This window comes from Equus quagga, chromosome 5, assembly GCF_021613505.1.
Source record: "Equus quagga isolate Etosha38 chromosome 5, UCLA_HA_Equagga_1.0, whole genome shotgun sequence".
Classification (NCBI taxonomy): Eukaryota; Metazoa; Chordata; class Mammalia; order Perissodactyla; family Equidae; genus Equus; species Equus quagga.
This window is the reverse complement of record NC_060271.1, coordinates 21,647,285-21,891,077: the sequence shown is the minus strand read 5'-3', so window position 1 is coordinate 21,891,077 and position 243,793 is coordinate 21,647,285. Positions and strand designations below refer to the sequence as shown.

Below are 243,793 nucleotides of genomic sequence, written 5' to 3'. Positions count from 1 at the left end.
CTCTCAATCTTTCTGTGATATCTTTTAGGTGTTTCTCTTGGAAATAGAGTATACGATTTATATCCATCTGTGAACTTCTGTTTGGAGGAGGTGGTGGTGGTTTTAATATCCAGTCTGACAACTTGTTGCCTTTATTAAGTGGTCATATTTTTAATGCTGCTTTTTTCCCCTCCGTTCCTGCTTTCTGTTTGGTTGATTGAAGTATTTTAATTTTTTTCTTTCTTTGGTTTAGATATTACATATTCTAGTTCTGAATTTTTATTGGCTTTCCCAATATTTATAATATGAATGCCTGATTTAAACTCTGATCAGCATTTTTACTGTCCCCTGTGGAAGGACTTTAGATTACTTTCATTTCAGTCACCACTTGACCACTGTCTCATATGGTATTGTTCAGTATTTTCATTCCGTCTCTTTAACTCCCAAATATACTACCTGGGAACTGACTAGGCCAGGTTCCCTTGGAGTGTCAGCTCAGCTCAGCAGTGACTCGATCTTCCATCTTCTTCCCCTCTTCAGCTGGCATTTTCTTTGAGAGGTCACCTCTCCCGCATCCCTAGGCTGGGTCAATCTGAGTCAGCCTCTGTGTTCATCATAGGCACACTTTAAAGTGCATTCCAGCCACTGTGCTGGGGATAGAGAGATGATGACTAGAGGACACTGGTGCTTTTGGAATGGTAAAGTTGATACTGCTTTTCCAAATAATATGGTATTTAATAGTTCCAAAGAGTACCGTGTTTAAAAGTGCTTCATGCTTTTGAGGGAGAGCGCTTGGGATTTTTGAGATAAGGTAGGGATCAGGTAGAGTGCCACTGTCTCTCCTGAGGACAGCCATGTCTGTGGTTTCTCTACAGCTGTCCATCATTGGCATTAATCCCTGAGGGGCGCATATGGATTATGGGGGGCATGCCAGGAACCCTCTCTGTCTGGGATGCAGGTATTTGAGACTCGTGTTTTTTCTCCATGTAACAGGATCAGAATGGGAAGTTTCTTGGGTATTGACTACTCCCACATCATCTGGCTCTCACATAACATTTGTTTTGTTATCTGTGCTGATAAAACATGAGGTAGCTCCAGCCTCCTGAACTTGCAAGTAGGAGACAGGCGGAGTGCTGTGCGGAGTGTAAGAGGCCCTGAGTCAGCCCCAGGGTAGCCCCAGGTTTCAGAGGGAGAGATTCTGGTCTGCTGGGATCTACTGGACTGGAGGGCATTACGGAGAAAGCTTAAAGTGCTCTCAGGGGATGGCACTTGGTCTGCTTTAATGCTTTAATTTATTTAGCCAAATAATAAATGCCAAGAAGAATCATGTGACTCAGGTGTTCCCATATTCAAGTCCCCATTTTGGGCTCCACCCAGGTCTGACTCCAGGTGTTTACTGACGTTGTTTTCCTCAAGGGCACTGGCTGCCTTCAGAGGTTCTGGGTGTGCGTGGTTACCTGCAGGTTACAAAGATGACTTTCTCCATGTAGCCATATTTCCAATTGAAGAATAATGAAATGCTGTAGCCATTACAGCACAAAGTTTGAATTAAACACTTTTTGCACTGATTTGTCCTGGCTCTTCCTTTAAGCAAGATCATAGAAATGGGTATTTGAAGTGTGTTTAGTTTAGTTTCTGGGCTACAAGATACAGGAACAGGGCCATCCCGGTGGTGTAGTAAAGTTTGTGCACTCCGCTTCGGCAGCCCAGGGTTTGCAGGTTAGGATCCCAGGCGCAGACCTACACACCGCTCATCAAGCCATGCTGTGGCGGTGTCCCACATAGAAAATAGAGGAAGACTGGCACAGATGTTAGCTCAGGGACAATCCTCCTCAAGCAAAAAGAGGAAAATTGGTAACAGATGTTAGCTTAGGGTGAATCTTCCTCACACACAAAAAAGATACAGGAACAATCCAGATGGCTCCGGTCAGTAGTCAGGTGGGAAGTTCCTCCGCACATAGATCTAGGAGTTTAAGGCTCAGATTGCTGCTGATTATTCTCCAAGATCCTCAAACCCCCAACCACATACTACAGGGAAACATACCCCCGGCTCGATCCCAAAGCACGTTGCCCGTACCCTAAGAGAGGATCTGAGTTGTTATTGTCTGCTCTTCAGAAAAAGAACAAAAAGCCTGTGACCTAGAACTGTATGGCCAAGACGATGGTGTGCCTTGGTGCTCTAGCTGCCCATCCTGCAGCGCATGTGGCTGTCGTGGAAGCCTGGGTTGAGGCATCACTTTCAACCCTGGTAGTTTACTTGGGCCCAGGGGGGCCTGTCACAGAAGAGCCTGGGCCCCCAATCTTAACACCAGCTATGATTAGAAAAAAGAAAAGATTGGCCAGCACGGTGAAGTTCATTTCTCTCATAACGATCCAATGGCCATTCTGGTAGACAGCTCTCTTCTTCTAGACAGTGGTTCAGAGACCAGGCTCCGTCCATCTTGCGTCTCCACTGTGGCCTCAGAGTCAGCAAGGGTCACAGAAGTTTTTAATGGGTCAGGGCTGAAGACGGAACACCTCTCTTCTGCCCATACTGTGCTGGAGACATAGATGAGCCGTGTGTCCTGGGAAAGGACTGTGGTTGGTGAAGGGCTGCTCGAGGTGATTAACAGGTGTTGGATGTCTGGGTACTTTCCGTCTTTGTCTACTCAGTCCTAACTCGTTTGCAAGTCTTGTGGAGCCCAGCTGCTAAGGGCTGGTTTTGCCCCTTGTCATGGCATGGTATGGCTGCACAAATTATCTGAGGAATTTATAAAAGATGAGCTTAATATTTAAAAATCAAAATAACCTCTGGGGTGGGGTTCCAGGCATCAGTATGTTTTAAGAGTTACCCAGGTGATTCTCATATGCAGCCAGCATGAGGACGACTGATGTCAATGCACAGGAACGTGGTCATTAGTCAGAAGTGAGGAGGGAGGGGAATCTAAAGTGTAGCCGGGAAGGTTAGACTAGGGCGCAGAGATATCTTGCTGGGCAGAGTTCTGTATCTGCACTGAGAATTGGCTAGAAAGCTGGCAAGGCCTGTCCTTCCCATGAGTGGTAACTTTAGTTTTTCCCTTGTGACCAAAAAAGCCTGATCAATACCCTCCAATGTCAAACCTGAGCAACTGAGAGAGTCCCCCCAGGTGGGAGGGAGGGAGCTTTCCCTATTTTGGCAGCACTTGGACAGAGAGGTGCACACCCCTCTGGGCCCTTTATAGGGACGCACGAGAGTGGACAGCCGCGATGCTGGAAATCTTTGCTATTAGGTAGCCACTACCAGCACCACCCACAAACTGGGGGTTAGTGGGGTGGGAAGGGTTATAACAGTGGCCCAGGCTTGACCAGAGAATATATAGGGCTCCTAAAGCAGTCAACACAACCACGAAGGAGTCAAGGGCCTGATCCATGCTCTTCAAACCCTCCTTTCCGGGGCTGATGGCTCCTGATTCCACACACCTTCTTTCCACACCTGTTTCCGGAGAACAACTCTCAGTGTGTGTGAGCACCTCTTCCGCCCCTTCCACCTCTCAGGCCAAAGGGAAGCTGGAAGAACAAAGATCAGAGTCCCTCTGGCCAACGCTGCAGCCTTCCAGTCTTAGGGGTTTTCTTTGAGTGTTGTTGCTTCCTGGTGACTGAGTTTCCTCTAGGTGCACAGTACCCGTGGGGTTTGAGAAGTGCAAGGATGCCCTCTATTGGCCTTCTCGCCATTCTAGAGAAGAGACTGAGAAGCCTTAGGTAAAGGTAGAGGAGTGTTTGGTCAAGCTAAGTTTGGTCAAGACAGGGGTTCCCAGGCTCCTGAAATTCAGTATTATTTCAGAAGGGTTCCTTTGGGGTGACAGGGGTTGATCTGGAGGTAGCCTAGCACTACCTTAGCAAGTCCAGGGATTTCTGCCACTCACAAGTCAGGCAAGGAAGGGTAGGGACATGGCAGGCTTCTTAATGCCAGACTCCAAGCCAGGAAAGCACTGGTTGCTGAAATTTGTGCCTTTTTTGGTGGGAGAAGCAGGGGATGAAAAATTATTTTATTCATCTCTGAAACTGAGATAAAACTATATCCTTCAATGAGCTGTGGCTGAGATAAATAAAATGTGGAAATAAGGCTCAAAGGAAACAGGAAAAATCTAGAAAGCCAGCAAGTTATCAAGTCCTGTAGCTGCTTCCTGAATCATTGAAAGCTATTCCCACACACCAGCGTGGCCAAGTCCGGATCACCTGCCCACCCGTCCACTCCTGTGCTGTCGGGCCTGCATAACTGGGGAAACCCGAGCCTGTAGCCTGCAGCGCAGCCCCTGGAAGCTTCAAGCTCTCACTTCTCTGAACTTCCTTGTTCAGGAGGGGACAGCTGTTGCCTCCTATTCATGTGCGCTGAATACGTACTTCTAGACCAGCGGTTCTCAAAGTGTGGTCCCTGGGCTAACAGTATCGCATCTCCTGGGAACTTGTTAGAAAGGCAAATTCTCATGTTCCACCCCAGATCTACTCAGAAACTCAGCGATGGGGGCCCAGCAGTCTGTTTTAACAAACCTTCCAGGTGATTTAGATCCAGGCCAAGCACAAGCTCTGCTGGGCCTGAGTTCTAATTCCGTCACTTACGACCTGTGCGGACTGAGTGCTCGCTACGCCTCGGTTTCTGTATCTGTAAAAACGGAGCCAATACCGCCCACCCTCAGCTGGGTTTGTGCACAGGCCTTGGGCAGAGTATGAGCGCCGTGGTTCTTCTCTCCCCTCCTTTCCTGGGAGTCCAAGGATGTCGTCCAGCCTTCCTTCTAGCCCACACACCCAGCACACTGCCATGAACACTGCACAGCGAACACATCTGGGGGCAGGGAGCCAACCTCTTCTGCTTTGGAAACCCAAAAGGAAAGAGCTGGGGCCCCAAATCCTAAAGGCCACACCCTGGGGGCATCAGGACACTCTGTGTCTCCCAGCTTGGCCACGGGGAGTGTGTGTGGTGGGGATGGGGGCGTGTGAATCATCTTTGTGTTAACAAACGTATGGAAGAAAGCACAGAAAGCTCCCCTCCCCAGGAGCCAGGGGTCCAGGAGGCACGCAGTCCCCTACCTGCAGGCAGGCAGTGGCCAGGACAGAATCTCAGCGCCATCGGCCACACCCTGAGGCCAGGCCCACGACTTCCCTGCCAGGGGCCATGATGTCACAGGGACGCACAGGTGGCTGGACCCGTGGTAGAGGTCAGCGATGTAGCACAAAGCAGCACACCCAGCAGGCACGTGTACAATTAAATAGCATGTTTAATCACCTCACAACAGACAGTAGTGCAGCAGTATAAACTGTGTTTCTTTTTAAAAAGTCACTCCCCCAAAGCTCCCATTCCTCAACACCCAGATACCACGGCTGAGGGACCAGTGACGGGGCCAGAGGGATTCAGGAAGTCTCTGTTCCAAGGAGCTGAAAGTCTTTCCAGGTGAAGGTTGCCTTGTGAGTAGCTGAGAGCCCTGTGAGGAGCTGATGCACACACACGCACTCTAACACACACACACATGCAAGGGGCACAGAGAGAAGACACACGGACAGACGGACATAGAAGAGACCATAGGGGGGCAGTTGCACACATGCGCTCTCGGGCCACAATATTCCAGTCTGTTTGCAGCTGTCTCCTCGGGGCACAGGGAGCAGTGGCCTGAGCCCTGAAGTAGCCAGGGCTGGTCAGGAGGTGGAGGGGAGGCAGTCCGTCCAGCCCAGCTGCTCTAACACAACAGTCCAGCAGCCAGAAGGGCCCCTCTCCACTCCTGAAACAGCCAGTCCTCCCCCAGTCTTGGGCCAGACACCATTTCTGCCCTACCAGCCTGGCATCACTGGTGAGGAGAGGGAGCGCCCCTTCCTCTGGACCTAGCGAGAGGGCACACCCCATCCCAAAGAAGAGAACAGAACGTGCTCTGGGAGCAGGAGGCTGGCAGTGCTTGGTTCTGTACCCAGGTGTGGGGGGCCCAGCTGGGCCTCGCTGTGCAGGTGCCCTGGGAGCAGCAACACAGCCAACAGGGAGCTGGGAAGGAGGCCAGGAGCTGGCTGTGTCCACCGTCGGAGCCAGGGAGGGGTTTGCAAAAAGGAGGCCCTGAGGTGAGGCTGTTTTGGGGGGCCTATCAAACAGGTTTAAAGAGGAAACCTCTTTGTTCACAGCTTCGTTCAGGGGTTCCCGGAGAATGTCTCTAGATTCAAGTACCAGCAGCTCTGCTCTGGTTGGGGGTGGTAGGGTGGAGTGACCAGCAGATGCTGGGAGAACAGCTGCCCACAGACATGGGAGGTATGAGAACCAGCCTGGCAATGCTCTGGACCCCGGCACTGCCAACCCCTACCCTGAGACAGCCAGACCAGGTGGCTACAAGATCTCCTCCCGTGGGCTCCTGGCCTTCAGTGAGGTCTGCCCGTTGGGCACGGAGCCGTTCTGGCCATGCAGGAGTTTGCCCTTCTCTCGGTCTGGCCACGTGAAGATGGCGTCGTCGCTGTCCAGCTCCGACTCGGAGTGCATCAGGCTGCTGCTCAGCATCGGGCCTTTCTGTTTACCGCCTGGAAGGGAGACAAGGAGCCCAGCATCAGAAGCATGAAGCTTCCCTGGCTTGAGCCACAGCCTGTACCCTCCCCCAGCCGGAAGAGAAGGACGGGGAAAGTCATGGTCCCCTCTCTGGGCTGGGAGGGGCAGATGGGAAGGAGACCCCCGAGCCCTTCTCCCAGTCCTGGCTGCCGGCACAGTCCCATAAGGGAAGTCCCGGAAAGAGCAGCCTGGAGACCCACAGACCTGGGTCCAATGCTGAGTCTTTATCGCCAGGATCTATTAACTTTGGTTAGCGCCACCCAATGACATTCTCTTTTCTTTCTCTTTTTAAATGTGGACTGTTTTGTCAGCTTCCTTGATGAACAGGGTGGAGTTCTACGGGAGGCAGGAAAGCACAGCAAACAAGGACTCAGGCTCTAGAGAAGGAGCTTGTCACCGTACCCTGGCTCAGCACGCACGTGAAGTGCTGGCCAGGGTTCCCGACACTGAGGACCAACTTCACTCCACACAGATGTTTGCTCGGTGGGCCCTCTGGCGCTTAGTCGCTCTGGCTTCACTGAGCAGGTGCTGGAGATGGGAGAGCAGGCACACTACTCAGAGAGGTCTCTCGGGCTGGGAGAACCTGACTGAAATGGGGACTCAGAGACAGTCCCAAGCCATCAGCTCATCAGAACACACAAAAAACGCCTCATAAGAAGCACCTGAGGTCAGAAAGGATGCCTGAGATTCTGCAAGGCCCATGGCTGTAAAGGGGCCACACCATAAAATGTTGTCTGCTAATAGCTTTAGAGCAGATCCATCCAACAGCAAGCTGGCTTCCCTCTGGCTGGTACCAGTACCACTCCAGAGAAAGCAGAAGGCAGGCTGAGGACGCAGGACTGGAGGTGGGAATGCCAATGGCGAGAACCCAGCTTGGCAGTGCTCTGGGCCCTGGCACTGCCCACCCCCAGCAGCTAACTTACCCCTTTTCTTAAAAAGGTGGCCAGTGAGGCGAGGTGTGTTTGAACCCTCATCATCCAGCCATCGCTCCTTCTCCCCCTGCCCACCCAGATCCCCAAGACACTGAAAGAGTGTCCTGAGATGATTCTCGGCCATTCTGCTCCTTCCCGGCCAGCTATGACTTCAGGCTGTGAATGCTGGGACATCCAGACTCTGACTGCATCTGTCACTTGGGGACCACACCCCTGCAGACCTTGCCCATGTGCTGGCCCAGCTGTGCAGTGTGCTCTGGGGCTCAGGCAAGGAGCTTAGCCAGCCTGTCCATCTCAGGGTACAGTTCTGGGACATAACTGCAGACGGCCATGGCCTCCCACTGATCCTCGGGATGGCAGAGCAGCAGGGCCAGAGAAGAACACCAGCTTGCTGGGCTTCTCCCATGTGGTGGAGGACAGCGGTCAACATAAGAATCAAGTCCAGGGGAGGGTCAAGGGTCTCAAAATCCCTGTTTTACCTCTGTGGATGAAATACTCACCTCCTGCTTCTCTGTGTCCTTTGGGGGCTTTCTCCTCCCAGGGCCCCCTCGCAGCTTCCATTGTTCCCCAGCTCCCTCTGTGTCATAGCCGCAGAGGACAGGAGACCAAGGGGAGATACGCTCCAGGCTCCACAGTACATAGCACTCACCCAGGGCCCTCTAACCACTGGTTCCTGCTCTGCTTGAAGAACTGAGTGGATTTCACCCACTAAACACTGCAAGCTGGGAGGGTGGTAATATCAATGGGAGCTGAACACAAACATCTCCAATGACTCAGCAACTCCATTCCTAGGTCTAACCCTAACAGAAACCCACACATATGTCCACCTAAAGACGTGGGCAAGAACGTTTACAGCAGCACTCCTCAGAAGAGCCGAAAATGGAAGAACTCAATTGCCCATCAACAGTGTATCTGACAAATACACATATTCAAATGTGGAAATTATACAGCATTACAAATGAACAAGCTATTGGTATACCTAACAGCATGGATGAATCTTAAAAACGTAATGCTCAGCGAAAGGAGCCAAACACAGTGATTCCACTTATATAAACCACTCCAAGGCACGAGAAGTAAATTGCGGGGGAGGCAGTGACTGTAAAGAGGCACCAAAGGGGGTGCTTCTGGGGGCTGACCACATGGCCACGTTCACTTGTAACAACCCATCAAGCTGTGCTTATGGTTTTCTGTACACATTAGGTTGAACCATAACACACTGCCATTTTATAGGTCAAAACAGTCAAATATCAGTAATTTCATATGGTTCAACCAAATATACTTCAATAGAAAGTTTTGAAAAAATCAATAGAATAGCTAAACAAAACAAAACCCCAAACCACAGCTGCTGACTATAAACCACAGCCCCGGAGGGCGGGCGTCCCCACACGCCTCGGACCGAGAGCCCCACGCCCACCCACGTGGGACTGCTCCAGGTCCAGTTACTCCTCTCCGAGCTTAACCTGGCTTCCAGCAAACAGCGTCCGTTTCGGCTCACCTCCCCAGACACTGGCTTTCTCTGCAACACGGCCCACTACATCTACTCTTCTTCAAGCTGACCTGCAGGTCCACACCTTATACAATGCGGGCTTGAGTCCTACTCTTCTCATCCTTCTAGGGCCTCTACTCTGGGCTGTACCCGCTAATCCACAGAGCCCAGAAGAAGAGCTGGTGCTTGCGGCCTGGTCAGACCCACACCAAATCCAAGCGGACTCTCGCCCCTCCCAGACACCGCCCGCAAGAGAAGGGCCTGCTGACCCTCATCTAGTCTCATCCTGGTTACCTGGATGCAATGGGCCACCCTGTGGCTCTCCCCTGCCACCTCCCCTTCCACTAGAGGCTCCCTTCCCATTTTGTCCCTTCAACCCAGCTTTTCCCTCCCTCCTGCCTCAGAGTGGGTATCGTAACTCCATTTATCCCCCACTCTCTCCTTTCTCCCCTACTCCCACCCTCCTCCTCAGGAACCTCACCTCCATCTTCTGCATCTCTGCCCAAAACCCCATCCAAGAAAGCCCTCGGCCTCCAACCCGGTCCTGCTTCTCCTCCACTTTTCACTGCTCAACTTCTAAAAGGACTTTTAAGTATTTAGGGCCTCCATTTCCTCTCTGCCTGCTTCCTTCCTAAATAACCTGCACTGTCACTTCTGCTGTCATTCACCATTCTACCCTAGCTCTTCAGGTGACCAGAAACTTCTCCAGTGTCCTTGTCATCGTTGTCAGTTCTTATTCTTTTCCTCTTCTGACCACTCCCTAATGATGCCCCTCCCCCTCGCTGTCAGTCTTCTTGGGCTCCTCAGCCCTGGACTCTCCTTTGTCCCTCGACATTCTCCCCAGAAGGGACGTGATCCACTTCTGTGGTGCTCATCCTCAGCAGCATACGGCTGACCCCTACATTAGCACCTCCAGTCTTCACTGTTCTGCTGAGTTCAATTTAACTCATTTTCCCTTACCCAAATGTCACTGCACCAGGTGTCCTAATTCTGTCAATACTGCTATCACTCTCTGTCTCTCAGGTTGGAGAGACCTTTCCTGTCCCTCCATCCCACTGACACCACACTGTTTGAGCCACCAGCACCTCCTCCTTGGACTGTCGGAAAAATCTCCTTGCTGGCCTCCACCTGTAATCTCTCCCCTACAGTAGATTCAATGTTGTCACTAGAATAATTTTCCTAAGCCAGCACTTTAAAGATGTCACTCTTATCACCATCAGGATAAACGCTTAACTCCTTAGGCCGATGTTCAAGACTTTCCACAGGTTAGTCCTCATCAAACTGTCCGAAACCAAACACTTGATCTTCTCCAACATTTCTTCTCCGATCTTTCCCATCTCAGGGACTAACGTGACCCAACCCACAGAAACTTAGAGTAGAGGCCTGGCGACCAGCCTTTACTTGTCCTTTTCTCTCACACCTCTCGGCCGACATTCCACGAACCTCATCAAGACTCCCCCACAGTGCATCTGGAGTCTGTGCCTCTCGTGATCTCATCATCTCCCCACCAGAAGGACATTCTATGGAATCTCCTCTCACCCACTCCTGACCCTCTCCAAGTCCTTCACACGGCAGCCACAGTTGTGTCTATAAAATGTAAATCAAATGAGACCATTCACCCACTTAACAAACTATCCATGGTTGCCCACTGCTCTTAGAAGGAACCCACAGCAAGATCCCTGCTCCCTGTCCAGCCTCGTGCCTCTCGCCCTGGGCTCACCACATCCAGCATGTCGTCTTCTTCTGCTTCCTCAAGTGCCCTCTGCTCCTTCCAGCAGCTGGGCCTTCTCCAACTTTGCTCCTTTGCCTGGAATGCTATTTTCCAGAGTCTTTACACGGGTGACCCCTACTCACCCCTTGGGTCTCAGCTTAAGTGCTACTCTTCATAAAGAACTTTCATTATCACAGTTTGTATATTTATGATTTTGTTCGTTTAATGTCTGTCTGATAGAAGCCAAACAAGAGCAGAGTGTGTTTGTTTTGTTCAACATAATATAACCACACCCAGCACACAGTGCTCTCAATCCATATTCACCAAAGAATAAGATACAGTCCCTGCCCTCAAGGGTTCCACCAACTGGTAAGGGAACAAACACAGAACTAAGAGAACACAGTGAGAGAAATGCTGAACCAGGCATGTGGGGGAAGGGTGAGCACGACGTTAACCAGCAGGCCAAGGAAGGGATGAGAACGAGCTTTCTGGACAGAGATATGAACCAGCAGTATTTGTTTGTGAGATCAGCAAGGAGGAAGATCTCAGGAAAGCACACGGACGGAAGCTCACCAAGGCCATGTCTACCAGACCAAAAGTTAGGTCACCGAAGGATTTCAAGGGCTGGAAAATCCCTGTCAGAGTCACACAAAGACGAGCTGGGCTGTGGTGTGGGGCGCGGGCCATGCACGTCCTCACCTCCAGGCCTTCATTCTCCTACTTCCGTGTGGGACGCACTGCCTGTACTTCTCCAGTGGACAAGCCCACCGCCTCCACATCCACCCACAGTGCTCCCTAACCGAGCTGCTTGGGTACAGAGCCCAGACAGCCTGTGAGCATTCGCTTTCTTCTGATGTGTCTTTTTTCCTTCACTAGCCGGAAATTCTGAGGGCAGAGCCTGAGTCTTAGAACTCTTATATTCCCCTACAGCCTCTCCTAATACAAAGCTTTGAGTGTGAGAGATGTTGAATAAATACTTTGAATAAAAATAGTTCTGCTCGCAGAGTGTTTAGGAATAGCTCTACATGGAGTCCAGCTCCCATAAACGGACAGTGCCTGTCCTGGGGGGAACCTCACCCATGACCGAGGCCAGCCAAGGAAGGAGGCTCTAGCCGCCCGACCCCTCCCAGCCCATCACTGGAAGCCAGCTCAGTGCTCCTGCGGTTGGAAGTTCTTCGGTGGGAGGCGCCTGTCAGATGCGCCCAATGCACCCGGAGGCAGCAGGGAAGCTGGCCTCCCGCCTGCTCTAAGACAACGATGGAGCCTGTGGACCTACCTGCCCAACACCAGAGAGGAAGGGGCTGAAAAGGAGGTCGCTGGCAGACACTGGCTTTGATCTCACTGCTGCCTCCCCTTGCTGTCTGCCCAGAAAGGACAGACGGCTCATGCCCAAGAGACCAAGGTCTCTGAGCCTGACTACAGGGCGCAGCTTGAAAAGCTGAACTCGAGGCAGGAATCCTGAGGGGAACAGCAGGCAAAGGAAAGCAAGAGCCTGAGCCCCTGTGCAAAGTGAGGGGCGCTGAGAAGGGGCCCTGGAGCCAGAGCCTGGCTAGAGCAGGGCGGGGTTGACCCTCAGCCTTCACCAGGCAGGGGACAAAATGCTGTGCCGGCACAAACAGCTGTTAGCGACACCTTCGGGAGGGGCCTAGCAATGGAGCCTCTTCACAGGGAGAGTGCACAAGTCTAGACAGCCCCAGCTCCCAGCCCCACTACCTGCTCGGGAGGTTGGCTTCAGCTCCAGACTTTCCTGATCTGTGGCATCCAGGATCTTGTACTTGCTTTTCCTCTTGGGTTTTCCTTTTTGCCTGAAAAACACAATCCCACCACTGCTGAGGAAAGAGGTTCTGCATGAGCTTCAGACAGCCCACCACAGCCAGACTGTACGCAGGGCCCCATCCTGGGGGAAGCGGTTTAATGGGAGGGCTGTTTCTCCTGGCTTCGCAGGTGGGGAAGGTGGCAAGTGTGATCTGTTCTTCAAATCTTCCTCACCAATTCTGGGAAAAGGCAAGGGAAATATGGCCATCTTAGCATGGACTCACCACTCCATACTGGCAATGATTGGTTAAAAATGTAAAGAAAACAAAAACCCCATGCTTGAGGGGTGTGGGGTGGAGGAAAGCAACAAACCAACAAAGTTATCAATGGTGGTTGTCTTAGGCTGGTGGGAATTTTTAAAAATTCTTTTGATTTTCTAAGTTTTATGTGTGCTTATATTGTAGGTTGAACCTGAGCTCTGCCACTCATTCCCTGTGTGTCTAGGGAGAGGTGTGTCATGTTCCTGAGCCTACGTTTCCTCATCCGTAAGATGAGAAAAGGTTCTTATGTACATTAAACAGATATTAACTATAAAATGTTATCATGGTGTTTGGTACTCAGTAAACAAGGAAATCATACTTATTATTAATGAAAAACATAAACATTATTAAATATTATAAGACTAGATAGGAAGACTCAAATGAAAAAACCCAGAATACTTAATCTTGACTAAGCTAAGTCTAGAATTATGTGAAAACACGTATACACGTAATCCCAACTAGAAAGGACAGCAGAAAAATTAAGAACTCGTGTGTTAAGGTGGTGAGGCTGAGGTATGGAGTATGAAAGGACACACATCGTAGAGATGTGATCCAGGCCCACACCCCAGGCCCTCCTACTTCCCCCCCAACCCCTGCCATGTTTTCCAGGTTGCAAATTACTGCAGTGACAGCCACTTGGCTGAAGGAGTGTGCTCCTGCCCTCAGGAGTGTCAGAGGGTGAGGAAAGCCTTTCTGCACATGACTTGGGTGGGCCAAACAACTAAAACAGTGACAGGTAGGGTGAATACCCAGAACTCAGCACCTTCCCTATGGAAAGTGCCAGGTACCTCTCGGATGAATGAATACATGACTAGAAGCCCAAATGAATTTCCAAGGAGAATCCATCTTACCTCTTGCAACAACAGATCACAGTCCAGGACAGGAGTCCCAAGGCAACAACAATGACAAAGGAGGCAATGATGACATATAACACACTCCACTCTGCCAAGAAAAACAAAATGGTGAGGAAGAGAGAGGCTAGAAGGGAGGTCTAGGCTGCTCCCACCTTGGGCAGGAGGGGGCTTCACTCTGTAGACAAGAATGTCTCCAGGGCTCCCCAGGGAAGGTGAGACCATGAAGTTGAAGGCAGCCAAAGCTTTAAACCTTTTGAATTGACCCTGCTTTCCAGTCCCTGCTCTGAGACCCTGGGGCAGTGGGCAGGCCGTGAGGAGCTGGAACAGAGGGAGGGGGAAAGGAGCCTGAAGGCTTCCATTCGGCTCTAGCAGCAGGCACTCTACCATACACGAGGCCTTGCAGCTGGGCTGAGTTAGCTGCAGGTCGCAGTTGGTCTGATCTAAGCTTGGTCCTTCTTAGATGCCTGCCTGCCTCAGAGCTTTCCTCTAACCTTGAGCAAGTGTGGAGGAAGGAAGGAAAAGTCCTCTGCGAACAGAAAATACACAAAGTTCTTCTTCTCACTTGCTCATCTGCCTCGGAAACACCAACACCCACCCACTCAACTCAGAACCACAATCTGCGCCAAACCAGCTGGCACAGCGCCAAGCAGAAAACTCACCACAGTTGCTGTCTCCATCCCTCAGCTGCACCTTTATGAAATTCTCCATCCAAAAAGGGTCACAGATACAGCGTTTGGTGAATGAGTCACAGTGGCCATGGTCAGAACAGTTCAACTGGCATGCTGAAAGCAGCAGGAAAGGGGAAAGAGTCAACAAGAGTCAGAGCCAGGGGGATAACCAGCTTCCGGTGCCGTGAAGACAGAAGCACCCCTTGCTCTATGCCTGCCGGGAAATTCCCCGGACACCTGCCCCAAGAGCTTTTACAGCTTGGGCTTGTTGCCCGTAATCATCGTCATGGTCAGATCAACCTGGAGCAGTCAGAAAGGCCACCGAAAGACGGTTCTAGGCTGTTCTTACTTGTTTCTCTCTATTAGCAGTTCTTAATCTTTCATGTCCCCTAGATTCCCTTCTCTGAATAATTTAATTGCAAAAATAAAATACATAGTAGTACAAAGGAAAGCAATTATATTGAACATTTTTGAAATACTTAAAAATATAAAATTTAAAAGTAATAACATATGTGTATCTTTATTAAAACATTAAGTAACAAGATCTAAAAGTGGGTCTAACAACTTGTAATTTTGAAGTAGTGATGAGTAAGAACAGTATTTCATCATGTGGGGGATATGAAGTTATCTGTGATTTCTATTGCCTCAAAGTCACAGGCTCTGTTAAGACTACTCTAGTTTGTTGCCTACCTTCATAATTGATGGAAATACTGAATTTCAGTTAGAAGTTAGTGAAAATAAAGATACAATTTTTTCCCATTCAAACTCACAGTCCCTCTGAACACTATCTCAGGGGCCCATGGACCCCAGGTTAAGAACCCCTCAACTCTTTCAGGGGATAATGTTAGTGGAGGAAAGTGATTATCTCCATGTTCTTGGAGAACAGGAGATGAAGCCTGGGGACTGCGGGGACTGACCCGTGAGCTGTGGGCACTGGCTAGGCTCTTATTCCCAACCTCCCAGAACTACTCACTGACGGTACTGATTTCCAGGGCTCCGAATATCAGAAAGTCTGTCTTTTGCTTCCGCAGCTTACTCTTGAGCATCGCTGCCACCTCACGGCCTTTGAAGATCTGGTGGGGAGGCTCATTTTGAACAAAAAACACCATCTTGGTGCTGCAGAGACATGCCACAGTATGAATGAGCTGAAGCTGTCAACGACAATAGCAGCAGCTACCATTTACTAAGTTCCTTCTGTTTGTGCCAGACCCTGTGCTAGGTGTCGCATGCATTCCCTTGCAGCACACCAGCGAGAAAGGCATTATCAGTGTCATCTCCATTTTATGGAGGACAACACTGGGGCTCAGAGGGTTAAGTAACTTGCCCAAGGTCACACAGTTAATTATGGCAGAGCTGGATCCTAACCCTGATGCGTCTAACTCCAAAGCCTGTGCTTTCAAAACTGCAGTGAGCTGCTCCAGGTAACAGGAGGACCCATTCCAAACGGGTAACTGGAGGTCAGGAAAATGCGGGTTTGGTGATGGCTACATCGCTGTTGTCAGCCTTTTAACAACTAAGACGGTGGTGCCGTTGGGTTTGGGCCTGGGTTACTTGTAAGACAAACCAGAAGGCTTTGTAAAATGTAAACTGTTGGACAGGATCAAAGCATTATCCATAGGTCAAAATATACCCCAAATGATCATTACTATGACAGCAACAAGAAAGACCCTACACAATCGTGTGGCTGGTGCAAGATTCTGTTACTCCCTGTCCAGAATCTTTTTGCTTTCTGTCAATTTCTGTTCAAGGCAGACCATGTCTGAACTCACATCTGGCTGGCACGGAATCTGTTCTCTGTGGTTGGCCTCCATTTTTGGTAGCCTGCTTCTTGAGCTCCATGTTAGTCTCACAAACCAAACCTTCCCAATAAGCGGGTCACACTGGCTTTAGAGGTGTGCCCAAGATATTGATCCCCTCAGCACACAGTGGGGCTAGGTGGGACCTGGAGGCCATAGACAAGTTGCTTCCAGTATAAGTAGCCTTTATCCCAAAGTGCCACATAAACATCATTTTCTTTGTGTGGCATGACATAAAAGTTTGGTAAGCACTGTCATGAAAGACTTTCTAAAATCTTGCTGCACAGTGAGGCTAACAATGAGGCTAGCATTCTAAGTTCCAGAATGAAAAACCAACCTTTACCATAAAAGCTTTGTGGTCCATTTCCCATAATTTTCTCCTAGTCACCTACTCCATGATTTAGTTTCAATTTCTGTCTGTATACCAATAACACTCAAACCTATGTATCACCTCTACCCACGTCTGTCTGAGTGAGCAAATCTACATCGCAAGTGCTTGCTAGAATATCTACCCCAGACCTTCCACAGGCACCTCAAATCCAACATGTCTCAAAATAAACCTAAAATGATAACCCTTAATTGAGCACTCACCATGTGTTATACAAACATTATCTTATTCGATCCTCAACCATAATCCTATAAACAGGTCAGAGCATTTTCACAAGTGACAAAACAGGTTCAGAGAGGTGAAGTAACACGCCCGCTATCACAGAGCTGACACTAATGGAGCAGGGCTCAGAAGCCAGGTCTGTCGGCTTCAGGCCCATGCTATTTCCCACTGTAATATACTATCTCCCTCTAATCATATCCTCTGCCTGAATTCCTCAACTAAGCCAATCCAGTCCAAGCCAGAAACCCAGAGTCTTTGTGATGCTTCTCTATTCCTCGTGCCCCAAACGCAGGGAGAGCAAGTCTGCACACAAACCCTTCCGCAAAGCTCTGACCCGCACTCTCCCGGATGTCTTCCCACTGCTTCTACCCCACCAGTTCCCACCAGCTTGCATCCATCCAAGCAGCCACTTTCCCTTTCCCACTCACAGGCTGCTGAGCAGAGCTTTAAAACAAAGCCCTAATCCTCAAACGTCTCTGCCCCTGTGAACCGTGACTGCATATTAGATTCGCCTGGAGAGCTTTTAAATTTTAGGTGCCCAGGACTCATGCAGTCCAACTGAATCATAATCTCTGGGGGTGGGGCTCAGGTGATGGTATGTCTGTAAAAGCTCCAGGTGATTCTAGCTTGGAGCTAGAGTTGCGAGCCACTGCTCTCACTTCATGTCCCTAACCCTGGCTGAGACCCTAATATTGCTCAAAGCCAGCAACCTTTCCTGGAGCTGCCGTTCCCAACCGTAGGTAGCACTTTCCTCAGGCTGCCCACCTCATTCCCACCTCCTCGAAGCAGACGGCCCTGCCTCCCGTTTCAGAGACGAAACGCAGGACATTGGTATCCATGCTGTCAAATCGCATCCTCTCTACCTTTAAATTCACCTATAATATCACATCTTCCCTCCTTTCCTCTTATCTCCAGAGAATGCGGTGCTCCTAACTCTACCCACAGCCCGTCCCCCAGACCCACCTCCATTTATAACTCACCTCCCCAATCTCCACCATCTACTTTTCCTCTGCACCTTCCCTCAGTCTATAAAATTGCTCAAGTATGTCCTATTTTTAAAAGGTCTTCTCTCAGTCTTACATCCCATATTATTTCTGGCACCAACTTCTTCAAAGAGGTGTTATACTTACCATCTTTTTAACCTGAAACCACGAAATGAATTTGGGCTCTGCCCCCAACATGTAATTAAATGCTCCCACTATAGCTCTGGTGACCTACTCACAAACCCAAGGCCTGTTTTGCACCCTCGCCACACTCCGTCCCTGTAGCATCTGAATCCTTCGGCAGCCCCCTCCTCCCAGCTTGTCCCTGAACTTCCAGCAGGCCACTCCCACCCGGTTCTCCTCCCACCTCTCTCACTGCTGTTTCTTAGTTTTCTTTGCTGGCTCTTCTTTTGTTGCCTCCTCCTTAAATATTGGTGTTCTCCAGAGCTGTCTCAACCCTCTTGACACTCTCCCAGTGTGACACATTCATCCTCATGGCTTTGACTCCTCCATGTGTGCAGTGACTCCCCATCTCTGGCTTTTCGTTTCACCCCAAGTTCCAGCCTGTACTTGCTACTACCTGATGGAATATCTCCCCATGTAACCCATAAGACACTCCAAATTCAGGGACCGGCCCAGTGGCGCAGCAGTTAAGTGCACATGTTCTGCTTCGGCAGCCTGGGGTTTGCTGGTTCGAATCCCAGGTGCAGACATGGCACCACTTGGCAAGCCATGCTGTGGTAGGCATCCCACATATAAAGTGGAGGAAGATGGGCACAGATGTTAGCTCAGGGCCAGTCTCCCTCAGCAAAAAGAGGAGGATTGGCAGCAGATGTTAGCTCAGGGCTAATCTTCCTCAAAAAAAAAAGACACTCCAAATTGAAAAGTCAAAACTGAACTAATTATCTTCTCTTTGAAACTGGCTCCTTCTGTCTCCCTAATCTCAGTTAATGGCATTCACCATCTATGCAGGCATCCAAACCAAAACCCTCACCTTTGATGCCTTACTCACCTTCATTCACAAAGGGTCACCAAATCCTACTGATTTACCTCTGAATTTCTTTTAATTTCTTCTGCCATTTCCATCACCACTACCTTAATTCAGGTTTTATCACCTTTTGACTAGACTAGTGCAAAAGCTTCCTAATTAGTCTCCCAGATTTCTCCCTATTTTAGTCTAGCCCCCACATTACTGACCTCCCCCACCAAAAAAAAACAAAAACAAAAAACTAATTTGCTTCAAAAACAAAACAAACAAAAACTTCACACACATAAAACAAACTAACTTGGGCCTTCCTGCCCAAACTATTGAAATTAAACTCCTCGGGCTCCATATGCCTCTTCTCAGTCTGCACGGTCGTTCTCATCTTCCGCCGCGTCCTGGGGCCCACAAAGCGCTCTGAACCAAATGACTTCTTCCAGCGGAAACTGTACTTTCACACCACAGGACCATTTCTCCTGCTGTTCCCCTATTCTGAATTTCCTCCTAGTCCACCTATGCTTAATCAATGCAAGTTTTACTTTTCCTGGAAAATCTCTGGATTACTCCCTACCCCAACCCTCCTGGAAGAATTACTTTCCATTGCCTCTGAGTTTCCACAAAATCACATGTTGCATCAAATCCACCCTGTACTAATGTTGTATGTTTACTTGATCATCTCCCCTACTAGACTACGGCCTTCACACACATTGGGCCTCCTCTGAGCTTGTACCCCGGTACCTGCTGCAGTGTCTAGCACAGAGCATGTGACTTGTACTAGAAGAGGAAAGTCATGAAAGAAATGGACACCATGAGTGGTTCCTGGTCAGAAAGCCCCCCATTCTCTATCTACCCACACTATTTCTCACTCAATCAAGAAGCCCAGGGAGCCCCTGGTCTTTCCTTTTCTCCCCCCATTCATTGCCCAGCTACCTCTGCTCCGTGTACGGCTGAATCTTTTGCACAATGATGTCGGAATCCAGCACCCCCAGGAGGACCCCAATCTGGCGGATGAACATCCCCTTCAGCCTCTCAGTTAGCTGACTGACGTTGACATCCAAGATGATCTCCACCAGGTTGTTTTTCCTGGGATCTGGAAAGCATGTGGATCAGTCACGGCTTCAGGAGTAGGAGAGTTAACACAGCCCTGCCGCTGTGCGTTTGCTTTGGCACAGGAGAAAAGCAGTGAGAGCACTCAGAAATGCAACTGACCTCCTTCAAATGCAAAGCGACAACAGTGAATTCCTACTAATGCAACCTGGGGCTGCCTTGGAGAGGCAGGCACTCCTGGTCTCTGTACCAACCTGAGAATGGCCACACACGTGCTGGGGATCAGGCTGAAGCAAGGAGGCAAAGGGGATGAGTGAAGCAAGCGGGGAAGAAACACTTCAAGGCTTGTTTTAAAAGCCTCTGCCCAATCGGCTTTGCTGAACTCTCCTGGCCAAGCCGGGGGCAGTATCCAGCAATCTCTCCCAATCCACACCTGATTTTCAGTGACCTGCTGTACTTTGTCTACAATAATGGGAGGGAAAATGTTCATCTCAGCCATCTTATCAATAACGGGAATGCATCCACCGTACGGGTTTGAAAACAGTAACCACAAAGAAAATCCAAGCAGCCAAGAAAGAAGGATTTCCTTAGAGCAACATCACAGCTGCACGGTCTTTTTACAGCTCTGGAACCGTGAGAACACTGCGCTTTACATTTGATGATGTCCTAAACATTGTGCTACACTTGGAAGTTAAAAGTGATTATTCAGAGGGGCTGGCCCCGTGGCCGAGTGGTTAAGTTTGCGCGCTCCACTGCAGGCGGCCCAGTGTTATGTTGGTTCGAATCCTGGGCACGGACATGGCACTGCTCATCAAGCCACGCTGAGGCAGCGTCCCACATGCCACAGCTAAAAGGACCCACAATGAAGAATATACAACTATGTACTGGGGGGCTTTGGGGAGAAAAAGGAAAAAATAAAAAAATCTTAAAAAAAAAAGTGATTATTCAGAATACCTTATTCACATACTTGGATGCACCACTTGCCTGTTCTGATGTATAATTGACATAACTAGGAGACAATCTGTGATCTGATTTTAAACACAGAAGAGACTTTATAGTGTCTTGGCTGTTGTCCTTCAAAGAGGTAGGACAAGGACTGGAAGACCTGCCAAGATCCCTTCCCATTAAGACATCTATACATGAGCTTGGCCTAGATAATAAAGAGCAGGTTAAAAGTTAATACCTTCTCATCAGATGCTCAGGAATTTATAAAGCTCTACCCGACCCCCACACTTGCTTCCTCCCTAATACCAAATTAGCCTCAAAGCAAAATAAAAACATAGTTCCATTTAAGAAAGAAATTTTATTTCTGAAAATCTGAAAATGTAAAGGTTACCCGTTACTTTACCTTCCCTGGCTTGTCAGACAAAGCCTGAGGCTCAACTTATAAAAATAAATTGTTTTCTGCATCTGGGTGCTGATGAGCCATCATGACTCAAGTTATTCCTGTGCTCTGATTCCCCAAGCACCCAGAGCCTGCTCCCATCAGCCATGTGTAGAGGAGAAAGTGCTGGACCAGGAGCACAAAGGCCTGGCTCTGACACAACCGCTGTGTGACGCTGAGCAAGCCCTGCCCTCTCTGAGTTTCTGTTTCTCCATCTGAGATGAGTAGGGGGAGATCCATATACTTGAGTGGGTAGGCGAGGTGTTGCTGGAACAGACAGTCTCTAAGAATTTTTTGGCTTCGGGTTTCTAGATTTTTTTAAAAGCTGGACATGCCAACTGGCTCTGTCCCTGCTGGGGGGAAGGTCTGCTCACACTCGAGGCCCTGCTTGGCTGATCCAGGACTCCATTCAGTCTCATCACTAAATGAACTCACCAGGTTTCACCTCCACAGTGGTCCGGTCTGTGTCACTCTCACCCTTCGCATCAGTCACTTTCAGGTGAAATGTGTAAGTTCCCTCGACCAGGTTGGAAAGAAAGAGGATAGGGTGGTGGTCAGAGTGATTTAACACCTCCTGTGGGGTTGAACAACATGGCTATGTTGCAGAACAAAACCACATTCCTTTCGTGGAATCAGTTCTGCTTGTCACAACTAAGCTCCCTCGGGGCTGGAATGCTTCAACGCTGGGCAGTTTCTGCTCTGGAATGGCACTGCAGCCACAGCTGCTGGATCAGGAGACAGAAACACAATCTGTGCCACAGGAGCTTGCAGCGTGACCCTGAGCAAGTCATTTAACCTCTCTGGATTTCAGAGAGCAATCCAGGTTTGATATAAGGGACCACTTGGTTGAAACTGGAATGTTTGGCTCAGGCCCCTCTCCCCATCTCACGACCTTGACCTTGTGTAGCTCTCCAGCTCCTGGCACACTTACCCCTGCAGCTGGGCTCCCCTCATCTCGAGTCCAGAGGTAGCTGACTATTCCCTTGTCATCCGAGGACTTGGAGCCATCCAGCTCTGCCGTGTCCGTGGGCAGAGTAATCACCACATTCCCGGTTATCTTGGCGGTAGGTGGTTTGTTCATCTCTAACCAAAGAGAAATCACTGAAATAATGTAACATTCTGGAAAAGCAGGTCTGCTTCTTCATGATGCTTATGGGGAAACTAAACATCGAAAGCATCTTAAATGGAGAACTAAGTGCCTATCCATGGCAGGAACTAAGAGTGTAGATTTAAAGCCACCAGGGCCACAGGTCCTGAGGCTCGAGTCCCACTCAAAGAAATGTTCTCCTGACACCGTACAATAGAGGGGACAGGGGCAGTTTCCTCCTGTATTCTCCAGCAGCCTCCCTGAAAGGACTCCATCTCTCTGCTTTGGAGGTATGTGATGACTGGAAACAAAGGCCCAAAGCGTATTAAACCCTTGGAGCTTAGGTTGCTTCTAGCTGATACCACAAATTCTCTTTAAAACATGGCTTAAAATGCTATTCTCTGAACATCTTTTTTGATTCCTTCCTTACTATGTTGATAGAGAAAAGGGAGAGAGACACCTCGCTCATCTGGGGCCCCACCTGCAACTTTGTTTACGCAGGTGTGTGCCCTGTTTACTGAGCTCAGGATACTGCATCTGGAGGCCATCCGCATATCTGATGGGTTTTCCTACTACCAGCTGACAGCCCTCGCCCCAAAACATGACTGACCACCGCGCCTGCAAACCAGAGCAAGGCCAGTCCACTCTTGCCTCAAGTTGACCTCAGCGTGCAGGCTCATAGGCCGAGCACAGGAAGCTACCGTGCAGGACAGTCATTCTGAGGTCTGACAGCAGGTGTCACTGCAGCTACCTGGAGAGTCAGAAACCCTGAGGCTTAGCAGCACAAACGCAAAGGAAAAAACCTTAATTCTTTCCCTATTCAATAGTGAAGAAAGGAAGGGAGGGAAGGAGGAAGGGGAAAACAAGAAGCTAAAATTCACCTCACAGTCACTCTCACTTAAAGGTTGTTTTAGGAAAGCAAATAATAGCTGCCCTCACCCCAACCTTCTTCCCACCCCTTGTCTCTAATCAATTTCTGCAGCCTAACAAGAGATGATGGATTCTTCCGTTATTTGCCCCAGAGTCTGCTGCACCAACCCAAGGCAAGGAGGTACCTTCTTTGACAATGACATTCACAGAGCTCTGGCTTTGCAGGTTCCTCTCATCTTTGACAGTCAAGGTGAACACATAGGTTCCCACCTGCAGCCCCGTCACAGTGGCGACACTGCTGTTAGCATTCTCAAGCTGTACCCCGTCAGGTCCCCTGGACAAAGAGAGAAACCAGAGGGTGGAGTTGCACCTGTCTGCTGCTCTCCCGTCCCTGACTCAGCAGGAGGAGACAATTATTGCCTCAGCTAAGACATGAACTATTGTTTCCCAGACCTTGAGAGGGCATATTTAAAAATATTCCATTTGGACAGAGTGTCATTTGGCCCCAAAATACAGGCCACCTGCTGATCAGAAAATTCCACTCACCAACTTTGAAACACATCTAGCCTTATCCCTTATATAAGCTTCTAGAACATTCAAACTCTTTGCTGTTTCAGTTTGTGAGAGGAAGAAAGTGCTCTGAACAGGTCTCTGATCAAAAGAATGATTTAAGAGTGATGTTTCTGAAAAGCATTTCTGGCTCAGTAGTTGGTTCAGCTCTTGCCAGCAAAGAAGCAAAATGCATTTCTTAATCTCAAGCCAAACTCTCTCCTGCTGAAAAGTGAGGGAAGGGAAAGGGGCCAAGGCTGCAGAAGAACTCTCAAGGCTACCATCGTCTTCTTCGCTGCTCTATAAGCAAAGCTCCCTCCAGCTCCTGCACAGGGACCACAGAGGACCCAGGACACCCTACCTCCTTCCTTCTCCTCTGTGGCCTCACACAGCAACCTGCAGCAGGGGTGTCAGCTCTGTGCCAACATCTGGGCACAATGCTGCACATACCAGGGAGCTCTTCTGTTCAAGCATCAAAATGCCCCAGAGCTTTCTTTAAAACTGCAGGACAACCAGAGAAATCTGCCGACTTCTACTTTTGCTTTGCTGTTGAAACATATAACCTCTCATCCTAGTGGCCCCTCCTGAAACAGATTCTCCTCCACGAAGCTATGCTAAGCATTATTCCAGCTGTAAACACTAATAAAACTCAACTGAAAGGTTTATCAGCTGTATTTTCAACAAACAGTTATAATTAGAACACAATTGGGGCCGGCCCCGTGGCTGGGGGGTTAAGTTCTCGCGCTCCACTTCGGCGGCCCAGGGTTCGCAGGTTCGGATCCTGGGCGCGGACATGGCACCGCTTATCAGGCCACGCTGAGGTGGTGCCCCACATGCCACAACTGGAAGGACCCACAACTAAAAATACACAACTATGTACCGGGGGGCTTTGGGGAGAAAAAGGAAAAATAAAATCTTTTAAAAAAAATAAATAGGACTGGCCCTGTGGCCGAGTGGTTAAGTTCGCGCGCTCCGCTGCAGGCGGCCCAGTGTTTCGTTGGTTCAAATCCTGGGCGCGGACATGGCACTGCTCATCAAACCACGCTGAGGCAGAGGCCCACATGCCACAACGAGAAGGACCCACAACAAAGAATATACAACTAGGTACTGGGGGGATTTGGGGAGAAAAAGGAAAAAAATAAAAATAAAAAATCTTAAAAATAAATAAATAAATAAAACACACTGGACTGAGGAAGATTAGGTTCTCCAAAAGACTGAATCAAGAGCTGAGGAAAATAATTTTTAGAATCTAACTCACCAATTGTTAAGTCAGGTGGTTTCTATAGTCAAATTAATGCCCCTTCCCGCCCCTCTCTAACGCCCTGGTCAAAAACAACAGAAACAAAAACCCAGTCTGTCCCATGGTGGCTACCTTTGGAAACTGAGAATGCTTTTAACTCTCCCTTGGAATTCTTTTGCTTCCTGTAGAATCTTGCATATAATCTGAGTTCCATTTGTTACGGTTTAAAGGAGCTAGAAGAAACTGTGGGAACCAGGGTCGACTATGTAATTCCAGTTTAATTAACATTATTTTGGTTACTGCCTTTGGCCTCTGGCTAACATAATTGGTAAATGGTATCTTCAAGGAAACAATAACAGAGCGATGCTTTCATTTTGTAGATGAATTTTCAATTCTCCTTAATAGTTGCTCTGCCCCATCCCCCCTGCCAGCCTTACCCAGTTAATTTTGAGTAACGGTATTTTTCTGCTCCATTACCCCTTCCATCCTGCCTCTCAAGTGTAATTAAACTATGCATTTTCACAGATGGATTGTACCTGTAAAAGCACCAGGACCACAAAAATACTGCCCGGGGACTAGCTGATGGTAAGCATTCTTTTTTTCCTACAAGAATTATTTCATATCATTTTCTTAGAGTTGAAGTTTGGGATTACAAACATTTCTTTCTCAGTCACTCCCTTGGATAAGTCAGTAAGAGCAAGCAAGTTTACTTAAAACCTTGCTCTTCAAAGGTCTGGAGCCTTTGCATGAATAAGAATTTGGTGTCAATACTCACTGTGTTTTTTCCCAGAGATACGAGACAATCTTCTGATCATCTGAGCTTCGGCTGCCATCCAGGGTTGTGCTGTCCACGGGGAGGGTCAGCTCCTTGTCTGGGCCTGCATCTGCCTGAGGAGGCTTGTTGTTTTCTAAAAGACAGAGCCTTGGAGTCAAAAGCAGACAGTCCAGTTGGGAAAGGAAAGCAATCATTTGGGACATACGTTCTGGAAGCCATGAGGATTCTGCCTCTCTGCCCACAGAACGGTCAGATACTGTGGGAGATATGGGGATAGCCAGGGAGCTCAAATGAAGAATGTAAGACTGAAACATATAAAACAATTCTGAAAGAACATGACGGAACATAATGAAGTTATAATGCCATGCTGAATATGAAATATAATACTACAGGAGTTCAGATGAAAGGGTTTGAGTGATAAAGTTGGGCTTTCTTGAAGAAGTGGGCTTTAAGCTGGCCCTTAAAGGACATGGTAAGATTCGGGATGGCAGAGCCTCTATCTGCTAGGTCCCCTCAAAGGAATGATAACTAGCCAAGGGCAAGGGCATAAGCTGAGGCTGTGAGGTACTCCTTCTCTCTGGTTGTGAACAAAGCACTAAGGGAATGGACAACAGAAGTTGCCAGGGGCTTCGTGGAACAGTGCCTCTTGCTTCTACCCTCATATAGCTCAGAACCCAAACCCTCTTCTTCCCCAAGGTTAAAGGGACCAGCCAACAGAAGAGGCTGCACCACAAGGCTGGAACTTACCAGGCTGCACAATAACAGTCACTTGAGCAGTGGCCTGCTGTCCTATTGTGTCAGTCACTGTGAGCTCGTAGGTGTAGTCTCCTTCTTGCATGGCAGAGAGCTGCAGGGTTGGTGTTCTAACACCCTAATATATAAAAACAGACAAGTGGAAAAGCAGACTCCCAGAATCACAACATCATACAGTAAGTCCTCCTCTGGTAGAAATGATTTACCCAGTTTTCTAAACCCAGCTTGGCGTTGGGCTATCACCTCCCAGTTCAGCAGAATTAGAGAATGCTGAATCAGCCCCTGTGGAACATCTTGCAAAGTTTCTCCCTTCAAGGGAACAGCCCTCCCTGACACAGCAGCAGCTTCAAATAAAGTCAGAGCTCTCACAAGGGAGGGGAGAACGGGAAAATGTGCAGAGATAACCAAGATCAGTCTCTATGAGCCAAGCCAGAGAGAAGACCATGAACATAAAATAAAATAACACAATTTTAAAAGCAATGTTCTTCCTACAAAAGCCACGCAGTGATCCTAATAAAGCTACCTCAATAAAACACAGCAGCGACTCAGGATGCTAACACCACACTGTCCCCTTGTGAGGTTTGTATAGATTCTGCAACAGCAGCAAAACCTAACATGATACTTAAACTAAAGCCAGGTGAAATGTGAGCTTCATGTCATGCCTCAAGTCTGGAAACATAGACTCTTAAGTGTCAGAAGGAACATTATAAATCATTTAAGGCAAACTTCCAATGTAGGAACTTCCTCTAGAATGGTGGGTAAAAACTGGCAGGCTCTGGGCTGAATCCAGCTTGCAGACATTTTGTTTGACCTGTAGTGTCTTAAAAGTTAGAAAATTTCACATAAAGGTCTAGATTTCTGTCTTCTCTTGAAAAGCTGGATGATCAAGCAATATTAGGACCATACTTCCATGTGGCAACAACCAGCTGGACCTGAAGAGCAGCTGACCCCTTTGGTCAGGGCTGAAGTTCTCCAGTTCGCCAGAGCCCCCATCCAGTTTTCTTTCTTTACTTACATTACCTGCCTGGTGACAGATCTAGTCTCTTCTTAAATATCTCCACAGAGAAGATGCTCACCATCTAGTCAGGCAGTCGACTCCAATTTGGAATAGAGTTCACTAAGGTTTGCACCCTTATAGCTTCTAAATAGTTTTGACCCTCTGGAATCATCTAGAACAACTACCATCTCTCACCTAGCCTTTTCCTCTAATACTAAACATTTAAGATAAAGGTTTTTGCTAATGTGTTAATTAAAGTCCCCTTAAACTTTCTGGATTTTTAAAAAATTCAAGTATTCTATGCACAAATCTGACTTTGGTAATTAAAATGGAGAAAAACAGGCCTTGGATGGGTGACCCAGTCCAGCAGCTCTAAGCCCCCTGGGCAAGAAAAGACAGAAACTACCCCCTCCTACCTGCATCTCCACCACTTTCCCTTTGCTGCTTGGGCTGAGCGACCACTCATAGCTGGTGATGCCATGATCATCAGTGCTCTGGTTCCCAAAGAGGGTGATGGAGTTCTGGGGCAGGGTGATCACTTGGTTGGGTCCAGCGTTGGCCACAGGAGGGTAATCCACAGCTTTGTTCACCGTCAGGCTCGCAGTGGTGGAGTTGGTAGCTCCATCAGAGTCTACGACCGTCAAACTATCAGGGCAGAGAGAGTTGTGCAATCAGAGATGGGCTTAAGGAAAGAGGAATAAACACGAGAGGACTGCAAATCAAGGCTGAGGAATCCCAAGGTGGTAGGGTTACTAACTGGTACCCAATTCTTACCCATTCCTCCTGGCAGTCATACTAGAAGCTAACACTGACTGAGCGTTTACTCTGTGCCAGGCACTGTTCCAAGCGCTTTGTATCTCATCAAATCCTCACAACAGCTCTGTAAAGTACCGTCCTCATTTTACTCCTTACATCTATGAGGAGACTGAGGCAGAGAGAGCCAAAGTAACTTGCCAAGGTCACACAGCTTGAAAGGAGTAGAGACAGGATCCGAATCCAGGCAATATGTCTCCAGCACCATTTTGCTCTGCTGCCTGCGTGTCTTTAGAAGCACTGTCTGATGCGGCCCTCACAACAATCTAATAGAGTAGATACCATCGATCTCACTTTACAGGAGGCTTAGAGAGGCTAAATAAGCTGCCCAGGGCTACACAGTGAGCTAAGATGCAAGCCCAGTTCTCTGACCCCAAAGCCCAGAAACCAAGTCTTCAGACAAGAGGATACCTGGCCTCTAGTCCCGTGGGGTTCAAGGACGCTGCGCTAAATAGAGCAAGCTCTGTCTGCAGCAGGTTTGCCTCCCATCATCCTGTTTCGGCTGAGTACAGATCACAAGAACGGACATCCTAGGCAGACAGCCTCTGGGATGGACCAGGAGGGCTGGCTCTGGTAAGACAGGAGCCTGAGATGGAAATGCATTCTCCCACGCAACAGTTCCACAGTTTGTGCCAGTGTGAAATAGGATTTGCAAGAGAAAAAAAAATGTTCATTTATAAGAGCAGGCTTTTACCTAAATGATGCTTTCCAGCTGAACAGCCTAAAGCTTCTCTTGCCACCTCAAAATGTGAGCATAAGCAAGCAAGGAGGTTTGGGCTCCTTCCATTTTGCTGACAGAAAGAGGAAAAGCATAGAAAAGACATGTCGTTTGTTTAAATCTCGCCACCAGCCACAGACAGAGCCAGACATCTGTGGGGTTTTACTCACAATCTCACCTTTTCCCTACGGTCTGAAAGGCATTTTTGGTATTACAGTCTTTAGAAAAAGTGCACAAAAACATCATACACACAGACATGTGCAAATCAGCAAACATCTGAAAAAGAAAAATCCGATAAGTTCTCTTTTTCCAGTTTCCTTGTTTTCAGTTTTTTGTTTTTTAACATATCCTACTCCAGAACAAAACCATTTGTCTACTTGTAGACAAATGGCAGCTGCCCATTACTCCAACTTTCACCTCAAGCAGTCCCTGGCTTGCATGCAAGTATCCTGGAACGAAACCGCAGCTGACCATGGGGCTGGGGAAAGAGGCTACTGCCACATAAAAGCAGGGAGAGCAAAAGGTAAGTGGAATCACACAAGATTGGACCTTAATGTTAATCAAACCCAATCCCATCATTTCATAGACTGAGACTTAGAAAAAGAATCACTCCCAATACCCCATCCACCCAAAACTCTACAGGCCAACATTGTGGTTAAAAGCTCAGACTATGGAGCCAAACTGCCTGTGTGACCTTGGGCAAGTCACTTAACCTCTCTGTGCCTAAATCTCCTAGTCTGTCAAACAAGAGCAATTATAATACCTGTTACAAGGATTAAATGAGATACTGCATGCAAACAGCTCAGAACAGTACTAAACACAGAGTAAATGTTTACGAAACAGTAGCTATTATTGTTACTATTTTTAAAAAGGATCGACATGGCTCAGGCTAAATTCCATTAACGTTGAAATTCCTGTATTAGAAATTCATTTTAAGCCAGTGAGAAGGCTCCAATCTTGTCCTGGCAGCTACTTTTCATTCACCTGAAGTCTGGAGTCAATGGGAGTGCTGCTAAGTCAAAACTTGTGTATTTATTATTCTGGTAGATGTCGCACTAGGACACTCATTGCTGTGGCTCTGGTGGTGTGTCAGACCTGACTCCTCTCAGCCCCAGTGGGGAAGACGGATGCCCATGAATAAGCTGGGGCACCACAGCAGGTGCCCCAGAGAGGCACTGAGTGCAACAAGAGGAGAGACATATCCTGTCCTCCATGGAGGGATCTCAGAGAGCCTCGTGGAAAACTGAGCAGGTCCTTAAGGATGGGCAGAACTCAACAGATTGAGAAGGGCATGCAAGGAAGCATAAACAAAATATGTACAGGTCAAGTCAAGGAGTCACGGAGTGGAGCAGAACAAGCCTTGACTTGGGGGTTAGAGAATCTGCATTTCAGTTCTAGCTGTATGACCTCAGAGAAGTTAGTAAATAGACTAAGGCTCATTTCCTCAGATGTAAAATGAAGACAGTATCTTGCACGTATGGTGTTTGTATGATACTCATGGACACATTCGTTGTAACATACAAGGAATTATGCAAATATAAGGAGGATTACTCTAGATTCAGCCTTACACTCTCATTAATCACATTCTAGAACGTCGCCACTAGTTCCCAAAAGGACTTTCGTTCAATCAAGTTCTCCAAAAATCTCCAATAGAGAAAGATTCTACAAATCATATTCAAATAAACCACTAATCAAAAGTAAAGATTTTGAGATCTCATAAGTTGAGGAAGCATTCCCCAAAGAGAAGGGACAGCTAGGAGTAGGTTCCTTCCAGATTTTGCCTGAGAAAAGACAAAGGAAGATGGGCCCTTTCACTTAATGACGGAAATCCTAAAAAAACTTTGGAGATCTGCTAGGTAAGGCTTTCAGAAGGAACAACTGTGGTGGATCCTGATCTACCAAGCAGGGCCCTCTGCCCTAAAATGTTATCATCGTGTGACCACAATCACCATAGGGCTCAGAGAACCAATAGAATCACAGGCTGTATTATCAACCAACTCTACAGTGAATTTGATATCTGTCAGAGTTATTCCTATAAGAATGTAAAACCCACAAGACCAAAAAAAAAAAAAAAAAGGCCTATAGTAAACCTGAAGCTGGATCCCAATTTACCTGAAAGTGTAGTTCCCAGGGACGAGCTTACTTAATTTTAATATGGCCGTATCTTCAGAAATCTTCTCTTCTCTCAGAGGCCCCTTAAGTTCTTCCCAATGGTACTGCACGATTTTATCATCATCAGTGCTTTCTTGACCACAAAGAAACATCAGTTACAACATGAGAGCACTGGGTCTCAGCATTTATCCAGTTTACACAAACCAGGACAACTACCCAGAGACTTGAAGCTAGGAAAATGTCATGAAATTACAGACTCTCTCTCCAGAGTGTTTCTTCCCTAGGAATATTGGGTCATTCTGCCTCTCTATGAATACACCACTGCGTAGTTTTCCAAGGACGCAACACAGGCAACCTCTGGTTAAAATGCTACTGTATAAAAAAAGGAAAATCAAAAATTCTTAAACATGTGAGAAGATACTCGACCTCACTTAAAATAAAAGAAATGCAAATAAAAACTACACTTGAGAAACCATTTTTTTAACCTATCAGATTGGTAAATACCAAAGTTTCATAACACATTATCTGGGTAAAAGTGTGGAGAAAGAGGCTCACTCATAAGTCGTGGTGGAAGTGTGAGTTGATGCAACCTCTATAAGAGCAATTTGGTAAAATTTATCTTTGCCCCTGCAATTCCTCTTCTAGGAATATATCCTACAGATATACTTGCAGGTATGTTAAATGTCATGCTTACAAGATTATTCATGGTAACATCATTTGTAATAGTAAAAGACCAAAAATAATCTAAATGGTCACCAAGGGAGATTGATTGAAAACAAGTATACATTCATACAATGAAATTATACATCCATATAATGGAAGGCCATGTAATCATTAAAAGAGAAAAGAATGAAGAAGAATTTCATGTACTGATTCAAGAAAAATTCTCCAACATATAGAAACAAGCATTGTACACAATAGTGTGTATCCAGTGTTATCGTAAAGACTGCATATGTATTTTCTTATATATGCATGAATTATCACTGGAAAGATACATAAAATAATACTATTGATCGTCTGTAGGAAAACTAGATAGCTGGGAGACAGGGATGGTAGCGATTCTTTTCACAGTATACCTTTATGTATTATTTAACTTTGACCTATTCAAAAATACAAAATAAGGGGCCAGCCTGGCGGCGCAGCAGTTAAGTATGCACGTTCCGCTTCTCGGCAGCCCAGGGTTTGCTGGTTCGGATCCCGGTTGCGGACATGGCACCGCGTGGCAAAAGCCATGCTGTGGTAGGCATCCCACGTATAAAGTAGAAAAGAAGATTGGCATGGATGTTAGCTCAGGGCCAGTCTTCCTCAGCAAAAAGAGGAGGGTTGGCAGTAGTTAGCTCAGGGCTAGTCTTCCTTAAAAAAAAAAAAAGCTACAAAAATACAAAATAAAATGGCTCTATGAGAACCATTTCTAGTACTCTCACAAGTGCTTCTTACTGTTCTCTTTCCTTCCTCTTGGCCTGCTATTCTTCTAGCCTCCTCTTCTTGCCAGAACCATCTACATGAAATGTTTAACCTTGCTAGAGATCCCTCTGCTAAAGCAGTGACTGCCTCTGCCAAAACCCACTGTCAGTGCCGAGACAGTCAGGGTAACAGGGCCTCAACGGGTCTCAGAAGAAACCAGGCAAGTGCTGGTGAGATGGGAGGCTTGAAACCTCCTGCACACACATAGTCAGGATCCAAGGCAAAGACTCAGAAGTCCTCTCATGGCACCCATCAGGTGACACTATCCTGAAGTGTAAGATGTAATGAGCCCAGGCAGGGGTGTAGAGTACATTCTGCGAGTCTTTCCAGGAGAAGGCTGACACGAACCTTGTTAGGCAGTGAAGGCTGGGTGAGAGGTCCTCAGTCAAGACTCTCAGTTACTTATCTTGCTGTGATAGAAGGAGCTTTGTTTCCATAACTGGGAATGGCAATTATATCTGAGCAAATTTGAAAAACACCAAATTTGAACTAAAATAATGCTAAATATGTGCATAAAGCCACTTGCTTTTTTAACCATCTCAGAGCAGAAATATTACTTCAAACAAGCCACATGGGGATTGTAAATCCAGCCTGTCTGGTTTTTACTTCCTGATCAGTTGCTTCCGATGGTTGGTCTTCCTAGAACACGGTCAAGAAAACTGGCCTAAACAGAATGCAGACATAGCTGGCTCCAAATCTTCTACCAGAGTTTTCTACGAGAGCACACAGTGAATGCTCTTCTGGAACGTTACGGCTGGACAAGTACTCACGGCTGCCATCAATGACTGTAGAAGTGGTTGGCAGAGAGATCTCCTGGAACTGTGGTGACACAATGGCAACAGGCGGCCGATTCTTACGGGGCTCTGTAAGAAAATGACCCAGAAGAAATTGGAAGAGGGGCTTTATAAATTACAGGAGGAGCGGGCCACATCTGGGTGGATTATAAAGCAGCTTCTATTACATAAGTGACTGTTGAAGCATAGCCAAATGGGAAAGTCACAAGACCAGGTTGCCATTCTAACATAAGACACCTGAGAGTGTTTAAAGCCTCTTCCAAACCGGACTAGTCCTAAGACCATGGCCTGTGTGTTCTTTCAACGTTCATGTGCTATCTAGCTTACGAAAAGCACTATAGCAGCAAGTGATTGCTTTCAGGGCAAGCTGACTAGAGGTGGGCAACAAGCAAGCTTTGTGCAATAAAGGCCTCAGCAAACAAACTATCCCTTAACACAGACTGTGCTGAAAAGATAACAGGTGATTTCTCAACCGTCCTCGAGCTGACTGTGTGTGAGGTGACTAGGCCTGAGTGATGGGAAGGTCACGAACCACTCTGGTCCAACCCGACTGTGAGCTACATACCCAGCAGCCTTTTCTTTGAGAAATGATTGAATGGTCTTTATGCTAAACCCATTTTTAAGAAGGTAAAAGATTACCTTGACTACAAAGTTCAAGGAATGAAAAGAAAATGTATTACCAACAAAGACAGAAAACAGTACTAAGAATTTGTGCCAACGTATGTGCCACTTTCCAACTTACTCCAAATCCTCTGAAAATACGAAACAAGAAATCTTGCTATTATGCTGTAATCTACCAATGGTGGATCACTTAAAAGAAAGCCTGAATTTCATTTCCAGGTGAAAGAGGACTGGCAGTGTTTAAATGAGGAATTCTGCGTGCAAAGGCCCACATTTCTGGAAAGAGATCAGAAAAGCCAGCCACTTGGCTGGTTTTCCTTTTACATGCTTCTCCTAGGGTCCTGGCTTTCTTTTGTCTCTTAAGTACAACACATGGTCCTCTCTCAGCATGACCCACTTGGAGAACCAGTTCTCAGGCAAATAGACTATTGCTCAGGCCATACTGCACTGTGGGCCATGTGACTAATATTTTCCCGCCAAGCCAAGTGTTCCAACTAGAACCAAAGTACATACTTTGCCACTCTAACCTTTTACTACATTGTGCTAGGAATTGCCCAATAAATATACTACAAAAAAAGAATGAGAATTAAAAAAGAATGACTGAAGTCAAATCTCCATCTCCTAGGGAATTCTGCTGAGGGAGTGATGGAGACAAGGCCAGGACTGAGAAACACATACCTGGTTTTACTGTCACATTCACATAGCCTTCCCCATGGGCATTTTGACCATCTACAATCACTTTGAATTCATACAGGCCTGGAGTGAGCTGCACAAGTGAGAGAAGATCTTTTAGACAATCACAAAGAACAGCGATTACATTTAAAATAACACATATATCTGAACTTTCCTATGCTGATGCTTGCACTCTCCTCTTCTTGCACTGTTTCCAAAATGGAGAAAGCAAACTTGCTGAAGAGATGAAACAATGAATTATAAACGAAAAAAACATAGCTTTTAATGTGAATCTTATTACTAGCTGACTCTCAAACAACAGAAGGGATTTCAATATCTCTGTACTCCCATTTTCTTTGCAGAAGAACTATTAAGGGCCCAATCATCCAACTTTACAGAATTATGAAATTAAAACAATCATCTCTGCAAAGAAAAACATTTTGTAAAAATATCAAATAGCTCCCAAATATCTAAATATTTTTCCCTCTTGATTTCCACTAACTGTATAAACATAACATAAAAGAAAAAAACACCCACAATCCCACTGTCCTAACACATCAATTTATCATATTTCTCTTATTTCTTTCCAATCCTTGACCACATGCAAAAAATAGTTTTAAACAGTTCATTTGTTCAACAAACATTTATTGAGAACCAAGTACATATCAGTCATTGTCCTAGGCGTAGAGTTTGGAGATGAGTAAGATAAGGTCCCTACCTTTAAGGAACTCCTATTTCAATGGTATTCAGGGCCCAGGTAAAATCAAGGTGCGTATCAAACTTTTAATTTTTCTTCTTTCCATTCATTTAGCATGAACACTTTCCCCATTATAAGAGTCTTTTTAGTAGTCATTTTAATGGCTACAGACTAGTACATGAATAAATGTGCCATAATTCACATAAGCATTCCACGTTGTTGGATATTTGAGTCATTCCCAAATTTTTACTATTATAACTAATGCTGTGATGAACATCTTTCAGGCAAATGGGGTTTTTTCCTTCTGTGGAATTATCTTCTTTGGGTAAATGCTAACTGACTCCATATAGCGTTTTTGACTACTTCCTTCTTCCTGCAATGCTCTCCTTCCCTGGATTTCACTTCTCTGCCCACTCCTCATTTCTTTCAGTTTCCTCTCTCTTTCATACCTTTAATGACAGTGTTCCCCAAGAGTCCAATCACAACTCGTTTATTTCTTCACTCTACACACGCTCTCTGGATGATCTCATCTACTACCATGGCTTCAACTGTCATCTATTTGAGGGTGGTGTGCAAATTTATCTCTCCACCCAAGACTTGTATACAGATCTCTGGGCCCTCACACCCCCAGCTATTTACTGGACACCTCCACTCAAGTGCTTCACAGGTACCTCAAACTCACTCTGTCCAAAAACGAATTAGTCATCTGCAAACCTCCCCCAACTCTCCTCTCTTTCTGTGCTCCTCATTTTAGTGAATATCACCACAATCACATCAACATCCGCGCAGGTGCCTAAGCCAAAGGCTAGAATTATCCTAGACTTCTCTTCCCCAACACCTCCACCCAATTCATTGATCACCAAGTCAAATCAAGTCAACCTCCATTATATTTCTCAAATCCACTCACTTCTCTCCATTCACACTGCCCTCACCTTAGTTTTTAACCATTCATCACAGCACAGTTGTTAAAAGCATCCGCATCAGAGACAGAAAGTTCCAGGTCAAATCTACCATTTAATATCTTTGTGAACTTTCACCAAATCACTCTATTTTTCCAATTTTTAGTTTTGTCATTTGTAAAACAGATGTTAACATTACAGTTTGGGGTTGTTATGAAGATTAAATGAAATAATTGCATAAAACAACAGCACTGTGTCTGGCACATGATATGAGCTCAATAGGTGGTTTTTAAGTTTTATTTTATTTATTTAGTTTTTTTACTCAGACGATTATCATCTCATACCTACATTTTTCAACACGTTCCTCATTGGTCTGCAGTCAGGGTGATCCTTCTAAAGTGAAAATCTGAACACGTCTTTCTCCTGCTTAAAATCTTTCAAAGGCTCTATATTCCCTCCGGATAAGATTCAAAGTCCTAACTCTGCCATACGATGCTCTGTGCAATCTGGCCCTTGCATCTCTCTAACTTACTTGTGCTACTGCTCTTCTCATACCATAGGGTCTGGTCAAGTTGAACCACATATAATTCCCTTCTTCCCACATTTTCTCTCTAATATTTGGCCCAGTGGTCATATTACTTCCTCTGCTTAGGGTATTATCACTCTATCCTTTACCTGGTAAGTTAGTCATCTTTCACAACCTAACTAGGCAAACTGTAAGAAATCTACTCTAACTCCTCAGGGCTTCAAGACTCCCTGCACTGACCTAGTGTATCCTCTGTTATAACACCTGCTTCCGGTCAGTGTCACCTACTAGACTCTATTGTCCTTCAATATTAGGACTGTGATTAATTCACTGGTACGTCCCCAATGCCTGCCACATAACTACTATACAATGAACTGTTGTTGAAAGAATGAATGAATGAATGAGATTGTTTGGCCAAAGAATATGAACATTTTTATGGCTCTTAATAACTAAACTGAATCCCAAAAAAGACTGAGCCAATTTACACAGTCATGTGGCCACAAATAACCTAGCTTATCTCCCAAATTCTAAAATCCTTATGTTACCCTTAAAAGCTGTTTAGGGTATATTTTCAGCTATCACCACCATGCTTATACAGTCTTCTCAACATAAATGAAAATCTGAGAATCATATACTAACAAATACTGGATGTCAGCCAGTCACACTTTTGGAGGATTCAGTTCCAAAAGATTGTTCCCGACTTAAGTGTGGACAAAAAAATCCAACAGTATACATTTTGGGAAATGGTCAACACCTCTACCCCAGCCCTGAAAATGACAGGAGGCAAATTCACCTTGGATAGTTTGAGGATCTGGGAATGTTTCCCTTCCATTTCTCCACTGTAGTCTTTAGGATGAGTAATCAGCTGCCAGTCGTAGGTGTAGGTTTCTCCTATAAAAGGGCAGTTACAAAAATCATGAAAACACACACCTACACACAAAGAGGGCAGCCAGACAGCCTGCCAATAACAAACCTCTTCTAAATCTTGACAAGGCCTTTGTTTTTTAGATCTCACCCTAAAGCCTCTAGGGAAACCAAATGTTCTGTTGAAAGGGTGGATTCTGCTGACTCAGCCACAGTCAGGGCTTCTTCCACTCTCCCAGCGATGCTCATTCCTGCCCCATACCCACCCTTCTCAAGGCCAATCCCCCCTCAAAATACCAGGGATGCTCATGGCATCCCAGTGAAGATACATGTCCTACCCACCACTGCAGATGAACTCATTGGGAACAAAGGCCATTTTCTTGCAAAACTTCTCCTGCAACAAAGCACGGCAACGACTTCTAAATAACATGGTTCAAAAATAGCTTTTTACAGAGTGCTCACAATGCTCGTCTCACTGAGGTCATCACACCCTGGTGAGTTAAAAGAGCTACTTCCTTCCTGCTGAGCTAAATAACACACTGCAGAAGATGGTAGGGATGGCCCATTTAAAACAGGCCCCACTGAAATTAATTAAGATCAAATGAAGCATTAAATGGTCCTCATTTGTAGCTTAGACTGTATGACTGGGGAAGGCAAGGATAGAATCCTTTATCTAACGGAATCCCTCCCCAGTAAAAGTGGTTTTAATTTTGGGGGGAACAAAATGCATTTCTTGGCTAGGGAAGGGTAGGATTTGGTAGAAAGGCTTAGTTTAAGTGACTACTCAAAAGGAAAAAATAAAAGGAAAAAAAGAAACCTCAAACTTAGAAGAGAATGGTATTCTTTTTCTTGTTTCATGAGTTCAAAAGTTAAAGTTAACACATAGAATCTAATTCTTAGATAGCCTTCATCTTAAGGCCGATTTTATTTCATAAGCTTGAGATATAAGATCGAGTACTCTTCCTTCCTCCCCAAAATACTAGTTTTGTTATGGCCAGTTGTCAGCCCCAGGCAGCTCTCACCAGTCTATCCATGGAAGGTAGGTTAGGTGAGGAGCAGGAAAGCAGCAGCAGCAGTAGGACTGGTGCCGAGATGACATTTCTTCCAACTATAGTTGGAAATTCTTTTCCACACAGAAAACAGACTCACACTAGCCTGGGAACTGACAATTTTATAATATCTAAGGCTAGCAACACAAATTTCAAAAAAGGACAATATTCCTAGGACAGAAAAGCTCAGGGGATGAATTATGCCTTACAGCCAGAAATTTGCCCAAAGGTAAGAACAACTGAGTATAGGTCTGTTAGACAGAATGCTAGTTTTAATGATTTAGGTTAGTGGTTTTCAAACTGTGCCTCTGAACCCAAGAGGGATCCTGAGAGCTGCTGTCACAGGATATGAGGGGGGATGGAGAGCAGGCAGAGCTGCTCCCGTCTCATGATCCCCAAACTTTGAAAGTTTGAAACCATCCATCTCATGTATCTGATAAGGGCTGAAGAACTTGGGAAGAGGAGAGTTGAAGAGAATCTGTTTCTCAACTGATGTGTTTTGAAATACTGATCTACAAGGTGATATTAACTTACTGAAATATACATGCAAATAGGGATTAGAAAAGAAAATACAGTAGAGCCCAGCATATCTTTCACAAAAGAGTTGAAGCAATCACAGCTCAAGGCAGTTCTTTCCTCACCTCCGTCTTCAAAGGCCAACAAATCCATTCACCTTAACTAACCACTAGAGGAGAAAAGGAAAAAGCTCTCTAGAGGAAGGTGGAATGAATTGACAAGAAAACCTCAATTTGAGGGCAGAAATATAGAACAGAGAGGGCGTTTCAGTTCTGTTAAAGTACTTTTTGCATAAATATACTAGTTGCTATTACGCCTAGAAATTAGGAATACTGTATTAGAAATGTGTGTACCTAAAATGGAAGGACTCCATTTAGAATAGAGTACGGCATTCTACTTGACTAACCTTATAATGAGAGTAACAGAAACCCAATGCAATCCTTTTGCATCAAAGTATGCTTCACTTCATGTCATAGATAATCTTAAGGTACTAAACATATGTGCTTATAAGTTAAACTTTGGTATATTAACATATACTTCAAAGGTGACAGGGATGCTCATCTTACAAAAGTTTTCTTAAAAAATGAATTAATCATTCCCTATTTATATATTTTATAAATTTGAATTTTGTATATCACACTGGAATTGTCTTTTTTTTTTTTAAGTTTTAAATCTATGTTAGCAGCGGTCTTGAATAACTTCTCTCTAAGTTCTGCATCTGCTATTTACTAGTTTGGGCAAAACAAACAGACAAACCTGTTTCAGCTTCTTCCTCTTCTAAATGAGTATAATACAACTTACATTTAATGAGCAGCAGCTGTGTGCTAGGCACTGACGTAGATGCCTTATATACCATTTCATTTTGCTCTTAAAGTAATCTTATGAAGTAGGAATTATTATCCTCATTTTACTGAGAAAGAAATGGAAACTCAGAGAAGTTAAATAATTTGCTTAAAATCATTCAGCTAATGACTGGCTGAGCTGGGATCTGAATCCAGGCTTGACAACAAAAGTCTATGATCTCAAACATTATAGTATATTGCCTCTCGTATCACATAAATATTTGTGCATGCACCTGCTATCTCCTATTCTCACAGGACTGTTGCAGTGAGTAAATGAGTTAAGGTATTTAAATAGCATTATAAATTAAAACAGTAGTTACCCAAATGAAAGGGAATGTTTTACCTTTAAGCGGTTCTGGGAGAACATATGCATTTAACTGAACTTCATTCTTAGGCAGGGTTATCTGGACACTGTCTCCAGCAGAGACCACCAGTTCCTTTATAACTGGAACAAGGAAAATATACAAGAGATAAGAAATTAGGCCCAGACCATCTCATTCCCCTCCTTCCTTTTGTGGTCAAATTTCCTTTATGAACAATATTCAGCCACTGCCTTTATTTCCTCATTATTTATCCTCTCTAATCCCTGAAATTTGATTCTGCCCCCACTTTTCCATTGAAAAGAATCTTTGGGGGTCATCAACGAACTGCTTCTTAGTAAATTAAATAGCTGCTTCTCACCCTCATCCTTCACCTCTGTGGCATCTCATTCTGCTGACTAGCTCCATCTTAAAACTCTTGGTTAGCATGACGCCATATTATTCTACTTTTCTTCCTTTCTCTTTGAGTTTTTCTCTACTGTATTTTAACTATGGTCTGTTCCTAAGCCCTCCTAAACTACTTTCCACAGAGTTCAATTCTGTTTCAAGGATCACCTTTATGCTGATAAATAATTTGCTAATAAAATACATATATACAGTTGTTAGAAGGAAAGACAAGTGTCATGTCACAAGGCCAACCTTAATTTCTTTCCATTCCAGTTTCCATAACCATAGACTTAGATTACTCCAAGAATCTTAATTGGTCTTCCCTCTGCTAGCTCTCCCCACTCTAATCCATTCTGTCTTCCTAAAACACGCATCACCATTAATTTTTCTAAAATACCCACTTATCATGTTACTGTCCTACTTAAGACCCTGACTCCCACACCATGTTAAAGACCAAACTCCTAACCTGGCATTAGAGAACCACTATCATCTGATCACACCATCTCACCCTTCCTACCCAGTTCTGCCTCTAGTTATATTAATCTTCCCTCTTGTACCCCATAGAAGCCATGGTCTACTCTTGAGGACTTGGTAAAAGCTATTTCCTTCAATTGGAGTGTTTACCTGCCTTTCTTTATTCCAAATACAGTGCTTTGTTTCTAGCTTAAAGCCAGTCTTCTCTCCAAGAAATCTTCCCAGATCATTTCAGTTCAAACTGATCTACTTTAGCATTTTTGGAACACCCACATTAGCAAATAGCTATATACTATCTTTATACTATTCACTAGCTATCTCAGGTATATCAGAGTTTCTCAACCACGGCACCATTGACATTTTGGACCAGATTATTCTTTGTTGTAGGGGAACTGTTCTGCGTACAGTAAGACGTTTAGCAGTATCCCTGGCCTCTACCCACTAGATGCCAGTAGCACCCCTCCTCCATAGTTATAACAACCAAAAATGTTTGCAGGTTGTTGAGAACCACTGATTATATAAATCTTCTTTCTCTGACAATAATTGTTCATTTGGTATGAGACCTAGGGACTAGAAGAGCTTAAAGCAAACAACTGGCTGGTCCAGCCATAATTCAAGACTGGGAGGTGAGAAGGGCTTCCTAGAAAAATATGAAATTTGAGATGTGTCTGTCTGCTTGGGAACATTGCACTTGGGGAGAAATGAAACCATCCTTTATGGAAGCTTCAGCATTTAGACACTCCAGGAAGTGGAATCAGAATTCTCTGAAGTGATTTTCAAAAGAAAGAAAGAAACTATGATACTCAGAGATTGTATAATGGACAAAAATACAGAGCAACTCAAACTCTTCACAATTACACCAAAACTTACAGAAATTCTGTCTGAATACAAAAATTACTTTGGTGCCTCAGGATTGAAGCCCTAAAATTTCATGTTATAGTACCACCAAAGGAGACTCTAGGAAATTAAAAGTTGGCAAAATTTTGTTTTCACTGGCTTTGCTTCACCCTGTTGACTTTTTCAGGGGATAAAGATCAACTTGGTTTCCTTGATTAACTATTTCCTCCTAACTCCTTAGAACAGCACCCGTGATGCGCAGACTTGTTGTTAAGGCAACACTTTATGTATAACTCTCCTTCCTATGGGTTACTTTAAAAATAAAGATGCTGTGAAAATCAGAGAGATAAATACCTGACCTACAATCAGCCTTTCAGATCCAACTCTTTTTTCCCAGTAGCCTCCGTTGGCTTGATTCCTTGAACATTACTTATTTGAATCCTGTGCCTTTAAGTTCCAGGCACAGTGGAATCTGGCTCTGGGAAAATGAGCCTCACAAATTCCCATAGGCTGGAGCCTGTTGAGAAAAGGATTGAGAGCCCTAGGTCCTACGATTACAGGGACAGGGTTATTTTTTCTCTAACCTACAGTATTCAAAAGTCATGTCTCCCTCCTTTCTTTCCACTAAAAGAGAACACTTTGATCAAATGCTCTAGGTTCCCATCCTATCTCCCAGGGCAGAATCAAAGGGCCTCACCTGGGTATGGTGCTGAGGTGCTCTGGAAAGAGGCCTGGGGGCTGGGGGTAGCATAACTGTAGGAGGGAGCCACAGGCAGAGGGCTAGCAATGTGGATTTTCCCCGGGCTTTTTACTTGCTGAGTACTAGGCGTGGTGCCGGGATCCTCTGATGTCTCAGGTTGGACTGATACATTCTTTGACCAACCAGCAATCTCTGCAGTCAGGTCTATGGTTAAGGGATTGGAAATTGTGACTGCCTTGTGGACCTAAAAAAATGCAAAAGTTCATTTGAGTAGGCAAAAGTTACACAGCCAGTTTTTTAGGTTATGTCTCAAGAAATAATTGCATGCTAAATGTTTTTTTAAAAATGCAAAACTGTCAAAAATACTAAAGAAACTAATTTCACCACCCAAACTCATGTTAAAATGTTAATATAAATCTTCCCAATCTTTTTGTCTTTACAAAGAGTTTTGCTTAAAACAAAATAGTAATAATTATACTATGTATACTTTTATCTTCTTTTCTCACTTGACATTTATATTTAATCTTTCTACAAATACTTATTGAGCACTTATTATGGAACAGGTCTTGTGGATCCAAAATATTTAAAAAAAAACATAATCACTGGGCTCAACCACCAGTACACAATCTAGAGGGAGAGAACTGAAAACACAATAAGCCAAACGGTAAATATAACTATAAAAGTTATGATGAACCAAAGGAACACAATCTTAGGGTACTTAACTCCTCTCTTTTGGAGAGAGGGAGCAACTGAAGAAGGATTGTTTAAATAAATAAAGGCTTCCTGGAGGAAGAGAGTCTTGAGCTGAATTTTAAAGGGTAAACAAAGGGCTGAGAGGAAAGATGAATATAGGCACAAGAAATGAGGTTAACATGGCGTGTGTCGGGAACTGAGAGTCATAAGCAAAGTGAGAAGCAGGAAGTAATGGAATATGAGCTGGAAAGACAGTCAAGGGGCAGACTAAAGAACACATTATAGGGGCCGGCCCGGTGGCGCAGTGGTTAAGTTCGCACGTTCTGCTTCAGCGGCCCGGGATTTGCCGGTTCCGATCCCGGTGCGGACACGGCACCACTTGGCAAGCCATGCTGTGGCAGGCGTCCCATCTATAAGGTAGACAAAGATGGGCACTGATGTTAGTTCAGGGCCAGTCTTCCTCAGCGAAAAGAGGAGGATTGGCAGCAGATGCTAGCTCAGGGCTAATCTTCCTCAAAAAAAGAATACGTTATATGCTACTTTAAGGAACCAGGTAATTGCTAGCAATTAAAAGGTTGTATGCAGGAAGGGACAAGGTCAAGTTTCTGTCTTAAATGGATCATTCAGGTTGCTGCATAGTGTATGGGTTTGAAGAAATAAGACAACAGCAGGAATACCACTTAGGAGGGTATTCTATTTATCCAAACGAGAAATGATGCATGGCTAAACAAGGATAGCAGTATGGATTTTTTTAAAGAACTTAACTGAAGTGAAATTTACATAAAATAAATTGCACACATTTGAAGTGTATAGGTCAAAGAGTTTTGACAAATGTATACACCCATGTAACTACAATCAAGAGAGAGAACATTTCTATCAGCCCCAAAAGCTGGTTCACACTCCTTTGCAGTAAATTCCTGCCTCCACCCTCAGGCTTAGGCAACCACTGATTTGTTTTCTGTCACCATTAATTAGTTTGGGTTTTCTTATAAAAGGGTCATATACGTAGTATTTTTGTTTCCGGCTTCTTTCACTCAACATAAAACATAAAAAATGCTTTTAAGATTCATCCATGCTATTGTGTGTATCAGTAGTTCATTCCTTTTTATTACCGAGTAGTATATCATTACAGAGATATACCAAAATTTATTTATCCATTCATCTATTGATGGAGATTTAAGTTGTTTTCAGTTTTCAGCTCTTATAAATAAAGCTGCTATAAGTGTTTGAATACAAATGTTTCTGTAAATATATGTTTCAATTTATCTTGGGTAAATACTTAGAAGGAGAATTGCTGGTTACACACAAGTGTATGTTTAACTTTATAAGAAACTGTGGACTGTTTGGTCCAAAGTGGCTGCACCATTTTGCATTTCCACCAGCAAAATATGAGAGTTCCAGTAGCTCCACAACTTCTTCAATACTTTGTATTTTTGGTCTTTTTACTTTTTATCATTCTGATGATATCTGACTGTGATTTAATTTGCATTTTCCTGATGACTAATGAGGCTGAACATCTTTTCATGTGTTTATTGGCCAGTCACATATTTTCTTTGATGAAGTTTATTCAAATCTTTGTTGGTTTTTTTTACAACTTTATTCAGGTATAATTGACATATAATAAACTTAACATATTTAAAGTGTAGGATTTGATAAATTTTGACATATGTGTATACCTATGAAACTATCACCACAATCAAGACAATGAACATATCCATCAGTTCCAAAGATTCCTCATGTTCCTTTATAATCCTTTCTCCCCACCAACATCCTTAAGCAATCATTGCTCTGCTTCCTATCATCATAGTTTCATTGTTTGCATTTTCTAGAATTTTACATAAATTGAATCCAGAAAATTGTATGTAATTTTTTCTGGTCTGGCTTCTTTCACTCAGCAAAATTATTTTACTATTCATCCATGTTGCTGTGGATATCAATAGTTCTTTCCTTATGATTGCTGAGTAATATTCTATTGTATGAATATACCACAATTTGGACCTATGGGTTGATTCCAGTTTTTGGCTATGACAAATTGAGTTGCTAGAAATGTTCCTCTATAAGTCTTTGTATGGGCGTATCCTTTTATTTCCCTTGGGTAAATATCTACAAGTAGAAAGCCTGGTCATATGGAAGATGTACTTTTAACTTTTTAAAACACTGCTAGGCCATTTTGTAAAGTCCTGTGCCACTGTACAGGCCCACCACCAGTGTGAGCGTTCCAGGTGTTCTCCAACCTTGCCAGAATTTGGTGTGGGAAGTCTTTTGAATTTGAGCCATTATCGAGGTGTGCAGTAGCATCTTATTGTGGTTTTAATTTGCATTTTCATAATGATTAATGATGTTGAGCATCTTTTCATGTACTTATTGTGCATTTGTATATCTTCTTTGGTGGGCTATCTGTTCAAATCTTTGCTTTGTTATTAGTTTTCTAATTAAGTTACAAGAGCTCTTTATATATTCTAGAAACAAGTCCTTTGTTGGGTACTTTGCAAATATATGTGGCTTGCCTTCTCATTTTCCTTAATGGTGTCTTTTAAATAGCAAAAGTTTGTAATTTTGATGAGCTCCAATTTATCAATTTTTTCTTTTATGGCTCATGCTTTTAATGACTTATTTATTTACTTACTGACAAGATCTCAAAAATGTTCTCCTGTGTTTTCTTCTACAAGTTTTATAGTTTTAACTCATAAATTTAGGTCTATGATCCATTCTGAGCTAACTTTTCTGTACGGTGTGAGGTAAGGGTCAAGGTTCATGTTCTTCCATATCACTAAACAACTGTTCCAGCACCATTTATTGAAAAGAGTTATCCTTTCCCCACCGAATTGCCTTGGTACATCAATTGACCATATTTGTGTGGTTCTATTTCTGGACTCTATTCTGTTTCACTGATGTAGTCTATCTTTATGCCAATACCACTGCTTTAATGCAGCTTTATAATAAGTCTTAAAAGTTAGATAGTTTAAGTCCTCCAACGTGGTTGTTCATTTTCAAAATCATTTTGATCGTTCTAAGTCCCAATCCATGAACATGGCTATATTGGTCTCCTAGGGCTGCCATGACGAACTACCACAAACTCGGTGGCTTAAAACAACAGAAATTTGTTCTCTCACAGCACTGGGGCCAGCAGTCCACAATCAAAGCACTGGCACAGGCCCTCTGAAGGCTTTCGAGGAGAATCCTCTTAGAGCTCCCAGAGGCTCTTAGCATCCTTGGCTTGTGGCTGTTAACATAACTCCAATCTCTGTCTCCATCTTCATATGGCCTTCTTCCTTGTGTCTCTAAATCTCCCTCTCCTTCTTCTTGTAAAGACACCAGCAATTGGATTTAGGGCCCACCCTAAATACAGGATAATTTCATTTCAAGATCCTTAACTACATCGACAAAGATCCTCTCCCCAAATAAGGTCATATACTGAGGTTCCGGGGGGACACGATTTTGGAGGGGACACTATTCAATCCATTTTAATGGTATATCTCTCCATTTACTTAGTTCTTTAATTTCTCTCAGCAGTGTTTCATAGTTTTCAATATATAGCTCAGTATATGTGCAAATATTTTGTTAAATTTATCCCTAAGTATTTCATGTTTTTGGGTGCTATAATACAGTTTTTAAAACTGCAATTCCCAATTATTCATTGCTAATATATAAACACAATTGATCTTTGAATATTGATCTTATATCCTGCAAGCTTGCCAAATTCACTTAACCAGTTGCTTTTACGTGCATTCCTTGGAATTTTCTAGGTACATGATTATATCTTCTGTGAATAAAGGCAGTTTTGCTTCTTCATTTCCAATCTGTATTCCTTTAATCTCTTTTTTTGCGTTATCACATTGGCTAGGATCTCCAGCACAATGTTGAATAAAAGCAGTTAGAGCTGATATTTGTTGAGTAATTGTCATCACATTTTCCTTGAAATCTTTAAACATAGATTCCTTTAATTTTTAAGCACTTTTTTTTTGGCAGGGAAAGTTTCACCCTGAGTTAATATCTGTTGCCAATCCTTCCTCTTTCTTTTTCCTTCTCCCCAAAGCCCCAAACATGATTGTATATCCTAGTTGTAAGTCCTTCTAGTTCTTCTATGTGAGCTGCCACCACAGCATGGCAACTGACAGACAACTGGTGTGGTTCTGCGACCAGAAAATGAACCTGGGCCACCAAAGTGGACAGCATAGAACTTCAACCACTAGGCCATCAGGTCTGGCTCTTGAGCACATTTTTAATAGCTGCATTGAAGTCTTTGCTAAATCTGACAGCTGAGTCCACTCAGAATTCAGTTCTATTGATCACTTTTTTTCTCTCAGTGTGGGTCACATTTTCTTGATTCTTTTTTGCGTGTCTCATAACATCTGGTTGAAAACTGGAAATTTTAAATAATATATTGCAGGAACTCTGGATTCTGTTTTATTTTTCTGATGGGCTGCTGGTTATTTTTAGTAACTTCCCGGTACTTAAACTACAGAATCTGACGCCCCCACAGTATGTTGCCATTGATATCTCTGCTCAGTTTTTTTTTATTCCAGTTTTTATTTTAGCCCAGCTTCCTAGGCATCACACCTGTATCTGCATAGTTTGGCAGTCAGCCAATAATTTGGCCAGCGGTCACTCAAATACTTCGAGCCCATAAAGCTTCACCTCTGCCAATCCATCCGTGTGTTGCTTGGGGAACTGCATTCAAAGTAGCAGCCAATCCTCAAGTCTCCCTTGACTTTTACTTTTTACCAGGCTCTCTTGGGTCTCTCTTTCATGTGCAGGTAGTTTCTCAGTCATCTGTAGAGCTTATCTCAGCCCTTCTATGGCTTTCTTATTTTCAGGATCTTCCTATTAAGTTTCCAGCAGGTCCACCACTTACCCCAACTGGCATTGCAACCTCGGGCTAGAAAAGCTGTGGATTCTCTCTATTAATTCCCAATCAAGTTTGCCACTTTTAGTTGTGCGTTTTCACCCTCTGCCCCAAATTAAGTCCAACCCCTCTGGCAGAAAAGTTACTAGTTTTCATGTCCAGCCACACACTGGTAAAACTACATTTCTCGTCACCTGAGCTGCGGTGATGGAGGTAGGGACAGATGGCTAGGCCCCAGGAAGCAGACTACAGACTCCCACTGTACTTGCTCAAAGCATTACCAGCTTTTCAAGAATAAATGCTTCTCACTTTGCCTCTGCCTCCATTATATTTCTAATGGCCTGAAATATTTGGTTTCGACAATGTTGTCCAGTTTTATACTTGTTTTTTACAATGAGAAAATTATGTACCCCTTTATGATACCATAAGTGGAAGTTCTCTTCTTTCCATTTTCCCATTTTTAAAATTGCTTACATTTCTCTTTTGAAATTCCTTAACTGTTCACTCACTAAAACCATTTCCCTTTAATTTCCTTTAGTTCTCTGAACATACTTTGAAGTCTTTGACTACTAACTCCAACATCTGAGTCAAGCTGGAGACAGTTTCTATTGACTGCTTTTTTCTGAGTATGAGTACTCTTTCCTATTCCTTTGCATGTCTAGTAATTTTGTTTGAATACTGGACATTCTAGCTACCAGTTGTAGTAACTCTGGATTCTACTTTGTTTTCCTTGGGATTGTGATTGTTTGGGGGTTTTATTCCTAATAGGCAAGTAACTTATCTGGACTTAAACTTTAGACTTTGCTTCCCCTGCAATGTGCAGCAACTGATACCTCTGTGTAATTCTTGCAGCTACTTTTTTAGCCTGGTCCCCTGCAGGTCTTCTTGGGTAATCTAATAACTGGCCAAGAACTTGGCCACAGATTATACTCAGATTTGGGGCCTGCTCTCACTGTGCTTTCTTTACTTCTGGAGATCACTCCCCAATTTTTCAGCCCTAGACTCTGTCCTCTGACAGCTCAAGTCAATAAGACTTCAGATTTCTGCCACCTGAGATACACATGGTTGGGAACAGTGTAGTTGAGCGGTTCAGCCAGGGATTTTAGTAGATTTTATAGTCAGGTTATGAGTTTCACCCTCTTCTGTGATTTTCTTACTTTCAAAGGCACTTCCCCTCAAATATCTACATAATTTTTCTATTCTGAACTCTGTTCTTTGCCACCATAAGAAAGTAAGGCTGAGGTTTTTCTCTGCCACCTTCCTCTACTTTAGGGATTGATGAATACCCTCAGGCAAATTTTTCAAAGCTGCAAACTCACAATTTTTATCACTTTTAGTTGCTGTTTTTCAAAAGTAAACTCTCCTCTAGGTTCTGTCTGCTTTTGGATCCTTTCCAGTTTCTTTAAATACATTTTTTACATATTTTATAATTATTTTCTGTGGGAGGGTTCAGGAGAGCACTTTACTCTCCCACCATTACTGGAAATTCCCCCTATGGGACAGATTTTAAAATATTAAGGATCTAATATTTCTGAAGCTGAGATGTATCTGGGGCTTGGGGAAAAGAAGCTAAGATGACTCCATCTTTCTAGCTTGAGTAAGGGACTAACTATAGTGGTATCAAAAAACTAAAGGAGCAGCTTTAAGAAAATAACAGGCAAGTTATGGTTTAGACATATTGAATCTGAAGTACCTCTGGGAAATTCAAATAGAGACCCACACTTGGAATTAAGTTCCCAAAGATAGTAGTGAAGCCATGGGAGTAAATGAGCTTGCCCAAGAAGAGCATGTAAGTAAAGGAAACAGAGCCTTGAAAATAGAATACTTGGGAATACTAAGGGTTAAGATGTGAGCAGACAAAATGACCCACAAAACTGACTAAGAAGGAATGGTCAAATAGAAGGAAAAGAATCAGGAAAGTGTGCTATAACAAGAAAGAAAGGACAATTGCAACCAATATGAAATAATGCAGAGAGATCTAATCAGATAAGGACTCAAAAGAATACACTACACTCGGCAATTGTCAGGTTACAGGTGACCCTGGCAAGAGCAGCTTGGAAACCAAATTCCACAGGGCTGAGGATTAAATACAAGTGAATGAAAAAGCGAAAGCAAGTGTAGGCTACCTCAGAAATTTTGAGATGAAAAGGAAAAGAGAGCAATGTAAGAGTAACTAAAGATGCAAGGGGACAAGATCAAGGACATATATGGAAGGAATGAATTTGAACAATAAGCATCATATTCTCAGACTTCTGTCTGAGACGATGATAAAGCTTAGGCTATTGCACAAACATTTAGGAGAGCATCTGGGCCCTATCTGGGTAAGTGGATACCAGAGAAGGATTCCTAGAAGAAGTAAAGCCTGGGGCGAGTCTCAAAGAACACGTAGTAGTTAGGCAGGTAAATGCCAAAAGGTTTAAAAAAAGAAAAAGACACAAAACATGGTGGACTTTTGCTTCTGGTCAAGATGAAGTAATAGGGACCAGATTTTTATCCTCCCATCTGAAACAATTGAAAAAACAGACAAAATATATGAAACAACAACACTTAAGACACTGGACATTGGGTAATGAAAAAAAGCAATCCCTAAGAGAAAAAAAACTAGATGAATCCTAAGAGTGCCCCAACTTACTGTCTAGAGAAATTTCTAGGCCACGGCACAGGAAGAGAAAATCCAGGCAGAAACTGGCAGTACCCCTGAGTTGAAGAAATGTAACTAAAAGTATAGGAGAGAAGAGAGCTGCACAGAGACAGAATTCTGAAAATCTGCAGAGGATGCTCTAAAGTATTCAACTGAGTACTGATCATCTCATGCATGTGTGGAAACTACTCAAGGTCAGAGAAGGAACTACCCAAAGGATTACAAGGGACAGTACCCAGAGTTCACATGGGCTAGGAATAATACCTATTCCAAAAAGCCAGAATGGAAAACTTCATAATTCATGGGACATCAGTTAAGAGTACTAATAAAGGTCTTGCCTCAGCAGTGGGGAAAAATTAATGCCAGATTCAATGCAGCTCTGGGCCCACATAACAAAGCTTAAAAGTAAGACTCAAAAGGATTAAATTGTTTTCAAATAATTTAACTACATCCCAGAATAAAGCTCAAGAATACTTATAGTGATACAAAAGTATCCAGAACTCAACTAGGAAAATACCTGGTACCCAATCAAACATTACCAGACATGCAAAGAAGCAAGAAAATAAATCCTGTAAGGAGGAAAAATATCAATTAATTAAAACTAATCCAGAAATAACATAGATGACAGAACTGGTAGATGAGGATATTAAAATAATTATTATGATTGTATTCCATATGCTCAAGAAGCTACAGGAAGATTGCATATATTAAGTAGAGACGTAGAAGATTGAAAAAAAAAAAAAACCCAACTCAAGCTTCTGGAAGATGAATACTACAATATCTAAGATGAAAAATACCCTGTAGAGATTTAATGGCAGAGTAGACAACGCAGAAGAAAAGATTAACTTTAAGATATATCAATAGAAACTATTCAAAATAAAACACACAGAGAAAAAAGACTGAAAAGAAATGAACAGAGCATCAGCAAACTGTAGAACAAATTCAAGTGGCCAAATACGTTCCTAATTGGAGTTCTCAAAGGAAGAGGGGACAGAAAATTTTTGAAGAAATAATGGTCAATAATTTCCAAATTAGATGAAAACTATAAACCCACATTTGAACCCAGATTTGAGAAGTTCAACAAGCTCCAAACACAAGAAACATAAAGAAAACTACACCTATAAATAACATAATCAAATTGCTTAAAACAGTGATAAAGAGAAAATTTTAAAAGTAGCCAGAGAAAAAAGCCACATTATGTATAGAAGAACAAATATAAAAATTACAGCAGATTTCTCAACAGAAACAATGCAAGCTACCAGATGTTGCCACAATACCTTTAAAGAACTGAAAGCAAAGAAATAAAAAAACCCAAGCCTGCCGATTTAGATTTACTTAAACAGTGAAAGGGTTTTTTAAAGATAAAGGTGAAATACGGACTTTTCAGACCTACAAAAGTTGAAAGAATTCATCACTACAAACTTACACTACAAGAAATGATAAAGGAAGTCCTTCAAGACAAAGAAAGATCATATCAGACGGAAACCTGGATCTACACAAAGTAATGAAGAGCACTAAAAACAGCAACTAACTGAGTATATATTTTTTCTTATTATTTAAATCTCATTAAGAGATAACTGACTCTTTAAAGCAAAAATAATAACAATATACTGTGGAGTTTACAACATATGTAGAAGTAAAATGTATGACAACAATAGCATAAAGGCCAGAAGAGAAAATGGAAGCATACTCTTGTAAGGTGCTTATACTATACACGAACCAGTAAAATATCATTTGAAGGTAGTCGTTGATAAGCTAAAGATGTATACTACAAACTCTATAGCAACCAGCAAAACTATATAACAAAGAATTATAATTATGCATTAATTTTTTTACTGCTGCTGTAAAAAATTACCACACACTTAGCAGCTTAAACCATACAAATTTATTATCTTACAGTTCTGTAGGATAGAAATCCAACTCAGATCTCAATGGGCTAAAATCAAGGGGCTGGCACAGCTCTGTTCCTTTTTGGATGCTGTAGGAGAGGATCCGTTTCCTTGCCTTTTCCAGTTTCTAGAGGCACCCAGCTTCCTTGGCTCATTGTCTCCTTCCTCCATTTTCAAAGCAAGCAATGTTACATCTCTCTCTGGCTTTCTTCCATAGTTACGTCTTCCTCTTCCACTTTTAAGGACTATTGTAATTAAATTGGGCCTGCCCAGAAAATGCAGCATAATCTCCCTATTTTAAGAGCCGTTGTCTAACAACCTTAATCCCATCTGCAACGCTAATTCCTCTTTGCCATGTAACATAACCTATGCACAGGTTCCTGGGATGAGGGCATTGACATCCTTGGGAGGGGCCATCACTCTGCCCACCACAACTAATGAGTCAACATTAGGAGGTAAAATGGAAATAACAAATACTCAACTAATTCAAAGGAAAGCTTAAAAATAAGGATAAAATGAACAAAGAACACATGAGACAAACAGCAAATAAATACTAAGTTGGTAGATTCGAATCCAATCACATCAAAAATGACATTAAATGGTCTAAACACTCCAATTAATTGGCAGCGATGGTCAGACTGGATAAAAAACAAAATCCAGCTATATGCAGTCTATAAAAAATCCACTTTAAACATAAAGACACAAATAGGTTAAAGGTAAAAGGATGTAAAAACATGTATTATGCTAATACTAACCAAAAGAAAGCCTGACAAAACAAATTTCAGGGCAAAGAATATTGCCAGAGATAAAGAAGATAACCTTATGATGACACAGGGGTCAATTCATCAAGAAGCAATAACAAACCTAAACACCTATGCATCTAATAATAGAACTTCAAAGTACCTGAAGCAAAAGCTAATCTAACAGTAAGGAGAAATAGATGTATGCACAAACATAGTGTCACATTGCATCACCTCTCTAAAGAACTGACAGAAATTAACAGAGAATAAGTCAGGATATAGAAGGTCAAGTTGACATTTATAAAACACGCACCCAACAATAATAGGATACATATTCTTTTCAAGCGCACATCGAACATTTACCAGAGTAGACTATATTCTGAGCCATAAAGCAAGTCTCAATAAATTTAAAAGAATTCAAGTCATACAATGTTCACTGGCTAAAATGGCATCAAATTACCAATCAATAATAAAAGAATATCTGGAAAATCCCTCCAAATATTTGGAAACTACAGAGCATACTTCTAAATAACCCATGGGTCAAAGGAGAAGTCAAAAGGAAAATTTAAAAATATTTTGAACTGAATGAAACTGTAAATACAAAATATCAAAATTTGTTGGATGCAGCTAAAACAGTACATGGAGAAATTTATAGCACTAAATGCCTATGTTAGAAAAGAAGGAAGTCTCAAATCAATGACTTTAGATTACACTTTAAGAAACTAGAAAAAGAAGAACAAAAGAATTCCAAATTAAGAAGGAGAAATCAAATAATAAAGATTACAGCAGAAATCAACAAACTAGAAAAACAACAGAGAAAAATGAATGAAACCAATGACTGTCTTTGAGGAAATCTAGCCAGTCTGATCAGGCGGAGAAAGAAGGAGAAGGAGGGAGGGAATGGAAGGAAGGAAAGTGGGAGGGACAGACGAGGAGAGAACACAAATTACCAATACCAGGAATGAGAGAGGTAACATGACTACACATTCTACAGATATTAAGGGGGCAATAAGGGAATATTGTGAACAACTTTATGACAATAAATTTGACCACTGGGATAAAACGCACAAATTCCTTGAAAGACACAATCTGCCAAAGATCACTCAAGAAGAGTTATTATAGATAAACTAAATAGCTATATATTTATTATATAAATTGAATTTGTAGTTCAAAACTTTCCTAAAAGAGGGGCTGGCCCCGTGGCCGAGTGGTTAAGCTCGCGCGCTCCGCTGCAGGCGGCCCAGTGTTTCGTCGGTTCGAATCCTGGGCGCGGACATGGCACTGCTCGTCAGACCACGCTGAGGCAGCGTCCCACATGCCACAACTAGAGGAACCCACAACGAAGAATACACAACTATGTACCGGGGGGCTTTGGGGAGAAAAAGGAAAAAAATAAAATCTTTAAAAAAAAAAAAAAAAACTTTCCTAAAAGAACTCCAGGCCCAGATGGCTTCCAGGAAATTATACTGACCATTTAAGGAATAAATAGTACCAATTCTATGCAAACTCTTCCAGGAAATTAAAGAAAAGTAAACATTTCTCAACTCATTCTATAAGGCCAGCATTACTCTGACATCAAAGTCCAAAGATATTACACGAAAAGAAAATGACAGGCTAATATTCCTTCACGAACACAGTTGCAAAAAAACATAACAGAGCTTTAGTAAACCAAATATAAAAATATATAAAAAGGATAATGCATCATAACTAAGTGGGGTTTATCCCAGGAATGCAAAGTTGGTTTAACACTCAAAATCAATCAAGTTATCCACTATATTAACACACTAAAAAAACAAACAAACGTCATATGATCATCTCTATAGACATACAAAAAGCATTTGATAAAATCCAACATGTATTCTGACACAAATTCACATCAAACTAGGAAAAGAAAGGAACTTCCTCCATCTGATAAAAGCTATCTTCAAAAGACCTACAGCTAACTCATACTTAATGGTGAAAGACTCATTTCCCCCTAAGATCAAGAATATGATAGGGATGCACACTTGCACCACTTGTATTCAATATTGTATTAGAGGTTCTAGCCAGAGCAATAGGCAAGAAAAAGAAATAAAAGACATCCAGATTGGACAAGAGGAAGTAAAATGGTCTTTATTTACAGACGATGTGATTACATATATGGAAAAATCCTACGAAATCTACAAAAAAGCTACCAGAATGAATAAGTGACTTTGGCAAGGTTTCAGGATACAAGATCAACATACAAAAAAATAACTGTATTTCTATACACTACCAACAAACAGAAATTGAATTTTTAAAAATATCAATATATAATAGCATCAAAAATATGAAATACTTATGGATAAATTTGACAGAAGATATGCAAAATCTGTACCCTGAAAACTACAACATATTGCTGAGAGAAATTAAAGACAAAAATGAAAAGACATACTGTGTTCATGGATCAGTAGACTCACTATTATTATTAGGCTATCAATTTTCTCCAAATTGATCTATAGCCCCAATATAATCTCAATCAAAATCCCAGAAGGCTTTTTAAAAAGAAATTGACAAGTTGATTCTAAAATTTATATGGAAATATAAAGGGCCTAGAGCAGCCAAAACAATTTTGATGACAAAGAACAAAGTTGTAAGATTTACATCTGATTTAAAGACTTATTACAAAGTTATAGTTACCACAACAGTGTGGTGTTGATATCAATATAAACAAATAAATCAACAGAACCAGAGCCCAGAAATAGATTCATAAACATATGGTTGACTGCTTTTCAAAAAAGGTGAAAAGCAATTCAGTGGAGAAAGGATGGAAAAAATGTGTGCTACCACAACTGAATATTCATATGCCGAAAACCAAAACTAAATCATCAATTAAAAGGAACCAGCTACTGACACATGCTCAACAAGGAAGAACATCCAAACACGCTAAGTAAAAGGAGCTAGACACAAAAGACTGCGCATTGCATGAAAAGTCCAGAAAAGGCAAATTATACAGAGAGCAGAGTAGGGGATACCTGGAGCTGGGGGTGGGAGTGGGGACGGCACAAGGGAACTTTGGGGCAAATGGGGATAAGGGTATTTTGGTGGGTGATAGAAATGTTAACAAACTGGATTGTGGTGATGATGTACAATTCTATATGTTTACTAAAATCAGTGAATTGTACACTTAAAAGCAGGGAGTGTTATAGTATAGAAATTATATCTCAATAAAGTTGTTAAAAAGATGAGTACATAATGTACGCCTCTGTTTATTTAAAAATTCCAGAAAATCTGTAATAACTTAAAGCAGATTAATGGTTGCCTGGGGATAAGGAAAGGAGCGGGAAAGACAGATTACAAAGGGACAGGAGGAAAATTTGGGGGTAAAGGACATGTCCCTTGTCTTTTTTGTGGTGACGGTTTTATGAGTATATACATAGGTCAAAGCTAATCAAGTTATACACTTTAAACGTGTACAGTTTATGATATGTCAATTAAACTTCAATAAAGCTGTTTTTAAAAAGTATGGTTTCCACAGAAAAGCAAACATTCAGTGTGGCTGGAGTGGAAAGTAGAAGAGAGTAACAAAAGAGCCATTCATGCAATCAAAAATGTATTTTTAGGGGCTGGCCCCACGGCGTAGTGGTTAAATCCGGCAGACTCCACTTCAGCAGCCCCGGTTCACAGGTTTGGATCCTGGGCGTGGACCTACACCACTCATCAAGACATGTTGAGGAGGTGATCCATATACAAAATAGAGGAAGACTGGCACAGATGCTAGCTCAGGGCTGATCTCCCTCAAGCAAAAAAAAGAAAAAGAGGAATATTGGCAATGGATGTTAGCTAAGAGCAAAGCTTCCTCACCAAAAAAACAAAAAGTATTTTTATTGGCTGCACAATGTCCACTTTCCCCTTAATAAACAGACTGCTTCCGCTTTTTTATTAAATAAACAGTGTCTCATCATTGTTTGCAAAGCTCTTTCTTTATTTAGGAATTACTGCTTTAGAATAGACTCCCAAAAGCAGAAGAGTACAAATATTTTTAAGCAAGGCAGGCAGATTTGTATTTTTAAAGAAACAGCTAGTTTATTATTTATTATTATTTATTTTTAAGGAAACAAAAAGATGATACGGAGCAAATTATTTTACTTCAGAAACTATGAAGTAATACTGAAAAAAAAATTTTTTTTTTGAGGAAGATTAGCCCTGAGCCTACTGCCAATCCTCCTCTTTTTGCTGAGGAAGACTGGCCCTGAGCTAACATCCATGCCCATCTTCCTCTACTTTATACGTGGGACGCCTACCACAGCATAGCTTTTTGCCAAGTGGTGCCATGTCTGCACCCAGGATCTGAACCAGCGAACCCCGGGCTGCTGAAGCGGAACGTACGCACTTAACTGCTGCGCCACCGGGCCAACCCCAATACTGAAAATTTTTAGGGAATGATATAGGGTTGGGGAGACTTGGGTGGAATTCCCTTGGGCAATTTTTTTGGGCACTTGACAAAAATCATAAAAACTAACCCAATTCTGCACAAACCATAAGTCATACAATCATGCCCCCAGTGCATACACCTGTTTCTTCTTCAAAGAAGTTTAGGTGAAATGATGAAAGGTTTCTATTCACATGCTCTTTCTCCATCTCTCCATTTCTCTCTCCCTCCTTTTCCTTCTCCCTGCTTCTTCCTCCCCACCCCTAGTCTGGGACTACCGGCTCCAAATCAACCAAGCCAGCCCCAGTGATTAATACCATAACTCAAGAAGACCAAAACCCCTCCATCATGAACTATTCCGTTTTGAGTAGGAGCCTGCAGGGCACACACAGGACATTCGCACTTATCCAAGTTATCTCATCACAGTCAGGTAGGGGCCCTCCTTGGGAAGACACCTGCTACTCTGATGTTTACTTAATAGCAAAGGACAATTCACAAAAATTCAGATTTCAACACATTTTGATTTGAGACACAACTGTATTAAAATAAGACAAAAACTACCATTGTCACTAACAAAATCCTACTAGAGGAAAGAGTGTCCTCCTGGGGTAGCAAAACCAGTAGGGTTTAAAGACACATCCCAAAGCGCTTCTCAGCAACTAAAGCTGACGTTGGAGAACACGGCAGGGTTTATCTCTGCAGTCAGTTACAAAGTTATGTCTTCTCAGAGTCTCCTTGGAGAAACTAAGACCACCAACGAAGGGAGAAAGGGGGAGGGATGACAGGAGTGTTAGAACTAAGAGATGGCTGTTTTTGAGACATTTTTCCCACGGTTCAAGTTCTGTCAATTAGCAAGGACCTGTTAAAGGATTCACACCAAAACCCTCATCACCTCATTTCATAAATTAACTTACAAAGTAGCCAATAAACACATCTTCAAATTCATTTCACAGAATAAAAACCAGACAAGAAGATAAAAGAACCAGGATTCTTAGGAGATTAGAGAAGAAAATGAGCAGTTATGGTGAAAAAAAAAATAAGCAAAAAGTGTTATGGTGAAAATAAAATAAGGAAAAAGTATTATGGTTCAGGCACTAATACTTCTGAAAAGGGAAAAGTACAATAGTAGGGATTTCTGCACACTCACACACAAGGAAATAGGCTGCCCAGTTTTTCTCTGGACACAATCAGCCACTCAGGTAAAATCAGAATGGCGGTGGGGGGGAGGTGGTAGGGGGGTGGGGTTCGGGGGAGTGCTCAGTGAACACATATGTACACAGACAGCACTGGAAGGGCCTAGAACACTGAGGGGTGAGAAACCCACACATATTACCCAGGTCAGAGGGCTGGAAGGGGGCCTGGGGCTAAAAAATTTTCCATGTCTGCTGCTCAGATAACTGAGAATGACAGTCTAGGGAAAACAAGGCCCTGAAGGATTCCAAACTTGTCAGAAAATAATAGCCAGAAGAATAAAGGAACCCGAGGCAAAAATCTCACAAGCCTAAAAGATTAAAGGAAAGATTTAAAAGCAAAACCCAAAAGCAAGCAACCAAGCAAAAAAATCTGAAAACAAAACCAAAACAAAACAAAAATCCAGATGAAGAGAAACAGAAGTGCTTGGTTCTGTGCTTGGTTATGCAAGGCTCTTCTCTGTTACTGCCCACATCCCACGCCTTTATCCTCTGGTAAGAGGTAAGCTCCGGCCTTATGTAGAGCCAGCACAAGCGTTTTCCTTGGTGAAAAAAGGCAGCAGAGAGGTGTCCAAGGGCTTGGCTCACTTATCCTCTCAGTCATTTGTTCCACAGATAACCACTGGCTTGTAGGGGTTGAAATGCTGTGATTATTGACTGGAAAGGGGGACATGGTGATGGCAGAAACAGGAGCACTTCAGTTTTCCTGAAGTCAAACCTTACATGTGGGGATACCTATTTGGACCTTCATTTCCTGGGCTCAAAGAGAACACTCCTTCTCCTTTCACAAAGCAGGACTGGCAGCAATTAACTGCCAGTGGCTGAACTGCTTGTACTGCAAACATTCCAGGACCCAATCAACAACCCTTCATGCTCCTCCTGCCAACAATTCAGAGGTTCACGGCATAGAAAGGATGCATTACACAAACCAAGCAGTACAAACTTCTTCCTTAAGTTGAGAAAGGGGAATAAACTGGTGACACTCCTATCCATGTTTGGAATTGCAAAAGGTCTACAATACCTGCTCTTGGATACAATATATGTATGTTTCCAAAAGAATGAAAAATGCTACTGACAAGCCAATGCCTTTGCAGCTCTACAGGCATTTCAGGCAAGACAAAAGGAATTTATGATATAATTTCTTCCCACTTTGGATGCAGAGTTGCTTGACCTACCTTAGTGAAAAGAGCACAAACTAGAAACTAGTGCTGCTAGCCAGTCATCCCCAATTAGGAGGAGAAGATCAGCAGTGTATACATTTCTCTTCCTTTCCCTAGTGCATTAAGCAGAAGCTTGAACTCCAAGTCTTCTCCTAAAAGAAATACCTACCAGTTTATTCTGAATGCACAAGGTGATCCCACCACCCTTCCAGAGCTATCCATGGCCTTCAGGATAACTATCAAGCTCCTAAGCATGGCATATAAGGTCAAATATAACTTGTCTGGATCTGAAGACTTCACTTTGCCCCGTTCTTTAGCAATGCTTGCAGTTCTCAACATGCGATGCCAAACTATGTAATGCCTCTGTGGAACACTGCACAAAGGCCCACTCTCACTCTTGGGGCTCATAGTCCAAGTTCAAAATTCCTCCCCCCATGTCTACCCACTCTTCATGTTAGACCATAAAGCTTGAGATCCTGTTCACTGGCAGCAATTTATTGCCACTGCCCACTGCTGCTAAACAAGAAGGAAAAGAACTCCCCAGCCATACAACCTCAGGATCTTCCTTCCAGCGTATACCTTAATTCTATAAGGGTCAAGTTCGAATTTTCACCATCTTCCAGGAGACTGCCTAAATCTACCATATTTCTAATCTTACTGGTCTGTGTCTAATTTTATTGATCATAATTATCCTGTAGTGTGCCAGAGCCAGCTCATATGAGCTGACAATGCCTCTCTCCCCCAACTCTGTGTTCAGTGACTTCATGCTGGTAGTTTGAAATTGGTCATGGTGGTATTTACACCATGGAAATTGGCAAAGTCTGTAAGTCAAGGCTTGTTTTTGTTTTCTGGGGGAAAACCAGTTGTTTAACATTTACCACACTACAACTGTTACCCCTATAGTGATCTATATACACTTCCTCTCCTGTGAGACCCAACCTCCTTTTCTTTCTCTCAAACATTCCACCGAACTGTCTGGAATTTCTACTTCATGATCAAAAAGTCACCTATACGCTCAGTCATTTCATCTTTTGTTCCCTATACCTTCTGTAGGACAGGCTACATAATTTGCAAGGTCTGGTGCAAAACGAAAATGCAGAGTCCCTTGTTAAAAAATTACTAAGAATTTCAAGACAATGACAGCCGAGCGTTAACCAGCGCCTTTCTAAGTGTGGGGACTTGTACAACTGCACGGGTCACATGCCCATAGAGTGGTCCCTGATCACCTATTCTTAACTGCAAGCCTGCCCTCCCCTGAGGATACTGTTTCCCACGTATCCTTGCAGTACGATGGCTACTTATTCCCCCATACTTCAGGATTGAAGGTGGGTTGCTATTTTATTTGCTCCCCTTCCCAAAACCCTTTGTAAACAGTTACTCTTCTTTGTGAAAACCTCTTCTCCTTTGCCATCTTGCTGTACTACACTTCAGTCCTTATGAGAGCTGTCATCTCCCAACTTACTCAATACTCCTCCTACTTAGCTGATGGCTTTGATGTCTGGCTCTCAAAATTCCTCTTTACTCCAAGTCCTTGCCTAAAGAGTAAGAGGATTAAGAGGACAAACACTGGATAGAATCAGACTTTCTGGGTTCAAGACTTGGTACTACTATATACTAGCTATGTTGCCTTGGCCATGTTCCTTAATCTTTCTTTTCCTGAGTTTCCTCGTTTATAAAATAGAGGTGGTAATAGTACTTCATAGGATTTGTTGTATGGATTAAAAGTTAATACACATCAAGGATTCAGAATGGTACCTAGCACATAGTAAGTGCTCACTCAGTAAACATTAGCTATTGCTGCTGTCACCGTCATCATCATTATTAAAGTCTATCTCAATGTCTACAGGGATAACTCAATACGTTCTTTGAGCTCCTTGTTGCCAATAAATTTCTTCTCCACTCTACCCCAGCAACTCTTTTCCACAGGTACACCCTAGATCCTGCAATCACCAGAACTTCTCCACTTCCAACATCTGAAATTCAAATATCCCATACTCTGACTACCATCTCCTGTCCTTCCAGGACTCACATTTACCTCTGCCCTTCTATCTGCTTCTCATCATTGAAACCTCTGAATGCCAAACTCCTCGATCGTATCTCTGTCAGCCCCTCCCATCTTTGCCTCTTTTCCTTTCCTCTTATGCTCTCTCTTTCATCCACTTTCTTGACAACAACCTTAATTTCCATGCCCCACTTTCCTTCTATAAAAGATTGGCAAAGTCCCAATCTTAGATGAATCAAACTATCAGCCTTTTCTTGACAGGTGGCTGAGAGCTACTGAGGAGAATCTTACAACTATAAAGATCAGTACCACTCATAAATTCATGGTCTCCATCTTCAATGCTACCCAGCAATCTTTCTATTTCATCACCTAGTTTGCTTTCTCCTACCCTCCACAATGGCCGTTTCAGACCTTTAACATTCTCTCCAAACCTCTGATTTTCCTCCCTACTACCCACCTATCCCCACTCTACCTACCTCTGCTTCTCTGCTCTGTAAATGATCTATCCCACTTCAGAAAAAAACAGGAATGAGATTAGAACACCACAACTTCCTTCTACCAAACCTAAAAATCCACCTTGGCTACACCTATATCCACCCATTTCTTCCTTTCTATCACAATGAAGGAGTGGTCTCTCCTCCTGCTTAAGGGTAATCTTGTGCTCCGTGCTCTGGACTCCACCTGACCTATAACGCAGGGGTTCACAAAGTGCTCCCAGACCAGCAGCATCAGGACTCTCCAGGAGTTTGTTACAAATGCAAATTCTCAGGCCCCACTCTAGACCTACTGAATCAAAAACTCTGGACTTGGGGCCCAGCACTCTATTTTTAACAAGGCCTCCAGCTGATTCTGATGCGTGTTAAAGTCTGAGAACCACAGCTCTAAAGGATTATTTGTTGCTTATCTTCTTTCCTGGATCTTCAACCCCCTTCTTCAGTGCAATGGTTCCCTTGCCTGAAGTGCCTCTTATTTGATTGCTCCGTGTACATCCTTGCCCTTCTCCAGTATATTCACCACACAGCAACACAGCTGATCATATCATTCCCTGCTTAATATAAAGACCAATATTTTAAGAAGGCCTCAGGCTCTGCACACCTCTCAAGCCTCTTCTTTCACTAGCTCTCTTGCTTGGTTTACCAAACAAGACAAGTCTCTCTCAACTGCTTGATCTTGCCATGCTCTAGGGCACCTAACAAGCTTTGAAACCATTACTCTCTCTGCCTGAAATACTCTTTGCTTGTTTCTTTTCCTAACTGCTACTTCTGCTTCAAGTCTCAGCTTCAACTTTCCTTACTTGGGGTAGTCTAATTTTACCCTTAGTCTTGACTAGGTGCCTGTTAGATACTCTTACAGCTCTCTGCACTTATCCTCTCATAACCTGCACCAAACTTATAATGATTTATTATAAATGTAACGTCTGTTTTTCTTGCCAGAGTGTAAGCTCTGTTAGGGCAGAAATAATGTTTATCTTATTTACTATAATATTCCAGTGCCTAGCTTAGTGTAGTAACTTGCACATAGTAAACGTGCAATAAATATCTGCTGACTGACTGAGCCTTTGCATACACTATGCCTCTGTCCAGAATGTTCTGTATTACCTTTAACCCTGTAGTGAAATCCTACACATCCTTCAAGAAACAAGCTACACATCGCTGTAAAGTCTTCCCTGCACATACACACCACCTGCCTGCCTAAGTGGATCACTTTCTCTTTTGTATTCCTACTGTGTTGTCTACACAAATCTCCTAGTGCAATAAATATACACTACTGTAAATACCTATGTTCATGTCTGAATCTAGACTATAAACTCCCTGAGGGCACGGATCTCTTCTCTCTTGTTCATCTTTGTATCTCTAGTGCTTAGAAAAGTACCTGACAATGATAATAGGTGTCCATAAATGTTTTGGGGCATATTAAACCTAAGACCGTATCTCTAATACTGCACTAAAAGATTTCTTCTTAATATTAAATCTGGGTTCCAATTCTAGGTTTGAATTAACTGCATGAGCAAACCGTTTAACCTCTTTGGGCCTCAGTTTCCTCACTAGTAAAATGGGGCTAATAATACCTATGTGGAAATATTGCTATGAAAATTAAACAAAATCACATAGTACAACGATTAGCACACACAGTGCCTGGCATGTCGTAGCCTCCCCACTCTGGCTTCAACTTGATAGAGACAACTAGAACAAAAGAAATACAAAAATAAGTCACAGCAATCAAGAGAGACTGAGCATAGAGTGAGTCATTCCTTTTAATCATTTGCCCAGGAAAATCAACAAGGAAGACACATAATAAGCAGAATAAACTCTATTGCTGGCATCTCCCTTGGCATACAAAGCTTGGTGAGAATTCACCCCAGAGAGCGCTTGGCTAATGGCCACATCCGGCTACCCAGCCTGGCAGGTCAGGTCTTAATCTGTGGTTCCAGACATGGTTACTACAGTCTGGAATAGAAACTATCTCATAAGGAATGTGTTTACAGGCAAGAGATGGGGGAGGAGGAGGAGAACTTGACTGCAACCACATCAATCAAGTGTTTTGCAATCTGGCAGAAAACACTGCAGAATCGTTGGTGGAGACTAACACCCACACAATTGCACTTACCTGTAGCCAAAAACCAGCTTAGACTAGATAATGAACAGCTTTCTGTTTTCACCAAAACAAAGGTCAGACTTGCATGGAGTGAACACCTCTAAGGTCAAGTTACCCTTGTACGTCTGGGCAGTACCCATGAAGATGACACGTGGCAGCTTTTTGCATACACTCCTCAGTCTATGAGTGCTGCCCCCAAGCATCAGTTTCATTGCTCACATGTGCCAAATGTGAGAGCAGATTTAACAGTTTCTCTGCTCCTTATTCATAATTTGCTTACCTCTGTAGAGCCATTGGTATTCCTATCATCTAGTTCCTTGGAGTCATTCATTTCAGAATGCTGTGTCACTAACGGTGTAACTACTTCTTCCCTGGGACTACTTCTCTTCAGAAGCTTCCTGATTAAGCTTTGCTGGTTACTGGAAGATACAGCAGGTCTGAGTGTAGCTCTGTGTGGGTTCTGTCTCCTCCAAGATGCCCTGCTCCAATCTAGCCCCAGAATATGTGGTACACCATCTTCATGTGGAAAGCCCAAATCATCTTCAGTTTGGGGTTTTTTTAAAAACACCAGCAGGGAATTGGAAGAGTCTGTCCTAAAAGCCCGGCAGCTCTGGGGCCTGCTGCAGTCTGCCTGCATGCACATCCCTTCTAACCACCAAAAGGCATGGCAGGCAGAGTCCTGGCAGCAGGCAGCCCAACACGATTGGAGGGAGGGGGTTCCTTCAAGAAGCTGGAGGTGAATTTCTCCCCCAGATCTCAGGCCAACTCCAAATTGTGTCTTCGCCTGCTGGCACCTGCTTTCACTGGCATCTAAAAACAAAGAATGAAAACATGTTAAGATGAAATAAAAACAGAGAGTACTGCTTTGTAAAGAGTGCTAAACACCAACGTTTGAGGCTATTTTGAAGACTGGTTTTTAAGAGAGTGGGAAACCTGTCTAGTAAGTGGAACAGAAGAAGGAAAAGAATATTTTTCGGCTCAGGATATTTTAGCATGTGGAAGTACTACTCCAGTTCATCAGTGGTTCCCCTTCTCAATGAGTCCCTTCTACAGAGACCTTTTACACAGAACTCCAGTACATGAAACAGAAAAAAAGGAAAACAAAGGAGCTATTCCGGTGGAAGCATACGGAAGGATGAGGGGGCTGGGGAAAGTCCTGCTATTCGACTTCCTACTCACCTCCAAGGTATTTCTCAGGGCCAGTGTGAGGACTATGGGAACAGCAGAGCAGGTTGCTGAACAAGCTGGAATATTTTCCCCACTGAACTGGCAGCAATATAAACTGAGGAAGCGTTCACTCTCAGAGTCATGTAAGTGCAGGGCTGGCTCACCCAACCTTGAGAGTGAGTGCCTCCTTAAATTTTGTGCCCGAGGTGCCTCTTTCTTCACCCTAGCCCAGGATCTCGGGCTATAACACAAAATATATTTTAGAATAACATATACAAAATATGCAGTAGAAGCAAAGCACTGAAGAGATGGATAATTATGTCTGCATGTACACATAACTGGAAAAGGGCCATGACTAACTAAAGCAACAACCTGATAAACAGCCAAAGCCAACCTGATTCCCAGGAAACACTTACCATATGTCCAACAGACTAAATGTGGACCCCGGGCAACTGAGAGATAGGAGATTAGGGCAGGCTCTGGATTATTGATATTGAGTTGAGCAAGCACTATGGAAGCCAATCTGCCAATGTTACTTAAAAGAAAAGAGATACACTGGCACCAATCTAACACCAGTCAAGGCAATTTAAAATGCCAGAAGAAACAGAACTTTCCTAAGAATAGATGAAGAAATAGTAACTGAAAAAAATGAAGCCAACAAGAGCTACAAAAATACCCTCATTTCCTCATCCTCCTTCCCAGACAGTAACCAACGGTATGAATCTTAGAAACAGCTACTTGAGTGTACAGACTTTGTTGAAATTAATAAATTGTTACATCAGTAACTACTGTCAGTTACTTTTATGGCAACTTTCCATCATTCTTCTCAGAATTCTCTCATATTTAACATAGGAAAGTAGGACAAGGAGGGAGAACCAAGCAGAACAGTGCAGTTTTGCTGAATTGAGGAAAGAGAATTCAGGGTGACTGTGATAGCTAGAATTTTGGAACAAACTACCAAAAAGGAGAAAGCTACACAGAGAAAGAGCTCCAGACATCTGGACAATGATCCCCTTCAGTCTTAGAGGTCAACACACAAGGGAAATTAGAAAGTATTTTGAACGGAACAAAAATGAGAACACAACATATTAAAATTTGTGGGGTGCAGTTAAAGCAATGTTTAGAGGGACATTTATAGCTTTAAATGCTTATTTTAGAAAAGAAGAAAAGTCTAAAATCAATGATCTAGAGAGACATACAGGGAGAATGCCATGTGATGGCAGAGGCAGAGATTGGAGTGATACAGCTGCAAGCCAAGGAATGCCAAGAACTGACAGTGACTATCAGAAGCTAGGAAGAGTCAAGTTAGGATTCTACCCAGGGTCTCAGAAGGAACCACCCCTGCCAAAACCTGGACATTGGACTTCTAGCCTTCAGAACTATTGGCTTATGCGGGATTCTCTGCCCTTGCCTGAGAGGACAGTTTAGGAAACAGATGGCTCCAAGACTACCAACAGCCTAGATTCCAGGGATCACTGACATTTTGGGGTGTGGCTGTGGCCTTTACCCAGATTGAACGGAGGCACCTGGATGCTATTCAGTGGACATGTATATGGATGTGATGCTGGAAAACTATGGGAATCTGGTGTCTGTGGGCTTCTCTCTTTCAAACTAAAATTAATTGCCCAGCTGGAGCAAAGGACAGAGCCCTGGATGAAAGTGCAAGAAGTTCCACCAGCTACGTGTGCAGTCTAGGAGTACTGGTTTGAAACAAAGATGTCAGCCCTAAAGCAAAATACTTCTGAAGGATCTGCTCTGTAAGAGCAAACCAAAAGCATCATGATTGATATAGGCCCTGATTGGGAAGATGGAGCTCCACAGAGTACCGTAATGTGGGAAAGTCTTCAGACATAATTCCTCCTTTACTAGTCACCAGAGAAATCATACTGGTGAGATATTCCATAAATGTAAAGAATGTCGGATAGCCTTTATGAGCAGCTCATCTCTTTTAAATCATCATAAAATTCACATAAGCAAGGAACCTTATAGATGTATTGAATGTGAGAAATTCCTCAAGACGCACTCAATTATTAATCATTAGATAATTCATTCTGGAGAGAAACCCCAGAAATGCAACAAACTTGGAAAAGCTTTCAGAAAGAATTCTATCCTTTTAAGTCATCAGAGAATTCACGCTGGTCAGAAACCCTACAAATGTAAAGACTGTGGGAAAGTCTTTGCTCAGTAGGCAACCCTTACTCATCATGAGAGAACACATAGGGGACAAAAGCCTTTTAAACGTAATGAATATGAGAAGGCTTTCAGAGATAACTCGACTGTGTTGGAACATCAGAAAATCCATACACACATATTGGTATAATGAATGTGGAAAAGACTTTAGGAAGAGCTCGACTCTTATTAGCTGTCAAAGAATACACACAGGAGAGAAACCCTATCATTGTAGTAAATGTAGAAAATCTTTCAGGTATACATCCTTTGCTGGACATCATCAAACTCATAGTGGATATAAACCCCATTGGTGTAATGACTGTAGGAAAGCCTTTAGGAAGAGCTCAGTCCTTATCGAACAACAGAAAATTCATATTGGACAAAAACTCTATCATGTAAGAAATGTGGGAAAGCCTCCAGGCACAGCTCAGGCCTTACTGAACATCAGAGAATCCATACTGGAGAAAAACCTTATGAATGTAATGAATGTAGGAAGACTTTTTCCCCAAAGTTCAGCCCTTAAACAACATAAGAAAATTCATAACAAAGAAAGGGTCATCAAATGTAGTTAGTGCAGTAAATCATACAGAAGCAGTTTATTCTTTGACATTCAATAAATCACACATTTAACAAAAATATTCTGTGCACCTCTATCTTGGGGAACTTCTCACTTGTGAGGATTTCATTTAGAATAGTATGTACTGCTGAAATATATGAAGAACATAAATGTCTATCAATACAAAAATAGTTACTCTAGAATACTATGTAGCAACTGAAAACAAGGAGGCAGAGTTCCATGTACAGACATAGGAATCTCCTCGTGATACTTCGTTAAGTTAAAAAAGCAAGCAGCAGAAAATCTACATATTATGGTCTTGTTTTATTTTTTAAATGAAGCTTTTTTGTTTGTACATATATATTATATGCATTCAAAAAGATCTGGAAAAATAAAGGCCAAACTTTTAACATAAAAAAAAATCTATGACCTATGCTTTCATCATAAACGCTAGAAAAAGAAGAGTACATTATATCCAAAATAAGTAGAGAAAGGAAAAAATAAAGACAAGGGTGACCAATGAAACAGAAAACAAACAAAAAACAATAAAGAAAACCAATGAAACCAAAATCTGGTTGTTTGAAAGATCAATAAAACTGACAAAGCTCTAGTCAGATTGATGACAGAAAAAAACAGAGAAGTCACAAATTAACAATATCAGGAATGAAAGAAGGGATATCACTACTGATTCAGTAAGCCACAGGCGGCAAACTATGGCCCTAGGGCCAACTCCAAAAGTTATTTACAGCTTTCTTGAAAATAGAAGTTTTCCAGAACATAGTCACACTCATTTGTTTATGTATTGTCTACGGCTGCGTTTGCGCTACAACGGCGGAGTTAAGCAGCTGCAACGGAGTTCCTGAGACCGGCAAAACCTAAGACATTCACTATCTAGCCCTTTAAGAAAGTTTGCCAACCCTTGGTCTAAGAGAACGTACTTTTGTTTGAGTTACTATTAACTATAATTAGAGCGTAAATTTAGATGTTAACTTATTGACAAGTTGCAGATGATTTTGATCTTTATAGAGATGCAAATTATTTCTGTCTGATATAAAAAGGCACCCTTTCTTCCCACCTGGCTATTACCCTTATCTCCTTATTCATTCACCTATTCGACAAATACTACTGAGCATTTGTTTCACACTAGGCATTACTTTGATGGAGCTTATAAATTAGATGAGGGAGACAGAGATTAAACAGACAATAAATGTAGGACTGCAAACTAATATAAGAGCTCTGAGGTCTTTCCTTCAGCCTTTCTAGAATAAAGGTAGCTAAATTTGGAATTTATTGAACAGACATATTATCACATATGTGGCATGATATCAATGATATTCACCGTATGTTATTTGAAATAAAAAACTATTGGAAATAACTTACACATCCCTCAATAGAGAACTTGTTAAATGAATTAAGGAAGACCTACAGAGTTGTTGGGATGAATAAGGTCACTCTGTATAGTCCTGATGTGGAATGATATCCAGGATACATGACATGGAAAAAGAAAGAGGCAGAGCAGTGTGTATAGTTTCTACAATTTGTGTGTGTGTGGGGGCGGGGGGGTGGAAATATGTTTATGTATACATATGCACAGACTGTTTGGGGAAGCATATTCAAGAAATTGGCATGGTTGCATTTAGGAGGGGAAACTAGGTGGCTAAGAGACTGAAGTAAGAGACTTGTTTGTTCACTAAATACCCTTTATACCTTTTGAATTTGTACAATGTACATGTATTATCTTTTTATCTTTTGAAAAATAAACTTTAAAAATTTAAATAAAATTTTCAATGGCTTCCCAAGGCTCTTAGAATGAAGACCAAAATCCTTAACATAACCTAAAACGATCTTGTATGATCTGGACCCTGCCTACCTTTCTGGCCCACCTTGGATCATGTTCTTCCTCCTTCATTATATTCCAACCCACCAGCCTTCTTTCACTCCTCAAATGGACCATGCTCTCTCCCCTAACTGGACTTTGTACATGCTGCCCAACCTATTGCAACTCTCTTGCCTCCCTTCTTTATCCAGTTAACTCCATATATGAAGGTTCAGTTAAAACATCATTTCCTCAGAGAAGCCTCCATGCTAAATCACGTCTCTCTAATTGCACACTCTCTGGGCTCTGTTGCCCCTTTCCTTCAAAGCAATTACAGCACTTATAAAGTTACATTTCTTTGTGTGATCATCTATTCAATGTCTTTTCCCCCCACTATACTGTAAGTTCCAGTATGACAGGACTATGTCTGGGGTGTTTTTTTCCTTCTCACTACTGTATCTCCAATTCTGGCATAAAAAAAATTTTTTTTTGAGGAAGATTAGTCCTGAGCTAACATCCGCTGCCAATCTTCCTCCTTTTGCTGAGGAAGATTGGCCCTGAGCTAACATCCATGCCCATCTTCTTCTATTTTATATGTGGGATGCCTGCCACAGCATGGCTTGATAAGCAGTGTGTAAGTCCATGCCCAGGATCCGAACCAGCGAACCCCAGGCAGCCGAAGTGGAGTGCATGAACTTAACTGCTATGCTACCAGGCCAGCCCCTCAAAAAATCTTTTATGAATGAATGCACAAATAAATGCATGTATGCATATGCATGAATAAAGTACTGAAAGAATGAATGAACAGATGAACTGTCAGGAAACCAGGTGGCCAGGTATCAGGTGGGTCATACTGAAGGCAACCAGGCTGATGATAGTACGTCGAAAAGAGATGAGGCCCAAATGCCACGATAAGTGAGGTGGGGGGGTGAATGATGGTTGGTAGATGAGTAATGATTAGGGGTAGGAAGTGGTATAAATCTCAAAGAGCGAAGCTTTTACATGAAAGTGGAGGAGTAATGTTCAAGAAGTGACAGTGAGGAGTGATAAGGACATCAGCTCCACCTCCAAACTCAGAGAGAGGTACATGGGATATGGAAGAATGAGCAACCATTGCCTGCAGGCTAGAGGGAAAACACTGTCTTTCTCCAAGAGAAAGCCAGGTCTCAGAACATTCTCTCTATCTAATGTCTTGACTAACAAGTTTGAGTATAGAGAAGGTTTAATAACTCAATGAATTCTTGTCACAGTTAAAAAGTTGGGAAAGAGGGGTGATAAGTGCGAGTGAGTTGAAAAGCACAAAGTTATACAGGAATGTCAAATCAGACTCACACAAATGATAATGGTTAAGGCACTTTATAGCAAGAAAAAAGGAGAGAATGGAAATGATGAGGAACTGATGACAGGATGGCTGCCTATCCATCCTTGGTACAAAATGGTGAAAGCTTTAAGGCAAGTCACAGAGACGTTTTACCAATGGAATTTTGGGTAAACAGATTTGGACTCAGAAGAAATGGTCAAGGGGATTTATGGGGATTACAAAGAAGAAAGGAAGATAGCAAAAAAAATTCTAATTCTCTGGTTGTTGCTAGCACCTCTGGTAAAATCCAGATCTTTGAAAGAGGAGGAGATAAGAGCAGGAGTGAGGGGCCAGCCCTGTGGTGTAGTAGTTAAGTTCGGGCACTCCGCTTCAGCAGCCTAGGATTCGAGGGTTTGGATCCCAGGCGTGGACCTACATACTACTCATCAAGCCACGCTGTGGCAGCGTCCCACGTACAGAATAGGGAAGATTGGCAGGAATGTTAGCTCAGGGACAATATTCCTCAAGCAAAAAGAGGAAGATTGGTGACAGATGTTAGCTCAAGGCCAATCTTCCTCACAAAAAAATTTTTAAAAGCAGGGGGGAAAGCTTCAAGACTGGTTTGTCCTGCAAAGGCCTTCTTCTGCTTCCATGGCTCCCTGAAGAATATCACAAAAGCTACACAACTCTCTGGTAGTATGAAAGAGAAATGTTTCATAACCCAAACATTCCCCCTGCTTTGTGAGGTGACTGGGAAGCCTCAGTTAGAGATCTCATCCATTACTCTGCGCTGCAGAGAACATGTTCAATGAGGGAAGGAACAATCTGGGGGTTCATACAGGATGTTCCAAATCTTCCCTGCTTCATTGTACCTCTTGATTGCTATATTCTTAAAATTATTACTAAAGCTTAGTAATGGGTAAGATCTCTGATTCATGTGAGTATTATCTGACAATCTGATCCTTTGTCTTAGCTCACAGGAATAGAGCCTGGGAGAGGATAGATGATCAGAAGCACTTATATCTTTGACAGTGACCAGGAATAAAAGAAATGTGAGATCTGGGGGAGGTTAGCTGGCTACAGCATTGCTAAGAGAATTAATCTTAATAGTTCCCAATAAGGGGAGGAGGCTGACTTATCAGTTGAAATGTTTAGTTAGTGGAATTTTAACTGAGTTATTTTATTTTATTAAATGCTATTTAATGTTGCTCCATTACGTGTTCAATAATTTAAAATATGGGGGGGAAACAGGTCTTTTTCATCCATTCAGTGGATCACAGTTCTTCCTCTTAGATGGTTAAAAGATGGTTAACCATTTTGAATGGTTAAAAGATATGGGTTGCAGTTTCAGCTCTAGGTCCACCATTTACTAGTAATCCAAACTTTGAAAAGTAATTTAACCTCTCTTAGATTCAATTTTCATTGTTGTTACTCTTGGGAAAAGAGTTCATCAGAGGAGGAAGCAGGGAAGCATTGGTAGAGTCAATATTGGATTCTAGAAGTAACTTGGATAAAAGGTAAGATGAAAATAAGCTCCAATTTTAGATCAGTTCCTCTCCTGCCCACGCCGCCATAGCCTGGCTCTGCTCCCAGGGCCTAAGCAAAAGCAATACTAAATCCTTACAAAAAAGGGCTTACAGTTGGTAGAACATTAGACTGAAAACCTTTTGGGAAAGTCTGGAACTCACTTTGGTAGGAGCACGTAGAAAGCTTGCCCAGGGTGAGACCAGGGAAGCAGAGCCAATCCTTTGCTTTCTAAAGCCACGGCAAAGTAGAGGATATAGGGCTCCCACAAGCATTACCTGGAGGATCCCCAGAACAGGAGGCTCTGGAGCTAGCAATGCTTACTTATCACTACCACCTCTTAAAAGACAGAATTCTAATAAATCTGGCACAAAATCTAGACCAGGTTTCATGATTCCAAGCAGCAGAGTGGAAAAGTCTATAGAATATATGAATTATTAGCCAGAAGAAAATTCATCAAATACTTTTAGAAAGCTATGAACAACTCTGGAAATATTTAGAGACAGTGCTGTTGCCTCTGGCATTCTTAAATCTCAGGTAACAAGCTTGACTTCTCCAGCTAACTTGGAAACTGTGCTGGCTGGCAACCAAGAAGAAAGCAGAGACAGAACGCCCGCTATCTTAGGAACTATATTGTTGAGGTCACTAGGAATTCACACTTTAACCAAATTCATCAAATTGTATCCCAGTGGAAGGGCTGAGACGGCGGGAATGGGAGTAGAGAGAATGTCCCACCAGTACTATTTTTTAAAAAAGAGTAGTTGGTAAATTCTTCTCTTGCAGGCGGGGGAACCAAGTTTCTGTAGAAAATAATACATGGTTAGGTTTTATAGGCAAAATTTGCACTAACTTTTAACATTCATTGAAACCAGAATTCTTTTCTTGAAATCTCATGATTGTATAATATGGTCAAGAATCCATTCAAAGGTTTCCTTTGATAATTATACCCGTAATGAACTATTGTCAAGCAGTAAGGCAGAAGCCTTAAATTTGGTGCTGAAGTCAGAGATTGAACTATGGCTCCACACCTTCTGTCTTCCTGCAGCTATCATCAAAAGTATGCCTTCTCTCAGAAGCAGTGGGTCCCAGCCAAGATGGCTACCACGTGAAAATGAGACAAGCAGGCACATCATCAATCCCAAAACAACTCACAGGAACCGTTCGAAAACAAACCACCTCAGGGGGCACGTTCCACCTTACTTTTGACTGTCAGCATGTCTGTCACCTGCACACCCACTAATAAACAAATAAAAAAGTGGTTCCATGTTACTCTCTACCCCAGTTCTCTCCTGCGGGGGTTAGAATATTCACAAAGCAAGGCAGAGGAGGTAACCAAAGCCTCTGAAGGGCACAATCAGGCATTATGAAGTTTGGAAAAAGTCAGGGTAATAACCATTGCCCTCTCCCCTTTTCAAAAAGGGCCACCATTTCTTTCCTCAGCTGCACACAGGTTGGATTGAAACGTGGCAGCAGCCTCACAAAAGCAGTCCTTTGAAAAGAAAATAATTACTATCCATTGCCTTTCCTGTGTGCCTAGCTTTGTTAAGACACAGTTTGTTAAATGTTATGGTGTAGGTGATTTGCTCAAACTAAACTAACTGCTAAACAAGAATCAAAAGGCTTTGTGTCCATATGACTCATTTCCCTTGACTGTAATGTTTCCATTTTTCCCAAAGACCATTTTGATCAAAGACAAACTCCCCATGGAACCAGCTGCCCAACAGATACCTCTCAGCCACTATTCACATTAACTCTTGAGTGTGGGCTAGATGGAAAACAAGCTTCCAGGACCTCACAAAACCTGACACTTGCAGCACTTCTCTAGTTAAGAACACTCAGAAGAGTAAGTCCTCTCCTCTAAGACTGTCGCGAAAGAAGCCTCAGACGTACTGGATTGTGGCAAGTTGCTGAAGAAAAAAACAGTACCATAACATCTTACAGGAGGGCAATATTTACAGGCAAAAGAGGGGGAAAATGTTCTTTTAATCTACCTACTTAAGGTAGAATTACTATACTTTACTAGTTAAAGGAACTATGAAAACCACTCTTGGTTTAATGAAAAACTACATACAGTCTCCAAGGTGAGGTTCATAGAGAACTCTCAGAAAACTGAGTTAAAAATTTGTTTCCAAAAGAAAATTCCAAATTAAGATCGATACCCTTATTCTTGGATCATACATTATGATCAAGTGGGATTCATACCAAGGACACAGGAATGGTTCAACATCCGCAAATCAATCAACATGATATACTACATCAATAAACTGAGGAATAAAAACCACATGATCATCTCAATAGATGCAGAGAAAGTATTTGACAAGATCCAATAGCCATTTATGATAAAAACTCTGGACAACATGGGGATAGAAGGGAACTACCTCAACATAATAAAGGCCATGTATGACAAACCCACAGCCAACATCATACTCAGTGGGCAAAAACTGAGCACCATCCCCCTGAGAACAGGAATGAGACAAGGATGCCCTCTATCACCAGTCTTATTTAACATAGTACTGGAGGTCCTGGCCAGAGCAATCAGGCAAGAAAAAGGAATAAAAGGAATCCAAATAGGAAGGGAAGAAGAGAAACTCTCGCTGTTTGCAGAGGACGTGATCTTATATATAGAAAACCGCAAAGAATCCATTGGAAAACTTTTAGAAGTAATCAACAACTACAGCAAAGTTGCAGGGTATAAAATCAATTTACAAAAATCAGTAGCATTTCTATACTCTAATAATGAACTAACAGAAAAAGAACTCAAGAACACAATACCATTCACAATTGCAACAAAAAGAATAAAATACCTCGCGGTGAATTTAACTAAGGAAGTGAAAGACCTATACAATGAAAATTACAAGGCTTTTCTGAAAGAAATGGATGACGACATAAAGAGATGGAAAGACATTCCATGCACATGGATTGGAAGAATAAACATAGTTAAAATGGTCATACTACCTAAAGCAATCTACAGATTCAACACCATCCCAATCAGAATCCCAATGACATTCTTTACAGAAATAGAACAAAGAATCCTAAAATTCATATGGGGCAACAAAAGACCTTGAATTGCTAAAGCAGTCCTGAGAAAAAAGAACACAGCTGGAGGCATCACTATCCCTGACTTCAAAACATACTACAAAACTACAGTAATCAAAACAGCATGGTACTGGTACAAAAACAGGTGCACAGATCAATGGAACGGAATTGAAAGCCCAGAAATAAAACCACACATCTATGGACAGCTAATCTTCAACAAAGGAGCTGAGGGCACACAATGGAGAAAAGAAAGTATTTTCAACAAATGGTGCTGGGAAAACTGGAAAGCCACATGTAAAAGAATGAAAATTGACCATTCCTTTTCACCATTCACCAAAATAAACTCAAAATGGATCAGAGACCTAAAGCTGAGACCTGAAACCATAAGGCTTCTAGAAGAAAATGTAGGCAGTACACTCTTTGACATCAGTATTAAAAGGATCTTTTCGGACACCATGTCTTCTCAGACAAGGGAAACAATAGAAAGAATAAACAAATGGGACTTCATCAGACTAAAGAGCTTCTTCAAGGCAAGGGAAAACAGGATTGAAACAAAAAAACAACCCACTAACTGGGAAAAAATATTTGCAAGTAATACATCTGACAAAGGCTTAATATCCATAATATATAAAGACCTCACACAACTCAACAACAAAAAATTAAACAACCCAATCAAAAAATGGGCAGGAGACATGAACAGACATTTCTCCAAAGAAGACATACGGATGGCCAATAGGCATATGAAAAGATGTTCATCATGGCTGATGATCAGGGAAATGCAAATCAAAACTACACTAAGATATCATCTTACACCCATTAAAATGACAAAAATAACTAACACAAATAGTAACAAATGTTGGAGAGGTTGTGGAGAAAAAGGAACCCTCATACACTGCTGGTGGGAATGCAAACTGGTGCAGCCACTATGGAAAACAGTATGGAGATTCCTCAAAAAATTAAAAATAGAACTACCATACGATCTAGCTATCCCACTACTGGGTATCTAGCCAAAGAGCTTGAAGTCAACAATTCCAAAAGTCCCATGCACCCCAATGTTCATTGTAGCATTATTTACAATAGCCAAGACGTGGAAGCAACCTAAGTGCCCATCAACAGACGATTGGATAAAAAAGATGTGGTATATATATATACAATGGAATACTACTCAGCCGTAAAAAAGAACAAAATCGTCCCATTTGCAACAACATGGATGGACCTTGAGGGAATTATGTTAAGTGAAATAAGCCAGATAGAGAAGGACAATCTCTGTATGACTCCACTCATATGAGGAATTTAAACCTGTGGACAAAGAGAACAGATTAGTGGCTACCAGGGGAAAGGGGGGGTGGGAGATGGGCACAAAAGGTGAAGGGGTGCACCTACAACACGACTGACAGACAATAATGTACAACTGAAATTTCACAAGATTGTAACCTATCATTAACTCAATAATAAATAAATAAATAAATAAATAAAAGATCAATACCCTTATTCTCTCTCATCTCATCTTCTGGCCCCCACCTTACAAGTCTTGTTAAGCTTTGGTCCCTGAAATAAGACTGCCTGGGTTTGAATCTCAATCTAGTTAACTTACTAGTTGAGTCAACGTGGGTCTTTAAATTTCTGGGTTTCTCCATTTGTAAAAATTGGAATGATGATAACAGTACTTAACTCACAGGGTTATTATAGATATAAAACAAGATAAGCTATGCAAAGTACTTAACTACTTAACATAATGCCTGGCATTGTAGTTAAAGCTCAGTAAATATTAGCTGCCATTACTTTTATTGTTGTTACTACACTTCATTTCAGCTCAGGTACCACTTATTCCAGAAAGTCTTCCTTGATGAAACCTTCACCCCAAAATTCCTCTCTTCTGCATATCCTACATATACCTCTATTGTAGTATTTCTGTCACTGGATCCTATTTGTTTGTCTACCTCACATACTCTGTCCTCTCTAAGTGCTGGGGTTGTATCTTGTATCTGTGTATCTGTAGGCCCAGCAAAATGATTGGCACATAATAAGCCTTCAAAGAATTATTTGTTAATTTTAAAAGTTTACCCAATATTTAAATAAATTTATGTTATTTTTTAAACTAACAAAATCTAGCAAAAGATGTCAGCTCCGATATGGAATTACTCGAGTTTTAGTCATTTGAGTCAGATCCTTAATGTTTATTAATTTCCTTAGCTAAAGGAGGAGAGAGACAGGAGAGAAAAACAAAGTTCTCAGTTCACTAAGAAATGAGAGCTTTTCAACTTAAATTAGGGAGAGCACTAGAATGGGAGGTATGATAAGAGATGAGCAAAAAGAGAAACTGAAGAAAAGCCAAGTGGATTAAGAAGAGAGAACTAAATCTAACATAACCAGCTAGGAAACAGCCTTTCCTGCTTAAACACTAAACTGAAAAATCCTTTCAAATCACAAAGCAATCTTTCCTCATAAAAGGAGCAACCAAATTTCAGTTCCCTGAGCTATCCATTTCAGACCACTCCACTTCACTCAAAGGCAAGATGGGCTTTCATAAGATGGAACTTTCTGAACAAAGCAACGGTGGAGAATAGCTTCCCAGTTCACCTAGGCAAATAGCCATCCATCACTGATGACACCTAGAGCCATTCCATTTCCCTCCTCCTGAGCAATGATAAGAAGGAAAAGGAAAAAACACCTCAAAGTCTGGTCACCTAGGCGAAAAAATGGAAACCAGTCTATCACAATTGTAATGCCTTTAGCTGCTACCTGGTACTTATTAATCAAAAGTTTGTATTAATTGGGTACGATTGCTATTAAGTTTCAAAAGACCTATCTGTTAAGGTTTAGTCCAAAGCCATTTTGACAACCAGGTTATAAGTGAGAGTATTAATCGAAACACTGGTGTAGCTGAAAATAGCTCTCCTACCATAGAGTCACCAGCTCAGAAATGATCTAGTCATCAAGGGCTTTATAATATTTAAAGACAGATTGAAGGCAAATGATTAAACCATGTACTTTTTAAAAAAACTGTAACTAGGGGGTTACAATGCTGCATATAATATACTCAGAATCTCCTGCTTTGCTTTTTCTCCCACCACCTTATGACTAAAAGACTCTGGATAATGCTGTCAGCAAGGAGAGCACGCCTCCAAGCCACAGCGTGAAGGAACCCACACCTCTCTATGTAACACTGTCTTTGTACTTCAAAAAGCACAGGTATCAAATGATAACAGATAAACTTGCGCCTGCATATAAAAGTCGTTCTAGAAAGACAGAAATTTTTTTTCTAAAGAGAAAAGCATATGGATATGATGTCACGAATCTAGCAATTCCCTGTATAGGCCCCTTGTAGATGCTATTGTTAAGAACCTACATTTGATTGCCATCTCTGACTGCAGGGCTGATAAATTATTTGCATTCACCATAACCATACCAACCTTCTTTGGAAACCCACACAACAAACCTTGAATCAGAGCACTGTTTTGTTGTTTGGGAAGGGTTGTTCTTCGTTTTGTTTTGTTTTTTGCTGGCTGGTTTTGTTTCTAAACAGAAGGTCATTTAGAGGGCTGCAGCAGAAATACATAAATTAAATAAAATAGCAGTAAACTTGGGAGGAAATAATATAGCAAACAAAGAAGTGTTACTTCAGCAGACATAGCCAGTAGAGGAAAAGTTTCTGTCAATTTATCCATTAAAAACCTCTCTTTTTGGAGTATTATGTAAGCGTCATAAAAAAATTTAAAAAAAAACAAACCTGCAGTGGGCTGAACTGGGCCATGTGAGGGCTCAATACAACCAAGCTTCGGATACTGAAATATCTCGAACCACTTTTTGCTTATAGCAAATAAAATGCAGAGCTACAGATGCTTTATCATCTGTGTGTAAATGAAAGCAAAACTGTGTGAGTAGCTAGTACTCTTAGAATTTTTGAGAGCCAGTTTATTTAAATGAAATCAAAGCCAATCTGTATCTGTGCAGAAATAATTTTCTTAGGGCTCTTACTCTCTAGGCTTTACAGAGCTGCACACGCTCTTCCCTCTGCACCTCCCTTTGATGTAAAGAAGTGAAAAGAGCTCTGCAGGTTAAAAATCACTTCAAATGAATCTGGGAGAAGGAAGTTCAAAGGGATTAGAATATCACTTTTCTCACTAGCCTGCTATAGAACAGGGTTCAGCTCTTCCCTGCCTCATTCTTTGTGCTCCTAGAGCACATCTTGGAATTTTTCATGCTTCTTTATGTTTCCACATCTATCTCTGCCTCCATAGGTGAACTCTCTGATGGCAGGAACTGGGTTTTATTTAGCCAGCAACAGTGTTTGTTGACCTGAATCGTATGTATCTATAGTATGCACATAACCCCTAGATATTAATTATCATTAAGTGACTTGAATTAAGCATCCTAGAGAAGGTATTAAAAATGCAATAAGCATACTTTAAGGCACTAAATATAAGATAAGACATGCAAAGAGCCAGGGATCACAAATACTAGAAACATGTGCTCTAGTTAAGGTCATCTACATAATACAGACTGACATTCAGATAACTTGGAATTGTTTGGTTTATTTACTGCAGATGTGTGGCTTTTAACAGACTTCATTTTTATGACGTGCTTATATGTATCTTTCTCTCATGCCTCCATTTCAAGTTGACTATAATTCACACATTCTATTGACAGAAATAAAAATTGGGGCAAAATGGTCAAAATTCCTCACCACCAAATTATCTAGTATGGACTCTCTCTGGCCACAAAGAAACTGCCCTTTCCTTACCCTCATCTGTAAAATGGCACTATTTCTCTGCTGCCTCATAAGCAACATTAATTCCAGGCAGGGCAAAAAGGATATCCAAGCGTGTTTCAGTAATGTGTGTGTGTGTGTCACATACATACATACACATACAGACACACACTCCTGGAGGCACACAGGAAAACCCTTGAAAACACATCATACACAAAGGGCCTTCACTCTTCACCTCTTCCTCCTCACTAACAGAGGCAGCCATGCTGCCAAGGCAGCAACCCCCACGTGAAATATGAAAGAGTGGAGGCGAAACAGCTCAATCAAAACAGCTTGGGAAAGGTAAGGAAGGTATGCTTGTCAGCGAAAGTCTCCATGGAAAGGCCAGAAAACTCTTGCTTCTGCTGTGACCATCCTGGGCAAATAACCCTACCCAAAGTCTGCTTACCTGAACTTAGAGGCCAAGCCCTCCCTTTCACCTTTCGCAGAAAGGGTAACAGGAAAATTCACCCCATTATTTGACAAGCACACTGTGAGAAATGTCAGGGTGCAGCGTGTAAGCATATTCTGGAGAGCAGAGCTGAGAGAGATTTTGAAAACCAAGCAGTTAGAGACTGACGAGGCGGAACGCACAGGTAGAAGAGAAGCTTGGCGCCACTTGAGCACTTGGGGCTGTTTTGCCTCAGGCCAAAAGCCACCGACTGACCAAGCAGGATGCAGATTACTCAACTTGCGGAAATGGAATCTGTCTCCAGCTTCTCTGTACAGGAGAAGAATTTATTCTGATTAAGACTCACTCATTCTACCCAGCCCACTTCCACAAGCCTCCAGCTGACTCAGGTTGCCCTCAGTTAAGAACAATATACACTGAGCTGTATGCAAAAAATCAGAGGAGCCATTTCTTAATAGGCAGGATGGCAGTTCTTTTAAAATTTTAAACCTGCATCTGAAATTAGAGTACAGAAGTAAAACCCAATCAATATAAACTCCCCATCTCCCAGGTCTGATAACACTACGTATTCCTCTCATCTAAAATTGAGAGAATCCATGAGCACACATTTATTTCAAACAAACTCAAATGTGTTGCTGGATTAGAATCAAAGCAAAATGTTACACCAGTTGGAAGAAAGAGAGCATTCCTAAAAATCCTGTCATTTGCTGAGAGAGTTTAAAAAGGGGAATTGGGGTAAGCCGCACCGGGCACCCATCTTTGGGGACAGAGTCTGCAGTTGGTGGAGTTTCAGATAGGCCTTGGCCAAAATTCTTCTCTGCTTTTGTTTCTCCTAGGACAGCATCTGTGATGGCTAACTCAAGATTCAGGGACACGCATAATTCCTTCTTATCTTAGGGTATTTTACAGTTTCCTTTTGTGATTGACCAGAGAAATTCAGGATTTATATAATTTGAGTCTTGCATGATGCTAAGCTGTGGAACTGCTCACCTGAGGGCCTGAGTAACAAACCTGATACCAAAAAGGCAGGAGCACCCTGATACAGAAAAGACTTTTAAGAGGTGACTGGCTGGGTATATCTAATACCCATGAAATCTCCAGAGGACACACACTTCCAAACTGGGGGCAAAGGCTGCAGCTGTAGCACTTTTTCCACCTCCAGATAACCACCTCATTGCTCATTCAGGGATACGGGTTATCGGTGGTGGAGAGAGTGGGCTGGATTAAAGGAAAGCTGGAGACAGACTGTATTGTAGACAGGGGCTTCACCTAAATAATTCTGAGCCGAAGTTATTCTTTTGAGCCCAGCTTCAGACATTAAATTGCCTAGTCTCCTACATTCCTGGGATTCTGCAAGGAAGACTGGGCCTCTGTTGTCAGTGAATTACCTTGGAACCCAAGGGAGACCTCAGCCTCTTTGAAGGGAATCTTAACACCAATAACATCATCCCTCTCAGAGAGAATTTCTGGTCCCTAGAATGGCAGAGGAAGCAATGGACCGTAAGATCCATGAAAGCAGAGATCATGTCTGTCTTAATCAATACTGCACGTCTGATACCTAGGATAGTAGGCACCCAATAAATACATTTAGAAGGAAGGAAGGGACTAACTCTGTAAGCTACTTCTGCACAAAATCCAAAAGTGCTATTGAATCAGCCCCAGTCAAAACACTGTCCTGACCAAAAGACAGAACCAACCTGGCCTAGCAACAGGCCTTGCCAAGCATGGGCACACCATCAGTGTCGGGGGAACTGAATTGGGGCTGAGGGCCAGGTGGTGTCATGGCAGCAGAACAGAGTCCTCTTTCAGAGGAGAAATATCCTTGGCTGAAGGAGGAAACAAGCAGCCAGTCATGCTCCTTAGTGGCAGGTTACAATAATGGAAAAGGCACAATACAGCTCTCCCTGTCATGGGCTTCAACCAACCTCAGGGCTGTAAAGCTGTAAAGCTATATGAATGAAGGCCTACTTTTCCTGACAATGCAGAAACGCCAGCTGCCTATGTTATACTTTCAAAAATGTGGGGATTGAGGTCCCACTGGACAGAGATTTAAGAAGTCAGCAGCAGGGCTAGCCCGGTGGCACAGTGGTTAAGTTCGCACACTCCACTTTGGTGGCCTGGGGTTCACAGGTTCGATCCTGGGCGTGGACCTACACACCACTCATCAAGCCATACTGTGGTGGTGTCCCACACATAAAATGGAGGAAGACTGGCACCAATGTTAGCTCCAGCAAAAAGAGGAAGATTGGCAACAGATGTTGGCTCAGGGCCAATCTTCCTCACCAAAAGAAAACAAAAAGAAGCTAGCAGAGACCTCAAACCTACTATTTACTGGGTCATCTTGGGATTAGTCAAGAGTTTAACCAAACAAGATTTTATGTTATCATATTATAATGACTATTGCTAACATCTGCTGAACTGTTATTTATGCACCTGGGAGTAGGCTAAGAACTTTGCATGAATGTTTTATTTCATCCTCACAACAATCCCATGAGAGGTACTATTATTCCCATTTTGTAGATGAGGAACCTGAGGGAAGATGGGTTTCAGTAACACTACCCAGCACATAACAGAACCAGGACTCAAATTCATGCTTGTCTGACTCCCAAGTCCATGCTCATGCTCTTGGCCACTCTGCCGCCTGTCTTTTGCTCAGTTGAAGAATAGGTAGGTGGTCAAGACCATCTTACAACATCTCTCTAAAACTTATCTTGTACTGTCTGGAATCAAAAGTGGCTAAAGGACCTTAGCCACATGGGCTGACTTTGCTTAAGGAAGTTCTTGGATGAAGGATCAGAAAGAAAGTTCAAAAGGCAGGCCCTGAAAGCAACAGCTATGCTTTTTTTTTTTTTCCTGAGGAAGATTAGCCTTGAGCTAACATCTGTTGCCAATCTTCCTCTATTTTATATGTAGGTCGTTGCCACAGCATGGCCAATGAGTGGTGTAGGTCCACGCCTGGGATCTGAACCTGCAATCCTGGGCTGCGGAAGTGGAACACACCAAATTCAACCACTAGGCCATGGGGCCAGCCCCAAGAGCTATGCGTTTTGACCCAAACTCTTCAGTACTACTCACCTGAGAACAGATGTCCAAACACTAACTAGACACACAGTTCTTGCTCATGTTCCTGCCAATTCCACATAATGCCTTGAATTGGAAGCTGTTCCAATTAGTAAGATTTTTACACAATCTCCAAAATAAGCCAAAAGGCCTTGCTTTGGCCCTGCAATTGTTATTTTGTTTTTATAAACTCTTCTGCTATCTTATTATTTCCTCCCTTGAGGAATTCCTGAGGAGAGTCAATTTAAGACAGCTTTTAAATGGAACTGGATTTACTGCCCAATTACACCATTTTTTTATCCCTCTTCACTGTGTCACACAAGTTAGGAAATAAGTTTGTGTTTGCAAAATGTTTCTAAAGACAAAAAGACAAGCAAAAAGACAAAACTTCAGTCTTCTCAAACAGAGAGAAGGACTTAGATGATTGTTTCACTGAAGAGTATTTAAGCAAGAGACAATTACTTCATTTCACTTGGAGCAGCCTAACTTTAGAGGGTTCTGATTGGTCTTACTTAGGTCAATTAAACTGTGATATAACAAGATCCCACAGACTTGCTCAATACTAGCTGAATTTTAGAATCAAGCAGCTTTCAGGGTTTGTGTTAACAGCCAGAAAACTTTACCTTCCCCCGGCTGCCATGTACTCAAGTCATTATCCTACAATCTGAGGAGACAGATTTAGGATTAATAATTTATTACCTTCCTGTACTGCAATGTAGTTAAGAATATAGGACAGTTTGGCAGGAGAAAGTTCCTGCTGAAGGCTCATCGCGGTGAGATGTATTCCATTAGTCATTCACCTTAAATTAGGTGCCCAGCAGATGCAAGAAGAACAGAGATATAACACCACCTAAAAAGTCTCCTGAAAGTGCTTTTCTCCTGAAGATAAGACTGATGCATGTTCAAAATATATTATTCTCTTAAAGGAAAAAGATCCCTTTTGGTCTGACTGGTGCAACAGGGGCTACAGCTCTCAGAGTACCACCAAAGGGTAGGAGCAAGGGAGGAAAAGAGTTCAGGTGCCTTCTGTCTGCCAGGGGCAAATGCAAGCAGTTACGAGAACAGAAAGAACGGCAACTAGCGGGGAAAAAGACCTCTTGCTAAGCCAGGAGCTGTCTTTGTCCCATCTGCAGTCTCTGTGGTGGTTGAGAGTGATAATTAATCTCTCCCACCCAGAGTTTGGGACTAATTAAAAAATAAAACATGGCAGTTAGCATAGATGGAGATCAAAATACCATCTTTATAATAAGTGATAAGGTGACTGGAGAACATAGCTTAGATGTACAATCTCAATCTAATACTTTCCTGTACTGAATTAAACTTACTCAGTTGGACAAACGCAGGCTGTCCTGACATGGGCAGGCCAGTTAGAGCACAGCGGGGAGAGAATGCATGCAAATCCTGAAGACCAGCCATTTCACACAACGGGATTCTTTCCCAATCTCACCAAACAGAAAAATCACTCTCCCATTCATTCAGAGAAAAAGTGGAAAAGAGAGCAAAAATTACCTTCCAAATATTGTTCCCTCCTGGGAAATGAAGTGCCCACTTAATGGGCCAAGATTGAAAAATAGAGTAGGAAAGAATGATTCTCCTTAATACGTATTCTCCAGAGTGGTGCTATTTCCAGTATTATCTTTTTTTCTTTTTAAAGATTAGCACCTGAGCTAACAACTGTTGCCAATCTTCTTTTTTTGCCTGCTTTTTCCCCCCAAGTCCCCCCAGTACATAGTTGTATATTTTAGTTGGGGGTCCTTCTAGTTGTGGCATGTGGGACGCTGCCTCAGCATGGCTTGATGAGCGGTGCCATGTCCGCACCCAGGCTCCGAACCAGCGAAACCCTGGGCCGCCGAAGCAGGGCGCACGAGCTTAACCACTCGGCCATGGGGCCAGCCCCTCCAGTATTATCTTTAGGTTAACCTAACAAACCTTTATTGCCTCCTACCATGTGCTAGATGCTAGGTATGGAACTATGAGTAAGACAATTTCATGAAGCAGATACATAAGCAAGTAATCATAGTAGACTTCTGCTCCCAGCAATGGTGGAGTAACTGGTACTAGATTCACTATCTACCACACATAACTATAAAACTGGATAGAATATATGAAACAACGTTTTCAGTCAGGAGGTAACAGGCCGAGCAAGGCTGTAGTCCCTAAGAGAAGGGAGACTTGAAGTGAGCCCCACAATTGCCCAGTTCTCTGTTAAGGGACAACTTCCCAACCACGGCACACAGAGGGAACCCAAACAGAACAAGGGGGTCTCACTGAGCCCAAGAAGCAGAGATCTGAGTTTGGCTAGAATTTGAGCGGCGAGACACTGGAGAGGAAGGAGCTGTGAAAAGAGGGGGCCCCAGACGTCCACTTGGAGGGTCCCCTGGCAGTCTGTGGCTGACAGCTGGAATGTAAAGGCACAGGGCGAGACCACCTGAGGTTTATTCAATAGCAGATGCTACAGGGCTGAGAGGGAAACAGAATCACTAGAGGTCAAGCAGTGCTGGGGGTAGGAGGTAGGAGCATTTGGAATTCCAGCTCTGCCAGAACGAAGAAATCACATTAACACCACAGACCAGCAGACACCAGAAAGGCCTCAACTGAAGACTAAGGACCACACTCTGGAGCAAAACCTACTCTGAATCTCTCCTCACAAAGCCCAAAGCCATATACGGTATAATACGATACAATAATAGGGAGAGACATAGACACCATGAGAAATTAAAGGACAAGTTCAAACCAGGGGCTTCGGGGAGAGCATCAGAAGGGAGCTCATGTTTACGTGAATCAGAATACAGAGGCAGAACGGTGAGTGCACGTGCAGAGGAACGGAGCGCTCTGCGTGGAAACATGAGACGGCACTCCATCAACAGCGATTCGGATGTGGAGGAGAGAAAAGAGTACAGAATGACTCAGGGGTTTCCACCTCAGAATACAAGTGGAGGTGGTCTTTTCCCGGTTACAGGGAATAAAGGAGGAGGAAGGGGGTAAAAGATCATGGGTTCAGTTTTGATATATTAAGTCAGAGGTAGTTGTGAGACATCCAGTTGGAGATGTGTGACATACAGTGGCTATGTGGTCTGGAGAGAAGAGAATGAACAGTTATAGATTTGGGAGTAGTGAGCACACAGGTCACAATTACGGAAACGAATGAGATTGCCCAGGGAGAGTACAGAAGAGACAGACAAGAAAGGGTAGAAACAGAACCTTAAGAACAAAACATTTAAGGGACAAGCTGAGAAGGGAATGTGGGAAGAATAATTTGAAAGCTCAATGCATTGACGAGAAGGAGAACAAAGAAAAGCACGGTGTAACTTAAGGCAGCTGAGGAAAGGGCATCAAGAAAGCAGGAGTCAAAGGGGTCAAATGCAACAGAGACGTTAAGGAAGGTGAGAAGTAAAGGTGTCCAGTTAGGGAGGTCACTGGTCACCCTGGCAAAAGCCAAGGTTTAGGCAGAAGCCAGAGCTTGCTGGGTTCAGAAGAGGACAGAGGTGGGACAGTGGAGACAGCAACTGTAATCTGCTCTTTCAGAAAGCTTCGCAGACTGGGAAGACTGAGGCAGCAACCTGGCTAGAGCTCACTCACAGAGAACATGCCTGGCTCAACAAATATTTATTGAATGAATAAGTAAGTTTAAAAAAATGAATAAATGAATGATCTGTACCCATCTGGTTGTTTCACCAGTCCTTGTTTCTTGCCATGTCAGTTTGTCTATCTGCAAACTAGATATCTATTAGGCCCAAGTCAAGTTCCATTTCCTCCATGAAGCCTTCCTTGATTTTTCTAACTTTCAATAACCTCCTCTACTGTAATCAAAAAGACAATAACAAGCATTGGTGAGGACATGGAGAAATTAGAACCTTCATACATTGCTGGTGGAAATGTAAAATAGTGCAGCTGCTGCAGAAAACAAAAAGTTAAACAAAGAGTTACCATATGATTCAGCAATTCCACTCCTAGGTAAATAAATAAAACGTGGCATAGCCATACAGTGGAATATTATTCGGCCATGAAAAAGAATGAAGTACTGATTCATGCTACAACATGAATGAACCTTGAAAACATGCGAAGTGAAAGAAACCAGATATAAAAGGCCACATACTATATGAATCCATTTATATGAAATGTCTGGAACAGGCAAATCCACAAAGTCAGAAAGTAGATTAGTGGTTTCCAGAAGTTAAGGGGAGGGAGGAATAGGGTGTAATTGCTAATAGGTATGGGGTTTCTTTGGGGAGGTAAGGAAAGTGTTCTGGAATTAAACAGTATTATATCTCAATTAAAAAATAATAATAACTTCCTTTTATCTCTTACTACAGTACTCCTAAATCCTACCCATCTATTTAGCACTACATCTACCGATTTGTATTGAGTGAAATGACTTTCTTCATTGAGAGAGAGGTTCCTTGAAGACAGACGCCTCATCAATGTTCTCTGGACTATCTCATTAGCTTCCGAACAGATATTCTGACCTCTAGCCCTGCCCTCCCTCCCCTTTCCATCTACCTCCCATCCCCACCATTATCATTCTTCTATATTCCAGCAAAAATGACCTGGAAATTTACCAGTTTTTACTCTTCTACTTAAAATTCCCAATAGTTCCCAGTTCCCTAAGGCAATGATCTCCAAAGTAGGGTGTTTGCTTACAAGACGTGCACAAGACAAATCACTGGGGTATGAAAAGGAAATATTAAAACTATTTATATTTATTTTTTAGTTAATCCTTTAAAATTTTTGGTTTTGGTATCTCATATACATGAGGCATTAGTACAATGGTACTTGTTATATAAACAAACATATATTGGGATACATCCTCCATTTTTTTATGGATTAGACTGCATAATCAAGAAAATTTGTAGACCAGCTGCCTAAAAAGAGATAATGAATAAAGAGATAATAATGCCACTACTCAAAAAATATACAAATATTTAGTTGAATATCTTGTTTCAGACTTTCTACCATATAAAAATGTTTTTTTCTTCTCACAAAATTGGCACCATAGTGAATATGCATTTGTATATCCTGCTGTTACCGCTTAACATAGGAGCATTTCCCCATGTATTTATTTTTCTAAAATATAAATTCTGAGGTTGGATAATATTCCACTATGTGGACACGCCATCATTTCCCCACCCTCCTGTTGTTGGGCGGTTGTAGCAATGTTTTACAACACAGAATAAATGAGCGTTGATGAAGGCTCTCATTCACAACTATCTAAATGTGTCCTTGAGATAAATTCCTAAAAGGGGTATTACTAAATCAAAGGACATGAACTTTTTAAAGATCTTGATATTTATGCCAAAAAGTTCTCTGTTCAAACTCCCCAGCACAATATGAAGGCAACCACGTTACCCCTTGGCAGCAATAGATGTTTTTACACTAATCTTCATCAATAAGATAGATTAAAAAGGATTTCTCATTTTAATCTGCAGTTCTCCGGTTAGTAATGAGAATTAATATTTTTTAAATGTTTATAAGTCATTTTAATTTCTTACATATGGTACTCTGTTTAGATCCTTTATTCATTTTTTTCTATTAGGATATGGTGTTTTTTGAAAAATCGATGCGAAAGAGTTCTGATAAATTAACATGTATAACAAATCCATCTGCCATGTGTTGCTTGCATGTTCCCTCAGTTTGAACACACGTGGTTCTTGGTTCTTCCATGGTAAAAGCTCCAAACTTTTCTAAAATGGAACTGGTACAATCTAATCCCCACTAGAACCACTCCTAACAATACCGCCTTTGTACCTTTATACTCAATCTGCTCACTAGGTGCTGTTTCGAAGTCCCAAGGTCAAGGGATACTAAGACCGGCCCAATGAGCCCATAGTACTATGGTTAACTAAGTGTTAGATTGGAAAATACAGAAACGCTTCTTCCTGCCCTGTACTTGGAATCCCTCAAATAACAAGCTGCCTATCACGGTTCGAGGTAAAAAACTATCTTTCGGGGCCGGCTCCGTGGCCGACTGGTTAAGTTCGCATGCTCTGCTGCAGCGGCCCAGGGTTTGGATCCTCAGGGCACGTTGAGGCGGCATCCCACATCCCACAACTAGAAGGACCGGCAACTAAGATATACAACTGTGTACAGGGGGGGTTTGGGGAGATAAAACAGAAAAAAAAAAAAAGATTGGCAACGATTGTTAGCCCAGGTGCCAATCTTTAAAAAAAAAAAAAAAACAACTATCTTTGGTCCTCCAAAAGATCACCTGTGTTTGGAAAGTAGAGCAGCAGAAGATAAAGAGCACGAGCACTGGAGTCAACAAACCTAGGTTCAGAATCCTGGCTCTGTCAGATTCTTGCTGTGTGACCTTGGCCAAGTCATTTTGCCTCTCTGGGCCTCAATTTCCTTATCTATAAAGTGAGAATAAAACTATCTGTTCTAGGGTTATCATGAGGATTAAATGAGATAAGAGATGTGATGTTTATAACCAGGAGTCTGGTATGTGCTAGGTTCAATTCAAAAAATGTGATTTTCCTTCTCTGATGGTACTAAATCAATTACTTATTTAATTCAAATGATCTTACATAAAATGTTGGCCTGAAATAGTTAGCTGTCCCAGCAAAGCATCATCTGGGTAAAAATCATTTAGGTCAGCTTTCTGTCAACTGCAATTTCCACTGCTATAATTATGCAGTCATCAACCACCAGTGCCAGACAACAAAAACCCCAAAGCTGATGTTACTGAAATTGCTAAATACAGTAATTACTTGATTCTCAAGATCGTGACCACCAATTCCTTTCAGAAATCTTTGTAATTATAGGAGCAGAAGGCTGATTAGTTATCTCAGACAGTGGTCCCTACAACAGAAAGCTTTTTGGTCACTGCCCAGAATGGCAGCATACTCAGAAGTCTTTCTCAAATTGCTGTTTTCTCATATTCCACACTCTGCAAGGAACAATGTCAACAAAAGAACTGAAAGAAACAAGACAGAAAGAAAGGATATTCTTTGAAATGTCGCCTTCTTGGCACTCTTTCCTGGCAAGAGGTTGTAGCCTGGTGAAATAATCTCTAGGAGGAAAGCACACTTTAGGAAATCTATCAGCATAACCCCTTTCTATGGAAAAAGCAAGAAACACATTCTCCCTGTAAGTGTAGATTCCATTAGGAAAGAAAAGGAAGCAAAATACCATTTACTAAGCACCTATGTTCAGAGTGCTGTACTACACGCTTTAATTACGTTCTCTCTCAAATCAAGCTATGAGGTAGGTCTTATTCTTCCTTATGGACAATAAGTAACTTGCTCGAGCTTTTATAGTTAGTTAGTGAAAACATTCAGCTCCACAACCAAGGTCCATCCAACTTTGAAACCTGTTTCTTTTCATTACACCTTCATCAAATCTCAAAATGATCGTGCCAATTCTCCGCCATGAGAAAGAACCCAAATTCAATTTTGGTTCCAAAACAAATAAACCGAACAAAGTGCCCACCAAAAGGATGATCATTTCTGTTGATTAGCAGATTGCTTTTCTGCCTCTTACTGGTCTTTAAAATGAACCGAAGGACTCACAAAAAGCGCTCTTTTTAATCTTAAATCCATAAAGAAAATGGTACCTGTTGACAACCACAGAGCACTGAAGCAGAAGCAAGTATAAAACAGGTAGAGGCCTCTCAACCACTTCACGGACGTCTGCCAACAAAATCCTGATAAAATCCAGGAAGTAGCGCTTGGCTTGACTCCCAGCCTCTTCTCCATGGCCTTCCAGAAAGGCAGAACCAGTCCCCTAGAAAGACAGAAAGAGAACAAATTATATGCCAAGTAATTAATAATTGATTCCTGGAAATGTGGAATGCTAGAGAATGCGACAGATCAGGGGGAACAGAAATTTCAAGTTTGTCTTTCACTGCTCATCCCTGCCCATAAATCTTAAACCTGAGCTTTGACATACCCTATAATTATCAGGATAAAAACACAGCAAGGGATATGAAATGAATCTACTGTAAAACTGAAACACTTTATATTGCATTATTTTCTAATCTAACAGTAAATCGTCTATGTGGAAGAATGGAAAGAGCACTAACCTGAAAAAAAGATCTGAGTTTCAGTTCCAGCTCTGCTACTAATAGCTTTGTGACTTTGACCAAACACACTTTCTTATCTATGAAAAGAAGAGGTTGGACCATCAGAGGTAAACTAATAACCTGAGCGTTCTGTCTAGCTACGTTTTCAAAACATTTTAACGTGATTGTCTTTAGGCAGGGCACGCACTCTCCAGTTTGCTACTGTCCCCACCACTATTATCTTAAAAATCTATCCAATATACATTTTAATGTCACCTCCCTGATCCCTAAAATCATTTGCAATTCCTGACTTGAATTGATATATACATTCAACAAATATTTACATAGCCCCTATTATGTGCTAGGCATTGTGCTGGCTACTCTAGAATCCAGGGGCTAGATGACTGATGTCCCTTCCAGAAGAAAAAGTAATTTTCCATCAGTTTCTTCTCTCTTACACAATTTCCCTATATTATATAAATCTTGGCTACATTATGAGGAGGGTGATTGAGTTCTGAAGAAGTAATTCAAAATCTTCTGTCCTAAATGTGCACCTGTCATCCACATCTGGCAAATGGCATAGGTTGACAAGCCCCACCCCTAGCCAGCATATAGGGAGTTTGGCATTGCATGGTTTGAGTATCAATGCCGAAAAATACCAGGAAATAGACACACACACAGCTGCAAAACTGAGGTGCAGCCCCCCAAGGAAAGGCTTTCATTTCATCTTTCTCACTCACTTCCATCCATTCCTATTTCCAGTTGCTTTGTAGTTGTATCTTAAGGAGCGGGGTCGGGGGATGGGGGTAGGAAAGACAGAAAGTAGGTGTGTGGGCCAGAGATATGTTCAAGAGATTACGAAATGAAGCCTAAATCACAAAGTATAGCCAGCAACTTCTCTAGCCTCCCAAGATGGAATGGCGTGCATGTGTATGTGTCTTACCCAACACGTTCCTGCCTACCACAAAAGGATTTTAAACTCAAGGTGACTCAACACCTGTCATCAATAGCGTGACAGGTGGGCGAGAGAAGCATAAAAGAAATGAATAGGTTTTGATAATGGAAGTAACAAACACTACTGGATCAGCAAGCTGATTAGAAGTGCGAAGCCTTACAAACCATGCATAAGAGAGAGGCAGGACTAATTTCCGGTGAACTCCCAACTAGTCATTCCTCTGAAACCTACAATTGCCTAAGGGCACAAATCACTGCTAGCGTCCAGTCCAAGGCTTGCTGACCAGAGGCAGGAACAACAACACATCACCAAGATCCAAACGGTTTGTTACAGAATCAAAGGGTAACAACCTAGGGAGAGAACACACACCCCCACAATACTTGACAAATGAAAATCTAGAAAAGCTTGCAATAGTTCTGGCATTTAGGGCGTTACAAGTACACCCGAAATAAAAGCTCTCTCTCTGTTGCCGCAGCTGTTCAGACAGAGCAGGGGGGAATGTTTACTTAATACTTCAGGTTGATGGGGGATGTATCATAGTTCAGTCTGTCAGCTGCATACGTGGAACTCCATTTATGTACACAGCGATAAGATATGTTTGAACGACAGAGCACGACTGAAACAGCCTATTCAGCCGGTATGAGTAATCAAGAATAAAGCTCTTTAAAGAAAAAAAGTCTCAGATATTTGGGAAAGTTACAGAACAGACTGCCATGAATAGCTTTGCTTATATTTGCAGACACTGTTTTCTAAATAGCTGGAAAAATGAACAGATTGTTCTGGGGGTCGTCTTTCCGATTTGTTCCTAGCTTCCAGTCTGTTAATCATATAAGAAAACACAGGGAGAGTCAGCTAATGCTCTTCACTAACTGCAGCTATTGTCGGTTGGGCACAACCACCACGAGGTGAGAAAAGGCAAAGCTTTCCTGGAATTCTTTCTGAGGTTTTCTCTTTTGACTTCTTTCGTCGCACCTTTGTGCTCACTGCAGTCACCACAGGACCATCTGCGGGGCATAATTTTCTAAGTCCTGAATCAGGCAAGTTTCACATCACAATCAACACATCGTGCTCAGCCCCGCCCCCTTATTCTGCATCAACTTTCTATCTTGGTGGGGAAACCAAAAACCAGAGACAGCAGCTAAGGGAGAGGCTGCACTCGTCGAGGGAGAAGAAGGACAGCAGGGCCCCGAGCCCGGTCTGTCTGTCTGACTGTCAGGGAATGGAGGGAGCTGCAGGACCAGGCCCGGGTCCGAGAGAAGCGGGGTCCAGCCTTGGACTCGAGCTCCGCACCTGCAAAGTCAGAAGCAGCTGGCTGTCCTAGCCGGGCCAGGAGCGCCACCTCCGGCTCCCAACACCCGGCCAGCTCACCCCCAGAAATAACCCGTCCCGCTTGCCCCTCCCCTGAGCTCGTGGTCCTCGGCCTGGCAGCCAGCCGCCCCCGGCCACCTACCGGGGCTCAGGGCCACACAGTGGGGCCCCGGCTCTCGGCGGCCTCCGCCTCCTTCGGGTCCATGCGGTCGGGGCCCCAACTTTCGCTCCCCTCACCCGGAGGAGGAGTTAGAGGAAGAAGGTAGTGCGGACTCCCCACCCGGACAGCTCCCTCTCGCCTCAGCCTCCCTGGACAGCGACGGCGGCCGGAAACACCGCCTCCTCCCACCTCCCCGGGCTCAACCCGGAAACACACTTCCTGCTAAGCAAGGCCTCCTACTCTCGCCCCCCAGCCCCCGGAAGCTCAATGCCAGCCGCGAGCCCGAGGGGAGGAGGGGCACTCCTGGGGGTTAGAACTACGCACGAGCAAAGGAACCTGGGCCCCCAGGCTGTCGCCTCCCGCTCTCCAGAGGCAGTCTGCACCTTCGCCTGCCCTGCGCCAGCCCCAGGCCTCAGACTCGGGCAATACCCACAAGAAAGATGGCCGCAACGGCAGCACCCCCCCCCACGGTTTAGCGCCCTGCCGCGCCATTGGCCAGAGCCTGGAGTGAAGCCGCCACGGATTGGTCGAGATCGCTGCGGGGGTGGGGGTGGAGCTGCAGCAGCCTGGAGCCCGGAGTGGGCAACGCGGCGTGAGCAGCGGCCCCAGGTTCCTGGAGCATCGCTCTCGGAGAAGACTTCGCCGTTCGGGGCCGCAGCCTGGTGAGCTCAGCCCCCTTCAGGCCCTCCCCTACATCCCAGCCGGGACCTCTCCGAGCTGGCGCTGATCGATGCCGACAGACCCCGGGGACCCTATCGCGACTCCATCGCGCCATATCGCGACATCATCGTGCCCTGTCGAGACTCCATTTTGTCACAGCCCTTTTCAATATATAGCTCTATTTTTTTTATTTGCCCTGTCATCTTTGGGGGCTGTCTCATGTCGTGATTTTGCCGTGATCTCTCCGTGACATCACCGCGCCATCGTGAAGTGTGATCTCATCGCCGCCTTGTCGTGACTTCATCAATGTCGTGTTGTGACCTGGCTGCGGCGGGACAGGTGGTGACCGCCAGGAACCCTCCTCCCCTTCTCATCTCCCCATCTCAGCAGCCCCGCTTCGATTATCCGGCTTTTGAAGTCTCCGTTGTCCTGGGAGCTGCCCGGGACCCCTTCTTGCTTCTCCAGCCCCTGCCGACATCCACAGGCTGGTAGCGGTGCGGGGAGGGCTAGAAGAGGGAGCGCAAGGGGTTAATTCTGCTGCTGCTTCTGCTGCTGCTGCTGCTGCTGCTGCTGCTGCTGCTGCGGCTTCTGCCCGAGGGAGGGAAAGGAGAGGAGGCAAGAAGCCTGCGGGGGCGACTGAGAGCCCTGGCTGGAGGGGTGGGGTCTCCAGAGGGCCCTCCAGGTCTTCCCTGGTCAGCGTCCTGCATCCTCACTTCTGCTCAAGCTTGTCTCCTGCTTATTCTGAAGATGGGAGAGGAAAGGAAACCTAGGATGCCCTTTTCCCTCATGTCAGCCTGAGTCCGGATAATCGAACTTCACCCATGTATGTCTCCATTCCTCCCTGTCTGTCCTCACCACTCCCTCCGTGTGTGCCTGGTGGAGGGAGATAAAACCCCACCTCTGGTGCCAGGGGACAGCTGAGCAGTGGGGCCAGCACCCTCCCACCCCCAGGAGATTGGTGAGGAGAGCTGTCCAGCAGAGGAGCAGGATGCATGGTCCTTCTTTCCCGCTTTCTGGAGGTGACCTTGGACCAGGGTCCCTTCTTCATCCCTAAGGATTTGAGGGTCCAGCCCCATAAAGAGGCTCCCCAAAGGAGGTCAGTCCTGAGGAGCCCATTCCTCCTTATCCCTCCTTCTGTGCCAATCCCTCCCTCCATCCTCCACTCCCACCCCCACCCCCACCCCTCCTCTGCAGAGGGATGCTCAGTCCCTCTTGTGTTCACAGTTGGGCAAGGCGGGCATCATGGCCTCGGATTGCGAGCCAGCTCTGAACCAGGCAGAGAGCCGAAACCCCACCCTGGAGCGCTACCTAGGAGCCCTCCGTGAGGCCAAGAATGACAGCGAGCAGTTTGCAGCCCTGCTGCTAGTAAGGAACTGACTGAAAATTGGGAGGTGGGAAGGGCTGGGTGGTTGGGCCCCCCAGGAATGGGGTCAACAAGTCCCCAAGGATATATAGGCAACCCTAGATGCACCAAAGAAGGCCTAAGATGCCTGTCTTTGGACTCTTTTTTGCTCCCCTGAGTATGGGGACAAAGGGGAGAGTGGGGGTGAATACGGCTTATGGTCCTAGGAGCGTTGGAGGAGGCTGCCTGGGTCTGCTCTCTGGGGCGTCCCAGAGCAGATGGGAGCTGACTCATAGGGTAACAGCAGCAGGTAGTAACTAGTGCAGAGTACTTGAGGGCTGGGGATGATTGTTCTGGGGGTGGAGAGAGTAGCAAGGCTGTAAGTGACCGGGAAAGGGTCCCAGGGGATCTCGCTGGGCCGGCAGTAGTTAGGCTGAGGGTAAGGGATGTGGTTTGGGGCTTCGCTGTATTGGAGGAACCCCAGCTGGGGACAGCAGAGCAGGAGCTGCAGTGCTGGGAAGGGGGGGTTAGGTGGGGGGGGGGGGGGGAAGGGAGGAGGGAGTACAGCCGCTGTTGTTTGCCATGGCAACAGGAAGAAGGCTCCAGAGTCAAGGGCTCACACTGCAGCAGAGGAGGTGTTTAGGGGAAATGTAAGGGGAAATGTTTTGACAAGCAGAGCGGCGAGACACAGGAGCCATTTCCCATGAGAAGGTGGCGGGAATGGATCAGAGACTTCTCTAGAGGGAACAATTAGGAAGGGACCCTAAATCCTTGGAGGATTTTAAACACTGAATTCTAAGCCCCTTCCAACTCAGGTTGTGGGTGTCTAGACTAGACATCAAGAAGAACTTCCCGACTGACCAGGTGATGAAACAGCAGAATGAGTAGTTGAGGAGGACTAGACCCCTTCCACAGATATACTCGTAGATGAGGGGTCCCAGAGGTCACACCTATCTGTCTCTGGGGAAGAGGAAGGAGCAGGATGAAATGACCTCTGAGAGGCTTCCTGAGCCCAGAGTGAGTCCCATTACATAACCTAATCATGCGAATGGTCAGTGCACCAGGGTGCAGGGGACAGTCTTTGCCACCTCTTTCTTTCATCCTGCTGACAGCACATACTCCCCCTAGGTGACCAAGGCAGTCAAAGCAGGTGACATCGATGCCAAAACTCGGCGGCGGATCTTCGATGCTGTAGGCTTCACCTTCCCCAATCGTCTTTTGACCAGCAAGGAGGCACCAGATGGCTGCCCTGACCACGTCCTCCGGGCCCTGGGCGTGGCCCTGCTGGCCTGCTTCTGCAGTGACCCTGAACTGGCCGCCCATCCCCAGGTCCTGAACAAGATCCCCATCCTTAGCACCTTCCTCACAGCCCGGGGGGACCCCGACGATGCTGCCCGCCGTTCCATGATCGATGACACCTACCAGTGCCTGACGGCTGTGGCAGGCACACCCCGTGGGCCACGACACCTCATTGCTGGTGGCACTGTGTCTGCCCTGTGTCAGGCATACCTGGGGCATGGCTATGGCTTTGACCAGGCCCTGGCACTCTTGGTGGGGCTGCTGGCTGCTGCCGAGACACAGTGCTGGAAGGAGGCAGAGCCCGACCTGCTGGCTGTGTTGCGGGGCCTCAGTGAAGATTTCCAGAAAGCTGAGGATGCCAGCAAGTTTGAGCTCTGCCAGTTGCTACCCCTCTTTCTGCCCCCTACAACCGTGCCCTCTGAATGCCTCCGGGATCTGCAGGCCGGGCTGGCACGCATCCTGGGCAGCAAGCTGAGCTCCTGGCAGCGCAACCCCGCACTGAAGCTGGCAGCCCGCCTGGCACACGCCTGCGGCTCCGACTGGATCCCGGCGGGCAGCTCCGGGAGCAAGTTCCTGGCCCTGCTGGTGAATCTGGCATGCGTGGAAGTGCGGCTGGCACTGGAGGAGACAGGCACGGAGGTGAAAGAGGATGTAGTGACCGCCTGCTATGCCCTCATGGAGTTGGGGATCCAGGAATGCACCCGCTGTGAGCAGTCACTGCTGAAGGAGCCACAGAAGGTGCAGCTTGTGAGCATCATGAAGGAGGCCATCGGGGCTGTCATCCACTACCTGCAGCAGGTGAGGGTGCAGTGGCCTGCAGAGGAAGCCCAGTGCGGAGGGAGGCAGAAGGCAGGGGAAAGGGGGAAGTGAAACTCCTGCACTTTGGTGTAATGGGGAGACAGCAGTACAATGGGGAGATGAAGATGCACTACCACAGGCTGATCCTCCAGCACTCCAGGGAGTAGTGTGTGACCAAACCTCCCTCTCCCCCCCATCCCCGAGCCTCCTCACAAGCACCAAACCACACACCATATGTGCACTCACATCACGGTACACACACGCGCACACACAACACGGTAACCTCCCACTCACAACCCTCCCCCCTCCCCCTGGTACACACACACAAAATCGAAGCAGTCTGTTCTGCTCCATCTCTGTAGCATCATTTAACACACATACACATACAAGCTTGCAGCGGTGCAGGGGAAAGGAGCAGGGCTGACTGGTTCCCGGCCTCTGTAGAGGTTCTGCCAGCTCCTCCCCGGTCCAAACACACCGAGGGAGTGTTTACTTAGCCTTGGATCTGTGAGTTTCCGTCTAGCCTTGACATACTAGAGAGATAGGCAGAGAGGGGCATGTGACTTGAGTCCCAGCAAGTGCAGGGCTATGTCTTCTGAAGTCCAGTTCGATCAGCTGAGGGCATGCTCTGTGCCAAGCCCCTGTTGGGTGTGTCCCTACCATGTGCTAGGTGCTGGGCACAAAAAGCAGAATGAGGCTCGGTGCCTGTCTTTGAAGGGCTCGTGGGCCAGAATTCCCTTCTAGTTGTGTTATTCCTAGACTGGCCGGCATGCTGGCCAGGCACAGAGAGTTTCTGGTCCTGCTCCATCTCAAAGGGGTCCTATGGCAACAGGTGGGGCAGGAGAAGCAGAAGGAGCCCTTTGTGTTTGCATCCGTGCGCATCCTGGGTGCCTGGCTGGCCGAAGAGACCTCATCTCTGCGCAAGGAGGTTTGCCAGCTGCTGCCCTTCCTTGTCCGCTATGCCAAGACCCTCTACGAGGAGGCCGAGGAGACCACTGACCTCTCCCAGCAGGTGGCCACCCTGGCCATCTCCCCCACCACCTCAGGGCCCACCTGGCCAGGGGACGCTCTCCGGTGAGTTTGTAGTTACAGCCTGTCCAGCCAGACAGTTCTAAAGACACGTGTAGTACAGGGACACCTCCTCCCCCCAAGCTGGGCTGTGCTGGGCTTCCTGACTGGGGCATGAGATTGCCTTTAGGGTTATTTCTGTTTGTTTTCAGGGACTTGTTCCCACAAGACTCCCGGACTGCCAAGTGTCACTTGCCAACCCCAGATTTCTCTATCAAGACAGAACTCATGCCCAGTGAGCATCTGCTCCCTGCAAGGCATTTTGCTATACCCTTTACCAAAACTATCTCATTTGGTCCACACAGAAAATCTATGACATGAGTCTCATCCACATCTTCAGGATGAGGAAGCTGAGACTCAAAGAAGTTCAAGTAACTTGCCCACACTCACACCATGTGGCAGAGCCCAGGTTGAGCCTAGGCTGTGCAACTCTGAAGCTTGTGATTTTTCTGCAGTACCTCTGAGGACGTGTCCTCCTCCTCCCCTGCTTCCATTTATCTTATGTGGGATGCCCCCAAAAAGAGAAGCCTTTTGCCTTCATCTCTCCCAACCCCTTATTCATCTGTTCCTTCCACACCCCCAGGCTTCTTCTGCCCGGCTGGTGCCACCTGACAGTCGAAGATGGGCCCCGGGAGATCCTGATCAAGGAGGGGGCCCCCTCACTTCTGTGCAAGTATTTCCTGCAGCAGTGGGAACTCACATCCCCTGGCCATGACACCTCAGTGCTGCCTGACAGCGTGGAGATTGGCCTGCAGACCTGCTGTCACATCTTTCTCAACCTCGTGGTCACTGCACCAGGACTGATCAAGTGAGGCTGGGAGCAGGTCGGAAGAAGCAAGGGGGGCTGCTCAAACTTGCCCCAAATCATTAGTCTCCTACTTTGCTTCCCTAGGCCCAGGGATTCCTGTTAGTGTGGGAATGAAAGGGTCTCAGAATAGACAGAACTACCCCACTAACGGATTTGGCTTACTTGGAACCCCTCTGGGTGTATCTGCCTGCTCCAGACATACCCAGTCTCTGCTCCCCAGATGCCGTGAATGGGGCCCGAGGTTAACTCTCTACCCTGCTGTCTAATTTGCCAAGCCTTGGTCTGGCTCTCCTAACCCCCCGCCTCCCCCATCTTTCCCTCCCTTTCTCCCCAGGCGAGATGCCTGCTTCACGTCTCTTATGAACACCCTGATGACTTCGCTGCCCGCACTGGTGCAACAGCAGGGGAGGCTGCTTCTGGCTGCCAATGTGGCCACCCTAGGCCTCCTCATGGCCCGGCTCCTTAGCACCTCTCCAGGTAAGCCCTGGGGACCCAGTCCTAAAGGATGGGGGCAGAAGAGCTGGGTGGACCTGCTGTGTTCGGGGCATAAGCCACCATTTTCAGAAAATGGATTTATAGAATTTTCCAATCAAGAGGAAATCTCTGAAGTATGTCTCCAGCCCCCACCTCACCCCACCCTTCTTTCCAAAATGATAACATTCTCTTCCTTCTGAAGACTTTTAAGGCAGGAGCTGGTGGGTGTAAGTACAGGCCTGTTCAGAGGCACAGGCATAGGCACCTGGAATTCCCAGCAGCTCAAGGAATCTGAATCCAGTGTTTTCAAGGTGGAGCCGCCCCCACCCAGGCCTTGAGTCAGAAACATGACTGCTTTCCATTGAGGTTTTTCTCTGCTTAGCACCTCACCTCCCTCGTGACACCCTTCAGTGCTCAGTGTTCCTCTGCACATGCCTTCTCCCCTCACTGCCTCACTCTGGCTATGTGCAGGGGGAGGGGCGTCCCCTCCAGCCCTACCAGCCCTCTGTGTCTCCCACTTTGGCCGTGGGTGTCTGCTTGGGTCCCTCTGTCCCTGCCTGTTCCCTCTGCCCCATCTGTCAGGTTGGAGGAGCTGAGCAGATGCCTGGGAACAGGGTGTAACAAGCCCGTACCCTCAGCTGCCTCTGTGTTCTCTGGACGGGGATCCCAGCAGGGTACCCGGCAGTGGGAAGGGAAGTACATCCCAGTGGACCAGGAGTCCCCCTGCCCTCTAGCCCCCATGCTCCTTCAGTCCCAGGCTGCATCTCCATAGGCCCTGAGTAGAGCCCCAATGCTAGTTTACCCACCAATGCCACCAGGTTAGACTAACAGCCTCCAAGAGAAGCATCTGCAGTGCAGGGGTGAACCCCTGCCCGGCAGGTGAGCAAAGCCCAGGTCAGCAGCCCGTGGGTCCCTCTGGTGCCCTCTTCTGGCCCAAGAATCAAATCGGTGCATCTCCTTAGCCTGTTGAGGAGCTCTAGGCCCAACAGACGCTCTTGTCACTTCTGACTACAGGAGGATCTGACCCTGAGGTTGAGTGTACCAAGATTATTACATTAATTCTAACAACAGATGTCTAAGATTAGCACTATTGGCCCCGTTTTACAAGTGAAGAAACGAGACCCAGAAAAGTGAATTACCCAAAGTTAAGCCGTGAAGTCAAAGGGAGGGTTTGAACCCAGGCAGGCTGATGCCAGGCCATGCTTCAGCTGCCCGAGTGTGCCCACCCAGGAGGGGAAAGCAAGGGCCTGGCAAAGCAGCTGGCCCATCTGGTTCCTGCCCCGACTCCCTCCTTGCCTTCTAGCTCTTCAGGGGACACCAGCATCCCGGGGTTTCTTCGCAGCTGCCATCCTCTTCCTGTCGCAGTCCCACGTGGCTCGGGCGACGCCTGGCTCAGACCAGGCAGTGCTGGCCCTGTCGCCTGACTACGAGGGCATCTGGGCCGATCTGCAGGAGCTCTGGTTCCTGGGCATGCAGGCCTTCACAGGCTGCGTGCCACTGCTGCCCTGGCTGGCTCCCGCTGCCCTGCGCTCCCGCTGGCCGCAGGAGCTGCTCCAGCTACTAGGCAGCGTCAGCCCCAACTCAGTCAAGCCCGAGATGGTAGCCGCCTATCAGGGTGTCCTGGTTGAGTTGGCACGGGCCAACCGGCTGTGTCGGGAGGCCATGAGGCTGCAGGCGGGCGAGGAGACTGCCAGCCACTACCGTATGGCTGCCCTGGAGCAATGCCTGTCAGAGCCCTGAGGGGGTGTCCACTGGGGACAGACCCGGGGGCAGGTAGCGAGGGATGGAGGGAGGAGGCATCTTCCCTGAAGCCCCCAAACTGGACCTCCCCTCCCTAAAATTCCCCCCTAAACACCCCAGCTTTCTGGCTTTTCTGAGGGCAAGGGCATGGTGCCCACCCTTCAAGTGTAAGGAACTGCGTCCCGCCTCCTGGGCCTACTCAGGGGCAAGGATTGGCTTGGAAATCAATGTGGCTGTCCCCGCCAGGCCGGGGAAGGTTGGAGCAGCCCCCAGGGAGGGGGGCACTAGGTGTCGTTGTGTCCGATGTCTGGCTCCCTCACAGGAGGGAGGCCCTAGGGTGGGACAGGGCTGGCAGGAGCTGGCTGCCTCAGCCCATGTGCCCTGCCGGCCAGGGCGTGGGCTCCCCTAGGTTGTGGTGCCCCTCTGGCCTCCCAGGTCCACGTCCTTTAAATTGGCCATTTGGTTATTGCCCTTGGCCCCCTTGGGCAGAGAATAGGCTCAGGCCATTGACATCGCAGTTCTTCCTATCAACTTCAGTGACCCAGGGTCTGAACTGTCCCATCCTTCCAGGGAAACCTGGGACAGACAGGCCTGGTGGGGGGTGGGGAAATCTTCCACCTGAGCTTCCTTGATGGGACCCAGGAGCCCTTAGGCCCTGGTCTCTAAGCTTTTGTGTCATGTTGCAGCAGAGTGACAGTGGGGGTTGGGGGGTTATTTATTTTGCCTGTCCTTATCCCTGCTTGGATACCTGAGCATCTGATCCCTGTCCCCCTGGTGCCATCTGGCCTGGCTGAAGCCAGGAACAGGAGGGACCCTTCCCCAGATCCGCATGTTTCCCTAGTGACTGCACCCCATTGCCATCGTGGTGCCTGGCTTTAACTCCCACCCTGCTATGATTCCTCTCTGCAGAGAGACGCGACTGGCGGCTCCAGCAGGGACTACCTTTCTCATGAACCCAGGGCCCCCCCCCCCACCCTGATCCCTTCCTGCCCCCCTACTCTCCCCCAGTTTGTTCTGTGATTGCCAAGTTCAAAGCTGTGCACATGTGGACACTCAATAAATGTTCATTGGTGACAAGATGGCTTCTGTGTGCTCTGTCCTGCACTTTCTCTTTCCCTTCCAGGCTCCAGCAGCTCACAACTACCATTTGCTGAACACATGCCCTGCTAGGCACACTTCACAAGTGTTATCTCATTCAGCTCGCCCCCAAGAATCCTGTGAAGCAGGCATTATCCTGATTTTACAGAAGAAACAGGATGAGGAGGTGATTGGCTCAGGGTGTTGCAACTAGTAAGTGCCAGAGCCAAGACTAGGCAGCCTCCACCAGGCTATCCAACTTCTCAGCCCACACCCTCCATTGCTAGAACACGGTTGCAAACTCAAATGTTAATGTGGCCAGGCCTAGTGGGGGTTCTGATGTTTACAAATGAAGTCCTGCCCCTCCATGCCACCAGGGTGTTGCCAAGTGGCACTGCCACATCCTCCCATTTCAAGAGGCAAGTCAGAAATCCTGATTTTTATGTGAAATCTGATTTTTTGAGTGTTGATTTTTAAAAATTAAATCACTACTACCCCAACAGAACACCTGCAGACCAAATGTGGCTTTCAGGCAACCAGCTGTTCACCTCTGTTCTATGCCAAGTGAGAAGGAGAAGGGCCTGAGAGCTTCAGCAGGAGGCTGGAGCCGAGCACCCACTGTCTCACCAGCCTGAGCCAAGCTGTCAGATTGGAGCCAGACCAGCCCTAAGCCCACACTCTCTGCAGACTCTTCTCCACCTAGGCCCTCAAGTCTGCAACATTCACTGAGCACATCCTAAGTGCCTACCTGTGGTTGGCTATGCATAGACAGACAGGAACGTGTATTTATTGATATATTGAGAGTCACACTCTTGGCGTGGATTCCCTGAAATCCCTGAAAAATATAAAAAGACCCTGTCTTCAAGAAGCTTGAAATCTAGAGGGGAAACAAGGCAACAGACTGCTCCTAAAGATATAAGCAGTTGCTTCTATGGGGGTCACAACAAAGTGTGGCTGAAGCATGAGAGCCCCTCAGCCTGGCTGAATAAGTCCAGGAAAACTCAGGAAGTATTGGTCTGAGACCTGAGGGTGAGGAGGGGCTTGCCAGATAGACAAGCAGAGGAACAGCAGGTGTAAAGGCATGCAAACTTGAGAACTGCAATAGGTTATTAGTGCAACAGAGGAGTGGGAAGTGGGAGGTGGTGGAAGATGAGGTTGGACCAGTGACCATGGACCAGATCTAACAAGTCCTGGTGTGCCATGCTAAGAAGCTTAGATGTGAGATCATGCCAAGACTGCAGATTTTGGAGCAGACTGAACGTGATCCAGCTTGCATTTTAGAAAGATGATTTTGGCTGCAAAAGGGACGACCGAGGAAGGGAGCTCAGAGAGGTGGTAGTAAGCCTTAGCTAAGCCAGTGGCAGTGAGGACGGAGAAAATATAGGTAGGAGTTAGTTAATAGGGCTTGGTGATTAATTGGACGTGAAGAAGAATAAAGAGCCAAGGATGACTTCGAGATTCCTGATCTGGGCCACTGAGTGGATAATGGGGCCATCCACTGTCATGGGGAACACCGGGAGAGAAACAGGTTCGTGCAAAGTATAAGCTCATTTTGGTAAATGGTGAATTTGTGCTGCTTGTGGAATACCCAGGGGGCAGTTGCTTCTGCCTTCTGGAGCTGGAAAGAGGTCTGGGTGAGTGACAGATTGGGGAGTTGTCAGAGGGTCCTTAGAGTCATGGGAGTAACTGAGACCGTCCAGGGAAGCGAAAAGAGAAGGGAAGGGCCCCAAAGTAAGTGGCGACCACACATGGTTCCTGCTCTCAAAGTACTCTCCCTCACGCAGTGGGGGAGCCAAACCCCACAGAAAGCCTCATAATACAAGGCAGACTGAGCTCTGTACTTCAATGAGAGATGATCAGAGAGTTCTGGGTTCCAGAACAGGGAGGGGGCTAGGGAGACCAAGCTTGCTCCTGGTAATTCAGCCGAGAGGGAGGAAAGGGGGGCCTGAGCTGCAGTTGTGGGATCTAACCACGAGGTGGCGCCTCAGCATCTCCTTGTGCCAGATTTCCTCCAGCCTGCAAACACTCAGACCCAGAGCAGGAGGTTGTCAAAGGCTGGGAGGAGGGAGGCTGTGTCCACAATAAAGGAGGCAGGCCTGAGTTTTTTCTTAACATACAGTCCAAATGCAAGCTCACTTTTTGAAAAGAGAGGGAAAGATTTGAGTCTGAGAGAAGAGTAATATGCCAAGTATGCCAAATGGGAGTCCATACGTGTTTGAACACGCACACCTATGTGTCAATATATATCCCGTGTTCCCACGTGTGTGTGTGAGTGTCTCTGTGCATGTTGTATGCCCCATGTGCCCAGGAGAATCTGCATGTGTTCCCCTGTGCACGTCCCAGGCCTCCACATGTATGCATGTATCCCAGAGAGTGGGCAACCAGCAGTGCCCACCTCCATGCCTCAGAAAGTGAGGAGTCCCTGGGCCCTGAAAGAGAAGAGACACAGAGTCTGCAGCCAAAGGACCTTGAAGTTTTTAGGAGCCCCAAAGCAGCAGCAGATCATGGAGAACGTTCCTCTCCCCACTAGCCATAATCAAAGTCATTTGTCAAATGACCTCCTTAGATTATTCCTGGGTTCTATGTCTAGCTACCCAGGGTCACGTTCACATGGAGGCTTCCTAAAGAATCCCTCAATAGGCCGAAAGATTCATAAACTCATCCATTTATTCATTTATCATTTAATAAGCATTCAATGAGCACCTGCCACACACCAAGCCCAGTGCAGGACACATTTTCTATTTCTCCTTTCTTCTTCTTGTGAAGTGGTTTATGAGACAGGAAAGAAAAATTAGTTGCAGCTGTGAAGAGCCTGGAATGCTGGTTAGAGTGTTTAAACTTTTTTTCCCTGAAGATGGGCCATGGGGAGCCCCAGAAGAGTTTTCAGTAGGGGGTGACATGGGCCAGTCACTCTTGTGGCTGAATGGAATTGGAATTGGATCAGAAGAGATATGCATGAAGGCAGGAGGCCAGTTAGAGGATTGTTGCAATGGTCCAGGCAGTGGTTCTCACACTTTACTGTGCTTCTGAGTGACCTTACAGGCTTATTAAGACACAGATTGCTGGGACCCACCCCAAGAGTTATTGATTTAGTAGGTCTGAGGTGAGGTCCAAGAACTGGCGCTTCTAACAAGTTCCCAGATGTTGTAGGTGATGCTGGCCCCACGCTTTGAGAACTACTGGTCTGTGAGAAATAGTATAGTAGCTAAGGTGCTGACAGAGGGGTGGAGAGAGATGTTTAAGGGTTAGAAATGACAACAGTCTATGAAGATGAGCTTGCGGGGGTGAGGAGGAGGGCAAAGTCTGGGATGATTCTGGGGTTTTTTTGGGGTGAGGAAGATTGGCCCTAAGCTAACACCTGTGCCAATCTTCCTCTATTTTTTATATGTGGGATGACACCATAGTACGGCTTGATGAGTGGTGTGTAGGTCTGCGCCCAGGAACCAAACTCAGGACAGCTGAAACAGAGCACACGAACTTAACCACTATACCACCAGGCTGGCCCCGACTCTGTTTTAATTTGAAGGATGGTGGTGCCATTTACAGAACTATAGGACACAAGAGGAGAAGCAGATTGGGGTTGGTGGCAGGGGTGGAGGTGTTGAGTTCACTTTGAGACCTGGAAAGTCTCAGATGGCTGCAACAAGATGTCTGGAGGGAATACTCAGCTGGCAATTGCATTTATGAGTTTGGATTGATACAGACTGGACATAACCAGTTTGGGAGATAACAGAGGACAGGTAGTCATTGAAGTCTTGAGAAACGATGAACTGACTCATGAAGAGTGTAGATAGGAGGAAAAGGCAGAAGACTCAATCCTGAGAATGAATAATTGACATGGAGGATGTGGGTGAAAAGAGAGGAGACAGAAAAGAAGACTGAGAAGTGGTCAGAGCAGAAAGGAGGAAAACGAGCCAAGAAGGGAGTGTCTTGAACTGCAGGGAAGTAGGGTGAAGAAACCCAAGGAAGCCACCGGCCAGGCAGCCCTTCCTGCCATTCTGGCCTTCCCAAGCCTGCTGGAGAGAACACCGGATCCCCAGAGCTGGGCATGGGCAGCAACAGCTAGTGCCCGCCATGGTAACACACAAACACATAGCCTACGCATGTTGGTGTAACGAATGCACACCATCCACCATGTGGGTCAGTTACACTCATATTCAGTCAACAGTCTCTGGGTGTGACAGGCCCACACTCAACCAGCCGAGGCCCTCGTGGCTTCAGAAACATCTTGAGCCCTTCTCAGGTGGAACTCATGCCCAACCCCCGTTCCAGACAACTCTCTGTCTGGCCAGTTTGTGTCTTCAACCTCCTTGAAGTTGGGACTTTGGCTTGGGATTAGGAATTACCAGCCTGCGAAAGCCTGAGTCAAGTGGGCACCCTCAAAGGGGTTTGATCCAGAAACATTGAGAGAGACTGTGATGCCCCCCCCCAACGCGCACGCACACGTGAGCCAGTGGGCTTGAGTCTGCAGCTCCCAAACTTTGTCCACATTCACGTTCGCCCACCTCATAATGGTGCAGTGAGGTGTTTAGAGAACGGACTGATACCCGTTTTACAGACAAGAAAGCTGAGGCCGCGTCAGAGCAGCGCTTTGCCCAAACGCAAAGATGCAACGGAGCTGAGACGCAAACCTCCGGCCCCTATGTCCCAGCCTTGAATCCTTCCCAATGTCACCACAGCTGGGAGCTTCAAGCCTAGAAGGCGTCTGAGACCTGCAGGGGCTGAATTCACCGGCTGCTACCCCCCTGTGGGGGCGCGCCAAAGCCACGCCTCCCCTGGAGCAGTCGCTGGGGAGAAGAGAGAAAACGGCCACAGCATGTCTCTTTAATGCGCGTCCCCGGAGGCCCGGCGCGCCCCCGCCGTTATAACCGGAGTGTATGGAGCAGGCTGCGCTCAGAGGAAGAAGGGCGGGCGCTGGGCACCCGTCGACCGACTTTTCCAAGTGCGATCAGAGCCCGTCCGGCCCACGTCTTGCCCCCATGGACCCGCCCATGGGCGCCCACAGCTGAGGACGCGACGCCCGCTGGGCTCCGGGCTGGGTTGCACCCCGCCGCCTCAAAGTGCCCTCCGCCGGCAGTGCAGGCTCCCCGCGCCTCTGTCCGGAGGGTTCGCCGTCGAGCGAGGGCTCCGCCGCCGCCACGCCTCGCGCCCCACGCTGCCCGCCCCATGCTGGTGCACACTTACTCCGCCATGGTGAGTAGTCTCCGGGGCGGGGACACGGGGGCATACAGGGCCGGGGACTAGGGAGCCTGAGTGCTGGTCCTTGCGAACGTCCACCTCCAACGAAATCTCGGAGGGAGGGGGCCATAGGGACTCTTCCAGCTGAGAACGGTGCGCGCAGGAGACCGCTGTCCCCAGCCCGAGGCTCCCGCGCCCCGCAGGTCACTCAGAAATACATCTCGGGCCCCCGGGAAGCGGGCAGGACGGCAGATGGACCCTCGCGAGCTGAGGAGGATCCTTTCGGGCTGGGGTCCTTTCAGCCGCCGGTGAGTCGCCTAACGCGCCCCTCTCCTTCCCCAGGAGCGCCCCGACGGGCTGGGCGCAGCGGCTGGCGGGGCCCGCCTGTCGTCTCTGCCCCAGGCGGCCTACGGGCCGGCGCCACCGCTCTGCCACACGCCCGCCGCCGCCGCTGCCGCCGACTTCCAGCCGCCCTACTTCCCGCCGCCCTACCCGCAGCCGCCACTGCCCTACGGCCAGGCGTCCGACACCGCCGCCGCCTTTCCCCACCTGGCCGGGGACCCGTACGGCGGCCTAGCGCCCCTGGCACAGCCGCAGCCCCCACAGGCCACCTGGGCCGCGCCCCGCGCCACCGCCCGCGCCCACGAGGAGCCGCCCGGCCTGCTGGCGCCGCCCGCCCGCGCCCTGGGCCTCGACCCGCGCCGCGACTACGCCGCCGCGGTGCCCCGGCTCCTGCACGGCCTGGCCGGCGGTGCGCACGGCCTGGCGGACGCGCCCCTCGGCCTCCCCGGGCTGGCGGCGCCGCCCGGCCTGGAGGACCTGCAGGTGAGGCCCGAAGGGTCCGGGACAGGCCCGGATCGGCCGCGGTGATTTAGGACTCTGTCTGGAGGCGAAAGAGTGAGGAATGCGGGGACCCGACTTTTCTCCCAGCCTGCCGCTTCTCGCTCGCGACTCCGAGGATGCGTCCCACGTCCTGGGGTAGATGCTGCTTGGCCATTAACGCGGCCTGGCACTGAGTCCCTGCGCGGTGCCTGGATGGCGGCAACCCTCGGCGGAGTAAATGGACAGGGGCCGAACCACTTCTCTCCCTCTCCAGTGGGCCACGTAGGGCATCCATGCCCAGTCTCAGTCTGCCGGGGCAGCCGTGCCTGGAGCGGAGAGAGGCGGGGAAGTTGCCTGTCTAAGGTTCACAGTTCCCGTTCTGCACGGCACGGCGAGGTACCCAGGGCTCCTGGCTGGGCCGCAGATGCTGCCGAGGCAGGGCGAATCCTGCGTCCGCCCGTCTCCGCCCCAGGCGACGGTGGTGCGCGTGGGGCGGAGCAGACAGAACAGGGACCAGTGACAGCAGGGGTTTGGGAAGGGACTAGAGACTAGTTCCACGGACGCCCTTACCACCGCCTCTCCTGTTTGCAGGCCATGGATGAGCCCGGAATGAGTCTCCTGGACCAGTCCGTGATCAAGAAAGGTAAGGAATGGCTGCATCTGCCAGGGCAGAACCGGGCGAGACGGTGCAGGCCCCTGACGTGCAGACCCATTTTCTTTCCCGGGGAGCGTGCGTTTTGTGCGTCGTCAGACTCGGTGGCCACGGGGTACTCTTTCCCGCCCAGCAGACGGGTAGCGGAGGCTGAGGGCCTGGCCAGAGCTTGGGTAGCTGCGCGCTTGGTGAGTCGGCCCCAGAGCCTGCAGCCGGGAGTGGGCTCGAGGTCATCCGCGCTCACTGGGCTGCCCGGGCCAGCCAAGCCACACAAACCCTACGGAGGGGAGGGCGCTCTTGTGGATCTGGAGTTAATTTGCAGAACGAGTTAAACCACTTCCCTGTTTCCTAAGAGGTGGGAACGGGGTGCTGTTCCCACGGATTTCATTAAATGATTTCCACATTACATAGCCTTACCGTTTCCGAGCCTGGCAAGTGCTTGCGGCCCCTTCCTTCTCAGCAGAGCCTCGGCGGCCTCTTGTTTGCCTGGGGAATTTTCTCTCCGTGCAGGAGCCTCTTTCCGCCTTTAGGATTAAGGGAGCTGGTGTGTGAATGTCGTGTGTTAGGCGGTGTGCAGGAGGGTCAGGGCGGCCTGCTCCTGGGTGTTGGTGTCTACGTGAGTTCGAGGTCCTGTCTCCGTATGCTCCTTTCCTAGGTGTCTTTCTGGTATCTCTTGGCGTGTAGGTATGTCTCTGTTGCTGAGTGTGTGATGCGTGTCTGTTATGTTGGCATACATTTCTGTGGTTTGGGGGTCTCCATGTGTGTGTTAGGGGCTCCGTAGTGTCCCGGAATTTGTTCTTCGGTACCGAGGATCTCCTAGCATGTGAGGGTCGCTCCTTGTGTATTTTCGGGAGTGTTCGTGTCTCTGCGTTAGTAAAAGCCAGGGGTTTGAGACCGACCCTCTAGTGTATTTTCGGGCCTGAGGACGAGTTCTGGCCATGCCAGGGAAAGGTGAGAAAGAGACAGAAAGACAGAAACAGAGATTCAGAGGGGTCCAGGCGCTTCACGGCTCCTTAGATTTGGGGCAGGTGCCCAGGAGGAATTGGAGGTGCAGACAAGCCCTGCGTGCCTGGGGCAGGCGCCGCTCCCGCGGGATTTGGCTCAAATTGTTTTTCAAAAGAGTGCATTCAAGCCTGGGCTGTTTGCCCTCCACGTGTTCTCTGGGGAGGCTGGGGCTGGGGCTGGGGCTGGGGGTCTGGCGCTGGATTTCCAGGAGCTGGGGCTGGGTTCCCAGGGGCTGACAATTAGCTGGACCGCCTGGAGAGTGTGTAGAGAAGAGAAGGGGACGGGCCTCCTGGAACTTAGGGAAGGAGTGCTCCAGGTATTGCAGCTGTGTCATCTGGAACTGGGGGTGTGGCGACGACGCTAGGAACCCGGCGGCCTGGACTGGGGGCGGAGGTGTGCGCGGGACCTTACTCTTTGCTTTTGGGCGCTGCCCTGGCTTAGTGGAACTTTTTGAACCCGTCGGAAGGAAGAGTTAGGTCTGCAGTTGGCAAGAGCCTATCGCTGGGCTGCGTCTACTCTTTGATAACGATCGATCGTGGTCGCAGCCCCCAGCTCCGGACTCCTGCACTGGCTCGGGGAGCTGGGGGGCCTAGGCTCACTGACTCCGTGGAGGAGGCCAGCCCCCTGCATTTTAGGAAGAGGCTTGAGGACCTCTGCCCTGGGGCAGCGTAGAGGATCAGTTGGGGTTCTGAGTTCCTGAAACCCCAATCCCCAGGCCAGAGCCAGGACAGGAGACTGGCTTCGAGGAGGTCCTGGAATGGCCCGAGTTGGTTTCTCTCAAAGGGCATCAGCTTCCCTAAATCTCGGGTCGTAGGTGTGCGCCCGGAATCCCCAAAGGCGGTCCCAAGAACACAGTGAGTGCAGCCGGGACTGTCCTGATGCGAGGCATCGCCGACCTGGGTGCGCACACCGCCCGGACGACAGTGTTGGCCTGTCGGTGGCCCAGCGCAGCGTGGTGGAGTGCCAGCGACCAGAGCCGGAGACTGCGTCCTGGGCGCTCCACCCCGACGTCGAGTCACAGCCCCGAGCGCTGCAGGGGGCTGGGGGTGCGCTCCCTGCAGAGGGAAGCACCTGGGTCTCGAACCGTGAGCCTTCTGCTGGCGCGGCGGGCCTTTGGGGAGGAGAGAGGGTCGTACCGGCGCTTTCGAGCTTTGCAAACGCGGAGGCGGAGCTGGTTCCGGGAGGGCCAGTCCTAGGCGCGAGCGTGCGCAGGCGGCCGAGCGGATCCGCTGTGGCTAAGCTGGTGGCGGTGGAACTCTGCGGGCAGCGGGCAGTTTTCGCCTAGGCCCTGCGCTGTCGTTGAGGGACTCTGGTCAGGTCACCAGCCCCTTAGGGGCTGTAGATTAGCGCCCTTCTTCTCCCTCAGGCCCTTCCGACAGCATTGGGAGCCCCTGTCGTGTCCTGAAGACCTCCGGCACCCGCCGGGATCCTAGTCCGACGCGGGCCCTGGAATCATAGCCATTTTTGGCTAGCTGAAGCATCCGGTTCCTCCAGCTCCTCCCGGCCCTGATGGTGGGGCCGGCTGTGTCGCGGGCAGCTGTTGGGGGTCCTGAGTACAAAATGAAGGCAGCCCCAGCTCTACCCCAGAAGAGGCCTTCCTACCGCAGGGTGCCGCCGGGGAGGGGAGCCCAGAGGCTCTGGGGCCCAGACCTTGGCTGTAAAATCTTCTCTGCTCCAAGCACTTGTCCTGGGGCGGGGAGGGGAAGCGAAGCCTCTGTCCAACCACACATTTGCAGATCAGCTGCTTCTTGCAGCCACGGTATGGATCCGAGGATGGCAGATAGGGCCTGACAGGAGGAGAAGCAGGGAGCTCTCCATTTTCTGCCCACATTTATCACCTCCAGTTTTGCTACCTGTCCTAGAGGCACAGAAAGCAGGCAGGACTGGCAGGGGAGACAGACTTTGAAGGGAAAGTTTTCTAGCTGAGAAGAGTGGCGAGCAGGGTCTGTACAGATACGTCTAATTTTATTATTTTTTCTTTTTGAAGAAAGAACAAGTTAGAAAAAGCAGAGTGGTTCTCACAGGGGTCCCATCGGCTGGAAGCAATGCTTCCCATTAACCAGGAAACACCTGTTTCGGGGAGCTCAGAGGAGGTGCCGTGATGTTGGGAGGATTCCTGGGGGAGAGACATTAGGACCCGGCTCAGTAGGTGCTCCATGGGTGTTTGTTGAATGAATGAGTGATGGTTTTGAAGTCTGAGTGCATTGGGAGAGGGAGTGTAGAAAGGGCCAAGCTACACCCTGGGCACAGCATGTACAAATGCCCTCGACTGTACAAAAGCCAGACGGGTTAAAAAGGTTAAAAGTCTCTGTGGATTTCAAGTTAAACAGTCACAGCTGGAGGGGAGTGGTTTGGGGGTGAGAACTGAGTTGTTCCTCCTTCCCTCCAGGAAGGGGGGGGGGGGGGTTTGCCCAGCTGGGGGTGGGAAATCCCTCTTTGCTGGGCTCTTGTCCAATCTCAGGGCATCTCCAGGGCAGGACCTGATGTAAATTGTCACCCTCTCCTCTGGGGAAGGAAGAGGGAAATGGGGACAGTCTGGGCTTCCAAGTGAATCTCCAAGCAGGGCCAGGCCTAGGGGGAGGTGAGTGAGGCAAGATTTAGATAAATGGTATATCTAAATGCAATATTTTAAAGTGGAAAATAATGCAAAAAATCCATGATAAACACAAATATCCAAATTTTACATAAAGGCAGAATCCGACCCTGCACTCCCACAACCCTGTCTCACTTGCCTCCCAGGCCACTGCCTGCCCCAGAAAGGGATGGAAAAACCAGTGCCCTTGCAGATAAGAGTTTGGGCTGCACCTGAGGGCAGCATGGAGCAGGGGGTGAAGGGTAGGAGCTGTATGTAAAACAAACCCGCTGGCAGTTGGTGAGAGGGAAATTTAACCAGCAGGTCCTGATACCTCTTCTGTCTGCCTTCCTCCTGCTGCTCCTCCCTCCCCCCAGGCTTTGGAGCAGTAGCACCCTAAGTGTGGTCTAAGGAACCACAAGCATCAGAACCCCTTGGGGGTGCCTGTTGAGGAATGAAGATTTCCTGGGCACCACCCCACATCTACTGAATGAGAATCCCTGGCACTTTCATTCTTTAATGGATTTATTGAAGTAAAATTTACATACCTAAAATTCACCCGTGGTAAGAGTATAATTCAATGACTTTTAGCACATTTATAGAGTTGTGTAACCATTACCACAATCCATTTTAAGACATTTCTATCACCGCCCCCAAATTCCTTCATTCCCATTTGTAGTTAATTCCCATTCCCACCCCAAGCCTTAGGCAACCACTGATCTGCTTTCTGTCTATAAATTTGCATACTCTGGACATGTTATATAAATGGAATATATAAATATGCAGACTTTTGCATTTAGCTTCTTTTACTTAGCATAATGTTTTTGAGGTTCATCTGTGTTGTAGCACGTGTCAGTAGTTCATTTCTTTTTATTGCTGAGTAGTACTCCATTGTACGGATGAAACACATTTTGTTTATCCATCCATCAGTTGATGGACACTTGGGTTCTTTCCACTTTTTGGCTATTATGAATAATGCTGCTATGATCATTCACATACGTACATGTCTTTGTGTGGACATCTGTTTTCATTGCTCTTAAGTAGTAATTGGAATTGTAAGTTTGTGTTTAATTTTTTAAGAAACTGCCAAGCTCTTTTCTAAAGTGGCTGTTCTATTTTACATTCCCGCTAGCAATGCGTGAGTGTTCCAGTTTCTCCACAGCCTCACCTACACTATCTTTTTTATTATAGTCATCCTAATAGTATCTCAGTATAGTTTTAATTTGCATTTCCCTAATGACTAAGGATGTTGAGCATTTTTTCATGTGCTTATTAGCCATTCATATCTCATTTTCAGTGAAATGTCTATTCACATATTTTGACCTTTTTTTTTAAGATTTTATTTTTCCTTTTTCTCCTCAAAGTCCCCCAGTACATAGTTGTATATTTTTAGTTGTGGATCCTTCTAGTTGTGGCATGTGGGACTCTGCCTCAACATGGCTTGATGCGCGATGCCATGTCCGCGCCCAGGATCCGAACCTGCGAAACCCTGGGCCGCCGCAGCGGAACGCGTGAACTTAACCACTCAGCCGGCCCCTGACCATTTTCTAATTGGGTTGTTTATCTTAATGTTAAGTTAAAGAGTTCTTTATATATTCTGGAGTCACATCCCTAATCCCTTATATGATTTGCAAATATTTTCTTCAAGTTTATGGTTTGTCTTTTTATTTTCTTGATAGTCTTTTGAGGTGGAAAAGTTTTTAATTTTGATGAAGTCCAATTTGTCATTATTTTCTTTTCTGGGTCATGCTTTTGGCGTTGTATCTAGGAACTCTTTGCCCCAACCAAGGTCACAAAGACTTTCCTCCTACGATTTCTTCTAGAAGGAATTGCGACTTTAACCAGCTTTCCAGGAGAATCTGTTGCACACGCCCCAGATTCAGTGGTCAGACCGTGTACTGCGTAGATGTGTGTGAGAGTCTCGTCTGACAGGTTGAATTACTAGGAGCTCTCGTGTCTGTAGAAGTGTGTATATGGGAATCACTTCTGCTGTGTCACCGGGGGGACACCATGAGTAGACCACTTCAGCTTCAGGAGTCACCGTGGTGTGGGAGACAAACATCAGTGTCCCTGCTTTGCAATCTGTGCCAGTCTAAGTCCCACCTCCATGACTGTCCCTTCCCCAGGCCACTTGCTTCCCTAACCTTGGGCTCCATCCCTCTTACCATTTTTGAGGGAAGAGGCTCTGAGGAAAAGGAAAAGGACACGTAGGGGAAGCAGCAAAGTCTATCATTCATGTCCACAAACACATGGCCACCTGTCAGGCATCCACGCTTAGCTGCACCTACGTTTGCATAAATCCGGCACACATTCTGTGTTTAAATATATCAACAGGAGCAAAAGCACTTGCAGATATCCATATGCATGCTGCCACAATCCTGCAGCACTAGAGGAGGGCAGAGACTATGCTGTGTGCATACCTGGGGCTCAGTATTTATTAAGTGTGCAAATGCACGGTCTCACCCTCATTGCTCTATGACAGGGCATACAGTGTTTGTGTACAGTCATTTTTGTGACACACGTGTGCTCACATATGTCCCTGTTTGCACATGCACGAACAGTCTCACGCCCCTCTCACAGCACCCGGCCCCAGGGGGCCCCAGGTTTTATTAGAAGTTGGATGGAGGAGGCTGCTGGAGGAGAGAATTTTCTGTTCCTCTGACTGCTCTCTGGCTAGAGGTTGTGAGAGGGAGGAGAGTCGCTCTGCCCTTCTTTTTATTTTATTAATTTGTAGTTTTATTTTTTAAATCAAGCGTGAGGTACAATTTACATACTCTTCAGTTTGCCCTTTGCAGATATGCATTTTTATGAATTTTGACAAATGTAAACATATAGTCATGTCACCACTCAAGCAATCAAGATGTAGAATAGTTTTGTCAGCCCAAAGATTCTCCTCAAGGCAGAGGGACACAGGTGAAGAAGGAACCCATGCACAGGCCTGGGGGATGCTGGGGGGAGGAAGGCAGGGCTCCCGTCGCATGTCCACTATCAGTGTGTCTGTTGAGTGAGGACATCCTTGCTCCTCACTCTGGGAGAGGGCTGGGATGAGGGCAAGGGGAGTGAGGCAGGATCGTGCAAGAGCAGAATCAGAACCTGTTTCTAATTAAAATTTTGATATTTTGTCACCATGGATGTTTTTACATTAATTTTTATTTTTTTAATATTGCATTAAAATACTATTTATCTTGATGGCTGAGTTTTTTGGCACCTCTTTAAATTTTGCACCCAAGGTTTGCGCCTCACTTGCCTCACCCTAGTTTGGGGCCTGCTCTGGGGACAGGGAACTTGCCTGGGGTAGGGTGTGTGCTGCTCCCTTTCTCTAGATCCTCCCACCTCTCCCACTCACCCCATCCATGACCTTTTGAGCCCTCCCTGGTGCCTGAATGGGGGCCCAGGGAGGAAGGGCAGCTTGACTATCAGTTGCTAACAAAGGAATGAGGCTCCCCCATCGTCCCCTCACACACAGTCTGGGCTGTGGGCCATCACTCTTTTCCTCGTTTCAGGTTTCAAGGGCCCTTGTGTCACTCATTTATTCCGCATTCACTGATGCCCACTTGGGCCAAAACCCTGCCCTCAAGGCACTCCTAGTTGGTGGGAGAGGCAGCCATGGAAGCAGACATGAAAGTTCAGTGTGGTCAGGACAGGGATGGCGTGAGAGGGAGCTGAGGTCGAGGGACGGGAAGCTCTGTACCAGGGATGGTGCCAAAACCTGAACCGAGGCTTGGAAGGAGGAGGCCCTGAGAGAGACAGTGAGCTGTTCCACCAGCTCACACGCTGGTGGTCCCATATCTCAGGTGGTGCTTCACACATGTTCCATTTGGCCAGAACTGGGTTTTTAAATTTTTGAATCTGTTACCAATGTTTAAAAACCCAGAGATTTCACATAGAAATCCAGAATCCTGGTCTCACCAGCCAAAAAAACAAACTGGGAGTTCTGGCAACGTTGGTGTGTCCTGCAGGGGAACACTCAGCCAAGTGGTGGCTTTACCTAGGGTGGCACGTCTCCCATACCTCGCTGGCTTATGTTACGTGTTGTGCTCCCCCTTTGAAGTCTAGAGCTGTGCTGTCCACTGCGGAACCACTAGCCACGTGTGGCTGTTGGGCACTTGAAATGTGGCTAGTCCAAATTCAGATGGGCTGTAAGTGTAAAATAGCACTGGATTTTGAAGACTAAGTGCAAGAATATAAAATGGTTCATTTATACTTTTTAAAATATTGATTACATGTCACTGATAAAATTTTAATATATTGGAGTCAATAAAATATATTAAAATTAACCTCACTTGTTTCTTTTTACTTTTTGTAAATGAGGTACTAGAAAATTTACATTTACTATCTGGCTCACAGTACATTTCTATTGGTCAGTGTGGGTTGAGAGCCTAAAGGACAAATGGAGGACCAAGCAGGAGAGGTAGGCATCGGCTGGACCACGAAGGAGGGTGAAGGAGGGAATTGTGAGGGTTAAGGATATGAACTTTGGAGTCTGTGGTCAGAGTTCAACACCCACTTCTCCTCCTTATTGCTGTGCCATCTTAACCTCTTTGAACTTCTAGTTTCTTCACTCTGAAATGGGGATGGATAATAGCATCTGCTCCACAGAGCTGTTACTATTATTATTTTTGCTGAGGAAGATTCACCCTGAGCTAACATCTGTGGTCAGTCTTCCTCTATGTTGTATGTGGGTCACCGCCACAGCATGGCTTAATGAGTGCTGTAAGTCTGTGCCCTGCATCCAAAGCTGCAAAGCCCCGTTGAAGCAGGGCACGCCGAACTTGACCACTACGCCATGGGGCGGCCCCCACAGAGCTGTTCATGGAAAGCACGTAGTAGATAGTTGAAGGATGGGCAGCATCATTCTGCCCAGCTATGGAGCTGGGATTTGGTTCTCAGGGAACTGACCAGGCACTGATGGGTTTTAGGCTGCAGAGTGATGCGTGTTTCAGAAAGATTCTTCTGGAGCAGGGCAGGAGACCTGAGCAGGGTCTGTATAGACAGTCAAGTGGGAAGCTAGCGAGCATCTCTGTGCATGCAGAGAAGGAGCTGCATCCAGGACACATGGAGAAATGAAAGCTCCAGGACATGGTGATGGGTGGGATGTGGTGGGAGAGGGCGATGTGGAGGGCATCATGGAGGTTTCTGGCTGGGCAACTGGGTGGAGAGTGGGAATGCTGGAGGGGCTCTGCCAGCCCGGGGACAGGATCAGCCTTGCTTACCTCTGCATTAGCACAGTCCTGGCACACAGGTGCTCAGCAAATAGTGCCGAATGGCTGGAGGGCTGAGAGCACTGCCTTTGAGACCACAGTCCAGGGCTTACTACTGGTTCTAAGTTTACCACCTGTGTGATCTCAGGCTTCATCTCTTCATCTGTAAAATGGGAATAATAAATGTAGACCCCTAGTGGGTTGTTCTGAGGATTCAGTGAGGTTATCTGTGTAAGCACACAGTATAGTGAGTGCTCAGTAACTGTTGGTCCCAGACTCCCAGCTTGATCCCTGCCTGCCCCCCACACAAGGCCCACCTTCTCTACCATGCTCCCACTTCCTTGAAAGAAGAGAAGCCCAAGGGGAAGCAAGTGCCTCAATTATTCTCCCTTCCCCCTGATGCTAAGCAGGAAGATAGAGGTTAGACTGCAGGAAGAACTTTCTTTTAGAGCCAAGAGTATCCAAGAAGGTTTTATAAAATTAACTTCTCAGAGTCCCTTCCCCGCCTCCCATAGATATTCGTTGATAATTAGAGAGCATTTGGGAGAGAGGGTGCGCCTCTTTATTCCTGCTCTCCTTGAGCAACTCAGGGTGATGTGGCAGGAAGTGGGCCAAGGCTGGAGGCCTAATGGGGCCACAACCTCCTTGTCCCTGGGATGTGGGAGTCCAAAGCCTGCCGGCCTCTCACTGTCCTGGGGGTGGGAAAGAGATAGGGGTCACAGTGGCCAGGGGGATGTCAGGGACTCTTTGTGGTTGTGCAGATCTGCCTTGCCCTGCTACAGTGACCCAGGAATCCTGCCTCCAGCTCAGATCCATTTCCTCATTTCCATCTCCCTCCCTGATTTCACATGCCCAAACTCCAAGACTCTGCTGAAGCTGTCTGAGTTTTAGCAGAGAACCAGCCTGGCTCAGTGAATCCCTCAGTGAACACAGGTTCAAGAGCCAGACAGCTCTGGGTTCAATTTCCACTGCCTGTTAGCTGAGTAGACTTGGGTGAGTCATGTGTACCTTAGTGTGCCTCACTTTCTTCCTTTGTAAAGCAGGAGTTGCAGAGCCTCCCTCAGAAAGCTGCTGGCACATTTAGATGCAGCTCTGTGTGCACAGCATGTAGCAGGGTGCCCAGCACACAGCTGGCGCTTCATCAACGTGCTCATGCCACAGCTGGCTGGTGCCCGTGTGCTGTGTCCCTGGCTCAGTGTTGTCTCTCTCTCCCTTGCCCTTGCTTCTGCTCCACAGTCCCCATCCCCTCCAAAGCCAGCAGCCTCTCAGCCCTCTCACTGGCCAAAGACAGCCTGGTTGGCGGCATCACGAGCCCCAGTGAGGTCTTCTGCTCCGTGCCAGGCCGGCTCTCACTGCTCAGCTCGACGTCCAAGTACAAGGTGACGGTGGGGGAGGTCCAGCGGCGACTCTCTCCTCCTGAGTGCCTCAATGCTTCCCTCCTGGGTGGCGTCCTTCGCAGGTAGGAAGGCCAGCCCACAACTCCCTGCACAGTGCCTGGGCCAAAATCCATGGTCATTTCAGACCTTCTCAGGGGGTCAGAGAGGGGCCAGCCTCACCCCAGGCCACAGGGTCACGTCCACCTTGGTCTCCCTGGGGGATTGTGTATGCTCTGGGGAGAGGCCCAGGTCCCCAGCAGCAACCACAAGTCTGTGGGCTTGGGGGTGGGTGGTGGAGAAAGAAGCCTGGGTACAGAGAAGGGATGGAGGACTCACCAACATTGGGCAGGATGGACAAGGCTGAGTCTGGGGAAGAGAGAGTGCCATCTTCACCCCCTCTTCCAGGAAAGGGACCCCAGGACCCACAGCCATTCCCTGTGGAGCAGAGGCCTCTCTGGTGTGTGTGTTTAGGGGTCCATGGTTTGTCTTCATAGGTATGTGTCTGTCGCTCTCTCTGCATGTCCTTGTGCCTGGGTAGGGTATTTGTGCTTCAAGGCTATGAGTTTTGATGTGTTCAGGATGGTGTGTGCATATGTGTGCATGTGTCTGTGGTGTAGAGGATGGCCAGGAATACATGTTTCCATGAGTGTGAGTTTCCTGTGTTACTTCTAGTGGATGTGTTGGCTGGAGTGTGTCCTACTCTGTGTGTGTTTGTGTGATTGCATGCACATCTGAAGCTGATGTACGTATGTTTACCTGTCTGTACTTCTGTGTAGGGGCTGCATTTGTGCAGGTGTGGGGGTGTCTTCTTATTCCTGGTCTCTGAGCACAGCAGAGGGACTTGTGTGAGTCCATCAGTGTCTGTACACATGTCCCTGGGATCCTGACTTGATGTGAACATGTGTCTCTGTGTCCCTGTGTCCCTGGGTGTCTGTGTCTGCATATGTCTCTCTCTATTGGTGTGTGTGTGTCTTTATTCTTGGCCCTCAGTGTGTTTACCTGTGTGCGTGTATATTATCTATGTGTCCCGGAGTGACTGTGTGTGTACCTGTGTCTCCTGTGTATCTCTGCATATAGGTCTGCGTGTCTCTGGGTAGCTGTGTATGGCCCAACAGGTGTGCTAAGGTGGGAAAAAGGACCCCAAGATGCTGGCCTATTCTGCCCCACCCTGGGCTGTTCCTGCTGCAAGAGGATTAGGGAGAAATGAAGGGCTCCTGGAGCTGGGTACTAGGCCCCCCGCCCCCATCTTGGCTACAAAGCCAGTGAGGTTAGGAAGAGGTTGGAACCAGGCTGAAAGAGGCCCCAGAGCATCCCCAAGGCCAGACTCAAGTCTCAGCAGGGGTTGGTGGAGGCAGCAAGGCCCCATCGGGGTCACTTAGCCTACATGCTTCTCTCTTGTCTTCATAGTGTGTGTCTGTCTCTCTCTGTGCACGTCAAGGGCCAAGTCCAAGAATGGGGGCCGGTGCCTGCGGGAACGGCTGGAGAAGATCGGGCTCAACTTGCCGGCCGGCCGTCGCAAGGCTGCCAATGTGACGCTGCTGACTTCACTGGTGGAGGGTGAGTGAGGCTTGAGGGTGGGCGTGCGTGTGAGCATGAGGGGACCTGTGTCGTCCAGTGTGACTGTGTGGCTGTCTCTGATGCGGCAGGGTATGTTTAGTCACGTGTGTGTTCTCTGTGTGTCATGTCTAAGTAAGGAGTGTGTGTGATATGTGTGTAGAGTCTTTATGTGTATGTGCATGCACACACGTGGATGCACCCACACAAAAGAGAGCATGTGTATGTGTGTGTATGTGGGGAGGAGTGGCCAGTGTTTGGATGTGGTAAAGGGATGAGCGGTGAAGGTTCCTTCCTTCCCTGGAGGTTGGTGATGCTGGGCTTGGTCATCTCCAGCTCAGGCTTTGGGATACATGGTGGACTCAGCTCCCACCCCTGAGCTCAGAGCCCATCCCTTGTGGCCTTGAGGGAGGGGAATGAGATTAGTGCTGGAGCTGGGCTGTGGCGGGGCATCAGAGGAAAGTATCTGTAGAAGCAGGACAGGGCAGGGCAGGATGGCCCCTGGCCAGGGGATCGGAGGGTCAAGGCTGTGCTCCGGGCTCAAAGGTACACCTGTCTGTAGTGAAGGCTCATCTCTGACTCTCGTCCCCACCAGGAGAGGCCATGCACCTGGCCCGAGACTTTGGCTACGTCTGTGAGACCGAGTTCCCAGCCAAGGCAGCTGCCGAGTACCTGTGCCGACAGCACTCTGACCCCGGGGAACTGCACAGCCGCAAGAGCATGCTGCTGGCCGCCAAGTGAGTGAGGATGCCATGTGTGGGCACTTTGGGGCACCATGCACAGGATGTCATGGGGTGCCACAACAGGCACGTGTAGGTGCAATGCACATAGACACCAAGCATGGGCACAGTGGACACCACTCATGTGCACGTGTGATGTACAAATGGCACCACACACGGGCACACCCAGGCTCCATGCTGTGCATGCCACAGGGGCACAAATGGACACGTAACATATCTGGGTTCTATGCATCAGCAAACACCGTGTCACAGAGAGGCTTACCTAGGCCTGTGTGGGTACCACACCCCATATACTGCCCCATGGCATGACCAGCCCCAGTCCTATCATGGGTCTGGGCTTCTGTGGTCTTGCAGAGCTCCCCCTGCCTGAGCCTTGCCCATCAGCCCTTCTGTTCTAGTGACTTCCATCGGAGCACCAATGCCCACACAGTCCCCTCTGCAAATCTCATTGGTGTCTCCCTCACCACCATTCACATACTGTCCCCTCAACCCTGGTCTCCTCATCTCACTTCTGGCCCCTCACCCCAGCGCTCCGTTGCTCCCTCAGCCTTCCTGCACATGCACGGCTCTCCTGCTCAGGAACCTTCAATAGCTCCCACTGCTACTGCATGGACTTTCAAACTAGGTTCTGTGGGGATGCCGCAGGGCCTGTTTAATGAGCTGGTATTCCATTAAGATTTAGTTTTTAGAAAGAGTCCCCTTTCAAGAAGAGACAGAGAGAGAGAAAAAGAGAGGGAAAGAGTGAAAAAAAAATTTTGAAAACCACCAATCTGTGGGGCCAAGTCCAGACTCTGAGGGCCCACAATCTGGCCACACAAACCCCAACCACTTTAACTGACCTGCTTGCTCTCTCCTGTCCTCACGTCCTTGGGTTTGCTAGAACACCCTCCAGTCCCCTCACCCAATGCAGTCCTTCAAATCACAACTCCACTCTCCCTCCTTTGAGGCTTCCTCAAGTCCCCTAGGCAGAGGTGAAATCACAGACTCAGGGGACTGCCATGACTCCTAGGACCTTTGAGGCTGCTCATATTGTCGCTGGAGAAACATATCCAGGGGGACTCATCACACTCATTAGTCAGCTCACTCATCAAGAACTTCCTGGGTCCCAGTCATGTCTAAGATGCTGGCTGGTTTCCATGGTGAGACAAAACTTAGACATGAGTGATCCTCCTGCTTGAGCCACATGCAGGATGCACAAAGAAATGAATAACGGCCACAAACTGGAGCTGGATTCAAATCCCAGCTTAGTCACTTGGGCAGGTCATCTAACCTATCTGAAACCAGTTTACTCATCATACAATGGGGATGATAATAACAGTATAGATTTGTTGTGAGGATTGAGTGAGATGATGCATAGTATACTTGGTATAGCGTCTAGGCCTCAATTCATGTTCACTGTTAGCTATTAATTATTCAAGGTAGATTCTGGATTGTTCCCTAAAAATTTCAAAGACAGCCAGCCCTGGTGGTCTGGTGGTTAAGATTCACTGCTGTTACGACCACGGCCTGGTTTCATTTCCCGGTCAGGGAACCACACCATCCATCTGTCGATTGTCATACCGTGGCGGCTGCTGTTGTTGTGATGCTGAAAGTTATGCCACCTGTATTTCAAATACCAGCAGGGTCACCCATTAGTGGACAGGTTTCAGTAAAGCTTCCAGACTAGACCGACTAGGAAGAAGGACCTGGCCACCCACTTCCAAAAACATTGGCCATGAAAACCCTATGATTAGCAGTGGAGCATTGTCTGATAGAGCGCTGGAAGGTGAGAAGATGGTACAAAAAGACCAGGCAGGGTTCTGCTCTGCTGTACACAGGGTCGCTAGGAGTTGGAATTGACTCGATGGCACTAACAACAAAAAATTTCAAAGACAAAGCTCTGTGAAGCATTGAGTGTGTGTGGTGGGGGTGAGAGGGGGAGAGAGGATCAAGGAAAGTTTCCAGGATAAGGCAATAGTTGAGCTGGAATTTGCATGTGGGCAGGATACCCACAGGAAGAGAGATTGTAGGGTATTGACATGTGCTGTTTACTAGTTGTGTGATATTGAGCAAGTCAGTTAAAATCTCTTAACCTTAGTTTCCTTTTCTGAAAAATGGGTATGATCATCATTTGCAGACTATTGGCAGGGTCAGCCATCATAAATATAATACATATAAAGTACCCAGCATGTGGTAGGTCCTTCTCTGGGCTCAGACCTTTGTTCTTTAACCTCTGACCCTCCTTCCCCCACCAGGCAGATCTGCAAGGAGTTTGCAGACTTGATGGCTCAGGACCGCTCACCACTGGGCAACAGCCGCCCAGCACTCATCCTGGAGCCCGGAGTGCAGAGTTGCCTGACACACTTTAGCCTCATCACCCATGGCTTCGGTGGGCCCGCCATCTGTGCTGCCCTCACTGCCTTCCAGAACTACTTACTGGAGTCACTCAAGGGGCTGGACAAGATGTTTCTAAGTAGTGCGGGCAGTGGGCATGGTGACACTAAGGCTTCAGAGAAGGATGCCAAGCATCGGAAATAACCGCTTCCCCGGCCCCATCCCTAAGGGGCTCCTGAGGCCGGAAATGAGGTCTTAGCTCCTGGGGATGGGCCTGAAAGGATTAAAAGGTGGGGTTGGAGTTAGGCCAGAAAGAGGACATTCATCCAGAAACCCCTGAGTTCGGGGTCTGGGTTGGAGAGGAGAGGTGGCCTCTCTGTGGTGGTTTGTTGATAAGGGCTCAGGCATCTGCCTCATGTGCAATTTTCTGACCCTTGATTGCTGAGAAGTGCTTAGACAGGAAATTGGCATGGGAAAGCTTGGTTCTTGGGGCTGAGCCCTGCCCATTAGGGTGCCTGGGTAGCAATGGGTGCTCCTAGGGGCCAAGGCCTTGCTGTTTTTACTGATGGCAGGAAGGAAAATGTTAACAAACCAGAGGTGCTACTGAGGAGATGTGCTCCTCATCCAGAATCTCCTACCCCCAGAAAAGGGCTGCTGGCAGGAAGCCCCAGTGGGCTCTTTGGACCCCTCCTAATCTTGGAAAGAAGTGGGCAGGAGGGGCCCTCAGGATCAAAGAAGATAAAGCACAAATTGGAGAACTTGAATCCAGGCTGCACTTCACTCCTGTTGCTGTCTGTCCTATTTATTTATGTATGTTGTAATTAAATTTGAAAGTTTAAAAATGTCCAGTGCAACTTATTTATCCCGATAAGCTGAGGACTCATTTCCCTCTTTTCTGCTCATGCACCGAGATGTCCAGCCGGACCAGAATAGAGAGGGTGTTTTTGCTCGCAAAGGGCTGTGGGTGGGCTGGGAGGGAAGAACGATGTGTCAGGGACCCTGAGGTTGTCGCTGGGATTTCGTATTTGCTGTTGTTCTCTTGACCCTGCAATCACTGTACCTCCCCACCTCTCAGATTGCTTTCTCATTCTCTTAATAAAACCTTTTCATTGGATATGAAGCCCTCTCTGTCCTTCTTCAGCCCAGGCCTGGATTTGCCTCCGAAGAGGGCAAGGTCACTGGGGAGAGGCAGAGCCTGGAATTAGGAGGAGGGGTTCAAGTGGGAAGGGGCCTCTAAGGGGAAATCATGGGAAGGAGCTGTGGGCACCTGTGTGTGTGGCAGGGGTTGGGGGGGGTACAGATGGTGGATCTCTCTTGTTTGTCATTGTGGCTGTTAGTTCTGTGTGGTGTGTGAAGGGAATCCTAGGTCAGTATGTATACCGTTTTGACTTGGTGGGCCTGTGTGTGAATGTGTCAGTGTGTGAATGCCTTAGGTCCATATTACCATGACCCCTGGTGGTGGGTCTGTATGTGTCAGTGTGCATGCAGGTGGCTACATGTGTCTGGCCAATGCTAATCCAGCTCTCTGTTCTTCTTGAGGATTTCTCTCTTCAGGCATCTTTTATTTCCTGCATCATCAGTCCCTGCCTCTACTGAATCGTCCACTAATCATTCCCCAAAGCACACGTTCTAGGATCTCTTACAAAACATAAATCCTTTCCCATTTATTTCCTTTGCAGTTTAAGTTTTTGAAAGATTGCTATCCCTATCTCCACTTCCTCACCCCCAATTCACTCTTCAGCTCACTTCAGTCTGGCTTCTATTCCAGTCTACTGAAATCCATTCAGCAAGGTCTTCAATGGCCACAGTATCAAATCCAAAGGCCTTTTTTCTAGACTTAGCAGCATTTGACATGGCTGACCACTTACTCTTTTCTGAAACACTCTCTTCTCTGTGGCTTCCAACTTCTGGTTTCCTCTGACCTCACTGGTTTCAACTCTGGCTCCCTCTCTACTTAATCTCTAACCGTGGGCCTTCCTTGGGGCCTTTGCCCTGAATTCCAGGCTTGGATGTACAACTGCCTGCCTGAGCACTCCAGTGGATTGTCTAACACACATCTTCAATTTATGTCAAGTACTCAAATCTTGACCTCCTTCACACTTTCCTGCTCAGTAAATGGCACCACTCTCTACCCAGTTGCTCAAGCCAGAAACCGGGGAGTCATATTTGATCCCTGCTCTACACCCAATCCATCAGAAAGTCCATGATCTTCTTTCTTTCTCCTCTGCCACCACCCTAGTCCTCAGGACCACTGCAACTGTCTTGCAACTGGCGTTCCTGGTACACCTTCATACTAAGGCCCTGCAATGATCTGGACTTCGCCTACTTCTTCAACCTTATCTTAAACTATTCTCTTCATCATTCCCTTTGTTCTGGCCACACTGGTTTCTTTTCTGTTCCTCAATTTACCACTCTGTTTTATACCTCAGGGCCATTGCACTCACTGTTCTCTTTGCTTGGTATGCTCTTCCCCCGGTTCTTTGTAGGTGTGCTGTCAGAGACAGATATTGAGTGTTTTGCAGAAGGGAACATGGGGTCTAGGCATCATCTCCCAGGGTAAAAGTCCAAAGATGTGATTCCTTTTCCCAAGAAGTTTCGCTGCCGCAACCCACCCATATGAAAGGAGGAAAGGAGGAAAGGCTGGAAGCATGCTCTGCTTTAACCAAAGCCCTGGGTCTGGCAAGACACATTCAACTAAAATTATCTTAGACTATGGGAAGTTGAAGGGATTAAATGAAATAACAGATATACAGTATTTAAACAATGCCCACCACATAGTAAAAGGTTGTAACTACCTCTAAGGTGAAAAAGGAAGAAACTAGGTTATCACAAACTTTTCAGTGCTGGATAAATTTCCCTAAATTAACCATGTAGTCCTGACCAATCCTATTTTAGAGATAAGAAAATCTTATCAACTAGCCCAAGGTCACAGAGCTAGTAAATGGGACTCAGGCAGATCTGTCTGATCCACCAATCCCTTCGTTTCCACTGTACCACATGGCCCTCTGCAGAGAGGTTCAGAGGCCTGAGCCCAGAGAGGGGAAGCAGGTCCTCCCAGGCCTTTGGGCCCCAAGGCTCTGCTCCTCCAGTACATGGTCAGGGTTCTAACAGTGCAGAGGCAGCAGGACAGTGTGGAGACTATAAGTGGCAGAAGAAGCTTCTGATGAGGTCTCTGCATTTGATTCTTCCCAGTAAGGTTTTTTTGTTGTCTTTTTTCCCGTAGCAAAAAGTGTTTTAGCTACTGACTTGTTTGGTTTAGCCCTAAGCAAAAGTGGACGATGATTAAAGAAAAAGTATACACGGATGGTTTACACAGCTTCTTTTTTGCCAAGTAGCTGCAAACTGAAAGAGTATTTAGATTGGGTAAGCATCACGATTTTGGGAGTTTAAAGACTTTCACTTAAAAAAAGACTTTCTTGGGGCCAGCCCCATGGCTGAGTGGTTGGGGTTCGTGCACTCCGCTTCTGCAGCCCAGGGTTTCACTGGTTCGGATTCTGGGTGTGGACCTGGCACAGCTCATCAGGCCACGCTGAGGCAGCATCCCACATAGCACAACCAGAGGCACTCACAACTAGAATATACAACTATGTACTGGGGGGCTTTGGGGAGAAGAATTTAAAAAGAAAAGAAGATTGGCAACAGATGTTAGCTCAGGTGCCAATCTTTAAAAGACAAGACTTTCCTGTTTTCTTTTAAAGGATCATAGTGCTCAGGAGGAATAAGAAAAAGGAAGCCTTTGAAAAGCTTCCCTCCCTCAAACCTCATAAAGGAAGAGATGCAGGCCTTTCTCTTCCCAAACACAAACTCGTAACTCACACACAGGAGCTCAGCGAGTAGCAGACATCTAGAAAGGATCCCGGGAATGTCCCTCCTTCTCTTGACTGGGCATGGCTGTTGCTTTAGTCCAAGGGTCAAGGTGAAGAGACAGTGAAAGGACTCTGGGCTTCAGGCATTAGCCAGGATTCAGGCAGAGCAGGCTTAGCCACTGTTGCTCAGCTGGCAACACCACTGAGAGCTTCCCAAGCTATTCCAGTGCCCTCTTCCATCTCTCTTAGAGGTTCTTTGTCAGTCTCACAGACCTCTTCACCAGTCAGAGCTGAGCTTCCCTACCCTGAGGCAAACAGCTGCTCTCTCCTCCAACCTATCCCCTCTCACCCCAAGCCTGGAAAGGAATAAACTGTATTAATCACCTGAAAGCAGATGGGAACCCATCAGAAGACCATTCTGAGCAGTGTTTGGTAAGGAATGTTAAAGAATCGGTGCATCCCAGCGTTTTTCAAACTTCAGGAAATCGATTTACAGGGACACAGCTGGCATTTAAAAAAATAAAATCTGATAGAAGAAAACAGATTAGAAAAATACCAGCGTGCACTGCATTGTGACTCGAGCACACTTATATACATATCTGTAAAAAGTTCCACAAAGCAATGCTTACTGTTTTCACAGTTAAGTATATAAAGAGGGGTGACGTCATAAATCTATGCTGAGGCCACATAAATTCAGTTGGATCATGGGCTTTAGGAGATGTAGAAGAGGGAAAGGAAATTGGGGAGCTAGATCAGGGAGCCTAGCATGTCAAACTAAAAGAATTGGGCTTTATTCTATAAGCAATGGAAAAACATCATTGAGTTTTAACTGAGGAGAGGAATGAATGATCAAACGTGGTTTTAGAGTACAGAGAAGAACTGGACAGAGAACAGATTAAAAGTAGAAAGAAGTTAGGAGGCTGTTAAAATAGTCTAAGAAAGAAATGATGCAGGATAAACCAGAATAATGGGGACAGAGATTTTTATTAAGAGATTTAGGAAGTAAAAATGCCAGATCTTGGTGACTATGTAAAGGCAGGAGAAAAAGAAGAAATAAAAAATGATGCTCAGCTAAATGCAATGTGGTATCCTGAACTGTATCCTAGAACAGAAAAAGGACAATTAGTGGGAAAACTGGCGAAATCTGAATATAGCCTGGAGTTTAGTTAATACTAACGTACCAACCAATGCAGGTATCTTAGTTTTGACAAATGTACCGTGGCTATGTACAACATTAATGTTAGGGGAAACTGGGTGAGGGGTATAAGGATACTCTGTATTATCTTCGCAACTTTGCTGTAAAACCAAATTTATTCCAAAATAAGTTTATTAAAAATAAATGATACTGGGGGCAGCCCCGTGGCCGAGTGGTTCGGCGGCGCAGGATTTTGCCGTTTTGGATCCTGGGCGCGGACATGGCACTTCACATCCGGCCATGCTGAGGTGGCATCCCACATAGCACGACCAGAAGAACCTACAGCTACAATATACAACTATGTACTGGGAGGCTTTCGGGAGAAGAAGAAGAAGAAGAAAAGACTGGTAACAGATATTAGCTCAGGTGCCAAGCTTAAATAAATAAATGATGCCTAAATTTCTGGCTTGGGCACTTGGGAGCCAAGTGACTCTAATTCTCTAAGATAGAATGCTGCAGAGGAAGTTTAGAGGATGGCAGATGGTAAGGCTCAGCTTCAGACATGTTGAGTTTGATGTCCCTCTGGCTGGAGGGTAAGATACTGAAGAATAAGTTGATCTGGAACTCAGAAAAGAGATCTGGGTTAGAGAAAAGAGATTAGGAGTCAGGATGGGCTGGTAGGCTTGCCTGAGATTACCCTGAGGACACTTAACATTCAAAGACAGAGAACCAGTTCATTTCTGGAGAGGCCTGGATGGAGAATAACAAGGTTACCATTGATAACATACTTACTGAGCACTTACTTGCCAGGCCGTTCTAAATGCTTTACTTTATCTCATGGAATCCTCAGAACCTCCCCCATGGAACAGGTACAATTATGACCATTTTATAGATGGAAAACCCCATGGTTTTCATGGGAAAACCATGAAGCAGAATTGCCTTTGCCTTAGTAGTGGTACTCACCTGAGGCAAGCATCAGAATCATCTGTGGAACTTTAGAATAGATACCTTAGAGAGAGACTCAGGAATCTAGCTAAAAGCCCAAAGTCATGAATATTCATAGTGGTGTTGGAGGTTGAAGCAGCTGTGGTGATGTGACTCCTCCCCTCCCCCCTGTTTATTCTATGATTAGCTTTCTCCTTATGGTATAAAGCATTTACCACTGGTGTACGAAAAAGTGTATGACATTCAAATCTGATGTTAACTCAATACTGTTAATATGAATGTTCTAGAGAGGTAGTATCTTAGAAATGATACATTTCACTGCAGATAAACCAAAAAACCTATCTGTATGTGATATTAAGAGTAGCAAAGAATTAGAATTAGATAAAGTAGGGCTTATCTTAAGATAATGGTGCTCGAAGTGTGGCTCCCAGACCAGCAGCAGCAGTAATTGGAAATGTCAGAAACACAAAATCTCAGGCCATATCCCAAACATGCAGAAACTATAGGAGTAGGAGCCAGCAAGCTGTGTTACAGTAAGTCCTGCAGCGGACTGGGATGCATGCCAAAGTGTGAGGACCACTGCTCCAAAGAAGTTTCAAATCTAGTGGTTCTCTATCATTACTGAAGATAAGAATACCTTGAGAAGCTTTAAAAAATATTCCTATGTTTAGGCCCCAAACCTACTTAGAATCCGGGAGTGAATGCAGCCTAATTATGTAGACTAAAAAAGAAAACTCCCCAGGTGATTCTCATACAGACATCTGGTAAAGAACCACTGTTTTAGTGGAACCAATCAAAAAATATCTATATTATTCACTCCCAAAAAGCTAGATTAGGAAGTTAAACAGATATCGGCTAAGTGCCTAGAGTGCATCGATTTAACAGAATATTATACAACTGTCAACAAGAATAAAGTAGCTATATATGTACTGATATAAAACAAACTCCAATATAGTGTTAAATGAAATAAGCAATGTGTAGAACATTTAAAATATTTTTAAAAGGGGATGTCTAGGAAAAAAAAAATTAAATTAAAAAATTGGGGCCGGCCCCATGGCTGAGTGGCTAAGTTCGCACACTCTGCTTCAGCGGCCCAGGGTTTCGCTGGTTTGAATCCTGGGCGCGGACACAGCACCACTCGTTAAGCCATGCTGAGGCAGCATCCCACATGCCACAACTATAAGGACCCACAACTAAAAATACACAACTGTGTACTGGGGGGCTTTGGGAGAAAAAAGAAAAATAAAAAAAATTACATAAAATTAAAAGGGGACGTCTGCATGTGTGTAGGCACGCACATGTGCGCACACGCTTTATACAGGAACAGCATGTCTCTTAAAGGATAGATAAGAAATTAGTAGCTGAAGTTTCCTCTAGGAAGAGAAGCAGGTGATCAAATTATAGTGAGGGCAGAGACATTTTTACTATGTGTTTTTGTACTGTTTGCATTTTCTATTAAGTGCATGGTATTGGCCACTCAAATTAACTAACTGATTTAAAAAACTTTAAGCTTAGGGGCAAAAAGAACCACTGCTTTAGAGGGAATGAGTCATTAGCAAGCAAGATATATGAAAGAGCTAGACGGGAAGGAAGCAGGGCAGTGAAATGGAACGTGGGGCTGTCGGCTGCTAAAGGGCAATTAGAGCAGTGATGAAGGGAAAGGGACAAGAGGAAAGACAGTCTTGGAAAAAAGTCCAATGCAGACAATCCTCCCTCGATTCCTTCCTGAGGTGACGTTAGGTAGACTGAGACTCAAACCAGAGAGCTCCATTTGTCCATATGCAGCTTTATTCTGAATTAACCACCTATCAAGAGTGCAGGTCCAAAGAGTAGAAAAAAATAAAGGAGCCCATCCAAAAAAGTTCCCTGGCAAGTGTGAAGGAGGGCATGACGTTAGGAGCCATGTTTAGGAAAAGAAATGTTGTCCAGCTCGTGAATGCCATTTTTGTCAATGATTCGAACACTGAAGGCTGGCAGATTCAGGATGAAGCGTTTCTGGAGCTGCAGAGAGACAGGAGGGAAATCAGTCAACAAATATTTACTGAGCACTAACTATGGGCCAGGTTCTGTTCTAGGCACTGGGCAGACCAGCAGATAAGAGCTTATATTCTATTTGGGGCAGCTGGTCCTAAGACACTGAGGAAAGCCCAAACTGCAGCTGACAGCTGACCAGAAGCTGGTGAGCATGAAGTGGGAGGCACAGCTGGGAGCTTTCTCTGGTCAGTCAGCGGACGAAAGAATGAGACAATCCAGTGCTCCAAGGCTTCATATTGCCCACAGTGCTACCTCTCAGCCTGGGAAACACAGACTTCTCTTTTAAAACGTCTCAAGGTAATAAGGCAAATAAAGGAGTGATTGCCCTAGGAATAAGCTTTGGACAAAGCAATGTACTCTCAAGTCCCAACAGTTGCTCCAGTCACCCAACCACGTTAGAAGAACTGGGTGTGAGTGTGCTTGTGTGTGTAGCTGGAGGGGCGGTGGGAAGGATGTGGGCAGAACTGCTCTTGGAACAACCCCTGCTTCTGTCTCCTCCAATCCAAGCTGACCCATCATTAAAGTAACACCTCTGCACTCTCCTAAGACTCTGCTTGAGAGGTTGTTCCACAGGAGCTGTGGCCTGCGTCCATGGAAGCAGACAGCCCCACTAACCTGGGTAGACTGAGGAACAGAGCTGGAGGAAATCTTTGCTTCTGTGGCTATCCTTCCTGGACACCTCACTTAAAGTCTCCAGAAGAAAAAAGAAGGCACAAAGCTCTCTACTTCCTCCCTTAGGAGCACATCCCAGAAATGTCCACCTCCCCAGGCTTAAGCCCCCCTCCCTTGCTATTTCCCATCTCCTTCTCAGCTGAGGGCTGGGGAGCAACAACCCATTCCATTCCAGAGTCCTCTGGCTGATGACTCCTATGTCCAGAAACAAGCTCCAAGATCAAGAAAAGGTGACAATAAGGAAATGTGGGTTTCTAAAATGATTGTCTTTAGGATCCCTGGGTAATAACGTCTCAAAGCACTTGATACTCCAGTGGCTTCTTCCTGACACTTGGGGCTGCCAGACTAATATGGTCTCTCAGCTGAACGGTTAAGCAAAGCACATGAGTTTAATCTGTTTCTGCTTTAGAAAGGGGATTTACAAACAAGAGGAAGAAGGGGGCACTGTGGACTGAAAATGACAGGCTTGTGTAAGAGGCAAACTGACATCACGTCCAATGCTCCCAGCTGCTCTCATTCTCCTACTCTCTCACTAGACCACGAATTCCAGTTTAGCCTTAGGCCCCAAGAACAGTTAAAGAATGAAAACAGGCCCGCTTTCTTTTCCTCTTCATTCTCCATTTACAGCCCAAAGCCTCAGACGATTAGGAGCAGTACCAAAATGGGTGAGGTCCATGTTCCTGGCCTCATAAACTAACGACTACTCTCCTCGTCTGCCCAAAGCTCCCCAGTTGCGTTCTATGGCCTCCTGAGTTCTCAGGGGAGGCTTTCTCTCTAGGACTCATGCACTATTAAGGGAACAGACAGTATGGCAACTATGGGTGGCACAAGAATAGAGAAGGTATAAGGTCTAGGGCAGTAGTTCTTCAAGTATGGCCCACTTACCACCTGCAGCCAAATCACCTAGGACTGCTAGTGAAAATATTCTTAGGCTCTACACCAGGACGACTGAATCGGAATCTCGGGGGCGGGGTGTGGCAGGCATGAATCTGCCCTTTTTTCTTAACAAGTTCCCCAGATGATCCTTATACATGCTAAAATTTGAGAACCACTAGTCTGGATGAACCAAAATGTAAACAAATTACAAGACTGACATTGATGAGGAGGTGACCCATGAGAGAAAAAATAAGCTTGCTACCCACCAAACTCTATCCCTAGTAGCAACTTCACATCTGGTTAGTGGGTATTTATTACACCTTCTGGCAAGGATCAGAAAAAATCCAACCAAGGAACTAGAACAATTATTGGCAAAGAGAGAGACAAAACATTCCTTTCAGGATCCCAGGGGAGCTACTCACCTCCTCTAGACATTTCCTAAGAAGCTCCACTGCCCTCTCACGTGAGATAGCTGAAAGAGAACACAGAGGCCAAGTACTCAAGGTGCTGCCATTAAGTCCAACTCTCCACTGCAACTTCTGATTAAGTTTCAAAATTCTTCAGGTCAGTGTGTCACACAAACAAAAAAAGCAAAAATATGCCTAGCCTTCTAGCTTGCAAAAAACGTATTCCATATGCAGTTGAGGGTGCTCCAGATCCAATGCTCTGGCAGCCACAAGCCATTGCAAATTGATTTGCTACAGAGAAGGGTAAGCATGACGGAATTCTGCCTCCCATGGCCAGGGCCTGCCTCTAGAGGAGTCCAGCGGCCTGCCTCTTTTTCATAGCCCATCCCCCCCACAACCCCCGCTTTAGGCCAGGGCTTAAATCAGTTCCATCTGCCCTAGCCAGCTGCAAATCAGGGAAAGAGAGGACACGGCCAGAGTTTTAGTCTCACTTTCCCAGCTGGGTCTCAGTTTAACAATGGAAAGAGAATTCATAGGATGGAGCTGAGACTCGCATAAAATAGGAGCCAAAGGAAGAGTGTATGGGCATGGCAAACCGGGATGACATATTATGCAGTCAGGCTTCAGGGGTGGTTGGTGGTTATTTCGGTGGGCAAATCAGCTGTATTACTGACAGATGCCAAATTAAGCAACAGTCACTAGGAGGCCAGGCTAATTCTTTTCAGGATGTGGCCTGGAGCTCTGGTGTGGGTGAGGTTGAGCAAGAGGGCAGCACCAAAAAAGGAATGAACAAGTCAGATTTTTACTATACTGACAGGGAAGAATGGAATGTAAGAAGTGGTTATCTGTGCTGCATCTATAGCCTGAAAAAGCTAAGAATCCTAAAAGCCTATTTGCTCACAGTGGCTGAAGTCAAGGTTGGAATTGGGGTCAGAAGATAGAATTTAGCACTAAAGCATCCCTGTCCAGAAGCTTTGCCAAGCTGACAGTTTATTGACAAGTAGAGAGTCCAGCTTTTTCTTGCAGGAGGGGGCAGCTGTGAGGTGATAAGAACCAAGGGAAGGACCCAGGCTTGTGCCTTCCAAAGCTTTGACATTTAAACAAAGAAATCTTCAGTTGTCATGCTGGGGACCTGTTCATCCTCACAGGCTCAAAACAAACACACTACTTGGTTTACTTGCTCATTCTCCAGAGCTGAGATGCTAATAAGCATCTAAGCAGGGCAAAATGAGTAAAAAACCCGAACTTTTGTAACTGAAGAATTATAGTTTTACTCACTACTCCAATTCCCCTTTAAAACAAAACCCAGCTTTGGCCATAATACTCATTTTGTCTTGCAAAAGAGGGACTTTTTATCAGCTTTTCAATAACCGTACTGACCCATAGGAGAGAGTAGCTTCCAGAGGATACCTACATATGCTTCTTAGGATCCATCCTCTATTCAAGCCCTGGCCACCCAACTCCAAGGGGTAGTGCACAAGACCAGAAAGTAGCTGAGGACAGGGCTCTACTACTCCCTACCTCGAGTGCTGGAACTTACTTGGTGTGTAGTATCGGTCCAGGATACTGAGAGTCAGGAAGGCACCATAGCCGTGGGCTGCGAAAGGGGCCTTGGCCAAGGCGGCCAGGTAGTCCATGTAGTAGAGAGCTGGACCCTCATGCTCATCGTAGCCAGCCAGGAGGAGGTTGACATGATATGGAGTCTACAAAAGAAAGACATGGCAAAGTGATGGTCAAGCAGTAACACCAACATCTCTTCCCATGGCAAATGGGAGCATCCCAATTCTTGATGAATAAGAAAATAGCTGCAGCTGAGTAAATCACAATGAAAGTAAAAATTCAGAGAAATCTAAAGGACCTAGTGTGTGGTAAGAGGTGAAGGGAGGTCGGTGTGTTTTCTTTGAATAGAAGAGCTTTTGGAGCACTTTAAGGTATATATAAGAGCTGCTCTCTGCTTAAAGCCTATGGACCAGAACTTGTTACAAAAGCATTTCAAAGGCAAAGCATGGGTGCTCTTATGTCTTTCCTAATTGCTGAAACCAATAAACACAATTCTGAGAGTGTCAGGCCACAGACTAAAGGAAGCAGCAGCTCCAACCACATCATCCAAAATAAAGAGACTCAGTCTGGGTACCTGGACCAAAATCTCAAGTGGTAAACTGTCTGCCTCACTCTTAAAGAAACAACTCTTGGGGTGGGGAAGGATAGTAGCTCTCAAATATTTAAGTCAAATAACTAAACTTTTAATGTAGACAGTAACAATGGAAGTCCACAAATACAAAGAAACATAGTAATGCTAGATGAACTGTAGATTTGGGTGAGATGCTAACATTTTTCTAATCTAACAAGGCTCCTCTAAGATAACTAAGAAGTCATTTTTATCAATGAGACAAAAAGTAGTTATAACTTAGATTTATAGATGTCCTTTCTTTGTATTACCTGAAAGTCTAAAAATGCAATTTCTACAAAGGACCTTGACCAAGTCTGCCTTGCTTTTCATCTCCAAATGGATGATTATTTTTTCTACAGCAGCTAGGCCATTTACCATGTTAAATTCAGTCTGTCTATAACCCAGGCATCAGTGGTGAGACTCCCACCTTACACGGCTTCCTTTTTCTCTGCAAAATTTGTTTTTCCTCTTGCATTTGCCTCAGTGGGTAGTGAGCAGCCCTTACCCATGGTTATGTGCCCATCCCTAAACTTATATATTCAATTAAATGCACATTAAATGAAACTGAATACACTTATGAACCCTATTATAGAGCATAAATAACAGCTAATGGTCCTAAAAGTGATATCTTACATTCTTTGAACACTGATTAACATGGCAGCCTGAAGAAACTCAGATTAGAGGAACAAGTGAAAATATTACATATTTACTTGGAATTCCAAGCCAGCTGTGCTAAGTAACATCTCCTGAATATTACAGTGTAACCCCAACCTGCAAACAAGTTTCTGCTTTGGGGATAAGATGGTGGATAGACTCAGAGGAGTAAGAACTGACCAGCAGTAGTCAAGTCTTCTGAGAAAGTAATTACCTGCCTATCACATTTCCCAGTGGGTAGTGTGCTATACTCTGCCAGGACCTGGAATTCTCTGCTGCATTCCGTGACTCCGTTCTTAGTAAGCCAGACCTTAGGCAATATATTTAACCCCTATGAGCTTCTGTTTCCTTATGTGTAAAACTGGGTTAATTAATCCTTCCCCCACCTTCTAGGGAGTACGGTGAGAAAAAATATCAGAGGTGAGGTATCCCAAATTCTGGAAGAAAAGATGCCACCTAAATTCCTAGTATATGAGCTATACCCCAGTCTCCTTTTGATAGCTTACCACTTTAAACAACAACAAAACTACTGAAATTAACTAAAGACAAAAAACATATAACTAATAGCATTTTTTTTTAAGTGTGGAAACTATTGTAAAATCAGGCAGACATAGAATATCTTGGTGTTCTTACAGTTAAAATTAGGATAGCAAAAGGAGAGAGAGACAGAGAAATATAGCAAGGGGATTCTAAATGGTTTCCCTCCCCAAGAGATTTATAATACAGTCTCTTACCTATCAAAAAATAAGTTCTTCTTTTTGCTAAGAGGATAACTCTACTCTTCCTCATTCACTGCCAAAACACTCATTGTATGGTTAACCAAAACAAAATAACTATTGCAAGTTGCAGTGGTATATTAAGGATCCACCCAGATATCCAAAGAGGCCTAACCAGCAGAACCCAGACGTGTTCTGTCTCCAGTGAGGATCTTGCCCATACTATGAGATTAAACTGCGTTTAAAACAATTAATGTGATTTTAAAAGCCACCACCAAAAGATTTTACATAAAACTATGTTAACAGAATTCCAAAAGCAAACTGTATTTCTTAAATCTATATAATATTTATTTATGCTCAGGCCTCTGACACACACACTCATCAAAGTTAGTATTCAGGAGCTAAAACACGTGGTATAGAAGATAACTCACAAATTATTGTGTGACTTTGAATTACCAACTTTTGCATGTGTGAGATGCTTAAGCATAAATAAATGGTGTTATCTAGACTAATTAAATCAATACATCTGTGTAACAACTTGCAGTTTCTGAAATTCTTCTGACAATGCTCCATCAAAGATCTCTGGTTTACACTAGTTTTTTAAAATTTCAAATAAAGTTTGGTGTACTGTCATTCTCTCACTCCTCTAAGACTGACAGCTCAAAATGACAAAGCCATAGTTATGGCTTTCTTGACTGTTATATTCCCTCATATTCTTGACTCATTAGTGTTTTCCTAGAATGAGACAAATTCCAAGCCATTCAATTTTGTGCTTTTTTACAGCACACACACATGTGACTGCTTGTGGTGTGTTTAGGGAAATAGTATGTGTAAGGCACAATCCACCTATTCAAATATTTATACCAAACATCAGCTCCATGAAGGCAGGACTATACAAGGCTTGTTCAATGATGTACAAGTATATAGTATATTCTCAATAAATAAATAAATATTTGTTGAATGAATGAATAATAAGCATACCAGAAAGCATTACACGTCTTAATATATATATGGCTAATGCCTTGTATCACAAGAAGAAAGATTAAGAAAATCACTAAACAAATGTTAGAAAGAGGTAGGTTCTACTTCTGAGAACTGGTTCAAGTTTAAATCAATTGCCAGCATCTCTTTGAATGCACATATATTCTTGCTTTTTGCTAGACTCCTGGGTCCTTCTCTTTCTACCTCCTTTTAGACATGGGTTGCTAAGTAAAGAAAAATTTAGGATATAGATCAGGCATTTAGAATTGAATGAAGGAGAGAACAATAAGCATAAATAAATATCTCAGGAAGAAAGAGCTGGGCTACACTGTAGAGTTAGATCTGAGTTTGAAATCTGGCTCTAGTACCAGATATGTGGCTTTAGAAAAGTTAGTCACAACCTCTCTGAATTCTAATGTTCACATTGAAAACAGGGGATAATACCTACTACAAAAGGGCTACAGTGAAGATTCAAAGAGATGATGCATATAAATGGTACGCATAGTACCTAAAACATAGCGAAGGTTTGATAAATGCTAAAATTACTACCAGAAAAACAATCATCTACGAAGTTCATAGTGTCCACGAAATAAACAGGGCAAGTATTCAGGAGAAGCCCATCTACTCCTGGCACTGAAATACAAGATAAATTCCTCATCTATGTCTTCATAAAGGGATACAGAGAGATGTTTTTAAAAAGTGCCCAGTACACTGCCTGACACATGGTAGGAATACAGTGAATGACAGTTTACTCCTCTTTCCTTCCTTGACTCTTCAGGGGCTCTAAACGTGATGGAGTTCATTGTCAAAAACATTCACAAGCATTGACACTTAGAGCATATCTGCTTCACGGTCAACACACCCTAACCTATCTTGAGATTGACATAGGCATTTTCTGGAAACCTGAAAAAACAAAAACAAATCCTACATCCAGATTTGGAGAGTAAATTGCTATTTATTAAGTACCTTCACGCTGTTTCCACCCTTACAAGTATGTTCCTCCTGAGTGCTAAGCCTCACTTTCGAACTACTTTTTCATCAGTTCTCTTCTTTCCCATGATCAGTATTATATGTGAGAATTTGCCAATGATTCTGGGGAAATGGGAACACTAATCAATCACGACAGAAATGCCAGAAATCCTCTATCTTTTACGAGTAATCCTTATTCTGTGCATGACATAATCGAGTCTGTGGTTATCTCCACTATTCCAATTGTTTAGATAGCAAGTCTAGGCGGTAAACAAAGTTATGAGGTCCCCAAGGTGAGGAACTGTATCTTTTATGTCTAGGCACCTTCCACAGCAAAGGCTAGGATGAATAGTATATATAATTTTGAATTAACCTAAACTTCCCAATGACCAGTAAATGAATCTAAACATTTAGCTGAGATATTCTGCCCAATGGCCTTGAGGATCACCATCAACGGTTTGTAGTGCAAATACGAACATGCTTAGGTTTAAAAGTTGTATCTAATTGAGATATATATATATATATATATACATAAAATTTTAAACAAACCATCCTGGGAACTCAAAATGAATTTTAGCTTCTAAAATAAGGTACCGCCAAAATTTTGCCTCTTTTTACAACTGCGAAAAAAAAAACTAGACAACGTGGTATCTTTTCCTCCCTTAAAAAATACATGATAGAAGCCTATTTTTTTTTTTTTTAAAGATTGGCACCTGAGCTAGTATCTGTTGCCAATCTTTTTTTTCCTTCTTCTTCTTCTCCCCAAAGCCCCCCAGTACACAGTTGTGTTTTCCACTTGTGAGTGCCTCCAGCTGTGCTATGTTGGGACACCACCCCAGCACAGCCTGATGAGCGGTGCCAAGTTGGCACCCAGGAGCCAAACCAGTGAAACCCTGGACCGCCAAAGCGGAGGGCATGAACTCAATCACTTGGCCACGGGGCTGGCCCCAAAAGCCTATTAAGTGGAGAGCTTTAAGTCATTTTGATATTTCCTCATCTATACAGCAGGAATAGTAACAGTATCCACCATTACAGGACTGTAGCAAGGGTTAAATAAATAAATCTAAAGTGGTCAATGCAATGCCTGTCACATAGTAAAAATACAAATTAGCTATTATCACCATCATTTCACCACCACCACCATCATTTTTAGCATCTGACTACATTATTTACAGATCTGACTATATAAGAAGATCAGGAAGACATACCACAGAGAACCAATAAAATTATTCACCTGTTTTTGGTTGCTAAAAGGGATAAAATTTAACCAATAAGCACATTTCTTACGTACTTCTCCCTGGGATTGAAATGGACATCCAAAGTACCCCTGAGCCCTCCAGAACTGAGCTCAGTGCCTTTATACATTTGGGAGGAAGGGGTGTAAATGGCACACACAGGCAAACTTTCCTTAAGTTAGATGGAGTTGTTTCCTTCCTCCAACTTTTGTGCATAGAACTCCTTGAATATTCCCTCTGTCATGAAAAAGAAACACTGTAGTGATTAAAAAGAGTGTGAAATTCCATAAATTTTACAGCTAAAGAGAACAGTTGTGATAAATACACTGAAACAACAAAATCAGCGACGAGAGTCTGGGCGGTGACAAGCAGCGGTGTGACATCTGGCGGAAGCCAAAGTCACAGCAAGGGGGAGAGAGGTGGGCGTGAGGAAGCATCCTGCCGAGCGTGGACACAGAAAAGGAGAGGAATTGACAGTCTTCCTTTGGAGCCAGGCCAGCCTTTGCCACCTCTAATTGAGTAGGACAACGTTGCTATGAGTGAGGTGCCGTGGAGAACAGTGCAGGTTCTTTTGTGACGTGCTGAAACCTGGAATGTTAAGCAGCGTGTGAAGCATACTTCCATTCCTGGAGGGTCAGTAATTTGGAAGGAGATGCAGAAACCACCAATGGGATAAAGGAGTTTGTCTAGTGATGACAGTGTTTTAACAAATAGACTTCTAAACACACTAAACAGAGAATGGGCTTTGAAGGGAACAGTGCTTACTATTTCTTTTAGCCTAGCCAGTGTCAAAGCAACCTAAAATTCCATCTTTGGCACTAAGTATTTCACACAAATGCAGTTTACAGAGTTAGAGGGGATCTAAAGCTCCACCAGTTTATACAAAATCCCTTCTACAAATGTGGGAACTCAAGTTCAAAGAGGGGACAGTGACTTGCCTAATTAGCGTCAGAGTCAGGACCAGGCCTCCTGATTCCAAGTCTTGTGCACTTTTCTAGGAAACCATGCTGCCTCCACAAAATGGAAATTAGTGTGAAATATGATTCAATATGTAAATGCAAGTTTCACACTCGAATATTTCAAAATGTACTATTTTGCATACCACACCTGTTGTTCTCTATTTCCTCTATCACATCTTATATGACCAATAACACTTCAAGTTTTAAAAGGGCAGGTTTAATTAATTTTTAATTAACAAATCAATTATTATTTTCTTACACTGGTGCTTTGAACTCTGAATCAGGAGCTTGTTTCCAATAACCAACAGAATTTACTAGCTATCCACTTTGGGTGGGTTTGGTGGTATAACTTTAAAATTTCAATGTCAATTTTGCTGTTTTAATTAAAGAAGGACTTTTGTACCTATATTGGAATTGCAATATTCACTATTTCAAACACTTAAAAAAAAATCTCAAAGATTTCAGCAACTTCCAACTGTCCTCGTGACCGAAGTACCTTTTCCAGCTCTAAAAGATTATGGTTCTAGGATGGGGTGGTGGTTGGGGAAGAACTACCTAACCTTAATGTCTACGCAATACAGAACCATTTGTGCCTTAACTTTAATCCTCTTTGATGCGGTCCTTTTTAAGGAAACCCATAAATCTCTTTTCTAATAACAATGGTGACTATGCCTTAAGTATACATGTACAGAGTTCATAAAAGGCTTCAACCAAATCCCGAGAGAGTTCTCTGAGACTACAACACAGGATAATTATGAAATGGGTGGATACCCTAATCAACTTCACTTGTACATTTGGAATGTGAATATATTATAAATTCAATAAATGCTATTTGACATTTACTATGTGAGAAGCACTGTGCCAGGTGATGAAGATGGAAGCCTGGATCTGGAAGGCGCTCACAAGGTAGACAAGGGTAGGAAGGATTACAGATAGAGGAAATAGCATATATGTGAAGGTAAAGAAACGTAGGAACACGAAATGTTTGGGTACTGGTGAATATAGGACATGTATACCTAGTGAATTACATGATTTCAGCAGGAAGCAGAGAGGAAATGGGATGACAGGAACTGGGACGATACCGTCATTGGCTTCCTAAAGAGTATGAACTTCACTATGTAAACCATGGAGGACCAGAGAAAACCATTCCCATTCCCCTGCTGATTCAAGCCTTTTTCATGTCTCAGAACACTGCAGAAGCAGTAGGGATGCAGGGGGAGATACGGAATATGAGATGTATTTAGAAGGCAGAACTGATAGGAATTTACAACTAGTAGAATAGAAGATGAGGAGTTAAGAGGACTCTCAATAAGGGGAAATGTGGTAGAGTAAATGTAAAAAGCTCAATTTAGATCCAATGAGCTTAAGTTATGCTGTGCAAAGGCAGCTGGCAAGATAAAATACTATACAGCCAAATTTATGAGACCAAATGAAGAGCCAGCCAGTTAGGAGGTTTTATTTACACACACGTTCCTATGCTCACATGTGGAAGACAGTGAAGAAAACAATTACAACAGGATACTATGGCAGAGGTATTCCTAGGTTGCCATGAGGGCACAAAGAGGTTGAGGGTAACATATGTGAGTGGGAAGCACAGAGAAAGTTTTCCGAAAAATGCTGAACTGAGTCTCAAATGACAATTAAGAGTTACCCATTTGGAGACGTGCAAGTACATTCAGGGGAGAATGACCAGCAAAGTGGTGTAGGCGGCAACAGCAGAGATACAAGAGAGGAGACATGGCAGGCTAGGGGAAGTGCAAGTGATTCAGTATGAAGTGGACAATGTGAATGAGAAAGGGGTCAGAGGCAGGTCTGGGGAGAGAGCAGGGGAAGCAGTGAAAGAAGAGAGATGAAGCAGAGAGGCTAATCTCTAAGACTATGAACTTTTTGGTTTTTTTATTTTATAGTATCTATAATAAATGCAAGAGACCGTGAACTTCTAAGTTTAAGAGAGCAGTTCTGGGGAGCTGAGAAGAAACTGGACTTTTTTTCTTTCATGATCACAAGCTGGGACAAGTCCTGTTATCCACTGTTGCTACAGAGAAAAAAAAAGAGAGATGAGTTGGAAGTTGAAACAGTTTCCTCTTAATCCTGTGACTGAAAAAAGTAGGAGTTTAAACTGATCAGACTCAGAATCCTACACTGACCTTTCCAAGAGGGAAGCTAAATTAAGCTGATTGCCTGACTTTCCTGATTCTCTCCTGTTTCAGAGACATTTCTCTTTCGTAACACTAAAAAACAAAGCAGCTCATGTTTATAAATTCTCAGACTAACTTGAGATATAAGGAAACAAATGTGCCTCAACACAAAGCAAACCTTTGATTTTCAGAAGCCCAAGACAAAATAAAAGAAACACTAACTCTGGAAATGAGACTAACTAACCAAGGTTTCTCTTTTTCTTTTCTTCACCTTAGGTCTCTGAAAGTGTATTTGGTATAACTGTTTGATGCTGGCAGATGCAAAATCATAATATAAAAATTGTCTTCATTTTCCTTTAATAATACTTAGCTCATGTTCAAATGTTTTTGCATAACATGTTGGCAAAAATTCTTATAATGGTTGAGTGAACTTAAACTCAGGAATGTTACAGCATTTACAACCAACATTTTAAACTTTAAAAGCAAAACATCTTTAAAATTATTTGAAAGAACTATGATTTTAAATGCCATGAGTCATAAGATAGGCGTGTGTTTTTGTTAAAAAAGCAATCAAAATCCGAGATCAACCGTGGCTTTATAACTTTACATTTGTGTTACCAGAGATAGCCACTTGGCCGTGGAGCCTCAAGTGCCCTATTTGAATGTGGGGGATACTACTGCTTGCCTGTCAGCTGTGAGGAATGAAAAGTGCTCATCTGTGCTAAAGGTCCTTGGAAGGAGGCCTAGAAAATAGTAGGTGCCCGATAAAGGTCAAAAGAATCTGAATTTTAGAAGCAAAAAATTAAATATTGTGTATATTTCAATTTTTAGCAAAATTAGATTTTAAAGTTCCCCTTCAATAATCCCCAAATTTCTGTCAACTTTACCTCTCTAAAGCTATCACTAACCCCAAGTTTGAATGATTCTCCTATTAAAGTTGTAATCTTACTGTAATTAGAAGTTTAGAAATTTAATGAGTTGAAATGCAACATGGCACAGATGCCTTATTATACCAACTAGTTAACAGTATTTGTTTTCTACATTAATTTTACTTGCTAATCAAAAATACTGCTTTCTCCCAAATAACATCAAAATAAAATTGCTGATTGTGCAATGGTAAAACCAACAACACCATGTCTGCAACAAGGCCACTTGAATTCTTTTTTTCATGAGCTGGCAATTCCCAAGGAAAATTTAAGACTCCATAAACCTTTAAGTCAGTTCTCAAAAGATACAAGGGCAGAAGCCATGTATTGTATACCACCAAGGCATATATTAAGTTGTACATGTTAAGCATGCCCATGAATATCCATGAATGTTGAACATCAGAGCTGATTCAACTCCCTGAGTTAAAAAGTAAGGTTTGCTGGAAAAGATTATTTAGGACCATCTATGACATGTTTTCGGACGTGCACAGCAACTATACGTAGAGTATTAAGAAAATCCTGGGGAAAGACTGGGAGCCCTCCTATTAGAAGACATTAGCAGCCTAGGTCTAACATAAGTTCTTCCTACCTCTTTAATAGACCTGGAAACTCCTCAGTGGTCTCCCTGCTTCCTTCTTCTTTCCCCAAATGCTCCACCAAAGAGTAGCCAATGGTCTAACCAAATCTCATCTGATCATGCTTATCACCTCTTAGCCAACAAGAGAGCCCTGCTGCGTTTAGCATAAAGGTTTTCATCGGTCTTCATAACATGGACTACACCTCTCTGGTTTCAATTTCTTACCATTCCTCTAAAACCCTCAGCCATATTTAACAAACTAGCTCTATGTAGAAGAAAATCATATAAAAATATTTATTTATATTTGTTTTTCAATCAGTAGAGCCCTAATTTGCATACAGTACCTCACTAGTTAAAACAGATGAAAAATTAGGAGTAGGAGGCTCAGAGAACTATTTGTCCCTGCCCTGAACATCATTAGGAAACCACAGTGCCTAACCTAACATATTCTCTCATGCATCTCCTTGATTTCATCTTTGCCTTAATGACAGCTAGTCCTTCAAGGCTCAGGTTAGGCCCTGTTCCCAGAGCACCTATCTATCCGAAGGGCTACTGTAGTACTTGACACTCTGCGGTGCAATTGACTGTTTACTTCTCTGTTTCCTCACCTGAAGGCACACACTGAGCTTTCCACCTTTTCCTCAGCCCCAAGGACAATGCAGGCTGTAGATTTGCTGAATGAATGACTATCAGCACCTATGAAACTTCTCAGCTCTAGGAGGCATCAGAAAGGGAAATGTGGAATTCTGGTGGGTTATTTCAGTTTATAAAGATTTAGAGATTATTATTTCCTCTCCTTTCCCTTTTACTTTTCAAGCTAGTTAATCCTATTTGTTCTATTGTCTACACTCATAAGTAACAATAAATCTGAATTTATTTTTTCCATTTTTAACTTTTCAAAAAATGTGTTATGCTTTCCTGCCCTTTTACCCTTGTTATTTTCTTAAACTCTTTTGTGAAATAACACATAAAAACTGCACAAAATACACATATACAGCTTAATGAATAAAATGAATACACATGTTAACTACCTCCCAGGACAAGAAATAGAACAGTCAACTCTCCTTCCAAAGACTTCTCACCGACCTGCATTTTAGATTACTGATTTTTTGGGAGAGAATAAAGAAAACCTCATTGTCTCACTGAGTTTTTGGGATCAGCCACTGAATTCATATCCCTGCACAATCCTAGGCTGGGGCAGGTAAAAAGAGGTAAAAAGAGGCACCAAGAAGCCAGGGTATATGTGTATTTGTATCTGTGAGTGTGAGGGCATTCCCACCAGGCCAGGGCACTGGTTTAAAGTAATCTTAAAAGGTGTGATAAATCTTTACTTCTAATGGTAAACATTTTCAAAATAAAGCATGTTTTTACTAAGCAGACACAGTATTCTGCTGCTCCTGGCTTAAACCAAACCTTAACAGGAAATTACATAATTTTCAAGATGCAAGTTTCAAAACCCTACAAATTTAGACCATTTCCTATATTGCCTCCCCCTCATTGTAGGTAGGAAAGATGCTTTAAGTGAAAAGTTGGCATTAGGGGGTTGCACAATCCCAGCCACCCAACAGGATCATTCCATTCAACCAGAACTGGGGTTCTCTCTGCTCACAGCAGGCATCCAACAGGGTAGCACATATATGCTCTCTGAGTGAGAAAGCAACACCTTCTCACATACAGCCCCCTGGAGAGAGATGGGGAAGGGGAGGGGGGAGGACTTTACACCTGCAAACTCCTAACTCTATCAGCACTAGGGCTGGGAAAAACAGCACATATTTAAAAAAAAAGAAAAAAAGGTTTCCTGATAAAGCCAGTAACTTTCAAGAGCTATCTTCTTAAGCCATTTTTTCTTAGAAGACTAGTAAGTGTAATGATTCAACATCCAGGTCTTTGTCTTCCTTCAAGCCCTAATGACTGTATAAGCAAACTGCTTAAAAGGGCAGCTGTCAGAATTCTTATTCTTCTTGGTAGAAAAACACTATAAGCACAGAGTGTTGTCATATTAATTAAGGCAACTCAACCTCAAGGCACATCTGTCTCTGGGCCTTTGGATCATCAAAATGACCACCAAAAATAGAACAGGAGTATCTCCAATGGGGCAGACACAAGCCAGCCCCAATCCTAAGAGACTCCTGTGAGATGCAACTTGGGATGCACATGTGTTTTGCAGTACCACTGAATATCCATCTAAATGTAGCCATGTTTTCAGTTTTTACTTTATGTCTTACTTAGGCTAGGAGACAAAAGTAATTAATAGACATATAACTCTTGGCCCACAGTGAAAATCCTGTTAGCTGACTAGGTCCAGTATGGAAGAAAACTGTTCTCCAGGTCCAGAAGAACTGCTACTTACACTGAAATTCCATGAGCTTCACGATGAACATCTCGATTTTTTTTTTTTTTTTCAATTTCCCCATCACCAAAAAGAAGCCAGCTCTGTCTGTCAAGATGCCCAGGCTGTGTGGCAGTGGTGTCAAAGGCTGCCATTTGCTCCAAGGCACTGCCATCTGCAGCAGCACAACATTTTGTCTCCGGAAAATAAACACATCTGCCTTTGCCAGTGTCCTCCCACTGAGCCGCCCATCTGGAGCAGGTGAGCTGGAAGGCAAGCCTGGGCATGGGTGAGACGGGGGCAAGCAGGGGAGATGAGGCCTCAAGGGAGATGGCACACAGAGGAAGAAGGCAGTACTGTGTCATGTCACATCCTGCTAACCACATTTGCCAAAAAGCATGTGAAATTGCCCTTGTTAGTGGTATTTTAATCACACATAACAAATGGTCATATTTAGGGGACAAAACCTGCAAAGTCAAGGTTTCACCTGGACCATCTGTTCACAAGGTCACAGATACCAAGAGATGATGTCTTTGTGCTAGCCACCAAAGGCATGAGGACAACAACTCTAGTGGTCAGAATAGAAGGCTCAAAGTAACAGGATTCTTCTAGGAAAGGAACACACTAAACATGACTACTATTAATCAGACCAAACACGCATTTAGGCCACAGTGCTGGGACAAGTCATGGCCACTTCTGGAAATGACTAATATCTGAAATTCTTTCCTACATATTCTTTCCTTTTCACTGAAAAAATAAATTCAAATCTGTTCATAGTCTTGACACCAGATCTTTACATCATACTATTTGGGGGCCGGAAGAAACCATAAAAATGATTCAATCAAATCCTCTCTTTCTCCCAAGGCTTTTCAACGAGCTCACAGAAGAGCTGGTGCTAAACCTCTTGGAGCAGGGCTCTTTCAACTATCCCACTAGTTTTCAAACTTTGGTGAGAAGTGAACACTTTTTTCAAGTAAAATCTTAAATGGAATCCCCAACATAAAGTAGATAAAAGTCGAGTTGATCTATATAAAGCAGAGCTAAAGTTGTGCCACACTGGTCTTCTTTGGTGAGTCTCCTGAGGCAGCTTCATGGAACAAAGTTTAGAAAGTTCTACATTGGGTTGAATGATATTCTTCAAACTCATTATTTCTACTGTTTATTTGCTAAGCATTTACAAGTATAGCCGTATAAAAAGATAAATTACCAAAGGCTCACCAAGCACTCCAGAAAAGGTTCTATGAAAACACTTTGGCCAGTGAGTAGCAGTAGTAAAGCCCTGAAGATTACACACCGTGGAGGCCAGCACTGTACTCTAAGCCTTGCCACAAACTCCACATTCCCCCAAGATATCAGATTTGGCTGGTTCATACCTCAGTCTCCACATATATAAAATGGAGACCTTGGTGGATTATAATAGATGATTTTAGGGCATTCAGATAGGCTACACCAAACATGCCACATAATTCATTTCAAGCAAGAAACAGCCCCATTACTTATCACTCTCCCTTCTATAGCCCACTAATCAAATCATAAGGAGAATTTTAAACAAGCATTGTGCAAACTATTCCTTTAAGACATTACAAAATTTTCAAAATAATCCTGTTAAAAATCCAAGTAGCAGCTCCTTAACGATGAAGTTACTTTTAAATTAGATACTTAGTATTTTCCAGGGAGGTATCATTCACTCACCAGCCCTGGTGGTCTAGGGCTTAAGACTCACTGCTATCGCTGCCATGGCCCGAGTTTGTTTCCCGGTCAGGGAACTACATCACCTGTCTGTTGATTGTCATACTGTGGCAGCTGCATGTTGCTGTGATGCTGAAAGCTATGCCACCAGTATTCAAAACACCAGCAGGGTCTCCATGGTGGACAGGTTTCAGCAGAATTTCCAGACTAAGGCAAACCAGCAAGAAGGACCTGGCCACCCACTTCTGAAAAAACTGGCCATGAAAACCCTCTGAAATAGAGCATTGTCTGACACAGAGCTAGAAGGTGAGAGGATGGAGAGAAAAGACTGGGCAGGGTTCTGCTCCACTGTATACAGCGTCACTAGGAGTCAGAATTGACTCGACAGCACTAACAACAATCATTCACTCATTCAAAACATATTTCATTTGGTTAATTCTCAGTTCTCCTAATTTGCCACTCTGATCACTCCTTCTTTCTTCATAGATGAAGAAAGTGAGGCTCAGCAAACAGAAGTAATTTATTCAAGATTACCCAAACTAATACAAACCAGGGAAGAGACTGGAGCTCTGGACTCCAAAACCCATGCTCAAAGAAGCCTCATAAGTATTTGAAATTGGGGAGTCAAACCCATAGCAAAAGCCTAATAAGCCCTTTTCCAGCTCCTTGGAGTATAACCAGGAGCAAACCAACTTAAATGTACACATGGATTCACATAAAAACTAAAATGAAAGCTATTGATTTTTTCCCCAATCTGTGTCTTTTTTCATCTCCTCCTGCTCTTTAATCCTTACATGGAGAAGTAATATCCATTCATTAAGAATACTTCAATAAAATTCCCTTCCAGCGTACAAAGGCACAATAACACTTCAGTGGTATATGTGGACCTAACTGGATGACATTTATTCAGTAAATATTTATTGTTATATCTTATCTATAAAATCCTATGTGGAGATCTTTTTTCCTTCTCCCCAAAGCCCCCCAGTACATAGTTGTATATTCTAGTTGCAGGTCCTCCCAGTTGTGTTATGTGGGATGCCACCTCAGCATGGCTTGATGAGGAGTGCTAGGTCCATGCCCAGGCTCCAAACGGGCGAAACCCTGGACCGCCAAAGCGGAGCGTGCAAACTTAACCACTGGCTATGGGGCCAGGCCCCTATGTGGAGATCCTTACATTTTATTAGAACTGAATTATTTTATGCTTCCCCAAATGCACAAACATACTTGTACATTAGTCCAGTAACCAATAAAGGAGACAGTGAAAGAGTATAGTATTTGAAGTTAGAATCTTACCTCAGCCTTTTATAGATCAGCTATATATGTGCCTTTGGTAAGCTCAACCTCTCTATTAACCAGCCTTGGTATCCTTGTAAATAAAATGAGGATAACACTCATCTTACGGTGTCATAATAAGCACTAAATAACGTCCCATATATAACGTCACATATATAACTATCTAGAGTAGCACTGTCCAAGAGAACCTCCTATGATGATGAAAATGTTCCATATCTGCAATGTCCAATAACGGTAGCCATAAGCCATATGTGGTTATTGAGCACTTAAAATCTGGTTAATGTGACTGAGGAACCACATTTTTTTAAAGAAATAAAAGTTTATTTCTCATTCAAAGTCCAGGAGACTCTCACCCAGGAACTGAATTTTAAATTTGTTTTAATTTTAATTATTTTAAATTTAAATAGCCACATATGACAAGTGGCTACCATACTGGACTGGGTTGATCTGGAAAAAAGCTTAGCACATGGGGCTGGCCCCGTGGCCGAGTGGTTAAGTTCGCGCGCTCTGCTGCAGGCGGCCCAGTGTTTCGTTGGTTCAAATCCTGGGCGCGGACATGGCACTGCTCATCAGACCACGCTGAGGCAGCATCCCACATGCCACAACTAGAAGGACCCACAACGAAGAATATACAACTATGTACTGGGGGGCTTTGGGGAGAAAAAGGAAAAAAATAAAATCTTTAAAAAAAAAAAAAAAAGCTTAGCACATAACAGACAATCCACACAGGTTTACTTCTATTTTCCCTATCAATATCAGTAATTTTTTATACCCACTCTTTACTAGCAAATCAGGTCAACTAAAATACCACAACAAAGAATCTCCCATAAGAAACTCACTTATAGCTATTAAATTGCTTCTTCAACCAGAAAGCAAAAACAGCATAAAAACAAAAGTGATTTATTAGTTATATGTGCCATACACTGTGCTAACAGCTTTGCATGATTACCTCATTTAATCTTTATAATAATTCTACGAAGTAGGTACTATTACTTTCTAGGTAGGGAAATTAAGCTGAGAATTTGTCCAAAGAATATAGCTGGCAAGTCAGCGAGCAAAGATTTAAACCCAGGCAGATTAAATCCAGAAACTGTGCTTAACCACTAGGCTAAACTGCCTGCATTTTAAAGAACCAGTTCACACAAGATTCATTATACACCCTGTCATAAATAAATGTCCTCTGAACCAAATACCACACACCCACATCCAGCAAACTGGAAATCAAACAATCTGAGATATAGACACACAATTATGCATGGTAACTGGTTGACCAAAAATAAGCCTCATGTGCCAACTGGTCTAACTGTGTAAATGTACTAAATCTAGTGGCTTTGCATTTATATTAGAAAGACTGAAAAACCACCATTACCCTTCTCTCCAGAATAAAGTGCCTAAAATATAAATTCATATTTCAGAACTAACAACCTATACTGATAGGAAGGTAGAGGAGTAGGGATTAGACCCAGAAGCACAAAGCAGAGGAAGTCAGTATCTACTAGAGCCCCATGTCACTGTCTAGAAGGGGTATTTATTTGTTAAGAATCAAATATTTCTGCCAGGAGATTAACCAGATTCACTGCATTTGCACGAAGCACACTGCCATTCTTACTCAATTCTAAAAGAAGCTTAATTCACTTAATGTCTAGAGCATTTATGACAAAGTGTTTACTGTGCTCAAAGCCAGAATTCTTCTTCCAGTTCTGCCCGACAAGTCAGAGGAATACTTTACACAGCAAGCCACAGCATACTCTTTACTGAATACCACAGGAACTTCTGGGTGGAAGTAAAGGTCACATACGACCGACTCACTTTGCTCACTCAGGGAGGAGTGAACAAGAAAAGGCGACTGACCTTTTACCCAGATCAGAACTATGTATGTAAGTTTGTCTCCTCCTCCCAATCCATCTTGTCTCTAGTTTCTCTTCAAATTTCATGACCTTCATATTGCACAAGGCCCTTGGTCAAAGCTAGCACTGAGAAAAAGAGATTCCGTTTATTGAGACATTCTCAAATAGTATTATTAGGTACTAGAAAATAAACTGCTTTAAAGATCTGTAATAAACAACTTAAAGTAACACCTGTACTTATTTAGATTTCTGTCATAACTCAGCTTAAGCAAATGCACACGAAACTAAAACCATAATAAAAATACAAAGAGCACCTCTGTTCTAGAAACACTACTGAAAAACCAAGCAGCTGATGAAGAACAGTCAATTATGGCACCATTAGTGTAGCTTTGCCTGACCTGCTGTGTGACCTGGAGCTAGTTCTTCTGCCACTTTGTGCCTTTCATTCCCTATCAGTGATAGAGAATTATCTACTATATGTCAGTGGAATAGTGAGCAGATTAAATTATTAAGCAAAATGCTTTGGGCAAAAGTCATATGAATGTTAAATATTATGATTTACAAGCATTCATTTCCTCGCACTCCTGTGGGGTTAGGAAGTTATCTCGATTTCATAGATGAGTAAACAGGCACAGGGGGTAAGGTCACATGGTGAGGCTCCAATCACTTAGTCCCTGTGGGACGGGAATAATACACACCTTTACCAATCATAGGAACCTTTTTGGGACATCCTACACAATCTTTAATACATTCAATCCTTAACTTAATGTTGCATTTTAACATGCTGTCTATGGAACAAAGACGGTTTCAAGATAGCAATACAGACACAACAAGTGAGGTGGAATAATTTTTTTTTTGAGGAAGAATCAGCCCTGAGCTAACATCTGCTGCCAATCCTCCTCTTTTTGCTGAGGTCGACTGGCCCTGAGCTAACATCTATGCCCCTCTTCTTCTACTGTTTTTTTAATATGTGGGACACCTACTACAGCATGGCTTGATGAGCGGTGCCATGTCTGCACCCAGGGTCCGAACTGGTGAACCCCGGGCCACCGAAGAGGAACGTGCGCACTTAACCACTGCACCACCTGGCCAGCCCCCCAGGAGGAGGAATCATTTTGTGTGCTTTGGAGAGAATAGTCACAGAAAGACACAATCTCAAGATGAAATCTGCACTATTATTTTCAAGGTTTCACCTCCACTACCTTGTAGGGACTTTCAACGACAGGAATTAAGAAACATGGTTTGCACGAAAACACTTTGAAAAAAACTTTAAAAGCTTGTCACAGGTCTTTCTGTTGGAGAATTTGCCCCATCCAAATTCTCTGGGAATGCGTTATTTGCCCTCTGGGCTTTAATTAGCAACTCTGCAAAAAGAGAAAACAAATCCAAAGAGACCGAAGAGTGATGAACGCAACAGAAAGGGCTCAGAAAGGCCAAAAAACGGCAAAAATACTACTTGCATGTAATAGGAATGTAAAGCAGCACAGATTTTCCTGCTGGTACCTAAGGCTGCCGGCTCTATTGCTTACCCGACTCCGGAGACAGTCAGCCAGGTTTCGGCGTGTGAAATTAGCTGCTGCTGTGGGAGACAATTCATAACCTGGCACAAGAGATAAACAGTCACACTTAAAATGAAGCAGAAGGAATAACAGTACCCCAAATCATTCCACAACCTTGTTCTTACCCCCTACCACCCACTGTACACTCAGAGTATATAAAGTGCACAGAATGAGGGGTGCAATCTTTCTTCTCGTCCCTTTCCCCATTCAACAGTTGTGAAATAGCTGGTCAGTACTGACAGTAATTCCTGGCCATGAAACAGAACCAAGGTAACTATTCTGTGGTGAGATAAAATTCACAGCCTTCCTTAAGTGATTCATTCATCAACAGACTGTGGTTTCCTCAATAGAAAGAAAGGGGTACACATACACAAGTGTGGAAAAAAAAAAAGAGGTGTTGAGATGCCAATTTTTTAAGTTTATTTAAAAAGGATATTGAGAAAAGAGAGGCTGGAAGTTAGGACAGCCTCAGAGTCATACTTTATAAGGTTTTTTTTTTTCTTTTTATTAAGATTATGATAGTTTACAACCTTGTGAAATTTCAGTTGTACATTATTGTTAGTCATGTTGTAGGTACACCACTTCACTCTTTGTGCCCTCCCCTCACCCCCCCTTTCCCCTGGTAACCACCAATCAGTTCTCTTTGTCTATATGTTAACTTCCACCTATGAGTGGAGTCATACCAAGTTCGTCTTTCTCTATCTGGCTTATTTCACTTAACATAATACCCTCAAGGTCCATCCATGTTGTTGTGAATGGGACGATTTTGTCCTTTTTTTACGGCTGAGTAGTATTCCATTGAAAGTAACTTTATTAAGTATAATATGATTTTTTAAAAGTACAAGTCACAGAAAAAGAATGCTTCCATCACTAACTACAACATTTTTAAAAATAGAGTATCTCAAAAGTAAAACCTTTGAAAAAAGTTGTAACGCCAACAAAAGTATAACCCAGAGGAATGGCATCATGTGTGCATTTAACGGTGCACTCATTTTGGAAATTAACTCCCCAGTAAACTGGGACTAGTGCCAGAAGACACAAGAATGACCCACAACTCAGTGGACCCACAGAGAAAACACCAGTTTAAAAAGACAGATGCCACGTGGTTAAGTTATTCCCTACAACATTTCAAACACCAGTGTCACATCGGGTACAATCTAGATTAGAATTCAAACAAATATTTAACAGCTACTATGTTTCAGGGTCCATGCTGTGCTAGGTGCTTTGACATATATTACCGAATTCCATCCTCACAACCAGTCTATCAGTACATATTAAATCATAATGGAAGCAACTCTGGACAAGCAGGAATACTTTCAATTTTCTATCCAGTCCCCTGAACACCAGTAAGGACTTGAGAGTTATCTTAAAGGCAGAAAAGTCTGATGCCTGACCATCTGCACATAGATTTTTTCTTTCCCTTATTTTAGCTCAGTTCTTCAACTTTAATATGTAGAAGAATTACTGTGTAGGGTTACATACACTGAACTATACTTGACAGGTAACTTCTGGGTTTTGTTTTTTTTTTAATATGTATATATTGTTTTGCTTCTGCTTTTTCTCCCCAAATCCCCCCAGTATGTAGTTGTGTATTTTTTAGTTGCAGGTCCTTCCAGTTGTGGCATGTGGGACATCACCTCATCGTGGCCAGATGAGCAGTGCCATGTCCGCGCCTGGGATCCGAACCGGCGAAACCCCAGGTGGCTGAAGCAGAGCACGAACTTAACCATTTGGCCACGGGGCCGGCCGAACTTATGGGGTTTTAAGGACAATTTTAACCATACACAATTCTTGTTTATGCACTGACTTTAGATCCTAAAACACATGTAACAAGCAGCTCTCTCGACTCATGTTTACTCCTCCTCCCTCTCCCATGACAAGAGAATAAAGTATTGCTGTACCTACTGTACTTCAGAAACATTATTGGTATCCCTCACCTGCCATGTAAGCAAAAAGTAGAACCATTAACAAATAATTGTTGAGGGGCGGCCCCGTGGCCGAGTGGTTAAATTCATGTGCTCCGCTTCAGCAGCCCGGGGTTTCGCCAGTTTGGATCCCTGGCGTGCACATGGCACGGCTCATCAAGCCATGCTGAGGCGAGGTCCCACATGCCACAACTAGAAGGACCCACAACTAAACATACACAACTCTGTACCGGGGGGCTTTGGGGAGAAAAAGGAAAAATAAAATCTTAAAAAAGAATAATAATAATAAAAATTCTTGAAATATTCTGAACTTGCTTAAACCTAAGTACCATGTGTTTTAGCTTCCTGAAAGGCAAGGACTGAGTCTTGTTTATCTTCGAATTCTCTGTGGTACTAGGGAGAGTGCTTCACATAGATGAGGCCCTCAAAAATATTTATGGAATTGATTGCATGATGCTAAATTTGCTGCCTAAAAAACTATGAACGGATCATATCTAGTCATATTACACATAAAATTATATTCAAAGTAACTTCTTTCATAGCTCTGCATTATACCAGTGCTGTGTATAACAGTGTTATTAAACTGTGAAGTAAGTTTCTTTCTGCTAGAGTGGCACTATAAACTTTCCTGGCTTAGAGAGCTAGTGGCCAGTATTATTGCATAGGGAGGCTTTCTCAGTGGATAAGAATCTCTCTCTGGGGATAGCTCCAATGAGGGCTTGCAAAATATCTCACAAAAATCCTAATTATCTCCCTAGACAACAACCTACTAGTGAGGCAAGGCAGAACTCTTGTATGACAGAGTGACCTCCTACAATTACACAGAGCTTTATGTTTACAAACCATTTTTATGCATATTGTCCATTAATATTTCTAGAGTCTCATTTTAGAAATAAGGAAAATAAAGCCCCAGAGAGGATAAGTGACTTGTCACATAAAAAAAATTAGTAAAACCGAGTTTAATTCAGGTCTTTTAGGTCTGAGATTCAGATATACTTTAGCTCAAAGCACATCTTCTGAAATATCTAACACTTAAAAAGTCTGATATCACCATGCTCATCGACAAGATGGTGTTAGTTTTATCCCCCAAGTATCAGTGTTTTAACGGTTCTCTTTTCTGCTCTGTGATTCTTGTAGAAAAATCTTTAGGATCAGAAGGAGGGTCTAGACAAGGTTTTAAAAATAGGAAGACTCAAATAAAAATATGACCACACCAGTCTGCTCATGTGCAGAACTGCTAGTAGAGAATATTCTTTTTCAGTGCAAATCTAAAGATAAACCAAACAATGCTACATTCTAAGTATTACCCACCATTTCGCATCTTGTAAAGTTGCACATTTTTCTGAATATATTCTGCAAACTGTACAGTGTCGCCAGCCTCTCCAACACATAGGAGTAAGATTTTTTCACTCATCTTAAACATCTTGTCATGATCTGCCCAAAGAAAAAAACACCCACTGTTAGAAGTTACCTTATCAGAAATTTCTTGCTATTATATAGGCAATCATAAACAGGTTTATTAATTACTATACCGAATAATTTTACTAATCACTATTTTTAAAAGGCTTTAATGGGCAACTGTATTAAATACTCTCTTTCACTCTCCATGTTAAACTCCTCAGCATATTTTATTAATGTCAATTTCAGTTAGAGAATATATATAAAAGCTGACAATTGAAAATATAGCTAAAAACACGTAAAGGCATTTGAAATGCAAGCAACAGAACAATCAAAGAAATGAAAGTATCAAGTCAACAGCCATTATCTTTAGGCTCATGATTTCAAAGTCCTGAAATGTCTCTATAAATACAAATGTTAATTATATTTATACACATACAAAAGCATATATGAAAAATACTGGTCTTGAAATTAAGAAGCTATCTCTAGAAAGAACAAAAAATTAACTGAGGGGGCTGGCCCGGTGGCACAGTGGTTAAGTTTGCACATTTCACTTCAGCGGCCCAGGGTTCGCCGGTTCGGATCCTGGGTGCAGACATGGCACTGCTTGGCACGCCATGCTGTGGTAGGTGTCCCACATTTAAGTAGAGGAAGATGGGCATGGATGTTAGCTCAGGGCCACTCTTCCTCAGCAAAAAGAAGAGGATTGGCAGCAGTTAGCTCAGGGCTAATCTTCCTCAAAAAAAAAAAAAACTGAGACTATAAATCATCTTAAAAAGTAAATCAACTCCATTTCTAAAGCAAAGAGAAAATTAAAATGACTTCCAAAACAAAAATTCTAACAAACATCGTTAACACTAAGCTTTTTAGAAACACTTCGAAAATCTCAATACTCTAATCTTATCTAGCTGAACCAGACTCATTCAGATTAGATAGATAAATAAATATTCAGATAGCAATTAGTGCCCAAGGAAGAAAACTCCATATTCAGTCTGTAGCTTCAGAAAAAGCCTATCTCCCCATCTTATTCTCACTTTCACTTTTCATTTTTCAAGTAGTGCTGAATAATCTTCCCTGGGAGACATGTTTTCTGTTTGAAAGCTTCTGAAATGTCAAAATCCCTAAATAGGATTTAAAGAACAAAATGCTACAGTCAAATACTTCACAAGTGTTTGAGAGTTGTAGGCAACAGTAATATGGCTTCTTAGACTTTGGGGAAAAACCCACAAAAAATGTGCCTGTGGATAGTATCAAACCCCCTTGAAACTCCTAAACAAACACACCTTTATTATAGGCTACAGGAGATTTAAAGACCGTTTGCAAACTTTTTATTAAAGAAAAAAATTCACTTAAAGGTATATTACCAACGCAAAGAAAAAGCACCAGAAGAGTATTATATGCCACTGGCATCTAAGTTCTTGCCAGTGGCAAGAGTATGGGCAATTTTTATTTCCTTCTTTTTGCTTATCAATATTTCCTAAAATGTCTATATGTGACATGCGTCATTTGGTAAGAAAACATTTAAAAAACTGTTATTTTGAGGGGAAAAAAAACTTGTTTACAAAGAACTTGCCACCTTTAAAAGAAATGCTGAAATTTAAGGCAATAAACTGTTCAATTTTGAAATGAACTTAATATAACACCTAAAGTGTTTTTCAAACATCTATTACACGTCCAGCGAGTTGTGAAGGGCGATATGAAAACAAAAGCAATAGATGCTAATGGCTCCCTGCGTTGTGCGGGAAACAGCCTATGCAGCTCTACAGAATTTCCGATCCCTGACAAAGAACTTACAAGATCCACACACATGAAACAAATGAACAACAAAATGAACATCAGTGTACAATATACTGTGGAAAGCCAACTGGAACTAGAACCCCACGGACCTTGGCTATAATCTGGGCTCAGCCCTCCCCACTTGGGCAAATTATTTGCCCTCTCTAAGCCCCAGTTTCCAAGCATGTAAAATGATAACACTATCACTTACTCCTGCCTAACTTATAGGTGGGGAAAACTGTACATGTTATTATTATACTCAGTGTTAAACAACAGAGTTCACATTATACACGCTACAGGAATTTAGAGAAAAGAATTCTGTGTGGGCTGAAGTACTGAGTAATTTAAAAGCAATTCCATATAGGCCTGGAGACAAGAGACATGAAATGTGGCATGTAACCAAACTGAAGAGTTGTGCCACTTTAATAAGCAAGCAATCTCTGGGAAATATCTTCTCTATGGTATCAAACTATCTTACAAATGATAAACCAAAAAACTGACTAGAACTATTATTCTCATTTTATACTTAGAGAAAACAAATTCCAAAAGGTTACTCATTTTCAGCATTCATGCCTATCCTACACAAGTCCCTCATGAAATGAAAGATACGAAAAAGTCCTCATACAATTCCAAAGCTGCTATAATAAAAATTTTTATACCAGGAAAGGCTATAGGGAAAATTAGAGAGAGCTGAGCGCAATTATTTCCAACTATCTTTCAAGAACTAACTCAAATTCATCTTTCTTCCACATCACAGTGACCTTCCTTTTCTCTGAATACCCTTAGGATATACTCCTGAAATCATTAATTTAAAACTAACCTAGTACTTACTAGTGATACTTCTTTATCATACAAAATCACCTTGTAGTATTTATTTGTTTTCTTAATGTCTTAGACCTCTATGGATTATACCTAGTATGTTGCATCCTCTGTAACACCTAGAAGTACACTCCACTCTTCAAAGTCATTTCACATACATTTTTGTGATGACACAGATCCCCTGTAAAGATACTGACTTGGTTATCGCTCTACCTAGAAACTACTTCATGCTAAAATAAATCACATGCATGTCAAAGGCTTTACTATTCAAAAGAATGGACAGATTTACTCTCAAAACAAATTTACTCCTTTGGAAAGCATGGTTTACAAATAGAACTTCTACAAACTAATCATGGAATTTCGTAAAGTAATTTGACATATCATAGATGTTTAACAAATCACTTTTAGGTCTCTCTTCTTCAGAAAGAACAGAACTCAGGCAAAGTCCCTCAGTTCTTTCCAGCTCCCCAAGCGATGATAGCCTGACAATCAGATGCCTGTCGCTTACAAAAGCAGTGGTGGACACTATTTTGCCTCTGTTCACATCAGGAAACCCCAGATTTAATCATTTTTGTCTCCTTAAAACCAAGAGGAACTGTTATCTGCCCTCTAAGCTTTCCCTAATCTTTAGAACTAGAAAGAATCTCTTCTTCCTCTGGATTACCTAAAAATTATCTCTGCTTCCTCTGCACTACCTGAGATGTTTGATGGTACTTTTCATATGCAGTATCATTTTCTAGCTTGTGTTATAACTGTTTGTACACTTATGAGTCTGTATTAAATTGTAACTTCTTTTAGATACAGGCCACATCTTATTCTTCTTTGCATTCCTTCAGCACCTAGCACTGTAACAGGCACAGAGGTGCCCAAAATCTATTTGTCAAGTGAACATTAAATCATCAGAGCGAAAGCATAACATTTTTTCAACAGTACCATGTCTACAATCAATTATGAAAACACAATCTTAGATTCCACAGATCAACAGGCAAAATCTTTTTAAAATTATTTATTGAGTACTGACTATAGGGAGACGGTGTAGCATAGTAGTTACGGGCAAAAGATATGGAGTCAAACTGCATAGGTTTGAAGAACCTGGATTCTGCCACTTGTAACCTAAAGCAAGTTTCTTAACCTCTACACTCCAGAAATATCATTTGTAAAGTAGCAAAGTAATAGAACCTATCCCAAAAGGTTAAATGAATTAATGTAAATCATTTAAAATAGCAACGGTACTTAGTATTCCTACTACATAAAAACTCACTTAGAATTTAGTACTAGTATTTCTACTTAGTATTTATTAAGTATTAGCATTAGTACTTAGTACTTCTACTTAGTACTTAGTAAGTACTAAGTATTTCTACTTAAGCATTTAGTATTTCTACTACTAAGTATTTGTCGCGGTGCTAAGCATTTGCACAAAAGTTTTTCACTCAATCCTCCCAACTAGCTTAGGAGGCTGGTATCACTAATCTGATTTAACAGAAGAGGAAATCTGGGCACCGTGAAATAACCTGTAAAAAGTCACAAAGCAAATAAGTGACAGGGCTCCAGTCCCCTGACTACTTAAATACAAGGAAAACTTAACAGCCAGTGCCCTGGAAAAGGAGGATCAGAGCTAAGACAGGGGGAGATACAGGCAGCAGAAGGGAAATGCCAGGTTTCCAGTCGTACAGTCTCACTCTCCCCAGGATCCCACTTACGGTGTCAGCAAAGTAACCTCATTAGTAGTGACAACAAGAAACTTATCAGAGATTTGGGGGCCTCTAGGGAGCCTGGAGCCCGGCAGGAGCTTAAACACTTAAAAACTGAATTCCTTAGGCAACTCTCGCCCAGCAAGCATTTAGCGAAGGCCAGAGCACAGCACTGACCCAGGAGCCCCGGGGGGGAATGAATGTCAAGGCCCTAAACTTGTCTGCCCGCCTCCTAGTTCCAAAAAATGAGCAAGTGCTGATCAGGGCAGGCGGGCTTCCACCTCGGAGACTTCCCTGGTTGGTACTCATCCAACCCTCCACCAACTCTCTCTGACTGCCCCTCCACCCAGGCCCGGCAGGGCCTCCCCTACTTCCTCTCACCGTCCTTCATCTGGACAATATTGCTAGCGGCCACCCGGTCGGAGGCGACAAGGACATAGTCGGGGCCCTGGATGCCGATAAGGTACTCCATGCTGGCGGGTGGCAGGAGGCCGGGGGCTGCAGCTTCAACAGAGAGCGCGCCTCGCCGGTTTCCGGGCCTCACCGGTGAGACAGCACCACCCAGCGAGGCTTCGCGCGACGCAGGCCGCGCGACCGCCCCGGTCGCTGGCGCTTTCGGATGACGTACAAGTGTCGCGAGAGGTTGGAAAGTGGGCGTGACGTTGGGTGTATTAAACTCAGTGCTCGGCTGTCGACCTGTCCCGGTTCCTTGCAATCCGGGCACTGCGGATGGCTTATGTTATGTAGCGCCTAGTTTCTTTCTTTATAAATTGAGAGATTGAGACTTGCTTGAGGATGAAATCACGCACTATGTATAAAGGGCCGAGCACATGTGGGTGCCAAAAAGGCGTGCGTCCCTACGTGGTCGTTTCCCTTCGTTACTTGGTAAAGTATCGCCAGAAACTCCTTCCCTGCAAGTCGGATTAGAGAGAGAAAAGTAACCTTGACAGGAGCTCTATTTACATGTTTCACAAAAATAAAATATAGTTGAGTTAAAGATCTAAGCATTAAGACTAAAATCATAAAAGATCTATTTACAGGGGTTCCAACCTCAAATTTACATGCAGTTGTTACCTTTGGTAAGAATGATTTGAAGGGAAGACTTCCACTTTTTATTTTATACGCATCTGTATTGTTTGAATGTTTCGAAATGCTCATGTATTACTCGTTTTTATCAATAGGAAAAAGCGCAGCTAGCCCTTTATATCTTGCAGCCATTCTGGGAAAAGATGAAATATTCCGTGATTAGTTTCTGTCATCCACGATTGTGTCTTCATACTAGCCATGCTAACTTCCTCGGAAATGGAAAACCAGTTGCAATTATATCTCCAAACAGAACTATTCAATTCACTTGCTTCTGCAGAAATGTGCAGTCCTTACTCCATTCTGAATGTTTCTTCCAGCTCTCTGCCCATGAAGGAACATAGAGCCTGAGGAGTTTGGAGTGGCCCATTTATCTTGGGATGGATGCCAGGGGCAAGTGAGGTCATTAAGTCAAGTATCCCACTATGAACACAAATGCATCCATCATCCTAGAAAGATCCTTTTCTAAACACCACTGGAGAAGAAGTCTCTTAAATCTTTCTCTCTCTCTCTCCCGTCCTCTCCCTCTCTCATTATGTGTGTTTGTGTGTTTTTTAAATGCCAAAAATACATAGTTATACTATACACACACATACACAAATAATACAGAAGAAATGAAGAGTTAAATATCTCTCCTGCTCCCGCCAGAGGTAACTACCCACCAGATGCATGTATTCTTCCAGACCTTTTTTCCTTTGTATATACCAATATTCATTCATTCATTCATTCACAAAGGCTGCAGCATTCTGAATTGGGAAATTCAATTTTTAAAAAGGACCCCACCACACAAAAAATAAAGGACCCAAAGATTTTTCAAGCTGGCTCTTCCCTCTTCCTCCCCAGGACTCTTTTGAAATCCCCTCTAGCTAAGTCACACCAGAGATTCTGTAACTCCTTGTTAGTGTAGAAGAAAGTGGATTTTCAAGACCTAACTTGTTCTATCTCACTAAGAATCAGAGGGAATCCTTCCTTCAACTAAAGTCTTAGGATAACTGAGTCTTAGAATTGGAAAGAATGTCTGTAGAGGTTCCAGAACCAGCATGATGTAGCCAACTTTTTCTGTAAAGGGCCAGATAGTAAATATTTTTGGCTTTGCAGGCCATATGGTGTCTGTCACAACTACTCAACGATGCCACTGTAGTGCAAAAGCAGCCATAGTCAATATATAAATAAGTGAACATGGCTATATTCCAATAAAACTTTATTTACAAAAACAAGGCAGGGGGAGGGGAAGAGATGGATTTGGCTCATTTGGCCATAGTTTGCAGATCTCTGATGTAGTGGGAGACCTGTAAATCAACACTTAACTCTGGTCACAGCCCTACCTTTTCCCACCTTGGTGCAAAATTCATTGAGCTTCAACTTCCTTATTTATAAAAGGGACATTTAGAAGAGAGATTTGCTTGCATTTCTCTTGAGATGGGAAGGAGATGCAGGTTTGGATGGTTCCATAAGTATAAGGAAACATATCCTGCTCCTTCATTGGAAGTTTGGCAGGACCTTAGGGAACATGGCCATACTATGGGAGCTGCCAGCCTTGCCAAGACTCCCAAGCCCAAGCGGGACATGAAAGCATCAGCACAGCCCACACTCAAAATATCCTGTGAGCTTAGACAATAGGGTTGAGATGACGGTAGACTGGATATCAGTGGCCCACCTGTAAATATTCAGAAATGTTAATGTATTGGATACTATTCATGCCCTGCCAATAACCCTTTTACCTACCTGTGGTAGCTGCCATCCCCAGCTGCTGTAAATGTTGGTTGATAACAACTCACAACTGTCCCTTTATGCAGGGAATTTCTCTCAACCGTCTGGGAGACATCCTTGCCTGGGAGCAATCTAGACCCACCCGTCAGCCAATGACTGACTGACACAGAGCTAAAAGGTCAATTTCCTTAATTTAAAGTGGGATATAGTTTGTCCTCCCGAGTTTCCCCGTGGATCACTCTAACGCTAGTCTCCAGACAAGACCACATTCTTGCTTAGCTTTTTTCCCCGTCCTATCTTACTTCTGTTACTCCCTTTCTCCTGAGAGCAAGCCCCCCATAAATGACTTGAATAAGCATTTCAGTTTTGCTTCTAGGGAACTCAAACTAAAATATTTGGTACCAAAAGTGATCCCAGAAAGCAGTCTCCAAGGGTTTCTGGAGTGGGACACTCACCAGCTGGATGACAATGAGGACACCAACACTGGTGATAGGAGGAAAAGTCACAGTCCCAGACTTGCTACAACAGTGCAATTGCTAAGACTTTCCCCTGTATTGAACTAGGATGGGCTATGTCAAAGACATTTTCAGTCATAGACAAGCTGAGAAAATTCGTCACCAGAAGACCTACCCTAAAAGAAATATTAAAGGACATCCTTAAAGGGGAAAGAAAGTTATACCAGATGAAATCTTCTATATACACAAAGGAATGACGAGTTCTGGAAATGATATCTATGTAGACAAATAAAAAGGCTTTGTTTTTTATGATTTAAATGTCTTTACGAGATAATTGACTATTTAAAGGAAAAATAATAACGTATTTGTGGGGTTTGTACCATATTTAGAACTAAAATGTAGGGCAACAAAAGCACAAAGCCAGGAGAGGAGAAATTGGAAGATACTGCTTTAAAATTCTTGGATTATATATGAGGTAGTATAATATTGCTCAAAATTAGACAATGATAAGTAAAAGATGTATGTAATAAACCCAAAACAAACACTAAAATAACACAGAGTTACAGTTCATAAGCCAACAAAGGACGTAAAATGAAGTAAAATACTCAATCCAAAGGGAGACAAAAAAGAAAAAGTGAACAAAAAAACATATTTGACAAATAGAAAACAAATAGCCAAATGATAGATTTAAATACAATGATATCAATTATCACATAAATATAAATGATCCACACACTCCAATTGAAAGCCAGAAATTGTCAGATTAAATAAAAAAGCAAGACTCAACTACATGCTGTATACAAGATACTCAGTTTAAATGTAAAGACACGAAAGACTTGTACATAAATGTTCATAACAGCTTTATGTGTAATAGCCCAAAACTGGAAAAGATGGAGGAGGGGAGTCATGCCCAACAACAGGTGAGTGAATGACGCGTTGTTGTGTGTCCACACAATGGAACGCTACACAGCTATAAAAATGGATGAACTGCTGATGCACACAACAGCATTAGAAACATCTCAAAATAATTATGCTGGATGAAAAAACCAGACCAAAATAGTACACACTGTATGATTCCATTTATGTGAAAGTCTAGAAATGCAAACTAATCTACAGTGAGAGAAAGGTGATATGTGGATGCCTGGCAATGCCTGGAGGAGCCAGGGAGAGATTGGAGAAAAGGATGCAATGGGCATGAGGACATTTTGGAGGGTGAGGGATATGTTAATTATCTTGATTGTGGTTATAGTTTCACAGATGTATACATACGTCAAAACTCATCAGACTGTATGTGTACTTTATGGTATGTTAATTATATCTCAAGATAGCTATTTTAAAACAATATTTTCACCCTGGGGGTATGTGACAGAAATTGGTGCCCCCCTCAAATATTTGAATGACGCAGTGGTGGTTGTCCCATCATAACTCCATTTAACTCATCAATCTAGCCCATGCAAAGACTGGAAGGATTATGGCAGATGACAGTGGATTACTGAACACTTAACCAAGTAATAGCCTCCATTGCATCTGCTGTGTTGGATTTAGTATCTTTACTAGAGCAGAATAATGCAACTTTGGGTACATGGTATGCAGTTATTGATCCCTTCTATATCATTCAAGAAGGAGAATCAAAACCAGTTTGTGGAGCTGGCCTGGTGGCATGGCAGTTAAGTTCACACGTTCTGCTTTGGCAGCCCGGGGTTTGCCAGTTTGGATCCCAGGTGCAGACGTGGCACCACTTAGCAAACCATGCTGTAGTAGGCGGCCCATGTATAAAGTAGAGGAAGATGGGCACGCATGTTAGCTCAGGGCCAGTCTTCCTCAGCAAAAAGAGGAGGATTGGCAGCAGATGTTAGCTCAGGGCTAATCTTTCTCAAAACAAACAAACAAACAAAAAATCCACCAGTTTGCATTCACGTGGAATAAGCAACTTTCGTGGTGTCATCTCTGTGTTATATTAATTTTCCCACAATAACTAGCCAAGTCTCTTATAGAATCCAATTCCCTAACTAGAAGCCAAATCAATTCAAATGACTAAAATGTGGCCCTCTCTAGGCATGTCAAATTGCTGAAAACAAAAGAGTTAATATATTCACTGAAAGCTAATATGCTTAATGCCTTGATGTCACCCAAAGAAATTGCTGTTGTGAGGGTAGATACCCACAGTAAAAGAGATAATATAGAAGCTAAAGGGAATTCTTTAGCAGATATTCATGCTAACAAGCTGATATGTCTAAAGAACCTTAGGCAAGAACCTCTTATAGAACAGAAAAACAAATTCCTGGAGAGGTGCAAAGATTATATCACAAGTGCACAAAATCTGGCCGCCAACTTCATATTTTACATCAATTACAACACAGGGAAATTGAAAAGTTCACATCTAAGCTAAAAGAAAACACAACCTGGCTATCTAAGGCAGACTCAAGGAGCTGTTAACGTTAACGTTTTCTTGGTCAGACCTGAGAAATCTTGGGTCACATTTCTACAGTGACTTCCAGACTCTTTTGATTAGTTTTGACTCAGTGAAGACCAAAAGGGAAAACACAATTTAAAAGTTCCCACAGTATTATGAAATTATTAACTGTTTTCTTTTTGTGTGTGTATGAGGAAGATTGTCGCTGAGCGAACATCTATGCCAATCTTCCTCTATTTTACGTGGGATGCTGTCACAGTGTGGTTTGAAGAGCAGTGCTATGTCCATGCCCAGGATCAGAACCTGTGAACCCAGGGCCACTGAAGCAGAGCACGCAAACTTTAACCACTAGGCCACTGGACCGGCCCCAAGACTGACTGTTTTCTGAGGTCATGGTATCAAGCAAGAATCTGTTTTAAACCTGTCTAATTGATAAATGAGAGTTCTATACCCTTGGTAAAAAATAATAACCAGAACAGATTTTAAACCATTTTCATCAATCAACATTTGTTGATATAATCAGTTACATCAGTGAACTTGCTTTTGCAAGCCAACCACTGAGTGACAGCTTCTCGTTTCTAAAAGTCAGCCAATCAAGAGTTGACTCATTGTAAGGAACATACTTCTGAACGCCAGCCAATGAAATCTCACCCAAATGACCACGCTTCTAAAAATTATGTCAACCCATTCAGCCCCTGAAAATCCACGAATCTTTGAATTCCATGCTTTCCCAAAACTCTAAGATATGTAGTCTCCTCTTCTTGGAGAAACTGTGCCTGATCAGCATATATTTAAGTAAGCAATAAATTAAGTTTTTAAGTAAGCAATAAATGATACTATTATTATTATTATTTATCATTCACTATCTTCATATGTAGCTGTTCGAGCCCCAGAGGTATCCAGTAGTTATGCAAAAGGCCAGTCAATGCCGAATAAGAACTGTCCATCAGGGCTATCTACCACCGTGGGAGGTGGATGTACCAGGGCTGTACCAGCAGGAATTTCATTACAGAAGAGATTGGGCCAGAGGGGAGTTGGGCCAGAGGGGAGTTATGCCAGATGGTACCGAGGGTACCAAACCAAAGCATAGAAAGGGAAAGGCAGCCCCTCAAAAGCTCAAATGGAGAGGAAGTGTAGGGGAGAAGACCAGGGATAGATGAGGGTGTGTTTGGGGTAACCAGACAAAGATTAAAGTACAAATGGGTGAACTGTGCAGATTTGGAATGAATGCCCAAGGTAACCTGAGGTGATAGGAGCAGAGTCTCAGAGAAAAAGAGTCAAGACAGATAAGTATCTTCTCACATTTCAAATTGTCTCTCGTCTTCCCCACGACTGACCTGGGGAAAAGAAGCTTGGCTCTCAGTTAGAAGGCTCTGGAATGGTGCCAATTCTGGGGAAGAGGTTAAGTTACAATTCAAGGACCTAGAGCTTGGACAAACTCTATGGCTGGGTCTTGCACTCCAGGCTTTAGCTTCTCCACCTGGAAAGGAAGACTTCTCCCTGGAAAATCTCCTATTCCCCGCCCCACCCCACCCCCCATCTCCCTGGAGTGTGTAATTGACCCAAAACACAAACACCAGGGCTGACTGGTGTTTTCAGCAGCAGGCTCCAGCATCTCAGAGGCTGTCAGACAAATGACACCTTCATGCTCCTTGAATGACCCCTAAGGACCAGGGCGGTCACATCTGCTGGTGGCCAAAAACACAACTCTTCCTGTAGGTCCCACAGGAGCTGATGCAGCTGCAGTAGAATTGACGTGGTCCTGTTCGTTGGTCCTGTTGCTGCCTTGTACTGTCTAAAACTGACTTCACCAAGCACATCAGTGGCAAACAATTGCTATTTACCATCTATAATTGTCTCAACCTCTTGTCCAGAGGCAAGGGACTGGACCTAATGACTTTTGGAGAATTCCAGTGGCCCAAAAAGCCTGTAATCATTCAATACAATGATTCTGGGATCCTTTAGGAAATAAAAGTCACAGAGGACTTATGGGGATTCTGCACAAACATCAGAAGTATAATTTGTTCTATCTGACTTCTGGTCCCCAAGGAGGTTATACAGATCCAAGAATCCTGGCGGGCCGCCTCCAAGGGTTGGGACTATAAAAGAATTCAGGAGCATGTTAAGCTCTGCCTTACCTGTCCCCCTCCCATTCTCACCCTAAATCCAACTTCCACTTGGAGCCCATCCCCAAGTATTCCATTGCCCACTCAGGCCCTAATGCAATGAAAGTTGATGAGCCCTCTTGCTTAGGGCCCTTAATCTGGTGGTTCCTGCTCCATAGCTCCCTTCCTCTATATCCTTGCTCCCCAACATATTTAGGGATTTGTACTGTGGATACAGGAGGAAGATGCAAATGACCACAACCACCCAGAACTGCTGCTTAGATTGATGAGAGTCCCAGCTGAAAGCCTATCCTGAGCCTGGTCCTCCTTGTTGCTTATCCTCTAAGAGCATTTTCTTCCCTGATGGTTCTCCTGCCATGAGGAAGCATGGCAGGCCAGCTTTCTGCTGGCAGCTGCCACACGGTAGCGTAACACCAACTCTAATGACAGAAATAATCACAGTGACAACAACGGCTTGGTCTACATGCTGAAGTATTTGTCATCTCCCCAGGAGCCTCCTGGCCTGGGGCTTGACTGTGATGATGTACCTGGCCCCTGGCCCACACTGTCGCAGTCACACACCAGATTCATCTGAATGGTTGACATTATCATTACTGTCATCACCATTCTTGATAACTATTCATTTATTCTTGCAAAACACATTTACTGAGAACGAACTGTATGCCAGGTACTGGGCAAGGTTCTAAAGGAGTTACAAAGATTAAAATCTTCAAGGAGGAGTCCACAGGGAGAGGATGAGATCAACAAGTAATTCCAATATAGGATTACACACATTGTTGGAGGTAGACAGATTCCTAGATTAATAGATTCCAGATAGATTTCTGGAAACAGAAAATCATCAGACAGCAATTCCTCCCATTGTTCTCTCTTAGGGCCCCATGATTTCTTGTCTCTATGTTTTTCTGCTTGTCTGCTCCATTCTTCTCTCAGTGAACTGACTTCTGTTTCCACATACACTATTATGGTTGCCTCAATGCACGCGAAGTTAGAAAGAATCTGACTGGCTCAGCTTAGGGCAAATGTTCCCTACTCCTCTCTAATCATCTATGACTAGGAGATAGGATTAAGGAATACAGAGGGCTCCTTCTTCTGGAAGAGGATATGCATGGGAAGAATATGGAGGGTATCTCTAAAACATGGTCCTCTTTCCTAAAATTAAATAAAACTGATGAGTACTGACAAAATTTCTGTCAATATGGGTGAGATTTCATTTTTGAGGGGAGGAGATAAGTCGAGAAATTTACCCAGAGTTCTAGAAACACCTTTTCCCAGGCACTCCACCTGGCTTTGTTGAGTCCAGCTCCTGTCTGCTGGTTTCCGATGGTTCTAAGCTCAGTTTCCAGAACTCACGGGCCCTCACCAGAAGATCTGACCATGTCAGGAGATCAACAGCTCAAGAGCTGTTTTTGGCTACTTAACGTAACCTGAGAGAGGAGAAAACCTCTCTTACAACCATGTTAACAGATCTTCCCTCCCTGAATTGTCAGATCTCAAGGATAGGGCTTGAGGTGAAGGGGGAGGGCCAGATTTGGAGAAGGAACCTATTCTAGAAGCAGCAGCCTGTGCTTTAGATTAGCTACGTCTTGCAATGTTTCCCAACTTTACATCCACTAGATGTAATTGGGATCCTCACAAAGACCCTGCAGAGCTGAAATTTTTATCCTCATTACACATCTGAGAAAATTGACGCTAGGAGAAATGAGGTGACTTATCCAAAGTCACACATTAGCTGCTGATCTGAGACTGGAACCTAGACCTGTTGGACTCCCAGCCCAGAGTTCCACTAAATTGTTCTGCCTGGCAATGGTTTGAGGAGAAGACTGTATCCAGGGAGAATACAGAGAAGGCCAAAGCTTGCAGGTGGCCAGAGGTGCAGAGAGTTAACCAGCTCCTCAGCCCCTCAAGGATGGATGGCCTGAGGAGGCTGGTTGGGGACTGTAGAGAATGAGGAATCGATCTGGCATTCCATGTGAAAATGGATTGTAGCCCCAGCCTGCATGTGTCAAAGGAGCTGATTAGCACTTGCATGAGTCTCTAGCCATCCATCTGCAGGTGAGAATGGTTCTGGGAGCAGCAGGGAGCCAGTCCCCTCCCACCTCCATCCCCACCAGCTTCCTCCCTCCACAGAGGCTTCCTCCTCCTCCCTGCCACCTAAAGTCTCCAAACCTCCTCCAACTCCCAGGCCTAATAGGTGCTCAGAGCTCCTCTAGCTGCTCTTGACCAAAACAGGAGGGCACGGCAGGTACCCACCTCATTCAACCATGCTAGGAGCTGATGGCCTTTTTCCAAAAGGCACTGCTTGCTTGGAGGGTCCAGTGTGAGTGAGTGAGTGGGTGCAGGGTTCAGCTTGGAGTTTACATGCAATGGAAAAAGCAAGGGCTCTGCCACATATTAACCGTGTGACCTTGGGCAAATCATTTGGCCCTCTGGGCTCCAGTTTCCCTATGTGTATGCATAATGGTTAACTTTATGTGTCTACTTGACTGGGCTAAGGGATGCCCAGATAGCTAGTAAAACTCTTCTGAGTGTGTCTGTGGGATGTTTCAGAAAGAGATTAGCATTTGAATCAGTAGACTGAATAAAGAAGATCCACCTCCACCAATGTGGGTGGGCATCATTCAATCTGCTGATGGGCCCAAATAGAACAAAAGGACAGAGGAAAGATAAATTCTCTCTCTCTTCTTGAGCTGGGACACCCATTTTCTCCTGCCCTCGGACATCAGAGCTCCTGACTCTCAGGCTTCAGACTCAGGCTGAATTATGCTACCAGCCTTCCTGGTGCTCCAGCTTGCAAGTGGCATATTGTGGGACTTCTCAGCCTCAATAACTGTGTGAGCCAATTACTATAATAAATCTCCTCTTATATATGTTTATATATATCCTATCGGTTTTGTTTTCTGGAGAAGCCTGACTAACGCAGTATGGGATTAAAAATAGCTTTCTCACTGGACTGTTTGGATTAAATAAGGAAGTATGTGTGTGAAAGTACTTTTGCAGTCCCTGGCACATAGTAGGAACTAAAAATGTTAGTTGGAAATTGACTCTCTACTCTTCTCAAGATGCACCCACTCTGGGAAGCTCTCTCTGGTTGATCCCACTTCTATCTTTATTTTCATCATTTGAGTGCCATGTGCAAGTGACAGCAAGAGACTCAGTGTTTTCTCTGACCTGGAGAAATTCTGCCTCCAAGGAAGCTCAGCCATAGTATTAGATTGCCTTTGTGGAATGAGCTGTCAAGTTCCAGCAAGGAAACCAGACAGACTCAGATTTCTCAGACCTGCAAGGTCCACCTAGACTTACAGGTTCTATCCTAAGCTTGTCACATGGTATCTAGGGGTACCCTGTGCATTCTTGTGCTTGTCAGGCTGTGACCTCTTCTATTACCCCCAAACGTACCTAGTCTATGTCGTCGGCTTCTTTCATTAGTTTTCTCTCCTGTCCCTCAAAGGGTGGAGCTCTGCCGAGTAGGTAGTGGCCTTGATTCCCTTCCTTCATCTTGCCAGAATCCTCTCCAGGAGGCTGGACTTGTCTATTGATGGCTGGCCTTCTGCCCCGGGTTGTTTAGCCCTTCTGTCACCAGACCTTGGCTTCAGCGTTGCCTGAGTGGGCACTGCAGAACCACTGAGGCTCTCTGATGCTACAGCCAGAGGGGGGCATATTCTTGAGTCTCCAAATTTGGAGCGTATGGCTAAGAGTTATAAGCTCTGATATTGACCCTTAGCGCTGTAGTGGCAAATCAGATTGTGGTCAGGACCCTGGACAGAATCCACAGGGTACAGAGGGCCTGAGGTTGAGGGTGAGTTCAGCGGCCCTGACTTCATGCTGAAGCAATGAATAGGGGCACACAGTCAGCACCATGGACAGACACCACAGGCTGTGTTATCCTGGAAGAGCGGTCTTTAAGATCCTGGATTAGCCAAGATTCTTCTGATTACAAGAAGTGGAAACCTACTTTAAACTAGCTCAAGCCAGCATTTAAATGAGCTGGATGAGTGCGATGGGACCTGTGGTGGACCGAATGCCAAGCCTTGTTGCAACGAGCAGTGGGAAGTTATAGGTGTACTCTCCTTTACCTTAAAACAAGATGTGGTTTCTTTAACAGAAGTAGGACTATTCAAGTTATTTATTTCTTCTTGAGTAATTCAAGAAAATTGTATTTTTATCCAAGTTGTCAAATTTATTGGTGTAAAGTTGTTCATGCTATCTTCTTATTATCCCTGTAATTTGTGTGTGTGTGTGTGTGTGTGTGTGTGTGAGGAAGATTGGCCTTGAGCTAAGATCTGTTGCCAGTCTTCCTCTTTTTGCTTGAGGAAGACTGTTGCTGAGCTAATATCTGTGCCAATCTTCCTCTATTTTGTATACGGGACGCTGCCACAACATGGCTTGATGAGTGGTCTATAGGTCTGCAGCCAGGATCAGAACCTGCGAACCCCGTGCCACCAAAGCAGAGCACACGAACTTAACCACTACACCACTGGGTCAGCCCCATCCTTTTAATTTTTGTAGAATAGGTAGTGATGACCTCTCTCTCGTTGCTGATGTTGATACTGGTAATTTGCATCTTCTCTCCACTTCTCCTCATTAGTCTGACTAAAGGTTTATAAGTCTCATTGATTTTTCATTACTCCTGCCACTGCCTCCACTGTGCCAGTTTACACCGTTATCATTTCATTGTGGCAGCCTCCTAAGAGGCCTTTGTGCCCCAGCCTCCCACTTCAGTACATCCTATATACCGCTGCCAAACAAAGCTTCCTAAAGGGCCTCTCTTGTCTGAAGACTTTCAATGACTCTACATTGCTTTTGAATAATTTATAGGTCCTTTCACTTGACATTCAAGGCCCTCCCCCATCATCTGACAAGCATTCACATCTCCAGAGTCATCACCCACTCCTCCCCTGCAAAAATCCTCCTCTTTTCCAGCCATACAGGTCCATTAGTCATTCCCATTACAGCTAGGTGATTACTCAGCTCTGCTCTTCTAAAACTCTTCAGCAGTTGGCTACTGAGGGAAAAACACCTGACATGGAGTCTAAAGGCCAAGTTGGAAATGCTGGTTATCCTATTTATGGGCTGTATGGCCTACTTTCTTCATCTGGAAAGTGGGGTAATAATGCTTGCCTTGCAGAGTCATTCTTAATTCATTCAGCAAGTACTTGTTGAAGGAACATGCCCTGAGGCTTACCTGCATATTTGAGTGCATGTGTGTACAGGTGTGCACAAGCATGATGGGAAGAAATGCTGATGCTGCAGCAGGAAGCGATGTGCCCTGAAGACAAATACAAAGAATAATAATAGATAGCATTTATTGAGTAGTCATTATATTTGTTTATTGAGTGACTACTATACTAGGCTCCAGGGATACAGCAGTGAGCAGACAGACAAAATTTCCTGTCCTCTTGGAGTTTACATTTCATCCCTACATTCTAATCTTACATTTGATCTTCCGGAAATCTGAATTTTAGACTGCACTCCTTTTTCTAATTAAAAAATTTTAAATTGTGGTAAAATACACATAACGTAAAATTTACTATCTTAACCAACTTTTAAGTTATTTATATTTTTTAAATTATGGTAAAATAAACATAACATAAAATTTACCATCTTAACCATTTTAGGTCTGCAGTTCGGTGGTATTAAGTATATTCACATTGTCGTGTAACCATCACCACCATCCATCTCCAGAACTCTTTTCATCTTGCAGAACTGAAACTCCATACCCATTAAACAACAATTCCCCATTCGCCTCTTCCCCCAGCTCCTGGCAGCCACCATTCTACTTTCTATCTCTATGAATCTGACTATTCTAGGTACCTTATCTAAGTGGAATCACACAGTATTTGTCCTTTTGTGACTGGCTTATTTCACTTAGCATAATGTCCTCAAGGTTCATCCATGTTGTACGTGTCAGAATTTCCTTCCTTTTTAAGGCTGAATGATATTCCATGGTATGTTTCCTTCTTTAAAAGCAAATCAATACGTGTTCATGGTTTTAAAAAGTCAACTAGTACTACAAGTCTTATCACAGAAAACGGTAGTCCATACCCCACCTCCCAGTCTCACTCTTCAAGGCAACTACTTAAAATCATTTTAGCTGTGTCTACCGGTACTTACCTCTGAATATATAAATAATATGCTTTTCTGCTAGTTCTTATCTATTATGAAAGATGATAATTTAATATTATTACCGTGCCCACCCGCTTACCTCTTCCTTTTGTATCCATCTAACATAATTATATAGCAACTTTTGGTTGAATCAATATTCAGGGTTTGCCCTATTGATTTTGCACACACGGTTCACTGCTGAAACATATAGTGCATTGCGTTTCTTGTACAGATTTTTTCATCTTCCCTTGTGTTAATGGCCTTATTTTTTCTTTCGTTTTCTTAGTTTTCCATATTCTGACCGTGAATTCTTCCCAAACTCTTCAACAGAATGCAAAAACCTTCTAAATGCTAATATCCACATGGCAAAACACGTCAGGTAATTTATTAATTCCATTTTTTTCTTTCCTGAAGGCTTCTTGGAGCCTTCCATCTTCCTGTTCGATGTGTACTTACTCTCTGGGCCTTCTGCATGGTGATTATTCAGGGGATTCCCTGTGTACTTTTTCTGGGCTGGATCCCCTTTTCCTGTATCCCACATCTTTTTCTTTCTTGGTTTAGTCCTTCATTTTGATGGAGCACATATTTTAGTAGCTTCCTGAGAAAGAACAAAAGTTTTTCCTGAGAAGTGAAATTTTTGAGACCTTGAATTTCAGAAAATTCTTTATCCCATCATAGTTGATTTATAGCTTGACTGGTATACAAATTCTTCAGAATTTTGAAGGCATTGCTCCAACATGGCTGTTGAGAAGTCTATTTGCTATTGCTGATTCTATGTTATCTTTTATATCTATCCTGTCTTTTCTGTACGGAAACTTTTAAGATTTGGTCTGTATCCTTGCCCATCTAAAAGTTCATGCTGATGACACTTGGTATGGGCCTATTTCCGTTTATCATATTTGTTACACCTGTGGTAGGCCTTTTCACTCTAGAAACTCATGTCTTTCAGCTCTGAGAAATTTTCTCCTATTACTTCTGTGAATCTCTTCTCTCCGTATTATCTGATCTCTCTTTTAATATACAAAGGTCTTCTCTCTGCTCAGTTTCTCCAGTGAAGAATGTACCAGTCTCCATTTGAGAGCGTACACACCTGACCACAAGCATTCTAGAAATGATGTCTCGTGGGCCCTAGAATCCCACTGTTCAGATTCTCCTTTAATGTCCTTCTTTTCATTATGACATTTCTCCCCTGATATCCTCCTTGCCCGGTGTTCCTGGCTGGAGCTTTTCTGGTTTACTTTTTAAACAGAATAAACCCTTCAGTCTCTGGCAGGGTGTAGAAGATGTAGTCAGCTGTCTGCATAAGGGATCTGCTTCTTAGGCAGACTTTCAGCCCATTCCCTTCTTCTTAGCCCCATGTCTCCCTCCCACCTTCTGCAGTAACTGTTGCCTCCAATATCTGTTCTTTCCCTGGTCCTGGGTCTCCAATTGGCTGACTCCTGTCTGGCATCCTTTTCTGTAGCACTTGGAATGCAACTATTCCAGCTCTGCCAACTCTTCCATCCACTTGCTGTCTTCCAAAAATGTGTTGACATCTGTGGTCCACCATTGTCTCTTTTATATTCCTTTACTTTTCTTTTAGTGAGGTTTGTTGAGGGAACAGATATAAATGCATGTATTCCATCTGCCAGAAATCCAAAGACTACACTCTTAATTACTATGCTATATTGCCTCTCAAATGAGACAGTACCTCTGGGATCCTACAGCCCAATGAGGATGAAATGAGGTTACACATGTGAACATAATTTATAAGCTCTACAGAGCTCTGTGAATGAGAGGGTCTATGTTAAATTCCCCTACCACAGTGCCCTCCTTCCTTCTCTCTGCTCTCTGATTCCTCACCGTCTCCAAGGTACAGCTCAAGCTTTTCTCCTCCTGGGGGCCTTCCCTGATCAATCCCACTAACCAAGATAAGGATGTCCCTGAGCCCTGGACCACCACGAGATTCTCTTTGCACCTCCCTTGGCCCTAAGCAATGCTGCCTTATTCAATTACGGACAAGAGCTACTGGCCAAGGTGCAAAGTCAGATGTGGATCTTTTGGTGTACAACAAAAGAGCTTTCTTCCTTCTTCTTACACAAGGGAGACATGGGCTTGGCTAAGCAAAGATGAGGTTTGGGGGCAGGGAAATGTTGTTTCTTTGGTGGTGAATTTAGGAGTTAAAGTGCCTTCTATTAATCTGCAGTCTGATCTGTGGCTTTGGCCCTCAAAATCCACCTTGTCCCTCTTGTCTCCTCCCCTCTCTCCAGATCTCTCCTCCAGGCAGTGGGGACAGTGGCACGTCTCCACTGACAAGTCTGCACCACTGATCCAGAAGCTGTGTCCTTTCACTCCCTCGCTTTTACCAGAGCTTTGATGTGGGTTCTGAGATTCAGTGCACATCCACAGAGAGCTTAAGGCAGGATGGTGGTGGAAAATGGACTTATCTCTGGCTAGAAGCAGCTGGTCTTTGCCTCAAAAAGATCCTGACTAGCTATTATTCACAATAGCTAAAATGTGAAAGCAACCCGTGTCCACTGACAGATGAGTGGATAAGCCAAATATGGCATACACATACAGTGAAATATCATTCAGCCTTAAAAAAAGAAGAAAATTCTGGCACATGCTACAATATGGATGAACCTTGAAGACATGCTAGGTGAAATAAGCCAGCCACAAAAAGGCAAATGCTGTATGATTCCACTTACATGAAGTACCTAGAGTAGTCAACTTCACAGAGACAGAAAGTGGGAGGATGGTTACCAGGGGCTGAAGGGCAGGGAGAATGGGGAATTATTGTTTGATGAATACAGAGTTTCAGTTTTGCCAGATGAAAATGTTCTGGAGATGGATGGTGGTGATGGTTGCACAACAATGTGAATGTACTTAATACCACTGAACTGCACATTGAAAATGGTTCAGGTGGTAAGTTTTATGTTATGTGTATTTTACACAATAAAAAAATTGGAAAGAGAAAAGATCCTGTTTATTTTCTAAGAGACAGATTCCATCTGACAGTCTTTACGGAACATTCCAGTTGAGTGAAATGTGCTGTCTCTTGTACCTTGACCGATGTGATTATTATGAAGGAAACTGAGCTTTACCCAAGGGCTGCAGCTGCAGGGAGCTCTCTGAGCGTCAGTGCTCATGTCCTAGAGCACCTTTGAAACACGCAGGTGCATAGATGCACTCATGCTCTCAGACTGCAGGGCACGACTCTGCGTGCAGCAGTAGCACTGTCTTGTCCCACGTGTCACACCAGGGCAGAAGTCCAGTCACTCTGGATTCTTTCCTCTCCTTCCCTGACCCTTCCTCTTGGAGACCCGCAAAGTTGAGGCTGATTTCGCTGGAAATAGCCAAGACGAGCAGGTAGGAGGGAGAATGGCCAAGGAGAGAAAGTCAAACAGTGAGGAGGTCATGTCACTCTGGTCTGCCTCCACCCTGCTGCCGATTGTCCCAGAGCTTGGGATCCCACTCCATCACTTCTCTTCTGTCTAGAGCTGTGTCCTCCGATATGGGAGCCTCTAGGCACGTGTGGCTATTGAACACTTAAAATATGACTAGTCCCAATTAAGATGAGTTGTAAATGTAAAATACAAACCAGAATTTAGACAGTACAAAAAAATGTAAAATATGAAAAAATGTTTTTGTATTAATTATGTGCTGAAATGATAGCCTTTTGGATATATTGGGTTAAGTAAAAAATATTATTAAAATTAATTCCATCTGTTTCTTTTTACTTTCTTTAATTACATGTGTGGCTCTCATTTTCTTTCTCTTGGAAGCACAGGTCTGCAGCCTGTCCTGATTCCAGACTGCTTGGTTGGGCCCTGATCCCTCTCTTGGATCTTGTCATTCCTGTCCACACCAATGGGACCCTTGTCACTGTTGGGGGTCCCTTGCTGAATGGTGTAATGAATAGAATAATGCTGTACCCACCTGATGCAGACATCACCTCCTGTCTGGACTCCTTCCTACTGTTCCTTCTGGTTTGGGGTCCAGAGCACTCCCTATCCTCCTCCTTAGCATCCATTCTGATTGAAGTACCAGTGGATGCTGGGTCTCTGGTCTAGACACAGGCCCAGAACTCTCCAGAAGGCCCCCTATTGGCTGGGCCCATACTGTCTGCTAGGGTAAGGACAGGTGGCCCTAAATACCATATCTTTTTCTTATTTTTCCTTCTTCCCTCTTATATGCCCTCTCCCCCCCACCCTTCCTTCTCCTCTTTTTTAAAAGTCTAATTCTGAGCAGCCGGCTCTGTTCAGCCTGACTGGTTTGTTATGGCTTATAATCTGCACCAGGATTAATTAGCTAATTACTGACAAACGTCCGCTGGCAAGATTCTGCTCCAGCTTGTCAGCTTGAAGTGTTTAATTATTTTAATCATTTACTTTCATCTTCAAAATTCATGCTGCCTAGAGAGTTTCAGGGCACCTTTTAATTATGATTTGGGGTTTCTGCTGGGCTGTGTTCTGTTCCTGGGGAGAGGGGACATGATTTTTTACTAGTCTTCTACCAAGCCCTGAACACCTTCTATTCCCAGGGCCCGGCATCAAGCCCCACGGATGGAAGGAGAGGAGGGAGCCGAGGTCATCTCTGGACACCACCCCTTCTGTATTCCCAGAACACGATGTGCACGGGAGCATGATGGGAATTTGCGTCCTGTGAGTACCTATTGTGTGCCGGGCATCATGCTGGACGTTTCTGTTATCTCACATTTGTGAGCATAGTGAGCATAAAGAGTATGGAAGCAACCTGAGAGCTGGACAAAGTGGCCCGGAGTGATCAGTGGTGAGAAGAAAAGTAAGAAATGGGTTGATTTACACATTTCTCTATGGTTTAATTTAGTTACAGTAAAGTGAGATCATCTTAACTATAAAGTTCGATGGTGTCACATACGTGTACACCTACCCAAATCAAAGTACCCCAGAGACTCCCTTATGCCCCCTCCTAGTCAATATCTACCAAAGGGAACCACTTCTGAATTCTATCACCATAGACTCTTGTTGTCTAGTCTTAACTTTCAGAGAAATGGAATCATATGGCATGCCCTCTTTTATGCGTGACTTCTTTCGCTCAGCATTTTCTCTGTGAGAAGAAAGGTTCTTTCTTATAAATCATATTCCCTGGCCAAGGCCTTGGTTTGGGTCCAGCTGAGATATTCAACCCAAGTCCTTAGAGAGACTTTGCCCTGGTTTCCCTTCTTAATAGCATTGTCTTGAAACGAGTTTGGATGTGACTTTTCTCCTCCATTCCCTCTCCTTCTCAACTTCCTCCTCTTTTCTCTCCTCCTCCTCCTCCTCCTGCTCTCCTCCTCTTACCCCAGCCATAGACTTATCTATCACCATGTTCTACCAGGAAGTTATTTCTGAGCTTCAGTTCATGCCATTCTGGATGCAAAGGCTTAGGTGTTTCCCGAAGACACACGGTGTTCAGATGGGGGTTAGGAAAGGCAAAAGATTGTCCCTTTCATGGGTTGAATTCTGCCCTCCAAAAAAGATATAATGGACTCCTAGCCCCCAGTACCTCAGAATGTGACTTCATCTGGAGATAGGGTCTTTACAGAGGAAATCCATTTAAAATGAGGTCATTAGGGGTAAATCCTAATCCAACATGACTGGTGTCCTTATAAAAAGGGGAAATTTGAACACAGACACACACACAGGGAGAACACCATGTGAAGATGAAGGCAGAGACTGGGGTGATACTTCTCCAAGCCAAGGAATGCCCAAGATTGCCAGCAAACCACCAGAAGCTGGGAGAGAGGCCTGGAACAGAGTTTCCCTCGCAGCCCTCAGAAGGAACCAACCCTGCTGACCCCTTGATCTCGAACTTCTAGCTTCCAGAACTGTAAGAGAATAAATTTCTATTGTTAAAGCCAGTTGGTTTGTGGCACTTTGTTACAGTAGCCCTGGAAAACTAACCTACCTGCAAAGGGAGCTCTGGTCAGTCTTTCTGAACCTGTGTCATGGGACCGACAGCAACCTCTGCAGGATCCTCTGTGCTGGAGCCATCAAGGGTTAACCCAGCCCCAGGCTTGGAGTGACTGAGGTGATGGCTCAGAGCTGGGAGACAAGATGAGAAGAAAGATCAACTTAATGAGCTTGGCAATGCCATTAATGAGACACAAGGCAACGTCCAGGGAGCTTCTGAGATGGCCTACACCAGGACAAGACAAGCCAAAGGATGCCACAAGCCAGACCACACCAGGGTCTAACATGATGTGATCTGTCTTATTGATACTTTCCTTCCATAGGGCCCAGAATAGGAGTGGGATGGGCACAGAGAGTCCTTGCCCAGCGGCTGAGATGGCTTGGGATTCCCCTCTCCTTCTCTGGACTTGAGGCATGACCCTGCACATGGCATTGCACTTTCTAATACGTAATTCATGTCTGAGTCCTCCCTCATACACACCTGTACCTAACAGTGCCAAGCTTGGCAAAGGAACTCTGCTCAATATGTTTCCCTCCTCCCACTCCCACCCACCTTTGAAGTTCCATCTGGAACAGTTTGCTTCATGGGAATGCAACTGAGCATCTTGCTAGCCTATCTGGCAAATGCCTAGAGAACCTCCTGCCCAAGTCCTACAAACTCCGCTTTCCCTGCTATTCCATGCTACAAATCCCGCCCCCTCCCCCATCTCTCCTTCCGCCTCCTTCCTCGGTATACAGTCAGAAAGCCCAGACCAGCTCAGGCTCCACATGTGTTGACAAGAGGGAACCCTTTGACCTTTGACATGGGCAGATGTGGGTGTGTTGACACTGATACTAACCACATATGTCCTCATTCCCACCCCTGGACTCACACATACCCTTTCCAACATACTACTTGGCATATAGTAGACATTATTAGTGTATGTGGAATTTTTATTGAATATTCCATTTTGTATTCTTCACAAGGTTGTGAGGACCAAATGAAAAGCATATCTAAATGCTCTGTAAAACTATGCATGATGCAAATATTAGGTATTATTATTGATAAACAGGCTCATATACACACACACGCAAACCCATGAACACACGCAGGAGCTCTCATGCATCAACCTTACACACACAGATTCACACACAAGCTCACCCTGTTTGGCTAGGGAATATATGTTCACACAGGTCCATGAATTCACTAAGACACAGTCACACATTCCCCCGTAGGCCTACACAAATATGTATGGGCCAACACACACACACACACACACAAAATCTGCCACATTCCCATACAGATGCACACACACCCAAGTTCATAAGCATACTCTCACAGAAAAGCTCATTCATACACTCCTATTTAGGCTCACATATGTGCACGAGCACACACACACACACACACACACACTCACAGAGGCCTACAGGCCTGGACAAAATTAAGGACCTGCTAAGGAAGGGATGAAAGTGGGAGAAGACGACTGTTGGCTCCTAATGATTTGATGGGAGGCAAAGCTATTGAGAAAGCAAGGGTTCATTGAACGGAAAATGACATTGCACAGAAAAATAGAAAATCAATAATGAGAACTATGGGATTTCTCCCATGTATGTTTTAGTTAAAGTTTCCTCTCTGGCCATAATGAACTTCCAAAGGGCCTAGTAGGGAACTCTATACTGACCAGGAAGATGGACTTCATAACAACTTATTGGGCACTACAGGCACTAGATAAAACACGTAATGTACATTATCTACCACAATCCTTGTGGCAAGATAAGTGTTACTATTCCCATTTTGCAGATGAGGAAAATAAATTCAGAAAGGTTAACTGATTTGCCAAAACTCACAGCAAATTTGTGGCAGAGTCAAAGTTCAGCCTAAGTCTGTCTGAGCCCAAAGCCAAGTTCTTGATCTTAATATTCTCCTCCCCATTATTACTACTGGGGTGGGTTTAGAGGGAGGTTCAAATGTGCCAGGGAGATGGGGAACCCATGGGTAGTTCCCACACTTAATGTCCCATGGCACCCATCCTGCGTGTGCTGACAGTTTGACAACTTACACAGCAGCTGATTTGCTCAGAGGAGATCTCTGTTAATTAAAACAGCACAAGGGAGAGCAGTGCACAAACCATGTCGGGGGGTAATTAACGTAAAGAAGACCCACGCAGGCAGAAACACTCAGGCTCTGCCTGCCAGAGCCCAGCTTCACTCATTGCCCCCAGCCCAAAGTTGCCACTTTCTTCCTCTGGCCATGATCTGCTACTTGCCTGCCTACCTCCACGTATAACGTAGGACCTGTCTTCTGGGGCCAGAACCTGGGCCACTACTCTTACTGGGCCTTGTCCTCTCAACTTCCTCTGAACTATCCATCTCTCCCAGGAGATCCAGGAGGACAAGATGACCAGAGATAAGCCATCCAGGGTCCAGGGCTTTGGGGCATCATCTCTTAGGAAGTGTTAGTCTCTGCCTGCCCCTGCTCCATCAGGCGGAGGATGGAGCTGCCTTACCTCCCAGGGCCAGTGTCTTGAATTAGCCTGCCTCAGTATCCAGTGTATTGGGATGAACTGAACCCAATCCCACCACTGCTTCTGCCCAGGACTTGGGCTTGCTTCCTCACCAGACCTATAGCCTGCTCCTGAATCTCACTGCTCTGTGGGATCCCGACCTTCCTTCTGTCCCTTCACTCATTTCATCATCACCATACCCCCAGCAGGTACATTGTAAAAGGATATTTCTCCCTTCTGCAGATAAACAAACTGAAGTTCAGAGCAACAGAATAGCTTGTCCAAGGACAACAGGAGTTTTCCTTTCTCTGTTCAAAAGCCATGCTCTCCTGGGATTCCAGCCATGGGATCAGCTGTAACTTGCTCTTCTGGTTGATATTTTTTGTCTGTTTTTTTGAGGAAGATTAACCCTGAGCTGATGTCCGCCTCCAATCCTCCTCTTTTTGCTGAGCAAGATTGGCCCTGAGCTATCATCCATGCCCACCTTCCTCTGCTTTATATGTGGGATGCCTGCACAGTACGGCTCAACAAGCGGTGCCATGTCTGCACCCAGGATCCAAACTGGTGAACCCAGGGCCGCCGAAGCAGACCATGTGAACTTAACTGCTGTGCCACTGGGCTGGCCCGCTTTTCTGTTTTTAATATACTTTTTATTTTGGAATAACTTTAGATTTACAGAAACGTTGCAAAGCTAGAACAGAGAGTTCCTGTATACCCCTCACCCAATTTTCCCATTGTTAACATTGTATATTGCCATGGTACATTTGTCAAAACTAAGAAATTGACATTGTGTTACCTGGCTTTGAATCAGGCACTTTTTTGTCCCTGGAAAATGAGCCCTAAATCTCTCTGTTCTCCATCCTGAGGTCCCAGGAAGAGTGTGGATGCTCGCAATGTGAGCCCTTCAGTGCCAGCATAGTCCCCCTGCATCCCTACCTTGCCCAACCCCCACCACACCCCCAAATAAAGCAGACGAACCATTAAAGAGGAGCAGCCGTGGGACCAGAGGCTCAAACTCCCAGGCAGTGTCCTTCAGGTGCCCCTCTCATCAAGCCCCTCTTTCCATAAGCCCCCTGAGTTACCTCTTGCCCACAAACACTCCCCTGTCTGCTAATCTCTTCACTAACTCTACCATTAATCCTTAGGGGCACCCACCCCATGCCCACTCCGTCCTAAAAGCGTCAGTCAGATTCAGTTCAGCAAATATTTATTGATAACACAGAAACAAATCCAATCTGGTCCCTCTCCTTGAGCACCTTCTGATCTTTTGGGGGAAATAGTCGCCTCTGTATATGATTAAAAGCACGGGGTAAGTGAAGCAGAGGAGGACAGTAGTTAAGAATTTGAGGTCTTCAATCAGAAAGCTCTGTGACTTTGGGTCAGTGACATTAGTTTCCATGAGCATCAGTTTTCTCAACTCTGAAATGAGAGTAAGAGTAGAACCTACTTCACAAAGTGTTTATGATTACCTAATTTTTGAAAAAATAAATACGTATCATTTATTAAGTAGTTACTATCTGTCAGGCACCATGCCAATTATTTTGCCTTGTTTAAGTCAAGCTTTACAAGCAAAAGCTTACTTATCTTTACAGTCAAGCCTGGCGATGATGGTGGTCTGAAACAAGGCAATGACTTGGGGAAGCAGGGAGAGATTTAAGAAACATTTTAGAAGTCAGTAACTTATTGGATTCAGGGAGACCGGGTTGAGTGTGATGTCCAGACATTTAGTTTGGGCCCCTGAGTAGGTACTGGTGCCATTTCTTGTGAGAGGGGATCGGGAGGAGAAGCAGGTTTGGAGAAGGTGGTGAATTTACTTTGAGCATGATGCTTTGAAGGTGTCTTTGGGACATTCAAATAGAGATGTCCATCAGGCAATTGCAAATATGAACCCAAAGCCAAGAATAGAGATAGAGTCTTGAGGCATCCGTTTATAGATGCTAGCTGAAGGCATTTGTGTAGATACGATTGCCCAAGTAGAATCAGAAAAAAAACAGAGGACAGAATTCAAGGGAATAATAATATTGAAGATATCAACAGAGAAGGAGAAGCCTGTAAAGGAGATGGAAAAAAGCTTTAGTATTCGGAAACATTTTGAACACCATCGTTTCTTGCATCCCACATCTTCTTTCTGAATTTAAAGTCCTTCTTGCTGAAGTATATCCTTTAATAATTCTTTTAGCAAGGTCTATCTTCGTCTTTGTTTGACTAAAATAAATTTACTTTGCCCTCACCTTTCTATGATATGCCAGCTGGTTATAGAACCCTAAGTAGACAGTTATTTTCTCTCACACTTTCATGATGTTATTCCACTGCCCTCTAGCATCTTTTGTTGCTGTTAAGAAATCTGCTGTTGGTTTGATGGCCATTCCTTTTTATGTAATATATCTTATCTTCTCTTTTTGGTGGCTTTTAAGATTTTTTATTTTTATTTTTCCTAATGTTCTGTGGTCTCACTGTGATTTACTGGGTATGACTCTATATTGATTTATCCTGCTTGGGACACCACGTTTATTTTCAATCTGAGAATTCATATCATTTATTAATTCTAAAGAATTAATAGCCCTCTTCTCTCCTAATATCGTCTTTCCCTCATTCTCTCCTTTCTCTCCTTCTGGAATGCCTATTAGACGTATTTTGAAGCTTACTATCCTATTGTCAAGTCTCTTAACTTTTACCCCCACTCTCTTAACTTATACCCGCCTTGTGCTATGTCCTAGTTATTTCCACTGACATATATATTAGAATTCAACAATTCTCTCTTCAGTTATATCTAGTCAACTGTTTAACTCATCCATTGAATTATTTTTTTCAAAGACTATAATTTTTTATTTTTAGAACATATTTCAAATTCACCTGTTGTTTTTATATCTTATAAATATTTATTTTTATTATTATTTTTAAATTTATTATTTATTTTTATTATTTTCTTTCTCTCTTTGAACATTTTAAACAGTATTAGATTACTTTGTTATCTATGCTTTGCAGACTATCTCTTAGGGTCTTTGATTTCTTTACTTGTTTTGTCATTTTTATTTGTGAACTTATCTCCTAGGAAATTGCCTTCCATAGGATTCTATAAATGCCCCCGGTTGTGCAGTAGATCTTGGATTGCCTCTGGCCAATGTGGTTCACTGGCTCTGGATCAATTTTTCTCCTGGGCTGGGGCTATTTTGAGGTTGGGGTTTCTCTATTGGGAAAGTAGTTCAGAATTGTAACCCTCTGTTCACGTATTGCTCAAGCCGGAGGTTCAGATTCCTCAGGGTTGACATGAATACCTCTCCTAGTTTGAACTAAGTGGTCCATTTCCACTTCTGGCCGTATCCCCCAGGCAGTGGGCAGGTAGGGAGTTTTGTAAGCCCAAATCAACAGACAGGACAGCTCTTTCCTGCCTCCAGCTTTATGCACGGAGCCCAGTTCTAGCCTGTAGTCTTGCCTCTGGCCCCAGCACCTAGTGATAAAAGCCCAGCTCCAAGGATTAGATCTCAACACCTTCATGTCCTACGTGGCTTGGGCTCCTACTCGCCCCTGAAGCGTTCATAGTGTTGTCTTGACGTTTGAAATTTTACCTTTGCTGTGTAGCTCAGCTACACATTATCTTTAATTGGAAGGAAAAAAAACCTAACACCTTCTATCCCACATTTCTACGTGTTTAGATCAAAATGCCAGCTCAGTCTGACATCTTTGGGCAGAAATACTAGGAAGAAATTATTACAAAGGTATGATAAGAACGTGGAGACAATGATGTCCCAGAAGACAATAAAGAAAAAAGTTTCAAGAAAGGGAATCAAGTATATCACATGAAATATTGCATTGTGGACAAGTGAAATAAGAGCTGAATGGATACCGTTAAATTTGAAGAGCTGGAGGTCATTGGTTACCCTGGTGACAGCTGTTTCGTGGAGTAGTGGGGGACAGACGCCTAATTGTAGTGGACTAAAGAGTGAAAGGGAGACACTAGAGAGGGGGAGATAGGACCCCTCTTCCTGAAGTGGAACTTTGCAGACAGGAGATTGAGCTGGTGGCAATGGGACAAAAGGTAGGGCGGAAGGCGTTTGTGGGTTGCGGGAAGAAAATAGTGGAGGCAGAAGAGACAGAAGACGCAGGAAAGAAAAGCCCCACAAGGAGTAGAGAAGGCAGAGGTCGAACCCAAAGTTGTCCAAATTGAGATATCATGTCACACCCATCAGAATGGCTGTTATCAAAAAGACAAGAAATAATAAGTGTTGGTGAGGATGTGGAGAAAAGGGAGCCTTCGTGCACTCTTGGTGGAAATGTAAATTGATGCATCCACTGTGGAAAACAGTGTGGAAGTCCCTCAAAAAATTAAAAATAGAACTGCCATATAATCCAACAATTCCACTTCTGGGTATTTATCTGAGGAAAATGAAAACAGTAATTTGAAAAGATATAAGCACTTCCATGTTCATTGCAGCATTATTTACAACAGCCAAGAAATGGAAACAACCTAAGTGCCCACTAACGGATGAATGGATAAAGAAGATATAGCCTATGTATGTATATGCAATGGGCTGCTACTCAGCCATAAAAAAGAATGGAATCTTGCCATTTGCAGGAACAAGGATGGACCTTGAGGGCGTTCTGCTAAGTGAAATAAGTCACATAGAGAAAGACAAATACCATATGATTTCACTAATATGTGGAATCTAAAAAACGAAACAGAAATCAAGCTCATAGATACAGAGAACAGATCGGTGGTTGCCAGAGGGTCGGGTATGGGCTAAATGGATGAAGGGGAGCAAAAGGTACAAACTTTCAGTTATGACATAAATTAGTCAAGAGAATGTAAAGTACAGCATGGTGACTATAGTTAATAATACTGCATTGTATATTTGAAAGTTGCTAAGAGAGTAAATCTTAAAAGTTCTCATCACAAGAAAAAATTTTGTAACTATGTATTGTGACGGATGTTAACTAGACATTGTGGTGATCATTTTGCAGTGTATACAAATATCGAATGGTTATCTGTACACCTGAAACTAATATAACGTTACATGTCAGTTACATCTCAAAAGACAAGGTTTCCCAGAAGGAGAAATCAGAATCCAGAGGGAAGGAGGGATGGGAAGAGCACAGAGATCATTCAACTTGGGGTGGGGGTACGTATTGAGGGGGCTCTGTGGAGTCAGTATCATGGCCCAGGTTGAGGGAGGGGATGAGGAGGAGCAGAATAGGGGGTGCTGGGGGGAGACCTGTGCATGTGCAATACTGTGGGAACAGGAGAGAGAGCATCACTGAGTGCCCCTCAAGTGCAGAAAGGCCTTGGGAATCCCTCTCGAAGCCGGCAGTGTGCCAGCTGGAGCGGGTGTTAGGCAGGCAGTGCCTGCAGGAGGCCAAGATGGAGGGAAGTGGGGTGCTAGTGAGAAGGCGGAGCCATCCCAGGTAGGGCTGGGTGGTGTTAGGGTTCAGAGACAGAGAGGTAGAAGGGGGATAGGCACAAACCGTCCTTGGCAGAGAGTGGAAGCAAGAATGCAAGTACTGGGTGAAACAAGGTTTCGCAAATTGAAGCTTGGAAAATTTTTCTTATATGTACAGTGTTTTGTAGTTCTATTTGACTGGGACTTGATCCATAAATGAGAAATGAATGAATGAATGAATGATAAGTAATATATCAAAGGAAAACACAGAAAGAGAGAGAGAGAGGCAGGTGGGCAGATGGCTAGGTGAATAGATGAAGATAAAATAGTAGCACTGTGGGGTCGGCCTGGTGGCGCAGCAGTTAAGTGTGCACGTTCCGCTCCTCGGTGGCCTGGGGTTCTCCGGTTCGGATCCCGGGTGCAGACATGGCACCGCTTGGCAAGCCATGCTGTGGTAGGCGTCCCACGTATAAAGTAGAGGAAGATGGGCATGGATAGAGGAAGATGGGCATGGATGTTAGCTCAGGGCCAGGCTTCCTCAGCAAAAAGAGGAGGATTGGCAGCAGTTAGCTCAGGGCTAATCTTCCTCAAAAAAAAAAAAAAGAAAAAGAAGAAAAGCTGGATGGACAGTCTGACTCTCTCCTCCCTAAACTTGATCAGTTTAGACTCAGCTCCATTCTCTGCATTGCTGCTCTTTTTTCCTTCCTCCGTCTCCTCCTCCTATTATCTAGGAGCTCAGTGCCTGAGGGGTTATTTTGTGACGGGCTTGTTCTCAGGGAAGGCACTCGGGTCGGGTGTTGGGGTGGGAGGGAGTAGCTTCAGGGACGCTGAGCGGCAGCAGGCTGTGAAGCTGGGAGGGGGAGGGGAGGCGGGGGAGGGGCCCCAGGCATGGAAGCGGCAGAGGCGTCGGAGACAGAGTTAATGACAAGCCTGCGGTTCCACCTGCACAGATGAGCAGGGCTGGGAGGAGGGAGCCATGGGGAAATTGGAAAAGGGACACGTTCATTTTTCAGCACACTTCTCTCTCCTTACGCACACATACACATCTTTAATAAAGAGCCAGAGGCTTGCTCTGTTCTGGTTCTCACTCCGTTTCCACAAAGGAGCCCCTGGAAAAGAGGTTGTAAAGAGGGGCAAAGAGGGTCCCGGGGAAGGAATGGGGTTGCTTTCCACCCTGGGCTTTGCCACCGTCTCTGCTCCTGCCCGGGGGAGACCCAGCCCGCCACGTTTCTGATGAGCTGGGGGAGGGGTGGGTGAGGATTCTATAACTAAGAACAAGATTGGGAGGCTGAATGGATGCCCACACCGGAGCAGGCACGTGGCCAGAACCCTAAGCCTCTGGAGCCCCAGGTCAGCCCCTCAGAAGAGGCCTGGCTGCAGCCAGGAAGGCTCCTCAGAGCGCCCTCCCCTCACCCCAACACAAGGGGGTCAAAGGACCCCAGGAGACTCGCTAAGGCCGGAACACTTAACTCCCGGGTGGGTACTCCTTCCCTGCCCCTGGACAGTGGAGCAGGGCTCAGCTGAACCACTGGGCCAGGGAGGGGCTGGGCTGTCTCTAAGGTCAGCATCTCAGGACCCCATTCCAGCCCTCATAGCCCACAGTTCACATCTGTTCTGGAAGAGTGGATGGTCTATGGGAGTTGTACAAACACCATTCTAACAGCCAGGGGCATCACACCCAGTTCCTGGCATTAGGGAGAAAGCACTTCCTTCTGCTCTCACCTGCTTGAGGAGGAGGTGATCTTCGTGTCCAGTAAATACACACCTGCCCACATGTTAACCGGAGACTCCCTAACATAGCTACCTGTACCTTTGAGGCTACAGTCAAATAACACAAATCCCAGTGCCCATCGTGGGTGACCACAGAAGTCCATCCCCTCTCCCGTGTATTGCTGAGGATTCTGGGACATGTTTATGTGTTCCTCTAACCCACTGCCTGCTACCCAGGGAGCTCAGTACAGTTGTGCAGGTTGTAGACTTTACAACTCTAGGGTACCATTTACATAAACCATGATGAGAATATAACCATCTTTGCCCTTCCTTCCAGTCACTACTGGCTGTCAAGTCCACTGACACGAATTCAGGTTCTTTTCCTTTTTCCAAAAGGCACAGATTACCAAAGTCAAAGAGATGAATCCTTCCAAAATGAGAACTACAATTCTTTTGCAGCACCTGATTCAGGCTGTCCACGCTTGTTACCTGTAGACAATTTTTTTTTTGCAGTGGGTATAAGCTAATTATTTTATTAGTTAACAACCATAAGTAATTGATGTTTCAATCATAACCTATAAAGTCCCAGGTCACCTACAGAGCTAGTTTAGTGCCTGAGCTCTCACGGCTGGTGCAGCTTGTGTGACTTGCCGCACACGTGATGCTCCTGAGGGTGGCTTGCACGAAGTCACTCAGGTCTGATTGGTCCAGGCAGCAGTCAGCGATGGATGTGCTCTCAGAGTGGAGCTTGAGGCGATCACTTTTTCTGTTTGTTTTTGTGTGTGGTAAAATAAATGTAACAAAAAATTCACCATCGTAAGTATTTTTAAGTGTACACTTCTGCAGCGTTAAGTACATTCACATTGTTGTGTAACCATCACCGCTAGCCATCTCTGGAATTCTCTTTTCATCTTACAAAACTGAAACTCTCTACCCATTAAACAATAACTCCCCACTTCCCCCGAACCCCAGCCCCTGGCAACCCCATTCCACCTTCTGTCTCTATGGCTTTGACTATTCTAGGTACCTTATATGAGTGGAATCATACAGTATTTGTCCTTTTGTGACAGGCTTATTTCACTTAGCATAACATCCTCAAGGTTTATCTATGACGTAGCATATATCAAAATTTCCTTCCTTTTTTTTTTTGTTTTTTGAGGAAGATTAGCCCAGAGCTAACTGCTGCCAATCCTCCTCTTTTTGCTGAGGAATCCTGGCCCTGAGCTAACATCCGTGCCCATCTTCCTCTATTTTATATGTGGGACGGCTGCCTCAGTGTGGCGTGCCAAGCAGTGCCATGTCCGAACCAGCGAACCCTGGGCCACCGAGAAGCAGAATGTGCGCACTTAACCGCTTCGCCACCAAGCCGGCCCCCTCCTTCCTTTTTAAGGCTGAATAATACTCCATTGTATGTATATACCACATTTTGCTTATCCACTCATTCGTCAGTGGACACTTGGGTTGCTTCTGCCTTTTGGCTTCTGTGAATGACGCTGCTATGAACTTGTTTGAGTCCCTGCTTTCAATTCTTTTGGACATTTACCCAGAAGTAAAATTTCCGGATCATATGGTAATTTTTATGTTTAATTTTTTGCAGAACTGCCATACCGTTTTCCACAGCGGCTGCACCATTTTACATGCCCACCAGCAACGCACAAGGTTCCAATTTCTACACATCCTCACCAACATTTGTTATTTTCTGTTTTCGTTTTCCGAGTTATGACCAGGTCAGCCTCTGCTGACTGCAGGGCCTAGGACAGAGGAAGGTGGGACCATCCATGGCCAGGAGAGGCTTTGGGCCCAGGCTTCATATGCATGAAGAACCTAAATTTTGCACTTTTAATTTTATTTCCAATGATATTGTACACAGATTCATTGTATTTTTATATCACTATTAAAATAGTTTATTCATGAAAGCATTTAAATTATACCACATTTAAAATACACTGTTCTGGTATTAGACTTTTTTAATGTACTCTGGCCCTTCAAATAAACAGAAGTGGCCTAGACTCTGTCAACCTCTGAGCAGCCCTGACTGGCTGCCCCTCCCGAGAACACCGGTCTCGAGCCTACATTGTTGTGTCTCTGCTCCCTTCTCTGTCTACTCTTCTTTTCCCACCCCCTCAATGTAGGCCTTCATCCCTTCACTCCCTAAGATTCCCTTCTCTACTCTTTGACCCCTCATCTCCCATCATCTCACCCACTGCCCCACGTCCACCATCCTTGCTGTGACAAATGGTCCCCAAATCTCTATCGCTCAAGCAATCTTTCCTCCCAAGCCCAGACGTGTATTTCCAACAACCTAAAGTTGGTTCCCTGAAAGCAGACTCCTAGACGGAGATCTGCGGGCAGGAAGTGTATTGGGGAGTGCTCTTGGGGTCAACACCAGTCAGGGAGGGAAGGAAGTAAAATTGGGCAGATGAAGGAACTGAATGGTCAAAACCAAAGCCACAACCAATCCCATAATGACCTCTGGAATCTGGATGGCCTTCAGATTTGTCTTGCCTCGAGCAAGGGTGTCTGGCCTTTATATTCCCATTTTGGTCAGACATTGATGTTGGCTGCCTGGGAAGGCAGTGTGACCTGGAGCCAGGTGGCTTCTTCAGCTGAGGGCCAATAGAGAGACTCAGCTGAGAGCTCTCTCAGCCACTAAAGCTTCCAGAAGTGGAGAGAATCAGTGTTTTGCCCCTGAAAGAGGAATGTGGGTGATGTACCACAGTATCCACTACGCCAGCCACACTGGATGTTCTCGGATATCACAAACTCGATATGCCCCAGATTGAACCGAACCTGCTCTTTTTCTGGGTTCTCTCATCTTATGACCAAACTCCCGGGCTTGTCAACTCTGATTCAGTTATCCTCCCTCTCCTTTGCCCTGCCTCATCCCATAGAGGGTATTAGACTTTGCCTAAAGTCTCTTGACTTCATCCCCATCTCCTCCCTCCCCAACACCACTGACCTGGCTCAGGCCCTCACATCCTTGTTATGGCATGGTACTTCAATTATCTTCCAACAGGTTCAGCAGAAAAAGCCACTTAGCACAAAATAGGTGCTACATGAAAGATTTATTGGGATACTGTTAAAAAAAGAGAGCTACTCAACCTCCCTAGAAATCTGGAAGGAAGAAAGGAAAAAAGGAAGGAGGAAAATTAAAATAACAGTTTTAATAATATGTTATTAATTGTAATATTGTGTATAATAATATGCAGTATACTTTGTTCGTTGTTATATGTGCAATTATATCTAATCATTATTGATTTTGTATTTATTAAATTTGCAAAGTTGTCTTTGAAAATGACTTCGTAATATTTCTCAAGAGAATGAAGAGCCTTTGACCCAGGAATTCTAACTCTGAGAATCTACCCCAAACAAATAGTTTGAAATATGAGGGAAAATATGAACAAAGATTTAATTATAGCATTCTTCATTATAGTAAAAGAAATCAGAAGCAACTTAAATATCTAACAATAGGGGTTAATGAGTTGAGTAAGCTGTGGTTTGTTCTATGTAACATTATAAAATCATTTAAAATAATGGTCAAAAAGTCTATGTAAGAGTATGAAAATAATTACTACAATGTTAAGTCAAAAAATTCGAATTCATGGGGCCGGCTTGGTGACGCAGTGGTTAAGTTTGCACGTTCTGCTTTGGCGGCCCGGGGTTCACCAGTTCAGATCCCGGGTCCGGACATGGCACCACTTGGCAAGCCATGCTGTGGTAGGCATCCCACATATAAAGTAGAGGAAGATGGGCTCAGGATGTTAGCTCAGGGCCAGCCTTCCTCAGCGAAAAGAGGAGGATTGGCAGCAGATGTTAGCTCAAGGCTAATCTTCCTCAAAAAAAAAATTCAAATTCATCATGATTATGTATTATGATTGTGACCATGTGAAAAATATGCTCAGGGTAAACAATCTGAAAGAAAATACACCAGCATTCTAAGAGTTGTTGTATTTGAGAAAAGTCATCCCTGATATCTTTAGCTTCTCTCTCCTCATCATACTCTCCCTCTCAGTCTGTGATATTGACAACATCATTTCTTAGCATGTAAAGTGCTATGGAAATGCAACTTCAAGATCCATGCCCTTCCATTAGATTGCTATCTGAAGCCCCTCTTACACAATACTTATGGAGTCACTACCAGCTGTTTACAATTCCACAATCCTATTTTTCAAACTTGTAGTTGGTGGCCTTATTATTTTATAATATATGATATGATGTGATACATGATATATAATGTGGTATAATTATAATATAATAAATAAAAATGCATCAGTACTTGATTTCTTTTTATTGCTAGGAAATATTCCACTGTGTGGTATACCACATTTGTTCATCCATTCATCAGTTGATGGACATTCGGGTTGTTTCCACTTTTGGCTATTACGAATAATGCTGCTATGAACATTCATGTACATGTTTTTGTGCGACCATATGTTTTCAGTTCTCTTGGGCATATGTGTACTAGTGATATCGAACCTGAAGTGAGTTTGCTCACCCATTGCACAGCAAGCCAATCTCTGACACTGGGTGTAGTGGAAGAAAGTAGGAATTTTATTATTGCACAGCGCTGAGCAAGGAGAGAGGGCAGCTAACGCTGAAATCCCAAACTCCCCAAAAAGCTAAAAGGAAGGGTTTTTATTTGGGATTTTAGGTAGGGGAGGGGAACCATATGGCCTTGCTGGTTGGAGCTTTCCCACCAGCCTGTCTTTGGCCTTGAGACACTTGCAGAGAGGAGGGAGCCCATGACCTTGCTGGTCAGCAGCTTTCCCACCAGCCTGTATGTCCTTGCAGGGAGGAGATAGTGAATCCAGGTGCTTGTCCTTGGCTGTGTCTGTCTCCATGGAGTATAGTGGATTCTGGAGCCAGGAAGCCAGGGAGCAAGCAGGGAATGAGTGCTTTGGTTTTAACTCCACATACACTGGGTTTAATGTGGGGGAACTGATATCAGGGTCGGTATCACTAGGAGTGAAATTGCTGTGTTGTGGAATTATGGTAGCTCTATGCTTAACCTTTTGAGGAAATGCCGGATTGTATTCCAAGTAGCTGCATCATTTTACATCCCCACCATCAGGTCATGAGGGTTTCAATCTCTCCACATCTTCATCAACACTTGTTATTATCTATCATTTTGGTTATAGCCAGCCTTGTGGGTGTAAATTGGTATCTCATTGTGGTTTGATTTGCATTTTCCTGATGGCTAATGATATTCACCATTATTCATTTGTAACCAAAAACAATGGTGTTTAAAAAAAAAAACAAAATAAGGTTGAAATGTTCCCATTGTAAAAGTAATTCAAGCATATTACTAGATATTTTGGAAACAGATTTTTTAAAATTAAACCACACCCAAATAACATCATCTAGAGGTAACCACTGTAAATATTTCAGTGTGTTTCCTCTCAATGTTTTCTTGTCTCTATTCTTTCTAAAATATCATTGAAGTCACATGGCATTTGCCATTTTGCTTCTGGCTTTTTCATCTAATATGATAAAATGGGAATCTTCTCAACCTCTTCCTAAACATGACTGGATGTAATAATTTCCTTAGGCATTCCCCTATTGACGGACACTTCATTGTTCCCAGCTTTATTTAATATTGTAAATAATGCAATAAAACAATGCTTTGATACTGCTCTTGTGGATCTGTGTTCCATCTGTCCAGTAAGGCTGAGATTTTTTTTTTTTTATTATGGAAAACTGAAATATAAGAAAAAAGAAGAGGGGGCCGGCCTCGTGGTGCAGTGGTTAAGTACGCACATTCTGCTTCTGGCGGCCCGGGGTTCACTGGTTCAGATCCCGGGTACAGATGTGGCACCCCTTGGCACTCCATGCTGTGGTAGGCGTCCCACATATAAAGTAGAGGAAGATGGGCACAGATGTTAGCTCAGGGCCAGCCTTCCTCAGCGAAAAGAGGAGGATTGGCAGCAGTTAGCTCAGGGCTAATCTTCCTCAAAAAAAAAAAAAAGAAAAAAGAAGAGGATATTCTCATCACACAACTTAAATTATCAACTCACGGCCAATCTGGTTTCACCGCAACTACTTCACTCCTCCTGTATTATTTTTAAGCAAATAATACAGATTATTTTATTTCATCTGAAAATGTTTTGATAGCAAGTGTCTCTAAAAGATAAGGACTTTAAACATCATAGTGACAATATCATTTTCATGCTTTAAAAAAAGCCAACGACAATTTTTTCAACTTTTTATTTTGAAAAATTTCCAACCTACAAAAACGTTGCAAGAATAATTCAATCAATAACCCTAAACCTCTCACCTAATTCACCAATTGTTATCATTTTGCCACATTTGTTCTCTGAACCATCTGAGACTAAGTTGCAAATATCGTGATCTTTTTACCCTTATAATTTCCACATATTTTCCCCAAACAAGGAAATATATGTTCTATGTAACCATAATATGATGATCATATTCAGGCAATTTAAGATAAACACAATAAAATGTGTATACTACAATTCATATTCACAGTTTGCTGAATGTCCCAATGCGTCCTTCACAGAAATTTTTTTCAATCCAGTATCTGATTCAGAATCATGCATTGCATTTAGTCGTCATGTTTATTTAGGCCTTTTAATCTGGAACAGTTAATTCTTCTGTCATGACATGAGATTTCTAAAGAGCCCCTGCCAGCTGTTTCCTAGCCTGACCCTGGATTTAGGTTCGTCTGATGGTTTCCCTTCTGGTTCTGAATTCCTCAGGTTCTGCATCTTTGGCGAGAATGTTACCTTGGTGATGGTGTATCCTCAGGCCTTCATATCAGGAGATGGGTGTCCATTGGCCTCACTATGATGACATTGATTTTGATTGCTTGATTAAGGTATCCTAAAATTGCTTTTAAAATGTTAAATGATCTGGGTTTTTTCCTGCTAGACTGTGAGCTTCATGAGGGCAGACGCCTTGTGTGTTTTCTCCATCTCTGTATCCACCAAGCATAGCAGGTTTAAACTGAAAAGGCGCACCTACCCTTTGATGAGGATCAAGGCTGCCCCGGGAAGAAAGGCCAAGGCGTCCTGCCCTACATACTGATCCATATCATCCTCCAGGAAGCACAGGACATCCTGACCTGATTCGACCTGATTCGTATCCAAAGTTATACGACTACCTAATAACAAGACCCCACCTGCACTGATACCATTCTAACGACTTTTTTACATGATCTTTCCTTTGTCTTGTAAAAAGATAACTCACATACCTATGCCTTATAAATTTAGCCCTAACCCCAACCCATTGCTGCTCTTCACTGCCCATGGGTCCTGTCCCCATGCTACTCCATGCTAGTCTCTGAATGAAGGAGCACTATTACCAGACCGTGAGAATCCAAGAAATCTTTCCTTCAACTCCTCAGCTCGCTGAGCCTGCCTCATTTCTTCTAGTGGCCCATACTGGGAATTTGCTTCACCGGCCTTTGAGCTTAAATTCTGTTAAGCACACTTTTCTTCCTTGTGCCTTTCTCTTCTTCAAGGATGGCTCTAGATTCACTTCATCAGGAACTTTCTCAGACAGCTGTATGAATCCACGTTTGCTGCTCATGGATACACTATGGGGCAAACCATGGAATTCAGCCTGAAGAGAATCAGTATCTTAAGCCTAAAGGTGATGAAGGATGAATTAATCCATTCCTTCCTAATCCTATCTCTAATATATAAATTTTACATAGGCACGGGTTGACCACTTAAGTATGAGGATGGTCATCAATCTCCAAGACTCCCGTGGCAGGTTTCTTTTCCTAAGGCTGGATTGGGATCCCTCCCTATGGCTCCTGACCACACTCCGAAAGCTGTAGAAGGTTGTAAAGAAGAAATTCTGAAAAGAGTTTTATTCCTGGTCAAGTTGGCTAAGATTAAAGTAAATCCAATTAAGTAATTGAGTTTTAATGTCAAATAAGCTGGTGCAAAAATTAAAATTTGGTTTTCTCTTTCAAAAGGATAACTTTCATGAACTTTGGGTCTGCTCTTGATAAAGAGGTTATAAAAGGTGTTTCTCTGAGTAAGTCCACCTAAAGACAGAAACCTTATGTTTTGTTAAAATAATTCCCTATGTTCAGAAGCACTGAGATCTCTCTGTTAAGATCTTTTGACTGTTTCTGTTGTCACTTTGAATATATACCTGAGCATTGTTTCTCAGTGAGTGTTGTTACCTATTTGAACAAGTGTTTTAAAACCTTTTGATATTTTTGACAAGCTGTCCCCTCAAAAAACTATTCAAGTCCTGAATAAAGGCTTTCTTTCGATCTGGTAGAAGGAAGAGAATTTCTCAGGATTTTCAGAGGGCCCCTGAGACTTCTCAAAGAAATTTGCTCTCTCTTCCTATAAGGAGGAAAATACTAAACTAATTAGCCTTATTTGGTCTATTAAATTACATGGGAAGCATTGTCAAATAAGTGATGATAAACTTTCTTAGGTGGTATTATATGGGTGAATGCTATCGATATAAATGTTTTAAAATTATATAACATTCTTAAAGTTCTGATCTGTCCTGGTTGTCAGCCATAATTTCAGTTATCTTTTTTTTTTAAAGATTTTATTTTTCTCCTTTTTCTCCCCAAAACCCCCCAGTACATAGCTGTATATTCTTCGTTGTGGGTCCTTCTAGTTGTGGCATGTGGGATGCTGCCTCAGCATGGTTTGATGAGCAGTACCATGTCTGCACCCAGGATTCGAACCAACGAAACACTGGGCCACCTGCAGCGGAGTGTGCAAACTTAACCACTCGGCCACGGGGCCAGCCCCCAGTTATTATCTTGATGTCACAGAAGTAGCCAAGTTTCTTTGTCAATTGTCCTTTTGAGTCTTTCGTAATTTGCAGATAGTTGCTGCTTACTCTGATGCTTTTTGCTTTTGCAAATATGTTTCTTCTTCAGAGAAATCCATGGAAAGGATTCTGACACAGGATTCTAGAATACAGGTTTCTGATAAACTTTCAGATGGTAAAACTGAACTGGGTAAATTACAGAAATCTAACAGAGAAACTGATGACCTCATGAAACTGATAACAGAAGATCAAGATCAAGAATTGAGGGGGCTGGCCCCATGGCCTAGTGGTTAAGTTTGTGTGCACTGCTTCAGCAGCCCAGGGTTTCACCAGTTCAGATCCTGGGTATGGACATGGCACCACTCATCAGGTCACGTTGAGGTGGCGTCCCACATGCCACAACTATAAGGACCCACAACTAAAATATACAATTATGTGTTGGGGGGATTTGGGGAGAAAAAAAGCAGGAAAAAAAAAAAGAAGATTGGCAACAGTTGTTAGCTCAAGTGCCAATCTTAAAAAAATAAAAAAGAATCGATTATACAGGACCGTATGAACTGACGAGGATGATTATAATTTTTTATGACTTTTGTTTGAAATATTGTTGATTTTTTGATGTTTTGCTTTGTTTTCTCAGATTTATGGAAATCTTTTTCTCCTTTCTCTTGTGCTAACTATAACTTATAGCAATTTGGTGAAATTATACCTTTGTGAGCAGAACTGAAACATTTATCTTTTTCGCCCTACCTGATCCCTCCAGAATTTGGAAACTCAGTGAGTGAGTGAGTATAGTTTTCATGACAATATAGTTATTTGCATAAGTTCAATAAGAATCTGTTCTCCTTATAACAGGACACATTTGGAAACATTGGTTATCTTACCAAGGCTGTGACTGGAATGTCATATTTGAGAGAAACATACAGGCTCAGATTGGACAATACAGTCTTTGAAGGGTAAGGTTAACTTTCTGGAATAAAGCTGGAATAAAGAAAAATAAATATTTCTGGAAATATTGACCTTGGTACCTTGTTTACAGGGATTCCAGCAATCTTACCTGGTAAGTAAGGTAAGTAAGTTGCTTATCTGGCAGGTGCTTGGAATCTCGAAATATTTTGGAGGAGCTTGAGAAGAGAGGAATCCACCCAAATCTGTAGATATTTCAGGCAAAATCTGATGGCAAGTCCTTGGCTTGGCTTTCCTGGCCTTGAGAGGCCTTTAAAGTTCAATCTGAGGTTGCTCAAAAAATTCCAGCAAAGCAGATTTAAAAGAGTCTATACAACAAATTTCTATTCTTGCTGCACTTATGTAAATAATTGAACCAAGTTTTATTGAAACTACACTTATTTTGCAAACCAGTTCGTCTTAATTTGGCTATCTTTTGTAAAAATGAAGGTGATTTTAGAGAGAAAAATTATGTTTCAGTAGAAGCTATAGTACACATTCATGGATATTAGATTATAGCTCTTTTCTTCTACAAGATTCATTTATTACTAATCATAATGTCACCTTGTGGCCATCCATCTCTGATACCTAGGAGCTCCCTGGCCACAATCAAACCTTTTCCTTCAACCCTACTGCCCAAATACTAACTAGATTCACCTTGTCACAGGTGGATCATAAACAACGAGTTCATAAGGTAAAGTCCCCAACCCATCGAACAAACAGGATGGATAATATCAAATTTGGCATGAATATATTTGGCTCACTCCTACTAGAGGTCAACTCAGTCAAAAGGCCACTCTATGTTGGCAGCAAACCAATCATACTTGTGATATGCAACCTAATAGAACCCGACCTGTGGGAAAAATTCCATGTTATATGTGTTCTTATATCATAGCCTTATAAAAACATACTGTGGTTTCGGACTGACTGGGATAGATGGCCCAGCATATGTTGGTTAACACCATGGCACTCAATGGTTATGTGTCTTCAGTTTATGGTCTTAACTGCCACCTGGATGGATTGGATGATGCAACTTAGACTTTGCCTGAATGCAAGGTAGAACTACATTTACTATATCTCCTCCTTCTAACCTACCCAGCTTACAACAACACTGGACCTGTTCTGTCTTCCACTGGTATGATCACCTTGCCCCAATTTTCTTTCCCCAATGAGGAATCTAAAGTATCATCTGGCACATGGAAGCCCTAAACAAATTTCCTATCCAATATGAGTCACCAAATTAAATCTATGTCTGACCCTACCCTATCCCTAAATGATTGGTTGGACTCCTGGTCGGGTCCAGGTCTCTGGACTACTATCAAAGCCTTATTCATTGGTTTAATCATATTGCTTGTATTTCTTATTATAATTTGTTGTCTATTTCATTGTTTGTCTTCCACATGTCAGCGAAGTTTCGCCTCCTGGACCACTTCTCATAAAATGATTCTCTCGTCTCCAGAGGATCTGTAGCCTTATCAGTCTTGGACTCCACAGGTGCAGCCTTCCAGTCCACTGAACTTCCTGCCTGTACCCCTACGGCCCCATTTACGGACAGCTCTATGACCTTGTACAGCTGGACGTAGTTACAGAAGATTGACCATCGTCCATATCCCCAAAAGATTTGGGGGCCAAATGGGTTCAGGGGGGATTTTATGATGAGGACCAAGGCCGCCCCAGGGAGAGAAGGCCAAGGTGGCCTGGCCTACAAACTGATCAACATCATCCTCTGGGAAGCATAGAACATCCTGACCTGATCCAACCTGATTCCTATCCAAAGTTATAGGACCACCCAATAACCAGACCCCACCTGCACTAATACCATTTTAACGACTTTTTTTTTTTATAAGCTCTTTCCTTTGTCTTGTAAAGAGATAACAAACATACCTATGCCTTATAAATTTAGCCCTACCCTCAACCCATTGCTGCTCTTCACTGCCCATGGGTCCTATCCCCATGCTATTCTCTGAATAAAGGGGCACTATGACCAGACCTTGAGAGTCCAAGAAATCTTTCTTTCAACTCCTTGGTTTGCCGAAGCCGCATCACCCTTCAGCAAGCCCCATGCCTTCCCCTGGGTTCAGCCTCACAGGGCCCTGGGAAGGACTAATTGAGATCTCAGATGAGCAAAATGAGGCTCAGAAAGGGACAGGCTCCATAACAGAGTGATTTCCTCAAACTTCTACCTGAGCTGTTCCCTCCCTTCTAAGACTCTCCCTTTGGATGGCACCTGGGAAAAACCCCCCTGCCCCCCTAAAAATAATGGTTTCAATGGAAACAGAAATTCCCAAAAAGAAGGAAATCACATTAGCTGTCCGGAGCCTAGAGGCTGGGGGAGAGAAGTGGGAGGCTTTATTTGCATTTTTTCCATTAACAAGCTGGAGTTGAGCTAGCTCGCCCGGGGAGATAATTTGAGAGGGAAATCTTTGCATATTTTATTTAAAAGCACGCTGCGTTAGGCGGGTAATAATGCACAGTGTGGAGATTAGGTGAAACCTACAGGGGGCGGGGGTGGGGTCCTCTCCCTCCTCTTCTTCAACTATCCTCCACCCCTCTCCCAGTCCTGGGAACCAACCTCCTAAAAGGAGCAGCCTCCTTAGCCTCAGAGGCAGGTTGGGGCTCAAGTCTCAGTACCTCTTAACACTTTCTTGCTGGGAAAGCCTGGGAGGGCGGGGTCCTGAGACTGCCCTGGGAGGAAAGAAGGATGGAAAGGGGTGGACAATAGAAAGGGGACCAGTGTCCAAAGCTGAGAACTAGCCTTGTGGTTCTCAGTGGCAGGGGGAGGAGCGGGGTGGGCGAGGCTGATACCACCTCCACAGGGGGCTTCTAAAATTATGAGAGAGGTGTTTGGGTTGTCTCAATAATTGGGTAGGCAATCTTATTAGTATTTTATATCTAGGGGACAGGGATGCTAAACTGGGACCCTGCATTGCCTAGGACAGTCCCACTCAAAGAATTGTCCAAATGCTAAAGGCATTCCCACTGAGCCAGCAACCCTCCCGGCATGCATGCGCAAGCCTTTCCTTTAAGTCCTGCCGCATATTGCCGTGGGATTCAATCAAGACCTGGGCCATTGAGTAGTTAGTTAGCTGAATGAGCAGAGTCGTTGCTCCATCACTAGCTGTCAGGCTTTGTGCAAGTCGCTTAACCTCTCTGAGTCTCTATTTCCTCTTTTATAAAAAGGCATAGCAATGCCAACCTTTTGGCGTAGTCACAAGAAAGTAATAGGAAAAGAGAGGTAAAGGGCTCTATAAACTATAAAATTCTGGTCACATGTGAGGGATGTTATTACAAACATGGAGCACAGCAGTAGGCTGCTAATTTAGTTAGAGTCTCCTGAGGGCAGTTATCCTTCTATGGGTGAAGTTTATAAGGCTGCAGCGACCCTAACCATTCCTGCCTCACTGAATGAGGGACCCATATAAGTCACAAGGTCAGTTGATGCTACTTGACCTTGACTACAGCTTCTTGGCTGAAAACTGGGGTTGGTTGCACCTACTCTATAGCCAAATAGCAGAACTGGGAGTGTTTTGAAAAATGTTAAATATTATGAAGAGGCAAGGTACTAGAAGATTTCATAAGGTAATCTGCCATTTCCAGATGAGCCAGAAAATCTCCCTTCTCCTGTTCCTGCCTCAGTCTCCTCATCTGTTAGATGAGTGCACAGCCATTCTGACTCCCCATCCCCGAAATGCATATGCGCATGCACACACGTGTACATACAAAGTAGAAGATCCTTTTAAGAATTAGGGGAGGGGGCCAGTCACGTGGCCACGCAGTTGAATTCACCGATCCCGCTTAGGTGGCCCAGGGTTTTGCCAGTTCAGATCCTGGGCGTGGACCTAGAACCACTCATCAAGTCCTGCTGAGACAGGTCCCACATAGCACAGCCAGAAGGACCTACAACTAGAATATACAACTATGTCCTGGGCGGCTTTGGGGACAAGAAGAAGAAGAAGAAGAAGAAGAAGGAGGAGGAGGAGGAGGAGGAGGAGGAGGAAAAGAAAAGACTGGCAACTGATGTCAGCTCAGGGGTCAATCTTTAAAAAAAATAAAAGAAGTAGGGGAGTATTTGAGTCTCATATAAGAGAAGTTTCATTATGGAGATCAAGGTGGTGATTGTACCTGAGACAAATTGAGGGTCCGGGGAGGGGGGACAGGAAATCGACTTAGCAGAGTCGGCTGCTCTCTGGATGAGTTTGGGGGTAGGAACGAATTCAGGGGGAAAGGGGTTTGTGAGTCCTGGGAGGATTATTTCAGGCACTCCAGGCTCCAGAAGCAGAAGAGGCAGCCCCTTCCTTTCCCTTCCTTCTTTTTTCCTGAGAAGGAGGAAACAGTGCTCTAGAGCATTAACTGTAAAGCTGTATAGCACGAAGCTGTCACCTGCTGCGTGTCACCTGCTGTCGTGTCTCCCTCCCCTTTCCATTCCAATGGCAAATCCCCACCTCTTTTTTTTTTTTTTTTTTTAGGAATATTAGCCCTGAGCTAACCGCTGCCAATACCCCTCTTTTTGCTGAAGAAGACTGGCCCTGAGCTAACATCTGTGACCATCTTCCTCTACTTTATATGTGGGATGCCTACCACAGCATGGCTTGCCAAGCAGTGCCATGTCCGCACCTGGGATCCGAACGGGGGAACCTGGGGCCCCTGAAGCGGAACGTGCGCACTTAACCGCTGTGCCACCAGGCCAGCCCTGCCCCACCTCTTTCTTGCTCAGTTCCTCTGCACTTAGCCTCAGGTGGGTCAGTGGGGATGCTCCCTAGCTTAGAGAACCCTTTCTGGGTACAAACGAGCCCTTTTCTCATGCAAGAAGTCTGTAACCTTGTTTCTTCCTGGTCGGGGTCGAATGGAGAATGTGAGAATGGAGAGTAGTGTGTCTGTGTGCCAGCAGTGGAACCCACCTAAAGAAACTTCTGTTTATATACCTGTAAAATAGGACAGCAGAGAAACTGCTTCATGGGTTATTGTGAGGGTGAAACTGCACAGGAAGGCCTGATTTGTGTTGGTCATTCTTTTCTCACCCATATCCCTTCGCTGCTCTTTATCTCTACTGTATTTGCAACCACTTCTCCATCCTCATTCCCCATTCTCCTCTCTCATCTCATCTCCTTCCACCCTGTCCCAGAGCACCTTCCCTCTTCACAATTCCATTTTTAGGAATACTAAAAGCGGGACCTCCTGTGGAAAGTATTCACAACCTTGTTAACACAAGCAAATTTACTTTCCTTTCTCTTAAATTATTAATAATCACAAACAATAAAGATTACCATTTCGGTAGCATCCATTAAAATTAATTTCAAAACAGCACAAAAGTTTCCCTGTTTTGAAAACAAAAGGTCAATTACTGAAATAAAAACAGTTGCTTCCAGAAGGAGTGAAAAATAATATCAAGGAAAATTAACAAAACAACACATTGGGCTGTAAAATATTTTGCAATTTACAAAGCAACTTCAAAAGCATTATTTAATCCTTGCAACAGTCTTGTAAAGTAGACGGTACTTGCTTTCTTCTCCCCTTCTAACACATGAGGAAACTAAGGCTCCAAAAGATTAAGTGAATTAATCTTTTGGTCACAAGGCTAGTGAGCTTGAAAACAGACTCTAAAGCCAGTTTTCCAAGGGTTACAAGGAAGAGGAAGGGAATGGGGACGCTGAAGATTCAAAGATTGGGTAGGGGTGGGGGTGATGAATGGGGATGAAACTGACATGGAGTAAGTGGGATGGAAATAGCGTACTCAGGACAGGTATTGGGAAGGAGATCCAGATGGGGATACAGGTAGGAGGAAATGGAGATGGTTATAAAGGTAGGTAGGGGATGGATGTGGGGCAGTGTGGATTTTGGGGTGGTGAGAGCACTGATTCTGTAGCCAGACTGCCTAAGTTTGAATCCTAGCTCTGCTTCCTACCAACTATGCAAATTTAGGCAGGTTGCTGGAAATCCCTGGGCCTCATTTCTTCATCTACAAAATGAGGATGATAATAGTATTTTCCTCCTAGGGTTACTGTGAGGATTAGATGAGAAAACACACGTAAAGTACTAAGAACGATGCCCGCCCTGGCACAAAGTAGGCACTCTGTGGGCATGCTCTTCTCCTTCCACTCCTTCTCTGCCTCCTCCTCTCCCTTCTCCTGCTTCCTCTTCTCTCTTTTTGTTGTTGTTGTTGTTGCTGTTAGGGAGATGGTTTGGGCTGCAATAGAGAAGTGAGTTGGGAAAGATGGTGTTGAGAATGGGAGGCGGATCAGCTGGCCACGGGGATGGGAATAACACGTGGATGCGGGAGAAATAAAATGGGAGAGAGCATGGCATTAAAACCCACCAGACGCACCAGAGAATAGAAGCTTTGGACTTCTTCCCAGGAGTCTGGACACACACATACACCTCTGTATACACCTGCGTGTTCTGGACTGAGCCTTTGGTGGGTTTCTACTGAAGCAAATTCAGTTGACACAAAGCAGGGAGGGTCTTTTGAGGCAATCCCGTTGCCTCCTATAATGAAGCCCAATGACCCTGGTACAGAACTGTCTTCAGAGGACTGGCTTCTGGGGTTCCAGGTCTGCATCCATTACTACCCCATACACATCTAAACTGTGAAGGTCCTGGGCGTACCTGAAGACAGGTGTGTCTGGCTCACAAACAGGTGGGATATTTCACTGACCTTATTATACTGTCCAGCATCCCAGGAAGTGATGAGATGCCTCAGGCCAAGTTCATGTGAGTGAGCATTCCAAACACTGGTACAGATAAAGCCCCTCTCCACATTGCAGTTTCTGGCTCCAAAAGACTCTTCTGTCTCTGGGAAAGTGCCCTGCTTCTGAACCCTCAGAGACCCCTGGTCCCTGCCTCCCCAGGGCAAGTCCCTTCACTTTTCCTAGGATGCTTTTCACTTCTCCTTACCTACTTTTACTCATCCTCCAGGTGACATCAGCTCCTCTGTGAACTCTTTCCTAATTGTCCCTCACCTCCCTCATTCCCCTTCCCACCCCAAACACAGAATTGTCCCTCCATTTTCTAGATTCCCATGGCTATGTGTTTCCCACATGTGATCCTTGGAACACTCAATCTATAAGATGATCCATGAAAAAAGGGTTCCATGCTCAAACAAGTTTAAGAAGCCCTCTTCAAACACTGTCCTCCTCTTAGGAATTTACAATGCATGTTGGCACTGTAAAGGCCCTGAGAAGTCCTGCAGTAAAGGAGTCCAGTTAGCATGGTCTAACCCAGTGTTCTCCAAGCCCCTTTGATCATGGAAATCTTTTATTTCCCACCTGTTGGAACCTGCTTTGGAAAGTGCTTCCATGGCACTGTGTACAGACTTCTGCTAGCACTTATAGACTGTGAAGTCCCTGGGGGCTGGGACTGTGTCTGACTCCTCTGGGTCCCCAGTGCCTAGCAGAGGGTCTGGCACATGGTAGACAGTAAGAAACACTTGTTGAATGCCGGAGTTTCCTGTCTGTGACTAAGATGAGGATGTGAAGAGCACCCTGGAGGCAGGTTCCCGGCAGTGCCTGGGAGGAGGTGTCTGGTGACAATGGTGACATACAGAGTGGCATAGATATGCTTGCAAACTGTGGGGTTCTGGGGCCTCAGGGGATGTGGTCCATCCTGAGGGATCTGGGACAGAGACAAGGGTGCCAGCATCTCTGGGGATTCAGGCACCTTGAGTGGCCTCGGTAGCCACAAGGGACCTAAGGGAGCCCAAAGGAGGGCAGAACCTCATCAGCTTGGGAGGAACCCAGCTGTCCTGCACGTGGTAGGCATAGTGTGGGTAAGGCTGGGCCAATACACACCATCTCTGGAGGGTCTGGCTTTCCTGAACCATCCACTGCCCTGTAGTTCCCTGGACCTTTGGGCTCTGAAGGATGGTTCTGTGAGGAGCAAGGCCAGCCAGTGATTTCATTCCCTTTCCTGAGAGGGAAAACCCCCCATGAAGGCTCTTGAGGAAGGTCTTTGTGGACTAGACAGTAACTTGTGGCACACCAGATCAGGCCAGTGGGGATGCAGGAACCGGTCAGAGAGGGACTTGCAAGCCAAGCTAAGCAAGTTGAGCCACTGGAGAGCCTTGAAAAGGTCTTAAGCTGGCAGAGTCTTATAGAAGCCCACTGGAGGGCAGTGTGGTGAACCGAAGGGAGGGAGCCAGACCAGCAGCGCTTCCAGTTGTCCAGGTGAGCGATGACGGTGGCATGAACCAAGGTGGGGAAAGCTGCAATGGAGTGGAAGGCTTGGGCTGGAAATGTGCTTGGGAGGTGGAAGGGACAGGACTTGGCGATTGACGAGCGTGAGTAGTGACTAGGAGGGTGGAGGCTTAGGCCCCAGATAACTGAGTGGAGAGAGCAGGTTTGTGGGGGGGAAGATGAGCTCAGCTTCCCACCGGGGAAGTTTGAGGAGCTGTGGGTCATCTGAGTGGAGCTGTCCAGTGGGCCGTTGATGTGTAGGTAGAGATGGGAGGCAGACGTCCCGCTGGAGACAGAGGTTTGGGAGCCCCGAGATGGGTGGGGACTGAAGGCACAGAGTGGAGGAGATCCCAGGAGGTGTGTGGAGAGAAGAGGTCCTCCGGACAGCCCAGGAGAGCATCAAGGTCTAGGGAGTTTCCTGCCCTGAGAGCTGTCTGAACACTGAATGTTAGGGGGTGGCTAGAGGAGTCCAAGAAGCATGGGGAACAACCCAAGTGCCCTCCAGCTCTCTAACTCGCACCCACCCCTACAGGCACACCCACAGGTCCAGTCCCACAGGGATGTTCTCACTTAGAAGGCCGCATCACTCTCTTGCTCTTCCCTCCGCGGCCCCACCTCTCGCTGCAGACCCTGGGGTTAATCCTGCCCGCCCCTCCCCCCCCCCCAAGATTAGGGGCGCTGTCCCGCTTTGTGCGCCCAAGTGCCGGAGGCGAAAGCCCTGGGAGGCTCGCGGCCTTCCAGCAGCTGGGGGGAGATGGGGGCGGGGGAGGAGACACAAAAGTGGGGAGGGACCCCGGCTGCAGCTGTCCCGCGAGGGGCCGGGACAAAGGGCCTGCTGGCGGGCCGGCGCGAGCCGTTTTCATGCTTGTTGGGATTAGGCGCAGGAAACGTCGCTCACCAACGTGCGGATCAACAGGCCGGTGCGCGCCGGCGCGTGGGGCGGACTCGGCGCCGCCCGCCCCCCGCTTTGTGCGGAGCCCGCGGCCCGTGCTCCTCGAGGTGGCACCGGGGTGCGCGGCGGCCGCCCCTTTGTCTGCGCCTTTCGGGGGACGAGCCCCCCCCCCCCCCCCCCCGCGCCGCGCGCGCCCCCCCCCCCCGGCCCCCCCCCGGGGCGGGGGGCCCCCCCCCCCCCCCCCCCGAGGACCGCTGAACACCAGCTGAACGCCGGCCTCCAGCCCTCTCCTTCCCCAGCGCGGAGCACTGGAGCTTCACCTCGCGCCCCCTCTTGGGGCAAGGTCACGCTCAGAGTCCCTCGGATTGCTCCCAACGCACAGCCCGAGCCTTGTTTCAACCCGGGTGGGGGGCGGGCAGGCCCTGGGGGGGGACCTAGCCCCACCCCCGGCTCTGACCTTAGTACGATGAACACCCATTTCTACCGCGCCACCGTCTCCTCTGCTAGGCTCAGAGTGGCTCGTGTAGCCGTCTTTTGGATGCAAGTCTCATCTCCCTTTGCGGCAAGATCTGCTCTAGGGCAGGGGCGGGCTCCGCAGGGCCTGGTGCAGAGGCGCTCAGTCGTTCGAATGCGTACAAAGCGCCTTCAGGTCCATTTCCTCATTCAGTCCGTACAGTTGCCACAGGCGAAGAGATTCAGGCCGTCTAGACAATCTCTGGACCGGGTCTGCCACCCACAGGACGGGCAGCAGTAGCCTCAGCACTTCCCAGATCAGGCCTGAGGGCCAGCTACCTGATGGAAAACAGCAGTTCTTGGCTGGGTTGGCTCATTCACTGGGGTACGGCCTCAGTTTCCCTACCCCAAACTTTGCTGGCCTGGCTGTGGCTGACTCCCTGCCCTTGGCAGGCTCCTTCCCTAACCCACTGCCAAGCCAGGCAGGCCTGTCCCTAGACCCTCAGTGACCAGCAGGGGTCCTATAAACATACAATTCATCACACTGGTCCTTGGTCTGGTTTCATCTCCTTCTCAGCTCAGAAAGCTCTTTTGTGGAGAGGAATATTAGGCAGCTCTATTTTTAAAAAGCTTTTGTTTTTTTTAAGATGCCTTTCAATTTTTTTTTTTTTTTTTTTTGAGGAATACTAGCCCTGAGCTAACATCTGCTGCCAATCCTCCTCTTTTTGCTGAGGAATACTGGCCCTGAGCTAACATCCATGCCCACCTTCCTCTACTTTATATGTGGGACGCCTACCTCAGCATGGCTTGCTGGTTGGTGCCATGTCTGCACCCGGCATCCAAACCGGGGAACCCAGGGCCTCCGAAGCAGATCATGCGCACTTCATTGCTGCGCCACCAGGCAGGACCCGTGCCTTTCAAATTTTAGATTCAAATTCCTAAAGGAAAAATTTGTTTTTCTATGAAAAAGTTAAATGTGCATCACAAAAGCACTGTTTATAATAATAAATCGTAACTTTCATTAATGGGGTTTACTATGTGCCAGGTACAGTTCTAAGTATTTTGCATATTATATATTCAATTCTTCCAGCAACCCTATGAGGTAGTTACTACTGTTGTCTCCACTTCAAGGTGAGGAAACTGAGGGACAGAGAAGTTGACTGGTCCAAGGTCACAGAGACAGGAAGCAACGGTGACAACATCCAAACCGGGGCTCTGGCTTCAGAGTCTGTGCTCTTAACCACTGGTTGTTCTAGAAGAGCCTTCACACATTCAGGAAAGGGGCCCCTTCTGGAAATTCACCCTCTTGTGCTCCGAGAGCTTGAATATTGTCACCTTGTTAGAAATCTCCATGGTTAAAGTTATTCGAATTTAGCTATAGCCCTTTGCTGGAACAACACTTAATAAGGGGAGTTTGTTAAAACTGGTTCAGTATTGTTTCTATTTCAATGTCAAATGTAGAGACAGCAAGAATTATTAATGTTCTGGGTCAATGACTGTTACAGTGAGAAGTATACTTTGCGAGGTTTAAAATATATATACCTTGTTGGGAAGGGATAAAAGGGGACATTACGTTTCTCTGAAATGTTTCAATTATAAGTAGAATAGAATTTTTATTTGCGTAATTAAAAAATGATCAACAGGGCTGGCCCCATGGTGTAGTGGTTGGGTTTGGTGCACTCCATTTCAGCAGCCCGGGATTGTGGGTTCAGATCCTGGGCACAGACCTACACCATTCTTCAGCCATGCTGTGGTGGCCACCCATATATAAAATAGAGGAAGACTGGCACAGATGTTAGCTCAAGGCTTATCTTCCTCAAGCAAAAAAAGAGGAAGATTGGCAACAGATGTTAGCTCAGGGCAAATCTTCCTCAGGAGAAAAAAAAAAACAAGAAAATATGACTTGGGCCAGCCCCATGGCCAAGTGGTTAAGTTTGTGTACTCCATTTCAGTGCCCCAGGGTTTGCTGGTTTAGATCCTTGGCGTGGACCTGTGCACTGCTCATCAGACCATGCTGTGGTGGCATCCCACATGGAAGAACTAGAATGGGGGGCTGGCCCAGTGGCACAGTAGTTAAGTTTGAGCACTCCACTTTGGTGGCCCAGGGTTTGTTGGTTTGGATCCTGGGCGCGGACCTATGCACCGCTTATTGAGGCATGCTGTGACAGGCGTCCCACACATAAAATGGAGGAAGATGGGCACAGATGTTGCTCAGGGCCAGTCTTCTTCAGCAAAAAGAGGAGGATTGGCAGCAGATGTTAGCTCAGGGCTAATCTTCCTCACACACACAAAAAAGAACTAGAATGACTTACAACTAGGATATACAGCTATGTACTGGGTCTTTGGGGAGGAAAAAAAAGAGGAAGATTGGCAACAGATGTTAGCTCAGGGCCAATCTTCCTCACCAAAAAAAAGGATTAAAAAAAAAACATGACTTTATTTAATCAACCAAAATATACCTTCTGTGGTTGGCAGCCTCTAAGATCCTCCGGTGATCCCTGCCTCCTGGTACTTAGAACCTTGTGTAATACCTTCCCTTTGAGTAACTGGCTTCTAACCAATAGAATATAGGAACATTGAGGGGATGGATGTCACTCTTGTGACTAGGTTGCAGGAAATTGTGACTTCCGTCTTGCTAGTACTCTGTGACTTTCTCGGCTTGCATGCTTTGATGAAGCAAGGTGCCATGTTGGAATGGCCCACGTGGCAAGGAACTGAAGGCAACCCCCAGCCAACAGCCCTTGAGGAACTGAATGTTCCCAACAAATGTGACTGTGGACCCTGGAATGATTGCAGCCTTGCGAGAGATTCCTGACCTACAGGAATAGGGAGACAACAAATGGGTGTGGTTTTAAGTCACTAAGTTTTAGGGCAATTTGTTATGCAGCAATAGGTAACTAATACTTTATAAAAGTAACGAATTTTTGAGAAATTAATAAATCATCAAACTAATGTAAAATAGATCTAGTGTAGATTGGCATCCACAAGTATCTGAAGTCATGTACACGTATTATAACTACATTCGTGTCAGACCGATCTAAGGACCCTAACTCAGTCTTGCACTTGGGACCCCCTTCAGCGGAGCGGTGGCTCTAGGACAGGGTTGAGTATGTAAGTGTGTTTGTGCATGTTGGATGCGGGGACAGGAGCATGTGTCCCTCACAACTGCTGCCCCCCTTTCAGGCCCAAAGGTGCAAGGACAAGGACAGTCCCATATGGAGCTCTCGGGCAGGGGCCAAGTCTCTCCTGTCAGACTGAGAGGCCCCTGAGGAGAGACCTCCCCTCCATCAGACTGCCAGCCATTGCAGGCAGAATTCCTCCTCCCCAGGGTCTTCCCCCCCTACCCCAGCTCCCAACCCAGAACCCTGCTCAAAAGGGGAGCTCAGCCGGTGTGGAAAAGAGGCCACCAGACACCAGGCAGAATAAAAACACAAACTCAGGAACTGCATTTCTCTGTCCCAGTATATTCATCCTGGGTTGGTCCAGAGGCCAGGTTCACACTCAGCATGCAAGGGCTAGGACACCGAGTCCCCAGGGCCATTGCTTCAGACTCACTCCCTACACCTTTCAGCCACCCACCATCAGGGATGGAACTCTTAGAGATTGTCAGAAAGAGGCCCCACTTTTTTTTTTTTAAGGAAAATTAACCCTGAGCTAACTACTGCCAATCCTCCTCTTTTTGCTGAGGAAGACTGGCCCTGAGCTAACATCCATGCCCATCTTCCTCTACTTTATAGGTGGGACGCCTACCACAGCATGGCTTTTGCCAAGCGGTGCCATGTCTGCATCTGGGATCCGAACCGGCGATCCCCTGGCTGCCGAGAACTGGAATGTGCGAACTTAACCACTGCGCCACTGGGCCGGCCCCAAAGCCCCACATTTTGCAGATAGGGAGATGAGGGCCAGAGGCAGCGTCGTGACCTCCAGGCCACTACTCACCCATCAGGATCTTGCATCCTCTTGGCTCCCAGAAGCAAGGCAGAGAGCTCAGCTACTTTAGACCTTGGTTCTGCCCAGAACCCACCTGCCCTCTACCTCACGGAGCCTCTGCTGGAGCCTGTCAACCCCCATTTAAAGGGCCATGTGGTGAGAGAAGTGGGTATGACCCAGCATCCTAAGAGCTTCCAGAGGCTGGGCTGACACTGCCTCCTGCCCACCCTGGAAGCAGAACGGTGGTTCCTCCTGGCCCGGACAGTCTGATTTCAGGGAAATGGACCAAACTAATTCAACATCCAGTGTTGCTTAAAGCAGAGAGGAAGCCTAGAGAGGGAAGTGAGATTTTTCCCCAAGGCCTTGGAACACCTCGTCCATTCCTTGCAAACTTATAAGCACACATTGCTTTTCTTTTTTAAAAAAACTTTTTATTGAGGTACAATTGCCATATAACATTATATTAGCACATTCCATTTCATCAGAAGCTTAAGTCAGCACGGTTTGCAACCATTTGACTTGGTCTGCAGCGGAGAGGCGTGGTTTGTTTGGGAACTGATATTGTAGAATTCTTCTATTCTTCACAGGGTTCTGCAATTGTCATCTCCCTCATCCCCATCTCCCAGGTGCCCAAAGGCAGAGTTCAAGAGGGACAGTCCCCCATCTTCTCTGACCCTGCCCCCACCCCTGCCATGGTGTCAATCACCACCCCCAGCTCCCCTCCCTGATACTAATTCTCTACCAATTGCCCTGGCAAAAACGCAGCCAAAAAGCCACAGCAGATCAGAGCAGCCACCAAACTTCCTGCAGCAAATCCACCATCAGGGACAACAGCTTAGCAGAGTGAGGTCTGGGAGGAGGGGAAGGGAGAAGGAGAGGTGGCCTGGGAAATCCCAGGAAAATGAATCAGTCACAACCCTCAGATAAAGGACAGCAGGCTAGCCCTCTCTCTCCAGGGAGCCCTCTTTCTTCTATGGAGAAAAAGGCTAGGGTAGGTCATGGGTAACCCAGGGTGTGGATGGATGCCCCGCACATGCAATTGAATATCTATTTACACACATCTGCTTGTGAGTCTGCCTGAAAATATACATGCTCCTAATATACACTTCCCATGCCTGCACCTGCACACGTGCACCCCCGCACATAGGCCTGTACACACAAGGGCTCACTCACATACGCCCACTACAAGCCTGCTCACTCACTCATATGTACACACATCTTTTGCACATACATCCTTACTCATGCACATATACACACACTGTTGGGTACCTGTCCACACGTGCATATACAAATTGACTCACTCTTCCACACGTTACACATATACGTATGCTCCCTCTTACATACTCGTATAGGTGTGCACCTAAGTTAGCTCGTGTGCACACACAAGCTGATACACAAGTGCTGCTTCACAAATGCTTGCACATACCTGCCTACATGTTGGCACATATAAACTCACGCTTACCTGCACTCATATCAGCGAAGAATCATGTACTTACTTGTGCACAACCGCACACATGCGTGCAAATATATACATATACCCTTGCACCCCTGTGGAGGTACACCCTTAGCCCTGGTCCTGGGGCCTAGATGGTGCTGCCCTCTGTTGGAGACAGCGGATAAGCTCCTTTCGGTTGACTAGGATGGTGTCAAAGCTCTCCTGCAGACGGGCCTGCTGGTCAACCAACTGATGCTGCAGGCCCCGGATCCACTGGAGCAGGGCCAGGCGACGGTACATCACCAAGTGCACGTGGTGCTTCTCTTTCTCCTGCTCTTTGTAGCGCTCTTGAGCCTGCAGCTGCTGCACGGCCTGGGCCACCGAGGGCAGAAGGGGATCTGAAGGGCCAGGGCCTCGAGGGGTCCCACAAGCAGGCTCAGGGCTGCTGCTAGGGCTGTCGATGCTCAGGGAGCTGCTGGCATAGCCGTTGTCTTCCAAAGGGGAGCAAACTGTGCCGGTATCACCCATCTTCTCAGGCTCAGCTCCAGGGATCTCTGCCCCCTCCGGTGGGCTGCGGACCTCCCCCTCGGAGAGTCCAGGGGCCCGGAAGGCCTGGTTGTCAGAGGGCAACTCGGAGGAGCTCCTCATCAGGATGGGCTCCCCTTGGCCTGGCATCCCATGCCAATTCTCATTGGCATCCTTGGCGCTTGCCATGAAGTTGGAGTTGCTGTCCGGTTGGAGCTCGGGGGGACATACTCCAGGGGGTGGGCCCCCCAGGTTCTGGCCCCCCTCGGCTAGCCCTGGCTGCATGGCGAACATCTGGTCTGTACAGGGGAAGCAGAAGAATGAGTCAGAGCAGGACAGGGTGGTGCACCTCAAGCCGTGGCGATCTAGCTGCAGGGACCAGGCAGCAAGTGAGAGCCTGGCCACTCCTCAGTCCCTTTCCCTTGACTCCGCTAACACCTCCCTTCGTGGGTTTCCTCCTCCCTCTCTGACTGTGGATTCTCAGTCGCCTGCACCGAGTTTTCCCTCAGCCCTCTGAGGCAGGCTGTCTTCTCATTCTATGCACTTCTCCCCAGATGACCCCATCCTCTGCTGCAGCTTCAAGAACCATCATGTGTCGATGACTCTCAGCTCTGTCTCCAGCCCAGATCCAACCGCTCTCCAATTCTGCAACCAACCACAGGTCCTCACCCTGCTTCCTTCCCCCATCTCACTGGCCACCAAATTCCGACGATTCTTCCTCCTAAAAACCTCTGTGTGTGTATGTACACACATGTCCACTCCTTTCACTTGGTTCAGGCCATTTCTTACCTGGATTACTGACCACCACAGCCTTTTCACTGATCTCTCTGCCTCCAGTTAAAAACATACAGTTGATTTCTCACAGCTCCAAGGGCCTTCCCTCAACTCCTGCTAAACCTCTCCATGGCCTCAAGGCTGTGCTTCCTCTGGCCTCTGCTCACCCCTCCAGACTTGCCTCTTGCCACTCTGCCCCTCGTGCCACACCAAACTGCTCAGAGATCTCAAAACACACCATTATTCTCTGCACACAATCCCTTGGCCTAAAATATCCTACCTCTCCTCTCCCCTCTAAGGTCCTCCCTTCTGCACCCAGCAAATTCCTTTTTGTACCTCAAAACTCAGCTCTAACACCCCCACCTCTCTGAAGCCATCCTGATATTCTCCCCACTGTCCCAATACACACAAACAGTTAAGCAGGCCTTCCTCTGGGTCCCCACCACCCTGGGGACGCACTATCTTATCCACGTTTGTTTCCTGTCCTTGGCATATAGTAGACAGTCAGTAGATGTCCATTCAACTGTTTTGCTTTTTTTTAAAACTATCTTATAATAGCATCTTATAAATCTGGCTCCCTGACTAGACATGGAACTCCTCTGTACGTCCTCCATCACATTCCCTGGAGCCAGCACGGAGCCTGGCGCTAAGCAGGTGTCAGTACATACCTGATGAGTGAATGGGGGTGAGGGACTGCAGTGGAATAACCTATGCTCAGGAAAATGGGGCCAACAGCAGCAGGAGGCTACTGCTGGCTGCCCAGGGCTGGAAGAACTGGGTTCAGTTCCCTCCTCTGCCCCAGGGAAGCCCCTCCCCCCACTGACAAGCCTCTCTCCTGACCTTGCGTCCTTCCCTCTTTATCTGCTATCTTGTGTCCCTGCCCCTAGCTTGCTCCATCCTGAGGCCCTGGAGGGAAGGCACAGCACACTATTCTTTCCTCCCCAATAGCCAGCTTCTACCCAAATTAGGGCTTGAACTGACAAGAGGTTTCTACTGACCACATATGACTAGAATTAGAAAAACTGGGGATCTGTGAGAGCCTGAGATAGCATTAGTAGAGGTGGCAGGAGCCCTCCCCACTTCCAGTAGTGGGTGGAAGTCCTGGGGGGAATGGTGTGGGGACAGCCCCTGTGTAACCTACGCACTCCCATCCTGCTAAGCCTGGAGATCTTCCCCGCCCAAATGTTTTCTTTTTCCTAAACTTGGGCGGGGCCATGAAGGAAGCTGGGATGCAGCGGACATGGTGCCAAAGATAACCCGGTTCTCAGAGGCCGTAAAATGGGAACCCAGACGCCCCCGGATCAGGCTTCTCTCCAAGCTAATCCGCAATTTGCCGGGGTGGGGGAAAAGCGGCTCTGTAAGGATGGCGGGAGGGGCCTCCCTTCCCGCCTAGCTTTGCGGGAGAGGGAGACCACCCTCAGGAGACAGAGGATGGAGATCATCCTTCCCTAATCTTCCCAAAGGAGGCAGCTGGGCAGAGGCTGCCACTCCCCCCCACCCCACCCCACCCCACCCCACCCCACCCCACCCCACCCCAGCGGCTGGACCCCAAGCCCTCCCGCTCCGGCTCCGACTCACGGCCTGGAGGCGCCCGCCCGGCGCGGCTGGCTCTCGTTCCGCGGGCCCCGCGGCGGGAACTCGTCCCTCGAGGCTGGAGGCGGGGGGTGCTCCCTCGGCCTGGGCGCACGCGCGGGCCGGGGCGCGGGATGCGGGGATCGGGGCGGTGCGCCCAGCCCCAGGCCGGGGCTGCGGAGTCGGGCGGCGTCGGCGCGGCGGGGCGGGGCGGGGCGCGGCGGGCGGCGCGACCCACGTGGGCAGGTTCGGGTTTCCGCGGAGCAGCGCGCGACGTCGAAGCGCCGGAACCGCCTCCCCTGCCTTCCGCAACCTTGACCGAGCCCGTCCACGTCCGGTTTTATCTCCTAATAGGAGTCGCCGGGCCCCTCCGATCGGTTTGCCTCACCGCAGATACAGTGGCGTTTTCAAGATGAAATTCTGATCGTGTTCCACCCTCCTGCTTAAAGCCCTTCAACGGCTTCCCCACTGCGGCGTAAATCTTTAAGGCAGCAGCCCCAGGGCTCTGAGCATCCAGCCCTGCCTACCTCTCCAGCTTCATCCTTTTGCCCACCGTCGCTGCAATTGGGCCTCACACTCCTTTCTGCCGTGAGGCTTTTGCACACACTGTTCCTTCTAAAATTCTCTTCCCTCTCCCGATTTACTCCTATTTCAGATCCCTTCTCAGATAAACCTCCGACTTCCTAGACCCAGATTAGTTCCCCCTTTTGTATTATCCCTCGTTGTTTCTTTTCTTCATAGCATGTATCACAATTTGAAATTATATATTCATTTTGTGCTTATTTCATTCAAGTCATTTAATGAAAGCTGTGTTTCAACAGAAGAAAGAAAATCCCCTCTGGGACAGAGCTCGAGCTAATGGCCTGTACCCTGGTCTGGGTGGCTTCCTCCAGGCAGGGCAGAGTACCCCTTCATGCCGCCTGTGCAGTGAGCTCTTCTGTGAGCTGTGCAGTTTCTACTTAATGAAGTCTGATCCCCTCACTCCCTTCCTTCTGGGGCGGGGAGGGGGGGAATGTGTAGGGAGTGGGGACTCAGTTTGAATAAAAAAGAATGGAGTAATTGATAACATTAACCATAAAACCAAAAAGCACTAGCTGGTGTTAGGGAAGTTAAGGCTTCTTAGATGAAGTTCTGCCTAGAGACAGCCCCAGGAAGAAGACTGGGACAAATTTAGCCTTTAGGGACATAGATCCCAGGAAGTCCCTTCCATACCCCCTACTTTATTGAGCAAACCAAGCAATTGGCTACCCCTTCCTCATGGCCTCCCCCCGTTAAAAACAAAGCAAAACTCATATGGATTCATCTTTGAATCCTAAGACATTAGAAATACCCCTGTCTTTTTCCCGCCTCCCTTTCTTTTGCTTTCTTTTTTAATGAGGAAGAATTCAAGTCCGTGATCTGCGTGATGAGACATCCTCTTCTAGTCCCAACTTGATTCCAATGTCCATTCTGCAACCTAGAGACTAAGAGGCAAATTCCATCACACCAACAAATCCTATATACAAAAATATGGGGAATGGAAGAGAAAAAAAACCACTTTATGATTATGACAACTCCTATTTTAAGAGGGAAATGGAAATAAAAGGGTGAAGGCAGAAGTAAGTCAAACTCTGGCCACTCCCCCAGCTAAGAATACGCAGGTGGAGACCTCAGTCCCATTCCTCCATCAGGTCCTAGGGCCTAACTAGTCTTCCATTATCCACTGCAAGTCCCACTTGCCGTTAGCCAGAGTTTTCTTCCTCAGGAGCTGACCCAGATCCTCACTCCTGAAGGCTCTGGGCTTTGGTGGGCTAGAGTTATGCAGGTCTTCTTGTGTCTTACAGCCACAAAGGCATCTAATTGGTGGGCCCAGAGCAGCTCCTCCCACCTCTCCTTCCGGCTCTGTCTCCAAACGAGAGCCTGATGAGTCCAGGGATAGGAACTCCACTCCAGGTGAGTCAGAGTCCTTCTCTGGGACTTTCTGAAATAAAATTAAGGGAAGACGTGAGCCTAGGGCTGTAGCAATCACATTCCCTGCCAAGTGGAAATCAGTTTGTAGTAGAAGAAAATGATGCTGACACACAGACACAGAGACAAAAGACAGAAGTCCTGGTGATGTTCCAGGCCGTTTCCCGAGGCCTTTGTGTACCTTCCAACAAGGCCCTGATTTTTCCAAGCCCAACTTGAGTGGAATTTCTTTGACTAGCAATCAAAAGAATCCTGATTAATACAAGAGCACACGGTGGTGATGCAGGGGTCCCCTGGGTCCCACTCATGCACCTCTCAGCCCTCAGTAAGTAGTAGCAACTCTATTTCCTCTTGATATCCATTATCAGTCCGGCCTACACTGTGACCTCCTTTCTTCTATTCCTCTAGTATAATGAGGAGCGCCTGGAATGCAGCAGAATCATCTTATGTTCCCTGATTAGAAACATTCCTCCCTAGATGCTAAAACCTCCTGACCTGCAGAACCTAGAATGTCAGAGACGGGAAGCAAACTCTTTGAGAAAGTAATTAGGTACAATCCCATAATGTGCCACACCCGCGTCTACCTCTTCATGTGTATTCTGGCTACAAAAGACAATTATATATTGATTGTTGATTTAAAGCCTATCTTGTACCTTGCAGGGCAGCACACAACCTGGCATGAATGAGTCATCAACTGGTCATCCCATTGTTCTATAAAGTTAGTTGTTTCTAAATAACATAATACCACCTCTCCACCTAATAAGTAAAGTGACTTACAGGGCATCAGTCTGTAGCCTCTCTTTTCTTAGTCAAGGGTAATGTTGTGTGGGATTCTCTAGAACTGTGTATTTAATGCAGTAAGTGCTCAGACAGTGGTCCTGGCGATTTCATAATTTTCAGAGAACTGGGAGCCTGGAGAACAAAAACCCCAGGAAGGCAGGGGTGCCTGTGTCTGCATGACCACAGACAAGCAGGTGTACAGATGTCTGTTCTTCATTCACCAGAAGTTTCCTCGGTCAGGGTGCCAGGGAATCAGTCACCCCCGGTGAAGGGGTGTTTGTGGCTGTATCCACCCAGCTACATAGATTGCAGGGACTTACTTGGCAGGGACACAGAAATCACCAGGGATGGCTAGTATCAGCCCGAATAGGGCTCTGCAGCAGGCCAGCCCATCATGAAGGTCCTGCAGTGGGCAGTGAGGAGATATCTTGGCAAGAAGACAGATGGCCAAGAGAGGCTAGCGGTGAGTAGTCAGATCCAGGCCTTGGAGGCCTGGGGTGTCAGGCAAGGAGACAAGGGAAGATGAGAGGAATTGCTACTCCAGGAAATAGGACAGGCATCAGAGTTCCTCTATAGGTGAGTAATTTTTCAATATCGGTGCTCCTGGGAAGAAAGGGATGGTAGACCAAGGTGTTTCAATCTCAAAGACCTTGTGCGCTGCCATCCATTCATTCACATTCAGCACACAGTAACAGAGTGCTTACTCTGTGCCGGGTACTATACTGGGGATTCAGAGCAGAATCAGAACTGGTGGTGGCCTTGGGGAGCTCCCTGTTTAGAAAGGGAAATAGACAAGCGTGGGCTATACAATGTGACCAGCCCCTGCAAAAGAGCTAGAAGGCAAAAGTAATGTGCACAAAAGAGGGGAAGGAAAGGCTTCACAGAGGTGATATTTGAGCCAGGCTTTGAAGGATGAATAGAAGCTCACCAAGAGAAAGCAGAAGGCAGAGGAGACCATATGCCATGTGTGTGTTCAGACAACACAGAGGAGGCCAGCATGGCTGGAGCTTGGGGGGCAATGGAGGCAGAAGATGAGCCTGGAGGATAAAATTGGCCTAGTTGTGAAAGGCCTTGACCCATTCCAAGGAGCTTGGGCTTCATCCTGTGGGCAGCCGGGAAATAACTGAGGAAGCCCCCAAAAGTTCCACATCAGAACAAAGCACAGGCCTCAGTTCTGGAGTACAAGCTACATTGTGTCCTGCTTTCTTCTCTTTTCCTGAGCTTGCATCATCTGTCAACTTCCCCACATGGCTTTGCGAACTTAGGCAAATCAAATCATTTTAACCTTTTTAGGTTAAATAAAAATAATATGCCTTAACATTGTTAAGTAACTTTATAATTGTGAACATTGTTCCTTGGGCTCCCAACACCAGGTTCAGCCCTGGAGGACCTTTGACATACCAAAGAGCCCTTAAAGCAGATTAGAAGGAAAACTGTTCCCCAGAATTAGCTCATCTCAGGAAAGGAAGGCCCAGGAAGCTGGTGACCTAGTTGTTTTGTTCATCCATTTCTCCACTGCCTCTTAAAGGTAAAGTGCCACTCTAGTTTATCAAGAAATTGCTGTGTGATCCCCTTAGGGAAGACATGTCCATTCCCCACCCCCAATATGGCTGTTTTCTCAGCTGTAAAATGAGGGGGAAGTACATCAAATCTGGAATTTTAAAGCATTTTTTTTTTAAGCTTTGGAATCGTTTTTTTCAAACAAAATCTTTGTAACACACCCAGTTTGAGATCTCCCCTCCCCTGAACCCTCCACCCTAAACGGCCCCTGAGAGGGTTCCCAGGGAGATTTGAAAGCTCAGTGGGGCACAATTTCAAATCCACTGTACCACATGAGCCCGGGAGATGAATTTCTGCCCCCAACCCACCCTCCCTCCTGACCCCGTAGGGAACAAGGAGAAATTGAGGGGTGTTTTGGAGCTGCTGGAAGAATAAAAGGTAGTCTAGACTCTTCCTTCCCAATGCACCCAAGTGAAATGGCCTCTCCCAAACCCCTCTATCATCAGGAGCCCAGAGAAGCTAAATCCAACGGCCCGGAGCCCACAACAGAGGGAGCCAGCTAGAGAAGATGATCTGAAGGAGGAGTGAGAAGGGGGTGCCTGTTCCACCCCCTTCCTAGCAGCTGCCTCTGTGGGCTCCATAATCCCCATGCCCTCTCCCCTACCCCACCCTCTGGCCGCCCACCTCTCCTCCACCCACCCCATTCATCAGTAGGCGGGCACAGTATCAGCACAGCCTTTCAGGGCCTGACAGGTCCTTTCTGGGTGCCCCCCACATGTAACCACTTAACCCCCAGCACAAAGGGCCAGGCTGAATGCGCTTGGAGCCGGTGGCTCGTGCAGAGGGGGAGGCCTCAATAGGATTTGGGGAGCTGGGTGTATAAACTGCTCTGCTCCAGCAGCCCTCAATGGAGGAGCTGGAGTCGGGGCATGTGCCGAGGGGAGGAGCCCGGCAGCTGCATCCCCCCCCCCCCAACAATGATTTATTCATTCTCCTGGCACACACAGAGAAAACAGGCTGGGGGAACGTGGCCCCACAAATCGCCCTTGGCCTCAGCTGATTCCCACGGCAATCAGGCAGTCCCCACGGTTTGGAGCGCCCCCTCCCACTTGTAATTTATTGCCTAAAGCCTGCCCTTCCTCTTCCCCATAAGGAAGTAGAGTACTGGACGGAGAAGGTCAGGCAGGCGTGCTCTTTGAATCGGCTCCACCCAGTCTCAATCACACTCTGAAAGCTTCCTGGTCAGGTTGTCCTGTCACCCCTTTCACAGCCAGAGAAACTGATGCAGAAAAAAAAAAAGGCGCACAGCTTGGCCTGTCTCAGGACTGCCCTGGGGAAGGGCTGAGAAAGAAGCAGGCAGTTGGAGCTAGCCTGGAAATAACTGACCAGTCACAGGATGCAATAAATGCTTGCTGGAGGGGTTAATGGCTGCTAACAAAAGGTGCTTTATTTGCTGTCCTCATTCCTCTCCCGAGCTTCCATCCTCTAGCCACATCTGGCTCCGATTCTTGGAATAATCTTTGGGAGAACTTTGGGGATTAGAGGAAAGAATGAAGACAGGTAAATAAAGATACTAAAACCAGTAGCTAAAAAAAAAAATGTTGGGTGGTTAGGTGGTTTCAAGAAGGTAAACTGTCACAAGAATAAATTTGCTCTTGCCCTCTCGCCTCCGTACCTCATGTCACTAGGGCCAGATCACATGAAAAATCATCATAATAAATAAAACTGAAAATCAATAACGGTAGCGGAACAGGGAGAACCAGATTGAAGTGACCATCCTCAGACTGGCCCCTGGGCCTCCTGGCCCCAAGCTCATAATTACCTTGTCACACAGAAAACAAATCTATTGTGTGTGGTACGTGGGGAGAGGTGGGAGATCCTGGGAGGGGGGTTGTTTGCCCAGCTGAGGAGGGGTAGGGGTTGCCGTAGGAAGACAAATTGGCCTTCTGTGCTGGGGCAGGAGGGAGGGCTGTTGAGTGACAAAACTAAGGCCTAGACAGTTTCGGAAAGTTTTCTTCCGTTGGATAGGAGGGTGGACACACTAAGGGAGATGACCCTGCCTAATACTGCATACTGGTGGTGGGAGGTCAGAGGGGGACCTGGAAAGGCCCCAAGCCCACTCTGCTCAATCTCAGGAGGGCAGGTTGCTAGGAAGCTGCTGCCCTCTGGTGGGCATGAAAAGACAGCACCGACACCTCCAACGCTGGAAACAAATGCTGGCAACTGCAAGTCTGCCCTTTCCTGTCCTAAAGCCTTGGCCACCAGGACTAGCACATTCGCAGGCTAGACTTCCCAGGAAGCAGACTCAGACAATTTAGCATGCAGGATGTTTATTAAGAATTGCCCGTGGGGAAAGTGGGGTGGGGGGTGGGCACAAAGGGTGAAGGGGTGCACCTATAACACGACTGACAGACAATAATGTACAACGGAAATTTCACAAGATTGTAACCTATCATTAACTCAATAAAAAAAATAAATTAAAAAAAAAAAAAAAAAAGAATTGCCCTTGGGATCCACGTCTGTGGAAGGAAGAGGAAAGAAGCTGAACTGCCATACAGGCCCAGGAAAGCCTCAGTCAACCCCTGGGGGAGCTCTGAAGCTAAAACGGTCCTTCAGAATTGTCCCCAAATGAGCTGAGAGGGCCAGGCCTTTATACTCCTCCTGTCATTGGATGTGGGCTGTGCTGGACAGGGGCATGACCTTGGGCAAGGTGTTCTCTGCAGCCGAGGCAATCCCCTCCCTGGGCTGTCTGCAGACAGAGCTCCCAGCAGCTGAGCCAACAAGGCCTCCGTGGAAGGGAAATGGGGTGGTGCCTCACAGGGTCTGCCCCACACACCACAGATACTCATTAAACACGTGTGAAATGAACGGCAGGGTTAGATCACGCCTCAGGCTCCGGGCTCAATGGGACAGCCCACAAGTCTGTTATTGGAACTGTTATACACCGACCTTTGAAATGGTCAGGGGCGTCTTAATGCTCACATTCATGGGTTCACTCATTCACAAGTACTCACTGAGGTTTACTGTGTGCTAGGCCTGGAGGCAGACACTCTACAAATGTTTTTTTCTTTACTCCTCGCAACTGTGGAGCTAGTATTAAATCAGATTATTCAGATGAGATCAAGTTATTAAGTGGCTTTCACAGTCCAATGACACTTTAAAAAAATGACATTCACAATGGGACAAGTGCTATGGCTGCTGCCAAAGATTCTTCAGGCCAGAAAGGGTCTTGGCTCTGGTCCGTGTGTCTCGATGTATGTATGTAGAGAGATGGCTCTCTCTGCTTTCAGTCAGAGCACTTCCTCTGTTGCAGCCAAGAGTCATGCCTCCGAAGCCTCCCGCTCCAGTTCCTTCCTAATAATGCTGCCCAGAGGTAACAGAACAACAAGCTTTAAAAATCCCTGGTTATAGCTAGAGCTTACTCTTTCCCTGGGTATTTAAGAGGTACACAACCTTCAATCCCCAGGGTTCTTTGGCCATCGGATCATCAGAAAGTCATGAAAGGGTAAGTTCTTCCCCTAATGTCTAACTTCCGTATCTGTTGTGATTGTCTGGGGATATTAACCTTGAAGGGACAAGAAGCGGAGGTTTCTGCTCCAGACACCTCTCTGTACCCTGTACCTCTCGCTAACCCACCAGCTCTGTGGGAGGGGGCGAGGGCAGGAGAGATGGAGAAAGTGTGAGCGGCTGGTCTGCTGCAGCCCTGATATGTTCTCATCCTCGGCCAATTACACCTTTCAGCACTCCCAGGCACCAACATAAAGATCTTAGTTTGCCCATTTAGATTCTAATCATAAAGGACTTGAAGGAAAAAGAGGGAGCGGGGGGAGCTGGGATGTCGTGGAGCAATTTCTGGGTCTGAGTACAGAGACTTAAAGTACCCTCAATACTCCTCGCCCCCTCCCAACCACACACACACACACACACACACGCGCGCGCGCGCTTGCCTTTCCTCCTGGGCCCCCCAGAACCTAATTTTTCACGTTTGGAAAACCCAGATGATTTTTGCCTGGGTCCATCTGGTTTTCCAAATAACCTGTCTTTTTGATAAATAACATAAGTTAAATTAGACAAGACAAACAAAGAGAGGGGTGGGCAGTTGGCTTTTTCCCTTCCCTCAGCCTCTGAGAAAAAGAGACGGGGGCCGAAAAACCTGCACCACAACTCACTCCCAGGCCTGCCCCGGAGCGTTCTACCCTTTAGATTGGGCCCGGTAATTCTCCACCTGGAGCTGGAAGCTACCTCTTCACCCCCACCTCCAGCCCACCAGCCATCAAGAGTAGCAGGCTCTGGTTCCTTCTAAAACAAAGGGAGAGAACCCAGGCGTCCAGCCCTATAGCTTCCTCTGATCACCCTTAGGCTGTAGCTACTTCAAAGCCCCTTTTCCCATTATATATCCCACCACAGGGAAGAATGAGATCAATAAACTGAAAATGAAAAACCTTTAAGGTGAGAGAAGAGAGGACAGACAGAGGGAACGGGAAGGACGCGGATCGTACAAACCAGGAGAATACAACTGCTGGAGACAGAGAGATCGGCACCTGGGTCTCAAAAGGTAAAATCTGGGGTGACACCAGCCATACACGAAGCCTTGCTATTTCTCCAGCTTGCTACAAGAGTCCAGGCACACAAGCAGACCTCCATCCTGACTACTGTCACAAGTCCCAGCACAGAGCTAGCCGTCACCGGTCCTGGGACAGGCTCTGCGCTGGTGGCTGCGGAGGTCTGGTGAGGCTTGGCCTCTCCTTCAGGCTCAGCTAGACCGTGGGGCGTGAGCCCCACCCCTTCCTCAGCAGTGGGTTAGCCAGCCTCTTAAACGTGCTCAATCATTCCACATTAATTTGTACCCTTGATCCTAACCATAACCCTGTGAGTTAAACCACACCATTTCACTTTATCTTCATTTTCCAGTTGAGGAAAAAAGTTCGGAGAATGACCTATGCCAGGTCATGCCGATTGCAAGTTGCAGAGCAAGGACTTAAGGTCTCACACAGCAACCACCTATATTCTATCTCATGCTAGAAAACTTCATTGTAAGCAATTCAGCTCCAAGCTTTTTACCATTACCTCTTCCAGGCTTCAGATCACTCATTGCTCAATAAATTTATTTATTTATTTATTTTTTATTTTTTTTTATTAATGTTATGATAGATTACAACCTTGTGAGATTTCAGTTGTACATTTTTGTTAGTCATGTTGTGGGTACACCACTTCCCCCTTTGTGCCCTCCCCCCACCCCCCCTTTTCCCTGGTAACCACCGATCAGATCTCCTTGTCAATATATTAACTTCCACCTATGAGTGGAGTCATGTAGAGTTCGTCTTTCTCTGACTGGCTTATTTCGCTTAACATAATACCCTCGAGGTCCATCCACGTTGCTGCGAATGGGCCAATTTTGTCTTTTTTTATGGCTGAGTAGTATTCCATTGTGTATATATACCACGTCTTCTTTATCCAATCATCAGTTTCTGGGCATGTAGGTTGGTTCCACGTCTTGGCTATTGTAAATAATGCTGTGATGAACATAGGGGTGCAAGGGACTCTTGGGATTTCTGATTTCAGGTTCTTAGGATAGATACCTAGTAATGGGATGGCTGGGTCATAGGGTATTCCTATTTTTAACTTTTTGAGAAATCTCCATACTGTTTTCCATAGTGGCTGTACCACTTTGCATTCCCACCAGCAGTGTATGAGGGTTCCTTTTTCTCTGCAACCTCTCCAACATTTGTCGTTCTTGGTTTTGGATGTTTTTGCCAATCTAACGGGTGTAAGGTGATATCTTAGTGTAGTTTTGATTTGCATTTCCCTGATGATTAGCGATGATGAACATCTTTTCATGTGTCTATTGGCCATATTCATATCTTCTTTTGAGAAATGTCTGTTCATGTCCTTTGCCCATTTTTTGATCGGGTTGTTTGTTTTTTTGTTGTTAAGCCGTGTGAGTTCTTTGTATATTATGGAGATTAACCCTTTGTCGGATAAGTGGCTTGTAAATATTTTTTCCCAATTAGTGAGCTGTTCTTTTGTTTCTATCCTGTTTTCCCTTGCCTTAAAGAAGCTCTTTAGTCTGATGAAGTCCCATTTGTTTATTCTTTCTATTGTTTCCCTCAACTGAGGAGTTATAGTGTCCGAAAAGATTCTTTTGAAACTGATGTCAAAGAGTGTACTGCCTATATTCTCTTCCAGAAGACTTATTGTTTCAGGCCTAATCTTTAGGTCTTTGATCCATTTAGAGTTTATTTTGGTGTGTGGTGAAAAAGAATGGTCAATTTTTAATCTTTTGCATGTGGCTGTCCAGTTTTCCCAGCATCATTTGTTGAAGAGACTTTCTTTTCTCCAATGTAGGCCCTCTGCTCGTTTGTCGAAGATTAGCTGGCCATAGATGTGTGGTTTTATCTCTGGGCTTTCAATTCTGTTCCACTGATCTGTGGACCTGTTTTTGTACCAGTACCATGCTGTTTTGATCACTGTAGCTTTGTAGTATGTTTTGAAATCGGGGATTGTGATTCCTCCGGTTTTGTTTTTCTTGCTCAGGATTGCTTTAGCAATTCGCGGTCTTTTGTTGCCCCATATGAATTTTAGGATTCTTTGTTCAATTTCTGTGAAGAATGTTCTTGGGATTCTGATTGGGATAGCATTGAATCTGTAGATTGCTTTAGGTAGTATGGATATTTTAACTATGTTTATTCTTCCAATCCATGTGCATGGAATGTCTTTCCATCTCTTTATGTAGTCATCAATTTCTTTCAAGAAAGTCTTGTAGTTTTCATTATATAAATCTTTCACTTCCTTGGTTAAATTTATCCCAAGGTATTTTATTCTTTTCATTGCGATTGTGAATGGGATTGCATTCTTGAGTTCTTTTTCTGTTAGTTCATTGTTAGTGTATAGAAATGCTACTGATTTATGTATGTTGATTTTATACCCTGCAACTTTGCTGTAGCTGTTGATTGTTTCTAATAGTTTTCCTATGGATTCTTTGGGGTTTTCTATATATAAGATCATGTTGTCTGCAAACAGCGAGAGTTTTACGTCTTCATTGCCTATTTGGATTCCTTTTATTTCTTTTTCCTGCCGAATTGCTCTGGCCAACACCTCCAGTACTATGTTGAATAGGAGTGGTGAAAGTGGACACCGTTGTCTTGTTCCTGTTCTCAGAGGGATGGCTTTCAGTTTTTGTCCATTGAGTATGATGTTGGCTGTGGGTTTGTCATATATGGCCTTTATTATGTTGAGGTACTTTCCTTCTATACCCATTTTATTGAGGGTTTTTTATCATAAATTGATGTTGGATCTTGTTGAATGCTTTCTCTGCATCTATTGAGATGATCATGTGGTTTTTGTTTCTCATTTTGTTAATGTAGTGTATCACGTTGATTGACTTGCAGATGTTGAACCATCCCTGTGTCCCTGGTATAAATCCCACTTGATCATGGTGTATAATCTTTTTTTTAAAATTTTTTTAAAGATTTTATTTTCTTCCTTTTTCTCCCCAAAGTCCCCCAGTACATAGTTGTATATTCTTAGTTGTGGGTCCTTCTAGTTGTGGCATGTGGGATGCCACCTCAGCATGATTTGATGAGCAGTGCGATGTCCGCACCCAGGATTCGAACTTACGAAGCACTGGGCCACCTGCAGCGGAGTGCGCGAACTTAACTGCTCAGCCACGGGGCCTGCCCCTGTATAATCTTTTTGATGTATTGCTGTATTCGGTTTGCCAGAATTTTGTTGAGGATTTTTGCATCTATGTTCATCAGTGATATTGGCCTGTAGTTTTCCTTCTTTGTGTTGTCCTTGTCAGGTTTGGGGATCAGAGTGATGTTGGCTTCATAGAATATGTTAGGGAGTGCTCCATCTTCCTCAATTTTCTGGCATAGTTTGAGAAGGATAGGTATTAAATCTTCTTTGAATGTTTGGTAGAATTCAGAGAAGCCGTCTGGTCCTGGATTCTTATTTTTGGGGAGGTTTTTGATTACTGTTTCTATTTCTTTACTTGTGATTGGTCTATTCAGATTCTCTATTTCTTCCTGATTCAGTTTGGGGAGGTTGTAAGAGTCTAGGAATTTGTCCATTATTTCTAGGTTGTTCAATTTGTTGGCACATAGTTTTTCATAGTGTTCTCTTATGATCCCTTGTATTTCTTTGGTATCCATTGTGATTTCTCCTCTCTCATTCCTAATTTTATTTATTTGAGATTTCTCTCTTTTTTTCTTAGTGAGTCTGGCTAAGGGTTTGTCGATTTTGTTAATTTTTTTGAAGAACCAACTCTTTGTTTCATTGATCCTTTCTTCTGTCTTTTTTTGTTTCAATATCGTTTATTTCTGCTCTAATTTTTATTATTTCCCTCCTTCTACTGACTTTGGGCTTTGTTCTTCTTTTTCTAATTCTGTTAGGTGTCGTTTGAGGTTGCTTATGTGAGATTTTTCTTGTTTAGTGAGGTGAGCCTGTATTGCAATGAATTTCCCTCTTAGGACTGCTTTTGCTGCGTCCCAAATGAGTTGGTATGGCGTGTTTTCATTTTCATTTGTCTCCAGATAATATTCGATTTCTTCTTTAATTTCTTCAATAATCCATTGTTTGTTCAGTAGCATGTTGTTTAGTCTCCACATTTTTGCACCTTTCCCTGCTTTATTCTTGTACTTGATTTCTAATTTCATAGCATTATGGTAGGAAAAGATGTTTGATATTATTTCAACTCTCTTGTATTTATTGATGCTTGCTTTGTTTCCCAAGATATGTTCTGTGCGCACTTGAGAAGAATGTGTAACCTGCTGTTTTTGGATGAAGTGTTCTATATATATCTATTAAGTCCATCTGGTCTAATTTTTCATTTAATTCTATAATTTCCTTGTTGATTTTCTGTCTGGATGATCTATCCATTGGTGTTAATGGGGTGTTGAGGTCCCCTACTATTATTGTATTGTTGTTGATGTCTCCTTTTAGTTCTGTTAAGAGTTGCTTTACAAATTTTGGTGCTCCTGTGTTGGGTGCATATATATTTATAAGTATTATGTCATCTTGGTGGAGTGTCCCTTTTATCATTATATACTGTCCCTCTTTGTCTTTCTTTATCTGTTTTGTTTTGAAGTCTACTTTGCCTGATATTAGTATAGTGACACCTGCTTTCTTTTGTTTATTATTAGCTTCGAGTATTGTCTTCCATCCCTTCACTCTGAGTCTGTGTTTGTCTTTGGGGCTGAGGTGTGTTTCCTGGAGGCACCATATTGTTGGGTCTTGTTCTTTGATCCATCCTGCCACTCTGTGTCTTTTGATTGGAGAGTTCAATCCATTTACATTTAGAGTGTTTATTGAAATGTGGGGGCCTACCGCTGCCATTTTATCTCTTGTTTTCCAGTTCTGTTGCATTTCCTTTGTTTCTCGTCCCATGATTTTTGGATTACTAATTCAGGTATGTAAATTTCTGTATGGGGTTTCTTCTTATTTGTAATCTGTGTCTTTATTCTTGTTATTTGTTTAGTGGTTACCAGATGGTTGATATAAAACATCTCAGATGAGATAGTCCATTTTCTGATAGCCTCTTATTTCCTTAAATTAAAACCTTCCATCCCTTTTCTCTTCCCCTTCTAGGTTGTTATTGTCAGATTTTTTTTTCCTCTTCTTTCTTGTGTTGTGAGTTTTATGGTTAAAATGACGGGGTTATATTTATTCTTGGTGTTTCCCTTCCTTTTATCTTTAATGTTTTATTTAACTTTTGCTAACCTATTCTGATGGAGAGCTGCTACCCTCTGTTATTGTCCTTCTACTTATCTCCTTTGCTCTTGGTTTTGTAACCCCTTTCCTTTTTTTGATTTTTCAGGTATGAGGGTTTTCCTGAGCATTTCTTGAAGAGAAGGTTTTATGGCAATGAACTCCCTTAATTTTTGTTTATCTGGGAAAGTTTTTATTTCTCCATCGTATTTGAAGGATGTTTTCGCTGGGTAGAGTATTCTTGGCTGCAGGTTTTTGTCCTTCAGAGTTTTGAATATATCATTCCACTCTCTTCTAGCCTGTAAAGTTTCTGCTGAGAAATCTGCTGATAGCCTTATGGGAGTTCCTTTGTAGGTTATTTTCTTCTGCCTGGCTGCCCTTAGTATTTTCTCTTTGTCATTGACATTTGCAAGCTTCACTACTATATGCCTTGGGGTTGGTCTTCTTGCATTGATAAAGTTTGGAGATCTATTGGCTTCTGTCACATGAAGTTCCATCTATCTCCCCAGGTTTGGGAAGTTCTCAGCTATTATTTCTTTGAACAGGCAGAAGTTTCTGCCCCCTTCTCCTTCTCTTCTCCCTCTGGTATACCTATAATCCTTATGTTGCATCTCCTAATTGAGTCAGATAATTCTCAGAGAGTTTCTTCATTTCTTTCTAGTCTTAGTTCTCTCTCCTCCTCTGCCTGCAGCATTTCTATATTCTATCCTCCAAATTGCTAATTCTGTCCTCCATATTATCAGCCCTACTCTTCAGAGCATCCAGATTTTTCTTAATCTCCTCTATTGTGTTCTTCATTTCCAGTATTTCTGTTTGGTTCTTCTTTATAGTATCAAACTCTTTTATGACATAGCTCCTGAACTCGTTGAGTTGTCTATCTGAATTCTCTTTTAACTCATTGAGTTTTTTAATAATGGCTGTTTTGAAGTCATTGTCATTTAGGTTATATATTTCATTGTCTTTGGGATTGTTTTCTTGGTATTTATCATTTTCCTTCTGTTCTGGAGATTTAATATATTTTTTCATATTGCTTGATGGTGTATATTTGTGCCTCCGCATAGAGATAGAGTTTAGTTACTGCTTCCACTTGTTTCTACTGGTGTGGTGGGGGAGCAGCTGTTTACACTGCACCGACCAGGAACCCTGTCAGCTGTTGCTAACTTGGCCTGGGCCCCTCCTCGTAGTCACAGTGGTCCTGTTGGGTCCCTCTTCAGCTGTGGGGGCAGTCACAAGGGGGCTTCAGGCTGCTGGTGCCTACTGTTGCAGACCACCTAGACGTGCTCCCTCCTTAGGGTCTGCAGCAGTGTTATGGGCTTTCCCATCAGCCAGGGGCAGGATCACCTATATTTGTAGCTCTGTCACTGTCGGAGCCCACAAAATCTCACTCGTCCACTACAGGTCCCAGCAGAGCTATGGGTATCTTCTGCAGTCTGTGGTTAGCTCATCTAGCTATGCTACTTTTGTCCCAGGGTCTTCCAGCCTTGTTGCCGGGCAGGGCCTCTCTACTAGTGCTGTGCAGAGGCTTTCGCTGAGGCTGCTGTGAGACTGTAGAGTTTCCCCCTGGGCCACGGAGCCAGGCCGCTGGAACTCCACCCAGCCCCAGACCACTCCCACAGAATCTCCGGGTGCACCTTGCCCCGTCTGGGTGACAATGAGCGTCTGTGGGACCGGTGGCAGCAGCTGGCGGGCTGCTGCCACGTTCGGGATTCTCTTTGGGAGCTTCCCAGCGTTCTGGATGCTGGGCAGGGCCTTTCTGCTAATGGTGAGTAGAGGCTTTGCCTGCCACCAGAACGGGACCCTGGAGTTTCCCCCTGGGCCACGGAGCCGGCCATTGGAACTCCACCCAGCCCCAGTCCTCTCCCAGGAGATCTCCGGTAGCCCCATACCCAATCCGGGCGTCAGCTGCAGTCTGTGAGACCGGCGGCGGCAGCCGGCAGGCTGCTGCCCCATTTGGGATTCTCTCCGGGAGCCTCCTGGCGTTGTGGATGCTGGGCGGAGCCTCTCCGCTAATGGTGAGTAGAGGCTTTCCCTGCCACCAGTGGTGTGGGACCCTGGAGTTTCCCCCTGGGCTTAGGTGTAATCGTGGGGGGCTTAGGTAGGGCTGTGGTCACCTGTTTCCACCGTCGCTCCTCTGGTGTGCCCACACTCCTGCCCTTGGTGTGTGGCGATGTTCTGGGGGCGTCCGCTGGAAGAAAGCCACTTGCAGGTACTAGGCTGTTCGGGGGTCAGGGTCAGAGAGTTTTCACCTATCTCCACCTCCTCCCGGGGGGAAGTCCATCCGCCTTCCAATATATAGCAGCACGGGTCTCTCAGGCGTCCTGAGACGCTATATGGATATCCTTTGTTAAGCGATGAATGTCCAATTAGTTGTAGATTTGAAGGGGGAGAGACAAAGAAGACTACTCAGGCCGCCATCTTGGTCATCTTCCTCTGTTTTATGTGGGATGCCACCACAACAGGGCTTGACCAGTGGTGCTAGGTCTGTGCCTGGGATCCGAACCTGTGAACCCCAGGCTACCAAAGCAGAGCACGTGAACTTAACTGCTATGCTATTGGCCCAGCCGCTGCTCGGTAAATATTTATTGAACAATTTTATGTGCCAGGCATGGCACTACCCATACATTTTTTTAACAAAATACATATGGTCTCTAGTTTCACAGAATTTAGTCTAATAAGGAAGGCAGAGCTAAACAAACATTAAGGTGGCAAATTGTGATAAAAGATCTGAAAGTAAACAACAGAAAACTAAGAAGTAACCTAATTAAGAAAGGGGTGGTGGGGCTGGCCCGGTGGCACAGTGGTTAAGTGTGCACATTCCACTTTGGCAGCCCCGGGTTTGCTGGTTTGGATCCCGGGTGTGGATATGGCACCACTTGGCAAGCCATGATGTGGTAGGCGTCCCCATATAAAGTAGAGGAAGATGGGCATGGATGTTAGCTTAGAGCCAGTCTTCCTCAGCAAAAAGAGGAGGATTGGCAATAGTTAGCTCAGGGCTAATCTTCCTCAAAAAAAAGAAAGGAGTGGTAATGGAAGTGATCTCTGAGGAAGTTAGATTCAAGCCAACATCTAGAGAATTATACATTAGCCAGACAAAGGAGGGAAGGGCATTCCAGGCAAAGAGGACACTTTGGAAGCCCTGAGGCTGAGTGTAATATGAATGGAGAAGAGTGGATAGGAGGTTGGGAGGCAGAGCTCTATCGTGCAGGGCCGTGCAGGCCATGAGGGGTTTGGACTTAATGCTGAGTGCAATGGGAGACTTTGAGCAGTTTTACGTGAGGGAGCAGCATCCTCCAATTCATGTTTATTCAAAGGTCACCCTCCAGCTGCTGTGCAGACTGGATGGAAGGGAAGCAGAAATAGGAGCAGGGAGATAGGAGGCTACTGCAGGACCCTGGCAGGAAATTATGGAATCTTAGAACAGGGCATTGGCTAAAGCTGGAAGAAGAGAGCTGATTCAAGACGTAATTTGGAAGTAGAAATATCAGGATTTAGAGATTGTTTGATTATGGGTGTAAGGAAGGAGGTGTTAAGAATGCCCTTCAGGTGTCCAGCCTGAGTGACTGGGTGTGTACAGGTAACTTTTACTAAAATGGGAAACAGGAGGAAGAGCAGGTGTTTAGGGAGGGAAGATGACATTTTTAAAGATATTAAGTTTGAGATGCTTTGAGACAACGTGCCTTTGAAGAGTGGTCCACAAAACATGATGCAGTTGTGATACTGATAATTTCTGATGCTTGCAGAGCAGCACTTGACATAATGCATTCACATACATTGTCCAACTTACACCTCACGGCAACTCTGAGACAAGCATAAATTACTATCCTCATTTAATAGATATAAATGGAGGTTCTGAATGGTGTGGTATGATTCACTCAACCTTTACTGGGCAATACTACGTTCCAGGCCATGTGCCAGGCAGTGAGTAGGACACAAAAGTAGAAGACATTATACTGGCTCAAAGATGACATAATCAGATAGTGTCAGGACAATATTCCACCCAGAAATACTCCCCTACCCTTAGGTGCACGAGCCCCAGGATAGGAAGCCCCAAGAGTTCTTAGACGTAACTCCAGGAGATAAAACCCAAAACACCCAGTCTGAGGCATTAGAAATTCTCAACGTGGGGTAAAGTTTGTAGAGAAGCAGTTGAAAAACCGTGCAGGGAACTGAGCACCTTGTCTCTATGGTGCTTTGGCAAATATAACCTGATGCTTTACAGAAGAGACCCCAGTATGGCTTCTGCAACTGTGGACTGAATTAATGAGATCAGAGACCTATTTAAATGACGTAAATACCATGTATCCCTATCCCAGGGTGTGGAACAAGGAGGCAAAAGGACTGAGACAGCATACTTTACCTCCCAGACTCATGGGCTCACATCCCTCCAAGTATGTAATTTTCAAGCTGGTGGAGCAGGAGCCATAGCAGCAGGCCCTGGGGTTTCAGTTTCATTAGAACGTAGCAGAAGCTAATGGCTCACGGCTTTGGGCTGGGCATATGGGTCAGGTCACAATTCTCCACTTCTGTCTTGTTACCAAGGTCAAGCTGCGTTTTGACAGCTTTACTGGCATGGGGAAAAGTGACCGAGAGCTTAAGACTCAACTTGTTTTTCTCCAAAAAGTGCTTTCTTTCTGGAGTTTGGAACAGAAACCATTTGCTCAGGCACTGATGTCTCATCCTCAGTGGTCAATTGCAACCCTCTTCTCCATCTCTCCCCCAAAAAAGGATATGGGAAGGCAAGAGGGGAAATACCTAGCCCTCCTTAGTTCTCTTTTGCCCAGCAAGGGCTGCCTGGTCTTGGGCACTATTTAGAGAGCTCAAAGGGAGGGGCAATAACTCTCCCCTTGGACCCATGGCTGCCAATCAAAGGGCTGTAACAACAGATTCCACTTAGGTAAATTCTCTGCCCGCACTGAACCCAAACCACTTGGTAAGTTAATTTGATCAATTCACAGGAGTTGAGAAGCCAGTGAGGGGACAACTGCAGCAGCCTCTCACTCTAGGCCCAGAGGGCTTCCCTGGGAAGGAGATACCCTGAAAACAAAATGCTCCTCAACATCAGACAGGCAGTGACCTAAGAAGGAGCATTCAATCAGGGCAGCAAATCCTGTTTTCAAGGCACTGAGATTTATTGAAAAACTACATACATATTAAAACCTCTTTATATACATTTTCCCCATGACAAGATTACAAATATACAAACATAAATTCCGTCAAAGTCAGCATCTTGAGTATTAGAAACAACTGTAGAAAACCCAAATATACCCTAATTCCATCAATTAAATTGCTGTTCCCCATCTGCCAATAAAAAACTGGCACAATTCATCCAACTTCCCAAGTCCAGCTCCTGACAGTGAAACCACAGTATCACATGGAATGTTCTTCCAAAGCAGCAGGGGCGCTCAGTCCTGAGGGGGAAAAAAATCTGCCTAAAATTCTGAGAGCCTCATGGAAGTTCAAGGAAAATCGGAAGTGATGGCAAGTCTCTTCAACAATACTTTGATTAAACTCCATGGTGGTTTCCTCTCAAAAAAGGTAACGAAGTATTAAATTGTCCTCTGGTCAGGGAAATGTATTCAACCCAGCCGAATGCAATAAATAATGGTTATATTTCTTCTTGTCAGGATGAGAACAGGGATCCTTGAGCAACAGTGTTTCAAGTCAAAAATCTAGTCCCAGGAGAGAACTCTCTGCCCCATGGAGTAACTAATGTGGACAGACACTGGGTGTAACCCTTTATCTTCATCCTCATACTCCAGAAAATTAGGGCCAACTGACTTGGGTACCAGTTTGAGTCCTTATTACAAAGAAAGCAAGGGTTGATTGGAAATTTGAGGCTGCCTTGTGAAGAGGCACAGAGAAAAATGGAAAGGGCAAGACTAATAGCCCATCTGTTGGTTACTCGGTCCTCTGCCTAAGAAGTCCCTCTTTCACTGAGTCCTGGTCACTGTGGTACAGATCTTAGGGGTGTGAAAGAGTCCTTCTGGTATTGACAATCACTGTGTTCTGTAACTTTCTGTAATGCCTCACTTTTTCCTTCTCCCCCTCATGCTCCAACCACCCCTTTCACAAAGAGGTATCAACCCAGGAAGCTGCTGGGATAAAATATCCAAGTATGCCGTGGGTCGATGTTGTAAACACCGCAGAATTAAGTTAGTGGCCAACCCAGGAAATAATACTAGGAAAGGAAAGAGATGTCCAGAGCCTTGCGGTGAAAGAACTGGAATCTCTGTCCACAATCTTAATGCACTGATTATGAAGGAAGGGGGGATCATCCACATGAGCATCAATTCCAACCTTCAGTGCCAGATACTTCTCAACGCGGTCTCAACACAGCTGCTGGCGCCCTCGATGGTGTTAGCTTTCCAAGTATCTGAAGATGCTTTCCTTCAATCCTGAAGTGCTATTGTCTGCTTTGGGGCGCTTGGGTGAAGGGGATGTCACTAAAGATGGACCCCGTCTCCTTACCTAGAGAGCAGAGAGAGACAGAGCCAGCTCAAGACCCTCATGCCAGTATCTACCTTCAATTAGCTCTTAAGCAACTCAAAGCTAAATCATGAACAATTAAAAAAAAAAAAGAAATAGAAACTTTCCAGGCAAGGTTCAAAGCTGATTATCTATTGGGGGTTGCAATCCCCTTGCTGGGGAGCACAAGATCAACACTGCAGCATAAGCCTTTAAGCCAAAAATACGTATTTTTTAATTTTAAAAACAAACAATTAAATAAATAAATTCTGCTTTGGAGAGTCACCAAATCAGTTCTCAAATTCCCTACCTGAGGCTTAGACAATTCCTTTGGTGCCTCAGCCTTGACAGGAGAAAGCGTATGGAAGACAAAGTTTCTTGAATTTCGGGGAGCACTGGGGTTGAGGTCAGAGAGGGCAGCCAGTTTCTGAAGCACAGCTTTGGGCTGGTTTAGCAGTGAGCCTGTCTTCAGCTGAGGAAAGAAGAGACATCTGGTAGTAAATTCCAAGGGTCAAGGCAAGAACAAGAAGTCAGTTCCTCCCTGCCTCCCCCAGGTATTGAGGAGACATATTCCTACCCGACTCAGGTAGGAAAGAAATAGAAGGCTCCTTAGACACCTACTTCCATTTCTGTAGCCACCACCCTCCCCTAAAGACAAAATCTCCCCCTTAGCTTGACCTGGGCCTTTATAACACTGCAGATCCTGATGTCAGGCGACAAAGTCCCCAACTAACCTGGCTGGTACTTCCTGGTCTGATGGCTTCAAAAGGATTTCTGAATAAAGACTTTGATTCTTGAATAACCACAGTGCGACTGACTGGAAAGAAAAGACAGAAGCTCGTTCTGGGCAGAGCTGGGTAGAATTACTTTTAAATCTAAACAAGCTCAGAAGCCTTTAACCAAACCCATAAACTAAAGCCATAGGAACTCTGATTAATTTATAATGACGACTTGAAACTAGAGTAAGTGGCTATGAGAAGACAGATAACTAAATTGAACTTATCGACTAGTCATTAACAGAATTAATATGAAAAAACAAGAGTAGTCAGAGTGTGGAGCAGTATTTGAGAGCTTTAGTTCTGGGTTTAAATTCTAGCTCTAACACTTAGGTATATAATCCTAGGCAACGAAATAAAGAAGCCAGAATTCACGACTCTGAGCTGCCTTTGAACATGAAGTAAAACCACCTACGTATATTCACAAGTACAATGTCCACTGCCCAACACTCTCAGATCCAAACATGCTGTCTCCACACCTCTGAGAGGCTTCTTTAAGACACTATCAGACAGAGGCCCATGACTAAGCTGTGACAGTCCCCAAAGGTTGGAGTTGCCTCCAAGGCTCCAGCACTAACAATCCAGGGAGCTGGACCCTGAGGAGGACCAAGCGCTCACCATTCTTCTGCAGTGCTTTGGCTGTAACTTTCTTGGCTAGCATCATAAACTGACTGTCTTCCCCAACTTCTTCTTCTTCTTCAGCTGGAATGTCCCCCTGCTGTGCCTGAAAATAAAACTCAGACAGTAGTAACAGAAGTCTGCGGCTCCCCCAAATAGTTAGCATAGCTTGGAAGCTAGAGCACCTGGGATATCATTTCTTTTCCTTTTTGCAACCTTTTGTTGCTTTAAACAAAAAAATTGAACTTGGACAAACAGGAAGAGAACTGCCCAGGTTAACCTTCTCAAAGCACAAAAGAAAATCCAAGGACTAAAAGGGACAGCAGTATGTTGCCCAAGATTTTGAAACTATCATGAAAAGCCAGGTGACTGGGTCTTCTCCTCCTCATAAATTAGGGTCAGAATAGGCAAATTTCCTGCAGACTTCCCACCTGGTCCCGAAGCCACTGCTCTCGTTCAATTCGCTCCTTCCTCCATCTGGCTTCTGTTTCATCAAGTTGTTCTTCAACCTGATCATCATCGGAGTCTCTGTGGAACAAGTCCATCTGCGAAGCATCATCTAAAGCAGAGAGTTAAGGCCATCAGCATTCTGCAGTCCCCACAGGAGAGGGTGTGTGGACAGACACAAATGAACTCCCATTGTTTACCATATACTGACAAACTTTTCCTATCCACTGATAGAAAATAATGGTTACAGCCAGCTCCTCCATAACAGCCGGCTATACTTTGATTTCCAATTGCGGTCTTAAACTGGACAAACGTGCACCTTGTACCATTTGCTTCTAAAGGCAATAACCAAGATACCTATGTTTTTCCATCGGAATTTCCTCATTCGTCCAGGACCATCACTGTGCAGATCCCCATCAGCAAGGTACCTTTCTTGGTATAAACGCAGCTGTCGCTTATCATCATCCAACATTGTTTTCCTACAACAGGAGAAATATGGTGTTCAAAACCAGGACCACTCTGGCTGGTTAGAGGGTCACACCCCACGACTCAGAAGGGCTTGTTGGGACACTGACATGTGTATTTTCTTGACTTGGTTCTGTAGTTCCTCATCAGAAGGAAGTACTTCATCAATTACGTCCTCTTCATATTCATCAATCTCTTCTCCATCATACTCGTCTTCACTTCCCATGTCACTCCCTGATACCTCTGCTTCATCCTCCAGGTATTTCTTCAATCTCCTGGAAAACAATTTTGAAGATTAGAAAATTCAACAATGAATATACACAGAATTTGGAAGCAATAAGAAAAGCAGAATATAGAGCCATCTCTAATAACAATAATAAGCTTAAATTAATAATTATAATATATTTGGATAATAGTTAAAAGTCTAACATTTATACACACTGTGTGCTAATAACTGTATTTAAGGGCATTATCCCATTCTCTCAGGAGGGGGTACTATTATTCTCTTCAATTTACACTTGAAGGAACTGAGACTCAGAGTAAACTTACCCAAGGTCACACAGCTAGGAGGTTGCAGAACACGGATTTAACTAGGTTGGTGACTCTAAAGCCAGAACTCTCAGTCTCCCCCGAACATTTGGGATATACCTGCTGGAAGGTTTAAACTAGTTTGTTTTACATTTAAGCTCACCAGCTTTAGGAGACAGACTGGAGATAGTACAGTATAGAAAGGTAATGGACTGGGATCTTCTTCAGCCTACCAAATCTTGACTGCCAAGTTAGAGGCATGACTGAGCCTCAAAGTTCCTGGTAATCAAAACAACTACTAGTGAATTTTACTATTTCAGTTCCCATTAAGAACAAATCTGCTATCACCCTGGGTTCAAAGTCCTGTTATCTGCGGTCATGAGTGGCAGAAATTTGATGGCTTTCTGAAGGCTGAGTTTTATCAGACTTATGTTATTTTTTTTTAAGCTGAGTTCCTCTGAATCCTAGGGTTCCTGGGGATTCCATTAGGGGCTATAGCCACTCAGTTTCCCAATCTTCCCATCCAGCTTCCTTGAGCAGTTCAACTTTTAGCTG

General features: G+C 44.8%; 6 protein-coding genes across 16 annotated transcripts in view; 2 read left to right on the top strand and 4 right to left on the bottom strand.

Annotated features, from left to right (window-relative positions):
• Positions 1-5,192: 5,192 nt before the first annotated feature.
• Positions 5,193-95,376, bottom strand: KIAA0319L (KIAA0319 like). 6 transcript variants are annotated; one of them, XM_046661362.1, is made up of 22 exons: positions 95,295-95,370; positions 92,569-92,645; positions 92,101-92,270; positions 65,039-65,568; positions 42,610-42,856; positions 40,238-40,339; positions 37,417-37,514; positions 34,508-34,595; positions 33,185-33,277; positions 30,951-31,083; positions 27,724-27,952; positions 26,305-26,428; positions 25,558-25,690; positions 23,179-23,327; positions 21,968-22,119; positions 21,472-21,610; positions 19,536-19,695; positions 15,208-15,350; positions 14,226-14,348; positions 13,564-13,654; positions 12,351-12,442; positions 5,193-6,483 (listed from the first exon to the last, which is right to left on the bottom strand). In XM_046661362.1, exons 3-22 carry the CDS (start codon positions 92,240-92,242, stop codon positions 6,296-6,298), a joined length of 3,156 nt encoding a protein of 1,051 aa, XP_046517318.1. In that variant the 5' UTR covers positions 92,243-92,270; positions 92,569-92,645; positions 95,295-95,370; the 3' UTR covers positions 5,193-6,295. The 6 variants fall into 6 exon arrangements, 5 of the variants coding, with proteins under 5 accessions (XP_046517318.1, XP_046517317.1, XP_046517320.1 ...); XM_046661361.1 differs by lacking the exon at positions 95,295-95,370 and adding an exon at positions 94,953-95,200; XM_046661364.1 differs by lacking the exon at positions 92,569-92,645 and having other exon boundaries at positions 95,295-95,376.
• Positions 95,377-95,521: 145 nt separating this feature from the next.
• NCDN (neurochondrin) lies at positions 95,522-104,238 on the top strand. 6 transcript variants are annotated; one of them, XM_046661366.1, is made up of 8 exons: positions 95,522-95,632; positions 95,902-95,969; positions 96,855-96,995; positions 98,101-99,069; positions 99,902-100,143; positions 100,721-100,945; positions 101,280-101,422; positions 102,723-104,238. In XM_046661366.1, the coding sequence occupies exons 2-8, from the start codon at positions 95,937-95,939 to the stop codon at positions 103,157-103,159; spliced, it is 2,190 nt and encodes a 729-aa protein (XP_046517322.1). In that variant the 5' UTR covers positions 95,522-95,632; positions 95,902-95,936; the 3' UTR covers positions 103,160-104,238. The 6 variants fall into 6 exon arrangements, with proteins under 6 accessions (XP_046517322.1, XP_046517326.1, XP_046517325.1 ...); XM_046661370.1 differs by adding an exon at positions 96,541-96,726 and having other exon boundaries at positions 95,564-95,969; XM_046661368.1 differs by having other exon boundaries at positions 95,571-95,632; positions 95,902-96,726.
• Positions 104,239-107,710: 3,472 nt separating this feature from the next.
• Positions 107,711-126,604, top strand: TFAP2E (transcription factor AP-2 epsilon). Its single transcript, XM_046662889.1, has 7 exons — positions 107,711-109,429; positions 109,757-110,239; positions 110,828-110,879; positions 120,903-121,125; positions 122,481-122,599; positions 123,192-123,333; positions 125,571-126,604. Exons 1-7 carry the CDS (start codon positions 109,064-109,066, stop codon positions 125,851-125,853), a joined length of 1,668 nt encoding a protein of 555 aa, XP_046518845.1. The 5' UTR covers positions 107,711-109,063; the 3' UTR covers positions 125,854-126,604.
• A 6,697-nt stretch (positions 126,605-133,301) lies between these two features.
• PSMB2 (proteasome 20S subunit beta 2) lies at positions 133,302-163,756 on the bottom strand. The gene is made up of 6 exons (XM_046660073.1): positions 163,557-163,756; positions 158,803-158,925; positions 155,537-155,607; positions 137,065-137,227; positions 135,540-135,589; positions 133,302-133,536 (listed from the first exon to the last, which is right to left on the bottom strand). The coding sequence occupies exons 1-6, from the start codon at positions 163,645-163,647 to the stop codon at positions 133,429-133,431; spliced, it is 606 nt and encodes a 201-aa protein (XP_046516029.1). The 5' UTR covers positions 163,648-163,756; the 3' UTR covers positions 133,302-133,428.
• A 52,362-nt stretch (positions 163,757-216,118) lies between these two features.
• C5H1orf216 (chromosome 5 C1orf216 homolog) lies at positions 216,119-220,185 on the bottom strand. The gene is made up of 2 exons (XM_046660072.1): positions 220,011-220,185; positions 216,119-217,957 (listed from the first exon to the last, which is right to left on the bottom strand). The coding sequence occupies exon 2, from the start codon at positions 217,950-217,952 to the stop codon at positions 217,263-217,265; it is 690 nt and encodes a 229-aa protein (XP_046516028.1). The 5' UTR covers positions 217,953-217,957; positions 220,011-220,185; the 3' UTR covers positions 216,119-217,262.
• An 18,864-nt stretch (positions 220,186-239,049) lies between these two features.
• The window catches only part of CLSPN (claspin), a 32,109-nt gene continuing 27,365 nt past the window's right edge, over positions 239,050-243,793 (bottom strand). Inside the window, exons 19-25 of the mRNA XM_046661736.1 lie at positions 242,821-242,985; positions 242,603-242,724; positions 242,230-242,357; positions 241,799-241,904; positions 241,139-241,221; positions 240,715-240,876; positions 239,050-240,407 (exon numbers count right to left, since the gene is read on the bottom strand). Coding sequence (XP_046517692.1) covers positions 240,297-240,407; positions 240,715-240,876; positions 241,139-241,221; positions 241,799-241,904; positions 242,230-242,357; positions 242,603-242,724; positions 242,821-242,985 — 877 coding nt within the window. The 3' untranslated portion in view covers positions 239,050-240,296. The remainder of the gene's footprint in view (positions 240,408-240,714; positions 240,877-241,138; positions 241,222-241,798; positions 241,905-242,229; positions 242,358-242,602; positions 242,725-242,820; positions 242,986-243,793) is intronic.

Excerpts from the sequence above, each read along its gene's own strand:
- PSMB2 (XM_046660073.1), bottom strand. The coding sequence starts at position 163,647 with ATGGAGTACCTTATCGGCATCCAGGGCCCCGACTATGTCCTTGTCGCC. Across the intron at positions 158,926-163,556 it reads TATTGTCCAGATGAAGGACG|ATCATGACAAGATGTTTAAG; the intron begins GTGAGAGGAAGT and ends TTCTTTGGGCAG. Across the intron at positions 133,537-135,539 it reads TTAGGAAATGTCTAGAGGAG|CTCCAGAAACGCTTCATCCT; the intron begins GTGAGTAGCTCC and ends GTCTCTCTGCAG.
- NCDN (XM_046661366.1), top strand. The coding sequence starts at position 95,937 with ATGTCGTGTTGTGACCTGGCTGCGGCGGGACAG. Across the intron at positions 100,946-101,279 it reads ACTGCACCAGGACTGATCAA|GCGAGATGCCTGCTTCACGT; the intron begins GTGAGGCTGGGA and ends CTTTCTCCCCAG. Across the intron at positions 101,423-102,722 it reads GCTCCTTAGCACCTCTCCAG|CTCTTCAGGGGACACCAGCA; the intron begins GTAAGCCCTGGG and ends CTTGCCTTCTAG.
- TFAP2E (XM_046662889.1), top strand. The coding sequence starts at position 109,064 with ATGCGCGTCCCCGGAGGCCCGGCGCGCCCCCGCCGTTATAACCGGAGT. Across the intron at positions 109,430-109,756 it reads TGCACACTTACTCCGCCATG|GAGCGCCCCGACGGGCTGGG; the intron begins GTGAGTAGTCTC and ends CTCCTTCCCCAG. Across the intron at positions 110,240-110,827 it reads CCGGCCTGGAGGACCTGCAG|GCCATGGATGAGCCCGGAAT; the intron begins GTGAGGCCCGAA and ends TCCTGTTTGCAG.
- KIAA0319L (XM_046661364.1), bottom strand. The coding sequence starts at position 92,242 with ATGGAGAAGAGGCTGGGAGTCAAGCCAAGCGCTACTTCCTGGATTTTA. Across the intron at positions 25,691-26,304 it reads GACTGTTATTGTGCAGCCTG|AAAACAACAAGCCTCCTCAG; the intron begins GTAAGTTCCAGC and ends TCTGTCTTTTAG. Across the intron at positions 13,655-14,225 it reads GGATGGAGACAGCAACTGTG|AGTGGAGTGTGTTATATGTC; the intron begins GTGAGTTTTCTG and ends TTTTCTTGGCAG.
- C5H1orf216 (XM_046660072.1), bottom strand. The coding sequence starts at position 217,952 with ATGTTCGCCATGCAGCCAGGGCTAGCCGAGGGGGGCCAGAACCTGGGG.